Here is a 269,888-nt window from a genome sequence, read left to right on the forward strand (position 1 = left end):
TCCCCTGCTCCTGAGCTCCTGGAGAAAAACTGGAATGAGGGCATGTTACAGCAGCAGCAGATTCTTCCGCTGTCGCTGCAGCTGGAGCTTCACCGGCACGGCGGCTTTCTCCAGAGCAGCTCCCCGGAAGCAGGACGCCCAGGGAGAAAGTAGCAGCTGCCCGCCCCCAAACGATCGTTGAGAGCCCTCTTGTCCAGCAGGATTGTGACTGGAGGAACGATTTGCAAAAGCTGCTGCTGCCGCTGGCTTTCTTCAGCTCTTCAGGCAGCGATTCTAACAGAGAGAGGAAGGACACTCGGACTTCAGTTCCCAGGAAAACTTGGAAGAACAATCAAGTGTTCTCCACGTGAAAAAAGTCACTTGTAGCTTGGCTTTGAGTGATGGACTAAACTTACCTAGCAGGGGCTCTCCTTTTATTCTTAAGATATATGGCTTTTGCATGGTATGATGAAGCAAGAACTCAGGGTATATTTAAACTGGAATCCCATCCACCAAACCTGCCTATTAGCAAATTCCCAGAAAGTGGGTCACATAACAGATGAGATGCTGACAGCTCAATTATATTGGCATCCCCCAAAATGGTGGAAGATGAGGCCGATGCCTACATTGATGGATTGTGTCTCTGGCCACACACTTCGAGAGGTAGTTCCTCCTTTTATGATGAAATGTTCTGATAGTTTTGCCCAAGATGCTTCTTTTTTGTGGCCACAGCTAAATTGTGTAAATATGCCTGGTTGCTCAAACTGCAAAATGACAGCAAATATATACATGAAAAGAGTTGTTCTGCCACCTGATGTATTATTTAGGGGGGGTGTAAATATTTTAGAGCTGCCCTATTTGGATCTTTCAAAATGCTTTGTTCTGAGAGTTAGGCAGGTTGGAGCTGCTGGCGAGAATGTATACAAAGGGAGCTTCATTCAGTTCTGCCCCATGGGGCTGATAAAGCCTGAAGGCACTGAAAAGGGTATTGGGTGTAGAATTCACCAGCTTGGGAATCTCAGGTTTGAAAGAGGACACTCAAGGATCTAGGCTGTAAGATGGTCAAATGCTTAGAACTATACGACTAGGGTCAAACCACACGAGACAAAATACACTAGAATTACACTCAAATACACTTGAATTATAAAATACGCTTGCATTACCTGTGTAATTCGAGTGTATTTTGGCCATTTTCGCACATCTTACTGGCTCCAGTACATCGCGCAAAGCTCCTGCAAGGACAGTGTCTTCCTGGCACGATTTCCCAGTTCTCGCGCAAAATCGCACCAGGAAGAGGCTGTCCTTGCGGGAGCTTTGTGCAATGTACCGGAGCAGGTAAGACCTGTGAAAACAGCCTTTGTCTCATGTGGTGAGACCCCTAGTGCCTACTAAACAGTACAATCCTAAGCAGAGTTACTCCAGTCTAAGTCCATTGAAATCAATGTGCTTAGACTGGAGCAACTTTGCTAAGGGTTGCACTGAAAATCTCAGGAAGCTCATTACAGAAGAGAAGTCAAGATAGGGATGTTATTTTTGGTGAGCATCTTTGTTTTTCGTAACATAATATCTTGCTTTAATTTGCCTGGACTATTGAGAGAGGAACAGTCCCCAAGAATCCTGTTATTCAAGTAGGAATAAACTAGGATTGTTTGTGCAATACTTCCAGTGTTCCCTCTTCTTCTGGACATAAAGAAGGAGCAATTGGATTCTTTGTATTTAAGCAAGGGGAAGGTACAGTTTAAATGGGTCAATCATAAATTCTCAAGCTTTTAATATTAGTACTAACAGCAAATGATGTAACAGAACACGTTCCATTTTCTGAGGCCAAGTTGATGACTACAGCTCCCTACAGCAGAAGAATAAAGCAGATTCAGGCCAAATGGTTCACTGGTTCCATACCGGTATGTATCAATGTGCATAGTTTAACTACAAGTTACTCCCTTTGGCAAAGACCAAACGACCCATCATTTTCAGACCCGGGTAAAGCGGAGCAGAGGGTGGGGGTGGATAAAGCTGCAATTTCAGGACTCTGATGCTAGAGCAGGAGTGAGCAACCTTTCATAACTAAAGAGCCAAACTGTAAAAATTCAGAGCAAATCTCTGATTGCCTTCATTCCTGGCACAATGCAGAAGTAATGGGTCACGCCAAAGCACATGGGAGTGTGCTTTGCCCTCAACTCGGCATTTCCACACTTTTCTTCCCCTCACCGGCCAGGTAAAAGGTGGCAGGGGAAAGAGGCTGGGGGCATGGGATCACCCGCCGCCACTGGGGAAATGGCAAGCCATCCTCTCATTGTGTGTGTGTTATGTGTCATCAAGTCGCCTCCGACTGGAGGGCGTGGCTTCTTTTATTGAGTCAAGCCATCTCGTTTTAGGTCTTTCTCTTTTCCTACTGCCTTCCACTTTTCCTAGCATTATTGACTTTTCCAGAGAATCTTGTCTTCTCATGATGTGACCAAAGAACAATAGCCTTAGTCTTTTCATTTTAGCTTGTAGGGAGAATTCAGGCTTGATTTGATCTAGTAGCCACTTATTTGTCTTTTTGGCTGTCCATGGTATCCGCAACACTCTCCTCCAGCACCACATTTCAAATGAATCAATTTTCTTCCTGTCAGCTTTCTTCACTGTCCAACTTTCACATCCATACATGGCAATGGAGAATACCATAGTTTGGATTAACTTGATCTTGGTTCCCAGAGAGACAACTTTATCTTTAAGGATCTTCTCTAGCTCCCTCATAGCTGCTCTTCCAAGTCTCAATCTTCTGATTTCCTCGTTGCAGTCTCCCTTTTGGTTCATGACTGAGCCAAGGAATAGAAAATCTTGAACAATTTCAATTTCCTCATTGTCAACTTTAAAATTGTGTAATTCCTCAGTAATCATTACTTTTGTAATGTACTCAGTAGTTAATCCTCTCAATAACAACCCTATAAGGCTGGGGAGGTGGAGAAAGCGTCACACGTGAGCTTTCATGTCAGAATGGAGACTTGAACCTTGGTCTCCTAGATCCTAGTATGACATTCTAGCACAAGATCCCAAAACTCTTTGAGCCTGTGGGCACCTGTGGAATTTTAAGAGAGGGTTGTGAGTGTCACCTCAAAATGGCTGCCGCAAGAGACGGAGCCAAATGGAATACCTTCCTCCTCACAGCTCCTGGAAAGAAAGAAATGCTGAAGGGGGAATGAAACCACACACTGTGCTTACTTACTGGTCCCCTCGATCCTCCAGAGGAAAACCCGTTTATTTGAAGGAGGGCAGCCAATAGCAAGATCTGACTTACCATGGCCCCACCCACTTTCTGAAAAGCACTGTTGGTCACCATGGCACCCAAAGGTAACCCTGCTCTAACTACTATGCAACACTGGTCTGATCAGGAATGCTCTTCTTACATTCTTAAAACTTGCAAGGCAGATAGTGGGATGATAGCAAAGGAAAGGAGAATCCTGCCTTCTCAATTCAAGGTGGAGTGGAGAAAAGGGAAGTAAATTGGCAAGCTCCAGCCAGAAAGGACCATAGGGGAATGGCATTGTTTGCCACAAGGCCTCTTGACTGTACTTCTAGCAAGCCTTCATGTCAAAGGATGAATTTATCCCATTTCTATCCTCAGGGATCATTTCGTAGAAAAAGAGCTGGAGGAACTCATTAGCATAACTCATTAGCATAACTCATTAGCATATGCCACACCTCTTGCCATCACCGGAAGTGTGTCATTAGCATAACTGATTTGCATATGCCACACCCCCTGTCATTACCTATCCTGGCTGTTTTGGACCCAATCCTGGCCATTCAGGGCTGAAATTGGGCCCAAAATGGCAAAAAGGGGCTGAAAATGGCCAAAAAGGGGCCCAAAATGGTCAGCAGGAGAGTGATACACCATCCGTCAGAGGCTAAATCCGGGCCATTTCGGACCCAGTCCAGGCTGAAACGGGCCCAAAACGGCCGAGAGTCAGGTGGGCGGGGCCACCTGACATGTGACCTCTTTGGGGAAGTGCCGGAACTGCGTTCCTGTGCGTTTCCCCTCGAAATGAGCCCCATCTATCCTCAACACAACCTCTGTGTAAGATGCCTTTCAACAGACTGCAGCCATCCTCTCTAGAGACTGGGCTGTTAGTACCTGCCAACCACCTTCCTCCTCCTTCCTGCCCAGCGGATGCACCAGGGGTGAAGTTTATGTACTGCAAATCATCCCAGTTGTTCTGATCCAATTAAATGGACCTTTTGGGTTGATTAAACCCCCAAATGAATATATCAGGCCAAACAACAATCTTAACAGTATGGCAGATGACAAAATTACTTAAATTAACAAAATTAGTACAGTTCAGATGGAAGGTTAAAGAAACATAATTCTAAGCTGCAACCTTTTGATAATTTCTGGAGTGAAAAACGGCACCTTGCTTCGGATTTGTGTAACTGTGCTATTTTTTCCCTCAGAAACTTGCTTCAAAGATATTGGCATAAAAGTACTATTTAATTTATAGTTCTGGGCACAGGTGGAGAAATGAAACAGGGAAAATGAAAAAACTGAAAATCGCACTCACAGGCGATGTTGTATAGAAAGAAAAGGTATGTGTGGAGGTAAGAGATACAGGCCTTATAGATGGCAGAAGTAAGACGAGAGGGGATGATTCTATAATCGTCGTTTTATTGTGTCCTATTATTTATTGTCACCTTGTCTCACTGAATAATCTGATGTTAAATCACTTTATTTATGGATCACTATTTATAATTCACCTGACTCACAGAGATACGTGACACCATGACAGAAAGTTGTTTATGGATTGCTCGACTCACTGTGCTATGTAATATTGTAGTAGAATATGTTTGTGTTGTGTGTTTAAAATGGAATAATAATGATAGTGGGTTTTTTAAAAAATTTAAATCCTCATGGTATGGTAATGAGGGGAAAGTGGTAAAAACAGTATATTGTTCAAGGGTCAATGAGGGAAGATGAGGGAATCACAGGGTGATTATTGTTGTGTGGATAATAATAACATACTTTGTAAACCCCTCTGAGTGGGTGTTAAGTCATCATGAAGGGTGGTATATAAATCAAATGTTGTTGTTATTAAATAAGAAAGAGAGGTGGACAGCAACTTGGGTTACAAGCTGCACAGTGGAGTCTGGGAACTGGGGGAGGAGGATTGAAGGCCGGAGAATCCAGAGGGGAGGGGAGGGAGGGGGCTGCAGAAATGTAGGTCTGGGTTGCAAGGGGGCAGGAGTCAGGGAGTCAGTGTAGCACTAGAGTACTGTGGTCTCAAACTGGGATGACCTGAGTCTGAATCCTCATGAGGCTCACTGGGTGATCTCAGTTGTTCTCTTTCAGTCTCAGCTACCTCACAGGGTTGTTGTGAGAATCCAAATAGGACAGCTCTGTCCATGTGCGCTCCCCCAAGCTCCTCGGAGAAAGAGAGAGGATATATTTGAGGAACGAAAAACAGCAGGAGCTGAGGCAGAGGGCACTTCACACAGGGCTGAAGGAAAGCAAGACACATCCACTCTCAAAGGAAACAAAGAGGCAGAAGTGAGGAGAGCGAAATGTCGCAGGCTGTCTTGATAGAGAACAAAACAACACCAGAAGGGGAAGCCGCGGAATAAGCAGGCAAGAAAAAAGATCAAAGATCATCCGCAGAACAGAAAACAATAGATAACGTTTAAAAGTGCACCATGCAAGGGCAATTAATACAAGAGATTAAATAACATATATTTATACTACTAAAGTGCAAAGTGCATGAAATATATCAGGTGATAATTCAATGTACAATTCACATCCAACAATAATTATACAATACAATTAAACCTGAAGACAGATCATGTATAAGAGGAGTATACTTCTAGTACACAAAAGAAAATAAGGCTGGAGAGTCCACAAAGGTTCCTCAATTCCATTCCTTTCAAAGACAGTCCTTTTTGTTTCTCTGCTTGTAGTTGTAACGTTGCAACTCCCAGACAGGAGACAGCAGAAGGAGCGTCCAGCTAAAGAGGAGCGGTCTGTAGCTGCTGAGAAACGCTCGACGGGGGGCTAGCTGCTCTCCTGTTTCAGCAAACTTTCTCAAGAGCATCCAGGAACAGCAAGAATCTTTCTTTCTTTCTTTCTTTTTGTTTGTTTGTGTGTTTGTGTGTTTGTGTGTTTGTTTCATATTTGTATTCTGCCCTCCCTGCGAGCGGGCTCAGGGCAGATAACAACCCGGATCTCCCAGTAAGTTTCCCAAACACAAGCAAGACCTTTCTGTTGACCAAGCAATTCTGCCATGTCTCTCCACTGAGTGCAATTGGATTATTCATTGCACTTCAGTAAAGGAGAATGCCCAACTTCACAGGAGGCTGCTGCTTGCGTCTCTCTGCATGAGTTGCTATTCTTCTTCCAGTCAACAGTGACTGGCGCAGAAAGGCAGCAGCTGGGCTCTGCAGGGAGCTGGTACTCCTCTGCAGACAAAGAAAACCTTTTAAACTGCAAGAAGGCCTCTAAATTCAATTATGAAAAAGAGAGATGTCCCTCAGCTATTAGAAATTTCGGGTGTTTTAATGAGTCGATAAATAATCACCAACCCTGCATGCTGTCATTCTCCAGCATCCCATTTTGTGATTTATGTCCACTTTTCTTTCTCGTTGAATCAGCGTTTTTCACTACATATCCATTAGCTTAATTAATTAAGTTGCAAAGGGCTCACCGGCAGAAGTGTAAATTGCTTCTCTCTTAGGGCCCATTGGGGAGAACATCAGGCCAGGCCTTTTCTTGCAAGGATGTTTCCTCCCACTAAGAAACAACCCAGAGGAAAGCACACACAAAATAGTCTGGGGGGAGGTAACACTGGCACAGTTAGGGTTGCCAAGCTCCAGGTGGTGGCTGGAGATCTCCTAGAATTACAACTGATCTACAGACCAGTTCTCCTGGAGAAAATGGCTATGGCATTAGAACCAGTTGAGGCCCCTCCCTTCCCCAAACCCCACCCTCTCCAGGCTCCACCACCCCAAATCTCTAGGAATTTCCCAACCTGGAGTTGGCAACCTCAGTACAGTCAAATCTACTTCACAGGCAGGGCTGGTATTCAGAGGAGGCCCATCCCATTGTTTTAAGCTTGGGGGGGGGCGGCGACCTACCTAGTTGTATGACCTTTCACTTGTGCTAGTCGCTCAAGGTTTAGCTTCTTTTGTAAAGTTAACAGAAAACAATAGAAATGTTTAAGAAACTACATTTTGAGTCACTTTGGATTTTACTTCAATCAAAAGCTTATTTGGGTACAGATGCATACACCAGAGTTATTGGCTCTGCATACCTTTCCAGTTCTTGATGTTGTGACACATTTTGATTAATAGTGGTGGGCCTCAGCTTTATAGTCTGCCTTTCTCACTGAGACTCAAGGCAGATTACGCAGTGGATGTCAATAAGATCAGTGGTTGGGATGTTCAATATAATAGGGTATGGGTTAAAGGAATTTGAAAACAAACTACAATCTGATACAATCTATAGTGCTGAAACAATGGTGAAAAAATACATAAGCAATTTAACAATGTAGAATATTAAACAATGCAGAAGATACCTAGTAGGGGCATACTTGCAGCAAGACACAGTACAACGTAATATAGTCTACAGTCTACCTATCCCTGTACCAAAGCATCTGTCTGAACATGCGGGGGCTATCTTCTTCTTCAGCTAGAATTCCATCCCTGCTCAACAGGATTGCCAGCCTCCAGGTGGGGTCTGGAGTTTTCCCAAAATTACAGCTGATTTACAGACTACAGTTTCCCTTGAAAACATGGCTGCTTTGGAGGGTGAACTCTACCGTACCACCTCCCTGTTGAGCACCCTGTTGAGCACCCTTAGTGCCATCCTCTACAGGCTGCCCCAAATCTCCAGGAATTTCCCAGCCTGGAGTTGGCAAGCCTACATACTGTTGCCAGGCTCCAAGTGGGATCTGGTGTTCTGGGATAACAACTAACCTTCACATTGCAGAGATCAGTTCCCCTGGAGCAATGATACTCTCTCTGTGGTTCACAGAGAGCCACATTTGCAAACCTCTGCACAAAAGAATAAATGGACACAAATCTGACATTAAAAATGGCAACATCCAGAAACTAGTGGGAGAACACTTCAATCTACCAGGTCATTCCATCAAGGACTTAAAGGTCACTGCGGTTCAACAGAAACCTTTCAAAAACAGAATCCAACAGGAAGCTGCTGAATTGGAATTCATATGGAAATTTGACTCAGTCAGACTTGGATTGAATAGGGACTATGAACAGTTATCTCATTATCAGAAGTAACTGATCCCATTATCAGAAGCTACCGATTGCATCTAATCCCCCCTCCCCTCTCCACCAGGACCAGTTTCTTCTTACCCTCCATGCATTTGATGAAGAGAATTGTGATTTTTGAAAGCTTATGCTACAGTAAAGTTGGTTAGTCTTAAAGGTGCTACTGGATTCTTTCACATTTGCAATTACCATCAACCCAAAGAGCTGCATTTCCTTCCTTCCTCATCCTGAGGCCTGCACTTCAGGGAGGTTTGCAACATACCCAGTCTTCTGGCAACAGCTGTTTCAACTTGAGAAACATCTGCCAACCACAAGCCCTACCAGGCAAGGGACTTGCCCGCTTTCCTGAAACATTGGGAAACGCTGCTCAGTTTAACCACAGGTGGCATGTCAAAGAGCCACATTTGACTGAGAGCCAAACTACAAGTGACGTCTTACACAGGTTGGACACTAGTCGGCTTCCCTCAAGTTTTGATGGGAAATGTAGGCGCCCTGGTTTTACAGCTTGGCTCTCCATTACAGCTGCAAGACCAGGATGCCTACATTTCCCATCAAAACTTGAGGGAAGCCGACTAGTGTCCAACCTGTGTAAGACGTCACTTTTAGTTTGGCTCTCAGTGTCACTTCCTTGGAGGAAATGGCCACTTCAGATGGTGGACTGTATAGCACCACATTCTTACTGAGTTTCTGCCCTTCACAGGTACTGCTCCCAAATCTCCAGGAGTTTACTAAACTGGGATTGGCAGCCCTACTAATCTGCCTCAAAATTTGTGGTTTTTTAAAAAATTTTATTTTTAAAATAGAAAAGGGGGTCCAAAAAAGAAAAGGAGAGGGGGACAAAATTGAAAAAGAGAAAAAGAAAAAGACGGATCTGTGTGTTACAAGGGTTATTGGAGGACAAAAATCTTATAACATTTGAGAATGTTGGGATAATATTTGAGAATGTTTGAGATAGATATTCTCAAATATTATCCCAACACTGCAAAGAAAAGTTGTTGTGTGGAGAATTATGTAAGCTGCTTTGGGTCCTCATTGGGAAGAAAGGCAAATTATAAATGAAGTAAGTAAATAAATGTTTGTAAATGCATATGAATGAACACAATGGTGCGGTGTGGAGCAAAATGCTCCAGTCTGCATGCTGGTGAGGCTAATTGTGAATTGATAACAGATTGTAGGACAAGGTTTTTTTTAAGAGCTTATCTTTCCCTTCAAAAAGAGCAAACACAGCCTTAGCTTTAAAATCCACACAGGACAAAGGATTTGTAAAACAAATGAACAGCAGACAAAACAACACCTTCAGTAACACTGAAGGGGGGGGGGCTGTCATCCTTGGGATGAGATTGGGGTGCTAGGGTTGTGCTTTTTCATCTTTGAAATACTGAAGGAGGTAACAGCTTTGCTGAACTATATTGCATCTGGTTCAGCAAACAGCAAGCCAGTGTGCGGCCTTTCCCTGTTGTGGGGCTTGCATGCCCAACCGTGAAAGATTATAAATGAGAACTGTCAATCAAACAAAGAGGCCCCCGATCATGGCAGGGTAGGATGATGGAGGAGTGGTCCTTCGGGTCACAGCCAGTGACCAGCCTGTGTTGGGGCCTGGCAGGACTGCCAACCTTCACGTGGTGACCGGAGATCTCCTGGAATTACAACTGATCTCCAATCCACAGAGATCAGTTCCCCTGGAGGAAAGTGGCATCGTACACCACTGAGGACGCTATCCTTCCCAAACTTTGCCCTGCCCAGGCTCCACCGCTCCTAAATCTTCAGGAATTTCCCAAGCCAGAGCTGGCAACCTTAGGGCAGGCCCAGGTCCTCCAAAGGTTCTCTCTTTCCTGCCCTTTCCTGCCCCCAACCATCTCTCTTTCCTGCCCTATGTAGCAATGTTTTTAGGGCCATCGGGATCACTTTGTCACTAGGGGGCAGCAATTGCTGAGAAAAAGCTAGGTGGAAATGCCCCATAGACTAGAGAACAGCATCCCAACTCCATATTGACCAAGAGGACGGGCTAAGGGAGAGATATGAGCCCCTCAGTTTCCTTGGACTCAGGGGGGAATCTGGTGGTGAATGAGGCGGGTCTGTTTTGAACTGCAACAACAGCCTTCGCCGACAGTTGAATGTTGGGTTTGGGAGTCTCTGTTTCGAACCTCCACTCTGCCATGGAAGCTTGCCGTTCAAGAGAGACCTTGAGCTAGTCACACACGCAGCAGAGCCGTATTATTCATAAGGCTGACTAGGCCGAAGCCTAGGGGCCCTGCAGGGACTAGGGGCCCGTCATTTTTTTTTTGCTGAGGCACACCCCCACATAAATTACAATTGATTCTCGTATACAACCGCTATTAATAAGATAATTAACTGTTTCCTTATTGAAGTGAAACAAATTGTCTTTTATATTTAAACAATTATCCATAAATTATATATTTTTAATAAATAATAAATATTTTAGTCGCTTCAAAATATTACAGTATTTAACGATTATACCCCCAAAATGTGCTTTCCTGGAGAGTTCTACTCGCGCAATAAAAATATTTTTTAAATTGTGAATAAAATTCTTCAGGAGACCCTAAAAATGGGGATAGGGCTATGTACTGCGGCCTCGTATCTACCGTACCAGGGTCAGGCTGTCAGCTGTAGTGGGGTGAAAGACTGAAGTCCCGGAGGGGCCCCGAAATACCTGAAAGCTTAGGTGCCCCGCCATGGGTTAATACAGCCCTGACACTCAGCCTAACCAACCTCTTTGAGGATTAATGGTAGGGAAGAGAACACTGGAAGTTGCTTTAAGTCCCGACTGGGGAGAAAGGCAAGATATAAATGAAGTCAATAAATAAATAAAAATAAAGAGCTGTTTAGCCTTACTTGGGATGGTTGCTCAGATTTACTTTTTCCAGAGAAGCGGCATTTTATATTTTGCAAGTTCTGATACCAGCAGCTCTGAAAGGCCCTTGCAAGTTCTGGATTTTCTGGCTATCAAATACCTAATTGCAAAGCTGAAAGACTTACAGCGCAACACATCCACTTCTTCTGAATACATTTCCGCCTTCCCCTCAAATCTCCATCCCTAGGTTTGCTATGAAGAATGCAGTCAGAAGTGTGCTATTTTTAAAAGTAATGTTCTCTAACAGACAGCATCTTTTAGGTGTATTGGTTCCATTTAAGGGGGAAGGCCTCTGAGAAATATAACTTGAGAAAAGCCCACTCAAAAGATGTTCCATCTCCCATCTGTTTCCACAGATCTAAGGTGGAGGGAATCTAGAATCTCCCCCTACGTCAAATTGCTTCAGAAGGAAGATAATTTCCCTTCCTCCACTTGTTGTTTGGATATTTTTTCCAGGGGGTTCCATATTATACAGCAAACACTGAATATGAGCAGATGCTTTTTAAAAAAAATTATTATATCTGGCTTTTCTCCCTATTGGGAAACCAGAGTGGCTTTTCACATCGTTTCCCCCCTCTTCAAATTAATCCTTACAACAACGACCTTGTAAAGGTAGGTTAGGCTGATGAGCCAGGGATTCGAATCCTGTTCTTCGAGGCCCCAGTCCAACACTCTATCTACTACACCATGTAACAACAACAACATTTGATTTATATACCACCCTTCAGGACAACTTAACACCCACTCAGAGTGGTTTACAAAGTATGTTATTATTATCCCCACAACAAACACCCGGTGAGGTGGGTGGGGCTGAGAAAGCTCCAGAGAGCTAGCCCAAGGTCACCTAGCTGGCTTCAAGTGGAGGAGTTGCTAGCCTCCTGTAGGGGTGGGGGATCCCCCACTTCCAGCCTCCACCCATACCCTGCTTACCTGGCCGGCGGGGGAGGCATGGGCCTCCCAGGGCGCACTCCAGGTGGCACAGTATGCTTCCACAGGCCCGATCTGGGCTGATTTCGGCCTCGAATTGGCCCAGACTGGGCTGCTGCAGAGCGCAGGGGTGCTCCCATGCTCCACAGCAGCCCATTCTAGGCTGATTCAGGCCTGATCTGGGCTAATTTAGTCCTGCATCAACCTGGACTGGGCCCAAATTAGCCTCCCCGCAGAGCGTGGGAGCGCTCCTGAGGGCGACTGTGCTATGCATGATGACATCACTTCCCAGAAGTGATGTCATCGTATGGGTCCGGGAGCGAGTGTGCAACCTCCAACACAGCAGGTAGGTGCCAGGGCCCCCATCTCCCACCAGAAGGACAGGGAGACCTGGCAACCCTAACACCATACCAGCCCTCAAGATAAGAAGAGTCTTTTCTGGTCAGAGCACAGATCTAAAATCTATGGGCCTTCTTGTAGGCAGAAAGTCCCAAAAGCAGCCCATGGCATGCTGTCTCCATTTAAAGGAGCTCAAGTAAAAGAGGCTGTAAAGAGACCTTAGCCTGAGACCTTGGAGAGCAGTTACTAGCCAAAGGTGACAACATGGAGCTAGACAGACCAGCGGCCTGCCTTGGTATAAGGCAGCTTCATACCTTAAAGACAAAAGAAGTATTGTTTTGCACAATGCGTATAGCTTGTGGAACTCTCTGTTGCAGGATGTCACAATGGTTACTAAAATAGGTTGACTGATAACAGCTCAGTCCTAGACAGAGTTATTCCACTAAGTCATTGAGAAGCTCACATTGGCTTAGACTGGAATAACTCTGCATAGGTTTGCACTGTAAACCGCTTTTCTGGGGATTTGGCAGATGGTTTATTAGCCACAATCCCTAAGTGAACCCTCCATGTCCAGAGATAGTGCACCTCGGAATGCCAAGTACTGGGAAAGGGAAGTTTGTGCTTATTTATGTTTACATGTTTATACCCTGCTCTTCTCCCCAGCAGAGACCTAGAGCAGCTTACAACATTATTCTTCTAGGGTTACCAGGTCCTTTTACCCTCCCCAGCAGGAGTGGGGGAGGGGGAACCTGGCACTCACTTTTCTCCTCATGCATGCGCAAAGCATGCACAAAGCATGCACAATGCATGTGCAATGCATGCACAATTATATTACTTCTGGGAGTGATGTCATTGTGCAGGCCGTGGGAGCGTGCCCAGGAGGCCTGTGTCCCCACCTTTCCCCTCTGCTGGCCACGTGAGTGGCGGCAGGGGGTGGAGAGTGAGAGCAGGGAATCCTTTGCCCCCGCCGGGGGACCTGGCAGCCCTACCTCTCGTCCGTTTTATCCTAACCACTGTTAGAAATAACAATGTCTGGTGTACTGCAGCAGCAAGAAGTAAGAAGAGCCTACCATGCAGGGGGCAGCAAGGATCACTTAGTTAGGACAGTGAGAGTAGCACCTCTCTTGTTTCCTGGGGGTCATTTCCTTGTCTTGTCTCCTATTGGGCTAAACAGGGCAATATCCTGCTTCTTCTCTCTCCTGCCACACTTCTTCTCTGTCTCTGCAAGATGTAGTCAGATAGCTAGGATCTATCTCTCCCCCTTTCCCTCAAGTATGTAACTTCCTCAAATAAAGCTTTTGCCTCTCTGACCAGCTCGGCGTTTAATTCCGCAGCGTAGTTTAACACTCGCTCTAACAGGGTAATGGGCCACAGAGGCAAATTAACGCAAGCTGAAGTTAAGAGAGAGCAATAAAAGTTCTGCCGTAGCCGCAGGCTAAAGCACAGAGGGCAGACAATAGAGGAAAGATGGCTGACTCCTACAGTGCGCAGCAGGGGTTCCAGATCGACCGACTGCAAGACAGGAGGAACTATGATCTTTGGGCAGAAAGAATAAAAGCCCATCTTATTCAACTGGACGTCTGGTCTGCAGTAACAGATGAAAAACCGACTGGAGATCCTCAGAAGGAAGCCAAATGGGTCAAGCACGACAATAAGGCAAGATCTATTATCATTAATGCTTTAAGTGATAAACAATTGATAAGAGTAATTCATGAGCCCACTTCTAGACAAATGTGGACGTCTCTTCTAGAAATAAACCGTCAAGAATCAATTAAAACTAAAATTTTGCTAATGAGGCAATTGTATCGGATTGAGATGAAGCCTCAGGAAAAACTGAAAGATCATATTGCAAATTTCATGGAATTAACACAGAAATTAAGATCCCTTGGAAAGGAGATCCAGGATGAGGATCTAGCTATAATTTTGCTGTCTAGCCTTCCTCAATCTTATACAAGCATAGTACATGTTTTGGAAATGAGAGAAAATTTAAGCTTAAACTATGTACTTGCAAGACTGCAAGAGGAAAGTTTTAGCAAACTGGATCATATAAGTGAGCCAAGAGAGCTAGCTTTAAGAGTCAGTTCAAGAAGGGATTTCTCCTGCAGCGTCTGCAGAAAGAAAGGACATTTAAAGGAAGACTGTTGGTTTCGTGATTCACAGAGAGTAATCAAGCCGCCACGAGGGACGGGAACAAAGGGCTTTAGGAATGCTAATGCAGCCATTAAGTCACCTAATGCCGATGGTCAAAGGAAAAGCAGATCTGATAAGAATTGTTTAAATGTTGGTAAAAATGATCAAAGCATATGCAAATGGGCAATTGACAGTGCATGTACTAACCATCTTTGCAATCAAGAGAAGTTTTTTAATGAGATGAAAGAAAGCCACGACAAATTGTATACAGCAAATGGAGAGGCTTTAACGGCTCGGGGACAAAGGACCGTATCTGCATGTTGTGCACTACCCAGTGGCCAAACTAGAGAAGTGCAGATCACTGATTGTCTATACGTACCTGAACTTAAATCTAATTTAATATCGGTTTCTGCAATGGCCAAAAGAGGAATTGAGACTGTATTCAAAGGAGAGAAATGTTTTATTAGCAATGATGGTGAATTAATTGCACAAGGCACATTAGAGGATGGCCTGTATATGCTGGATTGCTCTGAAGGCGCAGTGAATTTAATTGAAAAGTGCACTCACAAGAATTGTACTAGTCTTATCCATAGAAGGCTTGGACATGCTAATATGGATTATATATATCAGCTTGAAAGGCAGAATCTGACTAATGATTTGCAAATGAGAAAATGTCCTGATGCAGAGAAATGTGTTTGCTGTATTCAAGCCAAAGGCACAAGACCTTCTTTCACCAAACAGAGTGAGAAGCAGACGACAAGACCACTGGAGCTGATTCACAGTGATGTCTGTGGACCCATGGGAACAGTAACCCCCAGTTGAAGTAAGTACTTTCTGACTTTTACTGATGATTTTTCAAGATTTACTGTGATTTACCTGCTCAAGGAAAAGAGCCAAGTACTGGAAAAATTCAAGATGTACCTAGCAATGGTGCAGAACAGATTCCAGAGAAAACCAATGGCTATCCGCACAGACAATGGAGGCGAGTACGTGGGGAAGGAGATGACAAGCTTCCTAGCAGCTGAAGGAATAGAGCATCACCTGACCGTGCCATACACCCCCGAACTCAACGGGATAGCAGAGAGGAAAAATCGTTCTCTCACAGAGATGTGCAGGAGCATGCTGCAAGAAGCACAGCTACCTCAAAAATATTGGGGAGAAGCTATCAACACTGCTGCCTATCTGCAGAACATGCTACCTACAAAGGGTGCAAGCAGCACACCATTTGAACTGTGGTACAACCGCAAGCCCAATGTAAGGCATCTGAGAGTGTTTGGATCAAAAGCCTACACTTATGTTCCGAAGGAAAAGAGGTCTAAGATGGATCTCAGAACAGAAGCAGGCATATTTGTTGGATATGCACTGGGATGCAAGGGATATCGAATCCTCAACCCAGAGACAGACACGGTGAAGATCCGCCATGTGGTGCACATTGATGAAGAAGAGAAGGCAAGCAAGCCTGACACCAGAGAGTCTACACCAAAGGAAGCTGATGCAGCACAGCAGCCAGAGATTGTGCAACTCTGGGACCTGACTGAGACGCAAGAGACACCTGCAGAGCCCACAGAAAGAGAAGGGGAAGCAGAGCCAAGTGTCAGACGCTCAGACAGAACAAACAAAGGAGTTCCACCACTGAAATTCTCTTACCTGGCAAAAACAGAAGCTGTACCAGAACCTTCTAGCTGGGAAGACTATGATGAAACCTTCGCACCAGTAGTGAAACACACTTCAGTAAGAACACTACTGAGCATAGCAGCCACAAGGAAGATGCATGTGGAGCATCTGGATGTGAAAACTGCTTTTCTTCATGGAGAGCTGGAAGAAGATGTGTATATGACACAGCCTCCTGGATTTGAACAGTCCAAAGGCAGAGGACTTGTATGCAAACTGCAGAAGAGTATTTATGGACTGAAACAGGCTGCAAGGGCCTGGAATCAGAAACTGAACCAAATGCTCATCAAAGAAGGATTCAAGCAAGGCGGGGCAGAACGCTGCCTGTACTCAAGAAAGAAAGACAACAAATGGACTTTTATCCTGATTTATGTAGATGATATTCTTCTTTGTTATGAGGATCAACAAGATTGTGATGAAATAATTCAGCACCTGAACCAAGAGGTTGAAGTAAAGCGTCTTGGAAATGTCAGCTTTTACCTTGGAGTTCAAATAGAGCGAGAGGAAGATGGAAGCTATCTTCTCAATCAAAAGCAAAAGATCATGGATTTCCTAGACTACATGGACATGAAAGATGGAAAACCAACATGTACTCCAATGGAAACAGATTTCCTGAAACAAAATGGAAACAATGAACCTCTGAGAAACATCAAAGTGTACAGAGAAGCAATTGGAAAACTGCTCTACATAAGTACAGTGACCAGACCTGACATAGCAGCAGCAGTTGGAATACTGTGCAGGAAAAGTGCATCACCAAGTGTGAATGACTGGCAAGCAGTCAAAAGACTGGCAAGATACCTGAGAGGTACTGCACAACTGAAGCTCAAGCTACCAGCAAGCGACAATCCCAGACTAGTGGGATTCACGGATGCTGACTGGGCAGAAGACATCACAGACAGAAAGTCTACCAGTGGACGAGTATTCTTTTATGGTGGAGGAGCAATCAGTTGGACAAGCAGAAAGCAAGACCTAGTAGCGGCATCAACTACAGAAGCTGAATACATATCAGCAGCAGAAGCATGCCGAGAACTCAAGTGGATTCACCAACTATTAGAAGACTTTGGGATAAATGAACCCAAACCTATACAACTCTTTGAAGATAATCAATCTTGCATAAAGCTTGCAAATACAGAAAGAATTGGATCAAGAACCAAGCACATTGACATAAAGAATCACATTGTGAGAAATATGCAAGAAGAAGCGCTTGTTGAGCTACAGTACTGCCCTACAGAAGAAATGATAGCAGACATCCTCACCAAGCCACTTGCCAAAGAGAAATTTCAAAGTCTACGAGAAAGACTGAACTTTGTGGACTTTGTACACTAGACATTGAGAAGGGGTATTAGAAATAACAATGTCTGGTGTACTGCAGCAGCAAGAAGTAAGAAGAGCCTACCATGCAGGGGGCAGCAAGGATCACTTAGTTAGGACAGTGAGAGTAGCACCTCTCTTGTTTCCTGGGGGTCATTTCCTTGTCTTGTCTCCTATTGGGCTAAACAGGGCAATATCCTGCTTCTTCTCTCTCCTGCCACACTTCTTCTCTGTCTCTGCAAGATGTAGTCAGATAGCTAGGATCTATCTCTCCCCCTTTCCCTCAAGTATGTAACTTCCTCAAATAAAGCTTTTGCCTCTCTGACCAGCTCGGCGTTTAATTCCGCAGCGTAGTTTAACACTCGCTCTAACAACCACCACCCTGTAAGGAAGGTTAGGCTGAGAGCCAAGCTAGAAATGACGAATTACACCTGAATGGCAAGTGAACAGACTCAGAGCGGGACCACAAGTGACGCCTGACACAGGTTGGACACTTGCCAGCTTCCCTCAAGTTTTGATGGGAAATGTAGGCAGCTTGGCGGAATGTTGGACAAGTGACAGCTGAAAAGTCCATCGGACAGCAGTCAGAGAGTCAAGCTGCGAGACCAGGATGCCTACATTTCCCATCAAAACTTGAGGGAAGCTGACAAGTGTCCAACCTGTGTCAGGCGTCACTTGTGCTCCCGCTCTCACATGTATTCCTCGCTCACTTGCGCTCCACTCGATCACGTAGTGATCTAGCTTGGCCCTCAGAGAGTGACTCGCCCAAGGTCACCCAGTGAGTTTCAGTGGCACAGCGGGATTCAAATCCAGTTCTCCCTGATCCTAGTCCCACACTCTAACCAGTACACCATGCTGTTGGGCTCACTGTAGGAAATAGGATACAGGACAAACAGTGCAATCGTATGCAGTGCTACTGCAGTCTAAGCCCATTGAAATCAACAGGCTTCAACTGGAGTAACTCTGCTTAGTGTTTCACTGTAAGGGGACCATTGATTTCATCTAGACAAACTGGCAGAAGGATTGAATTCGACAAAGCAATGATTTTTCTACACAACATAAGATTTTTCGTATATGGGTTTCAATTTGCAAAGCTACCCCTGAGCGATGGGAAAAATCATTAAAATACCACTCCCAAGAAAATTCTCGCTCCACTGTGATATTCAACACAAGGATATGAGTACGTCACACATCAGACAAGCCACAGAGATGCAAGAATTCCTTTAACAAATCACACCAGCTATGAACTCCGCACAAATTCCTGCAGAGCAGAATAATGACTTTCACCAACACCCACCAGAAATATGATTTATTGGGAGCAGAGTTGCCAGCCTCCAGGAAGGAGCAGGAGATCTGGAATGACAATTCCAGATTTCAGAAATCAGTTCCACTGGAGAAAATGCCTGATTTGGAGGTGGGACTCAAGGGCATTATATCCACTGAGGTCCTTCTCCTCCTCAAACCCTGCCCTCCTCCCAGCTCCATCATCTCTAGGAATTATTGTAAGCCACCTGGAACCATGAGGAAATGTCAGGTATTTTTGTTTTACATAAACTAAGAAATAAATTTCCCAACCCAGAGCTGGCAACCTTATTTGGGTATGGAAAAATCTTTCAATTCACTTACATACATTGTCAAAGGCTTTCACAGCTGGAGAACGATGGTTGTTGTGGATTTTCCGGGCTGTATACAGACAGAGATCTCTCAGTGTCACAGTGTGGAAAAGCTGCCACAGTGTTTTGGCCTACCCTTTTCCACACTGTGACACTGAGAGATCTCTGTCTTTTGGTGCTACACCTCTGAAGATGCCAGCCACAGCTGCTGGCGAAATGTCAGGAACTACAATGCCAAGACCATGGCGATACAGCCCAGAAAATCCACAACAACCACTTACATACATTTTGTCATTTCTATCCCTATCCAATGAACATGATTACCATACACTTTCTTTTTTAAAAATACATCCCTCCCTACACATAAAATTATCCAGTTATACAGAACTTGTAACGTTAATACTGAAACCTGGTAGTGCAGAAATGCCTGAAGAAGATACACTGTGTTAGTCCATTCCAGCTATCTACAATGCTAACAGATTGTTTGCAGCAAAAGTTTTTTCCCCATAGAATAATTTTTATTATCAAACTATATAAAATATAGCAAAAAAGCATATATTACAAATTTCAAAAAAAGAATATAAATGTACAAAAGAAAAAAGAGATATACAGCTTAAAAAAACAAGAAAAAGGAAATGAAAGAAAGATATTTCACAATCCTAATTCTATAGCTCTCAGTATTCAACGAATACTTCAAATCTTCTAAAAAAAAATTCAATTAACTAAAGTCTCATTATTGCTCCATTTACATTGTTATACAACTTGTTACAGAAAAAGCTTTTTGTGGAATTTTGTCAATTTCATCAGAGACAGGAAGTGTGTCCTCAGATATGTACATTGTGGGCAGCCCTCAGGCCAGGTGACCAGCATTTTCTGTGAGCTCCCATTTCTTCCAGTTTGATTGTCTTATTTTTTCATTGCAATTTATCTCTCGTTAACTTTCAATGCTCCCTCTGGATTTTCCAGCCTCCAGTTGGTGGCTGTAGATATCCCAGAATTACGACTGATCTCCATGCTGCAGAGAACAGTTCCATTAGGGAAAATGGCTTCTTTGGAGGGTGAACTCTGTAGCATTACACCTGCTGAGACCTCTCCCCCATTCTCACCAGGCTCCACCCTGAAATCTCCAGGGATTTCTCAGCTTGGAGCTGGCAACCCTCGATTCCTCTGCCTGAGAAAAAAGCATCAGGGAGCAGCCGCAACACCAGCGGCCAGTACTGTTGTGAGAAATACAGCCCATGGGCCTGGGGTGCAAAAGCCACATGGGCTGGCCACACAGGTGAGCTTCAGGCAGTTCTGGTTGGGTTTTGGGCTGAGTGCCAAGGACTGAGGGAGGTAGGCAAGGCCTGCCAAGGCAGCTGGAGAGTATGCCCAGGAGAATGGCCTGTCTGACTCTCAGAATGCCCAGGGAGAAGAAAAGGACCAGGGTGAGGTAAATATAGAGTTGCCAAGTCTAGATTGGGAAATCCCTGGAGATTTGGGGGTGAAGCCCAGGGAGGGCAGGTTTGGGGAAAGCAGGGACCTCAGAGGGTTATAATGCCACCCAAAGCAGCCATTTTCTCCAGGCGAACTGATCTCTGTAGCTTGGAGAGCAGTTGTAATTCCAGGTGATCTCCAGGCCACACCTGGAGGCCGGCAACGCTAAGTAAATACTCGTGCTGAGCTGACAAGGGAGGAGATATGCCACACCAGGCTTGAGATGCCAGCCTTCTGACTTGGCACATGTTTAAGGCCCTTTTCATGACTTTGAGGTGCAATTTAGGTGCACAATTTATCCACTGAGATGTGCAGAACTGTATTTTGTCATGTACGTGTGCTTCTTCTAATCTTAGAGGAGTTTTTTTTAAATTAAGAATAACTGAAATGCCCTAATGAGAAAAAAATGGAATTTTGTGTTAACTGTGAGTAGACCAGTATTAAATAGGATTGCAGGAAGGGACAAACTTGGAACATTCACTCTGTTCACATGAAGAGGTGAAGCTGCCATATATGGAGCTTGACCTCTGGTCTATCAAAGTCAGTATACTCTGACCGGCAGCCGCTCTCCAGAGTCACCAACAATCTGATGCTGTTCACTGGAGATGTTGGGGATTGAACCTGGGACCTTCTCCATGCATTACAGTTGCTCAGCCACAGAGCTATGGCCCCTGAAAACTCACAAAACAACTTTGTGCTGAGCCAGACCATTAATCTGTCAAGATCAGTATTGTCTACTCTGACTGGCAGCGGCTCTTCAAGGCCTTAAGCAGAGGTCTTTCACATCACTTACTACCCAGACCTTTTATACTAGTTCAGCTTTTGCATGGGCATTTGGTAGCCTCGACAAGCGTGCCTCCCCCCAAGTCTGGCATCCCAGATGGTCACCAGGATCCTGTCCCTCTCTTTGTGAGTTACTGCAAATGGATCTGTTATTACTACAGGTAGACCTGGGCCATTTCCAGACGGCTTACCTTCTGCCGCTCCATGCCGCAACGCCACGGCTCGTGCTGTGGCGAACGCGAAATAGCGCGTTTTCTCACGCGAGTTTTGTGCAATGTTGCGCAAAACTCGCGCGAGAAAACGCGCTATTTCGCATTTTCTCCGGCACGAGCCGCGACATGGAGCAGCAGAAGGTAAGCCGTCTGGAAACGGCCCTAAAGTGGTATCTGATGGGAACCAAGACCTTTGACAAAGGAGTTTGTTGCCTTTGGGTTGGTTTTAAATAAATGGCATGTTGTGGCTTTGGCTGTTGGATTTTTCTTTGGACCTTTGGCGGGGGCGGGGGAAGGGGTACATGGAACTTTTGACTGAATAAAGTTAAATTTCCTTATGACTGCCAATTTCTCCCCATGAGAGCTAATTTTTGGATGGGGATCTCTTGGAAGTTCTCTTTGTTCAAGGCCCCATCAGAGCTTGGAGAAGGTGATACAACTCCAGTGAAGGGAGGTGGGCACCTGCTGGGCATGCAAAAAGCAACATGTTCCACCCCTGGCCTCTCCGGTAGAATGGATCTCAGAATCTAGGAAAGACCATTCTGTGCCGGAGCTCCAGGAAACCTGCTGCCAATCAGCGTATACCAGGGGTCGACAACCTTCTTTTGATGCAACATCTATTTTTGAAGACATTGGTTTGTCCGCAAACTGGATTGTACTTGGTGTTGGTATACATGGCCGGACACAGTTGGAGCAAGCCAAGTCCCAGCAGATCTGGCAGCATCCCTTGGACTCAGCTGGCAGCCGTGCAGATCTGGAAGGCAATGATGGGCTGTTGGTTTCTCTTCCACCACAGGCCCCAGCAGTAGTAGTCTACCAACTCTGGGTTGGAAATTGCTGGAGATTTGGGGGAAAGCCTTGGGAGGGTGGAATTTGGGATGGGGATCTTTGTGGTCTGGAGATCCGTTGTAATTCCGGCGGAACTCCAGGCCCCTTCTGGTGGTTGGCAGCCCTACCCAGCAGTGCTACCAGTGCCTCTGGTTTGGGGCACAGATCTGGTCCTGGGCACCACATAAAATGGTCTGGTGGAATTGCTATTGGCACCTGTGCTGGATGTTGACTGCCCTTGAAATATATGAGCCTTATGAATTAATGGTCTGATCTAGCGCAAGGCAGCTGTATATAACTGGCAGCAAAAAGAATGGAGGTCTAAATGTTATCCTAGCTTTGAGGGAGAATCCCACAGCAACCGGGTGAAGGCTGGAAAGAGGCCAACTGACGTCATTTGCTAAAGAGAGAGAAAATAGCACATGTAGCAGAATTCACACTTCTGCATTGTACCTTTTTGTCTTTTGCTCTCCTTTCCTTGGCTGTGATTTCCACACTTTTTTTCCTTTTTTTTTTCTGGCACTTCGATAATAAAGTGCATTAAAAATAACGTCTTGCAAATGACGAGGCCTACAGTCGAGGGATCTAATTACTGCAGTAATTCATGTTTTTCCTGCCATTCATAAGCTGCGTGCAACGATGTAACACATTTGCCATCCCGAGTTCCTGTCTTTGAATTGGCAAGCTAAACAAAACAAAACAGGAAACAGAAAATTCTGTTCTCATAGCCAGGGAAATACAGCAGAAATCGAGACTTCCTGACGTTCTTCTAGTGTGGTATCGTGGCAGAGGGTTGGACTCAGACCCAGGTTCAAATCACTCCACTTGGGGCCAAGCTACACATGACGAATGACACTTAAACGGCAAGTGGATTGAGTGGAGGGCAAGTGAACAGGGAGAAATACACTTGCCGTTCAAGTGTCATTCATCATGTGTAGCTTGGCCCTTGTGCTCCACTTGTGCTCCACTTGATCACATATGATCAAGTGGAACGCAAGTGAACAGAGAGGAATATATGTGAGTCTGTTCACTTGCCGTTCAAGTATCATTCATCACTTGTAGCTTGGCCCTTAGTGAAATACCGAGGCCCTGCATTTTGATTGACACCAATGTTAATCCCGTCCACAAGCCCTCACCAGCCACACCCACCAGTTCGCTTCCTACAGAATGCTATGCGAATGCATAAAGAATACCTTCCAAAATAGGGATAGGTTTCATAGGAGTGCCCAATTTAAAAAACAAAATTAATATAATTTGTTTTCATTAACCATGCCCATATATTTTTATTATTGCTTTTTTTTTGTTCTCATTTGGAGCCACTGTGGAACACTTCCCTCCCCTCCCCAGTATACCGTTCTGGTGATGGCAGCTACTGCTGCTGCAATAACTGAAGGAAAAGACCGGGGAATGCAGTTATAAGTAATGAATAATCAATCTATATTGTGCAAAGTGCAAAGTGCAATATTAATTATAAATATTCCATACAATAAATAAATCCAATAAATATATTCAAAACTTGCAATACATATTCCGTCTCCAGTATCCGTCTATCTCATTTCCAAAGTTCAAGGGCTCTAATGAGCAGTCCAATCAAACAGAGTACAGGAGGGCGCATGGATGATGGATAAGGATGACTCTGTGCTAAGTGATCCCCAGTCCAAGTCTGGAAAAAGGGGGCCAAGGGGCTATCTGCCGACGGAATGATGCAAGCAAAGTTTTCCAATTCCCGTTTTTTCTCCCCTTTAAGGAGAAGAACTTCAGTTGTATTTAAAATAGACCCTATCTAGGCTTGGACTGGGGATCACTTAGCACGGAATATGTATTGCAAGTTTTGAATATATTTATTGGATTTATTTATTGTATGGAATATTTATAATTAATATTGCACTTTGCACTTTGCACAATATAGATTGATTATTCATTACTTCTAACTGCATTCCCCGGTCTTTTTCTTCAGTTTGTGCTTCCTTGTTAACCAGGGGAACTCCCGCTGTTGTTTTTTACTGCTGCTGCAATGGCAAGTACCCAGGCTTGCTGAATTTGAAACCAAACTTTCTAAACTCCTTTATAAAGCCAGCGTCATGTTTCCCATGCAGAAGGGGTTCCTAACCATCTCTTTTATGAAACTGCCATTCCAGGACATTGAGAAACTTGTTTTAAAGTAGCTTCCAAACCAAACAGGTCAAATAAATGTTGCCAAGCAGTTAAAGGATAAAAACATGGATCCGCAGGACTCCAACCGAGTAGCCTGCCCTGGAAAAGCCACAGAGATCGCCTGAGGGTTTTCTGACCACAAGTATTCCTAGCATTTCTGGGTATTCCTAACCATTTGGCTGGTTTAGTTCTCCCGGAAGTGGATGATCCCTATCAGCTTCCAAAGACTTTCTTCACATCTAAACTCCAGGCATCACGGGATCTCTCCTATGTACCACCAGTGCTCCATGTTGTCTGATGTTAGGCCTAGAATTATGTTCTGCTTCAGTATTTTTTCTACTCTGTATTGGATTCTTGCTAATACTATGTCTTTTAAATTTGTATCTATTTACCCTATGGTATTGTTTATGAAATAATAATAATAATAATAACAAGAACAACAATAACAACAACAACAACATTCGATTTATATACCGCCCTTCAGAACAACTTAATGCCCACTCAGAGCGGTTTACCAAGTGTGTTATCATTATCCCCACAACAAAAAACCCTGTGAGGTGGGTGGGGCTGAGAGAGCTCCAGAGAGCCGTGACTAGCCCAAGGTCACCCAGCTGTCTTCAAGGGGAGGAGTGGGGAATCAAACCCAGCTCTCCAGATTAGAGTCCCGCGCTCATAACCACTACACCAAACTGGCTCTCCTTGATATTGCATTGTATTGAAATGTACTTGATACTGATTGTAGTAATTTCATACTGTGTAATCTGCCTTGAGTCTCAGTGAGAAAGGCAGACTATAAATGACATTATCATCATTATCATCAGGGCTTTTTTTCTGGGAAAAGAGGTGGTGGAACTCAGTGGGTTGACCTCGGAGAAAATGGTCACACGGCTGGTGGCCCTGCCCCCTGATCTCCAGACAGAGGGCAATCTAAGCTCCCCTCTGTCTGGAGATCAGGGGGTGGAGCCACCAGCCATGTGACCATTTTCAAGAGGTGCCGGAACTCCTTTCCACCGCGTTCCTGCTGAAAAAAAGCCCTGATTATTATTATCATTATCAATAATAATAATAATAATAATAATAATAATAATAGTTTAAAACAGAGCAGCCCATATTAAGGGTAGACAAAACCACTGTGGCAGCATTGCTTTCCAAAATTCTGAAACTGTCTCACCTGCATTTTTCGTATTGTTAAAATTTCTGCTGTCCCTGTTACACAAAGCAGCAGTTAAGCCTTTGGCAGGGGACGTTCTTAGTGTACAATATTTGCTAAGGAACAATGTGGGTGATGTTCTACAGAGCACAAGAAGAAGAAAGTTCCCTGCCCTGAGGAGCTTACAATATATACTTTCACATAAGCTGACTCTATTTCACTCCATTTACACGGGCTTCAACTTTGTTCCGATAGGGGATGCGTCAAAGCAGTTACCTACCAGCATGGCAAATTAGTTGCCCCAGGACACAAACATTAGGGCAACAGACCCTGTATAAACCAAGACAGAGAACTGAAGCCGCCTGACGCTGGCTCAGTCCATCTAGCTATGTGGGTCTCTGATACAGACAGGTCTTTCCCAGTCCCTGCTACTTCTTTTTTACTAGAGATGTCAGAAATTTAACCCAGGGCCTTCTGCATGCTCTTCTACTAAGCTATGAGCCCTCTGGTTAAGAAGCAGCTCCACAGGAGAACGGGGCCATTAAAGCAGTCCGGGCACCAGTGGCCCACTTGGCTCAGATCTAACCAGTCATAATGATGACAGATGTTCATCTATCACCTACTTCGACACCACTAGTCAAATCTGAGCCACCACTGGCCCTCCAAAGCATGCCTATTGGGAACTTTCTCAGTAAGTTCGGGAGCCAATCTGTCCGAATTACTCATGCCCTTGATTAATCTACCTAGATATGGCTAGCATCAGCTCTTCAAGATCCCAGGCACAGAAAGGCCTTTCCAACAGCTGCTATCTGAAATCTAACTGGAGATGCCAAGATGTGAACCTGGGAACTCTGGCATGCAAAGCGCCAACTCTTCCACTGAGCCACAGCGTGTCTGTAGACATTATTATAACTTGGTTCTCAAGTCTGTTTCCAAACCCGGGCCATTGTTAGTTATGAAACGGTGTGTGTTCGCCTGGTTCCCATGCCAAGCTGGCATGCCTTCATCGATAGGGCGATGCTGAATCATTCCTACGTAACTCTCTCCTCTGCGTGAGATTCCTGAACAGTAGTTAATTATACCTCCAAGAATTTGGCAGCTTTTAAAAGATGGAATTCTTTGGGTTATAGTTAAATGCACTTGGTACCGCTGTTGGGAAGTTAAAGTTAAAGTTAAAGTTAGCTATTTTCCTTTTTTTTCCTCCAAGTGCTGTGCAGTGTGTGTGTGTGTGTGTGTGTGTGTGTGAGAGAGAGAGAGAGAGAGAGAGAGAGAGAGAGAGAGAGAGAGAGCAAGCGCATGAGCTCCAAGGATGTGGTCCACAGGAGATTACTGTCTCTGCTGAGATTTGCAATGAGACCACAAAAGCAATTTTACTTGGAACATTGGTATCCCACTGAGAACAGTGCAAATAGACCAAAAAAAATGCTTCCCGGATAGATCAGGAGATTCAGCATGTTCTTCTCTGCAGCCAGAGTCGCTTGCTTCCTATGGAATGGCAACTTAATGCAGAAAGTCATCAGCAGAGGAATTTTTCAGAAGGGAATTTCAGCTCCAGGGGAAAAGGCAACAGCCTCAGTTCCTTGGTATGTGAAATGGAAACGCGGTGTGTTCATTATTCCCTTATTTAGGAAAGACAGTGTTGTATAGTGGTTAGAGTGTCAGACTAGGCTCTGGGAAACCAAGGTTTGAATCCCCATTCAGCTATGGAAGCCTACTGGGTGACGTTGGGCCAATCGTACACTCAACCTAATCTACCTCGCAGGGGGTTGGGAAAGATAGATCTCAAGAGAGGAAAACGATGCTATCACTTTGGGTCTCCATCAAGAAGAAAGGCAGGGTATAAATGAAGTAAAAAGAAATAAAATCCTTTAATAGCTCAGGACACACATATTTAAAAGACTGTCTTTTCCCACGCGCCCTGTGGTCCGCAGGCTGCTAAATCTGCCTCGAGTTCCAATGAGAAAGGCAGACTCTTCACGATGTAAATCAATCAAATGAACTGCTGGTTGTTGCCTGCTTAAGTTATGAACAGTATGCTTATATACCACTCTTATAGACAGATTAGTGCCTACACAGAGTGGTGAACATAGTGTTGTTGTTATCCCCACAAGGCAGTTGGAAAACTGGGGCTGAGGGGAGTGGCTTACCCAAGGCCACCGGCTGAGTTCATGGCAGTCGTGGCATTTGAACCAACAGAGTGCTAATTCGCAACCCAACCACTTACCCGGTATGCCACAGCAGTTCTCATGCTACAATATGGTAGCCTGCTTGGCATCAGCCAGAATCTGTGCCTTCTCCGTCAGAGCTCCCACTTTGTGAAATGTGCTTCTGGGGAAGGGGCACCATTTTTTCAGGCAGTGCAATAAGGCCCTTTTATTTGCCAGTGCTTTTAATGGGGTATAGAGGCTGGGGTATAGCATCTGTAGAAGTGAGCTAGGACTCAAAAGAATTCATGATAGATGTTTTTACTCTTTTAAGGTGTCACTCGACTTCTGTTTTATTTCGTGACAACTAACACAGCTACACCTCTGAAATTATACAGATTACGGGTATCTTTTTTGGTACGAGGTTAGTTATTTGAGAGATTTTTATTTTTCTATGTTTCAAATGATCGTGTTTTAAACTGTGATTTGTAATTCACATTGTGTTGCAAGGTAAGATGAGATATAAATATTTTAATAAATTAGACAATACAAAAAAACCCCCTGTATGTTTGCAATCCTTAGACTAACTCTATAAAGTGGGTCAGTCTTGTGTGTGTTATATGCTGTCAAGTCCCCTCTGACCTATGGTGACCCTATGAATGAAAAGCCTCCCAAATGACCTACTGTTAACAGACTTGCTCAGATCTTCCAAACTGGAGGATGTGGCTTCTTTTATTGAGTCCAGCCATCTTATTTGGAGACTTCTTCTTTTCCTACTGCCTTCCACTTTTCGTAGCATTATTGACTTTTCCAGAGAATCTTTTCTTCTCATGACGTGACCAAAGTATGATAGCCTCAGTTTGGTCATTTTAGCTTCTAGGGAGAATTCAGGCTTGATCTGATCTAGAACCCACTTATTTTTCTTTTTGCTCATTCCATGGTATCTGCAAAACTCTCCTCAAGGACCACATTTTGAATTAATCAATTTTCTTCCCGCCAGCTTTCTTCATTGTCCACATTTCACATCCATGTATAGTAATGGGGAATACCATAGTTTGGATTATCTTGATCTTGGTCGCCAGAAAGACATCCTTATCTTTAAGGATCTGTTCTAGATCCCTCAGGGCTATTCTTCCAAGTCTCATTTATCCCCATATTGCAAAAGGGGGAGGAGGCAGAGGCACAACCAGGACAGAGGTAAGATCAGGGTCTTCCTAACAGAATAACATAGGAAGAGACTAGAATGGATGGAGAAAATCTACGTTTGTTGATCTCCCTGCTTTATTGGTTGAGCTTGTATGCGGCTTCTATCCAGGCAGTAACCAAACAGATACATTATTTCCTCATTGCAGTGATGTTGGAAAACTGCCCAAGTGGAATTTCTGGATATTTGTGTGTAGTCTGCCTTTCTCACTGAGACTCAAGGTAGATTACACAGTGTGATTCAATGAAATCAACAACCGGGACATTCAATAAACAATAATATAGGATACAGATTGCAGAAATTTGAAAACAAGCAAGAATCTCGTACAGAGCTGAAACCATGTTGAAACAAGCATAAGCAATTTGACATGACATAATAAACGATAGTCGCAGACAGTACATAGCGGTATCAACCAAGACTACCATTATAAACAGTAGCTCTTCTCCCGTTTACACCAGACAAAACAAGCTGGCCTGCGGGTAGGAGAATGGACAAAAATTAAACATTTAAACCCGTTAGAGTGTAGTTCAGTCTCCAAGGATATTCTGTAGTAGATCTTCACACCACCACATTCCAGGTTTAAAAAACAAAACAAAATCACCTTTTAACCAGTGATTCCAAGGGGGAAACTACTAGATTGGAACGCATTCATTAGCAAATTCAGGCTTCCAAGATCCCAGGAATTTCTCTCTCCCTATGAAAGTAATTGTCCCTCTTTAGGGGTTTTGTGTACTCAATCAGTCTTGCATAAGTTGTTCCTCACCCCTGTATGGGAAAGGGCCACACCTACACCTATTCATTTGGTGGAATTCTGTCAGGGTATGTGTTCTACAGCGGAATGTAACACACCTCCAGCTATCTCTTCCGTAGCTTGACCTTCTGGCCTTGCTGTGCAAAAAAAAAAGGGCATTTTTCTTCTTTCTGCATTCAGAATACATATAATTTGCTAACTTTTTGGCGCCAGGCTCAAACTTTTCCTATTTGCAGTTTGCAAATTTCCTATTAACATTGGCAAATTATTGATTTTGTGTGTGTGTATCTGCATATGTGTATTGGTGGTGGGTTGGAGATAACCTTCTATTCCCTAACAACTATGTGTCTCTCTACACAAGACATCTTACCTGGGGATGCTCAAGTGATCTTACACTTGTTCTCCTATTGTGGATATACCCACACAGCTAGGGAGACTTGAATATAAGACCACACAGAAAGTAAGTCACTTGAGCATCCCCATGTAAGATGTCTTGTGTAGAGAGACACTCTGTGTTTATATGGTTGACAATTTAGATCTGTTGTCCCAACTGATTTTTTTTTAAAATTGATGCAGATAGTTTTCAATTTAGATTTTTAATGAAGCAGCTGTCCATCGTGTTATGCTCTCCTAAGCCTATTTATTTTAGTACATTTTAATCTCACTTTCCCTTCAAGGAGCTCAAGGCTGTGTTCATCATTAACCCCTCTTCTATTTTATAGTCACAACAATCCCACGAGGTAGGCTAGGCTGAGACAAAAATCAGGGGCACAGGGTGGCCTACTAAGCTTCCATTGCCGAGTGGGGAATAGAACCCAGGTCTCCCCCAGATCCTATCCCTGTGTAATTTTACTTTGGAAACTGCCTTAAACACATACCCCCACCCACTCAGATGTCCACCTGTGGCACACAAGCAAGAGATGCTGGACCAGACAAACTCATTCCATAACCAATTTGTCCACTTTTGATGGTCCTGTTAGCTTTTGCGCAAACAAACACAGCTACCCTGGTGGAACTATAAACTGTATAAGCGATGTGTACTGTCACAGATGTTGCCGTGCTGTGAGATTGTTATCTGTTTCTCTTTTCAGTTTCGCCTTATGATTATGGCTTTTGCGTTCTTATCATCAGAACAAATATTGCTGAATTGAACTATACTTCAAAATAACATATTGCTAGAACCGACGAGAAAAAAAATTGCTGGGTTTAAATAGATTAGGAAGGATAAGAATCAGTGCCATATAACTCCATTATCTAAAAATACAATAAGCATCCTCTATCTATTTTTATCCTGCTCTCTCTTCAAGGAGTAAACAAGGAGTTTTCTCTCAACCTTTTAAGGAGGAGAATTATTTGTTTCTTACATTTTTATCCCACTCTCTAAGGAGCATAGGCTCTTCGTTCCTCCATTTTATCTTCACAACAATCCTGTATGGTAGGTTAGGCTGAGGGAATATGACTGGACCAAGGTCACCCAAGAGCCCCGTGGTGCAGAGTGGTAAGCTGCAGTACTGTAGCCAAAGCTCTGCTCGTGACCTGAGTTCGATCCGGACGGAAGCCGGGTTCAGGTAGCCGGCTCAAGGTTGACTCAGCCTTCCATCCTTCCGAGGTTGGTAAAATGAGTACCCAGTTTCCTGGGGGTAAATTGTAGATGACTGGGAAGGCAATGGTAAACCACCCTGTAAAAAAGTCTGCCAAGAAAACGTTGTGATGAGACGTCCCCCCCATGGGTCGGTGCTTGCACAGGAGACTACCTTTAAAGGTCACCCAGTGAGCAGGAAGCAGAATCCAGGTCTCCATGACTGTCAGCCAGTAGCCTATAACTACATCTTACTTGCTGCATGACTGGCTCAGGGGTGGAATTGGCTTCCCAGGTCCTAACTGATCTTCCGCATGGTACCTTTGGGTACCACAGTGCCTGCTTATGTGTTCCCTGTCACCCATTCTTCCCTACTGCAAAGCGCCACCTGGCTTTCTTATACACAGGGCTTTTTTTGTGAGTGTACTCACCAGGATCGAGTTCTGGCACCTTTTTCAGAGCTCTTCCAAGTCCTGATCCTTGTGTGACCCACTCGGCCAGAGAGAGTGTGAGCCTTCAGGTACCTGAGGAAGGGAGCTCCGATTCTTGAAAGCTCATGCCCTGGAAATCTAGTTGGTCTTTAAGGTGCTACTGGACCTGAATCTGGGACCCTCAGGAACACTCTATTGGAGGGATCCGTATGGTGAAATTTGGTGCATCTTCTCATCAGATCTCAGAAGCTAAGCAGGATCAGCATTGGTTAGTTATTGGATGGGAGACCTCCAACGAAGACCAGGGTTGCAGAGGCAGGCAATGGCAAACCACCTCCGTTAAGGCTCTTGCTATGAAACCCCCAGCAGGGGTTTTCATAAGTCAGCTATGACTTGAGGGTACTCTCTGCCACCATATACGAACACCGTGGCACTTTTTGTTTTTACAAAAAAAGCACTGCTTTCTTGCCACTGGGGCAGGAAGATGTGCTTCAAAAGGACTCAGAATGCATCACCTTTGGGTCCGTCCCCATTTTGGAAGAACTGCCTCCATCCTAGATTGAAACTTGGCTTGCAATCTCTAAATGTTTTGTGTTTGGACTGGGTACTTCACAGCGGCCATTTTGGGGTGGCAGGTGCCCACTCCCCATTCTCAAAAATCCAAAGGCGTCCACAGGCTCCAACAACTAGGGATGGCTATCCTAGCCTTGACACTATATGCACCGCACTTCCTCCCCACTCTAATGGGATGCCCTTCAGAGAGGATTCAGCTATCCCAGTTTGATTTCTGCCTGTCAGGCAACTGTGCAATGACCAGGGAGCCTCCGACTCTCTGCTGCTTGGGTAACTAATAGAACGTGGGCTCAGGCTGCCTCAATGAGTTGAGCAGACTTGCAAATTTAGGCGCCATCACAACGCGCAACTCAGTCCTGACTGGGATTTACACTCCAGTAAGAACACCTTGGAGGACAACATGCAAACAGATCCTTTCCATGTTTACTCAGAAGCACAGCTCTTTAAGGAACACTTAAGAGGATTCAGTGACACTTCTGAGATAATGCACAAGGCAATCAAGAGCCTCTACAGTCTTGAGAGTTTTCACAACCCGATCCTCTGCTTCCTCAGAAGTAAATGCCAGTTATTTCAACGGGAAATTTACTGCCTCGAATTCTGAGAGCCTTTACTTAGAAGCAAGCACCAGAACAATGGGGTTTACTCCCAAGTAAGCACACAGAGGGCTGTAACTCTAAAGCACCACAGAAGCACATTTACTCCGAGGTAAACTGCTCGAAATTTCAACAGCACTCGTTCCTATATGTAGTCATGCTTTAACCGTATGGACTGTAGGCTATACTACTGTGCACTGTCGCTACAATCATGCTCCGATTGGATAGTTTCTCTGCACTGCTTAATAGGTCATGCCAACTGGCTCCTGTTTTGTTTCAGCTCTGTGTCGGATCGCTGCTCCTTTTCAAATGTCTATGGTATTGCTGACTGAACGTCTCAGCCGTCGATCATATTGACTTGTATTGTATTGCCCGCCTTGAATCTCGGTTAGAAAGGCAGACTATAAATAAATAAATATTTTTTACTGTGCCATCCTGTTTTCTGTTATAGACCAATAAAAGCTGATCGAAAATAAATAAATAAATAAATAAATAAATAAATATTTTTCACTGTACCACCCTGTTCTCTTTGTTATAAGCCAATAAAGGCTGATCGAAAATAAATAAATATTTTCCACTGTGCCGCCCTGTTTTCTTTATTATACGCCAATACAGAGTTAATCAATTAATTGTCAACAGGATTGCTCCTATCAGCCTCCCCGGACGCCTAGGCGCGCTTCCACGGAGTCCGCCCGCCCCGAGGCGACTATTCGAGCCCGTCTTCTCGGGTTGCCCGGAGAAGCCCCCGGTCCAGCTGCGGGCGGGCGGGCGCGCCTCCCAGTTGCGAGGAAGCCAAAGTCCGGGGGCTCGTTCCGTTCCGCCTCGGAGGGCGGCGTGCGCCGAGAGCGCCGCGCCGCAGTATGAGCCGGGCGCGCTTCCCGGGCAGCCAGCGGCGCGATGCGGGCCGGGGCTGAGTGGCTGGCGGCGCCGGGGCCCGGCTGGGGGCCCCCCTCCTGGCCGCCCGCCTGCGCCCAGCCCCGCGCGGCTCCGGCCGGCCGCTCCTGCTCCCGCCGCGGCCCCGGCCCCGGCCCCGGCCCCGGCCCGGCGGCCCCCGCAGCGCAGCCGCGGCGCGGGGGCGGAGCCGGTCCCGCCCCCTGCCGGCGCTGCCTGGCGGAGCGGCTGGGCGAGCGCAGCCACCCCGGCGGGCCGGCCAGGGCAGCGCGAGATGCGGCGCTGAGCGGCGGCCGGGCAGCAGGTGCCTCCTCCGCCCCGCCGCGTCCCATGATGTGCCTGGAGAGCGACGGCGCGTCGGGCGGCGGCCCTGGCGGGCGCCTCCGCGTTGCGGCGGCCGGCGACGACGAGGACGAGGAGGACGGAGGCGGCGGGGAGCGCGGCTGCTGCGGGCGCGGCGGCGAGGTGCAGACCCTCTCCGGCGCCCTCCACGCGCCCGCCGGGGCCAAGAGCGCCGCCAAGGCGGCCGCGGCGCCCAGCCTGGGCAGAGCCCGCGTGGCCGCCGCCGGCATCCTCAGCGTGGGCAACGTCCTCAACTACCTGGACAGGTACACGGTGGCAGGTGAGCCGCAGCCCCGCCGGCGCCTCCCTCCCTCGGTCCCGTCCGATTTTCCTTCTGGCCCTCTGGCGTCCTTTCCATCTGGGTCTTTAAAATTGTTAGTGTGGTTATTATTATTAGCATTATCATCTCAGTATTGTTATCATTATTCTCATCTCTTCCCACCTTCTTTCTCCCATTCACATCTTTTATCCCCCCTTTCTTTCCTTTCCAGTCCCGTCCTTCCCCATTATTCTTTTTCTCCTTTTCTCTTATTTTTCCATTTCTTCCTCCTATTTTTCTATTTCTTTTTCTCCTTTCCTGAGGCCTGTTTCCCCCAATAATTTCTCTCCTTTCTTTCCATTTTCCCCATTTCCTGCCCTCTTCCTCTTTCCCCTCTCCCTGATCCCCCTCCCCCCACCCCGCTCCCCATTTTTTAGCCACCGGTTCCCTTTTCCTCCCAGCCCTTCCGCCCCTCTTCCCTCCATCCCTCCCCAGCCACCAGCCGGCTTGGTTCCATCTGCTCGGGTTCTGCCGCATGCTGCTTAGGAATAGCAGCTCCCTTGGCTAGAACAGAAACGTGCATACAAAAGCCGCCTGCCCGGGGAAGGAGCCAATGAGGTCTCTTCGGCGCCTGGAAACCAGGCATCCTTCTGGATTTTAGGATGTGCTTCGGGATGCCCGGACTGGACAGAGGCAGGGAGAGATCACCACCATCTCTGCAGAGGGAAAAAAGGGTTCAAAAATACAGAATCCACTGTAATGGATCTGCATCCCCCCTTCTTCTTTTTTTTGCTGGCGGCTTCATTTAATCTTGAAATTGCTCTGATTCTAGGCAGGTTTGCTAGAGGTGGTTAGCTCCAAAACAGCCTCTCTGCTTCTGTGTTTAAAAACAACATGCAGATTGAAAATGCTAGGAAGCACCCTCTTTTTCTGCCTCCCACCCCTCCCCAAATGAGCACAGAGGTTGAATCGCAGCGCTTTAGGTAAAAATGGTTCTGTGTAATTCATCGGGCTTTGAAGGCATTGTTTCCCGTGCTACCTTGAACTGTGCTCCTCTCTAGCGGTGCCTTTTGCCTTTAAGTTTAGCAGTCAGACTTGGGGATGGTTGCTTAGCAAATGGGTTTCCGCAGCTCTGGCCATGACCGAGAAGTACTGGTGCGCTTGCAAATCCCGGATTCTTGGGAGGGGTACGGTGGAAAAGAAAGAGAGCCAGACCTGCTGGTGGCTGGTTATCTGGATGTTCCAAGGATGACAGGGGCAGCTGCTTCGAGAGATAAGCGGCCCTTTGAAAATTGAGGGTTTGGAATTACCTCTGTTTTCCCATTTACTTGGAAATATATGGTTTGTGTTACCGACGTAGGCAGATCACTTTCTTGCCCTCTCCCCAGCCAGTTTTCTGAAACCAAAGCAGCGGAGGTTGTGGCTTCTGTCTCTGGAAGGCTTTGTTGAGCGCTAGCGGCTAGCTTGGAAGCTGGTGGAAAAACTGGCTTCTGATTTTTACCTGGGGGAGGGGAATGGGGGACGTGCTAGAAGACAGCAAGAATGAAGACACGCATGTGCCTGCCTCCCCCTGCCCACAACCCCCAAAATGGTGCATGTCCAAGAGACGATTGTGTATCCCGCTTTGCAGTTTTGTAGTTCTCTATTTCTGCAACTTCTTGGAACAGTGCATCGTTTAGTGGATGGGGTGAGGATGGTTCTTGGGCATCTCACTGTCCCTTGAGGGACCGATAAAATACATTTGGCATACCTTGGAGGCCTGTTGTATGGTATAATGAGGCAAAAGTGGGTGTTTTCCCCCTGTTACGTGGGTTGTGTGCATTGCAATAGCTGTGGGCATTCATACTGTGTTTTAACGGCTTGTGTGTTCTGCCTTGCTTCCAAGAAGCTCAGAGCAACATTTAATTCTCCCAACAATCCTGTAAGGAGCTCAGGCGGAGAGTTAGTGACTTCCCAAGATGATTCCATTAAATTAGAGCCTGGGTTTCCCATGTGCCAGACAGTCACGTGTCACAGCATCTTCTACAATATTGAGCGCTTATTTAAGACCAAAATCATAAAGAGTCCAATAGCACCTTTAAGACTAACCAACTTTATTGTAGTGTAAGCTTTTGAGAACCACAGATGTCTTCGTCAGCTCTCTTCGTCAGATGCATCTGAAAGCTGTGGTTCTCAAAAGCTTATGCTACAATAAAGTTGGTTAGTCTTAAAGGTGCGATTGGACTCTTTACTATTTACTCTTTACTATTTTGCTACTACAGACTAACACAACTAACTCCTCTGGATACATTTAAGACCACTGACAGTGAAAGCCTAAGCGGAGTTACTCCAGTCTAAGCCCATTGATTTCAATGGGCTTAGATTGGAGTAACTTTGTTTAGGCTTTCACTGTGAGTGTGCCCAAGGCTGAACTAACTTAGAGTTTTGGGAACGCTGGCAACATTCACCTGAGCCCAGGTTTTCTTATTCAGGTTGTTGCTAAATGGCCCCGAGCTGGTTTCTTAACCAGTTGCTCAGTAAAACGCAAGCCTGCTCCCGCCATTCAGATCAAAGGGGGTTCACTACTTATGACAAGCATTTAGGCAAGTACATATTTAATTTCATTAATATTTATAAGATTTCTACCCTGCCAGGCAGGGTGGCTCATAAGAACTTCCCCGAAAGAGAGAACTCTCAGAGACCTTTCTCCATGTGCCGCTGCTGTCAGAGAAAGAGTAGGTGTAACGCCATGCACCATTAACATACGGCTCCATTGCAACATGCTATAGAATTGGCCACTAGTTTAGATGGTTTTTTAAAAGGATTGATGGGTCTATTAGGGGTTATTAACCATGATGGCTAGATTAGCAGTGTGTTCAGAGGTAGTATACATCTGAATGCCAGCTGCCGGGGCAGGGAGCAACAGCAGGAGAAAGAATTTGGTCTATTCCCCCCCCCCACTCCCCACTTGTGGTTCCCCTTCTCTGGTTGGCTGCTGTGGATCATACACATCTTGTTTTAATGCCTGCAAAATAGCCATCTCTATACACAGCCATTGACTAATGTGTGATCGCACCACTGGGGGAAGGGGTTGAGAAATATAGTAGAAGCCTTTGAGTAAAAGGGTTTTTTTAAGATTTGCTTTTTATTGCAAAAAACTGAGTTTTGAGCATGGGGGACATTTTGTAGCCTTTGGATTTTGGAGATTTTTAGGTTGCATGCAGAAACCTCCTTCTTTGAGCCCCCTCCCCACAAATGCACTTTTTTTAAAAAAATCCCCTCCCCTTCCTTGTTGCTCATGTCCATCAAAAATTAGACCTGAAGTTGACAATTTACAGGAAAAGGAGAGTATTGAGGGGACTTCGGATAGTGGGGAATGCACGAAGTGGCCGGTTTTTCAGGAAGGCCAGGAAACATCTGTCTAAACAGACACTGGGAGGGTGCTAGGCTGCTTCATGGAATAAGTGGTATCATAGGTCGTAGCACGTTGTTTCGTATTGTCTTTTGCAAGCTATGCCTCTGGGGTTGGAGTCCCGAAAAGCTGAAATGGGTTCCCATTTGGCCATGCTGTTGGCTCAAGGTCACCTCATGAGCTTCCATGGCAATGGTGGGGATTCGAACCTGGGTCTCCCAGATTCTAGTCCTGCACTCTTAAGGGAATGGCTTACCACATTGTGGCAGCTACAATATAGCAGAGGAATTCCATGCAGTAGCAGCCCGTCATTACGGCAAGGAGGTACATGGAGAAGTGTTCTTTAAATAACGACGATTAGAACCTTGATGTGGAATGTGACTATGGGCCAATGTAATTGGAATGTGAGTTGTGTACAAATCGTGGGTCGCTTATCCCTTTGAATGGAAGTGCAACAGCACTGATCTAATGCAAAGAACAATTAAGGTTAACGACCGAGCCTGTAATATTTTTTATTAATCTGTTTTTTTTCCCCTTTGCTTCTAATTTGGAATCGGTGATTCAGCACGTTTTTTGGATTAACCTGGCATTCAGCTCCAGACAGGTGTGAGGGGTGTGTGTTTGTGTGTGTGTGTGTGTGTGTGTGTGTGTGTTTGTGTGAATCAGGTCACCAGGTGAAAAATCCGGTTTGTATTTCAGGACAGGTGGTAATTAGCACATGCTGCTCTCTTAAACCTTCAAAGCACATTACACTCGTTAATAACCCCAGAGATTTGCCATGTGGGCACTGCCCCAAATGGAGAGGAGGAAATGGAGTCAGCAGTTGGAACATCATTGAGGCAACAAATACTGTGTGTGTCAGAACCAAGATTAGTTTCTGCCTTTGCCACATCCTTATGTTTAGCAGATAAGTCATCGCTAAAGTTGGCTCGGCAATGCAATCCAGGTATTTGTGTATTGGTTTCCTGATTCCTGGTTTGCAATGTGCATTCTTACCTGTTGACTTTTTGTGAGCGACAGAATGTCCAACAAAGACAAAAGAGATCAGGTTCAAATCCCCGCTCTGACGTGGAAGTTCGCTTGGGCTAGTCGCTCTCGCTCAGCCTAACTTACCTCATAGGTTGGTTGTTGTGAGGATAAAATGGAAGCAGGGACAGTGATTTTGTAAGCTGCTTTGAGCACCCCTTAGGAATAATAAAAACAACATTCAATTTATACATTGCCCTTCAGGACAACTTAATGCCTATTCAGAGCGGTTTACAAAGTGTGTTATTATCATTCTCACAACAATCGCCCTGTGAGATGGGTGGGGCTGAGAGAGCTCTGGAAGAGCTGTGACTGACCCAAGGTCACCCAGCTGGCTTCAAGTGGAGGAGTGGGGAATCAAACCTGGCTCTCCAGATTAGAGTCCTGCCGCTCTTAACCACTACACCAAACTGGTGCTGGGATATAAATATCTAAACAAACAAACAAACAAATGTAGAATATGCTTTAATAGCCATGAATGCTGATTGACTAGCTAAGCAAACAGGCTTCCTAGTTGAGACTGTAATCTAGGGGTCCCCAACTGTTTGTTGACCACGTGGGCGCTTTTGGCAAGCTGAGAACAGGAAATGGCAACCGTGGAGGGTGGATCCAACTCTGAAAACATTGGGAGGTTCCTCAGAATGGTTGGAAGTTGTGAGCCAAGCGTCCTCCTACGATGGAGACAGCTGTTTCCAAACGAGTGTTCCCTGCAGACACAAAGGCGATGCCTCCTGGGCTTTTCTTAAAGCACCTTCTACTCTGGTGAAATGGAGGAAAGCCAGGATTGGCTCTCTGCTTTGCGGAAGAAGCAAGCAGGCACCGGGAAGCACATTGGTGGGTGTTGTGACACCAGCAGGCGTCACGTTGGGGACCTGTGCAGTAAGCCACTGCCCTGGAGGTCGAAAGTGAAAGTTCAAGTGAATACAACCTGGTTTGTCCACTAGCCTTGGACAACAAATGGGGGGAGGCTGCTTCATTTTGTGGGGCAATAGGGTAGCCTGCCCCCCCCCCCAACTGGCAGTTCTTGCCACTCCTTTGATCACTGCTTGCTTGATCAGCTAATGCAGCAGCCTTCGTTCCCTGCCCTGTCTAGATGGGGAGGAAAGGTGAAACCTCTGCCTCCCTCCATGGCGGTGGGTTGCATACTGAGTGGGGGGAAGGTGGGCAGGCTCAATGCTTTGAGGAGGGCCAGTTGCCACCCCTCAGAGAGAGAGAATGATATGGGCTTCTGCACAATTGCAAGCCCTTCCCAGGGTATAGAGCCTTGGTAGTTGCTCCGTAATGTTGCTCTCTGCCCTCCCCCAAGGCCAGCTGGGATCCTAGCTATGACGGGATACTTCTTGAACTGTGTACAGTGGCATTTCAGGTGGATCATGTCCCCTACCATGGTTTTGCCTTTTCCCTGATATTTCTGTAAGCCATGACTCTGGGGCAACATCCTGTCTACACTTCAGGCAATCATGCTTTGTGTTTGTGTGTGTGTGTGTGTGTGTGTGTGTGTGTGTGTGTGTGCTGAGATTTTGTCATCACGAATAAGAGTCGTCATTTTGTCACAAAATTTTTCCTTAAGGTGAGAATTCAGGTTGGTTTGATGGATTCTGCTCAGGTGGTACTTGCAAGGAATTTCTAAGAAAATGGCCTAGATTCCCCACCCCTAGCACAGCTAAATTGGGGGTGGGGGGCGGGAACCCATGATGTGGATGGAAAAACAATACAAATGTTAAAAAATGTCATGCAGCTAAGCAGGGCTTTTTTCTGGGAAAAGAGGTGGTGGAACTCAGTGGGTTGCCCTCGGTGAAAATGGTCACATGGCTGGTGGCCCCGCCCCCTGATCTCCAGACAGAGGGGAGTTTAGATTGCCCTCCGCGCCGCTCAGCCACCAGCCATGTGACCATTTTCATGAGGTTCCAGAACTCTGTTCCACTGCGTTCAAGCTGAAAAAAAGCCCTGCAGCTAAGCCATATAACCAAGAGTCTTGTGCCACTTTAAAGAATAACACACTTGCTCTTATGCTGGAGCCTAGGAGATCAGATGGTGAAAGCAGCAGAAACTACCTCGGCCTTTTTTATCGTGGAACTTTGTCACAGTTTCCCCGCAGGACAGCTAAACTTCAGCATCTTGGACTCATTTGCCTATTAATTATTATGGATCTTCTCCTGAAAGATAGAAAGCTGATATCTGGGGTGCTCAGAGATGGAGAGTCTAACACACTCTGCTTGCTTGTACTGTACGGGGGGGGGGGTTCCCCCATCTTGTTTGGATGTTTAAGCCTTCTTCATAACTGCAGCTCGCAGTCCAGCACTGAGCGAGCTAAAACACATGCGGCCTGGGTTGCTGAGAGTTCCTTCATATTTGTACCTTTACTTGCTTGAAGCAACCTCAGATTGGGGCCCATTAGGATTCACATGGGCAGCCATGTCAATCACAGGGGCAGCCTCAGATAGGACTGAGAAGGTTCACAGTGACAGCCAGGAACGTGAATCCTGTCAAATACAGTCTCTGATTGAGCTGGGGAAGGGGCTTGCAATGGCAGCCAGGAATGCAAATAAATGACTCTGGCAGTAAGCCATGCCAGAAGTCCTTCGACGTGCTTTTGCAATCTCCGCAGTGAGAGAGTAGGTGGGTTTGCAGTGGCGCCAGCAATGTATCTCAGCTGGAAGAACGTAAGCTGTATTTACCTGGGAGTCGCTGGAATTACTAAACAGTGTTTATCCTTGTCTACCAAATGCTTACTCAAATAATACCTTTTAGGCAGAAGATTCTGAGATGTAAAATTTGGACCTCCAGGGGATGAAAGTTCATAGCTGCAGAACAGGCACTGAAGACGTCAGACTGTATTCTCAGCCTCCGTCCTAGGGGAAAGAGCCCTGAGCATGGATTGTGATGTGTAGGCCTCATCAATGCTGGAACTGGGATCAGTCAAGGCGATTTAACTGTCATGGCTACCCAAAGAACTGGAGGAGTTACTGCTCCATTAGGGTGTGAAAAGTCTGTAGCCCCCATTGCAAGTGTCCTACGCTCAAATTATGAAAGAGTTAAATTGTTGTTCTGTTTGTTTAGTCAGATAGCTAGTTAGCATAGGGCCACTTAGGCTTTGAGAGAAGTTCCCGCCAGAGAAAGTGGGTGTCTTTAGTTTTAATGAGGGAATCCAGGAATGTCTATTGGATGAGCCAGTTTATTGGGGGGCAGTTAGCAACATATACTAAGGTTTTATTGCTCTTTGTTCACTGCTCCAGTCTGCTACCACTACAGTCTACTACTTCACTAGACCATGCAGTCTAAGCTTTTCTCTCTCTTGTACCTAGTTGAGACTATCAAGATGCAGTCAGAAACTGTTTGTTGTTTTTCCTACCAAATGTACCCTTTTTACCCTATTACGTAGTAAAGTATTATTTTTATAGAGCTAGAGTCACAGAAGTCTGGCTATTTATTTCCATTGCACTATTATCAAACTCTGCTACTCTGCAAACATAACTCATTGTTGCTGCAACCCCCAACAGAAACAAAATTAGAAACCGATTTAAGTTTGTTTTGTAGAGATGGTAAGAAAAATCCAAATTGCTTCAGGATTTAGGGCTCAGAATTAATTTTAATTTAATTTATTAGATTTATATTCTGCCCTCCCCACACCAGCAGGCTCAGGGCGGATTACAATTTACATACATTTAAAATACATCTAACAAAGAAAGAAAACCAACAACCTCTATTTAGTCCATAGCTAGTTATCTGGTTATTTAAGATACTTCATCCCTGCTTTTTCTGTGTAGTGGGAACCCACAGTGGCCTACAAAGTTGTGTTCCCTTCCTCCACCGTATTCTCACAACCACTGCCATGTAAAGTGGGATGAGAGCGACTGACTGTAACCATTATGCCACAGTGTCTCTTGCTTTTGCCTTTGGCCCTCTTGCTTTATTATAACAGATCTTCGAACCGAGTGTTGCTCAGTCTGGGTTGCTAACTGACCAGAGTGAATGCTGCTCCTATGCCCACAGCTGCATTACCTTCTCTTATTTGCCGCTCGAGCGTCCATTAAAGGCGCAGGAGAAGGGGGAAGAAAAAAATGGGCAGTCCTATACCTGAGAAGAGGCACCTTTGCCTAGAATATCCTGGCTGTAAAGGCACAGCCCACCACCTGATTTTTTTTTCTGCTGAACTGTTTGTGGTGTTGCTAAGAAAGGAAATTGTGAGGATATGAGAGAGCAGGTTGTCATCTGAGGCAATTAGAAATCTGGGTGAGAGAACTGCAAAGCAACATTCCAGAGAAGCATCTTGGCAAGGTGTGTTTTTTAAATTCTCCTCCTCACAGATGAAATTTCCGGGAAGTCACGTTTCTTTCAGGGCTGTGGAATGTTGTTTTTGCAATGCACGTTGCCACTGACTCATTCATTGTGTATCTCTCTTCGCGATTCCTCTTAACATTTTTCCTGGTTGTTGACTTTGTACACAAATGCTTCACTGTCTAGTACGCTTTTCTCCCGCCCTTCCTTCAAAGAACTCAGAGCAGTGTCCGTGGTTCATCCTTTCTTGATGGATTCGCACAACAGCCCTGTGAGGCGTGTTAGGCCGAGGGAATATGACTGACACAAGATAACTGTTTCCACACGGCTTACCTTGTTCCGGAAAACAGTGAAATTTCGCATGAAATCGCACAAGAAGACACTGTTATCACGCGAAATCGTGCAAGAAGACGCGATGACAGCGTCTTCTTGTGAGATTTCGCATGAGATTTCACTGTTTTTCGGAACAAGGTAAGCCATGTGGAAACGGCCCTGCTGAACTTGGTGGCAGAGTCAGCATTTGAACTCAGGACACCCACATCCTAGTCTAATCATTGCCCCTAAATCCTGCCTTCTGTTTCTATAACTTTGTTTTTCCATATAAACGTAACCCTAGCAGATTCTGTCTTTGCAAGGTGATGTTCAGGCGATAATTCTCTTATTTCCCTTTTCAAATCTGGCATAGTATTGCAGGAATGTAAGATGACCCTTTTTGGTTACAACCCAGGGTCTGTTTAGTCCAGCATTCGGTTTCCCATAGTGGCTAAGCAGGTGCCTCTGAGAAATGCTCAAGCAGGTTCCCCCACTGTTACCCTTCTCAGTGACTGGTACTCAGAGGTACACTGCCTCTGAACATGGAAGTTCCATTTAGCCTTCACGGCTATTAGCTTTGGATAAATGTGCCTAATACCCTTTTTAAAGCCAACCGAACAAGTGCCTACCTCTGTTTCCTGTGGCAGTGAATTCCACAGGTTAACTAGATAGAACTCTTTCTTTTGTTTTCTCTGAATCTGTTGTTCATCAAGTTCATTAGATGTCCCTGAGTTCTACTATTATGGGAGCGGGAGAAAAAGTTCTCTACACTCCTTGTATAATTTTAGACAGGCAGTCTTACACAAGGGTATGAGCGGGTCTAAAACCAGAACCACCTGTCCCATTTTTATTCTCCTGTTCTTTCACATAGTTCTCTGTCCCTCTACTTTTATCCTAACATTCTTGTGAGGTAAGTCAGGCTAAGAGATAGAGACAGGTTCAAAGTCTCCCAGAATGCTTTGTTGTTGGGAAGGATTTGAACCTGTGTCGCCGCAGTCCTAGACTAGAGCTTTATTTATTTACTCAGTTTATACTCTGCCTTTCTCCTGGGGGGGGGGACCCAAGTGGTTCCCATTATTCTACTCTCCTCCACTTTATCCTCACAACAGCTCTCTGAGGAAGGTTAGGCTGAGAGTATTTGACTGGCCCAAGGTCACCGAGTGGACTTCCATGGCGGACATTCTGCCTGCTGCACCACACTGGCTATTTTTGCATATCTCTGAACTGAAACTCGTTTCAGATTCAAGGGAGTTGTGCCAGAATGCATAAGCAGGTGTAAAAATTAAATCATTTATTTGCTCTGTGGTTGCCACTTAATTTGATTTGGCAGAAGCGGGTGGCTTTTAAGACTCCGTTTCAATTTGAGGAGAACTTCGTCTGAAGGTTGTGGAATTTCCTTCCTTTGCATATTGGGTGGATGTTCAGAAATGGGACATCCTGTATGCCCCTGGGCAGCCAGATAGGAGTTGGCAAATTGATCAAGATCCATTTCAAATCAACCCCCCTTTTAATTAAAAGAACCTAATTAACTTGTGGTTCTCCCAGATGCATAATTCAGTAGTGGAACTTGCTGCCCCAAGATGTAGTAATGGCCATTGGCATAAGTAGCTTCAAAAGGAGATTAGGTAAATTTGTGGAGGCTAAATGGAACCTGCGGGAAAGAGCCCCGTGGCGCAGAGTGGTAAGCGGCAGTACTGCAGCCCAAGCTCTGCTCACGACCTGAGTTCGATCCTGGTGGAAGCTGGGTTCAGGTAGCCGGCTCAAGGTTGACTGAGCCTTCCATCCTTCCGAGGTCGGTAAAATGTGTACTTAGTTTCCTGGGGGTAAAGTGTAGATGACTGGGGAAGGCAGTGGCAAACCACCCCGTAACAAAAAGTCTGCCAAGAAAACGTTGTGATGCGATGTCCCTCCAAGGGTCAGTAAATGGAACATGCATGTTAAGAGGCAGCATGCCAATTGTTCGAAATGGGGCACAACAGGTGACTTTGGCTTCTCTATCCTGATTGTATGGCTTTGGGGGCATCTTGTTGGCTACTGAAAGAAGCGGGTTGCTGAGCCAGGTAGGCCTTTGGTCTGACCTAGCAGGGCTGTTCTTATGTCAAAGTCTGCTAGGCAGAGCTGGATTTACACGCAAGGGAAAGTCACAGGTCAAAGGCACGACCCCACATTTTGTGCACATTACAAGAGTGACGTCCGTACTTGTCTCCTCTGGCTCTGACTGCCAGTTCCCCCTCACCCAGACCTCAAAATCTGACCCTTTGGGGCCCAACCCCTGACAGCTCAGCCAGATTATGACATGCTGAGGCCCTAAACTGTGTAAAGTTGGTTCGTGAAAACATCACATCTGGGTCAGAAAATCATCACTTCCGGGTCAGCAGAAGGCCACTTCCGGGCCAGAAGAAGGTCTGCAGGAAGTCCATCCCCTGTTGCCTAGGAAACTGATTGATTGGCACCAAACTGTACGCAGTCACGAACCAAACAACGAACCAGCCTAAAGTTTGTGGCAGTTCGTCAGAAATGGGATCTGACGAACCGCAGTTCGCAAACCATGAACTGGCATGGTTCGTGCTTAATTTTGGTTCGTATTTCGGTTCATGCCCATCTCTACTCAGAGGTAGATTGTTTTTGTATACAGAAGCTGTTTTCCCAACCATTGCGGCTAATAAGAACATTGCTGGGTCAGGCCAAAGCTCCATGTAAGCCAGCACCCTGTTTCTTGGCAAGGTGGGGTTTTTTTCTTTGACGCCAATTACCTCTTCTTCTTTACAGCAGAAGGGGCCAACCTATGGCATGAAGGCCACAAGGGACATGGTGGTGCTCTTGTGAAAGAGCCAGAGGGTCTGTAGACCTGAATTTTGGTATAGAGCCAGGCCCACAATGCTGTCTGCTCTCCATCTGAGTGGAGTCCGATCAAAAAGGTGCACACAGAACATACTGTGGCGCTCCTAGGAAAACGTGCTCTGAAAAATATCACACCCCCCCCCATTGCCTGATGGCTTCTGAGAGACACTGAAGGGCACACAGCCTCCACCTCCGTCCTGACCATCAAGAATCCATGAGTCTTTTTTCTGGCTTGGAATACACATTGTTTGCTTGCTTTTCTATTAAGCCTCCCCTCATAGTCTTAAGACTTTTATTTAAAAAGTCTGCAGAATATTGTACCTGATATTCCATTATGCAAGTCCCCCCCTCCCCCCAGCTTGCCTAGAATTTTATCTAGCCCTACGGTGAATATATTTGTTTGCCTGCAAAAAGAAGGTTTGTAGAGCTTCCGCTTCAGCTGGTTAAACCAGTAAAGCTTTAAATACTAACATTTTAATGGTGACAGGAAGATAAAAAATGAGGGGATTGAACCCTGCTGCAGTGACATGAATTTTAATATTGTTCATAAGTTGCAATATCTTCGTCCCGAGCTGTTCAAACTGCTGACTAACTTTCCCGGGTAATCTTTCTCTGAAGCGTCTCTGCTGTTCTCCTTGCTTCCCGCAGATGTAGCGTTTATATTAGTAACTGATTTCCACCAAAAGCTGAACCAAGCGGGTTTTGCCTGCAGTTTTACAACCTGGGAAGTGCTGATTTTCATTGCTGTGTTAGGAAAGTGAAAGGAGTGCTTTTTTTTTTTTTGGTAGGGTGCTTGTATAAGATTGCAGATAGCAAGGAGACTTTTTTTGGTGGGGGAGGGTGCAGGAGAGAAAGAAACAGAAGGATTGCTGGATTCTGTGCCCAGTAATTCTGCAAATGTTACTTGAAAGGACTGCACAATGATGTCACTTTGGGTCAGCTGGAACAAGAGGAGGGGTTTAAAGTTTAAATCGCCCTTGGTGAAAATGGTCACATGGCCAGTGCTCCCGCCCCCTGAACTCCCCTCTGTCTGGAGATCAGGGGGCGGGGCCACCGGCCATGTGACCATTTTCAAGAGGTTCCGGAACTCCGTTCCACCACATTCCTGCTGAAAAAAAGCCCTGCAACTGATTGACTCTGTTCTTCATGATTTTTCTTAATCATGTTTTAAAGCCCTTTAATTCAGCAGCAGTCACTATATCTTGTGGCAGTGAAGTCCATGAGCTGATCTGCTGGGTGAAAAAGTACTTCCTTTTGTCTGTCTTGAATCTGCTGCCTTCGGCTACTTTGGGTGACCCCAACTTCTAGTATTATGGGAAAGAGAAAATAAGTTCATATTTTCTCTCTGGGCCACATATAACTTTATAATAGTGCTATACTGAGAACACTTTTGACGGAAGGTGGCACAGTATAGCTTGATCTCATCAGATCTATCTCGGAAGCTAAGCAGGGTCTGTACTTGGATGGGGAGGGGCACCGAAGAAGACTCTGCAGAGGAAGGCAATGGCAAACCACCTCTGTGGGCCAAGCTAGAAGTGACGAATTACACTTGAATGGCAAGTGAACAGACTCACGTGTATTCCTCCCTGTTCACTTGTGCTCCACTTGCACTCCACTCGATCACTACGTGATCAAGTGGAGAGCAAGTGAACAGGAAGGAATACACGTGAGTCTGTTCACTTGCCATTCAAGTGTAATTTGTCACTTCTAGCTTGGCTCTGTTTCTCACTTGCCTTGAAAGCCCTTTGCTGGGGTTGCCATACGTCTGCTGTGACTTGATGGCACAGTGAGAGTTTGTCCCACTGAATAGACCTGAGTAAACTTCTGAGCAACCATACTTAGGATTGCTCTCTAAATGTCTTAAATTCGCCCCTGCAAGTCATCTTACTGTCCCCCAGCTTCCTTGTGTGTGCAACCAGCTGGCTTTGCTCTTTCACTTGAGAAAACAGAATGGAATCCGAGTTTAGGTCCCGGTTCTGATGTAACACTTTCCGTGTGCTTCTTTGGCAGCACAGGGGAGGAAAAAAGAGAATGAAGTCCGCCTTGCCCTTCAGAATAGGAAGAGGGGATTACTCCATACATTGCTGAAATCTTGGAAACTGGATTCATTTAGCTCATGGCTCCTTTTGCCCCCGATGTTGAAAGAGGCGGCGGCAGGCCTGAAATGGGAGGCTAAAGTTGCTTCTATTTTTGAAAATGAGGAGGGGGGGGAGCAAAAAAAATGGCCTTCGTGTGAGGAATTGTGGTTATAAGAATATGCTGTAATTACACACGTCCTTTCCAATGACATCCTTAGCGTATTAATGTATATAATTTAGAATATGTAATTTAGATTCTACTGTAGTGTTGTCATGGTTTTTATCAGGAGGATTTAGGAGGCTGTGAGAAGCAAAAACATTCTCTTTAGAAAGTGATATCCAGAGCAGTGCAGCAGGCTTGGGGAGCCAGTGCATGTGTGTGTTATCTGAAGTCTTGGGTATCAGACGAGTGATCCAAGTCCTACAGAGTCTTTTTCGACAACTTTATATGCCCTGTGGCACAGAGTGGTAAGCTGCAGTACTGCAGCCAAAGCTGTGCTCGTGAACTGAGTTCGATCCTGGCGGAAGCCAGGTAGCCAGCTCAAGGTTGACTCAGCCTTCCATCCTTCCCAGGTCATTAAAATGAGTACCCAGTTTCCTGGGGGTAAACTGTAGTCCCCCCATGGGTCAGTAATGACTCGGTGCTTGCACAGGGGACTACCTTTACCTTTTCTTTTTTATATGCATGGGAGCCAGTGTGGTGGAGTGCTCAGAGTGTAAGACTAGGATCTGGAACACTCAAATTCAAGTTCGCAATCTGCCATGGGAGCTCTCTGGGTGACCTTGGGCCAATCACACACTCCCTGCCTAACTTACTTCACAGGTTGGTGGTTGTAAGGATAAAGTGGAGGAGGGGAGGACGATATTGTAAGTAGCTTTGAGCCTGCACCCTTTGGGGAGAAAAGCAGAATATAAATATCTATATGTTAGGTGTGAGAAAGCCAAAAAGGCCTTTGCTGTTGAATTTTCAGCCCATGTTTCATTTAAAAAGTAGTGTCTCTCTACATAAGATGCCTGGCCACATGTTTGTCAAGCGTTGGGAAACACAATGTTAGCCGGGAAGTGTAGTTTTAAAAGTCAGAGCAGGCAGAGATCACTCTGGAGGGGACGGATTATCTCACAGCCCTCTGCTGCCTCTGGCATGCCGGACTGTCTCCCCTTCCAGAGCCTTTGCCTTGCTGCCCTCACTGCTTAAAACTTTGAATTAACCAAGACTCAGCAGGGCAGAAGTTCTGGAAGGGGAGACAATCTGGCACACCAGAGTCGATGGAGGACTGTGAGAGAATCTGCCCCCTCTGGAGTGATCACCACCAGCTCTGTCATTTAAACCTACGTTTCCCAGCTAACATTGCATCTCCTGACACATGAAGAACACATGTCAGAAGTCTTGTGCGGAGAGACTCGCAGAGCTCAAACTGCAAATTACCAAGGCTCCGGCAGCTTTGCGTAGTGCTCCTGTCATTTAGTTATGGCCTGTTGCTGAAATATTGGCCCACTGACAAGTAAGCAAACTAGCTTTACCTCCAAATTGTTGCTGAGGCTTGTAGCTTGCTGGTAGCTGGCGATGAGTTTTGGAAAGGCCAGCAGCTATTAAAGTATCAGAGTTTAACTTGCGGGTGCTTGTGAAGTTTATATTGTCTAGATTTCTCCCTGGAGTTTGGAATTTTTAAATTCCTGGGTCTTCTTGTTTCCGAAGTAGAACCAATGCATTGCTGCTTTTTTAAAAAATAAAGAATTTTTGTTCAGATCTCTGTGCAATCCGCATTCTTTGGTTCTTTCATCTTGTTCATTCATTTCCCATCTGGCAGGCATTGATAAAACATTGCAAAAAAGCAATCTTGATATGAGTAGGGAAAGTGGTTTAAACTCCCCCCAAGTGGACACTAGTTTCCTTTTGTGTTGTGTTTTGCCAGAACACAAATGTGCCCATCAGTAAAACGTAGCGTGGAAAGCATCTGAATATAATCACAAATGGATGTTCTGTCACATCTGGAATGAAAACGAGGAGGAGGGGAAATAAGGAACCGAAAGCTGCAGCAATCTGTGCGTGCTCCAGTTCCAGAATTTTACAAATTCTCCAAGCTGAAGAAGAGTGGAGTAAAAGGCAGAGTGAAATTCCAGAATGGGGGGGTACCCAGCAATTCCTGTATTAAATAGCGTTCCTGTCCCAAAGTGTACTTCCTCTTTGAAAACTGTGCTCAAAAATCCTTTGGTCAGATGGGAGATTAGCTTCTTTCAGAAGCTTCTACAATCAAGTGGAGTCCAGCTTAGCCTCTAGGCTGACTTCAGCACATGGTGTACACATCTAATACCAAAATGTGGGATTTGGTGGTGGTGAGAGTGCTGTCAAGTCATAGCTGACTTATGGCGACCCCTGGTGGTTTTCATGGCAAGAGACTAACAGAGGTGGTTTGCCATCGCCTGCCTCTGCAACCCTGGTCTTCATTGGAGGTCTCCCATGCCATTACTAACCGAGGCTGACCCTACTTAGCTTCTGAGATCTGATGAGGTCAGGCTCACCTGGGCTATCCATGTCCAGGTGCAGGATTTGGTACTGGATGTAAAATTCAGCATCTTGAAATTCTTGTATTTCTCTTTTTAAAAACCAAGTTTCTAGCCCTTATAGTTAAGAAGGCAGTCTGGAGATGTTTCAGAACACCGGTGAGGATAGAGGCTGAAATAGACTACCGCGGGTCAAGTTTTGCTGCGTGGACTGGTTTGCTCTTTTCCATCATCACCTGAAGCGAAATGGATTATGCAAACTAATTTGCAAAAATAATGTATGTAATTTGCAAGTTACCACACTTTTATCCCACCCTTCCTCCGAGGAGCACGGGATGGCTTATGCAGTTCTCTCTTCCCTCCCTGATGTAACATTTGCTCCATTTTACATAATTTATGCAGGATGCAGCAGCTGCACATTCACTACAAAAAATGGCAGCTGAATGTACCTTGACCTGGATAGCCCAGGTGAGCCTGATCTTGTTAGATCTCAGAAGCTAAGCAGGGTCGGCCTTGGTTAGTAATTTGATGGGAGACCTCCAAAGAAGACCAGGACTGTAGAGGCAGGCAATGGCAAACCACCTCTGTTATTCTCTTGCTGTGAAAACCCCTTCAGGGATCACCGTCAGTCAGCTGTGACTTGAGGGCACTCACCGCTATCAATAGATTTAAGTAGCTGTCTTGTAATAAGGCATCACAGCGTTTTGTGTGTCTCCCATCCTATTACGTGTCATTGATCACTGAGAGTAGTTGGTGGGGAGATATGGGTCGTTCAGATATGATGATGTCATGTGGGGTAGGGGAGACTGCCGCATGGCAGGGGTTTTCGCGGCAGCTCTGCCTTTAGCACTCCATCTAGTTTGGCATGCAGTTCGCTTTACCAATAGTGAGCCTCACCAGTCTAGTACCTCCACCATCTTTGTGTGCGGCCCGTTCCCAGTTCAGCAAGAACCTTTTAAAAGAGTATTCCTCATATCTACATTTTCTTCCTCTTTTTAAAGATGGCATGTTCAACGAGGCACTTTAGACGGATGGTTTTTAAATTTCAGCTCCTCCAAAGCCTTCCTCAATTAGAAGACAGCGTTCCGTTCCCTGAAGTACAGGTTGCCCGCTGGTATGGATGGTCTCCCCAAGTGTGCAATCACAGGGGAGCGCTTGGTATTGTCAAGAAAGAACGCTTCGTTTCATCAGAGCAGTGGTGAGGCCTAACTGGCAGTCGCCACCTTGTTTGAACTGCACACTCTAGAATGCGATCCAGCAAGGCCGTTTCCAGGTGTTCCAGAGGGCTTGGCAAAGTGACCTCTGGTAAACCCCGGCACAACTACCTGGCCACCACACTGCATGCATACACCCCATTTGTAGGGTGGCATTGCTCAGCCTCCTGGTTCTTCCCCCTTCCATTCTAAACAAGCAAAACAGTGAGGAGGTGGCATAGCCTTAGGATTGCCAGCTCCAAGTTGGGAAATTCCTGGAGATCTAGGGGGTGAAACCTGGAGAAAGGGAGGTTTGGGGAGGGAAAGGACTTTGGCATGGCATAATTCCATAGAGCCCACCCCCAAAGTCGCCATTTTCTCCAGGTGAACTGATCTCTGTGGCCTGGAGACCAGCTGTAATTCCAGGAGATCTCCAGCCACTACCTGGAAGCTGGCAACCCTACATGGCCTAAATGAGCCGAGTGAAAGAATAACTGAGTTTCCTGTAGGTCACCATACTCTTTCTTGCTGTTGCTTCTCCTGGCAGCAAGCTCTCCAGAGAGCAAAGAGTGAGAAAGATGCTCAGGAGGGTGAACTGCAAAGGGCTAGTGCCCCAGTCAATGCTCACCTCCTTGGCATTGGCTGCAACTGGGGAAGGAAAGAGAAGGAAGAACTCAGCCCAAGAGGTGGGCCCAGCTCCTTGCTGCTGCTTGGGACAGGTGAGAGGTGGCGTATTTGGGGTGGCCGTGGATCCTTACGGGGCACTGGTGACTTATAAGCCCTCCTGGAGGGAATGGGCTCATGGCAATTTCCAAGGGTGCCGGCTCTGTTTGCCATTTCCCTGCAGTGGTAGGTGTTCTCTAGCCGAGATGTAGGAGTCCCTCTGCAGCGGATAAGCAAAAAGGTTCCTTGAAACCAGACAGCTTTGTAAAGAACTGATTTTCTGCCTCTCAAAGACATGCACCCGTCTGGACTCCAGGAGGGCCAAGAGAGACCTCTTCTAGTAGCACATGGGGCTAATTCTGCCCTGCCTGTGAAAGCGAGAGCTAATTAGGGTCCAGGGTGGTTGCAGTCCGCCCAATTTCACGGAAACTTGAACAGCTTGTCAACAAACAAAACTCTCTCCTTTCTCCTTCATCTCCAACCTCAACAAACAAACCATCCAGAGAGTGGCCTGCTTTAAAAAAACAAATAAGAGGCCTGCTTAAGCCTCTGTGTTTTTTTTCCTGCTGTGGTCTTAATTTGTTTTGCTCTCCGGTAGTTCAAATTCTTTGCAGATTACAGGTTTGTCTGTGGCACTGTGGTTCCCTCAACATTGTAATTTTGTCCTCCTCGCAACCGGGCAGCTGCCGTCTTGCGAGCTGGCGCCTCGTTTACTTCCAGCCAGCTCTGGAGCACACGCTTTGATGAGTCCCAAAATAGAGGGTCAAAAAAGCGTGTTGCAGGAGACAGTCATGGGGAGAAGGAACTGACATTGGCAGTAGCCCAACACGGAGGAGATGAAGCTGCCTTACCTTGAGATGAAGCTGCCTTACCTCGAGATGAAGCTGCCTTACCTCGAGACAAAGCGCTGGCCCACCTAGCTCTGTGTGGTCTCCTCTGAGAGGCAGAAGCTCTTCCGGATGTCTGGCCAAGAAGGGGCTTCCCCAGCATCTGCTACCAGAGATTGCTTTAACTGGAGTTGCCGAGAATTGAACCTGGGACCTTCTTGCACGCAAAGCAGATGATCGGGCATGCAGAGCAGTGGTTCTCCAGGTCTTCTGCAGAGGTCTTTCCAGACCCTATAACTGGAGATACAGATCTTTATTATGATTATTATTTATGCTCTGTATAATCCACCTTTCTCACTGAAACTCAAGGTGGCTCACACAGTGGAAGTTAATAAATCAACGGTTGAGACATTCAGCAAACAATTCAACGGGATAGATAGCAGAAATTTGGGAAACAAGCATAAATCTGAACACAGAGCCGATAATAATACTGAAACAAAACATAAGCCATTTGACATGACCTATTAAATGGCATGGAAACTGCCCAGTAGGAACATACAACAAAAGAATTACAAAGTAGTAGATTCCACAGCCCTTTTCCAAAACATCTCTCTGAGCCACTTCTTTCCAGCAAAGTTCTATTACCTGTTTTTAAAAGCCCTCCTGAACAATTCAGTTTTATATAGTTTGCAGAAGCAGGCCATTTTGTATGGTGGAGGCCACTAGAAAGAATACATGTGGATGGGCAGTTGTCGATTTTGCTGGAGTGAAGGGTGGTACCTGCAGAAGGCCCTGCTCAGATGAATAAAGCTGCCGTGGTAGAGCGTAGAGGGAGAGGCAGTCCCACAGATACGAGGGGCCAATGCTATGAAGAGCTTTGGATGTGATAGGCAAAACCTTCAATTGAGCCTGGTAATAGATGGGTAGCCGATGGAGTGACTGCAGAATATGCTGGTTAGATGGCTAAAATCTCACAGAGCTCGCACCTTGGATGTTTGGTGGTGGGATTCACAGCTCTCTGCTTCCTTTTTTCCTGCATAGCAAATCTACACTTGAAAGACTCATAATAGAATTAACCTGTGATTTAACTCCACCCCCCACCCCTGAAACTTGCCCGGTAAGGATTCTCGGTTTGATTTCCATGAATATCTGAGGAAGTGAGCAGTGACTCACGGAAGCTCATGTTGAAACAAATGTTAGAGTCAAAACACACGAGACGAAAAACCTAGATTCAACTCGTGTTCTCTTACCTAAAGGTTTGTCAGGAACTGTAGGCATCCTTGCAGCTTAAAGTTTAGCATTTACAGAGCAGCAGGGGGAGACGTGCAGGTGTCCTTGCAGCTTAAAGTTTAGCATTTACAGAGCAGCAGAGAGGGAAGTGCGGGGGTCCTTGCAGCTTAAAGTCTCCTGGTGCAGCCAGGCGTCGCTCTGCAGGGCCAGGTCGGGTGAGGGGAAGGGAAAATGCTGTGATGCACCTTGAGAGTGGGAGGAAAGGCACCCCACACTTGCACTTCCCTCCCTGCTGCTCTGTAAATGCTAAACTTTAAGCTGCAAGGACGCCTGCACTGTAAATGCTAAACTTTAAGCTGCAAGGACACCTGCACGTCTCTCCCTGCTGCTCTGTAAATGCTAAACTTTAAGCTGCAAGGACCCCCGCACTTCCCTCTCTGCTGCTCTGTAAATGCTAAACTTTAAGCTGCAAGGATGCCTACAGTTCCCGACAAACCTTTAGGTAAGAGAACACGAGTTGAATCTAGGTTTTTCATCTCGTGTGTTTTGACTCTTAGTCTTTAAGGTGCCACTTGACTTTTGAAATCTCACAAGGCTGAGCAAAATTTCCTGTGGCACAGAAGTAAGGGACTCATTGCTTTAGCAGCGACAGATTGAATCCCAGTGTGCCCTTTGCTCACACTAGAGTAAGCGTGCATAGAATCGGTTTGCAAAATGTGCCTCTGCTATGTAACGAATGCAAGGGACAGAATTTGGGTTTCCTTTTTGAACAGCCAAATACAACTCGGACCAATTTGTAAATGTTAAAGGAAAATACAAATGCTTGCATATGATTCATTGGAAGTATTTTTCCTACGCTGTGCAGGGCTGCCTCCTGACAATCTCTTACTGGCTTCTGGATAGGCCTTGCTGTAGAAGCAGCTTTTACCATTCTGGTGAGTCGTGGCTTGTTTGGAGCTCCTGATCAGTGGCTGTATGGGGGGGGGGAGCGGGATTCCCAACTGCAAGCTGTGGCCACGGTTGGTCTCTTGTGGGAGATCCTGGCACAAACTGGTTTCTGCAGAGAGGGCCTTAATTACATTTTCCTTCCAGAGTGTACTGACAGGCAAAGGAGATAAGAACTTTGAAAAGGCAGGAGGAGAAAATCTTTCTCTCTTGGAGATGGAACTGGCGCATTTCTCTCTATCTCACTGTGCGGTTCATCCTAATGGAGCCGTACGGCACACTCTGTTCTCAGCGGGGGGTTCAAAGCTGAACTGGAAGCGATGCCTGCAGCCTTTTACCTAGGCAGGGCAGAAACTGGTGATGAGCTGGGAGTTCAGCCTTCATAGGAATGCCTTAAGCTGCCTTCTGCTGAGTCACCTGGCCCCGAGTGAGTTACTCTGGCTGGGAACAGCTCTCCAAAAGCCAGGGAATGCCTTTCCCAGCACCTGCTATCCTTTTAAGCAGGAGGGATGGAATCTGTGGCCCTCTGAGAGCTGCAAATCAGGGGCTTTGCCAAAGAGCTCATGGACCTACTAAAGGAGATACATCTCCTTAAGCTATCACGTCTGGCAGTCAGTCCACCCAGCTCAGCTGTCTCCAACCTTTCCAGAATCCATTGAGCATGATGTGCAAGAACATGATAGGAAAAGAAGGATCTGGAATTACAACTGCACACGTGTCAGTACATGGGCAGCAGACCCAAAGAGACTGGGATGGGAAGCACAAGTTTTGAGCACCTGGAGAGGTTGTGTTGTGAGGAAGAAGCCACGACGGAATCTTCTGTACTGTTAAGCGACATCTCCTTGCCACCCTGTGGCTCCTCTTACTGTACATGCAGAGAGGCAGGAGATTTATTTTGTTTCGTTCATTTATACCCCACATTTGGGGACCCAAAGCTACTTACATCATCCCCTTTCTCTCTATTTTATCCTCACAACAACCCTGTGAGATAGGCTAGGTTGACTGTACGGTTGGTCCAAGGTAACCCAGTGAGCTTCCATGGCAGCGTGGGGATTTGAACCTGGTTCTCCCAGATCCTAGTCTGACTCTCTAACCACTCTACCACTTTGGCTCTCTCCTAGGGGAGTGATGGGGCCTCCTTGCCTTCTACCCATCTGTACTAGCATCAGGGCCTTCCTAAAGACAGCAAAAAAGAAGGTAGTTCTGTAGGAGCTTGCAGCCCAGCAGGTGAGATTCTGCAGCCCGTCTGAAGGTCCTGAGCCAAGGCTTAAGGACCAAAGCTCTAACTCGCATCCAGCGAGCTTTTAAACTCCATCTTGCCCAGTTCTCCCGCTTGCTACAGCTACCACCCTGAATGACTTCTGTACATGCAGGTCCCATGGTTCCCAGCGTGGCCTTTATCACCTTTTTCCTTTTTCAGCAGCAGGGAAATGGGTTGGATCCAACCCTCTGCCTTCTCTTGCTTGCAGTGGTTTTTCTTGGTTTCGGGAAATGACAAATGAAAGATCTTTCCTTACACGTGACCTGAGTTTTACTTACTGGAAAATCCAGAGATTGAACCTTGGACTTTCTGCATGGAGAGCTTGTGCTCTGATACAAAGCGGACTTGGTCAGGATGCTGGTCCATCGACATCGCAGTCCTCAGTAAAGCCACATCCTTCTAATCCCATTGACCTCAGTGGACTTCGAAGAGTACAACTGTTTGCGGCTTGGGAAATTCCTGGGGATTTGGGGCAGTGCTTGGGGAGGGTAGAGTTTGGGGAGATGAGGGAGAGCGCAGCAGGGATGTGATGCCACTCTAGGACTTCAGTTTCTCCTAGATTCTATGATATACCATCAAGTCTGCCCTCCAAAGCTGCCATTTCATTTAAGAGAGCTGATCGTTGTAGTCTGGAGATCAGTTGTAAATCCAGGAGAACTCCAGACCCTATCTAATTATATTTGTGGGGCTATAAGGAGGATGAACTTTGGGGTGAAAGTCCAGGGACCTGGTTCATGGGGTCAGCATGGAACGAGCTTTTGCCCGTGTCTGAAACGAAGCTTCTACTAGCCAAAAGAAAGATGTATCTTTTCTCTTGGAAAGCTTTCAGCAATTAGTTCTCAGACCTGTCAAAATTAGTTCTCACCTAAATTCTCTCAAGAGATTTCTTCCATCAGAGCTCTGCCATTCTATCTGAGTTTGCAATTTTATAAGTCATCATATGCAAATATTTAAGGTCTATTCACATGATAGCACAAACAAATGATAATTGGTCTGATGCTTCATTGAATATTCATAGTTTCTATTGTACAACCTTCCAATTAGTAAAAAATTACGTTATACTAAAACTTGCAAAACTATAAATCTCTGAGAAGTGTCAGAAAAAGTTGAGAGATCACTATTGGTTGAATCTCTGATAGAGGAACATTAATCGTGATAGAGTCCACTATTTTAATTAACTGTCAAAAGATTGAAGCACACCTGTTAGAATTACCTAACACAGAAAAAACACACAGACGGTTCATGCAAAGTCTGAATGTTCATCTAGAATACAAGTGCTTGGCCTAGTATTGCTCAGTATTGATTATTGTCATGTGCTTTTATCTATATTGGTGCAGCAAGCAGAGGAACCCGAGCGACTGGCTGTAACTAGCAAATATGATTGAGCCCAGAGGGACTTAACTTCTGAGTAAATATGCATAGAATCGGGTTGTGTGTGTTGATCTTTGGTGATGGAGGGATGGAATGTGACATTGCTGAACGTTCGTTCTGTGCTTTGAGTTTGAACTGGTCTAAAGGGAGTCCAGAGTCTAAAATTACCCACCTGCGCTGCTGCAACAGCCCGAAGTCAACAACCCTGTAAATATAGTGGGGCAAACCCAAGGTAGAGGCCATGGCTCAACACAGAGAAGCTGTTTTGCATGCCAAAGGTCTCTGGTTCAATCTCCAGTTTTAAAAGGATCGGATAATAGGTGATGGGGAAAAACTCCGCCTGAGCTGCTGCCAGCCAAAGTAGACGATATTGGTCAGAACGTCGTTCTGCTGCTGGCCTTACATTTGCACTGACCACCATGAGTGTAGTTACACGCATCAGTTGGAACCTGCTGCAACCCTGTTCTGCTAGCATAAGCACTGGAAGGAGGAGGCTTTCCCTGGTGCAAGCTGCTCTTTTAGCAGAACGAACCTACAGGATCCATTGTTCAGACTGAGAAGCCAGTGCGCAAATTCAGCGGTAAATAGCCCCCTCTTTTTCACAGTGTTTCTTCCTAAACATAAGTGAAAAGCAAGTTAGAGCCAAATGCATCTGACGAAGAGAACTGTGATTCTCGAAAGCTTATGCTACAGTAAAGTTGGTTAGTCTTAAAGGTGCTACTAGACTCTCTTAGATAGAGCAAAATAGTGAGAGCTTCATGTCTCTTGGAAGAGAAGAGCACCCCGCCTGCACACTGCCTTAACGCACCCTGCATCATGTAAACAGATCAGAAGGCCCCCTTTGAAAGCCCACGGGGCCGAGAGAGCAGGTCTTTGTAGTTATGGCCCGAGGAACTTTGCCGCTGTCCCTTCTGCACAACATTCTGTGGTCCCTCTATAAAAGCGACACCTGTTGTGGTCCTTTGCTGCCGTAAAGCCTGTGTGGTGTAGAAGTTGGACTGCCAGACTAGGATCTGGGTGACCAAGGGGTTCGAATCCCAGCTCTGCTGTGGAAGCTCACTGGGTGACCGTAGGCCGGTCACTCTCTCTTGGTGTGACCTAAGTCTCAGTCTGACCTACCTCATAGGGTTGATGTTAAGGAGGGTAAAATGGAGGAGGGGAGAACAACGTTGTAAGCTGCTTTAGGTCCTCACTGGGAAGAAAAACAGTATTCAAATATCTAAATAAGTATCTCTAGGAGACAGTTCTCCACCTGGGAACATACAACATGCAGTGTCTTCAGAGTGTTGAAGTTGTTCCTTATCATAGTATTTCCTCCCTTGCTATCTTTCCGCATCTCAAGCCCTCCCATTTTGACTTCAGGGCAGTTCTTGGGCAGGGTAGGGGTGATTGCATTTCCTAAATACTATTTTGGTTGTTGCCTGTTATTTCCGTCCGTGTCGGTGCCCGGAATTAGTGAGTTGGAAATACCTCTTGGTATTTCCTAAATGAGGATAAGGATCTTGTCAATGGCTTTTCGCCGTGATAGCTAAGCAGAACCTCCATGTTCAGAGGCAGCGTACCTCTGCATTCCAGGGGCCTGCCTGCCCTTTCTGTGAGTTTCCCAGAAATATCTGGCTGGCTACTGATGGGAATAATGTTGGGAACAGAACTGGCATTGACAGCGGTTGGGGTTTCCGGCAGGGTGTGCGTTTGCTGGGGCTGGAGACCATAGAGGGATTTTTGTTGCTTCTTGCCACCATCTCTCTTGGTGGTGCGTACACGTGTGCTGTTTTTTCCTATGCAGATTAGCAGTAGGTATCTTTGCTCCAGTTCACAGGCATAGATTGAATTCTTCTGTGAAATGAGTAACAGGCTTTGGCTTGGAAACTCCTTTCCCCCTAATCTCAGGTATTTGGAGAGTGGCTGTGGCTTACACAATAGGAAGGGAAAGCACTTTGTACCTTTTCAAGGACATCGCCAGTTTTCTCCCCAGAAACTCGACCCAGGCCTGCTGTTAACAGATTGCAGTGTAAGGTTTAGTTTTCATGGATATGGCAAACCTGTGTCTGGATTATGTCCAGTCTGCAAGTAGGATTCGCTGGTTGAATACGGCCCCATTTTTTAAAAAAACTTGCGTGCAGAAATCTAGCTTGACAGGAAGGTTTTTAGTTTAGTCTTGTCCCTGATATGCTAGCTTTAGAAAGTAAGACCTCTTCCGCTTGATAGGCTGTGAATCCCAACCAGTTGGTGCAACCTATTTACAACTGGACCAGCCCACCTAAGCACTAGGTAGGTCCACCTGTATCTGTACCAAATGAGTCTCTCCAGGTGGTAATATGGTATAGTGGTTAGTGTCAGACTAGGACCTGGCGGACTCAGGTTCAAATCCTACTCAGCTGTCAGGCTTGCTGGCTAACCTTGAGCCATTCACCCTCTCTCAGCCTCACTTGTTTCTTAGGAATGTTGTAAGAACAAACTGGGGACATGGGAGAATCATGGACACTCTTCTGAGTTCTTTGGAGGAAGGGCAGGATAAACATGGATAGAGAGAATGCAGGCTCTCCTGCAGTTACCAAGCAGCAGTCCTTATGAGTCCAGTTTGTAAAAGAGGGCCACACTGCTGTTGCAGCTGGCAAGGTTGTTGCCCTTGAAGCCACTGCAGGTTGTTCAGATACTGCTGCAACGCTTGCCCCAGTAGGAATCCTTCCTGATGATCAGGGCTCATTTCGAGGGGGGACCCGCAGGGCAGTTCCTCAAAGAGGTCACATGACAGTTGGCCCCGCCCACCTGACTCAGCCATTTTGGGCCCGTTTCAGCCTGGATTGGGGCCGAAATGATCCGAATCGGGCCTCTGACGGGTGGTGGATCACTCTCCCACTCAGCAGTGGCTCAATCCTGACAATTTTGGGCCCCTTTACAGCCATTTTCAGCCCCTTTTTGCCATTTTGGGCCCAATTTCGGCCCTGAATGGCCAGGATTGGGTCCAAAACAGCCAGGATAGGTGATGTCGGGGTGTGGCATATGCAAATCAGTTATGCTAATGACACACTTCCGGTGCTGGCAACGGCCATGGCATATGCTAATGAGTTATGCTAATGAGTTCCTCCAGCTCTTTTTCTACGAAATGACCCCTGCTGATGCTGCTTGCTGAAGTCCTAAACTCCTTAGGACCAGGATAGTTAAGGGACTGCCTCCACCCATGTCAGCCAGCCTGTGATCTGAGATCAGCTGATGATGCCTTGCCCTGCACGGCCTTATTAACAGAGGTGAGATCGGTGGGCATTCAGAGCACAGGGCCTTCTCAGTTGTGGCCCTAGACTTTGGAACTCCCTGCCTCAAAACACCCATTTGGCTTTCTCATTTTTCCACTTTCTGGAGATTGATTGTTTCCTATCAGAGAGGTGTGATTTTAATGATAGGTGTGATTGATTTCCCTGGGCATGCTATTGATTGCACTGTCTTTGATCTTTTAAATTTTTTGCTATTTTTCTGACATACGTGGTTCTTTCTGCTGCTACCTGTTCCTCTCTTTTGGTGTTTCTTTTTTTAATTTGTAAGCTTCCTTGTATACTTGTTAGTAAAAAAGCAGGGTTAAATAGTTTTCTTAGTATCTAAAACCTCCAACAGAATCTGATAATTGGAAGATTAATGCAACACCCACCCACATGCGTGCCTGTTTTTGCTGTGGCATCTCTTTGAATCTTCCACAAAAGGGCCAAGGGAGAAAGATGAGGAAAGCAGATGTCTTAATAATGCAGGTGTTTTTTTTAAAAAAGTGAAGGGCCATGTCAATCTTTATTATGGCCCTCAAGCTGAACAAACAGTGAAGGGTCACCGTTCACGTCTGATTGCTTTTGAGTTACGGAATAACAAGTAAATGACTTCATTAAAGGGTGAGACATTCTGATATAAGTTTGGGAAGGATGACATGCTATATTCAGCATGCTGCACTTATACATAGATGTATAAATCCATGAGAAACTCCATGATGTGACCTGTGTGGCAGGTTGAAGCGATTCTGTCTGGGAAAGGCACAATCTTTTATGAACATACAAAAGTGCTGAATTATATACCAAGACATGGAGTCTTTCTACACGAGACATCTGACATGTAAAGAACACATATCGAGAAATGCAATGTTAGCCGGGAAGGGTAGTTTAAAAAGACAGAGCCGGCAGCAGGGCAAAGGCTTTGCTATACACTGGAGGAGTGTGAAGGGGCTGTGAAATGCCAGAAGGGAAACTTCAGCCCATTATAACCTCTCCAGGTCTAAGCTCGACCCTGGAAGGCGGCTGCAGCCCCTTTCCATTCCTTGCTGCCCTGTGGTTGGAATCCCACACAGTTTTAGACTGGAGAAGTGAAATTGACCGAGCCTTCAGGGAGGTGAAGATGAAATTAACCCTCTAAAGAGAGCTCTCCACCTGCTGTCTTTTAAACCATGCTTCCTGGCTAGCATTGCATCTCCCTACACTTGACGAACACGTGCCAAGGTGTCTTGTGTAGAGAGACTCATGGTCATTCATCAGTCTAATCCTGTACTGCCCATTCTCGCTGTTTGGGATCTCGAAGAGAGACCCTTCACACTGCTTGTGGCCTAGAACCCTATATGTAGCAATGCTAAAACCTGAACCTGGAATTTTCTTGATGAAAATTCTAGATGGCTTAGATTATAGCAGCCAAATAAACTGCGAGTCCAGGGGTGCCTTCAAGACTGCCGAGATTTATTCCAGCAGAAGCTTTCGTATCTGATGAAGTGAACTCTGACTCACGAAAGCTTTTGCTGGAATAAATCTTGGTAGTCTTTAAAAGTGCCACTGGGTTCCTGTTTTATTTTGCCGCATGCAATGGAGGGGCCCTTCCTACTGAGCTAGGGCCCCTCCCTGGGATATAAGCTTATGGAACAAAATCACATTGAGTCACAGCCATCCAAAGGAAACTAGACCTTTTAGCATTGCCCCTGGAACTACATACTACTTGGGGAAGTGAGGGATGTGCAACCAGATGTGGCAAATATAATAAGCTTGAGCCTGGAGCAGGCACATTGTACATTATGTTTCTTATTACAAGTTTGATGTAGCCTTTGGTTACTGGACAAACGAGCTGTCATCTGCTGTAAGAATCATCGGTTGCTAATTAACGTGATCTGTTGCCTGCATTTTCCCTTCATGTTCTATGAAAATGTTTGCAGAGGGGGGCGGTGGGGTTAGTGGAGGATTGTGGCAGCAACAGTCAAAACGGCACAAAGGAAACGCTCAATTGATGTCAAATTGAAATGGAGGGCTGGCACCTTCCTTCTCTGCTGGCAGTTGTTGATGCTGTGTGTTCAAAGCAAACGCAAGCAGTCCTTGGCCCCTGTCTCCGTTGCTGGCAGTGTTCTCTCTGTCAGCAGCAGGGATGACAAATGGCAGTTCATTGAAAAATGTAGGACATACCATTTGCTGAGTATGCTGTCTTGTCCATTGTTCCCATTCCGATTTGCAGACTTCCTCCTTCAAGTTCTCCTCCAAGTAGTGAAATTGATTAGACCCAGGGCTTTTTTTCAGCAGGAGCGCAGTGGAACGGAGTTCTGGCACCTCTTGAAAATGGTCACATGGCCAGTGGCCCCGCCCCCTGATCTCCAGACAGAGGGGAGTTTAGATTGCCCTCTGCGCTGCTGCATGCAGGGTGATCTAAACTCCCCTCTGGAGATCCGGGGACAGGGTCACTGGCCATGTGACCATTTTCACCAAGGGTGATTTAAACTTTAAAAAACTCCCCCCTTGTTCCAGCTGACCCAAAGTGACATCATTGTGCTGTCCTGAGTTCCACCACTGAGTTCCACCACCTCTTTTCCAGGAAAAAAAGATCTGATTAGACCATATTGCAGGCAGGTGCTGTACCAGTCAATTTCACCCACAATGGCACCTTTTCTCTATCTTCCAGCCTCAAGAAAAAATTGAATTTTTGTGTGGTGGGCAGTGGCCAATATGCCTTCCTTGGTTTGTCCCACCAGAAAGTCAAGATTTCTCTTCTGAAAGGAAGGAAGGGGTGGTCAGGAGGGAGATTGCCTGGTCAGTCGCCTTATAGGAGAGAAGCATAGAATCATTGGGTTGGAAGGTACCTCTAGGGTCATCTAGTCCAACCCCCTGCACAATGCAGGAACTTCACAACTACCCCTCCCAACTGCCCCAGTGACCCCTGCTCCATGCCCAGAAGATGGCGAAACACCTCCAGGATCCCTAGCCAAAATGGCCTGTGGAAAATGGCTTGGATTAAATGTAAGCATTGGATCTTGGCTTCTGGCTTACTAGGCCTGAGATTACTCCAGTTTGGGAAATTCCTGGAAATTTGGGATTGGTACCTGGGAGGGCACTTAGTAAGAATGTGATGCCAAAGAGTCCAGTCTCCCTAAACCCATTTTGGGTATGATTTTTTCCACTTACAGTGGACAAGAAAACCTGGAAGGTTGCCAAAAGCATAACTGATATTGTGCATAAGCCAAAATAAAAACAGTTGCAGTTGGCTGCTGGTGGTGGTGGATGAAGGGCAAGTGCTCTATGTGGAAGCAACCTGGGTGTTGGAAAAATGGACCAGTTGTGAGTCCCCTCGCACACATCAAGAATAAACTGGTTACAAACTACCAGAGCTGGGCCAAAGGATAATAAGGGACAGCTTTCTTCCATTTTACAGCAAAAATAACCAGCTGTCACGCATCCTGATGGATTATGAAAATGATAACCATATTAAAATGCGCAAACATGCGCAAGGAAGACTATCGTATTAAATCCAGGAAGCTTGGGATCTTTGGCATGGCAGATTGAAGAATCTTCTGAGGCCAGTGCTGATACTGGTGTTTCAGATAAGCGAATTCTCCCAAAATGGTAACAGATCATCACTGAAGATTTCACATTTGTTGCCTGCTGTCAGTTCTCCCTGGATTCACCATCACTTGGAGCGCTTTGATCATCTTAATTTTTCCAGTAAAATGTGAGTGGGGGCTGTGAATCATCCCTCGCTTGCTATGTGGACGCAGCTTTCCTTGCTTGATTATTTATGAGCTTTGTTTGGTTTGGTCAAAAAAAAACACACAGTCTAGACTGAGAGGCCATCTCTAGGAAATGATGAGGCTGAGAACCTGCCATGTGGCTATTGTCTCTTGAATTTGGAAATACATGGAAGGAGGAAACATATTCCTTGACATTCTGTAGCATTAAAGGAGAACCTTTAATGGTCTGTTTGACCATCCACAACTTCAGAAATATTTAGTGTCGTTGAGGCTGTGTGGGCTTGAGGTTGTAATGGATTGTCTTTTTGAAGCTGCTTTGGTTTGTTACATATACTGTACTGCAACTAGATCCAGAGGAGTTAGCCGTGTTAGTTTCTAGTTGCAAAATAGTAAAGAGTCCAGTAGCACCTTTAAGACTAACCAACTTTATTGTAGCATAAGCTTTCGAGAATCACAGCTCTCTTCGTCAGATGCATCTGATGAAGGGTACTGTAACTGTCTGCTTTTTGGCGTTACACTTTTTATTTATAAGATGATTTTAAAAATCAATTGAAGTTTGCTTTTTGTCTGCTTTTTGGTGTTATGTTTTTTATTTATAAGATGCTTTTAAAAATCAATTGAAATTTGTTTTTTGACTGCTTTTGTGGGTTATGCTTTTTAATTATAAGGTGCTTTTTAAAATCAATTGAAATTAAAATAGAACATTTCACTCAGAATACACCGGGGAGGGGGAATCAGATTTTCAAAACAAGGAAAACAGGCACACTTCAGCTATTAAAAGTCATGAAGAACAGAAATTTATTCACTTATAGTCAGTTTTTCTTACAGAGACTCAAGTCATCACTGAATATTGAAGAGCAGGGCTTTTTTTCAGCTGGAACGTGGTGGAACGGAGTTCCGGAACCTCTTGAAAATGATCACATGGCTGGTGGCCCCTCCCCCTGATCTCTAGACAGAGGGGAGTTGAGATTGCCCGGCACGGAGGGCAATCTCAACTCCCCTCTGTCTGGAGATCAGGGGGCGGGGCCACCAGCCACGTGACCATTTTCTCCGAGGGCAACCCACTGAGTTCCACCACCTCTTTTCCCAGAAAAAAAGCTCTGTTGAAGAGATTTTGTGTGTGCGTATTTATATCCCACCTTGCTCTCTCACAAGGACCCAAAGTAGCTTACATTGTTTCCCTCTCCTCTATTTTCTCCTTATAACAACCGTGTGAGGTAGATTAGGTTGACAGTATGTGACTAGGCCCAAAGTCACCCAGCAAGCTTCAATGGCAGATCTGAACCCGCGTCTCCCAGATCCTAGACTGACACTCTAACCACTACACAACACTGCCTGTAAAAAGATACTTATGAAGATGCTTCCTAGATCTGTCTTCGAATGACATTCCATAATGTAAGAATGAAACTGTTAAAGATGGCCTTTCCTTCTAAAAGTTAGTTAGAAGGGAGGAGCTGCGGCTTGGTGCTAGAACACCTGCAGAAGGTTCAAATCTCCAGCGTCTCCATTTAACGGATCCCAGGTGTTTGAAAAGACACTTTTGTGCCTGAGACCCTGGAGAGCTGCTACCAGTTGGAGAAGTCAGTGCTCAGCTGGATGGACCAATGGTCTGACTTTGAATAAAGCACTTCCATGTATTCAGAGTTACTTTTTGTTGTAAAGAATTACTTTGTTGTTGTAAGTAAACTTACACCGTTGTGATCACAAAACCCCCTCAACCTCCTCTGGGGTTTTGTGTGTATGTGATGTGCTGTTAAGTCTCAACTGACGTAGGATGATCCCATGGGGTTTTCAAGGCAGGAGACAAACAGAGGCGGTTTGCCGTTGCCTGCCTCTGCATAGCGACCCTGGACTTCCTTGGTGGTTTCCCATCCAAGTGCTAACCAGACCGAACCCTGCTTAGCTTCTGAGATCTGATGAGATTGGTTTAGCCTTGGCCATCTGACGTTTTAGTATCAGGCAAGCTTAAGGAAATCAGGCAGAAGGCAGTTGATCAGTTAATTCAGGAGCCCATTTCATTATTTTAAATTCTTAATTCAATTCTTTAATTAATGTTTGACTGGTTGATTTTCTGCTTGCTAACCAGTTAAGTGAATGTGCATGTCAGTATCGGTGATCCTGAAGGGAATATAAACCTACTGGGTGTTACTCTGGGTTGCTTTTATATGGAGCTCTTGTTCTGTGTTCTTTCCCTGCCGCCCCCCAACCTGCAGTGCTTTTGAGGGAAAGAATCAACATGCCATTGTACCTGTGCCCACCTTCCAGGTTATCTCCTCTCCTTTGCAGTTTCCCCAACCTGGTTTGGTACAATCTTTCTTTAACGATCATGCTCAGTATGGGTTTGGGGAGAGTGTCGATGGGAAGCAGCAAATCTCTGCGCACATCTGGTTCCATGTCTTTCTGTTTCCCCTCCTGCCAGTTATCCCCCACCCCATCGCCAGTGGCCAGGTTCTTTTTATCTCTATATGGTGGAAAGTGCAGTCAACCTGCAGCCAAGTTATGGGAACGTATAGGATTTTCTTGTGTGCAGTGACCCTGGACTTTGGACTCCCATCCAAGTTCGGCCAACTCTGCTTAGTTTCCAAGATTCGAGGAGATCAGGCTAGTGTGAACCTTGAGCTGTGGATCACGAAAGCTCATACCCCACCACAAATTTTGTTAGTCTTATAGGTGCTGCTGGACTCTTGATCTTTTCTACTTATCTCTTGTGGATACTTATTTATTTAGGATATTTTGCTTTTCTCTCCAGTGGGAACCCAAATGGATACAATACACAGGGAAAGGACAAAGCAAGCTGGAAAGGGGAGAGGCAAGAGAATAGGTGGTGGTGTGTGAGAGATGAATGCCCCATATGTTTGCTCTTGCTACTGCAAATGCTGTTGCTGGCATGGGTTTAGTGGTTCTTGGAAAGAACATACCCTTGTTCACAATTCCTCTTTTCTGTTAAGGTGTGCAACCCATACATTACTACTGAGGATTTGTTTGCAATTTGAAACAAACAGCATTTTGAGTGTATTTGCGCCAGCACAGATTATAGATGTCATCATGTTAAGAGGGCAACTGCAGTTAGTACATGCTCAGCACTTAATGGAGGCTCCCTGATTCGATTTAGGGAGGCAGCAGAAACTACAGTTCCCATCAGCCCTGGCAGCCAGTCATGCTTGGACTTGACAATGAATGAGAAAGCTAAGTGCCAATAGGGACCTCTGAGTAAAAAGCCATCATCAGACTGTTGCTGCCTCTTTTTGACAAGGGCGAGGTTGGTGGATTGGGAAGGGGAGGCCTGGGTGGAAGCATATGCTGCACACCTTCGTGTATTTTACAGGTGTCCTGCTGAACACTTTTGAGTGTTCAGCAGGGATGCCCACAAAACTGTGAGCCATTTCAGGTCAAATAGAGGAGCGTGTGCATATCGGGAAACCAAAATGACTCACCGGTATCAGCCCTTGGCCAATTGCTAACACAGCAGGTGAAGAAGAACCTCAAATGCTGTCACTTGCCCTGAAATGTAGGGGGAGGGCATGAGAAAACTCAAACTTGGAACGCAGGAGACAGAAAGTTCCACGAGGTATTTCCCTCCCGATGTGTTTCTTGTTTCGTAGCCTTCAGATCTCTGCCCTCTGCCCGACCTGCCAGAAGCTCTGCTTCCCAAGGATTCATGACATGAGAACCGGCAGACCAGCGTTTTTATTTTTTATTGTAATGAGTAAGATCAAAGTCTTGATTAGGGTGTAGCCTCACTGTCAGATTGGTGTGCGAATCTTCCACGTGCAAGCTCTCTGGATGGCCCCACACCTTTTTTGTGGGTAAGGAATAATTAATGTAGACTAATATAAAGCAAATTGCATAAGGATTATTTGTGGCCAGTTTTGATTTGAATGGAATTTGCTTCTCCCCACTTTATGGACATTTTCGGAGCAAAAAGCAGGTGTCGGCTTCCCCTACCTGACTGACCACACCTTTCTTAGCCCCGCCCCTTAAGAACACTGGGTGTCAGAAGTAATGCACAAAGATTCTTGCAGAGTAAGCAGATATGCAAGCCCCACAGCCACAAATATGCCAAGAAGAATGCAAAGCAGCCTTCAAATCTGCTCAGTGTTTTGAACTGTGTCAGCAGTGCACACTCGGGTACCATCGTGACTGAATATAGCCAGGATTGCTCGATAGCCACTTCTCTCCATGTTTTACTGAATTCAGATGCTGCAACAATTCAACCCAACCCCGTGTTTACAAGGAATAGCTAAATAAAACATGATTGCTGTTTCTTGGGATGGTTTTTTTAAAAAATTTTTTCCAGAAGTTTCTTCAGTACATGTTGACAAAAGATAATTTTGTCTTCTAGTTGTAATGAGGGGTGTTACAATATAGCCCCAGAGGCAGAATTGCAGCTAGACAAGAATTGGCTGATGTACACTGTATTGTTCATATCATAGATCTGTACTGTGTAAAACACTGAAACTTTAGGATATAAATAATAAGTTGCGTGCAATTTCTTAAATAGTTACGAAATTATCCATAACTCTGGATAATTTATGGACAGGCCCAACATCCTTTGGTATCTGTTGTGGCTCTTGACATTCTTGGTCGGCAGAATCCTTTGTGGCTATGGGTAACATTGATTCCCAGGGAAGTGCCCACCCATGACACCTAATCAGTTGCATTGTACACACGTACTAACAGGGGGGAAATGCGTTTTCCCAGGTGAAGAATACTGCACTTCCAGCTGCAGGAAAATAAGAGGAATACTCCCTCTTTCCCGGGAGAAATGTGCCCTGGAGGATTATGTGTATTATGCACACCAAAAGAACATGTGCACATTTAATGAACAAAAAGTTGGTTTGTGTTCCGTCCAAATTTTGGCAGAGTCACCAGTGTTTCCATGATTAGACCTGGGTGACATGGGTTCAAATCTCCATTCAGCGAGTCAATTAGTCTTCCTTACAGGATTTTTGTGGGGATAAACTGGTGGCAGAGGAGATTGGGGGAATCATGTATGCAGCTCTAAGCTTCTCTGCAGAAGGGCGGGATTTTAAAAAATCAAATTAATAAATAAAAATTGTGTAGAAAGGATCCTGTGATTCATGCCGCCACGTAATTAGTTTTTAACAAATCTCTGCTAATCTTTCTCTCCCCCCTTCCCTTCCCCAAGAGTGAAAGGCATTTTATTTTTAAAGCTGTTTTCTCCTCTCTCTCTTCTTCATGCTAATTGCATTTCATTTTGCTCCCCTCTTGATGTCTGTAATTACCTGTTGCATGGCCTGGAGCTGAGCCAGAATCCTTTGGGGGAGGAAGGAACAGTTCAGAGATCATCTTCCCACAGGGATGATAAGTAGAAAGGGTGAATCTGATTGGGCAAAATGAATATCGTTGGGTGGGGACGGGCAATGTGGCGCTCAGCGAAACTGCTGCTCTCCTACTGAGAGTGGGACAGTCTCCAAAAGAGCAAGCCAGCATGCCTTTTGGGAAGCCTTCTGCATTAAGCAACCCAGTTTGGATGCATAGCAACGGCAACATTTATTATCCTAACCAGTGGGGGGTACATGGCATGGTGACAGACAGTGTGGTATAGTGGTTAGACTGGGGAAAGCCAGGGTCAAATCCACGTTCGTCTCCAAACCTCTGCTGGATGGTCTTGGGCCAGTTGTGTGTTCTTGGTCTAAGCTATATTTTATGTTATTTATTTAGATAGTTCTGCCTTATTTTTCTCCCCACTGGGAACCCAAAGTAGCTTACGATATCGTTCTCTTTCCCTCTGTTTTTATCCTCACAACAACCCTGTGAGGTAGGCTAGAGCCAGCATGGAAGCTTGCAGGGCAGAATGGGATTCAAACCGGCATCTCCCCGATCTTAGATGTGACAATCTAACTATTAGAGCATGCAGGCTCTACCTCACAGAGTTGTTGTGCAGATAACATGGAGGAATTGAGAACCAAGAGAGAGCGGAACTACAAGTGACAAAAGGCACAGATTGGACACTTGTCAGCTTCCCTCAAATTTTGATGGGAAATGTAGGCAGCTTGGCGGAATGTTGGACAAGTGACAGTTGAAAAGTCCATTGGACAGCAGTCAGAGAGCCAAACTGCAAGACTAGGATGCCTACATTTCCCATCAAAACTTGAGGGAAGCTGACAAGTGTCCAACCTGTGCCTTTTGTCACTTGTAGTTCCGCTCTAAGTTGTCCTGAGATCCTGGCAGGGATGTGTGGAATACAGTTGTGAGAGGTGGCAGTAACTATGTGAAGTAAGCTAGGCTGGGAAGGTGGCAGTGTTGCCTCACAGGCTATCAAACAAGTTCTGCGGCTAAACAAGGATACAGAGTTGGGTTTCTCACAACATCAGAAGCGAAACCCTTTGGCTATCATAGTGTTACACTTTCGGCTATTTGTTTCACATTCTGTGGATTGATAGAAACTGCTGGTTATGTTCTTTCTTGTTTAAGAATGAAGACATTTTCTCGTACGTGTAGTATATGTAGTCTTATGCTTGAACTCAAAACTCTAAGCGGTATAGCTCACCCACATGCCAGGTACTTGGGCTCTCTCCTAAAAGAAAAAGAGCTTTGAGGACTATAAGGTCCGAATCCTACAGCCCCGAACCAGGTGCAGCACACAGATATGCATGCATGCGCATGTGCACGCGCACACGCGCACAACCTGATGAATGGACACATAAGCAAATAATACCCAAAGCAAACGCCCCTTATGTCCCATCTTGCGGGTTTCCTTTCTGCATTCTTTGCATTTCACTCTGTCTGTCAGCACTCTCGGTGCTCTGTCTGTCTGTCTCACTCAGCACTAACTGAGGTTGCCAACCTTCGAATGTCCTGGGGCCACTAGGTGGGCGGCTACCCTAATTCAGAGCTGGAGCCATACATCCAGGGCGAGTCCTCAGCAGGTAACCCAATGCATAATCATACACAGTATTCATCTGTGACGCTGGCAATAGCTGAATGGTGTCGTAAGCCGCGTCCCATTTGATCAAATGAAAAGATCGTTTAAGTGTCTGGCTGAAGTTCTCAGGCAAGGGTGTTGCCAGCCGGCTAGCATGTCAGCTTCTCCTGAGACACAGTGATTGAATGTTCTGATTAGGTCAAGCTTTGTCTGCCACCGGCAGCTGTTTTGCTAGTTGCATCAGGTGTTTGTACACCATGGGGAGGGGTGGAATGTATCGCTCAGAACTGGTAAATGATTTTTCAGCCGTTTATAACGGCTGTCTGGGCTAACCTCCTAAGCTGCTGCTGCTATCCTCGCTCCACCCTGCACAATGTCATTAGCTCACCCTTATGCCTCGCGTGATTGCATAACGGTGCACTGGAACATGGTGCATGGACATATATGTACAATTCCTCTCGTTCCAGAAAGCCGTTTTACACCTTTCTTGTAACATCAAGCCTTATGAAGAGTCCTAGGGGGAACTTGAAAACTTGCATGGTGTTTTTTGCTAATTTGGTTGATCCAGTAAAAAGTATTACATCGATCTTGTTGGGCAAACATCGGAAATGTCAGTCTGGAACAGAGTGATCAGTGGGGGTAGGAGAGAGATGAGAGAGCCTATCAGACTAACATGCTGGGTGGCGAGACACTGTCTTTCAGCTTAACCTACCTTATAGGGTGGTTGTGAGGATCCGGTTAGAAGAACAGTCCTCTTGCATGCCATCTTCAGCTCCTGGGACGAAACAAAGGTTCCAATGTGATGCTTGATTTAATATGATCATTACAATGCATGACCCAGGGTGATCTAATGGTTAAAATAACAATAACTAACAACAACAATATTTGATTTATATACTGCCCTTCAGGATAACTTAACACCCACTCAGAGTGGTTTACAAAGTATGTTATTATTATCCCCACAACAATCACCCTGTGTGGTGGGTGGGGCTGAGAGAGCTCTGGAAGAGCTGTGACTGACCCAAGGTCACCCAGCTGGCTTTAAGTGGAGGAGTGGGGAATCAAACCCAGTTCTCTAGATTAGAGTCCTGCCACTCTTAACCACTACACCAAACTGTCTCTCACACCAAATGTTGGATTAGGAGCATGGAGCTCTAGGTTCAAGTCCCCTTTCTGATGTGAAGCTTGCTGGGCGATCTTGGGCCAATCACTCTTAGCTCTAGTTACCTCACAAAGTTGTCACTCATGGGCATAAAATGAGGAAAGGAAAATCACATAATCTGTGCTGAGTTTCTTGGAGGAAGGGTGGGATATAAACACACTAAGGAGAGAGATAATTTGAGAATTCTGTGCCACAAGGATGAAGGACCTGGCTTTAGAGGGGTGGAAAAAAGGGGCTAGACCATTCATAAGGGAGGATAGCTCTACTGAATATTAACTATGATAGTTAAATGGAGTCTCCCATGTTCAGAGGCAGCATACACCAATTTTTAGGGAAGAGGAGGAAGGGGCTGTTGCCTTAATGTTTGCTTATGGGATGCAAAGTGATAGGCCACTGTGGGGAATAGGATCTTGAATTAGGGCCAAGCTACACATGACGAATGACACTTGAACAGCAAGTGTATTTCTTCCTGTTCACTTGCCCTCCACTCAATCCACTTGCCATTCAAGTGTCATTCGTCATGTGTAGCTTGGCCCTTAGACGGACCCTTAGTCCAATCCAGCTGGGCTCACCTGACATTCTTAGTGCTGTGAAGGAACTGCTTCCTCACTGCTATAGCCCTCAGTTGTGGGCCATTTTATGTAGGCACCATCTTTGTCATGCCTATACCAGTGTGTTCTGTGGTAAAAACAAAACATGAAATGTGGTGGAAGGTGTGTGTGGGGGTGTCTAGAGAGAATCTCCACACCCAGAGGCAGTAACTCCCTGAATACCAGTGCTAGGAAGCAACATGGAGGGAGGCCTTGGGCTCTGTGACTTGTCAGCCCTCAAGGGTAACTGGTTCATGACCATGTAGGATGCTGAACTGGTCTGATGGTCCATCAGGGCACTTCTGATATACTTGTGGTATGTTGGAGATTGCCATGTGTAAGTTCTGGTTTTCTTGTGACACCATGTGTAGGCCCTCATTTTCTCCTCAGGGCCTCTTCTGGGTTTGAGGGGCTGTCAAGCAAGATGCTGTCAGGTGGGTCCCCTTCTGACACAGTTGCAACACAGACAGGGTAGATTAGTCAATGGTGGCCACTTCGGGTTTCCAACCTGCAGCTGGGGCCTGGAGTTTTCATGGAATTACAACTGATCTCCATTACAGAGACCAGTTCCTCTAGAGAAAATGTCTGCTTTGGAGGGTGGACTTTATGGAATTATATCTTGCTGAGGTCTATCCCTTCCCCAAACTCCGCCCTCCCCAAATCCACACCCAAATCTCCAGGAATTTCTCAATCTGGAACTGGAAACCCTATCAGGCCGCTACTTCTGATGATGGTTGTGTCTTGCTCACCTAAGGTTGCCTGCTGAGCACTGGCAACCGCTGGGAGGGTTAGGGAGGTGGGGAAATGTAAATAGGAATTCTCCTAGACCTGACATCACTTCTGGGTTCATGCCAGAAGTGACACTGTGGCACTGCTGCAATTTCTTTATTTCCCCCTCATTTCCCCCCTGCCAACCTACTGAGTGGTGGCAAACAACCAGGGCTGCAGGGTGGGAGGTTTCAGCTATGGGAGACCTGGCCATCTTATTCTCCCCTGCCTGAGCAAAGGAGCAACCACCAGCATCTCCCTCAGGTGCTAGGAACAGTAGCTGCCATTTTTCATGTGGGCAACTGAATAAACATGTACAGCTGCAGCTGTCTGCCCACTGGCTATCTGGACCAAGAGGTGCCACCACTTTCACCTAGGGCTGGTGGTGGCCCTCATGCTAAGAGAGGCTGGAAGGTGCAGACCAGCCTAATCTTTCTGGAAGGACCCAGTGTCACCGTAGGGTTGCCATCTCCAAATTAGGACATTCCTGGAGATTTGGGGGGCAAAACCTGGAGAAGGCAGCGTTTGGGGAGGGAAAGGACCTCAGCATGGTATAATTCCATAAAGTCCATCCTCCAAAGAAGCCATTTTCTCCAGGGGAACTGATCTCTGTGGCCTGGAAGTAGGGTTGCCAGCCTCCAGGTGGTGGCTGGAGATCTCCCGGAATTATAACTGATCTCCAGGTGACAGAGATCAGTTCCCCTGGAGAAAATGGCTGCTTTGGAGGGTGGACTCTATGGCATTATACCATTCTGAGGCTCTTCCATTCCTCAAATCCTACCCTCTCCAGGCTCCACCCCCCAAATCTCCAGGAATTTTCCAACTTTGACCTAGCAACCCTACCTGGAGGCCAGTTGTAATTTCAGGAGATCTCCAGCCACCATCTGGAGGCTGGCAACCCTGTGTCACCAGCAGCACCCCTCAGAGGGAGAGGCCAGGCTGCCTCAACTGCAGGCCTTCCCAAGGCCATAGGGCCTGGGCAACTGCCCAGTAAGTCCTATACCTGGGGCCCATAATGAGACTGAGCCAGGAAGGAGCTTTTGGTTTCCATGGCAACAGCTTGTGCCTCCTTGAGGGAGCCTCCCTTAAACTTGGAGAGCTGTAGCTATAAAAGCCTCTGGGAAATGCTTCTGGGCAATTTGCGGATGCTCGAGAGAGCAGCCAACGTAATTGAGGAAAGGTGGTAAAAACAGCAACTCCCCAGTGAAAGTTTGAGGGCAAAAGTCATCGCTGCCGCAAAGAGACTTTCCGTTCCTTTCCCTGGTTGTGTGTTGCATCAGTGTGTGAGGGTGTGTTTGGTCTCCCTGATGTATCTTTGGTGTAATTCTTCAGAAACTGTAGAAAAAACATTTGGAAGGCCCAAAGGATATTATGAACGGGCTCATGTGTGAAACAGGAAATTGGTTCCAATTAGTACGATGGATCTCCATGAAAGCCCAGGAGATTTCTTGCTCGAGTGTTCACGCAGGAATTGGGACAGCGTGCTTGGGTTCCGTCCCCAGCGATTTTAAATGTGGCATGGAGGCCTGTGAAACCAGCCAAAACATGGAAGAACTGTTGAGGCTATTTATTGGATACCTGCCTGTATTCTGTACAACACAGTGTAATAGGACTGCTAGGTTTTGCCCCAAAGAATCGGGTTTAGGTGCTTATTCTCAGGGCAGCAGTATGAAATCTCAATGCTGGCCTGGCAGCTAGCCTGCAAATTTAATGTCTCCTTCTAAGACGTTTGATTAATTTTATTTTAGATATTTATGTCCTGCTTTTCTCCCTAGTGGGGACCTAAAGCAGCTTACGATATCATTCTCCTCTCTTCTAATTTTATCCTTGCTACAACAACCCTGTGAGGTAGCTTAGGCTGGTTTGACCAAGGTTATCCATTGAGCTTCTGTGGCAGAGTGGTGATTGGATCCTAGGCTTCTCAGGACCTAGTCCAGCATGCTAACCACTACATCATGTTGGCTTTCATTTAAGCCTGCCTGCTTGGAGTGGCTACTGCCCATATAAACTGAAACTTGGAGGCAACATGCTGGAATGAATGACTTAGCAACATTTTAATGTTAAAGCATGCTGAATTTCCATTTTTTTAAATTTAGTTTTGAATGACCCATTGCTTCAACACATGGGACCCTACTTTTTAAAAAGTCTTTCAGACATGACACAGCTAATGAGACCAAAGATTTACCTAGTCCTGTATTTTTTTCTCTGGCTGTTTTTCCAAGAAGTTTGATGCAGTAGTAATTGTTGGTCCTCCAGCAGGACTCCAGTTCGATGCAGTGGTTAAGAGCAGCAGGACTGTAATCTGGAGAGCCAAGTTTGATTCCCCACACCTCCACTTGAAGCCAGCTGGGTGACCTTGGGTCAATCACCGCTCTCTCAGAGCTCTCTCAGCCCCACCCAACCTCACAGGGTGATTGTTGTGACACACTTTGTAAACCACTCTGAGTGGGCATTGTCCTGATAGGCGATATATAAATCTGTTGTTGTCGTTGTCGTTGTCGTTGTTGTCGTCACAATCTGAAGTATACTGCTTCTGAACAGGAAGTTCCATTATCAAGGCCAATACCTGTCCATAAGGTCTATCACCCCCATTTGTCTAATACTTTTTTAAAAAGCCAGAGGAGTTAGCCATGTTAGTCTGTAGTCACAAGAGTCTGACGAAGAGAGCTGTGGTTCTTGAAAGCTTATGCTACAATAAGTTGGTTCGTCTTAAAGGTGCTACTGGACTCTTTACTATTTTTTAAAACGCCAGCTCAAACTTGTGGCCATCATCTCATCTTGTGATAATGAATTGACAGTGTTGAAGCCATTGATCCCTTTTCTTCCCTTAAAGTGGGCCATTTAGTTTCGTTGGTACCTCACGTATTAGTTGATCTGCTGATTAATCAGAATAAACTAATAAAAAGATAATTGAATGGGTAGCAGAGACATTGGGTGGGGAAGAAGAATACTGCCAGCAACTTGACGTTTGTACATCTGAATTATTAAAGCATAATTAAGCAGGAGCCCAGTGGCACCTTGAATGCTAACAAAATTTATTCCAGTGCAAGCTTTGGAGAGTCAGAGCTCACTTCACTGGATGCATTGGAATGTACATGTTCTAAATTGCCTGAACAAATAAATAGATAAATGCTCGGCATCAGATGAAGCGAGCGCTGGCTCACAAACGCTTATGCCGGAATAAATTTTATTAGTCTTCAAGTTACTGCTGGACTTCTCTTTAAATTTGCAGCACAGACAAACACGGCTGTCCCTCTGGATTTACAGCATAATTAGTTGGCCCAGATCTGGAAAATGAGTACTCTCATCTATTTTCTCCTCTTCCTGCTTTTTAAATGTTCTTTAAAAAAAAAAAAAGATGTGATTGCTTTCCTGGTATTGTTTTGGATGCTCCATGGAAAATCCTCATCCTTGAATTCTTTGGTATCGTTTGTGGTTTGGCTTGTTTGCCACCTCTTTAGAAAGCTCTAAAATGCAGTTTATAGGTCCCTAAGAATAAATTAGCTTGGAGAAGGATGCTAAGGTGATGTGGGGGATATGGGGTGTGGCCTCAAGAGCGACTGATTACAGATGTAGAGAAAGCAAAAATAAATTTGCCAAGAGAAAAACTCTCAGGCGAAATGCTCCTAATTTGTATTCACTTATAGCAACTGCAGTTTGTTTTGTTGTTTGTTTCGCACCCAGTGCCCTCGGTAGGGATTACTGTTTGGATTAAAGGCGTTTAGAAAAAACAAGAATTTGGGAAGCTGATTCTTTATTGCCTTTCAAATTCAACCACCAGGCTTAGTTTTTAAGCTTGTTCCATTGATTTTTGAAGGGCTTTTAAAGCCATAACTTTAGCGATCTGTGTCAGATTACTGCGTCTTCCAGATTCTTTTGTAATAACATGTCTCCTGGCTGTCTTCAGTGAGTTGTACTTATCTATATGTTTATATCTGCCAATGCATCTGACCAAGAGGGCTCAAGCTAACAAAAGAGGATGATAATCTTTCAAGTGGCGCAGGGCACTGTGGTGGTTTGGCTGCAGCAGGCTAGCCCAGCAGTTACCCTTTTGCAGCTGAGCTGAATTGGAGTCCAAAAGAACTCAGTCTCCAAAGAGATCTAATTGTGAATTTTATTTTGTGGCTGGTCTGTTGACTCCATAACACTGTGGTTTTCCGGTTTGGAGTGTATGGCTTTTCACAGTATTTTAAGGAAATCTTGTATGTCAGTTCTCCCATTTTCCACCGGATTCTGGCAGAGCTGGTTCCAGGGGTCAACAGCATCCTTGGAATCTACCAAGGGCCAACAGCTCCTAAATGGATCTGCTGCCTCTAGGCTGGTTCTATTGCTGCCTAGCCCGAGGAACAATCACTGCCTGACCTTGGGGAGCAGCAGCAAGGATTTGGGGTCTTTCATTAGAGGTGGGATGGAGCACCCCTTCTCCAGTCACCCTTAGTGGAGAGAGGAGTGGGCAGGTGTCAGCCCAGCCGTTGCCCCTTGCCTAGACTGTCCACTCACCTTCCTTAGCAGCAGTTCCTCCAGTCCTGCCATCCAAGGTGGTTAGCAGCAAGCAGCCGCTTGGCCTCTTTGGCCTCACACAGGACCAAGGCCTATCATCTTGCTTGGGGACAGCCGTGGCTTCTCACTCGCTGATCATTCAGCCTTGCTTATTTTTTATTATTTTATTTATGTCATTTATGGTCCACCTTTCTCACTGAGACTCAAGGCGGATTACACAGTGTGAGAATAGTACAGTCAGTATCAAGGACAATTTCATAAACAATGCAATAGGGTAAATAAATGCAAGTTGACAAAGACATAACATTAGCAAGAATCCAATACAGAGTTGAAGAAATGCTGAAACAGAACATAAGCAATTCTAGGGCTGACATAGGAGCACATATTTAAAGCAACAGATAGTAAGGCAACATAGTGGTGAGATCTATGGGTGAAATCTATGGTCCGTAACTCATTAGTGGAGCATCTGAGGCCCCTTCCTACAATACAAAAGTCTTTTTGAATAATTCGGTTTTGCATCATTTGTGGAAAGCTAGGAGAGTGGGGGCTCTCCTGACCTCCTCGGGCAGGCTGTTCCACAGGAACAGGCTGTTCCTTATGTGGTGGGCTTTGGTGTTCCCACCAGACATGGCTCTCAGCTACTGATGGCTGCCCGCTTACCACTCTCTCCTCTTCTGGGTAGCAGCAGACAGCTGGCCAGCTGGCACTGAAGAGAGAAGGACTGGAGGGCAACAAGTAACCAGCAACTGCTCTGCAGATGGCGGAGCATTGCATAGAGCCTGGTTAACTGGTGGGGAACACCGAAAAACATTTTGCAGAGTGCCTTGAACACCCACTGACACCCGGGGCGTGCTCTAGAACGCACTTCTCAGGCCTGCAATCTCAACATCCCCCTTTGTGGCCTAGATTGCCCCGAGGCTGTCCGCCAACAGCACGTTGCAAGCGAAGGTGAGGAAGAGTGAGCCAGCTGTCCCTTGGGAAAAGTCATCCTCTGTTACTGACCTCCTTCTGGAGCCTTTGTAAACCTCTGAGGAACTGCAAGGCTCCTTAGCATCTAGTTTGGAAACATCTGCTTTGACAAACCTTTGCACTGATGTATTATATAGGCATGGGTGTGTATATAAAGCCAGGTTTTCCTTTCTCTCCTCCAGGGGTCTTGTTGGACATCCAGCAGCATTTTGGAGTCAAAGACAGCGGAGCCGGTTTGTTGCAAACAGGTAAGAGATTGCCACTCGCTTTCCTTCTGCAATCGGAAGGCTTCCTCGAGCCAAGGTCGCAGCGCCCTTGCGAGGGTGCGCTGGCTTTGTTTTAAATGTTAATTAGCTGGCAAATGTGGCTTGTTATTCAGTAATGCGTTTCTGCCTCCGTTTGGCTGTGGCTTAGCTGCAGCTTTTTGGTCTTTCGGGTTTGAACAGACGCCAAAGCGGAGTGTGTTTGTGTGGTGGGAGGGAGTGCCTCACATGCCTGTTGCATCTTTGCCCAGGGCCAGCATCTCTCTGCAGTACAAGAAGGCAGGCAGGCTTGTTCAAGGAGAAAGGAGCAGCTGGCAGGGGTGTGCAGAGACTCGAGGTTGGGGCCAGGTCATCTTATTTTGGAAATATTTTAATCCTTTTTTGTGTGATTAAATTTTTTAGTTGTTACTAGGGTTGCCAGCTCCAGATTGGGAAATTCCTGGAGATTCTGGGGGTGAAGTCTGTAGAGGGTGGGGTTTGGGGAAGGGAGGGAACTCATTGGGGTATAGTGCCTTAGAGTCTGCCCTCCAAAGCAGCCATTTTCTTCAGGGGAACAGATCTCTGTGGCCTGGAGATCAGTTGTAATTCCGGGAGATCTCCAGCCATCACCTGGAGCTTGGCAACCCTAGTTGTTGCATTCAGTTTGGTTTCCAGGGAAGAGACAGCATGGTGTAGTGATTAGAGTGCTTGACATTTCCTGGGAGTAACCTTGAGCCCGTCTCCTTTTTTCTCTCTCTCTGGGCCCATCCCCACATTAAAAAGTCCTTGGTCCCTCACATTTTGGGTCAACAGATTAGGTCAGAACTTAATTTCCAGCTGTACATAGGCCCAATTTTAGACTGAGACCATCTGATGAGGTGAACTCTGGTTCGCTATGCTGTAATAAATTCTATTAGTGTTTAAGGTGCCACAGGACTCCTGTTCTATTTAGGTGAAATGGGGGCCTGTGATCATGCAGGTGGGTCCTTTTTCAGTCCAGTCTTAAGCATCAGGAATTCTGGATAGCCTGTGTCATACCGTACAGGCCTGGCTGGCTTGCGAACATGTGACCAGATGGTGTGGTTTTTTTAAAGGCTTCATTTGGCTAAGCAAATGCGTGCAGTGTGTGTAGAAAGCAGAAGGCCAGAACTTTGCTAACTGTTGTTAGGGAGAAGTAGCTTCTATCAGTTGTGTCCCAGGCAGTGTAAGCACGCATGTGCTCTAGAGATCTTTATTCATTCGTTCTGTCTCCTGGTTTTTCAGATATACTAACATTCCATGGATTTGGTTTGCTTGAACAGAAGTGCTTGTAACACCCTTTTCTCACCCCACGGCTCAGTGCCTCTGCTTCATCTCTATTATAGGTTGCTAAAAGTTCTTTAAATGGGAGGAGGGGGTGGTTACAACATGTACATTAGTAGGTTGCTCATAACATGGTTCCTTTTCACACTGGGACTTTAAAGCGTTTCAGCACCTTTTCTGCTTCCCATGTTTGGGGGACTTCCACACTTGCAAGGCAGTCATGGGACGGAGAACTGATGTTTGTCCGCGGCATCCTCGATTTCCCCCCTGCGGACATACCGCGATGTTATTTTGAAGCCACTGCCCAATTGCGTCTGGCCCGATTAATGTCAATGTGAATTCTGTACTCCTCTTCTGCTTCTCTTCTCCCCCCGTCTCCTTTTCCCCGGGAGCTGATTGGTCTGTGCTGAATTAACCACTCCCACCCTCCTCAGCTCTCTGAACTCTTTGTCCGCCATTTTTTTAGTAAAGCGAGGTAACGGTCATAAGGCTGCTTCTCCATTGGTTTGCTTCCTGCCGGGTATGCACACACTCTCTTATTTTTTCCCCCCAAAGCCAGGAATGATTCCTAAGCTTCCTGTTAATTCCCTGCTGGCTCTAAAAGCCAGGAAAGGGTTAAATGGCTGCTATTCTCTTCCTCCCTTAAGGTATGCACACGCTTTCCCCCCCCCAAAGGCAAGAATGGATTGTAACATGGTAACATGGTAACGTTACTGCACTTTCCTCCTTGCTTTAAAAGCCAGGAATGGATTAAATGGCTGCTTTCCCCTCCTTCCCAGGCTTTTTTCAGGCTTTACCAAAGAGAAAAAAAACCCAAGCATTTTGCACAGCCCTTTGGAAACAAAGCTGCAGCTTGCTGGAGGGGATGAAGCAGCAGCATTTTAACCCTTTCCTGGCTTGGCTTTTTTTTTAAAAAAAAATGAGAGTGGTACATTGTTTTTCCCCAGAACTCTGCCACCAGTTGCCTCTCCAGTGGGTAGGGGACAGCCCAATCAGCAAAAGAGGGGGGATGGGTTCCAACATTGCAACATTACTACGCATGCTCAAAGAATTGCAAGGCCCCAAAAGCCTGAAAATGCACCGTGGCTTCACAGCGAGTCTGAAATGAAGCACAGACACCAAATCGAAACTGCAGTGGACAGTGTGAAATGAACAGGTGCAATGCTGAAGCCACTGTGATCGGGGCAAATGCTCATAAATGGCAGTTTAAACCATAAATGTGAAAAGGGCCATGGTGCCTTAGTATTCATGCACAGGCATTTATGAAGAAGGGAACCTCTGTGTCCAGAGCTAGATTCAAGTCCAATAGCACCTACGTCCAGAGATACTATGCCACTAAATACTTACCACTAGAAGGGCAATTGGCATGGGGAGGGATGCTCTTGTCTTTTCTGTCTTGCTTGTAGGCCCTGTTGGCAGTGCATTATGGGATGCAGGATGCTGGGCTAGATGAGGTCTTATTATGTCTGTTGGAGACAAGATTCATCCACTTTCCCACATACAGTACCATCCTGTGCAATGTTGCACCTAAGTCCATTGACTTCAATGGACTTAGAAGGGTGTAACTTTGCTTAGGATTACACTGTTAAGATGTTTGACTTTGGAACGTCAAATAAGAGAGAGACCAGAAAGTCAAGAATCACAACTTGAACACCCCAATAAACAAAACTTTGAAATGGCAACCCTAAAATCTTCTCCTAGGGTGAGTGACTTTCTCAGGGACTATTCCAGGTAAATAAGGACCATTGGAACAAGCAAACTGCCTCCTACTCAGACAGGCAGGCCCTTATCCCTTCCAGTACAGTATTGTCCTCTCTGATTGGCATCTGTTCTCCAAGGACTCAGGCAGAGACAAGTCTTTCGCATTACCTGAGATCTTTCAGGGTTCACTGCAGATGTTGAGGAATTTTTGCATGCAGCACATGTGCTGTGCCACTGAAACAGATCCAAATATAGACATACAGTTTTGCCCAAATTCTGGCAGGCCATTGATCTGTGTAGCTCAATAATATTTCCTCTGACTTGCGGCAGCTTTCCAAGGTTTCAGGATCTTCCCCAAAACCTGCTTCCTAAAATCCTTTAACTGGAGATGCAAGAGATTGAACCTGGGATGTGGCATGCAAAATATGCGCTCTCTCTCTCCCTCTCCCAAACGATGAATAGTAATGTGGATTGTCTTCTGGGCTAAATGGAACCTTTGCATTCACACAGAGAAGGTTTTTTCAGTGGAAGCCATGAGGGGTGCTGAGTAACTGTTAAACTGGTCCTAACTCTTTTTGAGAGCCAGTTTGGTCTAGCGGTTAAAGATCCAGACTAGGATTGGGGAGATCCCAAGTTCGAATCCCTGCTATGCCAAGGAACCTCACTGGGTGACCAAGGGCCAGTGACATACTCAACCAGTTACATAGTCAACCTACCTCAAAGGGTGGTTGTGAGGATAAAATGGGAGAATTATGGAAGCCAGCTTGGGTCCCCATTAGGGAGAAAGGTTGGGTATAAGTACAGTACATTAAATTAAGTTTTTCGCTGAAGCTGTGCTTTCTTCAGCTCGGCAATATGAGATGGCTGCAGGGCGCACTTCTGCGCTCTTTGGTGTGCTGCTCCACGGCTTTCAGTGCATTTCAAAGGAAGTTGCCAACTGTGCTGTAAATAGCCTCCGGATGAGTCAGGCTAGGGGGACCTGAATCGCTGTTGCATAAACCTTCCTGGTGCAGAAGTAGGAACTGCTTGCCTAAGGATGAACTCTGCAAATAGCATCTCTCCTTGCTCTGTCCTTCCTCTTTCTGTTTTTTACTTCTCTAGTGCCCCCACCATCCTGTCTCTTCGATTTGCATCTTGTTACCTATGACAGCATTCGGAGAGATGAGAACAGAGTGATTCCAATTTATAACAGCATAATGATTTTGGGCAGGGCTCTGCATTCCAAACGATGTCTAGATTAATGTTTGGCGTCAGAGAAGGAGCAGTTCAGTGCCCGAGCTGTCCCACTGTGTTGTCCTGAATGCCAAACAACTTAATTATTTTTTTTTTAAATCCTCTTTCCTCTGCCCAGGATGTGTTCAAAAGGTCCTCTCTTTATCTTCTGTTGATTGCTTATGCTGTTGGGTGGCTTGCTTGATCCAGAAACCAGTGCGGAAAGAAATTGAAGGATACTTGTTCAACATTTTCCCTTTCAAAGATGTGTGATTTGCACAGCCACCTCACATCAAATTCATACATTTAAAAAAAATAGAACCGTTTTTGCAGAGTTCACAGTGTTTAGAAATCCAAGAAAGCCTCAATAAAAGCAATTTTTTGCCTTTAAACAGAATTGAATATCAGAACAAATTTAAACAGCCAGCAGTCTTGTTTGCGGGAATAAAAAAAACTTAACATAAGAATGTATGTTAAGGATCAGTCCAAAGGTTAGTCTTCTGGTTACACACAGTAGGCAGCCAGATGTTTTGGGAAAGCCATGAACTGGGCACAGAGACAACAGCTCTCTTCTGCTTTTTATTCCTGCCTCAGCCTCAGAGGCAGGGCTTTTTTTCAGCAGGAACGCAGTGGAACGGAGTTCCGGCACCTCTTGAAAATGGTCACATGGGTGGTGGCCCCACCCCCTGATCTCCAGACAGAGGGGAGTTTAGATTGCCCTCCGTTCCACTGCCCCGGAGGGCAATCTAAACTCCCCTCTGTCTGGAGATCGGGGGCGGGGCCACTGGCCATGTGACCATTTTTGCTGAGGGTAATTTAAACTTTAAAAAACTCCCCTCTTGTTCCAGCTGACCCAAAGTGATGTCATTGTGCGGTCTTGAGTTCCACCTCTTTTCCCAGAAAAAAAGCCCTGCTCAGAGGTATTCTACCTATGACATGTAACTGGTGTGTAACTGGTTTCATTCTGGAAGACAGTTACATCACGTGCATGCAGTCATTTCCTAGGACTGTTTAGAACAGCAGGATTGGAGTCCAATGGCACCTTAGAGACCAACATGATTTTCAGGGCATAAACTTTTGACAATGAAAGCTCCCTTCTTCCGATAACAGACTATTTATGGAGCGTTAGTTTTCATCCTGGAGTTGAATCACGTTCCCTATACACAATATGCCTGTGTGTCCCTGGAGAGAGAAATGAAGCCTCAAAGAGCGGGTGGGACTTGATGATGTCCCGCAAGGTCTGGCTGGGACAGTGAACCAATATAGGCTATTTTCACATTCTGTATGCAGCTTCTGCTTACAAGATGTATGATATAGCACATCCCCTCCCTTCCCTCGAATTCCAATTTCGTCTGACAAATGTCTCGCCCACTCTTGAAGAATGAGAATCAGAGGAGACTAGAGCCAGCCCAGCCTTCGCTGAACACGTTTAGATATTTTGTGGGGGGATTTGAGTTAACCTCAGTGACAAGCACATGGCACAATTTAAAGCAATACATCTGCATTTTAACGATATACATGGATTTCTGGCGGGGAGGCGGGTTAGTCTCATTCTTGTGCCTACTAATGGATTTCCCTGCCACACATGTACAGATTATTATTTGATAGAAAAGATCAGAAATGTATCTGGAAGCAACATAAAAGCAATATGTTTTCTGAGCCCCCGCTCCCCCCCCCCCCCATAATTTTGATCTGGTTTTAGAAAGTAGATTCAGTGAAATAGTTGCTCCTTCCATCGGGAGGAGCAGTTACATATCTCAGGGTTGTCTAGAAAGTACCAAGAGGACAACAGTGCTTTCCACCAGGTCTTCTTCTTTCTCTGTTGGTCGACAGAGAATTTCATAACATGCAGTTTTACACAAAATGTGCAGTTCTGAATCAGCGGGCAAACAGAGACAATAAGTAGTTAACACGGCTAACATTGCATCTCCCTACACTTGACGAACATGCACCAAGGCGCCTCGTTTTGAGTGACTCTCAGTGTGTGTGTGTGGGGGGGGGGGAGACTTTGGCCTCTGCATGTAGACTTTTGGTGGGGGGCATTGCAATGGCCACTGTATGAAACAGGAATGGATCAGGAGGGCCTTTTAGTTTGATCCTGCAAAGATGATCTTTATATCCCTTGTTGCCTTTTCCTATCGAGGAAACCCATAGGCACCATGAAAATGATTTTAATACAGCCTCCACAGTTATTTGATGCATTAAGTAAATCTAGAGTGGGATATTTAGTCAAGCATGTTTTAATCACATACTGAGCTAATATTTTCAAGCGTTCACTCTGTTAGTATTTCAGGAAAAAACACTTTAACCATCCACAGGTTTGATAATTAATCTAATTACAAAAAAGGAATGGAAGAGTTTTCCATTATTGCAAAATGGTTAAATTAACTTTTAAAATTTTGTAATGAGTTTTTACAGCCTCACAGTTGGGCAGGTTTTCTATACACGAAAAGTTCTCTTTAGCTCTTATCCTGGAATGTCATGCACTCCAGGATAAGAGCGAAAGAGTGTCACGTGTGTGAAACTCCTGACTTTCCATCATGCCTTGCTTCTGAGCTTCCAAGGAGCATCTGGTTGTCCATTGATGCTAGAGATATTTGGTTAGATCTTAGCAAGGTTGTTAGATGGACCTGTAATTGCTCTACACCATGGCCGTTTCCACATGGCTTATCTTGTTCCGGAAAACAGCGAAATCTCGCGAAAAGATGCTATTATCACGTCTTCTTGTACAATTTCGTGCGATAACAGTGTCTTCTCGCGCAATTTCATGTGAGATTTCGCTGTTTTCTGGAACAAGGTAAGCCGTGTGGAAACGGCCCATGTTTCTGGTAGGGAAGGAATGTCCCATTATATCCCATCATTTTTCAGTGGAGATTGAACAGTTAGGGCCCTCTGCCTGAGCCATAAGAACCTAAGGGAAAACCCTTCTGGGTCAGACCAAAGGTCCATTCTGCTTAGCATTCTGCTGTTCACAGTGGTTAACCAGATGCATCCAGGAATCCACAAGCAGAGCACAAGGGCAGTAGTTTCCACTGCCATGACCCCCAGCACGTCTGCCTTTGGGAGCAGTTCCTCTTGCAATACAGAGATTTTCATCTACCTTTGGGACAGACCTATCATCCATTCGTGTTGGTTTTACAGAATTCCTCTCACTTTTAGTTACGTGTTGTTAAAGAGTCCACATTTTTTAAAATGCACACCAGTCCCCACCCCTCTACAAACACAGTCTCCTGATCTGTATCGTGTTTACTGATCTTCATTTCATGGTGAAGATAGTAATTTGTTTGTTCTTTTCCCATTCGAAAAATGCAGAATTGTCTGGCTGTCCTATTTTTATAAGTCCTTGGGAGTTAATGAGGCCCGAGTGCCAACAACTGGAAAGAGTGGGGTGTTGAACAGTCTGAAATGGAACATAAAATGGCTGTGTGCAATCCAATCTATTGTCTGACAAAAACACGGACTTGTTGTCTTGTGGCATGAAACCTACCTACCTGGCTGCCACAGCCTCCAAGAAAACTGGGGTGAGGCACAAGGAGATATTTTCACCCGTATGAAAATATGGCTCCAGGTTTTCTCTGAAATATTTGATTGTTAATTTTACACTGCCCTTACTTGTCTTCAATGGTGTCATGATACGACCACATCTGATTGGCTGTGTGGTGTCATGATGTCATCATGTTCAGTACATGATCCTCGAAGGGTCAGAGAATCATGGATGGAGGAGGATGTAGCCACAAGAAGCAACACTGCCGAGGAAGCTGAGTGGGTAGATGCACAGTTTTCTTTGTGGAAGATATGCAGCCTACGAAACTGGCTTGTTTCAGTCCATGCAATGCAAGGGTACAGCGCTCCAAAAAATCAAAAAAGGGATAATGGGAGCCGTTCTGTTTTATAAGCAGCAGGGGTCATTTCGTAGAAAAAGAGCTGGAGGAACTTATTAGCATAACTCATTAGCATATGCCATGCCTCTTGCCATCACTGGAAGTGTGTCATTAGTATAACTGATTTGCATATGCCACACCCCCTGACATCAACTATTCTGGCTGTTTTGGACCCAATTCTGCCCATTCAGGGCTGAAATTGGGCCCAAATTGGCAAAAAGGGGCTGAAAATGGTTGAAAAGGGGCCCAAAATGGTCAGGATCAGGCCACTGATGAGCGGGAGAGTGATCCACCACCCATCAGAGGCACAATCTGGGCCATTTCGGCCCCAATCTAGGCCGAAATGGGCCCCAAATGGCCGAGAGTCAGGTGGGCAGGTTTGGGGAACTGCCAGAACTGCTTTCCTGCGTGTTCCCCCCCCCCAAAATGAGCCCTGATAAGCAGTAACAATAACTACGTCACCCTGTGCACCTAGCTGTGTTCTTCCACTACATCTTAATTAATCCGATAAACCTACCAAGCTCAGGAGGGGGTTGCACAACTGCACAAGTTAAAATCATTATTAGCTATAACAGGCTTGTTTAGAAGCCTCCATATTTATGGGGGGAGGGGTGTCTAAAGATGGAAAGTTTAACTGAATCAATGTTTGTTGGCATCATCTAATACGCTCTTCAGTTTAGAAACACAGTGGTAAACATTTTGGGGTTAAATTTGTTGTTTGGGCGATTCACTTTCTATTTTTATCTGCTTTTGGGTTTTTCCTTTCCCCTGTAAAGGAGTGGATTTCCCAGAAGTTCCTTTGATACAATTACTCACACTGGCTAACATGGAACTAGAGAATATCCTTTGCTAAGACTCAAGGGGATGTCACATAAAGCTGCCTGTAGCAGTATTCCCATGTATCCATTCCAATATCATCTATTTAGATTGGAAGCGTTTCTCATGTCAGCCTGACATCTCAAAGGCATGTGTTTTTTTCTTCTATGTCCTATTTAATTGGTAGTTCTGTGAAATAGACCTGAGACCTCTTGCACGCAAAGTGTGTGCTCTACCGGTGAGCAAGGTTCCCCTGTCAAAGTACTGCACTGCTGTCTATTAATAACATTCGATTTATATACTGCCCTTCAGGACAACTTAATGCCCCCTCAGAGTGGTTTACAAAGTATGTCATTATTGTCCCCACAACAAAACACCCTGTGAGGTGGGTGGGGCTGAGAGAGCTCCAGAGAGCTGTGACTAGCCCAAGGTCACCCAGCTGGCTTCAAGTGGAGGAGTGGGGAATCAAACCCCACTCTCCAGATTAGAGTCCTGCGCTCTTAACCATTACACCAAACTGGCTGCCTCTCTTGGCTAGCAGAGGTTATTCATGCAAAGGGATGGAGGATTTTTTTAAAAACCTGAGTTCCTTTAAATGGCAATGGTCAGATTCGAACTTTGGACCTTCCACATACCAGCCATGTGATCTGCCCTTCTGTTATGAGCGCTCTGATAGGAATGGCGCTTCTCCTTGAACACTCTGGCAAGGTGAGAGGCATGAAATAACGGAGGAGGCTGTTTTCCCTCCTTTTGATGCAGCTACAAAGCCCAGGCTTCCATCACATTCTAGCTCAGTTTCAAATCCTCAGGGTAGATGTGGGCCAGAGGGTGTCAGCATCTTCTGCATTGAAATTGCAGGAATAGTGTAATATGGGAAAGGCTGTGGGCAAAGGCTCTGCTGCAAACTCCCCTGAATTTAGGCTTTTTCTTGGGTTCATTGCACATTGGTGCTTATCCTTCCGTTGCAGCAGGACTGTGGCTTTGTGCCCAATTAGGAGCACAGGAGAAATCAATTATTCCCCCCCCCCAGCTTCATGCTCCAAGCCATCTCTGTGTAGCAGGACAAACAACATGATCTCAACTGTTCTTAGACATGTATTGAAGCAGCATTGTCTGCTAAACCAGTGGGGTTTTTTTCCAAACAGAGTGCTCTTCCCACTTTGGTCACCCTAGTGACCTTTGTCCATTGGCTTGCCGCAGAGGTCTGCTTTGACAAGATGGTGGAGGGGGGTAGGGAGGCAAGACCTTTCCCCTTCATGGCCAAATCACAGGTTGTCACAGCTGCCTCTTTTTCCTCTGGGATTGTGCCAGATGACATTTACTTGCAGAATCAGATTTGGTATCTAGGATGCTAGTTGCTCTCTCACACTTCTCCCTGCTGCTGAAGAGGCACGATCAGTTTGTATGGGATTGCCAGCTAGGCTTGTTCCTCATAAGAACATAAAAATAACCCTGCTAGGTCAGACCAGTAGTCCCTCTAGTACAGCCCCCTGCACCAACAAACAGGGTGTAGAAGCCTAAAGCCTTCCCTAGTGTTGCCTCATAGCATGGGGGTTCAGCAATTTACGGCCTTTGAATATGGATGTTGGACAGTGAAGAAAGCGGACTGGAAGGAAATTGATTCGTTTGTGATGTGGTGCTAGAGGAGGGTTTTGTGGATACCATGGATGGTGGGTACTGGATCAAATCAGGTGGGTACTAGATCAAATCAAGCCTGAATTCTCCCTAGAAGCTAAAATGACAAAACTTTGGTCACATCATGAGAAGGCAAGATTCCCTGGAAAAGTCAATGATGTTCGGAAAAGTGGAAGGCTGTAGGAAAAGAGGAAGACCTAAAACGAGATGGCTTGACTCAATAAAAGAAGCCACGGCCTCCAAATTACAAGATCTGAGCAATGATAGGACATTTTAGAGGTCTTTCATTCATAGGGTTGCCCTAAGTTGGAAGCGGCTTGATGGCACATTACACGCATAATTTAGTCACCATGGCTATCAGCCATTGATGGATCTTTCTAATCTCCTTTTAAAGCTGTCTATGCTCATATCCAGTACTTCCTTTCTGAGGCTGGGCGTTGCGGAGCAATACTGTATCCCACAGTATGGTCGGCATATAACATAAGAAAAAGCAAATCAGCAGATAGGAGGCTTCTTGAGAAGCCTTCTCAGTAATATCACCGTCAGTTCCACAATGGGAAAAGGCAGGATATAGAATGCAGTTAGTGGTGGAGAGAGACATCAAGTCATAGCTGACCCATGGCAACCCCTAGTGGGGCTTTCATGGCATGAGACTAACAGAGGTAGTTTGCCATTGCCTGCCTGTGCAACACTGGTCTTCGTTGGAGGTCTCCCATCCAATGACTAACCTGGGCAGACCCTGCTTAGCTTCTGAGATCTGATGAGATCAGGCTTGCCTGGGCTATAATGCTAATAATAATAGCAGACAAGCTATTATTTAGAGTGGACTGTCCATCATTAATGATCACCCCCCCCTCAAGAACACTGGAAAATCTTCTAAGCAACACAGTTTGTAAACTGTTGGTTTAAACAAGAATCTGTGAGTGACGTCTCCCATCTTAGTATAAGCAGTTGTGTGGTAGCATCTTGGAATCCCAAGTAGGTTGGCTGGATTATAAAAGGGATTTTGAATTTTTCTCATAAAGTGGTTTGTTTCAGTTGATGTTACGGGGACCGTGAATGCATATTCTAGGCAAGGGGGTGGATGAGATTATGGCAACAAGTTGCACCCCTGTCCTGTAAATACTCATTAGACAATATGCCTAGCATAGCCTCAACCATATGCCTGGCAGAACATCTCTGTTTTACAGGCTCGACGGAAAGATAGTAAATCGTGCCAGGCCCTGGTCTCACCTAACAACATGAGAAAGGCCTTCAAAAGTGCCAAAATATTAAGAGCTATTAATCTTCCTCCCTTCCCAGCTCAGTCTTTGTTTCAAGGCGGCATGCTGTCTTTTTCTGTCAAACAAATCAATAGCACCTTAAAATTTCCTGAGGGAGGAAAGGTGCCCAGTTTTGAATGGCAGCCCGGGTGGAATATCTGCGCAGGCACTTGTGGGCAGTGGTGCGTGAAGGGAGCAGTGGAGCTTGGAGAAGATGGACTGTGTTTCACATAATTAAAAAGAGAAAATTCCAGCCACATACAAAAAAAGAACAGAGAAGGGAAAGAGAGAAAAAGACACGGGTGCCAGCCCACCTGTATTGGGGTGGGTCAGGCAACTGCAGGCAGAAATAGATACCAAGCCATCCATCCTGTCAGGATAATTAAACCTTTCCTGTGTTTTCTCTGTAACTGCGGTGATACTGAGAAACAAACGGGTCTTTTCATTCTTGTTCCAAAATATCAACCCAACCCCCTTTGGTTTTCTGGGTGGAGGAACCTTAGAGTGAAAGGGCGTGTTTGGAATTGCTTTCATTTATTTTTATTCACCTGGCCTCCGCTTGGTATTTTGGTTCTACGAAAGCATGTCCTGTTCTGTTATAGAAATGGGGTGGTGGTGTTTTTACAGGTGCCATTTTGAAATGTCTTCTGTATGGCCGCCTCTCTCTGAAAGTGCTGCCCCTGTCCCCCTTTTGGCTTACAAAATGCCTGCTATCCTGACGTACATTCTGTTCTCTAAAGGTTGTTTTTGTTCTTAAAGGCCATTTTAGGAACAAGATTTGACAGTTTTATAGGAGTTTGGGGGATATTAGATACGGATTTTGTGCTGCATTTTCTTTAAATAATGCTAGTAGTTTTGGCGTACATAACTCAAAGGCAGCCCTGACATGAGCTAAGATGCCACTAGAGGTGGCACTATTTTTGGGTGCCACTAGGGTTGTGCACCCAAAAAAGATTCGGTTTCCTGCTTCCTGAAGTGGGAAAACAATCTGGAATAACCTGAATCCCGAAGCAGCACTTTTCTTGCTGTTTGCAAATGGCAAGAAAAGTGTTGCTTGGCAGCTTCCCACTGCCTTTTTTACCCGATGGGAGGGGGGAGGAGGGAACCCTCTTCTCTCCCCTCCTATCGGGTGAAAAAAGGTGGTGGGAACCTTAAAAGCAACACTTTCCTTGACATTTGCAAATGGCAAGAAAGGTGCTGCAGCTGCTACCCGCTTTACACAAAGCTTTCTGAAGCGTTACAAAGCACTTTGGAAAGCTTTGCTTTGGTATTTCCAAATCGGCTCAGCGATGATGGGGCCGATTTGGGAATACCGAATCTACGATGATGGGGCCGATTTGGGAATACCGAATCTACCTGAATCAGGCTCAATTCAGGTTAAAAATCCGAATTGGAAACCTGAAGCGCACACCCCTAGTGGCAGATTTTAGCACTGTTAAGGAAAGATCTGAAACGGCTGGTGCATTCAGGTTGTGTAACAGGTGCCCTGGGAAGGTAGGATTGCCAGGTCCCTTGGGGCCCAAACCGAGGAACAGGGGAATCGTGGGAGGCGGCGGGTACATGTACTCTGGAGTCTTCACTGTTGCGCCAGGAATGACGTCCCATTCCCATTCTATGCACACACATACTGCTGGCCTGGTAAGAGACGGTGGGAGGTGGGAGCGGGGAAACCTTGGAACCCTACAGGAAGGGATCTTATCCAGCCATGATACCTACATGATTATTCTTTCAGCTGGAAATGTGAGGTGCTGAACGTGGGACTGACTTCATATAAAGTGGGTACTCTTCTATTAAGTAATGCCCCTTCTCCTATAACGTAAGAAGCCACATATAGGGTTGCAAACTCTGGGTTTGGAAGTTCTTGGCGATATAACTTTTCCCTGGATTTCCAGGTAGTATTTTTGCAGATAGTTCCTAGCTAAGCACAGCAATGTGTGTCCGAATGCAGTTCTTACAATATTTTCCCCACATCTATAGGGTCATGGACCAAAGAGGGCCCAAACCTGCTTTCCTCAACAGAGCCAGATTTGGTACAGTGGATGTCTCGTGAGCTTCAAAATAGTAAAGAGTTCAGTGGCACTTTTAAGACTAACCAACTTGATTAGTCTTAAAGGTGCTACTGGACTCTACTATTTTGCAGCTACAGACGAACACGGCTAACTCCTCTGGATCTATACCCAGCTTCAGTTACCCCTGAAGATAAACTAGGTGAACAAAGATCTGTTGCTGTCCCTGCAGTAGCTCCTGGGCTTCATCCATCATGTGTGACCGCAGTCCCAGGAATTGATTGGTAGCTAACGAGACAAGCTGGTTAGCAATCTGTCTGACAGACTTAACAGTCATTTTCCGAATTTGTTTATAAGTCAATCAGTGTTTCGATGTCACGCATAATTGGAGGTGCTTTAAAATATATTGCCGTAGCAGGCTTCGGCCTCAGTATTCGTATAGGTTCATTTCTGTTTACTCCTTTGGTTTCATTAGTCTTTGCTTCCAGTCCACTTAAATGCACACTGTTGGCAGATTGCTTGTTGGAAAACACCCCGTGCCAAAATCTCCTTGAGTCTAGAAAGCATATACACGGGGAGGAAGGCTTCAAGACTGGTCAGCACACAAGAGAGGGCTGGGTCTCTCTCTCTCTCTCTCTCTCTCTCTCTCTCACACACACACACACACACACACACACCTCCCATATTTGAATAATCTTATCCCAACAGTGCTATCACTTGACATTATATAAGTTTCATATCCAACATGGCTGCCGATATGACGCACCATCTCAATACTGCTTTCTTTCACTTCCCTTTACAAGTCAGGTTGCCAACTCTATGTTGGAAAATTCCTGGAGATTTAGGGTGGCGCCTAGGGAGGGCGACGTTTTGTGAGGAATCTCAGTGGGGTAAAATGCCATAGAGTGCACCACCATCCAAAGCAAGGCTGGTTCCAGATTTTGGGGGGGGGGCTGGGCAGAGAGTGCTTGGGGACCCGCCATGCCCGCTACTAGGCTCTCCTTCTTGCCCTCCCACCCACGTGCCCCCACCTGCCTGTGTGTCCTTCTTTTGCTCACTCGCAAGCTCTCCCACCACCTGCAGACACAGCTGTCCACACTGCCTTTCCCAAATGAGGTCGGATAGTGGGTGCAGCTAGGAGTGCCACTGCCATGGCCACCAGGCATGCTGATGTTTTGTGCACTGCCCACATGCCCTTTGCCAGCAGTGCTAGGCAGCATATACACCTAACAGCAGAGGTGACAAAGCGCTCACTAGCAGGCAGTGGAAGAGTGTTGAGAGCAGGCATCAGAGGAGATGAAGGACAGGGAGTTGGTAGCAATGAGCCCCACCTGGAAGCTGCCCCACCTTGCCATGTAGTGATGTCAACCCTGCTTAAGACCACAAATTTTCTCTAGGGAAACTGATATTTGTAGTCTGGACATCAGTTGTAAAGTTTCCAGGAGATCACCAAGCCCCACCTGGAGGTTGGCAACCCCATTTGTCTTATTACACATGTTACATAATAATAAAATAACAATACTTTATAGAGGAATTTTATAAGTACTGTGGTTTTAGGTACTGTGTGGGTAGACCGAATTCCTCCTAGCCACAGACCTTCACTGATTTATGATGGATTGGTGGGTGGGTAACTTTACTGTTACTGTCCAGTTGACCCAACTGGATTTGCAAAAAAGGGAGCTGCTGCTTTGTTCTTTTGTTTCCATTTTTCTTGGCTTGCTGGGGGAGGGGGGGCGGGTTCAGAGAGATCCTAATCCGTTCTTCTCTGTTGGTAGAGTACGTAAGTAGCAGTCAGGACACTGAACGAAGAATAACAGAAGTGTTCTTAATAGAACTAATAAACTGGATAGGAAAGAGAAGAAAATAAATTTAGCTGCCTTGCCAGCAAAGACAAGGAAAGAAGTCCTGTGTAGCTATAGCTTGCTGCTCCCTGTAGGATCTTTTTCTCTTCTTTGTACACAAGGCATAGCTTACTCCAAACACATTACTATCCCAATCTGCACATCTGTCCCTAGATGGTAGCAGGAAGCAGCCAAAGTTAAGAGGACCCCATGCCCAATCTCAGAAATGTGAGATGTTCTGGCTTAACCCACCACTTCTCTCTCTCATTGTCTTGCAGTTTTCATCTGCAGCTTCATGGTGGCAGCGCCGATATTTGGTTACCTTGGCGACCGTTTCAACCGAAAGATTATTCTCAGCTGTGGGATCTTTTTCTGGTCAGCAATCACTTTTTCCAGCTCCTTCATCACTGAGCAGGTAAGACCTTTGGAGGGGGACTGTAGCTCCACAGCTGGAACGGGGCTGCTTCAGCAGCTTTCTCAGCTGGTAGAGCAGTCAGGAGAAAGGGAAGACTAGTTCTGAAAAGAGAGAGAACATCTGTCAAAGAAGGGTCCAGATGTTGGATGTCAAAAATGGGAATTGCTCATGCTTGCCTCTTAAGTTCTGCTTGTGGCTATTCAGAACTTGTGAGGGGGGGGGAATTAAAAATCCACATTTTCTCACCAAAATAACTATGATCCTCTCTGGGATAAAGGTGTTAGAAGCTTTTAACAAACAAATAAAAAGGGAATCTCTGGTTTGGGGAAGGGGGAGTGGCAGCGGAGGAGACATTGAATAAATTCCAGTCTTGTCTTCATATTACCTACTTCTGCAACCTCTATAAAGAACAGGTAGTAGCGTTGTTTTGTTAAAAAAATACTATTTTTGTTAAAAATCTTAAATCATCACCTAAAAAAAATCAATTTTTTAGCCTGGAGAGAGAAAGCTGAGTTTGGGGGGGAGAGAGAGAGAGCTGAATTTCAGCCGTGGGTAGAGGATGGAACTAGATTGATGCTGCTTTGATTCTAGCACTGTCTAACTATGTGCTTGCTTCTATGCTTGGTCAGCCTGTGTATTTGTGCATAAACAGATGTATTTAAACACTCCAGCATGACCTCTTCTCTAAAGGCAATCACATTCTCTAAAAAACACGATGTAGTATACTGATTAATTGAGTGAGCTGTAAACACCCAGGTTCAAATTTTACCTTATCCACAAGTTCCACAGGTTTACTAAGTAACCTTAGACAGGCTAATCTTTCTCAGCTCTCAGATCCTGTCCCCCCACATCTGCAGTAGATTAAACAGATTCATGGAGGAGTCACCCATCAGTTGCTACTAGCCCTAGTGACTGAACAAAACCACCACATACCTCTGAAATACTAGTGCTAGGAGAAACATCAGGAGAAGGCCTTGGCTTCTACACCTGGTTTGCTGGTCCCCCGGGGCAACGAATTGGCTACTGTATGAAACAGGTTGCTGGACTAGATGGATCCCTGGTCTGAAGGACCCCTCTCGTGGGTAATAATACTCTGCAGGGCTGTCGTTAAGATTGCAGCAAGATAATAAACATGAAGCTCTTTCAACACCGTAGTGACTCTTTAGATGATTTGTTGTTGTTGTTGTTGTTGTTGTTGTTGTTGTTGTTGTTAATGGCCATTGTAATGACCTGCCCTAGACAAATAGTTCCTCAGCCAAGGAGAAGGATAAAACCAGTCCATCGTTGCCATATGTCAAGAGGCCTTCTGTGTGCTCCTTTGATGTAATTATTCTAGTTTACAGAATTATTCTAGTTTACAGATGTGAAATATTGGGAAATGCATAAGGCATGGAGGGAAGGGAGGTTTTTCCCCCCTAGAGTTTTGGGAGAGGGAATGAAATTTGGGGGGGGAAATGAAATATGTGCAATACCTTCGTCAACCCTAAACTTATTTTACTGTTTAACAGCATACAATGCATCATTTTTTAACTTAGAATTGTACTATTTTGCAGATTTATGAAATTAAAGTATAAATACCTTTCATTTTCTGTAAGGAAAATCATGAGTATATCCAATATGAAGGGAGGAGTGGGGAGAGTGAGTGTCCAGTCTGAACAAATGCATACTCAGAAGTAAATCCTACTGAGTTCAATGGGACTTATACCCTAGTAAGTGTGTTTAAGATTGCAGCCAGACAGAGTACGTTGGGGTTCCTTAGTGCATTTAACTTAGTTTATATGCCATCTGAGAGGTGGGAAAAATTTAAGTTGGAAATAGAAAACACATTTTGTAATAAAGGAGTGTTGGGTGCCATAAGTCAGCTATGACTTGACAGCACTCTATACCACCACCACCATTTGAGCAGAAACAGCCTTGTGTAGTCTCAATAGGACTAGAAGTAGGTTGAAAACATTAAACTTTTCAACCGTGTATTATCATACACATTATAGCATCACATACATTATAGTGGTCACACTATTTGTGGATAAAATGAGTCACATTGTTTGTGTCCTTAAAAATACATGTACTGTATACACAGGAATTATCATTATCGGGTTGTCTTCATGCTATATATTTTGGGTGAGTAAAGCCTTATCTTAAAAAAAAACTTCATTCATCCCCAAAGAGAAACCATTTCATAAGCACTTTCTTCACAGCTCCTCCAACTCCCCCATTTGAAATACTGAGGGAGGGGGAGCCATTTGAAATACTGAGGGAGGGGGAGCCCTTAGTTTCTTTTCCAGGCCTTTACATCTCTATTCTAGCTACACGCCTGTGAGATGTAATCCAGTTTGTTTGCACCTAATTTTGGAAGGATAAATTTAGCAGCGTTGGACAGCTTTTGGGGAGTTGTGCAATATGCCCTCTTCCGCGCCTGCTGCAAGTGGAGGAGGCCGTTTGAGTTAATGTGGGTCTATGTTGTTGTTGTTGGCACTGTGTGATGTGACAAGCGGTGACTCCTGAGAATAGAGGTGCTGCTCTTTTGAAACCTGCCATGAAGGAGGGCTAATTAATGCATTCCTGGGGAGAGAGATCAAAGCCACGTCAGCGGCTGCGGCTCCATTGAGTGATTTTTTTGCTCCAGGCAAACAGCAGCGCTTCGCTCATTCTCTCAGCCCGGAAACATTCCACAGATTGCATGGGTCCCATCACACCTAGCCGGTCACCCACCCTGTCCCACAGGCAGGCTGTTTCTATTAAATCATGGGTGCCGCCTCGAAGAGAAAGGGCGGAAATTGCAAGTCAACCAGTCATACAGGTGTATTTCCCAGACAGCACCTATCCTGTTCGTGTTATTCACGGTTGCAAAAAAAGAGCCCTGTAACTAAGCCCCACCTATACAATGCATCTAGCGGATGATGAGCAGGCCTAAGTCTCATCAGACTGCTGCTTTCTTTTTTAACTCCTTTTTTTAACTCTAGAAAATATTTCTCGGCATACCTGGAGAGGCAACTATGTTTTAAATGTGGAATGGGAGTGTAAGATGCTGGAATGTTAATCTATACTGGCATCAATAGAAAAAGTCCGGCAACTGAATGTGAGAGTTGCAGGTTATCCAGCAAAGATGATTTACAATCAAATCTCGGTTGTCTGCCTAGGCTTCCATGGGTGTAAAATCTTTATACAAAGTATATATCTAGCAGCAGCATTATGAGCTCTGTAAGTATACACAGTTGAGTCACAGGACACAGACTGGTGTTCCTGTTCATGCATATATGCACAGTTGAATTGTACTTTTTGTCACTACACTGAACTTGATCTTAGCCAAAAGGCCGAGAAGCCTTTTTTACTAGGATGAGGCAGCTTCTCTTCGCAGGCCACAATATTCCATGCCTCCTGGAACACACTCACTCGTCCTCAGGCCATTTACTCCACCTCTTTGGGCTAATTTACAAACCAAATTAATCTGGGAAATCCCAGGTTTATAGGAACCCCTGTCTTGTATGTGGGCGGCCTGGTTTTTCTGGTTTCGGGATTGGCACAAGACACTCTCTTTACTCATAGATATGGTAATATTATATAATAGCATGAGGGCCAGTCGCCTGCTTGGAAGACCCGATGATAAAATTCAGTACTGGTATAGCAGAAGTCTCCAGTTCAACTCTACACGTCAGCAACAAACGCACTGGCTTGCATTGGATAAACCACAATCTCCCTGCCTCGGCCTTTTTAAATTTAAGTATGAGGATAACAATATCACCTTCCTACAGGACTGTTATGAGATAGATGGATGATATTTTCATCTTCTAAAGAGAAAACGAGGAACATGCCTTTATGTTCACAACAATCCTGTAAGGTAGGTTAGGCTGAGAGGGAGTGACGACCACAAGATTACCCGGTGAGCTTCCATGGCTGAGCTGGGTTTTGGCAGCCACATTTGCTCAGACCTAGCCTGATGCTTGGAGTACTGCATCACAGGGTGCTTTGAGTCCTTAACAAAAAGTGTGATGTGAATATTTGAGTGTGACCACTATGAGAGCAAAGGAAGGTAATGTTATTCCCAAAGAGGCAGAATTAAGGAGGTTTAAATTTCCCCCATCTTCCCAGTACTGAAGGAGGAAGCCGCATCTTTGGATTCTCAGACTTAGAGCGGAACCACAAGTGACAAAAGGCACAGGTTGGACTCTTGTCAGCTTCCCTCAAGTTTTGATGGGAAATGTAGGCAGCTTGGCGGAATGTTGGACAAGTGACAGTTGAAAAGTCCATTGGACAGCAGACAGAGAGTCAAGCTGCAAGACAAGTACGCCTACATTTCCCATCAAAACTTGAGGGAAGCAGACAAGTGTCCAATCTGTGCCTTTTGTCACTTGTAGTTCTGCTCTTACTCTAAATGCTGAAAGGGCAATTGAGCCTTTCCAGCCAGTCTCCTCCCTTAGCCTTTTTGCCAGCTGCACACGAGGCAGAGAGGAACAGAAGATTTCCTGACATAGGGAGGCAGTAACTGGAGAAACCTCACCTCATGGATTCCTGCCTATTACACATTTGTTAAAACCCAAGGCGACCTGCCTGGGCAGGGTTTACAGACAGAACAAGATGTCCTAGATCTGATGGATTAGATCTGAGCCAGTTTGGTGTAGTGGTTAAGAGTGCAGGGCTCTAATCTGGAGAGCCGGGTTTGATTCCCCGCTCCTCCACTCGAAGCCAGCTGGGAGACCTTGGGCTAGTCACAGCTTCTAGGAGCTCTCTCAGCCCCACCCACCTCACAAGGTGATTGTTGTGGGGATAATAATAACATACTTCGTAAACCGCTCTGAGTGGGCGTTAAGTTGTCCTGAAGGGCAGCATATAAATCGAATGTTATTGTTATTGTTTATCCAATCCCTAATCAGCCAAGGCATTTTCCGTGGGAAAGATTTCAGATTTCTCATCTTGGATGTTTCTCTCACCTTGCAAGCAAGCAAGAAAACAAGCAAATCCCCATTTCAGTGTCGCTTCCCTTGTGTAAATAGGACTTACGCTTTCAAATTTTTGTCTGCTTTCTGTTTCCTTCACACCAAATGTCCTCCTGTCAAATGTACTCATTTTTTTTTTAAAAACTGAACATTGCTAAATCAGCAGCTTGCATTTCCTATAAAGAGACCTATGACACGCATACAAAATACAAATGAATTTACTTCTCCAACCACAAAAGGCTTGGGTGAAAAATAAAGATGACATTTGAAAAAGAGAGAGATGGCACAGTGACTGCTGGCTCATTCTGTTTCCCAGTAGTATCTGAAGGCCCCTTGCCATGCCTAGCTGTCAGGCCCACACAACAGACTTCCTCCTGCGGTCACTTCACGGGAGTGCCCTGGAAGGAAAGGGACCCCACCTTTTGCCTAACATTTAGCTACCATGGCTTAACTTCTTTTTTTAAACCTAAGGGTAGGAAATGGGAGTAGTTCTATATGTTGTGGCTTACCGCAGTTTACTATCTTGAGGTAAAGCTTGTTTGTGCCTGTTTAAACATTTTTTTAAAACTGAGTTTAGATTCCTTGGGGATAAAAATACATATTTAATTATCTTAATGGGTATGTACTGATGTCCCGTTGCTATTGGTTGTGTGGCTGAAAAAGCTGAGTAAATCCATCTGTCTGCAAGCAGCAGCCATTCTATAAACTCTTTTGGGCATGTCTACATTACCGATATAAGAAATACAGTTCTCTGAGGGTGTTATGACATGCTTCATTTTTCACTTGTTGGGCCCACTATGAGAACTTCTAGTTGGAAGTCACTGCAAGTTCCCCACTGGGAATGCAATTCCCAAGCACACAGGTGCTTGGGACAGGGTCTTTGGCATACAGGGAGAAGGAGTTTTAGACCCTCCGCACTGGGTGGCTGCATGTATACTGATGGGCACCAAAGATTTCCTTTTTAAAAATAGTTTTTATTAAGGATTTTAAGCAGAGTATAAAAAGATATAAAAAAGAAAAAGTTAAAAGACAAAGCAAACAAAAACAACCCCCCCCCCCCGCTAATATCAAGAAGAAGAAAAGATAGGAATATGCTCCAATTTTCTCTGTGAAAAATATATGAGTAATACATACTATACACTAACTCCAAAATTACCATAAATAAATTCTTCTCCTTTCCCTCTAAACATTTTGTTTTTGTCTCTTAATCTTCAAAAGCACAAACCATCATTTATTTCTGTTTCCCGCAAAAAGGCTATAAGGGGTTTCCAGGTAGCAATAAATTTAGTTAATGTCTTTTCCCTAATCAAATAAACAAGCTCAGCCATCTCTGCAAACTCCATCATCTCTTCACCAGCCATTCCTCTGTTGTAGGTAATATTGTGGCTTTCCACTTTTGAGCGTATAACACTCTTGCTGCTGAGACCATAAGGAGTTTCCAGCTGTTTATCCACACAGGTGGCCCAATTTGGACAGGGTCTGTGGCATGCAGGGAGAAAATGTTTTAGATCCCACCCACCCACCCACCCCACACACCGCATTGGGTGGCTACATATATATTGATAGGGTACACAAACGTTTCCCAGTGAGGCAAATAATGCTACCCTGAGCCATTTTAAGGCCAGATGATGGTGGGACAGCTGAAGCCCCTTCTTCTTGTAGGCTATGGTCCTGATACCTCAAGAAGTTGGGAATTGAGTTCCTGGTGGGGGGAACTCACAGCTGTTGTCTGAATGAAAAGCAGAGGGGGGAATTCAGAAGGAAAATGCAGGGTCATATTATTCATAAGGCTGACAGGGCCGAAGCCTAGGGGGCCCACAGGGACTAGGGGCCCGTCAGGTTTTTTGCTGAGGCACCCCCCCCCCACATAAATTACAGTTGATTCTCTTCTGTAACCTCTATTCATAAGATAATTAACTGCCTCCTTATTTAAGTGAAACAAATCGTCTCTTATATTAAAACAATTATCCATAAATTATATAGTTTCATACATAATAAACATTTTATTCACTTCAAAATATTACAGTATTGAACAACTATACCCCCCAAATGTGCTTTCCTGAAGAGTTCTACTCGCACAATGAAAATAATTTAAAAATTGTGAATAGAATTCTTCAGGAGATCCTCAAAGTGGATATAGGGCTATGTTCTGCGGCCTAGTACCTGCCGTACCAGGGTCAGGCTGACAGCTGTAGTGGGGTGATAGACTGAAGTGCCAGAGGGGGCCTGAAATACCTGGAAGCCCAGGGGCCCGGCCATGAGTTAATACGGCCTTGGGAAAATGTAACGTTTTTAGGCCCCGAGGTGGGGCTAGGGATCTGCAGCTTCATCTGCAACTTGAGAATTCACAGCACAGCCAACGACTTCCACATTTCGGGGAGGAAACCCTGATGCTTCAACCAGTGTGAATGAAACCAGTCTATGTTTATCCTGTAGGTGTAGCTGGCAGAGGGGAGATTACCAAAGAGTTTGTTAGTTGGGTTGGATTTATGAGAGTTCATTCTTTCAGGTTGGCTCCAGATGTTGGGGGCAAACATTTCCTGACGATTCCTCCACCATTAACATGTACCTCCTCTACATATCCATCTTACTGGCATAGGGTTGCCAGCCTCCAGGTAGTGGCTGGAGATCACCCGGAATTACAACTGGTCTCCAGGCCACAGAGATCAGTTCACCTGGAGAAAATGGCTACTTTGGTGGGTGGGCTCTATGAGCCAAGCTACAAGTGACAAATGACACTTGAATGGCACTACATGATCAAGTGAAGTGCAAGTGGAGCGCAAATGAACAGGGAGGAATACACGTGAGTCTGTTCACTTGCTGTTCAAGTGTCATTCGTCACTTGTAGCTTGGCTGTATAGAATTATGCCATGCCAAGGTCCTTTCCCTCCCCAAACCCCACTTTCTCCAGGTTTTACTCCCCGGATCTCCAGGAATTTCTGAACTTGGAGCTGGCAGCCCTATACTGGCAGCATTGCCCCTGTGGATGATCTCTGCTCCTTCCACCATTACCAGCACCCCACACGAAGAGGAGGAGCTGTACCGTTGCCCACAAGATCAAGGGAATGTTGCATTTGCAAGGAGCATTTGTTAGGCTAGATCCTGCCCACCCTCCCTCCATTGGGGGCAGCTGGAGGGGGGGCCCCAAATCTTTGCTGCATTGCAGATGGTGATGGATGAGGGTTGACAGTGGGCCGTGCTGGAGCCTTGGCATCTCTCCAAGGTTGCCGGCTCCCTGACCAGTTTATGTAGTCAAGAGAATGAAGGAATTAAACACAGCTTTTGTCATACTATATTGCCTTAGCCTCCTAGAGGTTGCATGCTATATGATTCTCCTTTTAAAAAAAATCCCTAAATATAAAAAGCCAGCTTGTCAGGGAGAAGGATTCATCTTCGCCTTTTCCCCGAGAATCCCTCTCCCTCTTTTTTCCCCTTCCTTGAACAGATTCTTATCTCAACATTTTGTGGCTTCTGAAGCACGCCAAGTCCTCATTAAGCCACATTTGGGGCTAGGTGGGTCTCTCTTGGTTAACTTACAAAGCTGTGTTTTTCTGCATATCTGAAAATCCCCGTCTTGTCTGTAGATGGCCTGTTTGCTTGCCTGCATGCTTGCTTGCCTGACTGGCGCAAGGGCACCCCCTTTACTATTAGATGTCGTGATTGTGCATACTAAATGACATGCTCCATTTAGGTTGTGAATGATCACAGTTGAGCTCGGCTCTGGTGTTTAGAAAGCCTGGTTCTGTGTACAATAAGGATAAGAGGGACACACTATACCTCCTTGCCCATCTGGCTCACCACCTTCAATGCATAATGTGAGAATGGAGCCAAATACATAGGTTTTGTATACAAAGTTGTATATAAGAGAGTACATTGGAAGGAAATTCTCAGTCTCAAATGTTTTCACAGTCAGGTCTCTGTGTACTTCTGCTAAAAATATAAGACAGTTGGAGGCAAGGTAACAATCATGATTGGTTTTAATGGTATGTAGAACCTTCATGTTCAGAAGCAGTATATCTCTGAATATTAGCTGCTTTTGTGCTGTAGGAGAGGGGAGGCTTTGGCGTCTGTACTCTACTTATAGGCTTTCCAAGGTTGGCCACAATGGGAAGCATGGCGCTGAACTAAATGGGCTGCTAACTAAAGATGCTACATTTCCAGAAATCTTGAAGCCTTGGGGAAAACTTGAAATATATGCAATCTTTTACTTTCTTGTAAAACCTAAGCTTGTTTTACTGCTTTAACAACATAAAATGCATTATTTATGGTCTAGCAAATAAAATTTTTACTGTTTGGCATATTTATGGAGTTTAAAAGTATAAATGCTGTACTTTGGTGCAAGCAAAATTGTAAATATACCCCATACCAGAAAGTGTGAGAAAGCTGCCGAGTGGTGCACCCTATACTAAACTTAGGCCACGCACCTTAATTTTTGCTGTCTGAGAGGAAGGAAACAATAAAAATTTAAAACAGAAAACAAATTTTGTAACAAACAAAAAACTGGCTACTGTTTGAGCAGATACAGACGGATGTATTCACAAAAGACTACTGGGCTGGCATATTGGTTTAATAATAATAAATAATAATAACATTTGATTTATATACCACCCTTCAGGACAACTTAACGCCGTCTCAGAGCAGTTTACAAAGTATGTCATTATCCCCACAACAATCACCCTGTGAGGTGGGTGGGGCTGAGAGAGCTCCAGAGAGCTGTGACTGACCCAAGGTCACCTATCTGGCTTCAAGTGGAGGAGTGGGGAATCAAACCCAGCTCTCCAGATTAGAGTTCTGCCGTTATTAACCACTACACCAAACTGGCTGGAAGTTGAACTTTGTAATACTTAAAACACAAGACTTCTTCAGTTGTTTCTTATCACACATGTTATAGCATCTGGGAATAAAAATGATCACATTTAAATAACAAATATATACTTGCAAACATGTTGTAAATGTCTACAACCTACAAGAATTAGTCTTTAATGCTGTAGATAGTACAAAGATTTTTATATAAGACTATTCATTTTGAGTGAGTAAAACACTGTCTTAAACAGCATTTCACTGGTTCTAAAAGAATACTCCCCCTCCCTCCCAGTGCTCTCCCAGTTTTGAATTTATTGTGTAGGGAAAAAAATAAGAATAAAGACATTGGCCCAAACAAAAGGTTCCCCCCTCCCAAATGTTTCTGTTTTTTGCTTCCCCAGGTGTTCACATTTCTTTCGCTAATCTACATTTACCCATCCTGTGAGAATGGCTTGAAGTGACCTGTGACTGGCACATGAGCTTCTTTTTTAGTCCCTCTGCCAGAGCCAAGCTTTCTGTCTCCTTAAGCAACTGTGTCTGTACATTGCACAGAGACATAATTATCATCAAATCAGCGAAACGCTGATGGCAAGCAGTTCCGATCAAGGGTGCTGACAGAAACAAAATTCTTATCTGTAGACTCCTCAGTGGTTGGTTGCTTATTAAACTCCAAATGCTCAAAAATGACATTTCTTGACTGAAAATTCCTGGGCAGAGAATTTTCAGGGGGGGCGGGGCAGCCCCTGTTAAGTTGAGGACCACTTTACGCTTACAGCAAAGTTGGCTGTTAAAGTACTTCAGGACTTTGGCACTCTAGAGGCTGCATATTTGAATACTTGCCCATGGGGAAAATAAGAGTCTCTACACAAGACACCTCGGTGCATGTTTGTCAAGTGTAGGGGATGCAATGTTAGTCGGGAAGCATAGTTTAAAAAGACAGAGCCTGCCCATCAGGGTTTGTTAATTTCATCTTTGCCTCCCCAAAGACTGTCAATTTCACCTCTCCAGTCTAAAACTGTGTGGGATCGCAACCAGAGCACAGCGAGGAATGGAAATGGGCTGGAGCTGCCTTCCAGAGCCGGGCTTGGAACTGGAGAGGTTATAATGGGCTGAAGTTTCTCTTCTGGCATTTCACAGCCCCAACACACAACTCCAGTATATCGCAAAGCCTTTGCCCTGCAGCTGGCTCTGTCTTTTTAAATTACCCTTCCCGGCTACCATTGCATCTCCCGACACCTGTTCTTCACATGTCAGATGTCTTGTGCAGAGAGACTCCAAGATATCACCTGATTGTAAAAAGTTAGTACATCAAAAGAAAGCAACCTGGAACCCATTTTCTCACATACTAATTTTTTTTGTGCATAAAATTTCTCTACATACATTTTTATCCTACAATCACATCTGGGAGTTTAGGATTGTATATATGGTTCTCCTTTCCCCTGTTTGATTGTCACAATAAGAGTAGGTTAGGCTGAGAGAGTTGGTGTAGTAGTTAGTGTCTGACCAGAAGAAAAAACCTTGGTTCAAAGCCATACTCATCCATGAAGCTTGCTGGGTAATCTTGGGCTAGTCATTGTCTCTCTGCCTAATCTCTGTCACTGGGTTGTTTTGAGGATAAAATTGAGAGGATAGAACCACGTACGACTCCTTAGAGGAAGAGGTTGTAGTGGCAGTTTTTAACACATGAGTCTGAAAACAGTGATCTATGAAAGACTTTTTTATTTGAGAACAAGAGCAAGCTCAGAATAAACAAAATTTGCAAAGAGACAGAGATACACACAGAAATACCCAGATACACAATGTTTCATAGCTGTGAACCCAGAGTTCTATCAGCATAGGAAGCTGACAAGCTATAAGGCGATATACATATTTTCAGCCCACGTTAAATATCTTAAATATCAAAAGAACTCTGATGTAAGGACAGTGATAGATCGCATGGTTACTTTATCTCTTAAACTCAGATCAGAACTGCAAATTCACTTTTCCTGGTTTTATCTAACCACACTATTTGTTTAGAAACTCTTGTTTAGGACACAGCATGAAATTTGCAATCTCTGATGTCAGATCGCTGCAAGCATTTTACAAGACAAAGAATATTCTACAATGGAGAAAGCACGGGGGTCTGGTTGATGCCAGGCGGGCCACCATAAGTTGGGAAACAGTAAGTTGGTGGCAACCTGAAGATTGTAGCTAACTCAGGGGGTTATGGAAAAGAGCAAGAGTCCAGTAGCACCTATAAGACTAACAAAATTAGTGGTAAGGTATGAGCTTTCGTGAGCCACAGCTTACTTCTTCAGATACAGCTAGAATGTGAGTCCATCTGTCCTTCTGTCTTGGAGAGTGGAGTTAGCATTACCAAATTAGCATTACCAATGTTAATTTCTCCACACCTATTACCCCTCTGCATTTACCCCTCCCTATTCAATCACACCTGCCTTTGTCATTCACCAGCTATTATCATTCGTCTTCTGTAATCACTCCACTCCCCAAGATAGAAGGACAGATTTATTTTGTTAGTCTTATAGGTGCTACTGGACTCTTGCTCTTTTCCACAGGTACAGACTAACAGGGCTACTCATCTTGATCTATCCTCAGGGGGTTATGTGGGAGGAGACAGTCCTTTAGATATGCATTCAAAAACAATGATTTCTGCCTTCATGTTGAACTGCTTTGGGTTTCGTTCCAGTACAAAGGCAGGTTATCATAACATTAACTAAGCAAATGAAGTGCTGTGATCCAGGAACCCGGCCATGATTTCTGCTAGATGTATAAGCTGTCTCTTATTTGGAGTGTGCCAGGCCCGTTTTAACTTCCCATTGAACTCTGAGCTCTGGTCTCCACGTGCAACAGAATGAGGTGGTAGATGGACTGTACCAGTTCCCACTGCAGGAATCACGTTGTTCAAAAATCCCCCTATATTAACAATTCCTTGCAGGAGGAAAACGAGTGCAGAACTGGGCCAGAATTTTTCTCCCTGATGTGCAGATTGATTGTTTGCAGGGGGCATTTAATACATGTGCATTTAAAATGGGACTCACACGTACCCCCCCCCACCCGCCCATAGGGAATGGAATGGCTATGTCAAAGTTCTGCTACCTCGTTATGCTGCACACAGATCGCCAGCTTGCTTCAGACAGCTTTGGCTCGGAGTGGAAGTCTGAACAAGGGATTTGTGGGGAGAGTGCCTCCTTTGAGCAGAATGGAATCCTTTCCAAGGGAGACAGAGGATTTCACATCCATAATTTTGGACAAATTCAAAGTACTGCTCACCTATATGCAGGTAAAGGCTCAGCGGCAAATTACCTGCTTTGCATGCAAAAAATCCCCATTTCAGTCTCTGGAATTTTCAATTACTGGAGGGGCCAATCTAGACGTGTTAAATCAACTAAATTTGTTCCTCCCCCACCCCTCACTATTTCAAGTGCCAAAACAGCCATGGGAAGCATGCAGCCATTTGAGCACGTGTGGACTGGGAGGGGGGCGCATGCCGCACTGTGGGATGTCCTTATGGTAGCCACAAAAGACTCAGAGAAGCCACTAGCAGTCGGAATAGGCAATAGAAACCCACTGTCTTCAGTTTCTTGAGACTGCACATCTCAAAAAGGGTTAGTTTTCCTTTCCAGCATGCTATATAAATAGTAGCAGTTCCCTAAAATTAGGTACCAACAAATTTCCTCTGCTTCACTGCCCCTGAAATGCCCTTCACATTTTATCTAATGTGACCAGGGTTTTTTTTTAATGTTAAATTTTATTTAGCGCTTCTCTGCCCCCTTCTCTGCTGCCAAACTGGCTGATATGTCTTCCCAGGAGGACTAAACATGCAGGCAATTAACAGGAAATCTGGCGGAGTCGGTGTGCTTCATCATGCTCCCATGTTGGCACATTAAATTATAACTTTTTGTTCCTTTTCTCTTTTCTGGCATCCTCGGTTGGGGATATTTTTAGCAGCTCACAAAGGTTTTCCCATACTCTGGAGAGACTGAATTGTGTGTGAACCAATGGCTTGCTTGGGGATCCCCAAAATAACCCTGTACCTTTATGCTCGTACACTCAATTGGGATGGTGTAAAAATAGATTTCCATCCACTTTCCAGTATGCATAATTCAGGGCAAAGCAGGGATTCTGAACTGCTTCAGGGGTTTGATGTAAAATCAGGAGGTCATCTAAGGGGAGCGCAAAATCAGTACTCTGCTCCTGTTTTCTGGTGAAAGGAGTGCTAGAGGGTGATTGCCCCAGAAGCCCCCTAGGAAGTCACAGGGCTTTCTGTGCCAGTTGCAAGGGGTACCTGGAGAGCCAGCAAAGTGTGATGATCTTGAGCCCTGTTTCCTCCATTGTTGCCTGGCACTTTCTCCAGTTGAGAACTGGGAGATGAGCCTGATGTCTCTAGATCGGGACGATCCTTACCAGGTACTCCAGACTATGCTGACTTATGACCCCCACCTATTTTAAAACTGGTTAATGGTGAGGGAATAGTCTCAAGAGGAGTGAGATTTTATCTTTTTTCCCTTTGTTCTAAGTCATCGAATTCAAGATGTAAGTAAGCATTCAGAATTTCTCAGGATTCCAGTAGGAGTTGGAAATCACATCTGGATGTGTACAGTGGGAACATGGAAGGTGGCCCAGTACGAGAACAGATGCTTAAAGCGAGACTCTGGTTATGCACACTTAATTCCCGACATCTGTATGAACCAGTAGAGTATGGTGCTGGAGCATCCAAAAATCCAGGGGAATAGTTCATTTAGCCTGATTCCGCACACGTTGGATAATATTTCAACATTGGATAATGCACTTTCAATTCACTTTATCAATCGTTTGAGGTGGATTTTTTGTTCCGCACACAAAAAAATCCATTCCCAATGATCTATAAAGAGGATTGGAAGTGCATTATCCGACGTGTGCAGAATCAGCCTTAGTCAGATGTATATTTTAAAGAGAGCATTGCTTGTATGTTGGGTTGCCAATTCTCCTGCAATTACAACTGATTTCTGGACTACAGAGATCAGTTTTGCTGGAGAAAATGACTGTTTTGGAGGGTGGGTTCTCTGGTATTATACCCCACTGACATCAGTCCCCTCACCCTCAGTCTCCACCCCTAAATCTCCAGGAATTTCCCAACCCAGAGTTAGCAACCCAGCCTGTGAGTGGCTGTTCTGGCGTAAGTGGACTTTTATATTTTTTAAAGGTTGTCTAAATTTTGGTTGTGCCAAATTAAAACAAAACAATACTTTTAGGCTAAGGTTTATGTCGTATCTAATCCTGGTAACATCACCCAATTCACAACTCATCCAATTGCATCTGGTTTGATGATTTTTTTTTTGCTATTTTTACTCTACCTCTCCTATTTTCGAGGCAACTTGCAAATCTATTGAATACAGCCATGGTAGAATCGGTGATGAAAGGGACTATCTATTGCACAAAAACAGCAATTAAAAACCAAGATAATTATACAGCAGGACCATTGATGACCCCAAAAGGAAAACCCTTAATTGGCCTGTGCCAGCTCCAGAACGCTTGCCAAAAACCTGGGTTCTACTTGACTTTCACGAGGTTAACCAGGAAAATAGCCTTTTTTCCAGGAGTTAATTCTTCAGTCTCAGGGCAACAATGGAAATAAGCCCGCAGTGCACTGCCTTGCCCTGTCCAACACTGCATTCTCTGAGCTGAGCCTTACTGCCAAGATTTTAACTAGTCTCAGAGAAAAGAGTAATTCACCCAGTCTCTCACAACCTCTGAGATAAGCAGGCTTAGAAAGCATCTCAGAAGCAGGTCTTCCTTCTCTGTGCTAGGTGATCTGCCCATCAACTTTTAGCCTAAGAGTCAGAGGACAAGCCCCTTGTTTCTTGCCCTTATATTTGCAGTTCTGGGCATGCCCTGGTCTTGTTTTTTTTAAAAAAAAAATATTGTGGTGATTTTAATTATAAACCTCCTCAAACAGGACTCTGAAGTGGTGGCATCGAAATATCCTAAATAAATAAATAACTGTGTGCAGAGGAAAACAAACTCTACATATATTATTCAGTTGCCAACTAGCAGGGCGTTCTCTTCCCATTTTTTTGCCTCTACCATCTTCAGTAATGGATGTCATATTGATCAACTTCTTTCTTTCTTTGCCTTCTTGACAACAACAACAATAGAATATCCCATTCTTTCGAAAATGATTGCTCTCATAAGAACATACGATGAGCTCTGCTGGATGAGACCGGTGTTCCCTCTAGTCCAGCATCCTCTCTCACACAGGGCTTTTTTTCAGCGGGAACGCAGTGGAACGGAGTTCCGGCACCTCTTGAAAATGGTCACATGGCTGGTGGCCCCACCCCCTGATCTCCAGACAGAGGGGAGTTTAGATCGCCCTCTGCGCGGTGGTGGTCGATCTAAACTCCCCTCTGTCTGGAGATCAGGGGGCGGGGCCACCGGCCGTGTGACCATTTTTGCCGAGGGCAATTTAAACTTTAAAAAACTCCCCCCCCTTGTTCCAGCTGACCCAAAGTGACGTCATTGTGCCGTCCTGAGTTCCATCACTGAGTTCCACCACCTCTTTGCCCAGAAAAAAAAGCCCTGCTCTCACATAAAGGCCAGCCAGTTACTCCAGGGGGGGCAATGACAGGGCATAAAGACCGAGGCCTTCCCCAGAAGTTGCCTCATGGCACTGGTATACAGAGGTTTACTGCCTCTTAATGTGGCAGTTCTTTTTAGTCACTGTGGCTGGTAGCTACTGATAGACTTACCAATCCCAAATTGCACAGTATCTTTTTTTTCTTTTGTTTTATAAAGATTTTATTTAAAAAGAAAAGATGTAACAATAGAAAGTGCATAACAATGTATACAAGCACTATGTTTGAAATTAGATTAAACTAATAGAAAGATACCCTGACCTGGATAGCCCAGGTGAGCCTCATCTTGTCAGATCTCAGAAGCTAAGCAGGTTCAGCCTTGGTAAGTAATTGAATGGGAGACCTCCAACGAAGACCACGGTTGCAGAGCTAGGCAATGGCAAACCACCTCTGTTAGTCTCTTGCCATGAAAACCCCACCAGGGGTTGCCATAAGTCAGCTATGACTTAAAGGCACTTTCCACCACAATAGAAACATACATTCAGAATATGGAACACCACAGCTTAATTGTACAATAGCTCTCATTCCCTTTCCTTAGTTACTTATATTCAAACTTTAGTTATCTTAATTTTAGCCTAAGTAATCAAAGAAATCTTTCCATTCTTCCCAAAATTCAACTGTTGGTCTATTATGCACATAAGTAGTTAATTTGGCCATTGATGCATATTCGTAGATCTTATCTATCCACTCTGACAAATCAGGGCACATACCTGTTTTCCATTTTGCTGCATATAGCAGTCTTGCTACTGTCACCACGTACCACAATATCAAAGCATGCTAGGATGTGGAAACTCATTATTTAAATGACCGAAGGAGGAAACAACCACAGAATAACCATGGTCTGGAACAGAAATAATCTGAAGGCCCAAGAAAATAGGAATGATCCAGCACTTTAAATGATTGATAGAGGCACCAGGTGGATTTTTCAGGAGTTTCAAAAATGAGGCACTTTGACAAGTGAGGCACTTTCTCTGGTCACCACTGACTCTACTTCTGGAGGTGGAATCACAAGATGAGTTCCTCTAAGTGCTCTATGCGTGTGTGTAGATTGTCACCCTAAGCCCAGGCTATTTTGTGTGTGGCCATGCAGCTCTGTTCATTTCAGCCATGCTTGCATAGCAAAATGTTTCTCTGATGGATGAACCCACAGATCAAATATGTCAGTTTCCCATTGGAAACCCATAAGGATTTCAGAGTTGGGCAAAAATATGCAAGAAGCCCATGGTAAATCTCCAAGTGAATAGTTTGGGGATCTGGATGTGTAAAAAGCCTTGCCTAGAATTTCCAGAGTGCTTTGCGGTCTCTGTCACATCACATGTGCTTTCGAATGCTTCGTGACCCAGGATTTAAGGATCATGTGCCTTGTGAGATGGCAAGGCTGCTGCCTCTGGGCTTTAGACATACTTGAGCAGATTAGTTTTATCAGCAGCCACAAAGGAACAGTAGCGTAATTCTCTTTTTGTGAAGTAATTTAGTAGGAGATCGAGAAGTGCAAGAACGTGTTTAAGGCCTATTACGGTGTGGATTACTTGCTTGGTTGCCCGCAACTGGAGAATGAATGGGAGCTGGGGAAATTGAGGGTGCTAATGCCCTTCTCAAACCTTTAAAAAATAAAATATGTATTTTGTATTCCATTTAATATAAAATAGCTGTGTAAGGGTTGCAGGGCAATATGACCCTAACCCTAACCCTAACCCTAAAAAACCCTGATCTTTTTGCTTCATGCCTTATTGCTCCTTGAAAAGAGAGATGGAATAAGCGCCGGACTTCTAATAACATGTCAGCTTGGCAATCAAGCTCTGCCTGTTTCGGATTGATCCCTTTCCTGTCCGGCTCCATCACTCCAATACTTCTGGCTGTGGCCGTGGTGGTTATAACGTTTCTATGCCACCATTCCATCCCATGTATCGCCAGAATCATAGGAATGTCTGTTATATTTTTCCTTCGAGGAGTTCATGGGGTAGGTTAGGCTGAGAGCGAGAGAGTGACCGGTCCAAGATCTCCCAGGGAGCTTCAGTGAGGATTGGATGCCAGGCCTCCCTGATCCTAGTGCAACACTTACAGTGCTGCTGACTCCAAAAACAAGAAGACTCACAAAGCTAGAACTACAAAGTCAGTGGCTTAAAAATCAGCCATCAGTCAAATTCAGTAACAGCCAATAGCTAGACGATAAGATGTAACCTTCAGTTTAGACTCCAGAAGCCTTTTAAACATGTGTGGTTTTATCACCGTCTGAAAAGAAGGAGGCCAGCTAGACCTCCCATTGGCTGAGTTCCTTGCTCTAAAGTCCGTCTCTTGTGACTATCCACTTCAACTCTGAAGGTACACAGAGAGGAAACCTCTAGATATGTCATCAGTAGCTGGTGAGGTCGACAAGATCTGAAATAGAAAGACATATGGTCCAACTGGTACACCACATTCAGTTCCACCAGATTAACCACATGTTTTCTGATTTACATGGCACATCTTCTGTGGATGTGCAGGGATGTAAGATATTCCTGTATCTTTCTTGACTGATGGAGAAAAACAGAGAAACACGCTCATTGGTCATTGGTACTTGCTTTAACTATAAAGCTAGGTTCAAATGAGGAAGATACTGATATACTCAAAGCCCCCTGCAGAGAGCTTTCTGGATTTGAACCCAGATCCTTTCAGTCCAACTCCAGAACTCTAGCCACTCCACCAGCAGCTCCTCCTATGCATTTCAATTCCAGAGAGTTAAAACTGGAGGAGGGATTTCCGTTGAATTATAATAACCCCTTGAGCAGGATTTCTAAACATTAGGAAGCTTATTCTCATAAATATTACCTTGGAGCATTCCTGTAAGCGCTGCCTTCTTTGTAGAAATTGCTTGCTATTCTGCCAAGGGACTATAAAACCTCAGCTCACCCTTCAGCATGTTGGCAGGTCTTATTTTCATATAAAAATTAAACCCAGGAAATGCAATGCTTGAGGGGAAGAAGGTGGCATTTCTGCCCTTGTCACTCTTCAGTTTTTTTTTTCTAGACACCAGCTATTTTTTTTCTTTTTGACTGAAGAGAGGTTTGGGGATTGTAGAAGCAGGCACAGCAGGTTCTTCAACTCCATACCAGCAAACGAAACACCAAATCAGCCTTGCCCTCCCTTGAGGTACCAGCCAGGCTACCCAATGTTTAATGCAACTCATATACTTTATATACATTGATCTTAACAAAAACTATCACAAACAGTTTCATTTTAAGTTGTAAAACAGTCTGTTCTGGAGTGAAGGAAATATGGTGGCAATGGCACAGGTACTTACCAATAGGTGGCGTCCGTAGCCATTCAAGTGGAATCACTCTAGAATTAAACTCCCCCCATCCAGGGCCAATTTTGCGCGACGTTGCACAAAACTCACGCGAGAAAACGCGATATTTCGCGTTTTCGGTGCGACGACGCACGATGTTTCGGAATGGGGAAGGCCGTCTGGAATCGGCCCAGAACTTGTTCCCCAGATGTCAACATCAGCAACATCACAAGCCAGCAGAGGAGCATTCAGTTCAGTTGCTTCATCTATTCACTTTGCCCTCGGCATTGTTGTAGGCAGGGCTCATTTCGAGGGGGAACGCGCAGGAACGCAGTTCAGGCAGTTCCCCAAAGAGGTCACGTCAGGCGGCCCTGCTCACCTGACTCTCAGCCATTTTGGGCTCAAACAGGTCTCTGGCAAGGTGGTATCTAAATTTTCTAAATTAAACAGTAATCTTCTCAGCAGTAAGTCAGTATTCTCCCAATATTGTGGATGGGACCTGGGGCCAAGAAGGAGTAATTTGCCTAAAACTATGAGTCTCTTTGCACGAGGCATCTTACATGAGAATGCTCAAGTGCAGGGAGACGCAATGTTAGCCGTAGTTTTAAAAGACAGAGCTGGCGGAAGTGAAATTGACAGAGCTTACCCGGAGGTGAAGATCAAATTAACAAACCCTCTGAGGAGTGATCTCCGCTGGCTCTGTCTTTTTAAACTACGCTTCCTGGCTAACATTGCATAACCCTCCACTTGAATGTCTCCATGTAAGATGTCTCGTGTAGAGACGTGACCACTTGGTTCACAGCTCATTCTCTTAGCTGCTATGCTAACCCCAGAGCATGTGATTTTTTTTCCAGGAGTTATCTGTATACTGTGTGGATGTGGGTGTGTTAGATTCTGTTTTTATCTTTGTGCATGTGTGTTGCTATGTTGTAGGAAATTAAAAACTTGCCTGTCCTGTTTATTCCCATTGCTAATTTCTTCTGCCCAGCTAATTCATTCAGCATGCATGCCCTTTTGCGAAAATTACCGCTCCTCTAAAATGCGGCTTTCCTGGGCATCATCTGATCTCTGCAGTATTCCCGGAGTGGTTAAGCATTGGGCAGCGGACACTAATTAAATGGCCTTGAGTCATGAGTTTGCCCTTTAGGGCTCGACCCACACACATCTGTCTTCAATATGACAAGGACCGTGGGAGATGGTAATTATACCTGTAATTATAGGGCACATTACAGTTCTCAAAATGGATATCAAGGTGGAATTTCTGGCACCAAAAGGAGAAAAGGTGACGGCGGATTTGAAGCATGTGCTTAGTGTAGGTGCTAGGACTGCATATTTAATCTGCTTTGAGAAAAACTTACAAAACAGCAAGTTGGTGGCTTGCTTTTAAAGGAGCTGGGACGGGGGTGGGGGAACCTGGGGCTCTCAGCAAGCATACGGCCTGAGCGATGTGTAAATATAAAGCTCAAATGGTAGCAAAGGTCATGGTTTGTAGGTAGTGAGGTACTCCCAGTACCACAGACAAGACTGGGGCTTCTGCATATCCATAGATGTGGGGGGGAAATATGACTTTGTAATTTTTTTAGAAGTAGTTGTAGTGGGGGGCGGGAATCAGCTGTTGAGGACTGAACATGCTTCAGGAGACATGGAATGCCAAGAATAGCTGTGTGTTGGTTAAAGAGGAGGGAATACAGATGTGGAAACTGATATACTGAAACCCTTATGAAATTATAGTATCCTGGAAGGCAGAGATTTAGGTCAGGGGGAAAATTTCCCAATAATTTATTTCCCCTCACATTTCTCCTGCTTCATCCTCCAGTTGTAAAACCCAGATCCTGAATAAAAATTGTTTTAAATTATATACTTCTTTCTGTCTGTTTCGGCCTGTGTAACTCTCTGAAGCCCTGCGTGTACTGATGACGTGTATAAACACATCATTCTTTTTATTATTTTGGTGATGATGGTGATGATTTGAACCTGAGCCTGTCCTAGTCACAAATGAAGTGGGAGGTGTAGGAAGGGTTTGGTTTTCAGGGGGAAAAGGATGTATAGCTGATGAGAGCTGAGCTTTCCCTGTATCCACCTCTTACCTCCACATAGAAAGAAAAATATATCACTTTCAGTATGCTTCATGTATTATCTTGCTGTATTTCTTACAACAGCCCTATAACATTACTAATAATAACATCTGATTTATATACCGCCCTTCAGGACAACTTAACGCTCACTCAGAGTGGTTTACAAAGTGTGTTGTTATTATCCTCATGACAATCACCCTGGGAGGTGGGTGGGGCTGAGAGAGCTCCGAGAGAGCTGTGACTGACCCAAAGTCACCCAGCTGGCTTCAAGCAGAAGAGTGGGAAATCAAACCCAGTTCTCCAGATCAGAGTCCTGCCCTTCTTAACCGCTCCACCAAACTGGCTTTCGGGAGGGCCCCGATACATAGCTCAGTCGCCTAATTATTATGACCCCACTTTAAGTGATTGCTTCAAGGGAAATTAACCAAGATAGACGTTCAAAAATGCTTTAAACTGTCCATGGAGATAATAATGCTGATTTACTGGCTTGGGTATTCTCCTTTTCATTGTCTTCCCGTAGTATTTCTGGCTGTTCGTCCTCTCTCGAGGCTTGGTTGGCATCGGTGAAGCCAGCTACTCCACCATCGCCCCCACCATCATTGGAGATCTCTTCACCAAGAACACACGGACATTGATGCTCTCAGTCTTCTATTTTGCAATCCCCCTGGGCAGGTATGGTCTCTGATCTGTGTCTCTTTGCTCCTGCACTTCCAAGTTACTGATGACAGCAGCGAGATCTGAATTGAATAATGTGACTGGACAGTTGATTTCTGTTCACAGCCATGAATTCATGATTCCCCCCTCCCCGCTCCTCTTGGGGATCATAGCAGATGGAATGTTTCCCCACTCTCGGAATTAGCAACAACACAAAGCATTTTGGAGTCTGAGGTGTTAAAAACCAAAGAATGCCTCCACTTCCTGCATTAAGCACAGGTTCTTTTTACGCAAATCCCGTTGGAATGACCTGCCCCTCCATGCTTGGATGATGCATGGGAGAAAGTTCCCAATGGATTATATCCCAGCTGCAATTCAGATTTTTCTCTCCCACTCTGCTATCCCTAATGGTTTCCCAAACCTGCTCTCTCATCTTGTTTTTATGGAAGGGTAGCACATGGTTCAAATTTCACTATTAGTATCAGACTGGTGTAAATCTCCAGGGAAATACTAGTTACTCTACCGGTAAGGAAGGCTCAGTTATCTTTTTTAGTATGTTTACAGCACACAGGATGTGCCTCTTATCCAGCAGGGCGTGGATTATCGACTTTAACATCCAAGTAGGATTGGACAGGCATAGAGTTCCTCTTGCAGTCCATTGGCTTAGCTGCTGTGATGTCATAGTGATCTTGATCAAAAAGAGTCCAGTAGCACCTTTAAGACTAACCAATTTTATTGTAGCATAAGCTTTCGAGAATCAAGTTCTCTTCATCAGATGCCTGATCAGGCATCTGACGAAGAGAACTTGATTCTCGAAAGCTTATGCTACAATAAAATTGGTTAGTCTTAAAGGTGCTACTGGACTCTTTTTGATTTTGCTACTACAGACTAACACGGCTAACTCCTCTGGATAGTGATCTTGGTAACTTTGAGCCAAACAACAGAGTGGTAATGAGAAGGCTGTAGGCTTTGGTATTCTGAGGTCAGTTAGTGACTTTTTGCTAGCCTTCCAAATGTCCCTATGTTGGTGCAAATCAGCTGGGCATTTAAACGGGCCCTCTCCCTTTATATGAACATAGGAAGTTGTCTTACACTGAGTCAAGTTGCTAGCCATTCTCCAAGGTCTTTCTCAACCCTTGAGAACCTTTAATTGGAGGTGCAAAGGATTGAACCTGAGACCTTCTGCACGCAAAGCAAATGTTTTACCACTGGGCTGCAGCTGGCTGGCAGTCATTCTCCAGCATCTTAGACAGAAGTCTTTCCCAAACCCTACCACTGGAGACCTTTTTGACTGGAAGGGCCAAGGATGGAGTCTTCTTAGGACTGTCAACCTTCAGGTGGTGGCTGGAGGTCTCTTGGAATTACAACTGATCTTCAGGGCACAGAGATCAGTTCCCCTGGAGAAAATGGCTGTTTTGGAGGGTGGATTCTATGGCATTATACCTTGCAAAGGTCCTTCCCCACCCCAAACTCTCTCCTCTCCAGGCTTCATCCCCAAATTTTCCAACCGGGAGCTGGCAACCCAATGGATCATGCCAATTCCCATGATGCTCGCAAAGCATGAGGTGTATCAAAGAACCATGCCCTCTTCCTGCAAAGCATATGGAGCTACCTTAAAACCACTAGTCAAATCCCTCTAGCTTAGTATTTTGTCCTCTAACTGGCAGTGGATCTCTCAGATCTCCGGGAGAGAAAGGTCCTTCCCAGCACCTGGCGCTCGAGATGCTTTGACGGGAGATGCCGAGAGTTGAACCTGGAGCCCTCCGCCTGCAAAGCAGGTGTTCTGCCGAACTTCAAGATGATTGTTTTCTTTCTGCTTGACAAGCTGCCTTTATCAGCTTGATGCAGTATCTGATTCTGTAGACAGGAGGAATTCGCAGGCTTCACAATGGATGACCCCAGCAGCACGAGGTTGCAGACAGGGTGGGCATGCAAGGCTTGTCGGCAGGGCTGTTTCCTGTAGAGAGAGTCGGGGTTGTGAGTCTCATTTTCCATCAGGGGAAACCTTTCCAGTAATCGGCCGGGTGACAAAACATCTGCGTGACGGGACGGGTGAACACACGATCCCAGACCCATCATGTGCAGCCTTGAGACAAAGGCTTGAAAGCATTCCTTTAGCTCTTCAGGGGAAAAAATGCAGCCCAGGGCTTGTAGTATTGATAACGGTAGTTTTTTCCTGAAGAAAACTCCAGGAAACTAAACAAGGGAGTTTGTCCCTTTCCTGTATACTTTTTTAAAAATAAGAACCGAGTTCCCTAGATTATAGACCCATCAGCCTTCAGACCCTTTCCCCTTATTGTTTCCTTCCTCCAAGGAATTCTTTGGCAAGGTATGTGGTTCTGTTGCCTGTGCATTTTTATTGTCACAACAACCCCGTGAAGTAGATTAGGATGAGATTGAGAGACTGGCTCAAAGTTGCCTGGTGAGCTTTGTGAAGGCACAGAGATTTCAGCCGAGGTCTCTCTGATCTGACACCTTATACACCTCTGCTGCATACTCTGTAGCTCGTTCTTGGTAGTTTTAAGAGGTTCATCTGTTGCTGAACTGCATTCCTTCATACTTCGAGTGGTGGGGATGGTGTTTAATCGTAGAATGCTCCCCCCTGCAAGATTTGTTGTTGACCCAACACTACTCCAGGTGAAGAACATCTTTGATGCCCTCCTTTCCTTTAAATACTTTATTTTCTAAAATTGCATCTGTGTTCCATTTCATGACCGTGCTGCACAATTTATCCCTGTTACCTGGCAGCAAATTTGCACAAAACTTCACTTGTCCATGTAATATATAAGCAAAATCCTCCCAAATTAATCTCTCCTAAGCTTAGGGATTATTTTACTGAAACATACTAGCATTAAGAAATCACAGTGTGCCAGATAGTAAAAAGTCCAGTAGCACCTTTAAGACTAACCAACTTTATTGTAGAATAAGCTTTCGAGAATCAAGTTCTCTTCGTCAGATGCATCTGGTGGAGAGAGCTGTGGTTCTCGAAAGCTTATGCTACAATAAAGTTGGTTAGTCTTAAAGGTGCTACTGGACTTTTTACTATTTTGCTACTACAGACTAACACAGCTAGCGCCTCTGTTTAAAGAATCCTGGGAGAGGCAAGTGCTGAGAATTCTGTAGAGACCATTACCCCTTCCCTCACAGAACTTTAACTCTAAGTATTCCATGGAGAAAAGGAATAACTGTAACTAGGCACATCTACAATCCTGGTTGAACATCTGCCAATTTATCGCCTTAACCTTCAGAGCTAGAAAGATGTTGGGTTTTTACTTTTAAAAAATAGATTTCTAGGACGTAGATAGTGATGCTCCTATAGTTTTGCTGTCAGTGATGGGCTCAAGAGACTCGCACTGTTCTGAGAGTTCTCACCTGTGGAATTCCCTGCCCCGTGAAGATCACAAAAGCTGAACTTTTCAGAAGGCTCTTGAGCAGGCTTTTAATGTTGCAGTTTAATGGCTGGATGGTTTTACATCACAGGAGTTTTAAACCCCAGCGTTATGATCTGTTTCTGTTTTATCCATGTTGGAATGTGTTGCTACCCTTTCTGGATCCAACAGGGACCAGACAGACTAAGAACATTCAATAAGTTAATGGAATAATGCTTTATCTTCCTCTAACATGCTTAATTTTGTTTTGTTTCTTCAGTGGTTTAGGGTATATCACCGGATCAAGCGTCAAGCAAGTCGCTGGTGACTGGCACTGGGCCCTGCGGGTGAGCAGCAGCCGATTTTAACATGTTTATTTAAACATCTTTAGGAAAGGTCTATATCAGTGACTTATATATTTAGTAAATGATATACAATAAAGCTTTTTGGGATTGTACCACTTCACACCGCAAGCAGGCCAAAAGTGGGGCAAAGAAGGTGGTTGTACTTTCAAATACTGCCTTGCAAGCAAAAAGCCCAGACATCACCTTGCATGTAGAAAGCTAAGGTGCCAGGGAGGAGAACCAAGAACTTGATTTTAAAAGTGATGTCTATGAGGCAAATGAACTTTCCAGCATCTCATTTAAACCCATACAAAGCAGCTACGCGTGCTCCATTAACACGCCAGCACAACACTTGCATGGGCTACAGATCTCTAGTGTGACAGTGCTGAGCACATGGCAGTGCTTTACTTGGGTAGTGTCACTAAATGAGATGTGACAGGAGTCCCATGGGTAAGCAGCACTTGTGCCTTGCTGGTAGCACACTTAAAGTAGTCTTCTCCCTAGCCTTCTTTGCATGATAGTTTTTCTGCCTCCAGAGATTTTTCTTTTCTTTTATGGAGAGCATTAAGACATGACCCTTTTGTCTCCTGCCAACAGCCTGAAGTGGTTCAGTCCAGGAAAAGCTTGGGTGGGTGTGGGAGCTGAAAAAGGCAAGCAGAAACATCACACTGTGTGTCCCCTGCTGGACTGTACCACTTCAGGCTGTAGGTGGGGAGGTGGTTTGAACACTGGTATGTTTAATCCATGATTTTTAGTCCATACACACCTAGTGCTTCCCTTGCACACCTCCACCACCCTACCCTGACTTTGTTTTCTCTCCCATGCCGTGTTTGAATTGTAAGCTTCTTGGAGGCAGGGACCTTGTGTTTAGACCATGTGCATTAGACGGTGCTGTTTACATATAATTAATAATCTGCATGTTAGGCAATCTGATTCTAGGTTAAATAGCACATGGCATAGCCTAGCTGAGCCATATAATTTGTATGCGAATTTAGGATATTTCCAGTTCTTATTAGATTACTGTCAGGGTGGGAAAGCAAAGATTGCAATCAGGAATTAACTTGGCTGTCTCTTGGTGTCATTGGCTGTCAATAAACAGAGCCAAAGATGCTTTCCTGTTTGGGGACTGGAACGATACTTCGTCTCACTTAGCACTTATTTTCCTGCATCCAGGCATTCTTTTTCCTTCTATTCCATTTCCTTGGGGATTGTAAAAGAATGCGTGGGGAAGAATAGCGCACAATGCATACGTGAATAAAAGATGCCTTGGCCAAAATAGCTCACAGGAAATGGGCCAGCAGAACTGTTTCCTGACCTTTGACCTTGTCTGGAGTATTGCCAGCAAAAGAGAAATTCAGGCCTTGACATCTCTGTACATTTCCTAATGAACCAGAGCAAGGGGAGGGTGGGGGTGATCTAAAATAACAGGGCATCGCTCTGCAACGGTTCCCAGATGATCTTGGGACCTCATAGCACCCTGTTCTCCTCCTACGAAGGTGGGGCTTCCCCTTCCCCCAGAAATTTTGGAGCTGTGCAGTGATATGTGGCAGTAATTCCCGCACACGGTGGTGCAGATTCCTGCAGCGCACCTGTGCATCTACTTTGTGTGCATGCACAAGCTTTGTAGCTGAGAGTCACATTTCAAGACATGTATAAGTGGTGAAAAATCTTCAGGAGTGGGAACTGGATGGCACTCGTGTAGAAGACATACATATTTGAACTGCACATCCCCCCTTTCCCAGAAATGCACATTTTTGTGTCTGGTTGCACCTTACACAGAAACCTGTTTCAAAGGATGCTGCCTATAAGACTTCCTTTTCGCTCCCCTCCAGTGTACATTGCCAGTGACTTGCTGTGTTCATTTGCTCTGCAAATGAGTTGTCCTGCATTGGTTTAAAAGCCAAAACTGCGTTTCTTTTGCTTAAAGATAACGCTTTTTAAAAAAAGCTTAGCTACCCTATAGTAAGCTATCAACAAATCCAAATGAGCCTCACTAAACTGGTGGAGTTTAGACTGCTCCTGTTTTGCTTATGACCTGTTGGTCTGTGAGCATAAATAAAGGCCGTTTCCACACTACTTACCTTAATACGGAACGCTGCGGAATGTCGCGAAAAAATGCGGAAGATAGTGTCTTCTCACACAAGTTTTGCTCAATGACACACAAAACTCGCGCGAGAAAACACTGGCCATTTCCACACTACTTACCTTCACCTGGACCACCGCGAAAAAACCCGCAGAAGATAGCGTCTTCTCGCACGAATTTTGTGTGATGTCGCACAAAACTCGCACAAGAAAATGCTATCGTCCGTGTTTTTTTTCACGACATTCCGTGGCGTTATGGATGAAGGTAAGTAGTATGGAAATGGCCAAAGACAGGAAAGGGCAGGTCCTTAATGTTCATAAGTGTTTCCCACATGGGGCTTGTGTTGTTTCCCTATTACTGCTCTGGCTGCTGATAAACCGCACTGGTGGCGGGGGGGGGGGGAGGGAGGTTCCATTTGGCAGGTTTTCCAGCATCTTCCCTGCCTCAGTGTCCTGCCGTAGCCATTTCCCCATCCCGTGTACCCAGAGGCTTTTCATTTTTTAAAATCAGTGATTGACAGGGCTTTTTTTCTGGGAAAAGAGGTGGTGGAACTCAGTGGTTTGCCTGCAGAGAAAATGGTCACATGGCTGGTGGCCCCGCCCCCTGATCTCCAGACAGAGGGGAGTTGAGATTGCCCTCCGTGCCATGTTGTGCGGAGGGCAATCTCAACTCCCCTCTGTCTGGAGATCAGGGGGCGGGGCCACCAGCCATGTGACCATTTTCAAGAGGTTCCAGAACTCCGTTCCACTGTGTTCCTGCTGAAAAAAAGCCCTGGTGATTGACATATAATTTTAATGATATCACAATCTGTCTATCGAATTTTCTGGAACAAAAGCAGCTGGAGACTTACTCTTTCAAATGTTTAAAGCTGGAAGTTCTGAGGTCTGATAGACAGGAAAAAGGGAGACTCCCTGTTAAATAAGGACAGTTGGAACATAGGAAGAAGCAAATAATAGAAAAATGTGAAGCCTCTCAGTTGTTGAATTTCAGAAATATAGGGGACTTAGATATCCAGTTCCATTGCAGTCTGGCAAACAGTGCAATCCTAAGCAGAGTTACTCCAGTCTCAGGCCATTAATTTAAATGGGTTTAGACTGGAGTAACTCTTCTTAGGGTTGGACTGAAAATCTGTGTTTTTAACTGACATTTTAAAAAGCAGAGCTTCTAGCTTTAATTGATTCAGTGGATGGATAGATAAATCAACTGCAGTTTTAATTGGTGGCTCTTTTGTGAGAGGTCCTGTAAGTTAATTTATTTACTTCATCTGTACCCTCCCTTTCTCCCAGTGAGGACCCAAAGCAGCTAATCACATTCTCCTCTCCTCTATTTCACAACAATCCTGTGAGGTAGGTTAGGTTAAGAGTGTGTGGCTGGCCCAAGGTGCTGCCCAGCACGCTTCCATGGTAGAGTGGAGATTTGAACCTGGGTCTCCCAGATCCTAATGCAGCGGGCGGTCAGTGTTAAAGATATGTTAGTGTGTTGGGGAGGTGGCAGCGTTCTAGGCTGTTAGCTGTTCTATGGAATGGAAAAGAGAATGCCTTTCCTCCTAACAATGAGTGATAGTCTTTTAAATTAACTTCCCCTTTATCCAGTTTCCCAAGAAAGCATTCTGTACTTGCAAATTAGCAACATGAAAGTTTATTCAATCTGCATATTGCAAAATGTGTTTAAGTACATCATTAGCAAAAATGTAATGTGCACATTTATAATATGTGAATTAATTAAATGTAATGGATTAATTTGCCTGAGAACCATCTGCCTGCTAACTGATTGATCAACTAGAATACTGTACTCAGTTGACAGTTCTGTTTAAAATCTTGTCAATGAGGCAGAACTGCAGCTTGTAGGGAATTGCCAAGTCATAAGCCAGGCCATAAGAAATTTGCACACATAGGATTCTGATGCATACGCCTGGATTTGAATACATGGCAGAGAGTTCCCAAGAAACACTCTTTTTTTCTGGAAGTGTATAGGTCTTCTCTCTTCAAAGTGAGATGACTGAAAATTGAGTTTGAGGGATTGAAGGGAGAGGCAAAGAGCAAGCATTTTACTACAGGCATTAAATGCACATTTTAGAGAATGGAAGTAAATAAAATGTTAATCTGGCGGGGGGAGCATTGTAATGAAGCTATGCTGATGCCTCCATGCACAGACCTACATGCACACATGCTCTGCAGTCGTGAGATGTGCTGTGCAGCTGCCTAGCCAACTCCCCTTAAATACAGCTGAGCTGAAATTTCATGGGCAACATGAGAAATATATCCTGAAATGTTTTCTGGAAGGTCGTGGAGATAGAGAGGGTCTTTATAGACCATCTAGTCCAGCCCCCTTGTTCAAACACAGGCAATCCAAAGATTGCCTTGATAGATGATGAGCCCAGCCTCTGCTGGAACACTGCCCAAGAGGGATTTAGTCCAGCGGCACTTTAGAGACCCACAAGGTTTTCAGACTGTAAGCTTTCGAGAGTCAGAGCTCCCTTCTTGAGACACTTCAGCTTACACTTGTGGTTTCTAAGGTGCCACTGGACCAAATCCTACTGTACTACTTCAGACCAAAGTGGCTAGGGGTGTGCAAGCCAAAAAATTTCGGCTAAAGCCAAAAGCCGAAAGCCGAAAGAAGAATCTCTTTCGAATAAGCCGAAAGCCGAAACGGCCAGCCGTTTCGGCTTTCGGCTTTCAGCTTTGTTTCGGCTTTCTTTCGGCTTTCAGCTTTTCAATGGGAAAATGCCTCCGTCTTCCCGGACGTCTGGGGGAGGCATTTTCCCACCGAATCAGCCCAAAATTTGTGGGGACCTTCCTCTAACCCCTCTCTAAAACCCCCCCAAGTTTCAGACCGATTGGACTTTGGGGGGCCACGTTATGGCCCCCCAAAGCAGGTCCCCCTATCCTCCCATAAGAAAGCGAAGGAGCAGCATATTGTTAGCATGCTGCTGCTCATCTTCTTCTTCATTATTTCCTATGGGGAAAAATGAAGAAGCAGGCTTCCTTTGCCAGGGGTGGCATTTTGCATGCAAAATGCCCCCTTACCCTCAGGGGCCCTTCTCCCACCCTTCCTCCCACCCCCCACCAAGGCTCAGCCTGCTCCCACTTGGGGGGGCCATTTCATGGCCTCCCCAAGTAGGTGCTCTGCTCTCATCTCTACCACTGACAGCTGGGAGAGGCTTGTCTTGCCAGGGGTGGCATTTTGCATGTAAAATGCCCCCCAGCCCTCAGGGGCCCTTCTCCCACCCCTCCTCCCACCCCCCACCAAGGCTCAGACTGCTCCCACTTGGGGGGGGGCATTTCATGGCCTCCCCAAGTAGGTGCTCTAATCTCTACCACTGACAGCTGGGGGAGGCTTGTCTTGCCAGGGGTGGCATTTTGCATGCAAAATGCCCCCCAGCCCTCAGGGGCCCTTCTCCCACCCCTCCTCCCACCCCCCACCAAGGCTCAGCCTGCTCCCACTTGGGGGGGCCGTTTCATGGCCTCCCCAAGTAGGTCCTCTCAGCCCCTAAAGTCCACCCCTTACAGCCCCACACAAACCCAATTCCCCCCCAGCTGCCACACACAGACCCAAATCCCCACATTAGCCCCTCACAGACCCAAATCCATCCCCACCTGCCCCACACCCATAACCCCAGGAACAGGCTGGCAAAGGCCAGCCCTCTCCCTTTGTTCCCTATGTTGGGAACTTCTAAACTCTCTTTCCCTGGGCAATTCTGCACAGCCCAGGGGTGCCGCAATGGTGGGCACACTTCTGAGTGCCAGCTGGTCCCTGTGAAAGAGCACCTGAACCACAGACACCGTCCCTCAAATTCCCCCACCACCTACAGAGATGGCTGGCCAGCCAGCCCCATTGTTCCCTATGATGGGAACCAACTGCACAACAAAGAATAAAACACGAACAACACAAAATAAAGTTTTTTAAAAATTATTTTCTCCCTTTCAAAGTACAAGTAGGCAAAGCATTATGACACATTACACCAGCAGTCCCCCACACAGAAAAATTAAAACACAACTCACTTAACATCAGAGAATCACAAAACACGATTCCTGTCAAAAACACTTTATTTCTTGAAAAGTTTTAGGTTACACAGCAGGGGGGGCACACCAAAGGGCATGGCAGCAGTATCTTACACAAAAATAACACAACTCACTTAACATCAGAGAATCACAAAAGCACAATTCCTGTCAAAAACACTTTATTTCTTGAACAGCTTTAGGATACACAGCAGGGGGGCGCACCAAAGGGCATGGCAGCAGTATCTTACACAAAAATAACACAACTCACTTAACATCAGAGAATCACCCCAAAATATTGCTGTCAAAAGCACTTTATTTCCTTAACTGCTTTAGGTTACACAGTAGGAAGGCACAACAGGGCATGAAAGCAGTGTACTACATAAAAATAACACAACTCACTTCACATCAGAGAATCACACAAACACAACTGCTGTCAAAAACGGTGAAGTGGGTTGTATTATTTTGTGTAGTACACTTCTATCATGCCCTTTGGTGCACCCCCCTGCTGTGTATCCTAAAGCTGTTCAAGAAATAAAGTGGTTTTGACAGGAATTGTGCTTTTGTGATTCTCTGATGTTAAGTGAGTTGTGTTATTTTTGTGTAAGATACTGCTGCCATGCCCTTTGGTGAGCCCCCCTGCTGTGTAACCTAAAGCTGTTCAAGAAATAAAGTGTTTTTGACAGGAATTGTGCTTTTGTGGTTCTCTGATGTTAAGTGAGTTGTGTTAATTTTTCTGTGTGGGGGACTGCTGGTGTAATGTGTCATAATGCTTTGCCTACTTGTACTTTGAAAGGGAGAAAATAATTTTTAAAAAACTTTATTTTGTGTTCGTGTTTTATTCTTTGCTGTGCAGTTGGTTCCCATCATAGGGAACAATGGGGCTGGCTGGCCAGCCATCTCTGTAGGTGGTGGGGGAATTTGAGGGAGGGTGTCTGTGGTTTAGGTGCTCTTTCACAGGGACCAGCTGGCATTCAGAAGTGTGCCCACCATTGCGGCACCCCTGGGCTGTGCAGAATTGCCCAGGGAAAGAGAGTTTAGAAGTTCCCAACATAGGGAACAAAGGGAGAGGGCTGGCCTTTGCCAGCCTGTTCCTGGGGTTATGGGTGTGGGGCAGGTGGGGATGGATTTGGGTCTGTGAGGGGCTAATGTGGGGATTTGGGTCTGTGTGTGGCAGCTGGGGGGGAACTGGGTTTGTGTGGGGCTGTAAGGGGTGGACTTTAGGGGCTGAGAGGACCTACTTGGGGAGGCCATGAAACGGCCCCCCCAAGTGGGAGCAGGCTGAGCCTTAGTGGGGGGTGGGAGGAGGGGTAGGAGAAGGGCCCCTGAGGGCTGGGGGGCATTTTGCATGCAAAATGCCACCCCTGGCAAGACAAGCCTCCCCAAGCTGTCAGTGGTAGAGAAAAGAGCACCTACTTGGGGAGGCCATGAAATGCCCCCCCCAAGTGGGAGCAGTCTGAGCCTTGGTGGGGGGTGGGAGGAAGGGTGGGAGAAGGGCCCCAGAGGGTTGGGGGGCATTTTGCATGCAAAATGCCACCCCTGGCAAGACAAGCCTCCCCCAGCTGTCAGTGGTAGAGATGAGAGCAGAGCACCTACTTGGGGAGGCCATGAAATGGCCCCCCAAGTGGGAGCAGGCTGAGCCTTGGTGGGGGGTGGGAGGAAGGGTGGGAGAAGGGCCCCTGAGGGTAAGGGGGCATTTTGCATGCAAAATGCCACCCCTGGCAAAGGAAGCCTGCTTCTTCATTTTTCCCCATAGGAAATAATGAAGAAGATGAGCAGCAGCATGCTAACAATATGCTGCTCCTTCGCTTTCTTATGGGAGGATAGGGGGACCTGCTTTGGGGGGCCATAACGTGGCCCCCCAAAGTCCAATCGGTCTGAAACTTGGGGGGGTTTTAGAGAGGGGTTAGAGGAAGGTCCCCACCAATTTTGGGCTGATTCGGTGGGAAAATGCCTCCCCCAGACGTCCGGGAAGACGGAGGCATTTTCCCATTGAAAAGCTGAAAGAAAGCCGAAAGAAGCCGAAACGTTTCGGCTTTTTTTCTTTCGGCTAGCCGAAACGTTTCGGCTTTCTCCTAAACGTTTCTGCTAACCCGAAAGAAGCCGAAACACTTTTGTTTCGGCTTTCTTTCGGCATTCAGAAAGCCGAAACGCACATCCCTAAAAGTGGCTACACACCAAAAGTATTCCAGGAGGGAGATTCTACCAGCCGTGTAGGAAATTGGTTCCGTTGTTAACATATTCTTGCTGTTAAGAAGGTTCTCCTTAACGTTCTGAAATGTACCCTCTCCTTGGTAGCTGTGCGGCACAACCATTCACAGATAATGTAGTCAGGGAGGTAGTGGTGATAAATTTCATATTTTTAAAAACGTCATTTCTGAAAGCTCTGACTTTTAAGTAGTTTATCAAAACTAGCTAATTGCTTTGTCTTGTTGCTGCTTATATAAGGCTAGAGAGATTGTTGACGCCCATTCTCCACCCCCTTTCTTTTTCAGGTCTCTCCACTTTTAGGAATGATCACTGGGACTCTCATCTTGATATTTGTTCCCGCTGCGAAAAGAGGCAACGCTGAACAGCTTGGGGCGCAGCTGAAAGCTCGGTCCTCGTGGCTGCGAGATATGAAGGCCCTGATAAGAAAGTAAGCAGTGCCAAAAGTCCTCCCTTTTAAAATGGGTGTTCCTTTTTTGTTTTAGAAAAATAGTAGGTTGAAGATATGCCGTGTATCTTAGAGATTCTCCATGGGGTTGTATACCACTGCAGTACCATTTTAAAACAGTTTTCTCTACAAACTAACAAAGGTCTTCTTTTGTGTATATATAATTCCAGAGATGAAAGGGATCTTCATGTGTGTGTATATAATTTAATGTATTGGCATCTAGTTTATAAGCTACAGTTCTATGCCATGTTCATGATGCCTCAACCCCCTGTTAATTGATTCTAGTTGTGGGGAATGCATTCTCAACAAGAGTCCTCAAGAATTGCTCCCTGTTAATTTTTCTAAGTCTGTTAGTTTCCCTCCTTCCTTAGAAACGTAGGGCTTTCCTGTTGAGCAAATTCAAGCAAGGGGCAAAAACGTATCCTGCTGAAATAAATCATCCTTGATTCTTGCATGAGGTTGCTAACATGTCTTCCATGGTGGCAATTATTCAACAGGTGCTATACAGGTGATGGCAGTGTGGCAGTCCTAACATAGGGGACTTTGGGATCATGTACAGTTAGTTGTCCCATTGATGCCATGGTGCCTGTTGACACCTTTCTTGGCACTTGCCAAATTTTTTAGAAAGTAGATAGAGCCACATGGGGCTTTTGCTCAACAGTTCTGGAGATTCGATTGGTTGTGCCAATTTTTAAAAACGTTGCTTTGGCAGCAGCTGCCACCACAGCACAAGGATCTTCACTGTGTGACTGAAGGTACGCTGCAGCAGCCATTTTGTGGCTGGTTTCGCCTTCTCTGGCAGCCATTTTGTGGTTGTGCCCACCAGACTCAAAAAGGTTGGGAAACCCTGATTTATACCCACAGATTTAAACCATCTTAATAGCATTTCTTTCTCCCCAGAGAATCCTAGGAATTGTGAGTAGGGTTGTCAGGTCCCCTGGAGCCCAAACAGGGGGTTTGTCATATCCCTTTACTCCCCCAGCGGGAGATTAGGAGCCTGGCACTCACCTTGCCGCTCAGGGGGTTTTCTTTTTCACACCCGTGCAAAGCACGCGCACGCTCCCCACTTGTGTGATAACATCACTTCCAGAGGTGACGTCATTATGCAGGGGTCAAAGGCCGGCCAGGAGTGCTCCTGCACTCACCAAGGGCCGGATCGGGCCCTGTGGGGCACGATTCTCCCCAAAATGGGCCCGCTATGGGTGCAGGAGTACACGGCGTGACTCAGGGCACACGGCACAGCTCAGGGCACGCATCACCGCTCAAGTAAGTGGACGCAGGATGCAGAAGGGTGGGAGCAGGGGATCCCCCACCCCCAGTTGGGGAATGGTAACCCTAATTGTGAGGGACATCTAACAGAGAATTTAGAGCTCCCTTATAGAACTACAGTTCTCAGGATTCTGTGGAGAAAACTGTAATGGTGAAACTGTGCATTTGAGATGATCTGCAGCCCTTCCTCACACACTCGCACAACCCCTCTGTCTCTTCAGTCGCAGCTATGTGTTCTCCTCCCTGGCTACCTCAGCTGTCTCCTTCGCTACGGGGGCTCTGGGTATGTGGATCCCCCTCTACCTCCACAGAGCACAGGTGGTCCAGAAAACAGCAGAGACCTGCACCTCGCAACCCTGTGGGACCAAGGACAGGTGAGGCTTGCTGGTCATTTGGACTCTGCTCTGCCCCTTTTTAGCAATGTGTGGCCACTTACATGAATGAATCATTGTAGATGAAATACCAGAACTGGAACCTCAACTGCAATAATGCTTGTCTGTGCAGTCTTTTCACACGTCCAGCTGCAACAGATTCTGGATCAGGTTCAAGGTTTTGGTTTTAACCTTTTAAGACAAACATCTACTGGTGGTCCCTGGCCCCAAGGAGGTTTGCCTTGCCTCAACCAGGGCCCAGGCTTTCTTGGCCCTGGCACCAACCTGGTGGAACAGTCTGTGGCAACCTGGACTCATTCAGATTTGTTATCTTTCCTGCCGAGTTGTTCTGCCAGGCATATGGTGATTGAGGCATACAAGCCGTCCCAACTGTCTAAACTGGCCTCGTAGCATGGGGGTGGGAGGTGTCTGTCCCCCCCCCCGACTTTGTAGCCATCTGTAACCAGCCACCCTGTCTCACGAATTTGTCTGGTCTGAATGGGTGGTGCAGTACAGGTGCAGCTGTTTTTAATGTTGTATTGTTAATTGCCGATTTTATATTTGATGTATTGTCGAAGGCTTTCACGGCCGGAGAACGATGGTTGTTGTGGGTTTTCCGGGCTGTATTGCCGTGGTCTTGGCATTGTAGTTCCTGACGTTTCGCCAGCAGCTGTGGCTGGCATCTTCAGAGGTGTAGCACCAAAAGACAGAGATCTCTCAGTGTCACAGTGACACTGAGAGATCTCTGTCTTTTAGTGCTACACCTCTGAAGATGCCAGCCACAGCTGCTGGCGAAACTTCAGGAACTACAATGCCAAGACCACAGCAGTACAGCCCGGAAAACCCACAACAACCATCGATTTTATATTTTATGCTGCCAATTTTATTATTGTATATTTTATATGTTGAGATCTCTGAGCCCGCTTGCAGGGAGAGTGGAATATACATTTAATCAATCAATCAATCAATCAATCAATCAATCAATCAATCAATCAATCAATCAATCAATCAATTAATTAATAACACAAGTGGCTGCTAAACTGCCATCAATAGGGGGTGGAAATACATGTTATCAAGTACCTAGGGACGCTCAAGTGAGCCTCATTTCATGTGTTCCCCCTCTAACTTCCCATGCACTGGCTTTCACAGTTACACTTCATTTTGCTCCGTGTGAATACATTCAGGTGTTTGATATCAGTTTCTCCTCAACTGCTAAAAGTATCTCAGTTTCCCCCACCTCCGCATCCATTCATTGAAATGCAGAACTTGACACTTTTTCACACCTTAAAGAAATGCAAATTGGCAAGTCAAAGGAGCCCGCAGTACTTGTTCTTTCAAGGAAGGACTCGCTTGCAGATGCAATCACACAAAGGGAGCTCCCGTGAAAGTGGCATTCACGTACACTGAGCAAGGACAGCTTGCGTGTGAATTGAGGACCACACACAAAACCATGCACTTGAGCGTTTCCAAGAACTTCGCAACTTGTAATTCCACTCACGGTTGCCAGGTCCTTATGCTATCCTGGTGGGAGAGGGGAGGACCTGGTGCTCATCAGGACGATCATCCAGCACTGACGCAATGACGCCATTTCCAGAAGGACATCTTCACGCCGGCCACAGGAGCACTCTTGCAACCAGCTCTATGACATTCCTTCTGGAAGTGACGTCATCACGTCTGCCAAGAGTGTGCGTGCTGCGTTTGTATCTGGGGTGCCGGCTGGTGGTGAGGGATCGCTGGGTGGCTTGAAACCTCCCACTGGTCACCAGCAACTGGCAGGCAAACCAGCCAGCAAACCGCCAGGGGGTTTCCCTCCACCAGCAGGTGCCTGGGATCCTTAACCAGCAAGTCAGCTGTCTGAATGAAGAGTGACTCTGACCCTCCCCACATTGCTTTCAGTGTGCTTTAACTCTTTCATATTTCTCACCACCAACCTGCATAGTAGGAATTCCCATTTTGTATAGGTAGCAGAACTAGGACATGAGCAACGTGACTTAACCAGGAACAGATGATAAGTAAATGTAGAAGAGGGAATTTGCCTGAGATGCAGTAAATTCATCTTGGCTGATTAAATTTAAATGCATTTGCATATTGTAGTAGTTTTGCTGTGGATTTTTTTTTTAACCCAAGGCACATGATTATTTATCGTAATTTTGAAAGACGGTAGAATTTCCATCCAAAGGGCATGGATGGTCCCTTGATTGATCTTGAAGTTAATTTTGAGAATTACATTTTCAGCTTTATGTCAATAAACTCTATTCTGCACCACTTACTCATACTTTTTATTCCTCTTTCAGCCCTACCTGTATACTACCTTATTGTCAGTGTATAAAAATTACGTTCATAGATTTTTTAAAAATGTCTTGTGTCCTCAGTTTGATTTTTGGAGCCATCACCTGCTTCACCGGTTTTCTGGGTGTGATCACTGGGGCTGGGGCTACCAAGTGGTGCCGGTTGAAAACTCAGCGAGCAGACCCTCTTGTGTGCGCCGTGGGAATGCTGGGCTCAGCCATCTTCACCTGTCTAATCTTTGTCGCAGCCAAGAGCAGCATCGTGGGAGCCTATGTATGTATGGACGGGAAAGACTGAACTGTATTATCGCTAACTACCTTATCTAACTTATCTAGTTTATCTAACTTATGTAACTAATCTATCTTTTCCAATTCCAAACATTCGATCAGACTCTTAGCATTATCCAAAGGAGGAACTTGAAGCCTAGCTAGTCCTAGGAGACTGGTCACAGCTTATGTCTAACAGTTAATGTTCATTAGGAGATTGGAAGGAGGACAGGAGAGCAGAGAAGATTACATGGGGGGACATGAACAAGGGACGGAGAAAGACTGTCAGTTGCTCCTGCTTCTGTGTGTGTGTGATTTCTAATCCTGGCCGTTTTTACACGTGCGCGTAATCTCAAAGCATAAAGCATCTTCCTAACGTGATTTCCTGGCACGATTCCCTTTACTGGTGCGATGACGTCAGAAAACGCTCTAATAAACAGGATCGTGCCGGGAAATCGCGCTAGGGAGACAGTTCATGCCGTGAGTTTTGCGTGATTTTCTGGAGGGTTAGGGCATGTGAGAACAGCCCCTGTCAAGTTTCCTTTGGCTTCAGGATTCTCGTGCTGTAATGGAACAAATATCTGGGCTTTCAGGGCAGAGTTATGCAGCTGAGAGCTGGAATAGTTATTTCTTAGTTTGTTAAAAAGATTTACAACCTTGCTCCCCTTTTGATCCTTACAGACCCCCATGGAAGGTAACAAATACTCAGAACAATACAAAAGCAAAATACAATGCACCAATAATAAAGTTGCAACCCAGTATCACTATTAAAATTTCCCCCCAGCATTAAAAGCCACTTCTGAGAAAGCAATTCGTAGTTCCATAACTGGACGAAGAGTTTACAAGCACAAAGTCCCTCCACAAGAGGACTGTCTTCAGCCACGGGCAAAACGCCGGCAAAGCACATTTCTGTTGGTGTGTCTGAGTCATTGGCACTGCCACCAGGATTCTTTTTTTAATGACCATCCGCCATTCTTAGGACTGTGATCCTAAGAACCTCCAAAGATCACCTCGACATCCAGGCAGGTCCATATGGGATACTGCGTCCCTGATGTTGGCCGAGTTTATTTTCTTCTATTAAAATCAATCAGACTTGCTATTGAATGGATGATGTTCTGGAGGGATACATGAGAAAAGAAATGGGGAAAGGACCTTTGTAGGCCCATTCATCTCTTGGACACGCCTAATACCTCGAGACATAATTTGTTAAATAAGCCTAAGTCGATGACCACCAAATTTATTCGTACAAACATGATGTTTGGAGGGAGGGGAACAGCACGATAGATTGGTGTTTTGTTCCAGCGCATGTAGTAGTTAAATATGCTGTGGCTTTCACAATGACCTCAAACATTTCCAGAGCTGATTGGACAGATGGTATTGCGCTAGTAGGTAGAGAACAGTAACAGGATAAGTTGTAAGCAGGCTAAGCAATACTGGGCTTCTGTGACTAACACTGTCAAAAGTGATGTTTGTTTCTTAAACGCAGCCCGGGGGAGAGATTGGATCGGGGGTGCAGCACTGGAGAAGGGGGTGGGGTGGACTGGAATATTAAAAGAGGCCTGAAGCAATCGGGCAAAGCACTCCCCGTGGCGGTCAGCTTGTTCGTTCGCATCAGGGCCCCTTCACTACAGCAGGCCACCAGGGTCTTTCCCATTAATTTAAGGGACCAGTACATCCTAGCAAAGAGGATTCCCCTCCCCCCCTTTGCTGCTCAGGCCATTTATCAGATTAAAAATGCCTTCTTTACCCCATAGCTTTGGGGGAGGGGCCCTAAGTGGGATGGAAAGGCAGCATCCAAATGTTTCAAACAAACAAACAAATAAATAAAACCCCTCCCTGAGTACTGCAGCCTTATCTCTGATCCTCCCTTGAATCTGCACACATCTAGAATTCCAGTCACAGAGCTCCATTGTTGAATGTAGTTCGGCCCTAACATTGAGGTTGAGTCAGCTAATAAGGACTTTATGTACTTCCCTGACAGGTCTGCATTTTCATTGGCGAAACTCTCCTGTTCTCCAACTGGGCCATTACTGCTGACATACTGATGGTGAGTTGAAGCAGAGCACTGTCAAACTGTGGGCTGTGCGTATTCCATGCTCAAGTAACTGGATACAGCGCATGTGGTGGTGGAGAGTGCTGTCAAGTCGTAGCTGATTTATGGCGACCCCTGGTGGGGTTTTCATGGCAAGAGACTAACAGGTGGTTTGCCATTGCCTGCCTTAACAACCCTGGTCTTCGTTGGAGGTCTCCCATCCAATTACTAACCAAGGCAAAACCTGCTTTCTGACAAGATCAGGCTTGCTTGGGCTATCTAAGTGAGGGCAATACAAACCCACAGATCAAAAGGAAACCCTGGTTAACACTAACCTGATTCAGGGAGGGAAGGAAGAGTGTGCATTCCGGCAGCTGGCTTTCAATCTCTTTAACTGGCAGCGAGAGAGCCGGAGTGTTATAGTGGTCAGTGGATCCTGTGTCTGACCTGGGTTTCAGTGCCGCATTCTGCCATGGAAACTTGCTCGGTGACCTTGGGTCAGTGACTCTCTCACAACCTAACCTTCCTCACACAAGTTGCTATTCTAAGGTTGAAATAAAGGGAAGGAGAAAAACAAGGTATAAATGTCTAAATAAACAAACAAACTGGGGATAAGGAGGAGTCAGAGTAACAATGCACTACTTTGGGGTGGGAAACCCAAGGAAGCGTTCCGTGCCGATTCCGGCCACTGCCAAGTGCCCTCAGTGCTGGTTTTGTGGCCTTCTATATATACGTACGTTTCTAATCTTGCTCTTCCGCCACAGAGTTCAGAGCAGTTTGGTGTACATGGTTAGTTTTTCTCCCGTTTTGTCTTCACCTTCAAACTCTGAGATAGGTACACCTCAGAGTTTGGTTGCCCGGAGAACTTCATAGCAGAGTGGCAATTGGATCTTGGCTCAGCCTCGTCCCACCACACCACCACATGGGTTCTTTGGGATGCTATGAATAGCTCTGCTGGGTTTTAGTGGTGGCAAGAGAGGACATTGGTGGCATGGCCAAAACTTTCCTCAGCCTCTACTTAAGGCCTACCGGACTAGCCCCCTCAGTCTTCCTTGGCGCTTCCTGAGTGGTGGGTGCCACTTAGAGGAAACAGGGCAATCCCTCCCTTCACCAAGAGCTGGCGGACTTCGCCAGCTGACTCTTCCCTCTGGCCAGGGACATTTAAAGCCAGTCCTGTGGGTATGGTTTTTTGGTTTGGGCTCTATTTCTGTCCTAGAAATGCCATTGTGGGTCTGTAATTGATTTCCTCTCCAAACCTGGACAGTAGCTGATGTTTTTACTATGTACTCTTTCTATTTTCTTGTTTTTGCTTTAAGGGAAAGGAGTTGGGAGTCCCCCATGCCTCATTCCTGTATTATTTTAATGGAGTTACATAAAAACAGCTGAGGGCTTGCCACATATGTATAGAATTTGGTCTCTGGGGCACCAAATGTGGCCGTTTCTGCTACTGCCATTTCCCTCTTTCCTCTTGGCTACTGTTTTCTTAAGAAAATAAGAACATATCAAAAGATCTGGTGGGATCAGACCAATAAACCAAACCACTAGTTGTACATCCTGGTTCTCACCATGGCCTTTCAGATGCCCCAGAAGGCCTAGAGGGAGGAAACAGGAGCCAAAGCCTCTCCAGCAAGTGATATTCAAGGATACACTGCCTCTGATAATGGAGGTTCCATTGAGCTGACAAGGGCTTGTAGCCATTGATGAGTTCCTATGTTTTCCTTTAAAGCCACTTATCTAAATGTGGCAGCAAGTTTTGTAAGCTAGTTATGTATGAAGAAATCTTTTCTTTTGCCTGCCCTAAATCTATTTCCAGTCCTTTTCATTCGGTGTCCCCGAGTTTTATTACTGTAGGAGAGAGAAGAAAAATCCACTGTTTCCATACTATGGATTAATTATTTTAAATTACTGATTCTGAGTGTGTGTTTTGCACTTTGTGGGTCAGTTATTCTGGGAATCTATTTTTTTTCCTTAAAAAAATGAATGCCCATATTGTGCCCAAAACATTTACAATATATGGTATTGCGAGTCCTACGATTTAACTTAGAAAAAGAGTCCTCAGTATTGAGGGCCCAAACCCAAACAAGGTCAGGCCTAGGATCTGAATGTCCAAAGAAGGGTCTTCTGTACCCTGTGCAGCCCTTTCCTTTAACTATTCTTCCCTGGGGCAGCGGTTTTCAACTTTTTTATTATCCAAAAGGATCACTGCAAAACTCATAAAAGAATGGGATGCGAAGAGGAGAACCACTTACTTTAATTGAATTTGCTTTTGATTAGCAACTTTTGAACAATGTTAATGAACAAAGAAGCCTTTGAAACAGCAGGGGTATGTAATGATGCCTCTTCTTCAAATAGTGTTGGAATGAGGAAAAAGAAGCCAGCGTTTTACATCTCATTCATCTGCCTTTACACTTTTATCACGGTCGCTTCGGGAAATTCCCTTCCGTTTGTGTGGCTGCCCCCCCAAACCTTGCTATTTTGGAGGTGACGCACTCGCACTTTTCCTGATTAGACAGAAGATAGATTATTTTAGATAAATAGTCATCCTTTTGCATCCAGGTGATCAATTCTCCACCAGCTTCTTTCTTCCAGAGGCATAAATAGTGCAGGGTAGCCCTTTCTGATCGATCAAGTCTCATGAAGGCAGAACTGTTGGTTAATTGGAATTTTCCAAACTGCCCTTCAAAGAGCAGTTCAACGATTTGCTTTCAGACAACCTTTCCATTGATGATTTGTGTGCTGACTGACCCTGCTGCTGCTGTGAAGCCCCCGGTGACATCATTAGGGTGGGGCAGCTGCTCTGAGCACTGAATTGGGTGCAGAGCTCTAGCTGCTCCTCCAGTAGTGCTATGAACCACTCTCTTGGAGGAGGCCTGGAAAACCCTATGGCAGCTTTTCTCAACTTGTGGATCACGACCCAAAAGTTGGTTAGCAAAGACTTTAAAAACAGACCCCAGGCTTTTGCAGTTTTATTGATTTGCATGCTGTGGTTTTTAAAGTGGGTCACCATATCAATGAAGAAAGCTGACAGGAAGAAAATTGATTCATTTGAAATGTGGCATTGGAGGAGAGTTTTGCAGATACCATGGACAGCCAGAAAGACAAATAAGTGGGTTTTAAATCAAATCAAGCCTGAATTCTCCCTAGAAGCTAAAATGACAAAACTGAGGCTGTTGTACTTTGGTCACATCATGAGAAGACCAGATTCTCTGGAAAAGTCAGTAATGCTAGGAAAAGTGGAAAGCAGTAGAAAAAGAGGAAGACCCAAAATGAGATGGCTTGACTCAGTAAAAGAAGCCACATCCTCCAGTTTGCAGGATCTGAGCAAGTCTGTTAATGATAGGACATTTTGGAAGTCTTTCATTCATAGGGTCGCCATCGGTCAGAGGTGACTTGGTGGCACATGACACACACACACCATATCAAGTAAATTTGGACTTGTGGGTCTCTTTACTGGTTTATCCATATGCACCACTTTATATATATGTACCATCACTTTACCCAAACGTATAGCTGGGTGGGCTGAAAGTGATGTTTGGGGCACTAACATCACAACGGGATCGACCCAGTCACCCGAGTGTGAGCTTCCAATGGAGGCAGAGCACACCAACCTTTGAAGGTGGCTGATGCTGGTTTCCCAATACTGCCTGCTCTGGATAGCAGCAGCTCTCCAGGATCGCAGGCCTTTCACGTCACCTGCATGCTTTTAACTAGAAGTGCCAGGGATAGAACCTGAGATCTTCTGGCTGTGAAGCAGATCTTTTACCGGCTAAACCCTGGGCCCTCCGCTGGGCCAAGTAGGTTTGTGACCCATAAAAGCAATTCGTCTTTAGAAGCCGTAGGATTCTTGGGTGTTTTCCTTCAACAGACGAACACAAGAAACCATCTGGAAAAGTCCCCCTCCCCTTGGCACTCATGAGAGCCTGAAAAACTGTTAACCTTTTATCTTCTTTCCCCTTCTTAGTATGTGGTCATCCCGACACGGCGGGCCACAGCTGTGGCTTTGCAGAGCTTCACGTCGCACCTTCTGGGAGATGCTGGGAGTCCCTACCTGATCGGATTTGTAAGTGCTTGCTGCTTTATTTACTGCACCATTTATCTATATATTGTATTGATTATACATTTTATTGTTATGATTATTGTATTGTATTGTATTGATTATACATTTATTATATATTGTATTGATCTGTGTTGTCCGTATTGCATTGTTTCTTAACTGTGTAGTTCACTTCAAGTCTTGATGAGAAAGGGGGACTGTAAACAAAGTAAACAAACAAATGCAACGTCCTCATGTTGTCCAACAACAACAACAAAAAACCCACAAGGGCTTTCTAATGTGTGCCCTGTAAATTTTCATCCCAAGGGATATAAGACTGAGTTGTCAAAAGCACTGGAGGATTGTTGCGCATCTCGACAGTCAACAAGATGAGCTTTGTGCAGCAGTGAGCACTATCAGTTACAGACACCGCCAAGGGACTGAATGGGTGTCAAGCTGGCAATGTGCAAGAAGAGCAATTAGGTCTAATCATTAGGAACGATCAGACAAGGAGATAAAGAAGTGCCAGCTATCATTGCTGCTCCTTGACCTTGCAGTCCTCTCAGAGTGTTTACTCACTTCACACGTCAGTCTTACAGCTTTGGTCCTAAAGAGTCTGGCGTGCTAATTTGCTCTCCTAATCTAAATCCAATATGCAAACTCTTCATCAGCGACAATTATAGTTTGCTCAGAATAAGCCTGCCCTTTGAAGGGTCAAACCAGATGTGCCCATTTTCAACAGCTCCCTGTGGGTTTTTTGTGTGTGCCCCATTTATATTTTCTGCACAGAATTGTGCTGAGAGGTGCTGAGCCCCACCAACATCTCCCTTGCTGTACAGCTGAATGCTGCTCAGAGCACCTGTCACACACCCATATGCCATACAGCTGATAGGTGGCTGGCTTAGGTGAATTCTCTTAATCAATAGACGTCTCAAGAGATCGCCAAGTTTTCCTGTTCATCTCAGTTTTTCAAAGCTTTTCTTTTTTAAAAAAAGACACAAACGTTTATTTTCACATTAACATCCCTAACTCTGGTACAAGTTGCCTCCAGCAACGGGCCTACCAAAACTCTTGGTGAGTCCATCTTGGCTCTGTTCTTGGCCAGCACTTCTGCTGGTTTCACACTTTCAGTTACGACCTTGAACGTTTGTTGGGTTTTTAAACACATTAGGTGTATGGAGGCCCAGTTCAGATCAGCATCACAGTACTGGCAGGGAGTTAAGCCTCCCCACAATGTCCCCCACCCCCCAAACTGGAATAAGAATAAGCCGCCGGCTTTTATATTCAACACAGCAGCAGCTAAGAAACTAAGGAAAAAAACACCCTAAAGTCAGAAAAAGCCTTAGCATTAAAAAAAAAAAAAAGCAATGAACAAACATGGACTCATAAAGCTGCCTTATCAGATCATTAGTCCATCATGGTCAGTATTGTCTGCTTAGACTGGCAGTGGCTTTCCAGGGTCTCAGGCAGAGATCTTTCACAATATCTACCACCGGATCCCTTTTAACTGGAGATGCTGAGGATTGAACCCGGGACCTTCTGCATATCAAACCGAGGCACTTCCACGGAACCACAGCCCCTCTCCACCATGTCAACTAAAGGCCTATGTATAAAGAAATATTTGCAATTGGCACCTTTCAGGCCAATCACACATTCAGTTTATTGTGCCATGGCTTTTTGCAGTCAGAGCAACACAGAAAGGCCTCCCAGCTTACTAATCTTGCAAGTCAAAAAGGGGGACCAGTTTATCTAGGGGATCTCCTTTCTTCATAAGGTTCATTTTCTGTCGCAGAGCCCCCACGCATCTCTGTAAGGAAGTCATCACTTTCCCCTTGTCATATTGAATAAACTGCACTCCGCAGCAACCGGAGCCCCTGGAAATAAGCTAACCTCTCCCCCCACCTTCCTCTGCTTCCTCTCCAGATCTCCGATCTGATACGCCAGAGCACAAAAGAGTCCCCGCTCTGGGAATTCCTCAGCTTAGGCTACGCTCTCATGTTGTGCCCTTTTGTCGTCGTCCTGGGAGGGATGTTTTTCCTCGCTACAGCCCTCTTCTTCCTAAGCGATAGAGCCAAAGCTGAACAACAGTGAGTATCTACATCAGAGAAAGGAAGGGAGGGGGGGGAGCGGATTGTTGATGGCTGTGCTCTGGCTGTATCCTGTTCAAGGAGATACTTGGCTCTCCGTACAAGAAAATGTCTGTCCAATTTCATGTCAGCACTGTAATACTGAATTCAGACATCATGCAAACCGTGGTTTCATTAAGGGTAAGTGTGATTGTTTGAATGCAGCCTGCTCCATGAACTGTGGTTTGGTGGGATACAAGAAGCCAGGATCTCCAGTTTGTTTAACTACAGTTAGTCTTAACTTCGAATACAGCTATCCTGGCTTAATCCTGGTTTAATTCTGGCGTTGCCTTGAGCTACAGAGCAAAGGCAATGAAACCACAACCTGTCAAGGCAAACCAGTAATTTTGATTTTCTCGAGCTGAATCTTGGGTTCACAAACTTACAAAATAAACCACAGTTTCTTGTTTTAACTGGGCAGAGCCTAAGGCTGCATTCAGACGTGCACTCTAACAAGTTATATAAAAGTATGTATGAGCCTGGCTTGTGCTGGGTTTATGTATGTGACGGCATCCTCCATTGCCACCACCCTTCCCCATTCTTCTCACCCAGAAATTGGTGGTTTAATACCAACTCCAGTAACCTGTGAAGTAAGGGTGTGGGTGTAGCACCAAACCAAAATTAGGCCCCTCCCCCGAATTTAATCCTGGTTTAGAATTAGCAGAAGGAAATCTAACTCTGGTTAAACCATGTATCTACATTTGTACATCATGGATTACAGGAGTTAATCTTAAACTACCATTCCTTCATCCCTTACCACACAAGATGGGAGTGGGAGAGGGGAAGGAGCAATGCGTGCATATGAGCCAGGTGCATGCACAGTTTCAACTGAATTTCTGAAGGTAGCCTAAGAGTCCATTTTAACCAGTTTCCACCCTGTCTTCCTGATCAAAATTCCCAAGTTCTGTGAAAAGATCCTGTGACCCCTAATGAAAAAAAACATTAGCATCCTCTTAAAATTAGATTTCCTAGGATTTGGAACAGTTTGGAATTTGGAATAAGCCATGGCGGCCAAACCAATTTTAAACTGATTTCAGTTGCAGCACAGGCATGGCTCTAATCTGGTTAAAGTAGCACACAAACAAAATTCCAGTGGTACGTGGCAGATGCCAATACTTTGATTTTGGTGTTTTGCCACTGTGCCAGATTTCCTTCTCTGGATGCACTTTGGGTTAGGAACTAGTCCTTGTTGTGAAGACAGCTAAGATAGCCTTCTTTGGATTGAGAGATACACAACTGAATGCAGCTGTTGTTCCTCTGCACAGGGTTACTTTCAGTGGGATGCACATCCTGGGGCCAAACTACACGTCACATCTTCCACATGATTGCCACAGGGAATGCCAGCTGAGACTCCTGCTCCCTACCATTTTCCCAACCCCAAATGGCCCCACAGGGTGTTACTTGTCCCATGGAGGGCTGCCTGTGCAAGCATTTACAACATGTGCTTACTCCAGGGGAGGGGGGGGTCACTGTTTTGGGTTAGGTGCAGGAGGGAAGCCTTACAGGAGGCTTTCCTCCCCTGCACCACAGTCCCAATCCAAATTTAGTCCATGGGTGCTCCTGAATTGAATTCCTATGAGGAACTCACAGCCGAAATTCCCAGGTGTGATCATGTGGTTGACTTAAGGTGTAATTTGGATCCCATTGAGGAATCATAGATTTGGTTTTCTCCAGGCCAATTTGGCCAAGGATCCTGGAGGGTTTTTGCCATCTTCGGGGCATGGAGCAGGGGTCACTGGGAGCGTGGAGGGGAGGTAGTTATGAATTCCCTGCATTGTGCAGGGGGTTGGACTAGATGACCCTGGAGGTCCTTTCCAACTCTATGATTCTATGGTTGTCTCTGCATTGGGAAAGCTTCCTTCTCCTTGGCACCTACTCCATACCCTTTTCTCCAGTGGTGTACAAAAAATTGCCAAGATGGCTGGGCTTATTTTGTGGAGGATGAAGATGTTTGCACAACGTTCTGCCCCTTCCCCAGCTCAGCACTGATATATAAATAGTGTGTGTATCTCTGTGTGTATGCACATAATAGCACATGGGTGCACAGTCACACCATGAAAGAAAATTCTTTCTGACTCTTGTCAAAACCAAAATAAAAAAAAATTGGGCTACATGTTTTTCAGTACCGAAACTGATTTGGATCACCTTCCTGTTGGCAACTCCAGTAACTCAGAAGATGCTACCACATGATAGCCACAAGAACTTTTTAGGGGTTAGTTGTGGGTTTTTTTTACTTTACTATTCATTGGCCAGGAGGGTGGGAGTCGGGAAGGATTCTACCATATATATAAATATTTTCAATGCCAAGAGGACATCTGACTTTTTCCATTAAAAAAAAAAAATCTTGAAGCTGGCAGATTTTTGTGGGCAAATGTTCCAAAACATGTGGTCTCGCATGCTCTTTTGTGGGGCTGTCCTTACATTATACAATATGTTTTTCAGTACCCTACAATTTTATTTTTAATGGATTATGGTTCTAATCCTTGCATTGCTTCTGTTGCTCCGGAATAAAATTCCCAGGCCTCTTCCTTTACCCAGGAGCAGGGCTTTTATTTCAGCTGGAACATGGTGGAACGGCATTCTGGCACCTCTAAATGGTCACATGGCTGGTGGCCCCACCCCCTGATCTACAGACAGAGGGGAGTTTAGATTGCCCTCCGTGCCACTGGAGCGGCGTGGAGGGCAATCTAAACTCCTCTCTGTCTGGAGATCAGGGGGTGGGGCCACCAGCCATGTGACCATTTTCGCCGAGGGCGATTTAAACTTTAAAAAACTCCTCCCTTGTTCCAGATGACCCAAAGTGATGTCATTGTGTGGTCCTGTGCTGGCAACCCACTGAGTTCCACCACCTCTTTTCCCAGAAAAAAAGCCCTGCCCAGGAGTATATACTCCATGTTTAAAATGGATGAATTCTGTGTCCTATAAAAACTGGCTTATGTAATCTACATAAACCATGCAATATTAAACAAAACTGCCCAATTTATTCTTCTTTTGTTAGCCATCAGAAGACCCATCCACATTTTATCTCTTCCCTGTCCCTGTGATGCACACAGTAAAGAGTCCAGTAGCACCTTTAAGACAAACCAACTTTATTGTAGCATAAGCTTTCGAGAACCACAGCTCTCTTGGTCAGATGCATGCAGGGTTGTTTTTAGAGAGGAGGGGGTGGAATTTTTAAATATTTATATATATGGTGGGGTTTGAGGTTCATCTGTGCTTGTGGATGACCTCAGTTGAGCTTTTAAACTGACTACTTGCTCAAGAAGATCGGTATTCTTGGCCTCGGTTGATTTAAAAACTAACACCACAAATCAAGATTGTGCAAGATTTTGAACTCATGAGTGGGACTGAAGAAATGCCTGTGCAGGAGGGGGAGGAGGTGATACCGCTTAACTGGAGGAGGAAGAGGAAAGAATCTTCTGCAAGCACCCATTCCTGTCTAAGGCCATCAGGTGTGCATGCGTAGGGCTTACAGTGGCATTTGATGAATGTCTGCAGTGTGATGCAGCCCCATACCAGTGCTGCACCACCGTGTTGCCTGTTAAGACTTAATCTCTCCTTTGCATGTGACATAACAGCCGTAGTGTGAATCTGTAGAGCAGCCGTGACTGGGTTTAGGCATACATTTTGCTGTCTTGTGCAAGGGAGAGCTGAAAGATGAGTTGCTCGCAGGGTTGGATGTGTGTAGACCTCCCACCCCAGATCTGCTAACACGAACCTAAGAAGAACCCTAGTGGGTCATCTAGTCCACCATCCTATTTGCCACAGTGGCCAGACAGATGCCCCCAGGAAAGCCCACAAACAGGCATGAAGGCAACATCCCTCCCCTGTGTTTCAGCATCTTGTACTCAGAGGTATACTGCATGTGTCCATGGAGGTTCTGTTTCTGCCCTGGATAATAAGGAAATTAAAAAAAGCTCTGTCGGATCAGCCCAAAGGCCTGCTTCATGCAGCATCCTGTTTAGACTCATTCAAACATTTCTAGGAGCCTGCATACAGAGTAACTAGCCAATAGACCTGCTTGGGCCCCACAGCATCTAGTATTCAACAGTGAATCCCTCTTGAATCTAGAGGTGTCATGGCCAATATACCTTAAATGTGTCTAGTGATGGCAGCCAGAGTCACACGAGCCGTTGTTATCAGATAAGTCTCTAGTACAGAACTTCTGAACTTCCCTCTTCCCATAGTACGCTGGAGATGTTAATTCGGAGAGGAGGTTGCTAGAACAGAATTCTCAGCACCCTTCCTGAGGTGCGGTGCTCAGGATTCTTTGGAGGAACGCATGACAATGAAACAATTAAAATATGAGTTTGCAGCATAGGAGAGGGCGGGAAGGCAGCATGGTATAGCATGATTTTATCAGATCTTGGACGCTAAGCAGGGTCAGTACTTGGATGGGAGACCACCAAGGAAGACTCTGCAGAGGAAGGCAATGGCAAATCACCTCTGGTTTTCAGCTCCTTGTTGGGGTCACCATAAGTCAGTTGTGACTTGATGGCACTTCATACACATACAGAGCATAGGCATGCCCTGACCTAGATACCTAGCCGAATCTTGTTAGATTGCGGACACTAAGCAGGGTTGGTCTGGTTTAGAACTTGGATGAGAGACCACCAAAGAAGAGCAGAGTTGCTGTGCAGAGGCAGGCAATGGCAGACCCCCTCTGCTCCTCTCTTGCCTTGAAAATCCCTGGGGTCTTGGGGTCTCCATGAATCAGTGGTGGCTTGAGGGCACACAATTATTATTAGATGGCACACAGCAGGGCTTTTTTTCTGGGAAAAGAGGTGGTGGAACTCAGTTGGCTGCCCTCGGAGAAAATGGTCACATGGCTGGTGGCCCCGCCCCCTGATCTCCAGACAGAGGGGAGTTTAACTGTCTGGAGATCAGGGGGCGGGGCCACCAGCCATGTGACCATTTTCAAGAGGTTCCGGAACTCCGTTCCACCGCATTCCAGCTGAAAAAAAGCCCTGGTATAGAGTATTATTGAGAGAGAGAGACCCATTCCCAGCATTGCAAACCCAATTCATACCACACCCACACCTACACAGCTGTTTTTAAGGCTGCCTTATTAACACACACTGGCATCTCTCTTCTGAATGTAGAGAGGAGATAATTCTGTGCAGTAGTTAAGGAAATCTAGAAGCAGCAGGCTGAGTGTCTGGTGCCTTGGAAGGCATTCGTGCTTGTCCTTCAAAGTCATGCATGGATTTCTTGGTGAGCTATTTCTGCAGACACCTGAATTTTCAAATCCAAACCCCAGTTGATGTTACTCATGAACGTGGTTGCTGGATTTCATCTCGCATGCCTCCGCGATCAGGAATTGCACAGCTTTGAGGGTTTCTTAATGGCGTTCCTGGCAGAACTGGTTTCAGGGAAAAGAAGTGACATGCATACAGTGTGTGTGTGTGTGTGTATGTGTGTGTGGGGGGGGGGGGAGATTTGTATTTATTACTCTGCCCTAGAAGACCTCCAGTATCAAACTGAATCATGTAAGCAGATGAAATCGCCTGAGTTGGTTTCTTTATAAACCTTCTCCATCTGCATGGTTGATTCTGAGCTTGTTATGTGGCCTTTTTTGCCCTTTGAGTATGTTTGTTTTTCACAGGGCTTTTTTCCTGGGAAAAGGGGTGGTGGAACTCAGTGGGTTGCCCTCGGAGAAAATGGTCACATGGCTGGTGGCCCCGCCCCCTGATCTCCAGACGGAGGGGAGTTGAGATTGCCCTCTGTGCTGCTCATAAAAGAACCTAGCGGAAAGCTTGAGAACACAACTCTGCTTGTAGCATCTTCATAGCCTTCCTTGCTGATCTGGAGCTCATGATGAATTTCTTCCTTGGTCCTTGTCACTGTTCCAGAAGAGGACCAAGACTAGGCGAATCCATTCAAGGTCTTCTAGGTCTTGTCTTCGATCTATTCGTATTACATTAAACCAGCAGTCTGAGAGTGCCGTTGGCTGTCTCCGTTTTTTTTAAAAAAAAACTTTCATAGCTGAGGCTCCCCATCACACTAGAAAACGCAGCAGCCGATACTACTCCTTTCCAAATATATCCCTTCGACTTTGAAGGCTAACAACTTGCTCTTGGTGCTATTGAAAAAGGGAAAGCCCTGAAAACTCAGAAGTACCCAGCATCATCCCAAATCAATGGAAGGATTTCAAAGAGGAAAAGGAACTAAAATCTTGGCGATAGAGCTCTGAGATTCTGCTGTTCCCCCACCCTTAATGCAAGCTCTGATGCTTCATCCATGGCAGCTTCTGTTACCCGCCCTGGTGCTAACCCTTTTCCAGAATGACTTCTATTTGGGGGCAGCAGCTGTGCCATCCCCTTTAAGACTGGCATTAGGGGCAAAGGTCTTTGAGCAAAGGTCAACAGTTGAGTCATTTTCTTCCAAGCGAAAACCTCGCAGCTAGCTTCCTTCTTGCAAAAATTGGAGGTGTGGCAGAGAAGGGGTGGTGATGAAAGGCTCTTCAACACAGACCTGTCTATTTTTATTTCCGTCTCCCTTCTGACATCCTTCCTCTTTCCACTTGCTCTGTCTGACATGTCTAGGAATATTATTCAGCCTGCAATCACCCTGTGTGGAGTCTTGCCCTGGAAACAAACAGACCTTCACTCCCTCCCCCAAGTGGCTTTCTTGCAGCTGCAGTCACATGGCTGATGCGTTCGCTTCCCACCTGTTCTGGTGCAGCCGGGCTCGTTCTAATGGCGCTCCTGCAGAGGGGAGCAGGAGAGTGGAAACAGGATCAGAAATTGCCTAATGAACGTTCAGAGACCACTAGTCTAAGTAGCTCAGTGTTGTCTACTCTAGCAAGCGGCATATCTCTGGGGTCTCAAGCACAGACCGGCTATCCTAGTACCTGAGATCCATTAACTGGAGATATCAGGGGCTGCTTCTTGCCTTTTAAAAAAAGATCTTTGTTTTCCATCCTGGTAATTTGCTTTTAACAAAAAAGAGTGGTAAAATGACCTTGATAAAAAGCAACAAGATGAAAACACGCGAGTAAACCTTTTCTTTTCCTCCTTCCTTTAAATTTTGCCCTTTTAAATTTGTTTAGCTCCCTTTATTTTTGGACCCTAGTCTCTCGCTTCTAATGGAACTTTTGTCTCGGTGCGGGAGCTAGGGACCATCCCATCTCTGTATTTATAAAACTAAACAGGGTTGCTACCCCCCAAAAAATAAAGTTTGCAGCACATCAGCTATATTGAATTCTATAAAACCGGTGCCTGTAACCTTTTGTAATTAAAGAGGCTGACTGCATCAAAATTTGGAGGAAATGATCAACAGAGAGCCCATAGGACGAAGTACAGTTGCATAACTATTCAACTTAATATTACTGATAGTTGACATAATAACCCATTCAGTTTCTGCAGCCTAAACACTGGCTGCTGTCAAGTCTTTTATTAGAAAATGAGTATATCCAAGGGCTAATAAGTCACAAATATACCCGAGAGCACCCTGTGGGAATATTTTAGCATGCTGCCATAAATCTGTGCGTGGCTTGCATCTGGGTTACTGGTAGTGGTTCACTTCTTGTACAGCATCTCTCAGAACCCCTTTTGCCCCGTAATAATCTTCATCTGCCATTCCCTTCACATGTTGATAATTCTAGGATCCCACCTTATCTCCAAGATTTAATTTTTTTAAAGAGCTGTATTAGGTTCCCTTCTGAGCCACATTTGGCTCTAGGAGTTGCAGACCCCTACTATAAAATTTAAAGGAGAGATGAATGCCGCAGTTGCTTGAGGTTCCTGGGCAACACAGCACAATAGAAAATTTCCCTTATCTCCAAGCTTATTTACCACCATCATGAGGACTAGCAACTTGCTCTTTCCCACTGAGAAAGGGGAAAAAAACCCTGGGAACTCATCCAGCATCTGATTGAAATGGTGGAAAACAGAAGGACTTCATAGGGGAGATGAAAAAATACTTGATTGTTAGATGAACCTCTTACTCTGACCCAAAGGAATGATTTGCATCTAACACATTGTCTGTCTGTGGGTAAATATCACAGATGTTGGCCACACATCCTCAGGCCTGTATTCTCCCTGGTTTCTGTGATAAAGTGCCATTTTTTACTTAAGGACTGCAGTAGCAAATGGAGCTCTCATATAGATAAGGCATTTATTATCATTGTGCAATGAATATTTTCTCTTCCCGGGCCATCAGTACCGCTGATAACAATTGTCTCTCCTGTGAGGTAAATACCAACAGCTATGCAGCAAATTATGATCTCTCTTCCACTGGCCTCTTTCCCCCCGCCCTTTAATATCTGCGCCTGGGTACAAAAGTCTAATCAAATTCAGAGTCCTTTGTCAATAATTCTATTCCCCCATTTAAAGCAGAGGAGATCCTGGTTTATCTCGTTGAAGGCAGCCGCCAGATCGACCCAAAAAGGCTGCGTATGTTTGGGGGCCTTGGGCACATTCGTTTGTAATACGTTCCAGCACATAAATTTAAGATTAAACCCATTCATCATAAGCAGTGCTGGGTCACGAGGGGTCAAGGGTTGCGGTCTTTGCTAATGAATTAATCTGGGTGTTGTGTTCCTAGCGTATGGTGTCTTGTACAGATGGGTATTGTTGGTAAATTTTGAGGTTATGGAATCATAGCATCCTTTAACATCCCTGCTGTATACCATACACATTATCAGGGTTATGGGGAAAGGGGAAATTTCCTTCCCACGCTCATTCTTTTTCACTGTGGGCTTATGGATTTAGCTGTGTTGACCTGCAGCAATGGGAGACCCTCAGAAAGCAGATCTTGAAACGTTGCAGCGGTGAGTATAGCTGTCAACATTTCAAGATCTGTTTTGAAACTGGACAGATTTTCTATACAGTTACCTCCTCTGTTTGTCAGAAAAGAGCTCTTAATGTTTAACCACACAAAACAAGACTAAGTTCAACTTACCCATTGGCATTCTGTTTGTGTTTTCTCTCACTCATGGAAATACTGGAATGAGAGTTGGTATCTCTGTTCAGAGACTCAGTTTTAGTGCTTTTAGGTGAACGAACGCTGGCTGTTTTCAAGGAAGCCAATGAAGTGTCTTAACGCCCTGCAAAACAATAATTCTCTTGAACGGTGAAAGATCGCAGTGGAGCTTGGATAGAAAATAGGTTCATCAAGGGCCATGTTGGCCAAATGGATCTCCCATGTACAGAGGCAGTGAACTTTGGAATATCAAGCATTCAGGGGCACCTTCGGCTGCTCTGGAGAACATGATGCTCAACTAGATGGACTGTGAGGCCGATTCCAGACGGCCCCCCGCCTCGCGAAACGTCGCGTGTCGTCACGCAGAAAACACGAAATATCGCGTTTTCTCGCGCGAGTTTTGCACGATGTCGCTCAAAACTCGCGCGAGAAAACACGATATTTCGCGTTTTCTGCGCGACGACGTGCGACATTTCGCGAGGCGAGGGGCCGTCTGGAATCAGCCTGAATCTGATCCACCAAGTCTCTTTTTATGTTCTCATATTGTGCATCTGGGATGATCATTCTCTTCTCGTTCAAATGCTAGTTTGACCCCTACACCTCCTTTTAAGAAGAGGGCAGAAAATAAGTTGTAGTGCAATACCTGAACCTAAGCAGATGTGGTTTGCTAGTTACCAAATGCTAGTAACACAGAACAGGGAAGGAGTGTGGCCTTGTTGGGAAAAATCACACGTGCACCATGTGAAGTGGAATATGCATCTGTTTCATAATAGAGAGAGAGAGTGAAATAGACCTCACATATGTGGAGTCTTGTTTTTTGCACATGATAGTCTATGCGAGTTACATTTTTTCCTGTAAGAGTTGGCAGTCAGCCGGGTCAAAGGTACCAGAGGTGAGTGTAGAGAGGCAGCGTAGTATTGTGAGTATTAGAACCGGACACAGGGAGATCTGGGTTTAGTTCTGTTCTGCACCCTGGGCACAAGCTGTTCTCTCTAATGTTTGATATCTCCAAATCTGATCTATGATCTTTAAATCTATAGGAGGTAGCCGTGTTAGTCTGTAGTTGCAAAACAGTAGAGTTCAGTAGCACGTTTAAGACTAACCAACTTTATTGTAGCAAAAGCTTTCGAGAACCACAACTCTCTTCGTCAGATGCATGGATCTGACAAAGAGAGCTGTGGTTCTCGAAAGCTTATGCAATAATAAAGTTGGTTAGTCTTAAAGGTGCTACTGGACTATTATGAACTTTAGGTAATCCTTGTAATAACTCTGTGAGATACTATCCACAGCTTGAAGATGGAGGGCCTGAGAGAATGGCTTGCCTGAGACCACTGTGTGGCGGAGATGACATTCAAACCATGAGATTCCTAATTTGTAGCTCAGTTTCTATGCTACTATGTCAGGGGTGGGCAAATTGCGGCCCGAGGGCCACATGCGGCCCCCTACAGAGTTTTTTGTGGCCCACCAAGACAATCAGAAAAATCTGTCTTGAACCGAGATTTCCTTCCCGTGCGCGACTGAAGATTCGTCTAGTATTTTCCACTAGGACGGCTACGTCAATACGCATGTGCAGTGTAGATACGCGCTATTCTGGTTGATCAGGTTAATTTGAATTTTGTCTTTGCAACAGTAAATCTATAAATTTCCAACTTTAGTGAAACCATGAACCCTCCGAAAAAACGTAAAATCGGTGATGAATGTCATGTGTTTAATGAAGAATGGACAAACAAATATTTCTTTGCAGCCCTCCGCTAAAAGGTGCGGCCCTCCGCTAACCTCTGCTCCCACAAAGTGGCCCCCGAGCCAAAACAATTGCCCACCCCTGTACTATGTTATACCAGCTACAGTGTTTTATCAAACCTACTGTTACAGGCTTGCTGTGGGGATAAAATGAGCCCAATCCAATCGGAGCTACCTTGAGCTCCCTGGGCAAAGGATGAGATAAAGATAGGATGAGATTTCTTTTAGAGGCCCTGTATTTCATAAAGATTGCCACACATGTCCTAAAGATTGGGGCTAACTTTAACCCAGCATTGGTGGTCTGGATACCTACTGCAAAGCCAGGAAAAGAACGTAAGAAAAACTGTGCTGGATTAGACTGCACATCCCTCTAGTCTGGCATCCAATTAGACGTGGACCTGAAAGCCAACAAACCCGGCAGGAAAGCAAGAATCCCCCCTTGGTTTTTGTCCCGAGGATCTGGTATTTGGAGGGGTACGCTGCCTCTGAGAATGGAAGTTCCATTCCTCCCTAACCTGACTAATAAGAATGTAAGAGTTTAGCTGGATTGGATGAAGGTAGATGAATCTAGTCCAGCCTCCTATTTCTCATAGATTTCCTGGAAAGCCCCAGAAAGAGGGCAGGAAGGCAGCAACGCTCTCGCCTTAGAAGCTGGCACTCAGAGGTGCAGTACCACTGTACATGGAGGTTTTGTTGACAGGTCCATCTTCCACGAAATCGTCTAATTCCTCTTTTACCAATAGGAATCAGATAGAGAAAGCTAAGAATAGAACCATCACTTTGAAGATCAGCGGGACCTTCTCCCTAGTCCTTCCTCACTCCAAATGTGTATGTGTTCTGTGCCATCAAGTTGCTTCTGACGTATGGTGGCCCAATTAATTAATGACCTCCAAAGCATCCTATCATTGACAGCCTTGTATTGTCGAAGGCTTTCATGGCCGGAGAACGATGGTTGTTGTGGGTTTTCCGGGCTGTATTGCCGTGGTCTTGGCATTGTAGTTCCTGACGTTTCGCCAGCAGCTGTGGCTGGCATCTTCAGAGGTGTAGCACCAAAAGACAGAGATCTCTCAGGGTGACACTGAGAGATCTCTGTCTTCTGGTGCTACACCTCTGAAGATGCCAGCCACAGCTGCTGGCGAAACGTCAGGAACTACAATGCCAAGACCACGGCAATACAGCCCGGAAAACCCACAACAACCATTGACAGCCTTGCTCAGGTTTTGCAAACTGAAGGCCGTGGTTTCCTTTACTGAGTCAATCCATCTCATGCTGTGCCTTCCTCTTTCCCTGCTGCCTTCAGCTTTTCCTAGCATTGTCTTTTCCAGTGAGTCTTGTCCGCACCAAATAGTTGTGTCTAATTTGGAGACTCCAGACGGGTTGACTGGTTGAAACAAAATGCATTTCCTGCATGTGCGTCACAAAACAGCTTCCAAAGGAGGCTTCCTCTCACCCATCCCTTGCTGTGATATTTCCTCTGTGCTTGTGTGTGAATAGTCTCATGAAGGAAATGTTTGCAAAGTTTAGCAGCTGCTGCCACAATGGAGCAATTATTAACGTATCATTTTTGAAAGCGATTCGTGCAGATGCCAAGGAAGAAACAGTTCTTCGTTTTATAACAGAGCATCAGACCCTTCTGGGTGTGTTTTCCCTGGTACAGAAACTGAACGGTGCATCGCACAGCACTTCAGTGGTGCAAGAATGCAAAGTGGTGGTTTTGTGATATTTAATTCAAGACCCATCTGCCTAGTTTTCAGTGAGGTGGACAGGCTCCGTCTTTTAAACGAGCCCTCTCTTTTACACAGGAGGCATACCTGCTGATCCCCTCTTCCCTTTGATCTTGCAGTAGCCTTGCGAGTTAGGTTATAGGGAGATGAAATGACTTGATCCAAAACCACCGAAGTGTGTGAAGATTGAAAGTTCAGTCTCCCCAGAACCTTATCTGGCATGCTAAACACTAAACTGAACACTAAGCCCCCATGGGGGCTGATGCAGCTTGAATGCTTCGGGATTCAAAAGAATTCTCCCTGCATGCAGAAAGTTAGCATGTCAGTGAGAAGGCATGGCTGGTAAACTTTACCTTGACATGGTGGTGAACAGAAGAAGCTGCTTTGATCAAACCCTCTACGTTAGTATTGTACTCTCAGACTGGTCTCGGGCAGAGGAAAGGTCTCTCCCAGCAATTGTTACCTCAGAGCTAGGGATTGAAGCTAATTGCCTTAGACAGTTTTTTTTTCTTTTTTGCATTTTTTTTCTAGTACTGCAATTCTAGTCATGTTGCATTATTTATTGGAGGTCTTGCTGTTTGTCTGAATTGATTTTTATATTTTGTAATCTGCCTTCAGTCTCAGCAAGAAAGCTGGACTATAAATGAAGAATGTCCAGGGCTTTTTTTCTGGGAAAAGAGGTGGTGGAACTCAGTGGGTTGCCCTCGAAGAAAATGGTCACATGGCTGGTGGCCCCGCCCCCTGATCTCCAGACAGAGGGGAGTTGAGATTGCCCCCCGCGCCACTCGGTGGCACAGAGGGCAATCTCAACTCCCCTCTGCCTGGAGATCAGGGGGCGGGGCCACCAGCCATGTGACCATTTTCAAGAGGTTCCGGAACTCCGTTCCCCCGCGTTCCCGCTGAAAAAAAGCCCCGAGTATGTCAGTAAATGAATTAATGTTCTGCCTACCGTGTGGTTCTCTGCCGTGGAGCCCCAGCCCTGCCCATTTCACTTGAAGCTTTGCATCACCTACCGTCAGGGCCTCAAAGCTGGTGGCCAAACTGCCAAATTTCCCCCATCTTCAGGTCAAGCTGGCACTCTCCCGCCCTTTCTTCTGTCTGTTACATCGTTCCTTTTTGGCTTGATTTTACCCGACAGTTTTGGAGCCTCGCTGCTGGGCAGTTGATTGAATTGTGTAAATTGCTAAATTGTAGTCTTAAATAAATCAGCGTTTTTGTTAGATGTTTTAATTGTTGTTGGGGGCCACTTTGGGAAGCATTGTGACTGAAGAGTAGTACGTTGTATTGTGAATTCATACATCTCTGACAGAAGGGGATGGTTTTGGCAAACTGACTAAAGGCCTTTCAGTCAATGGCCCACTGAAAGGGCGGGGGGGGGGGAAACCCAGATTGATCTTTTTGAAGTTTATTTCGTTCTGAGCCCTCCGTGCTTCATGAGGGGCTGTTAACAGGTTTGTGTTCAAAACTTCACTGCCTGTGGAGAACAGGACAGAATACTATTGATTTTCTTTTCTTTTTTAATGCTTGTCTTTATCCTCTTGAGATGTCTCTGGCGGGGGAAAAAATCAGACCTACATTTCTCCACCAGTTGTTAAGGCAAAACAGGTTTAGCAACTAAATTTAAACTTAGCCAAAAGGTAATTTCTTGACTGAAGTTTCAGAGGTAATTAGGGAGGAGTATGAAAAGGCGTTTGAAAATAAGCAATGGAGTTTGTGCAGAGAACTGAGGAGGCTATAAAGGGGGAGGTAAATCAAGAGCACCGGATGGGGTGGGGGAGTTTCAAAAGATTATGATCTTGAAATTCATACAAATCACAATCAAAGAAAGAAGGATGATGCAGTCATAGACAGAATGACCGGGCTGAGCCTGGCTGGGGCTTTCAGACACTGTTGGTGAAGCAAAGGCCTGGAAGCAGTACAGGTTTTTAAAATGATTTCCTTCATTTATAACCTGCCTTTCTGCCCAGTGGAGACTCAGTGTGGCTTACATTGCTCTCTTTCCCCCCATTTTATCCTCACAGCAACCCCGTAAGCGTAGGTGAAGCTCAGACTTTGTGACTGGCTCAAGGCCACCCAACAAGCTTCCGTGGCAATCAGGATTTGAATCTGGGCCTCTCAAGTCCTACCCTGACCCTTCAATCACTACACCAAACTGGATTGTTGTAACTTATGATAATTTAAAGACCATTGCTTTAAGGCAACCCCCCCCCATTTTTTAAATTTATCTGTTTCATGGATGTTTAGTTGCTCTAACCAACAAAAACATTTTTGTTTACAATTTATATATATGTCCATGTCCATGTCCATGTCCATGTCCATGTCCATGTCCATATGGAGTTTTATCATCTGATTTGCACTATGCAGCCCCTCCTGTGCTTTGCATAGCTATGTCTGCTTAGGGAGATGAAAGAGGTTTCTGTTGGATTCTGCACACGTGCCGAGATACTAAGGCGGCCCTTGAAGGATGCAGTGCACAAAGGGAGACTTACTCCTGAGTAGGGTAAGCATACATCAGAGCAAGCCGTGAGTCCTAAGTTTTTCCGTTCTTTTTGAAAAGGGAGACAGACTGAAATAGAAGAATCCAACTTTTTAATTTATTTTTTTAAAAAGCATTGTGCTTTTAATACATACTGCTAACTATAGTAGATCGCAGTAAAACCGGACATGGGTTTAATGTTCTGTTTATTTGTTATTCCCTTACGTTTCCATCCCGTGCATTTTTGAAAGCCCCCTGAATTCAGTGGGGCTGATTCGCAGGTAAAAGGACTGTGCCTTTTAATGTCCTTTTCCTCCCATTTCCCTTCATCCTTCTGGGTTTTGCTAAAATAACTCCAGTTGTGCTCCAAGGAGGCAGTGCTGTGCCTCATTGCATGCCCAAGCACGTATCCTGCGCTTCTGAGGCTGCAGGAATCAGTATCTGCTGCCTCTGACATCAGCATTTTAAAGCAGTCTTGGTGGTGGATTTTCCTTTGGGCAATCTGGCCTCTAGTTCCTCAACCACACCTGGCTCCCTCGAAGGCTGCTGTCCTGTCATACCAAGCGATTTGTTCCTGGATGGAATATTTTTAGCTCAGCGGTGGTCGTCCTTGCCTCGTTTTCTTTTTCTTCCAAATCTCATCATGTCCGTCTGCAGTTTTTAGCTGATTGCTTTTTGTATTGACTGATTTAAAATGTTTTGATTGACTAACTGGGTGTATCCAATTAATTGGACACAAGATAAGTGTTATTTAAAAATAATTATCGGTAGATGGTGGGTGCCATCTTGGAAGAGGCATCCCATCTCTTACGAATGGGAAGGCATGCATCTTCTAAAATGGAGCCTACTCAGTCATGTGACTGCATCATACCAAGTAGGATTCCTTCAAAACTATTGATGTTCTAATATGGCCTGCCTGTGGAAGTCAGGAAAGCTCCCACTCTCCTGGCTTTCCACAAACTATGAAAAACTAAATGATTCAGGTAGGCTTTTTTATTCAGGGAACAGGACTGTGCTGTAAGAAATGGCTCAGAAAGATGGCTCAGAAAGATGCTTTGGTAAAGGGACAGGGACTGTAGACTATACTACTGGGTACTGTTGATGTAGATATGCTGCTGTTGGATAGTTTCCACATCATTAAGTCAAGTTTAATTACTTATGCTTTCTTTCAGCAAAGTTTCATCTCTGTATTCAGATTTATGCTTGTATTTGTTCATTGAATGTCAAGCTGTTGATCATAGTTACTTGCACTATGCAATCCACCTTGAGTCTCAGTGAGAAAGAGGGACTAGATGTAGCATAAATAAATAACATACCACAGGGCTTAATCCAGTGGTGCTCACTCTGTGGCTCACGGAGCCACTTTTCCAATTACTATCAAGCCACACAGCCACATTCCTTCCGTCCCCGACGTGAGCCAACCAAAGTCCTGCTGAGCCATGAGTCTCGCCCATTTTCCTGAAACATGGGGGCAGGTGCGATATTCGGGAAGTGGAAGAGCCACAGGTGGCATGTCAAAGAGCCACTGAGTATCAGTGGCTTAACCAGTTGAAATACATGCAGTTTATTGATGTAGGGCCAAGCTACAAGTGACGAATGACACTTGAACGGCAAGTGAACAGACTCACGTGTATTCCTCCCTGTTCATTTGCGCTCCACTTGATCACGTGATCAAGTGGAGTGCAAGTGAACAGGGAGGAATGCACATGAGTCTGTTCACTTGCCGTTCAAGTGTCATTCGTCACGTGTAGCTTGGCCCTAAGATTTCTTTCCTTGGGTGGCTCCTCTGTCCATTCGCCCACTTCCTGTGTCATGCCCCACTCTGTTCTTCTACATGGCTTTGGTTCTGTCCATGTAGGTGGATCCTGTAAGGATAGTTTATTCCCAACTGGAGCATTTCCCTGGTGGTTTTAGACGATGCAGAGCCCCATGGCAACCCGGTCTTCTAACCAACAGAGGCCATCTCTGAATTTTGCATGGAGGCAAAAATGTGGTGAGAGCGGCTTCCTCTTGCCATGAACATTCACCTTCTCATAGGAATGTGGCTGCCACACAGTGAGGTTATTGGGCTGCCATCTTGTTTGAAAAACCACACCTCTTGCGTGATGGTGCTTTGGGGCTGTGATTTTCAGACAATGTGCATTTCAAGCAGCTGCCACATGGAGAAAGGAGAAACCAATGCAAACAGAGCACTTCATAGCACAAGGCGAAATTGCAGCATGCAGATGAAAGGAGTGGTTTCCCAGAGGAAGAGAAGCAGGGGCAGAGGGATATGTGCAAATATACCCTCTGTGTTCTCCAGTAAGGCACCGCAGCAGATTAAATCTTTTGCATACATACAAAATGCTTCACGACTCATTTTGAAGCATGTAGTCAAGAATAAAATAATTGCTGCTACATATTCCCCTTAATTATAGCAGTTCCCAAGGATTTATGGAATGAGTTTCAGTTCATCTGGTTGTAGAGAAATGCTGAGCATCTTTTGCAAGCCGCAAAATATATGTGGGACAAAGAGAAAGGATTGGAGTTTTTTTAAAGCTACTGCAGCTAGTAGCAATTTTTTTAAAGAGAGCTTTTCCAAATTCCCCGATTTTACTTTCCTCCTTGTTGAAAATGGTTTTAGAGCTATTTCTTCCTCTTCCAGGAAATTGCAGAAGGATTACCTCCTCCAGCTCCTTTCAACAAAAAAAATATTTGCAGTTGCAAAAAAAAACACCCCAAAACAGAATTGCTTAGGCGGGTCTTCTTATAAAGCAACTAATTTCTTCAGGAGGAAGTGATGGGCCATCCCCTACGGAGCATAGTAATGCTCTTTTCGAGTTTGGATTGAGGGCCAAATTCCACAAATTGTGAGCCTGTGTGTTGAGCCTCTCAGCATGTATACAAATTTTAATAAGCAGCCATGGGAAGTGGGAAGGCAATACAGATTGAGGCTATGGTGCTGGGAGGGAAATTAACTCTTTCTCTTTGCCAATATTGATTTATTTAAAGCATCTATACCCCCATCTGCTGTCATTTTTCACATCCCAAAGTTTAACATCCAACAGTCAAGTTTTTAACAAAGTTAAAATACAACAGAGACAGTAAAACAGAGAGCAAGGATCAAGAAAGTAAGATCAGAGTGCAGCATAAAACTGTAGAATTAAAACTGTTTAAACAGTGCTCAAGTAGGGAGAGGTAGCACATCTCTTCAAACTGACATAGAAGCTGGTGTGTTTGTGTGTGTGTGTGTGAGAGAGAGAGGGGGAGGGGCCAAGCTACAAGTGATGATGAAGTCTCCTTGAGGTGCAGGCCAGGTGCCTGTCTTCTGTGTCAGCAAGGTGGCTGGTGTTAAGATGGTAGGGTTCTCAGGATCAGAGGATACTGGAACTAAAGGTCTGGCATTGATGATAGCGGACACCTCTGCCAGGAGGGTAGCCAAGGTCTCATGAGTGAGAGAAGGTTTTCCTGCTAGCACAAGAGTCCAATATTCTGCGCGCAATGCCAATCATGCGTTCCCACACTCCTCCCATATGAGAGGCGTGGGGTGGATTGAAGATCCATTTACAGTTCTGGTCACTCAGGTAGCTGCTGAGGGTTGGATCAAGATCTGTGCTTCCATTGATTCCCAGCTCCTTGCAGGCGCCGATGAAGTTCGTGCCACGGTCAGACCTCAGTAGCTTGACAGGTCCCCGTATGGCAAGGAATCTTCTGAGGGCATTTATGAAGCTGGAGGCGCCCATGGACTCAATCACTTCGATATGTACGGCTCGGATGCTCAGACATGTGAATAGCACTGCCCATCTCTTGCTGTTGGCTTGTCCTCCCCTGGTCTTGGAATGATACTTGAACGGCAAGTGAACAGACTCACATGTCAAGTGAACAGGGAGGAATACATGTGAGTCTGTTTTCTTGCCGTTCAAGTATCATTCGTCACTTGTAGCTTGGCCCAGAGAGAGAGAGACTTATATTAAGTAAGCAGCACAAAGGGACAGAGTAAAACACCCACCAAGCCACGGCCCCAATCCAAGTTGAGCCCCTTCTAATACCCTCAAACTCTTTTTTTTAACCTGTACATGATAGAAACACCAGTGACTGATCTCCAGTGTAACATGGCACTCGGTCCTTGTATGAAGCTGTCTTACCGCAAGCGAGACTGACGCACCGAACGTAACATTGTATACTCTGACCGGCAGCTGCCTGCCTTCTAGGGTTTCAGGCAGAGAGTTTTTTCCCAGTACCGGCTGCTTTAAGTCCCTTAAAGTCGGGGTATCAGTGACTGTAAGTTGGAACCTTTGCCATGTTTTTGGAGAACTTCCTAGCAGGTTCCCCCCCCTCCCCCCGTGTGTACTCTGATCCAATCCATTTAAACAAAATTAAAATCCCCCAAATGCAAGCTTCTAGCTGTTAGGGCTGCAACGATATGTTCAAAAGTAAGACTTCCACGGCTTGCAGACCTGGCTTCTGGGCAGCAGCCGGCTCCCCTGGACTTCTAAAACCATGAATGAATGATGCAAAATAAGAGAAATGCAAATGTGCGCTCATTATGCAATTCTGACAGGTCATAGGATCCGGCTTTCCTGGAGGCAGAATTTTAATCGCCTTTGCACAGAGCACAACAGAACCGTCATTTGAGAGAAGCTCAGTATTCCGGGCAGAAACGTGGGATGAGCTGGGGAACTGAAGAGCTTAGCCTACAATAACTTTTTTGTTATAATAGACAATACACTTTAAGGAGGGGAGAGGAGCACTTTTTGTCAGTGGCAAACCTGTTGAATGGCAAAGTGTCAGTCAAAGGGCATCCATGAACATGCAAAACCTTTGCCACACCAAGGTGACCTTGTTCGGCTCTGAGCAAGCAGCAGGGAATTGACCGGCTGGGCCCTTGTCAGTCCTCAGAAGTGAAATGTTGCCTTGACCGGTGTCGTGGCTAACAAAACACACATCCAGTCGCCTTTGTGGAATGGCTTGGGGCAGCTCCTTTAAGGCACAACTGGGCAATGAATTTTACTTACTCATTTTCTTTATTTTTTCTGTCTCAGAACTGATTGTTTATTTTTTAAAAAAGATGCGTTCCAACCACGGGCTTCGGGGCAGGAGGGTGGACATACAGACATCTGCCCTCTGCGTCTGTGGGCAGGGAAGTATTTTTACACAACTGATGTTTACATTTTTTCCCTTCCTCTCTAGGGTAAATCAGCTCATGATGCCTCCATCTTCTGTGAAAGTCTGAGGCGGTGAGTGACCCACCTTTGAGAAATGCCGCTGGAGTAAACTTGTGTGTCTGCACGCCTGTGTGCATAAACATTTCTGTGTTTTTCTTTTCGGGAAAACGGTTGCCACAGCTTCAGGCCACCTGACCCACAACATGCTCATCATGTCATTGAATACGGAGAGATGCTGTCTCTTAAAAACAAAGAGATGAGGAAAGGAAATAGAAAACGAATACTGTCATTTTCCTTTCCTTCCTCTCCTCTGACATTTTAATCTTTTCTGTCTTGCCACTTTCTCTTCCTTCCTTATCTTCCTTCCAGATGGAATAATTTATTGCGAGGAGTGGAGGGTGCTGCACTGGCTGCTTGCACAGTGTAGAGGTGAAAAATATCTTAGAAATCTCTGGCATCCCGAGCTAAAGAATCTCAGTTGTTCTTTCATTCTGCTTGAGATTCTCAAAAGCTGCTGCCAGTCACACCTGAGATGGGGTGAGGGTCTGAATATAAATAAGGACACATATGTTCACTCCATTGAAAAACGTGGCATTTGATGTTCATGCAGAGAAATGCCTCGTCACTGAGTTGTGTATGAACCGGCCCACAGCAATACATCTTGTAACAGGAAGGACCAGATAAACAAAACATTCCCTGTTGATTGTGTTTGCAGTTGATTAACAAACAAAGCGATTCTCTCCTGTTGGTGCAGAAAGGTCTCCGTTCAGAAAGCCCTCAGTTTCAAGCTAACCGTTGTGTATTTTAATTTCCTTTGTCAAATATTTGCAGTCCAAATTCAGGGATTGTACGCGTTTCATCAGGAGGGTTAAAAGCACTGCTACAAGTAGACATGGGCTAAAACATTTTGTCCACAACAGATTCAAGCATGCTGTTAGAACTGGAGCAGGATTCTTAGGGGCTGCCAGCAAACCAAACACAATGGATTGGGAAAACCCACCTTATAATAGAACTGATCGCTGGTTAGCACGTGGGAAATCCAAAACGGGAAGTCATCGCCACCTTTTTACAGTGCTGCCAAATCAAAAGAATGAACTCCTGTTTTGCTATCGGAATTTGCATCTTCGAATCCTTTTTTCCGAATTACGTTTTTCCGTTAGAGAGGGATAGTAGAGGGTCACCAAGGATTCAGGCTTACAGAAATGTAATTGTGTATGTTTTAGCATGTGTTTTGTGAAGGCGGAATCCAAAAAGCGTACAAAGTAGAAAACAGAGCAGCAAGTGAACAGTGACTAGCCCTGCAAGCTTGAATTTGTAGATAAAATAGCCAAAAAGTTGAGTTGATTAATCAACAGAATTTAGGCACATTTTAATCAGTGGGGCTATTATTCTGTTTTTGCTAAGCATTTATTCTGATTTCAATGAGCTATTAATGGCTCTGTAATGATGCTTTCTCAACAATATTAATGTTCTCTTAGCCCTATTGATTAAAAATGTGCCCTAATTCAAATTGGCCTCTCTCGATTAATTTTCCTAACAATATCAACTAGTTGCAACTACTACACTCTTTTCTTGATAAGTTGGAAGCGTTCCTACGCTTCTCTTTAGATCTGAAATCAGGGAGATACTGTGTTCTTCATGCAATGAACATTTTATTTAAACTTCATTGCTTTAATCAACCAGTTCAGCGGGAGACAGAGTCAACTACAAACACTTTCATTAGCAGCAGCCAGCCCTAACAACAAACAACAAGCAATTTGGCTTTCAAATAACAAAATCTGTCGCCGAGCCCATACCTTAAAGGCACAATTCAGTCGGTCATAAAGACCCAAGTGACCCTTTTCTTGGAAGAGAGAATCTGTTTCCTGGCCCACTGGATTCTGGCCACATCCACTTAATGGTCCAAGCCTGTGTCTCAGTACAAAAGGCAGCATACAGAGTCAAGCATCTCTCTGTGCGGAGTTCTGTCTCTCTTGCGCCAATGTAACCATCTCCTTTGTTTGCCTATTTGCAGCTGCCTTCTCAGATGATGAAGGAGACCTTTTGTGAGCTCTGGCTGCCGCAAGGCATCGAGATGACCACCTGCGTGGAGGTCTCCCCCTCTCCAGTCTCTCTGCGGTTGGAGCCGGAGGAAAATTCAGCTGCAGAACACATTGGCTGTGGCTACATGGAGGGCATAGGTGGGCATCCTTAACCTGCATCAGCAAAGGTGGTCCTCACCCCTGCCCCGAGGGATCCTTCTGGCCGGGATTGTTTCCCCCGTGCCTCCAGTAGGTGTCACCTGGAAGACTGTGGTACAGCTGGCCTTTCAGCCAATGGCGATCCTTGCCTTGTTCCGTGGGGCAAGCTTCCATCCTGTTTAACACCTGGATGCCTTTGCCAGCAACTCCATCTTCAGCCAGAGATGTTATCCCAGTTGGAGAAGCCAGCCTCGCCAAAGGATTGAGCCCCGATACGTGCTTATTCAGTCTCCTAAGATACTCTCTCCCTCTCAGCAGAAGGTGAAAGAAATGGGACTAGATGGACTTCTTTTTAATTAAGGGTGTATTTGCATTAACAGTTTACTGCTGGAGCTATCTTGGACCAGCAAGAGTTTTGTGTTAAATTTCCATTAGGAAATCCTGGAGTAAATTCAAATATATTGGAGGGGGGGGCGGTGCTTGGGAGTGCGGCTGATTCTCCATGCAGAAAGCATTGGCTGAAGGAGCCGTTTCTCAAAGGTGGCATCCTCCATATTCTCCTGCTCAATACAAAAGGTTATGAAAAAGCTGCTACGTTTTCGCCAGCCTCGGGGGGGTAGAGGAGAGAGGGTTGGGAGCCTTAACTTCTTGTTGCTTTCGTTTGGGATTTGCTGCTGAAGTTTACAGTACAGGAATAAGATCATTGATTGCTCTTTGAAAACTGTAGGCATGAGCCACACACATTCCAATTTCAGTGAAGGGCAGCTGGCCCGAGACCCACTAGGAATCCCTCGGTCACCAAACTTCAGTTTTCACCCTTTTCCTTGGCGGGTTTAGTAAGAGAGGAAGACCACAAGCAACAAAATTCCATCCTAAGGAAGATCTCAGTAGGCTGCATTTGACACCGTCGAACTCAGTAAAACGGTGAGGATTAGTGGGTTAACGGTACCGAATTCTATCTAGCGGGGCTTTGGACGGATTTTTCTTCAACCACCTCCATGACAGGTTCTTACTGAGCTCCTGCTTTCTCGTATTCAGGTTTCGTTCAGTCACCTTTGCTGTTCTCTGAGTGAGGGGTTATGGATCAGTCCTAGAACTCTTTATGTGCGTGCAAAAGGTCCTGGGTTCAGCCGCCAGGTAGGAAATCTCAGGAAGCAGGTACTGGAAGAGAACTTTCTCTGCCCAAGATGTAGGAGAGCTGCTTCCAATTAGAGTAGACAGTACGGAATTAGACAGACCAACAATCCGACTGTGTAAAAGACATCTTCGTGCGTTCATCTAATTCACTTTGGCCACTTATTCCCGGGAAGACTTCTAGACAGTGGGTCTCCTCAAGCTGCTAATGTAAACACAGTAGTTAGATCTGTGCGGCTAATAAAGATAAGAGATCGGTGCCAATCCCTTTTAGGTAACTGAAGCACCTTTTGGAGGTCCTTCCTGTTCAACTTTCATTGGTGCTACCGTTGCAAAGGAAACTGCCATCTAAAAGCGCACTAAGAAGTGCAAAAACTAGCAAAGGTATACCACTACTACCTAGGGGGAAAAGTCAGATGTGAAGACTTTAAAAACTGGGCAGAAATGCAATGAAGAGTTGGATTATCTGAACCTCAGCCACAGAAAAGCGTCAGAAGAATGAACGATCGTTGTATAAACATACATATCAAAGAGTATCCCTGCAACCTGGGAAGATAAAATGTTTCCTCCCCTTCCCCATCTTTTCCTCCACCCATAAATATTAGATTTATCTCTTGCTCTGCGGTTTCCATAAAGCGAGACTTAACAATCACTTTGATAACGTGAAGGAATGGGGAGCATTAATGTATGTTTTCTTGTTATACAAGGAAGGACTCAATCGTTTTCTGATTTCTTTCAGAAGCAAGAATATATATATATTCAAATGGCTATTTTATTTTTTAAGAGCAATGAAATGGATTGTGAATCTCAGAGTATAAGAAAGAAATAGTCCAGTATATATATACATATATATTAAAAATATAGACGTTTATGTAAATTAAGAAATAAAAAATATTTAAACACAATTCTTACCTTGCTAGTATCTTTTCATTGGCAGCGTTGCAGCTGCTGCCAGTTAAGGATGTCTGGTTGACACTGTGGAATGCAGATGAGGTGTAATGCTTGAGAGGGATGTGTGTTAATGTGCCATCAAGTCACTACCGACATATGATGACCCTATGAATTCATAACCTCCAAAAATGTTCTATCATTGACAGCCTTGCTCAGGTCTTGCAAACTGAAAGTCATGGCTTCGTCAAGCCATCTCACTTTGTGTCTTCCTCTTTTCCTACTGCCTTCAACTTTCTTAGCATTATATCTTTTCTGGCTTTGAAATAAAGCGTTGACACTGCTTTTCCGTCAGTATTTACCAAAGCTCCTACAGAGATCTGATGAAAATTGCAACAAGCATGGGCTCTTTGTACAGTTTTGTTCTTCGGTCATCGAGTCCTCCTGATGAATTGTTTGTTTCCCACTCCTGTTATATTTGCATATAAAAGGGAATGCATTAGAACATTAAAGGGAGAAGGTTTGGGTGATGGGAGGACAGCTTGTAAGAGTCTTCTGTAGAAGAAGATATAGCATTATTTGACATTGTACCAACAGAAGTTAACAGTTGCTAAGCCCATGTCAGAAGCTGATTTACACAAATCCTGCTGGCTTCTGTTTCCTACATCTCTTATTTTCTCCTCCCCCGCTGACAGCAGCTAAAAAAGTTTTACTGTGTTGGGGTGCAACTAGAAGCATATTCTGTACCACACTGTGAGGCCTGCTGCCCTCACTAAGCCTCTGAGCAAGCTGGCTTTTTCACATGCATCTTAGAAGTGTGACTATTTATTATGCATTATTTAACATTATTTGACCAGCGGCTACTGCATTTCATTATACGGCGCACCCATTCTGTATGCATGGCCAACTTGGGCTCAGTGCTCATGTCTATTAACCAAGCCTTCTCAAAACCATCGGAAACAGCAGTCCTGAACTGCCTTAATCAAAATGCAAGGCACACAGGCTGCTGTCTTGACAGGCCAAACGCTAATAGCTGTCCAAGTCTCTTTTCCTTCTCTATTCCCAGAGCAGCGCAATCCCTACCTGTTGCAAATCAATACATCTCACGCCTGTACTTCTTGGCAGACCTCAAGTAATCCAGTTTATCTTATTTTCTAAGTGAGAAAATGGGATCTTTAAATCCCTGTTGAGAGATTAGCTTTTCAGAGCATCCCAGCTGTTGCTCTGTTCCTGGTAGCATGCACCTGGTACCCTAACAACTTCTCCTTGAACAGTAAGACTTCCCCTGGGCTGCTCTGCTTTTGTCCACGACATTGTCCCATCTGTTGTGTCTCTGGAGAGGGCAGAAAGACGTTTGCCAGCCTGCCTGCAAGGGGCGAAGGCATGCATGTTTCTCATTGGAAAGGTGAGAACATGCCGGATGTTGGCACGATACAAAGCTCGAAGGTTTCCCATTACGGTGAGATACCTTTTCAAATGCAGCTGCTGCCGCCATAGCCCCTCACTTTCAATAAGTTTACCGGTAATGGAAATACGATTTAATTGTACAAGATGGGAAGGTAATTCTTCGTAACCGCCCCCAAATAGCCCAAGAGATGGGTTGCAAAACATTCGTCTTCAGAACAGGAGGGATTTCTCACAGGCCCCCAAATGGAATTGGTTGCAGAATGTAATCTGTTTTTGCTAAATTATGTGTCAAAATCTATAAACATAAGAAAGCTTTGTGCAGAGTTCAACTTGGCTCAGTGGGCTAAGGATGAGAAAACTGAAGTCATGGACAATAGCCACTGCTGGACTGATAAGTTGTGAAGGCTAAATGGAACCTCCATGTTCAGAGGTGGTGTACCACTGAACACCAATTGCTGGGAGGCAAAGATTTAGCTCCCGTGCCCTACTTGTAGGCCTGGGGGTATCTGATTAGGCCGGTATCATGTTTCCTATACTGACCGAGCAGACTGATCCAGGCCTATGTCTGTTTCAATTGTGTTTGAAATTATAATCGTGTTGGAAATTATGATTCACTTTAACAAATGTGGAGTAGTGGTTAGAGTGTCAGAGCCAAGCTACAAGTGACGCCTTACACCGGTTGGACACTTGTCAGCTTCCCTCAAGTTCTGATGGGAAATGTAGGCGTCCTGGTTTTACAGCTTTGGCTCTCCATTACATCTGCAAGACCAAGATGCTTACATTTCCCATCAAAACTTGAGGGAAGCTGACAAGTGTCCAACCTGTGTCAGGCATCACTTGTAGCTTGGCTCTCAGTCTAGGATCTGGGAGACCCAGGTTCAAATCCCCACTCTACCACGGAAGCTGACTGGGTCACCTTGGGCCCAGTCGCACACATACTGTCTAACCTACTTCATGGGATTGTTGGGGGAATTAAATGGGAAAGAGAATTATATGTACTTTGATGGCAGGTACTAGGTAAGTCTCGAGAGCAACTGCCCGTCTTCAACTTGGAGTGATAAAAATGTTTAAAACTCAATGTGAAGGTTTTGTTAAACCAAATAAAATGAATGTCTCCACAATTCTACATTAATGCCTATGACTCTGGCCAAATCTGGCCACAACCCTACTGCCAATTTGCAAAATATATTTCCAGTTGTGTGGGGGTGGTAATTGGATTACCTTAAAGGCCTTTATGCAGAGTAAAAACAGTGGGCTTAAACTGGTTTTTGATGCCACCCTTCGACCATAAGTTAACAGCCTCTGTCCCCCAACACCAGGGTGATCGGTCCACCTTGGAAATTGGGCTGCCATACCACAAACAAGCTAAATGATGGAAGTATAGCTTCTTAAAGATGATGTGTTAAGGAATATTTGAAATATTAAAACTTCAGACAAGAGCCAGTTTGGTGTAGTGGTTAAGAGTGGCAGGACTCTAATCTGGAGAGCCAGGTTTGATTCCCCACTCCTCCACTTGAAGCCAGCTGGGTGGCCTTGGGTCAGTCACAGCTCTCTCAGCCGCACTCACCTCGCAGAGTGATTGTTGTCAGGATAATAACAACACACTTTGTAAACCGCTCTGAGCAGACATTAAGTTCTCCTGAAGAGTGGTATATAAATTGATTATTATTTAATGCATTTTTAGCTTAAATTATCTCTATTTACTTGTCTCTGGTAAATCATCACCGTGACTTAGCAGGAGTAGTCTAGTGTGGTTGAAGCAACAGAAAGCCTTATAATAGCCTTGTGGTTCCTTAAAGACTTCTGGGGGGGGGGGGAGATTGCTTGCAAAAATGTATGCCTCACATTTGTCTTCAAGGAAGCTGCTGTTTTGTCAACTTTTCTTGCTTTTAGGGCAACTTTTTAGAACCGGACCATGTCCCAGTTTTCCTTTTTAAACCACTGTCCTGATTGTGCTTTTACCAGCTACGTTTTAAAAATTGTTAGTGCACATTTCCAGAGTTTAAAACATTTATATTCTGCTTTTTCATAGAGGGAGTGCCCTCCCTGTGGAAAAGGACTGAAAGATCTGATTTTTTTAATAAAAGAAATGTTCTTAACCATCTTCTTGAAAGTCAAAATGGGGGAAGTCTGGTGTTTTGGCACCATCACTGAAAAGGCCCTGTTGCAACCGGCCATCTGCTTTAGACTTGGATGATAGGAACATATCAACAATCAGGGACTCAGACTAGCTAGCATGCTGAGAACATTTTGACTATCCTGGTCCAAACAGATTACCATTTCAGAAGGTTAAAGCTATTAGAAGCCGTTCTTCACAGCAGGCCTTCCTCCTAACTGAGAATTAATGCATCTTGACTATACTATGCAAGTATGAAAACACACTCATAAGATTGTGTGGTGCCGCCTGATGTCCAGGTGAACTCGTTTTGAACTAATAAGAAATAGGACAATGATGTTTTTCTGCAGTATTTTTAATCAAAGGAACATCAGCTTCTACGTCAGCACCGGCCAGGATCCCGCTGAATAAATGAACACAGCGTGGGAGGAAAACACTTGAAACTGTTACTGCCTTATTTTCATCTGTAAAATGGTGGAGGCTACGTATCTCATTTCCCCCAATGTTGAAATTTGCAGAATGGCAATATATTCTAGCAAAGGCATACGCTCAGCCTGTTTTATGCCAGTCTAGACAAGATTCCACAGCCAAACAAATCCAAATATAGAGTACAAATTTGGCATCCAACAGCAGCCTATATTCAAAATGTGGAAAAGGCGGCATTGTGCCCATTAAACTGGAGCACTTGGGTGTGTGGTGGAGGTACTCAAGAGAAGAAATGCAAATCTACATAGCTTTAGAACCTAATTACATAGTCAACAAAATCGGGTGACTGAGACTGAATGGAGAGAATTCTGAACCTCCCCCTCTGATAGCCTATAGCAGGCCTGCTTCGAGCAAAGGACGGGGCATTTACTACTCATGTTCACACGCTGCTGTAGCACAGTGGTTAAGTGGTTTGGCTGCGAATCAGCACTCTACTGGTTCGAATCCCACTACTGCCATGACCTCAATAGGTGGCCTTGGGAAAGCCACTTCTCTCAGCGCCAGCTCCCCAGCTGTAGAACAACACTAACTTGTTCACCAGTCTGGGTGAGGCACTAATCTGTCTAGAAGAGCAGTATACAAGGCTTTTTTTCAGCAGGAATGCAGTGGAATGGAGTTCCGGCACCTCTTGAAAATGGTCACATGGCTGGTGGCCCCGCCCCCTGATCTCTAGACAGAGTTTAGATTGCCCTCTGCAGCGGAGGGCAAGCTAAAATCCCCTCTGTCTGAAGATCAGGGGGCGGGGCCACCAGCCATGTGACCATTTTCACCGAGGGCAATTTAAAGCTTTAAAAAACTCCCCCCTTGTTCCACTGACCCAAAGTGACGTCATTGTGCGGTCCTGGGAGCGTGCGCACACTTTGCACGTGCGCATGTGGTACCGGGGCACCACCTCCCACCAAGAGTTGCCCCCTGTGCTGGCAACCCACTGAGTTCCACCACCTCTTTTCCCAGAAAAAAAGCCCTGGCGGTATATAAGCGCAGTTGTTATTATTAATGAGGATTCTATCATGTGAAAACTGCTATACATGGGAGTGTCTCCTTCTCTCTCTCATACAAAGACACAAAGCAAGCATTAAACCCCTTCCAGAGTTTCAGATTAAGCATATTCACATGGACAAGTGGATGGCACTTACCCTTTTGCTCCAAAGATCTCAAGGTGGCATTGATAAATATGGGGCTGACCCGGACAAGTCTATCAACTACAGTGTATACTTGCTTTCCATGGATCAGTCAGGAATACCAGTTTCATAAGCAGGTGCATTTCGCAATTATATACCAGAGGAAATGCTGATTCTTGGCCCGAGACCCAAGAAAGGGAGTACACCACAGAGCACAAAATGGTGAGCTAGATAAACAGTCTTAGTATAAGGCCGCTTCACAAATAAGATAAACTGGCACGGCATCAGGAAACATTATACCTGGTGGTTGGCCAAACTGAACTAACCAGACGGTTGAAACGTTCTCAATACCAAGAGTTCCTTAGGAGAAAGCCCCTGAGAAACGGAGATTGGAGCTGTTGGTGTTAACCATTTTCGATCACTCTTTTGCTCGGATACCTAATCCTCTTCATATATTCCTGAAGAAGATGCAAAATGGCCAGGGAGGTCCATACGAGACCTGTCAAAAAGCCTCTGGCCCAAGCCCCAAGGGAGACGAAAATGGAGCGTCACCATGGCATCGCGTCTCAAGGGGGGGGGGGGAGACAGCTTGAGTCACCAGTTGTGTGCTTAGGCAGCCCTTCAGCACCAAACTGAGATTGGCATCTCCCAACTAAAAACTCAACAGCTATTGTGAATGTTCTCTGATGGAGGTTTTCACCGCACGCACACCACAGATGAACAGCTGTTTCCTTAAAGGCGCACACGGGGTATGTGTGTGTTTGTGCTCTGACTGTATCATTAAAGAATAATTAAACAGCGGATTTGAAAAGAGGAGGAAGAAAGGGGGAGAAAGTTTGTGAAGAGCTAATGGCCTTCCTGCGCTCTTTACCTCCTACGCCGCCATCAACATCCAATCTTATCCCCCACACAGAAACGGGACAAGAAAGCCTGAAGGACAAAGAGGAGGTGGGGAAGGAAAGATTTTTTTTAAAGCAAATTATACTGCCATTGCATTATGCAACAGCAGGGAGCGAGGGAACACAGCCCCCCACGTGGCTCAGTTCGTGTGCGACCACAGCCACACAGGCTGGACATTGTCCTCACATTTAAACAGCTAATTTTCTACAGCATTCTCCACAATCTTGTGCAAGTATGAACAGGTTCAATGGCTGAGAAGTTCCCTAGATTAAAACGTAGTGCGTCAGGGACTCACACTCACCAACCCACTCAATGACCCCCATCCACCATTTGCAGACAAACTCAGTAGCGGTGGGAAAGCTGCTGCAAACTACAATATGCACAAGGCGCGAGTAGGGGGTGACCAGCCAGGAACCTAGAATCCTAGTGGGCTAGCCAATCTGGGAAGGTGTCATCATGACTAATGGCTATGTAGAACATGAGGCATGGATCCACTCTCCCTTCTTCCATACGATGTGGCATGCATGGCTCTCCCCATTTTATCCTCACAACAACCCTGTAAGGAGGCTAGGCTGAGAGAGTGTGACTAACCAAAGGCCCACCCAGGACATTATGGCTGAGTGTGGGTTTGAGTCTTCGTCTTCCCAGCCCATATTCCTTTAGGAACTTCCACCATCTGTACATTTCACTATCTTCTAGCCAAACTTGGTGGCCATGAACGATATTTTAACTCAGAAACACCCACATTTGATATCCCAAGGACTTCCAGGGCTCTCTGGAAAGTCACTGGCCTACGTGGCCTGTTTGTTTGGTCTTCCGGTATCAAAGCTCCTGAAAGAAAAAGAAACTTAAGAGAAATTGAACATCCTAAATTATTTAGTTATTAAATTACAGAGAAGAAATCCTTTCCTAATTACATTGGCATTTCATGTTGAGGCAAATACCTGATTATGGAAGTTGCAGCAACACGAAAAAGATACAAGCAACTTCCTTTTTTTCCAGCTTTTGCCTTTGCCTACAAGGAGCTCAGGGTGGCAATACACGGCTTCCCTTTCCACCATTTCCCCCTCTCAACTGCCCTGTGAGGTATGTGTGTGTGAGAGAGAGACAGCGAGAGAGAGAGAGAGCCCCCAAGATGGAGGGTAAATTGTTTCAGCAAATCTAGCTGTTCTGTTTATTTTAATTTTGCATGTTTTTTTTAGTTCTGGAAGTTTTTTTAAAATGAGTGTTTTAATTTGTAATCTGTGCATTTTAACCTGTATTTTAATCTTCGTAACTGGACTGGTAAATTTTGTGTCCTTGTCACCTGGAAGCTGCGCTGTTAAGCCACCTTGAATCTGTGGTCAGGTGGGATAAAAATGTTTTAGATAAATCAAACAAGAAAAGATCACCCAGTTTGTTTCACGGCTGAGAGAGGTTTTGAAGCATAGATCTCCCCAATCCTGTTAAAGAATTTACAAACCACAGAAAAACATGCAATTTTTTCTTTAGAACAATTTGCTTCGTTTGGCGCCATCTCAGAAGATGTATTCCCACCTGTGGTGAAGGAGAAAGGCGGGATGCCTTTTCTAAAATGGCGCCTGTTGTTGGCAGTATTGCTAAGCAACATATGGAAAACAGCCACCTAGTTTGAGAAACCTGCTTCCCGATATAATTGGGGGACCCAATCATAGATAATCAAAATGCTTTTTAATTGGCTGATGTTAACTGACTGACTGAATACGGCATCCCAGTTATCATTTGCGAGGGAGGTGTTGAACCAAAACTTAGACAATCTGGGTGTACGCTATTAACAACGCAGATAGTTTATTAAAATAATACAAGGGTGCAAAATGTTAACTCTCTATACATTTATAAAAGCCACCCCCACCCCAGAGTTGTGAATCAGTTCCCATCTACACGAGCTGGCTTTCTGCCTTTTTTCTCTCTTTTCTTTTTCTTCTTCAAATTGACAGGCTTTGAATCAGTCTCTTTGGCACTGCCTGGTGGCAATTTCAACTTCTTGGCCGGAGAGCCCTGCTGCTCGAGAGCTTGAATCTGACTTTCTCCTCCTCCTCCTCTCTTTCTTTTGTTCTTTCTCTTCCTCTTCCTCTTCCGGGCAGGAACAGCCTCTGCACCGTCCGCAACGGCCTCCTTGCTGCCGCTCTCAGCACCGTTCTCCTGGCGCTGGTTGGGAGGAACCTTTTTGCGATTGCTGCGTTTCTTCGAAGCTGGCAGGAAACCTTTTTTCTTCCGCTTCACGGGTTCTGCTTCGCTCGGGTTCTTTGGCTGGTCTGGCACCTTCTCCTTTGCTGGCCGGCTGTAAGCCAAGAATGGAAATGTACATACGGTCTTTGTCGACAAAGCAACTGGACTGAGCCGAAGGGCTTTGCTTGAGGGACTTTGAGCTAGTAAAAGATCTTAAAGGAAAACAGATATTCAAGGGCAGAGAAAAGCTGCTTCCTTGTAAGGCTCACTCTCATACAGAGACAACGGCTGCTTCCGCACACGTTGGATAATCCACTTTCAATACACTTTAGTGAACATTTATAACTGATTTTCCATGTGTGGAACAAAAAATCCACTTCTAAAGGATAACTAAAGTGCATTATTCAACGTGTGTGGAAACGGCCCATGGCTGATTCCGCACACGTTGGATAATGTACTTCCAATCCTCTTTAGAGATCATTTGGAACTGAATTTTTCAAATGTGAAACAAAAACTCCACTTCCAAACAATAGCTAAAGTGCACTGAAAGTGCATTATCCAACGTGTGCGGAATCAGCCAACTACTAGATGTTCTGAGGCAAATGGGAGGTAAAAATGGCTCTCCTCGCCACCTTCAGTTAAACTCCCCACTATGGGAGAAAACAGGAGTTGTAGAGTGTTACTCAATGAGAAGTCAGAAAAGAAACCATAGCAAGAGCTGGGCCTTCTATGATTCTCAAGGGGGAGTAATCCTTTGTGTAAAGTGCCATCAAGTCACAACTGACTTATGGTGACCCCTACTGGGGCTTTCAAGGCAAATGAGAAGCAGAGGTGGTTTGCCATTGCCTTCCTCTGCAGAGTCTTCCTCAGCGGTCTCTCATCCAAGTGCTGACTCTGCTTAGCTTCTCTGATCTGAAGAGATTGGGCTATACCATGCCACTTTCCCCTCCCAGAGTAATCCTAGGTTTGCAGAAAATAAATATACAAAGTTGCCCCCAAACTGTGTTTATGTTCAACCCTTCCAAAAAGTAGATAGTGGTGCCCGCACATGCACAGACATCACATAAAAGGAACACATGAAAGTGTGGGGCGGGGGAGTGCTATAGGAAGGGAGGGGGAACTGGCTAACTGGGTATATTGCGAAGAGGGGAGGGAACTGGGGGGGGGAGGTTTGGAGCATTTGGGAGGGAGGAAGAAGCCAGGCAGTTAAGTCAGAAGGAAAGCACGAGGCTGAGTCGGCTGGTAAGAGGAAACTTAAGGGAATGAATGGGTTGAGGAGGGGAAGGGGGGAACCAGGCAATTACTCAGACAAAAGGGGCAGAAGTGGGTGTCCAGCAGGGGGTGGGATTTCCTCTTGTTTCTCCTACAGCCACTGCAAAAGAAGCATACAGAACTCACTGCCTACATGGGGCTGGTGGCCAGGGGCTTAGATGGCTTTTAAAAGAGGAATCACACAGATTCATAGACGAGGAGGGGTCCAGCAACAGCTATTGGCTACAGATTAAAATAATGTTAAGGTGTAAAAATGTCAAATGCTCTCCAGAATGGAACAGCTTGCCCAAAGTCCTTCTGCTCAATCACTCCATCAAGCCCCTTTACAAAGAGCAGATGAGATCCCAGAAGGCGCAGTTTGGGACTTGGGGAGATCTGGATTGAAGTACCAAAGAGGCAGATCAAAAGCACTCACGAGAAGCCCAGGAGCATCATGACGTTCCAGTAGATATTTCCAAGTCGTGTGGATTTCCCAAATCCCTCGTGCTGACTCAGTGCTTGCAGCACACCACGCAAGTCCGTCAGATCCACATTCAGCTTCTAGGAAAGGGCCATAAAAGCAGAGCAATTGGCATTCGGCAACCCATGGAAGACCAAATTCTGAATGACAAGTTCATCATACAAAGAAAGAAACGGTGCAGATCTGATTACTGTGGCTCAGTTCTACATACTATTTTGGCTCAGTGAAGTCAATATTTGGGTTTTTTCCCCTCTGTTATATTGATATGACAAAACTCTCTTTTCAGTGGGCATCTGCTCCAGACTGCAGAGTGCGCTCAAAAGAAAGATTCACTACTCCAAAAACAGAAAGGAAGAATCGCCTCTTGAGGTGACACTTGTGTACATTACTATAACAAAAAACTAAAAATCAAAGCCCGACTGGGGCTGACATTAATATTCCTCAAAAAGAGTCCAGTAGCGCCTTTAAGACTAACCAACTTTATTGTAGCATTTATTATATGCTACAATAAAGTTAGTTAGTCTTAAAGGTGCTACTGGACTCTTTTTGATTTTGCTACTACAGACTAACACGGCTAACTTCTCTACTAATATTCCTGCCCCTCCAGTCCTGCCTATCAGCAAACACAGAATACTGTAAATTTTCTTTTTTGCACAGCCAGAATTGGGATACTGTACACTGCTGTTCCTCTTTCATGTTGTTGCTGTACTTCTTATCAGATTCACTGACAGAAAGAGAACATGAATGACTGCTCCACTGATTGAATCAAACAAAAAGTGCCATTCATAGTCCTCTCTCTCACACCCCAACTCCAGCCCCGTGCAATGTCCCTAAGTAGGTGGATTAGGCCCACAAGTACGCCTCTCTGCCTCCAAATGCCTGCATTCATCTGTAGACAGTGCTGTGCACACACAAAGACTAATCTTAAGAACCAGGTTTGATTCCCCACTCCTCCACTTGAAGCCAGCTGAGTGACCTTGGGTCAGTCACAGCTCTCTCAGCCCCACCCACCTCACAGGGTGTTTGGTGTGGGGATAATTACAACATACTTTGTAAACCACTCTGAGTGGGCATTAAACTGCCCTGAAGGGCAGTATATAAATCAAATGTTTTTATTAGTAGTAGTAGTAGTAGTAGTAGTAGTAGTAGTAGTAGTAGTAGAAGAAGAAGAAGAAGAAGAAAAAGTAGTAGTAAAGAAAAAGTAGAAGTAGAAGAAGTAGAAGAAGAATTACATAGGCAGCTTATGCACAGTTAGAATCCTATTTCACAGCATGTGCAAAATGACACAAGGCACAGTGCAGTGGTTAGAATGCTGGACTACAACAGGAGAAAACTTTGAATGCACCCTGAACTCCTTGGAAGAAGGGCAAGACAAAAAATGAGAGAGAAAAGCACACCTTTACGATGCTCTGAGACTTTACTGAATGAGAAAATGCCAGGAAAGGCTTGCAGATCCAATCTCACCCCCCTCTACAAACATTCTGCCTAGGAATATTTGCACAGGGTTCTCATATGAACAGAGTTACTCTATTTACCTGAAAGGAAGACTAGGTTTCCCCCCACCCCTCAGGTGCCGTCAAGAAAAAGAGAGCTCTTCTTTGATCAGGGAAAAGACATCAGATAAATATTTGATTATTTGGAAGCCCCTTGTAGACTTTTTGCAAGAAACAGAAAGAGATGAATTAATGATTTGTGCTTTCAAAGATTAGGGAGCAGAATGCTTAGATGGGGAAAAGTAATGGTTTATGGTAACTTTATAGAGTTAGTATATAAAATGTAATATTGTTCTACTTTTTCAAATCACTATGTATTCCTATTTATATAGTTTTTTTTCCTTTCCCCACCTCTTTTTTGTTTTTCTCTTCTTCTTTTCTTTTTTAGAAATACGTCTTTTTTCTTCTTTTTCTGTATGTTTTTATAATGAACACTAAAATTTTAATAAAACTTTCTCTTTTTCTATTCTTTTTTCTCCTTACTTGCTTTTTCCCCCTCTGCCCTTTTTATTGGGCTTTTATTCTTAATAATAAAACAATAAAGTATTTTTTTAAAAATTAAATAAAACTTTAAATTTGCATATAAAAAAACTTTTGCGTATAACCCTTTTCTGTCTTACTTTCAGGGTCATCTTGCTTTCAGTCCAAAGCAGCCTGCATTAAGTGGCCCGCGCAGGCTCCTTTTATCAAGAGAGACTTCTGGACTACAAAAACCACCTGGAATTGCCTTGCGATGAAAGAGCACCTACACAAGAACTGTATGAGAGCTGCATAAAGTGCAAAAGATAAAGGTAAAGAACCAGACAGGAAGTGATACAGGTACCTGCTGAGTCACAGTTTTCAAGAGAAAGTTCAAGAGCTCCAGGCACTTCAAGACCTTCTCCTGGTCTACTTTGACCTTGAACTCATTCACCATCTTCAACGTCTGCAAAAGGAAAGCAAATATCAAGTGAAAGAAAATTCGCCTCCTCTACAGGATGGTTCCCAAATTTTATCAAAGCGAGCCTCCCAAGTTTAGGAAAGCCATGTTCCACAATCAGTAAGCTCCACAATCAGTAAGGCTCCAAACAGAGAAACCAACCTCCTTTTCAAACAATAATGGAGAAGGGATTTTTTTTTGAGCGCACAGAAACCAACACACAGTAGGGATTTCTGCCTTGTCTTCTCCCTGATCTACAACCTCCAAGAAACTTTAACTACTGACCCTGTTTCTCACATCACAGAAAGGGGTCTCTCTTGCAGCCCACCAATGTGCTCTGACATTACTGGGTTACAGGCTGGTTCACACATAGAGATCCACTGCTTATTGATTTGTACGGGTGAATCAAAGCCCCATGCAACATTAAAGACCACATTCCCTGATCTCAGTGCAAAACACTTTTTGCGTTTATTTTATACCTCCAGGTGAATGCTGAGCTGCACAAACAGGAATTGCACCAGTGCCACTCTTACTGGACCATGCCACTTCAGACTGCGGGCAGGAGATGGAGGCGACAGGTTCCACCCTCCACTGCATTCTCCACTGGGAGGTTATGGGTAAGCCTTCTTCCCTGTTTTCTTTTAAACGATTTGTGTGGGTTTGTTTCACTGCACCTTGCAGAATTAAGGGAGTATGTCTTCTGCTGTGATGTTTTATTCTGTCGTTCTTGCCTCTTTAGATTATTGATTTGCCAGAGGTTGCTTTCCCCAATCCCAGCAGCGCTCTCTGGCACAGTGCTACTAGGAATGGAACCTCCACGTACAGAGGCAATGTATCTCTGAACGTGAATTGCTGGAGATCTGATCGCTTCCTGAACGATACAGGATGCTGCACAGATCTTTAGCGTGATCCAGCAAAGCGCTTGCAATTTTAGAGGGAGGTGAAGAAAAAAGCAGGAAAGGTTCGAGCTACTCCACTGCAGAAGGACTCAGTATCTCAGCCCCTCCTTAAAATCTGCTCTGCTACTGGCCATTGTTTTCTCTTTTCTGCAAGTTCATTGCCTGCTGCTGGACCAGGGGATGCCCCCCAATGCAGGGATGTTGCAATTACTGACGGGTTCGACATCCATCACAGCGTCCATCCATCCATCCATCACACACGTCACATCTTTCCTCCTGATCAGAAGCGTCTGCCATTCACCCTTCTTGGAACTCGCTTCTGGCAAAGTTATCTGAACAGTAGAGTTATTTTCCAGGAAAAAGAGGGGGAAGGAAATGAAGCAGGGGGGGCAGGGAAACAGCTATGGCATTGCCACTCCAACTTCTCCCGAGCCAAGGAACCAACCGTATCATCTCCAGCTGGGTCATGGCCACATTTAAATAGCAGGATTGTTCTCTGAGGAATCAACTCTGCTGAAGACAGAGCAGCCCTCTATTTCCTGGATCTACTGCCTAAGGATACAATAACACCATCCTAATCCCAGAAAATCTGCAACAATAAGGACACATTCCATAAATTACTGGGCTGTGAACCCCTCCGGCCCACCCCAGCCCACTTCACAGGGCTGAAATATTAAGGAATTCACAAAAAATTAATTTGCACAGCTTTGCATCTGAAGGACAAATGCACACACGCTCCCATGTCTTTGTGTTTAGACGGTTGGGCTTTAGTTAAGGTGGAAGAGGGATGAATGTGAACACCACATCATACCTCGAGCTGTTCTGGGGAAAACCTGCTTTCTAGCCTTCCCACTCGGAAACTAAATAATGACTAATGATCTTTGTGGAGTTGCAATAATTGGAGAAGGATGGACTGAAGCATTATACACCCACTCCCTTCACCAATACGTGTGCACCCTTGCTCTCTCTCTCTCTCTCTCACACACACACACACACACACACACACACAAACACAGTCAATGAAGGACAGACCACCAGAAATAACACTGCAGACATTCTATACAATTACTCTGGAATTGGTTGCATTAAAACAATCGACACAGAAAGAACCCCCTCTGCCGGGACAGACTAGCCCAACATCCTATCTCCCACAGTGGCCAGCCACAGGCTTTGGGGAAGCTCATTAACAGCTCTCCCCAGTTGCTCATCTCCACCATCTCATACACAGAGGTATACTCTCACTGTCCAAGGAGGTTCTGTTTCTAACAATCACGGCTAAGAACATCATCAACAGGATCAGACCAATGGTCCATCTAGTCTGCATTCTGTTTCACACACTCTGAAAGCCTGATGCTTTCAGAAACGCCCACAAGCAAGATATGAATTCAACACCCCTTTCTTTATCCACCTCTGGTACACTACCACTGAACATGGAGGTTCCCCAACTAGGTATTGTGATAAGAAGCGTCGATGGACCTATCCACTTTATGAACAAGCCTGTTTCAAGCCGTGTAAATCAAATTCCACACACCAATAATTATGTTGTGTGAAGTACTTCTTTATCCACCTTGAATCTACTGCTAAGTTATTTGGGGTAGCAATGCCCTCAAACTGAAGAACCTAAATCCTCAGCAGGTTTGTGCTACTGATAAGCTTGGCATTCCTAGCCTGTCCCCCGTGCATCAGTAAAAACAGGAGGCTCTCTTCTCCCAGAGATGCTACCTCATATATAACTAAAGATCAGCCTGTCTCCCAGGTGACTGGTCAACGTCCAAGAGGAACCTCAGCCAAGCTGCATTCCTTCTGGGCGCCTCCCTACATCCCAAAAGAACAGCCACGTAAATTCACAAGGGAATCCCCCTGCCAGATGTCAGCATCTGGCTCAGCTGTCCAGCCACCCTGTACTGCCTAGTGCCTCCAGGTACGCTTCTGTGTTGCCGCGGAAACACCTTTGCTGAGCAATGCATGGTACCCAATACCCTTCCCATCACTGGGCTGGTATGTTTTCTTGGAATGTTGCAGTAAATCCATAAGCCTGGGATTATTTTTTGACAAACGCTGTTATTTATAAGACAGCATCATCCCCCCTGATTGCCAGAGGAAATCTGATCTAATAAAATATGTATGCTTTCATCTGTTAAAATTCCAGGTAAGTCTTGGGTCTGGCAACGATAAGATGCCTGCCCCAGGATCAGACTATATGTGAACACCTGCCTCCCTCACTGTTGGTATACTCACATTCAAATATCCATGCATACAGCTGCATGCAAACATACTTTCACATCCAGGGTAACTTGCATCTTTGTTTACAGACATCTGACCCAAAGAAATCATCTTCCTAAGATTTAAAACTGGATCCCAACCAGCAGGGACTTGCAACAATTACAGGGTTTTTCCAACCTCCAGGGGGCCAAACAGAAGGAATAGGAGAGAGGCTGGCGAGTCGGTTCCTTCACGAATAGCAACACACAATCCACTGCAAAAGTATCCTTGGAAACAAACAGAGAGCTAAAAATTCGTGGCTAGCTTTTGCAGAAAACGCATCAAATGCTCAAAGAGCTCAGACGTCAACTTAATAATAGTTACAAAAACTCTGCCAGGTGGGTATTATTATTATCCTCAGTATAATACTGAAAATTTAAATACATATTTGTAGTAGTAGCAGTAATAGTGACAGTCGAATTGAGGAAAAAGACTGAAAAGAGAATGAAATATCAAGATCTGAAGTTCAGCGTCTCTAGGAGAAACATACAATGGCTATTCCAAAAGTGACAGGACTGCTAGGTGCAATTCCAAAGGGACTAACTAAACACCTAGGCGATATCAGCGTAGAGGAGATAATAACAACTGGCCGGTTGCAAACATCCACACTATGCCATTTCCTAAGGCGATACCTGACAGACTCCTAGATTCTTGGCTAAAATCCAAGTCAGTGAGGGACCAAACATCTGATCGACTATGGAGAACAGAGATAATAATAATAATATATCTACGGATACTACTTGCACAATACCATAATGTGAAAACCGTAATGTGAAACCAGGGCCCGGCGGGATTTATTATCTTTCCGCCGGGCCTGTAAGACAGAGATGTTCCGCCAGGCGGAGGCTAGGTTGGGCCCCCCACTGGCCACACTAAAGATCGGTCCACCACCCTACATATGAGCCAGGGCTTGAAAAACAGTATTTTATTGTCACCATCTGAAGAGAAGCTGTATTGTATAAAATTGTTTTAATGTTCTGTATACTGTTTTATCTGTTTTTAACTGTCATTTATGTCAATTGAAATGTTGTACTCCGCCCTGAGCCCACCTGGCGGGGAGGGCGGACTAAAAATCTAATCTAATAAATAAGTACGATTATTATTCTTAACAAGAACTGAAAACTATCCTTAATAATACTAGATTCTATCCACTCCGTTAAGCTTCCTCCATCGCAAAGCTCCTAGAACTGGAAAGAAGACTCCACACTTCATTGAGCAAAGTGGTGGGATACAACTCTCCGGAGCTGAGCCCGAGAAGACAGAGGCTTACCTAAAGCAATGTGAACCTAGGCTGGTCAACAGCCAGGCACCCCACCACCATGGCTGCAGCCAGATGCAGAGCTGAGCCCACCCCTGCCAGCTTCCAATTGCCATCAGAAAGCAGCTAGGCACCTCCTTCATCACACCCTCCAGCGAACCTCCTTCTTCCCAGCTGACAGGCCAGAAGGAAAACTGGCAGCAGCTAGGCACCCCTCCATGATGCCTGGATGCAGCCCTTGCTGAGAATCTCCTCCTCGCGCAGCATTTTCTATTATATTTCAACAGGTATTTGCAAGAACCCTTTAAAAAAGGGGCTCTCTTTGGCTGAAAAGTGGGATGAAAATGCCGTCAATGTTTTCTCCCTGGTCGTGCCTCTCAGTTCCACTTCTTCAGGCTTCCAAATTCACGCCACTGGTGATCCGTTTTTATAAGAAAACTAGAGACAGATTGAAACGGACACGCCCTCAAGCGTTCTGGTTTAGCAAAAGCAAAACAGCAGAAGCACCCAACTTCTGCAACCTCCGACCCCAACTATTTAAGGAAAGAACAGGGCAGTAAGAGTGAGATTGTATTTGGAAGGAGGCAGCACCTTGAGCTCAACAGCCACTACGGCAGGAGGAGGTGCAAGACTGTGCACTAATGGATTCCTGGCTATGCTGTGATTTCCAGTGAAATAAAGTCCGTAATATCTGTAAATAGTATCTGTAATATCTGTTCCACCGTGGATATTTGATTTATCCTGCTTTTCAACAGCAACCTAGCTTCTACAGACTCCTATGAATTAAAATTCCAAGTGGCAAGTAAATTTCTCAAGCGTAAGAGGACCCAGGCATGGAGAAGGAATGTCTGGCTTCTTCCTGCCCTCCCCTCGGTGCTCTTGATAGAATCCAAAGCCACCTCCTTGCTTTACAGCAGCCTGGTCTTCTCTTCTGCAGCTTCTCTAGCTTCGCATGTCCACTGATCTATCAAGGTCAGTATTGTCTACGCTGATCGGCACCAGCATCCCAGGGTCTCTGGTCAAGGTCTTTCAAATCACCTCCTGCCTGGTCCTTTTATTTGGAGATGTCAGGAATTGAACCTGGAACCTTTTGCATGCAAAGCAGGTGCTCTACCACTGAGCCACAGCCCCTACCCACATCCTTCCTGGAACATACTCGCTGTTGGCTTCTTTTCAAACCTCTAAAGTTCTGAACTGCTCAGAAGCATGACCGTTTCCTGTTTCTGTTAACTGTTTTCCAAGCTGCGTGCACATCTAGATGAGCTGCCCAGATGCCGTTCAGGTTGTCTGCTATTCTGAGCAGGGCTGAGGGCTTGTAAGACATCTGACCCCTTTGGTGGCATCTCTGCACATTTTAATAAAACTCGGATACAAACAAGGTCAGGTGCCCTTATGTAAGTGCACAGAGCAGCGCGCAGTGCCCTACGGCGAGCTGGAGATGCTATTTCAGGGAGCTGTCAGAGTCTCTCAACTGATCTCTCCCACTCCCTTGACTTCTCACAGCACAAGGCACACGTGCAATGCTTAAAACGGGTCACCAGACTGACGCAATGCATCTGCTCCTGCAGCCATGCACCCAGGGCCACTTGTATACACACTCGGAAGCATATCGGTTTGTCATAATGACTTATATACCGGGGGGGGGGGGGGGCTCACTGAAAACTAGCAATGCTGAATACATTCTGCATTGAGAGGGGGGCTAAAAACACAAAGCATCGCCCCATTTTCCAGTGGTAAGCGTAGAACCTGGGCCGCCGTTAAAGGGATTCTCACTTGCTGACTGCCAGTTAGCAGTCCTTGTAAGCTGCACACCCCGGCTCTGTTGCTACAGAATGCGATGCACGATAGCCTGCCTCTCCTTCGTTCTCAGGGCTGGTTTATGCTTAATACCAGAGGAGCAAACTAGCTTCCCTGGGAGACCGGGTATGTGCTCTGTGTCTCAACTGAACTGTGCTTGCCAACCATGCAATAAGCTGCCTGTGCTAAGGTTGCATGCTGGCAATTTGTAGCCCATGCCGGTGTGCTAATTAAGCCTGTGCGGATGATCTGCTTGGGTGGCAGCGGCGTCGCAACAAGAACGAGCCGCTCCAGAGTTGCACAGGGAAGCTATTTTTGCCTCGCCAGCATCATTTTAAAATCAAACTTGCTTGTAAGAAATGGGAAATACCTTCATTTTTAGAAATGTGTACACTGATTTTCTTCCCAGTGGCAGCTCACAACATAACTCTCCTCCTCCCATCCTGTTTTATCCACACCACCACAGTCCTGTGGGTTAGGTTAAGCTGAGAGGTGACCAGACCAAGGACATCTAGCAAGTGCCCGTGTCAAAGGGGCCACTCTAGAGCCTAGTCCAATTCTGTAACCACTACACAATGCTACCCCACCCCCACCCCCAAATTCAGGGCTTATCCAACAGCCTCCCTAGGGAAGGACTATCAATTGGGATCTGTAGAGGAAGAATCGATCCAGAATAAATGCACCTGACGAAGAGAGCTGTGGTTCTCGAAAGCTTATGCTACAATAAAGTTGGTTAGTCTAAAAGGTGCTACTGGACTTTTTGCTATAGAACAGGGGTGGCCAAACTGCAGCTCGGGAGCCACATGTGGCTCTTCTGGACATACTATGCGGCTCCTGGAGGTCTCTGAGTATTGCCGTGGCCATACATTTTATTTTAGTCTAGTTTATTTCCCTCCCTCCCTTTCCTCCCTTCTTTCCATGTCTTTCCCTTTCCTTCTTTCTTTCCATGTCTTTCCCGCCCTTTTCCTTTTTCCCTTCCTTCCTTCTTTCTTAACACGTCTTTCCCTCCCTTTTCCTTCCTTCCTTCCCTTTCATATTTTCAATAAAAATGTTGGGGTTGCCAGGTTTGACTCAGAAAATATCTGGGCACTTTGAGGGTGAAGCCTAGCAAGGATGTGATGTCACTTCCAAGTCAAAGGTCAGGTGATGGCTCTTCCCAAGCTCCATCCCTTCCAATGATGTCACTTCCAGCATACTGCACCAATACCCCACCCCTTTCTGTGATGTCACTTTCAGGATACTCCCCCAAACCCACCTCCTCATCTGAAGTCACTTCAATGCATCATGTGGCTCTCAAACATCTGACATTTATTCTATGTGGCTCTTACATTAAGCAAATTTGGCCACCCCTGCTATAGAGGAAGAACATCTCCTGTTGCACCTGTGATGCAATCCTTCCACTAAACTTCAAATTCCCATGGCAAGAAAAATCTCTCCACTGGTTTCTCTCCATGCTGTGACAATACAACATTTACAGGGGCTCATCTAGCCCTGGGCTACCACCATCTTAACAATGGAAGAGAATTTTCATGGATTTATTTGCTGCTTTCATTTCCCATTCAGGATCTTAAGACCAGCTCCTCCTAGGCAGGAGTTCTGCCACTCCTTTCTGTAGCCAGGCTGCCAGCCGGCCCAAACAGACAAGATCCCATCCCCTTCCGCATGGCTTATGAACGGCCACCTCTGGGTTGGACTCTTCTCCTCCCCCAAAGCATCTATTCAAGAACGTATACGGCTCCCCTTGGCCCCAGCCAGGATCTGTTTGGAGCCTTGCACTGCCCCAGATAGAAGGGAAGTGGTTTGGGAGGTACTTCCCCCTTGGCTGGAAGGTTCCATCAGCCAGTGCGAGAAGCAGACCCCAACACAGCCGGGGCTCTCAAGAGCATGGCAAGAGACTCAGATTAGCAACGGGGACCCAACTAAGAGCGGGTAACGCAGGCAGCAACCTGGCTGAAGAGAGATCCGGACTGCGGTCATCACAACACACGGGGGTCTGGAAAGAGTAATCAGAGCTATGAGACCAGATCCCTTCCAGAGTACACACAGCCACAGACCTGTGTTGGAGAGACGCAAGAAGGGGAGGAATGCATGGTGTGCCTTGGAAGGGGAGGTTCACTGCACTGTTGCCTTCTAAAACAGGACATAAGGGGGGGCCTGGCGCAAGAGACAAGGGGAGACAGGCCCTCTCGGCCCATTTTAATTCAAGCACCAGCTAGGAAGTTTCTGGCCTCCGTCCCCAGTTCTAAGCCTTCCAGGGTGGTTTGACAGGTCACTGGTGGAAACAGAACAGCAAACCAGACAGAGCTCTGGTGTGATCCAGTAGGGCGCTTCTCACACTTCCACAAAGCTTGAACACAGGAGAACTCTCAGTGGGGAAAGATGTCTGGATTAGAAAATCTGATTTTAATTGAACTGGAACATCTCACCTCGGTGACTTGATCGGTGCTCTCTCTGATCAGCTCCTCCCACTCCCGTTCCGTAATTGAAAGTCTGAACTGCCGGGTCTGCAGGGCTTTCTGGAGAAGCAGGCAGGCCTGTGCCTGGAACAGAAAAAGCCGCTGAAGTACTTTAGGGATCACACAAAAAGGAGCCAAGAAATTAACACATTAATTCAATATTTCAGAAGGATAAAAGGGAGAAGAAGAGTACCATGTATCCTGTTTTAAGAGAGAGAAATTGTATAGAAGTTAGAGTGTTGGACTAGGGTGACTTGAGTTCAAATCTGCTTGTAATTCTTAAAACAACCCTGAGCAAGTCAGTACGATTATTCCCACGTTGTAAACAGGGAGGATGATAGGGCTTGCGTAAGACAGCTGAGTGAGTTGTAATTAAGAGCATGGACTTCTCAGTCTGAAACCCACTTTGTTAGCTGTTTCACGGCACCAGCTCTCCACCCAAATGCGGTCCTGGGCAGAGGCGGAGCATCAACAGTACGCGGCAGCGCCCAAGCATTATTAAATTTAGTATGTGCTGCCGATCGTGAGTTGCCGCACCAAACTGTGCCATTTTTGTTCATTTCTAGGAGTAGGGCAGCTGTCCAGAGGCAGCGTGAGTGCTCCCAGACTGTCCTCTGCACCCAGTGACAGGACAGCAAAACTTCCCTCCAAACTGAAGGCTCAGACCCACCTGCTGTCCTGGGGCTCTCAGCAGATGCCGCATACAGCTCTGGCAGGTTCCACAGGGAGCCAGGCTACTCAAGGGGAACCCAGGGCTGGACAAGTAGCCTTGGTCTTGCCCACAGGCAATACAGGGGCCCCAGCGGGAAAGAGGGGGCCAAGGAAGAATACGGCCCACTCGGCTATATAGCCAGAAGGAGGTAGGGTCTCCTCCCTCCACTGAAGTTCCCAGGTGGAACCAATCCGCAGTGAGGAACCAGGGGCAGGCCCTGCTGTTAAAAGGTGACTGGACAGCCAAGGAGGAGAAGGGAAGCCAGGCAGCCGCTGAAAGCTAAGATGTGCCGGTCAAGGGGAGGAAAAAAGGGGACCCCTGGGGGCCATGAAGCCCCCCCCCAAACAGAGCATCTGCCCCCGCTGCGGCTGTCCCCCTTAAGGGAGCAGGACACTAGCAGGCACCAATGAACCCGAAGAGGCCCCTGGCTCTTCCCACAGAAATATCAGGCAGAGATAAATGGATCTCACATCAAAGTAAAAGCCAAGGGGCGTATGTTAGTCCAGTGATCCTACCTCTGTCTTGTTCTGCATTCAGCATCCCACCTTGAACCTCAAGACTGTCTCCCATATTGACAAGCCAAGTAGACTCAAGCCCCTCCTTCTATGGAAACTATACCACCCCACACCTTTTGAACCGCATCACAGCCAAACGTTTTCTGACGTACCACCAATTACCGTACACCCATGGTCCAGTTTGACCTCCGTCTAGCAAAAGTGTTTTGTAGGAAGTACTCTTGGAGAGTTGTGTGCCCTGGAAGCAAATCTACCAGAAGTCCTGATATTAAACCCAAGCGTTAAGAGTGCCAACCGTCATGGGCACGGGGGAAGCCTATTGCACGTTCTCAAGAACATAAACCATATTATCTTCACATTCTACGCTGGACTGATAGACTCTATGTGAAATCAGCTGGGGGGAAAAGACACACACCCATGGCCGAGGGAGAAAGAAAGCCGTAGACAAGCTGCAAGAGCGGGAATCTTTAAATGCTTGAGAGAAAAAAGATGATAAAGATCTCCCTCCCACAACAGACACTTACATTCTCTGTCCACAAAGTTGCTTATGATGGGTTCTCCTTGAAGTCAATTAAGGAGAGGGGGGGGCACAAACAACAAAGAACAAACAATTCTTACTGACTCAGCATCTCTCTATAACAACAACAACAACATTCGACTTGCATACCGTCCTTCGGGACAATTTAATGCCAACTCAGAGCGGTTTACAAACTATGACATGATTATCCCCACAAAAAAAAAACACCCTGTGAGGTAGGTGGGGCTGAGAGAGCTCTGAGAGAGCTGTAACGGACCCAAGGTCACCCAGCTGGCTTCAAGCGGAGGAAGGGGGAATCAAACCCGGTTCTCCACATTAGAGTCCTGCCGCTCTTAACCACTACACCAAACTGGGCCTATACATAGCCTGCAGGGAAGGGAGGAGGTTTCTAACTTGGCCTTTCCCCTGATGTGCTACCTTTCAGCATGCAGGGAATGATTCTGTATGGCACGCCGAGTAGAAGGCTAGGCTAGATCTTTTATGAACAGAAGAACAGCTCTGGTAGCTCAGATGATTAAGAATTAAATTTAGGGTGGCATTCTGTTTTCTAAAGGGACTAACAAGATACCTCCAGAGGGCTCTAGCCCCCAGCAACTGGTATTCAGAGATATACTGCCCCAGAGAGTGACGGAGCGCATCTGCCGTAAGGTCACACAGTGAAATTCCATGGCAGAGTTGGGATTCAAACTGGAGCCCGCCAGATACTGGTCTGGCACTCTAACCACTACATCACTCTGGCTGTCTAAGCAAAACTTTTGCAAACTGGACATTTATTTATGTTATTTATAGTCTCCCACAAGGAAGGTAATGCAGTGTAAGTCCATACAATCAACAGACTAGGACATCGAAGAAGCAATGTAGTAAGGTTAGGACTGTCCTCCTGTCATACTGTAAGAGAAGTGTGTTGAAGCTGGTGGTGGCGGCTACTGAAGAAGGTAGCCCCCGCAGCTAGGATTCCCAGGTGCCTGCCGGTGGTAGGCAAACTCACAGGGATTTGCCTCCTTGTCCGTCGATTGCCCAGCGATCGGCGGGAGGGGGCAAGCTCCCAGATGTTACCTGCTACCAGCAGGCACCTCAGGACCACACGCTGTCCACGCACTCCCAACCAGTGCAGCGACATAACTTCTGGAAGTGACATCGTCGCGCCACCCAAGGGAGCGTTCTTGCACTTTGTTTGGGGCTGATTTGGGCCCCAAGTGGAGCACAGGAGCGCTCGTGTGGCTGGCGTGGTGCTGTCACTTCCATCATGCCAGCTCTGGGGCATGCGCATAAGAGGAGCTTGTGAAGTGCACAAGTTAAGTGCGAGGGACTCCACCCTCCCGACGGGAGGTGCCTGGCAACCCTACCCACAGCTCTTAAGAGAGTTGGGAGAGAAGTGAGGGATCCCCACAGAGAAGGCTGAGTTTTCCTCAGACGAACAATTCCCCCCTTAAGCTCTGGGTGTTGTGCCTCGCTGGCTGACTAGTTATAACAAATACAAGAGACAGAGTAGCCCAAGAGACACGAGAGAATTACAGAAGTTACACAAACATGTGCAGATCTGATTAATCTGGATGTGGAATTTAACATTTATCTGGCACATATTTCAGTTAAGAGATTTTTTTTTTGCTCTACGTATATTTCACCATTACATAATCTCCTTAATTTCATTCACCCAGCATTTCCCTCTTAAATCCATAATGATTTTTCATGTCCCTTCAGAACACAGTTGCAGGGAGCTTGGTTATAGATTTTACAAATGAATGCAGTAAAAATCAGCTTAAAACTCAGTTTTATGTCCACCTACATCAAACTCTATTATGCACTAATATAAACACATAGCAACAGCTCGCCCAGCTCAGACCGAGGGTTCCGCACAGCGGCTAACCAGATGATTCTAGGAAGCACACAAGCAAGGGTACACTGCATCTGAACATGGAGATCCCATTCCTATCACAGCTAGCACCTATCAATAGTCACCTATCAACACGGCTAACTCCTCTGGATCTATATCAATAGTCTTATACAGGGCTTCTTTTCACCAGGAACACGGTGGAACGGAGTTCCGGCAACTCTTGAAAATGGTCACATGGACAGTGGCCCCGCCCCCTGATCTCCAGACAGAGGGGAGTTTAGATTGCCCTCTGTGCCGCGGCGTGGAGGGCAATCTAAACTCCCCTCCGTCTGGAGATCAGGGGGCGAGGCCACTGGCCACGTGACCATTTTCACCAAGGGTGACTTAAACTTTTAAAAACTCCCCCCTTGTTCCAGCTGACCCAAAGTGATGTCATTGCGTGGTCCTGAGTTCCACCACCTCTTTTCCCAGAAAAAAAGCCCTGGTCTTATGATCTATGGAAGTCTTGTCCCCTGTTAAAAACTGGCAGCAGCTCTCCAGGGTTTTGGTTAGACATCTCTTACATCATCTGCTACCTGATCCTTTACCTGAAGATACTGGCCACTGCCGGGGCCTTCTGCATGCCAAACAGATTCTCTACCACGAAGCCACGGCCCCTTCCTGAGCTGTGACCAGATCTCTTTCTAAGTCATCAATGGCACTGGGAAACAGTGCTTGAGTGTTAACTCCTTCCTCTTTATGAGGCATTCTTGATTTAAACAGTCCTTCCCACCTTGAAGACTTCCAAGAGGGAAACTTTCCAGACACCCATAAGCTCTGTGCTTACTTGTGCATGTGTTCTGCACCGTCAAGTTGCTTCTAACTTACAGTGACCCAGTGAATTAATGACCTCCAAAACGTCCTATTTTGCTCAGGTCTTGCAAGTTGCAAACTGAAGACCGTGGCTTCCTTTATTGAGCCTAGCCATCTCATGTCGGGTTTTCTTCCTTCCTTACTGCCTTCAACTTTTCCTAGGACAACTGTCTTTTCCAGTGAGTCTTGTCTTCTCATAATGTGACCAAAGTACAAAGTCATTTTAGCTTCTAGGGAGAATTCAGGCTTGATTTGATCTAGAACCCATTTAGACCTAAATAGCTACTAATACAATAAATGCATACAAACCTATAATGTTCGTTTCTTTTATATGCTGGGAGTGGTAGAGATTTGAAGACCAGTGAAAAGACATTTGAGCTGAGCTGGAAATCTATTCCAACAGCAAGCCTTGTTACCTTGTGGTTTATAGAGCCTGACACCCACAAACCTTACAATTAATCTGTCCACCTTCTGGACAGATTAATTGTATATTTATATACAATTTTATATAGCTGGCCGGCACAGAAGCCAATTAAAGGCTGTGCTAACCACTGATGATACAGGGGTCTCTCAGATGGATGGAAACACGCAAAAAAAAAGAGAGAGAGAGAGAGAGAGGAATTAGCAGAACTTTACCTTATACTGCTTTGCACAAAGAGCGTCTGATTCCGCACAGGTTGGCTAACGCACTTTCAATGCACTTTATCAATCGTTTGAGGTGGATTTTTTGTTCTGCACATGACAAAATCCGTTCCAAATGATCTATAAAGAAGATTGGAAGTGCATTATCCAACCTGTGCGGAATCAGCGGCATTTGTAGCGGTGATGGAGCCTGGACCCCGGGCTGGAAGGCCGAGTTGTGTTTCACTGTTACCGTGATACAGAAGGAGCAGTGAATCTCGCCTCCGCTGCAAACTCACTAAGGGAGCAATCCTAAGCAGGTCTACTCAGAAGTATGTCCCATGTTATTCAATGGGGCTTACTCCCTGGAAAGTGTCCTTAAGAAAGCCACCTAAACGGCCTTATATAAGCCTCTTGCAGAAGCTCAAACCCCCCCCACCCAGGGGAATAAAAACACAGAACTATCTTACAGCTTTGTCGTAAGGATTGCCCAAGTAGTACATGGAGTGCTCGGCCCATCAGAACAGTAAAATAAATGTTAAGTGTTATTAATTATGATTAGCAGTAGATTAGTTGCAAAACATAGCTGACAGGTAATAAAAAGGGGCAAACGGCACCAGCATTCTCTCTTTCTTCGCAATCATTTTAAGTTAACTGGTGCCACGTTCAGTTTTTTTACACACCTGTTAACAAGACGCAAGAAGGCGGAGGGGCTGGGATCGTACATTGCAGGCTAAATCTCCGCACGCGGCATACTTAAGAGCCACTTAAGGCTTCACATTTTATCACTCCTTTGACAAGCGAGAAACACTGTGTTATACACTCGCACACAACACACACACACACACTCCTCCAGTCTGCAATCTTGCATGCTCTTCGGCACCACCACCGCTTAAAAACAAGCACCTTCCTGCAGCGCACCCCTTAAATCAGCAGACACGACAGCTGTTGCAACGTCTTAATACAAATAATGGAGAAGCTTGGCAGAAGCGGCCCGCTTCCCCTGCTCGAGACCTTTCCACTAACTCTCAGCAGTCGGCTTATTAGCACTTCAGTAATAACGTCGTGGCATATTTGGCAGGCTGAGCTTACACCGTTATGGGGGAAGGTGTCAATGGCTGCCTCTTTAAACACGGGGAGCCTTTCTATGGAGGCCTTTCGAGGGGTAAATGTTTAAAGCACCAACCTTCCATTCAGAAAAAAACGTCTCTACTTCTTCCTCAAATGTCTCTTTCTTCCCTCCCGCCCCAAGCAGGGCTTCACATGGCTTGGGAGACACAAAGGAGCTGCCTATGACGGAGTCAAACGTTAGGATCCGGGACTGGGAGGCCGAAGTTCAAATCTTCACTGAGCCTGGCTAGCTTGCTGGGTGACCGTGGGCCAGCCACTGTCTCTCTCAGCCAAACCCAACTTACAGGGCAGTTGTGAGGGTAACATGGAGGTGCATGGAACATACGCCGCGCTGAGCTCCTTGAAAGAAGAGGGGATAAAATGTACTGAATAATAAATAAAGAACACATGTAAAGTTGACTCAGTCAGATTTGGATTTAATAGAGACTGTGGATGGTTCTCTCATTACAAGAAGTCACTGCCTTCAGGCATTCCATTCAGATTCAGCAATGGAGGGAAGGGGTCACACCCAGCCTGGATTGCGCGCTCCACTTCATTCATGGCTTCTGCAACTGATTTGCATCTACGTGGCCCTCACTCCCTGCACCCGCTCCCCCCTCCCCTCCCCACCTATATATCTCTGGCCAGTTTCTTCATACCTTCCATGCATCTGACGAAGAGAGCTGTGATTCTCAAAAGCTTATGCTACAATAAAGTTGGTTTGTCTTAAAGGAGCTACTGGACTCTTTACCATGTTCGTTTAGAAACCGATGCAGGACAAGCTATTGAATAGATGCTAGAAAAGTTTGAAAAGGGCCTTCGGTAATGCTTAACAGATGGAGCCAAATCAGGCAGAGAATACTGGCACTACACGAACATGTACACCTATGAAATGTTCAGGAATATGCATCTCAGGTTTTGAGCTGCTATGTAGAAAAACCCAGGTCCAAATTCTTGCTCGATTATTCAGGTCTCAAGTCAAGCAGCCCGTTTCTAGGATTGCTCAATCCAACAGGAATCTGGGATCATATGGTTCCCAAACGGCCTACCTCATGAGCCGCTCATAACTGGAGACCAAACTGATGCTTCGCCATGAAGGTTTCAAAGCGGCCAATCCGTCAGCCGGAGCCTCATCTACCCCGCAGGTAACCAAGCCCTAAGCTGACACTTGGCCACATCTTGGCCTATGCTACCTCACAGGCTAGTACAAATGTAGGAAAGAGGTTCAAATTGTTTGTTACGAAGGTCGCTGAACAATCAGTTAGTTTCTCAGCCTACCACACTTCAAAGGTAATCAGGGCCCAAATTGCTGCTTGGTCACGGAAGGTCACTGAATGTTTCGTCTTTCTCCCATCCTATCCTACCTCTCTAGAGTTTTACAAAGATAAATTGGGATAACCCTACAATTTGCTGCCCTCATCGTCTTTGAGAAAGGGTCCAAAAAGAGTGATAAATCAGAGAATAAACAGAGGAATACCAGGAGATCTCTTAGCACCGGGGCCGCCTTAACGCTACATCAAAATTACAACCCATCGATGACCTTGCAACCGAGCAAATACTCTTTCCCCTCAAGCTACGCTTGACGGATGCTGCAAAAAGCACCGGTAGGGAGGGATTCATGTCAAGCTCATATCTCTTTAAAAGCCTTGGCTCTCTACGCATCAAATGGCAAATATAATTCAAACGTGTTAGGGAAATTACTCAACCTTACAAGTCCTCCCGGACTGCCCTGTGCATTTCAGCTAAGACAGTCAGGCTGTTGAGAGACAGGTTTGCTACGCCCCAGTGAGCAATTCATCCATTTTGCTCCAGACAGGGAGTCCTCATTATCCCTTGTAACCTGTGGCAATGAAGATAAGAAGGGTAACACAGACCTCAGAGGCCACATCCCTAACAAAGCCAGAGAGGCTCCGAATCGGCGCAAATGGGCCTTAAATCTGTCAGCAGGAGGCAATGTGACGATTCTGGATTTTCCAAAGTGATTTGTTCTAATTTCCTGCCGCCTTCCCTTTCTCGACCTAATTACAAGTTCTATGCCAAGGATATTACATTGGACACTCAAAGGTCTACAAAATAAAAGCTGTTTTAAAGCTTTATTGCAAAGTTTTTTTCTAGAAATGAAAGCTCTGCTGGATGCAACCAAAGGTCCATCCAGTCCAGTACCCCAATTCGCCCCCGTTGCTGACAATGGCCAGCCAGATGTTTCCAGAAAGCCCACAGGCAGGGCAGAAACACAATAGCCCACCCCCCTTCATTGTCAGTGCCTAGTATTCTAAGGTATGTTGCCTCTGAACACAGATGCAGAGGAGTTAGCCATGTTAGTCTGTGGTAGTAAAATCAAAAAGAGTCCAGTAGCACCTTTAAGACTAACCAATTTTCTTGTAGCATAAGCTTTCGAGAATCAAGTTCTCTTCGTCAGATGCCTGATACAGAGTCTGAACACAGAGGCTCCATTTAGTGTCCAACCAGCATTGATAGGTCTGGTAGTAGAGAGCGCCCGGTGGGTTTTCATGGCAAGAGAATAACAGAGGTGGTTTGCCATTGCCTGCCTCTGCAACCCTCGTCTTCGTTGGAGGTCTCCCATCCAATTACTAACCCAGGCTGACCCTGCTTAGCTTCGAAGATCTGACGAGATCAGGCTCACCCGGGCTTTCCAGGACTTTTATCTATCCTGAACGTACTGCTAGTGAACTTCATTGGCCGACTCCAATGGGATTCCTTTCTTCTCTCCAAAAAAGCACCAAGAAGAAAGGAAAAGATGTAACTGAGGGGCGATGTGTGCACAGGATCAGGAAATCAGCATATGAACAAGAGATAGGGAGGCAAAGAGAGCACAGATCCTCCCCCTAACCAATCTACCCTAAGACTTTTTAACTGTTCTTTTACTACATATACACCCCTTGCCTTTCTTCCCCAAAGGGGACTCAAAGCAGCTTACATCATTCTTCTTCTCTCCTCCATTTTATCCTCACAACAACCCTGTGAGGACGGTTAGTCTGAGTGCATGCGTGTGTGTGTCTGAGTCCATGGTCATCCAGTAAGTTTCCAGGGCAGCGCGGAGATCTGAACCCGGGTCTCCCAATCCCAGTCTGACACTCTAACCACTACACCACACTGGCTGTCATGCACCTACATCGCTGGAGAGAAGGAGCGGAATAACCGATCCAAGAGAATAGCTGAAATGCAATACCCTGGACCAAGCATCAACAAGAGAAATCAATCGGCTCCCTCGTTAAAAATGTCTAAAGAGCTTTTCTGGCAAAGGGCCAGGGTCTTCTCCATCTCCATTTTGCAACACTAGACACCTTCCCATTCTTCCTTCTTGTCTAAAATGGGCTGGAATCTCTCTCTCTCTCTCACGCACACACACACACACACAATGACATCAAGCTATAGGTTTCATCTAACAGCAAGAATTAGTAAGCCACCAGAGAGACAGTATGTCTTGGGCTCTGCCTCCATCCTCATCCCAGAGGGCCTGATGAAACCTCTCCCTTGTCTCAAAGGGCCCGACCAAATCCTGACCAGACCACTCCAGTAGCAAACAACCACCAATTCACATGGTGCTAAGCACAACTCTTACTGCTGTGGTGCATGCCCTGGTAACATCCAGATTAGACTGCTGCAATCTGCTTTGCGTGGGGCTGCCCTTGAAGTCTGCCCAGAAACTACAGTTGGTACAGAATGCTGCAGCCAGAATGTTTTTTTTAATTGTAGTTAATAAACTCAAAAAACATTCTGCTGCAGCCAGAACGTTGACAAGAGTGGGTCTCAGGGATCCTATCACTCCAGTCTTGTTCCATCTACACTGGCTCCCAGTTCGTTTCCAGACCCAATTCAAGCTGCTGGTATTACCCTTTAAAGCCATATATGACTTGGGGACCAGCGCATCTTAACAACCACCTTCTCGCATATGAACCTACCCATTCATCCAGTCATTTTTGGAGGCCCTGCTTCAGGTGCCCCTGCCGGCTGAATCTAGATGGTCGGCAACCCAAGAAAGGTCACGACTCCAAAACTTTGGAATTCCCTCCCCTGGGAGGTTCGCCGGTCTTCCTCTGCCACTGACTTCCGCCAGCAGTTGAAGACTTTTTTGTTTTGCTTGCCACACCCCAAGAACTCTTACTGGCCCCTCCTCCCTTGGTATGTCTATATGCTTCTACTGTGTTGTTAAATATTCATATATATATTTTAAACGTTTTAATGTTTTAAAGCTTCTAAGGCCTTCATGTTCATTGCCTTGGGGACCATATTTCGGGGGAAAGGTGGCATCTAGATGCTTTAGATCAACTCCCATTTCCAGAACAACCCAACAGCTAATAGCAGGAGGATATTGTGGTCTTTCCCGCTACCTGAAATCCTTTAGCAGAAGATGCCAGGAACTGACCCTGGGGCTTTCCGCATGCAAAACAAGTGCTTTACCACTGAAGCGGCTTTCACGCACATTGGATAATGCTCTCTCAATGCACTACAGCAATCGTTTACTATAATGCAGTGAGGCTGCATTATCCCACGATACATGAAAGCAGCCCGAGACACTCACCCTGTCTTGCGTTTATTGCTTTAGTGGGTTGGAGCCTACCAACTTTTCGGCTGGTAGGATCCAACCTGGTGATTTTGATGCTATAAGTCACCACATAGAACACAAAGATAGGGGAAAAAGTGAAATCATTTTTCCTGCAAAACAAAACAGTCGTCCCTGGAACAGCGCTCTCGCTAATATTTCTTCATTCCTTTCAAAGAGCAAATACTGTCTTTCTGACCCAAGAGGCATTTGAGGCAACTTTTCTCCAGTATTTTATGCCAAGTGTTTTATAATGAATTCTCCTTTTACCACCTGCTGGAAAACATCCTAGGAGGAGGCGCTCAATGTCAGATCCTTAAGCAAAAATTAGTCATTACTTTATCGCCAATGCAGGCAGAAGCCTATGTTTTACTGGTGGGAGGGGAGGGGAGGTGAGAAATCTTTGCTCTTAATGCTCTGCTACCTTTTAGTCGTATGTAAAGTGTATATGGGAAATTAATTTTCAGCTTTTTATTTTTTAAAAAAAACCAGAGTCTTGAGGTCACACAGGCATGCCAGTGATCTAAAAATACAAGCTGAGCGCCATTTTATTTCTGCCCTTTGAAAACATTCCAGTCTTTTCACATGTCCATAAAGCCTTTGGTTCAGTGCAAAACCTTGGCCTTCTCCCTTTCTTTTTATGTAGATAGGAACTGTGGTTTGTGTATGTGATCTTTTTCTTGCTGGTCATTTGAATATAATAATGATGATGATGATGATGATGATGATGATGATGATGATGATGATGATGATGATGAAGAAGAAGAACCTTGGCCTAAGTCATGCAGCCCCAGTGTTGGTTCTCAGTCTGTAAAAGGACTGCTTCACAAGGCTATTGTAAGGATAGACTGCTATACTGAACACTGAAGCTGTGAATCACAATGTCCCTGTTTCGAATGTCTCCTGTGCCACAAACACACATAAGCAAGCCTCTCTTTTAGACCACTTTTCCCAATCCGCAATAGGGGCATAATACTGGCCTACCTTACAGGGCTGTTTTACTGGCCTACTTTACAGGCAGACATAGGTCTGACATCAGAAAACACAACATTCAAAAACCAGTGGAGGAATGTTTTAACCTTCCAGGACATTCAGTTGCTGACCAAAAAGAAGCAGTTCTCTATCAGATGAATTTCAAAGAGAGGTTAGAGAGACTGCTGAATTGCAACTGATAACGAAGCTCAAGCCAATGCATCCACCTGGACTGAATCAAGACCTAGGCTTCCTGTTTCATCACCAATGCTATTTCTCCACACCCACTACCCCTCAGCATACCCCACCCTATTCAATTACGCCTGCCATTGTCATTTGCCGGCTATTATCATTTGGCTTCTGTAATCACTCCACTCTCCAAGATATAAGGACAGATGGGCCGATTCCAGACGACTAACCTTAAGCCGTTTCATGCCGCCCTCTTCCGGATCACGACGGGGAAAATGCAAAATATCGCGTTTCCTCGCACGAGTTTTGCGCGATGACGCGCAAAACTCGCGCGAGGAAACGCGGTATTTCGCATTTTCCCTGTCGCGATCCGGAAGAGGGCGGCATGAAACGGCTTAAGGTTAGTCGTCTGGAATCGGCCATGGACTCACATTAGCTACATCTGAAGAAGCGAGCTGTGACTCATGAAAGCTCATAGCCTACCGCAAATTAGCTCTTGCTCTTTTCTACTGCTACAAACTTAACATGGCTTGGGTTTCAGTGAGAAACGCGGATTATAAATAAATAAACATGTTACTTTTCCATGCTCAGATTGCTCTCTTAGCATGCTCAGATGCATGATTACCTTTAGCGCAAGATCAAGATGGGTAGCTTGATCCTACAGGGCTGTTGTAAGGATTACAGCAAGATAACATACACAAAGTGCTTTGAACTCTCAAAAACACTACAAAAATTGTAGATTATTACTGTGATTATTTAGCAAGAGAATGTGTCCTTCTATGCAAGCATGTGGCAGAGTAGAAACTTCTCTGCTCAGAATTTAACTTCCTTTAGTTCCTCCCACCATGTGAACAGGTCAAGCTGCCCAGGGAGTGGAGTGGGAATGAACTCTTTTCAAAAGTACACCCGCTTTCCCCTCAAAACCCTCCATCTGCCTAGAGTTTTTTTTTTAAATGTGCTTGGAACAAATGAGAGCTCCATCAAAAACACCATCACCTATCCCTTGAACCACATAGACTGCATTTTGATTATTCTTACACACCGACACACATGCTTTCAGTAATCCCTACAACCGCAACATTGCAGATGAGAAGCACAGAGAAAACAAGAGCGCACAAGCATGGTTCGCCAACACGTTGAGTTTATTAGACACATTCAGAGACGATGGGTCTCGGCAAAACTATCAGCAATGACAGTTAAATGGAACATCACTGTTTAACAATAATAACATTCAATTTATATACTGCCTTTCAGGACAACTTATCACCCACTCAGAGCAGTTTACAAAGTGTGTTGTTATTCTTCTCATGACAATCACCCTGTGAGATGGGTGAAGTTGAGAGAGCTCTGAGAGAGCTCTGACTGACCCAAGGTCACCCTGCTGGCTTCAAGTGGAGGAGGGGGGGAATCAAACCTGGCTCTCCAGATTAGAGCCCTGCCGCTCCTAACTACTACACCAAACTGGCTTCAGAAGCAGCGTACCTCAGAATATCAGGTGCTGGGGAGACAACAGATAGGGAAGACCTGCTGACTTCACAACCTGCTGAGGGACTTCCTGGAAGCATTTGGTAGCCACGGTGGCAAACAGGACACCAGACTAGATGGAATTTTGGTCCACTTTAGCAGGGCTTTTTCCTTATGCAGAAAGTGATGAGATCCGAACAAGGTATTTGTCCTTCTCACAGCAGGCAATTTTAAGATGCTGTTATACTATAAACAGCGCTCAGATCTTTTCAACAGCCCCTCCCTTCATTTAATTTTCTTAATGGTTCGGAAAAAAGTTTTCCCTGTACATTTTTCAAAGCATTACAGATGGAATGGAAAAGAGCCGACTCAGTGCTAGAATCACGCCTAACAAGGGCTTTTTTTCTGGGAAAAGAGGTGGTGGAACTCAGGACCGCACAATGATGTCACTTTGGGTCAGCTGGAACAAGGGTTTTTTTAAAAAAAAGTTTAAATTGCCCTCGGCGAAAATCGTCACACAGCCGGTGGCCCCGCCCCCTGATCTCCAGACAGAGGAGAGTTTAGATTGCCCTCCGTGCTGCTCGGCAGCATGGAGGGCAATCTCAACTCCCCTCTGTCTGGAGATCAGGGGGCGGGGCCACCGGCCATGTGACCATTTTCAAGAGGTGCAGGAACTCCATTCCACCGCATCCCGCTGAAAAAAAGCCCTGCGCCTAACCATGCTCCTCACATATCAGAGAACTTGTCTCCTGACAAATACACACCTGTACAAAAAATTATTGTTGACAATATTTCACACCAACTATGATTCGGTTTTTTAAGGGGTGGGGAGGAGAGATGTGAGTCTTTAGAGAGGAAAAAGGGACTGCTGAGATCATCAGACACATTACTGAACGTTAAAGATAAATCTACAAAGCTATTATCTCACTTAAAACACCAGAGATTCTGAGAGGCAGCTAAGTTGTACTAGGATAACTTAAATTCTATCCAGGAAAAGAAGCATGTATACACATACAAAAACCCTCCAACCCTGAGAACTGCAAACACGCATTCAGAAAATGAAACAAATTCCCTCTGTTCAAGGAAAGATGACTCAAGGAAGCCATTTTGAAGGTCAGCTTCCTTGAGGGTGCTTGCCACAGCAAAAAGCTCAAACTACATCAATGGAGAATCAAGAGGAATTAAACTCCATCCATGCACGTTACAGACTGGAAAGAAGAGTTCAGTGCTTACGGACAATGTCAAATTAATTCCAGCAAAAAGCCAAAAGACCCTCAGGAAGAGCAAAAATAAACAGGAGTTCCATCTCAAATCGTTCCACATTGTTTAATATTCCAAATGCATTTCTCCTCAAAAGTAATTGTAAGTACTAGAATTGCCAGTACTTCGATGCAACCAATTAGCAGCTCCATTAAATACTTCCTTCCCCATCAAATATTTATTCAAAACTATTTATTACAAACAGCCTGAGAGAAAACATCTGCCACGCTAACAGGCAGGTGACGGGTCAAATTTGAATGCCACCAACTTAACAGCAACCCCCAAAGGGGCAAAAATCACACGATGCTGCCTTATACTGAATCAGATCACTGGGCCATCAAGGTCCAAAGATCCCAAACCTTTTTGAGCATGCGAGTACCTTCAGATTTCGGACACAGGATGGTGCAGCCAACCACAAAATGGCTGCCACAGGAGGGGGAATGAACCACATCCACACAGGAAGCCCAATTACAGAGACAAGAGGAATATTTATTAAAAATACACTGGGAATGAGGAGATAATAAAATAATATGAGGATAATAAAATGAGGAATGAGGAGATAATAAAATCAACAGTGTGGTGGCACCTGTTGCTCAAACAATGGTATTTTAATCTGCGGAGCCAATTAGATCTCAACTGGCCAGTCAGAAGCCTTGCTGGGCCAGAGCCCTGCCTGGGCCCACCCGCTTTCTAAAAACACTTGGTGGGCACCAGGAAATGTGTCAGTTTGCACCATGGTGCCCCCCACACCAGGGACTCCTGGTCCACTCAGACTGGCAGCAGCTCTGTGGTGTATCAGGCAGAGGTCTTTCACATCACCTCATGGCTGGTCCTTTTAACTGGAGATGCCGGGGATTGAACCTGGGACCTTCCGCATGCAAAGCAGAGGCTCTTCCACTGAGCCACAGCCCCTCCCGATCCTGGGACATTCTTCATGCCAAGCAGAGGCTCTCCCACTGAGCCACAGCGCCCTCCCCCTCAACAGAGAAAATCACAAAAAGGATTGGCGGCAGTGAAATCCAAGAAGTTTTCCAAAAATGCAAAGAAATGTTTTCTGGGAGCAGGTGAAGCTTGGAGGCTACAGAAGCTGCTGTGGTTCATGCAGGGCTGGCATCAGAGCAGAGCATTACTGGGCAACTGGTAAGGCCCTGCTGGCCATTGTGGGCCAGCTAACTCCATGCATTACTTAGGAGCTAGAGGGCTATTGTCTATTCTGAATCAACTGCCAATCAGTTTCACTGGAAGGAGCTCTAACCTTTCTTACATTTCTAGCAATAGTTAAAGGATACCGTTACTTCTGCACTGGGCACCTTGCACAAATTTCACCCCAACACACAAAACACAGTTTCTCAGCCAGCGAGCACACACAATTTACCTGCTGGTGTTGTCTGGCCCCTGCAGTGATCGACTTTGCAACGGTGTCAATGAGATGTTTGCACATGATCTACAGCCAAAGAAAAGTTCATGGTTATTGGAGGCTTGCAACAGTTCTACAAACCTAAAATGTCTTTGCATCTTCCTCCCATGCCCTTCTCATCCAACTTCTGAATATGGTTACTGGAAGGTCAATCAGTCCATCTGATAATCAGTCATTTCAAAACTGAAAAGATAATCCCCACAAACATGCTTTTCAGTAAACTCAAAAGGATCAGGTTGGAGGGCTTTTTCCTGTTGTGACTGTAAAGAGAGACTCTTAATTTACACCTACCGGATGACGTTCAAAAAGATCGAGAAACATGGATCCTGTGAGGGGGCTGTTGCGCTTTGTCAGAAACAAGTTCAAAGCGTCTCTGTATGCGGCGGTCACTCGCTCCAGGTCTAGGCTTCCTACAACAGAGGGCTATGAAGAGAAGGCATAAAGAGAACACATGTATTTTGTTAAGCTATACTGACACTGCTATTTATTTATTTATTTGTTTGTTTGTATTTCTATTCCACTTATTCATTTACGACAGTGCCTGTGCAGGGTGCTATACACTGTAGAGAAGTTGTCTGTTCCCCGGAAGCTGGCCATCTAAACAAATCAACGTCAGCTCAGAAGGCAGTATACATCACAGAATTGTGCACCAGAATTGCAACTAACAAATTTCTAGTTCTTATGGCTAAGTTGGCCACCTTGCACCAATCACATCGATGTGAGAATATTGGACCCAGCTAGGAGGACCAAGTTCATCCCACGCAGCTACGGAAGCTCAATGGGTGATGTGGGGCCCAGTTAATCTCTCTTGGTCTAACCTACCTTACAGGGCTGTTATTTTTAAAAAATACTTTATTTTCATGTATTATAACATTAATGTTAACAACAACATAACCAGTAACAGTTTAACCAGATGGTAAAGAGTCCAGTAGCCAATTTAAGAGCTACTGGACTCTTTACTATTTTGCTACTATAGACTAACATGGATAACTCCTCTGAGTTTAACCAAAGTCAGCAATTAGGTATTTATAACAGTATTCCAATTTAGAGTCTACAAACAGGATTAAGTGCTGCATCACAAACAAGCTGTACCCTCATGTTTGCTAGTGCATGTGTTAGCGTATGATTTCAGACAATTATGGTTTTTATGTCAATATATTTTAGAGAATAGCAATAAAGCTCATAATTGAGTGGGTCAATTATGAGGATAAAGGGAGAAGGGAGAACCATGTACACTACCCTGAGAACCTCTGAAGGAAGGACAGGACAAAAACATAATCGACGGATAAAATAAGCTGGATTAGGTAAAATGAACTAAACAGATTAAGCTGGCTGGCTGGCAAGAAAGATGGAGGAGAGGAGAACCATATACGTTGTCATGACCTCCAAGGAGGAAGGGTAGAATAAAAATGGGATTGATTCTCTGGTATCAACCTACCCACCAGTTACGACAGGCTAATAAAACCCTGTTCTGTATGCTTCCACCTTCTGAAGTGGTCACCTGAAGCAGGGTGTTTTCAGTGGCGGTACCTCAGTTACGGAAAACCTTACCAATAAAATTTGCTTGATGCCCACTTCTTTTAGGTGTTGGTGAAAAGATTTCCTCCAGTCAGGCTTTTTGTTAATATTAGCCTGCCTGCGGATAGCCCTGGCTGAGATGACTTTATTGCTCTAGTTGGGGGGTTTTTTTGCACCAACACGCCTGTAAACAGATCTTCGGTGGCAGCCAGAAATGTATCAATGTTCACAGAATGTCCAATAAGCAAATTCATCAAAACAGGATCTCCTTACCAGAGACGTTTGTGTGTTCTTCCTTTTGCCATTTTTTGGCTTCTTTTCCAGCGGGGTCGCTTCAATAGCTAAATTTCCCCTCAACACTCGGAAGATGTACAAAGATGCACTATGAAGGAGACAAGGAAGCATCAAAGCCCCGAAACGGGTTCAGTTCAGAATTAGCAGGACTCAGACAGGACAGGGATCCTTCATTATACGAACTGCATAGATGGTTTAGCCAGGGCTTTTTTTCTGGGAAAAGACGTGGTGGAACTCAGTGGGTTGCCAGCACATGGGGCAACTCTGAGCGTGTGCGCTCCCAGGACTGTGTGATGACGTCACTTCCGGGAAGTGACATCATCACATAGGACACAGCCACCCCCCGGGAGTGCTCCTGCAAGGCGGGGGGGAGTTTAAATCGCTCTCCGTAGGACTGGCGATCTAAATTCCCCCCATTGCTCCAGCTGACTGGGGCTAGTCAGCTGGAGCAAGGGGGAGTTTTTTAAAGTTTAAATCATCCCCCTTGCTCCAGGTGACTGGCACCATTCAGCTGGAGCAAGGGGGGAGTTCTTTAAAGTTTAAATCGCCCTCAGCACCACTTGAGCAGTGTGGAAGGTGATCTAAACTGTCTGGAGATCAGGGGGCAGGACCACTGGCCACATGACCAATTTCAAGAGGTGCTGGAACTCCATTCCACCGCATTCCAGCTGAAAAAAAGTTCACATGTAGCGTTGGGGAAAAGCTGCATGCACAGAAACGCATTTGTAAAATTCTCTGTAGTGGTTAAGAAAGGTAGATTCTCTGGGCTGCAGCCTAAACTGTTGGAAATCAGCCCCAATGAAAACAATGGGGATTCCAGGTAACTGTGCGGACATGCAGCTTGGCCACTGAGAATGATCTCAGTGAGAGTTCACACGAGTTCAGTAGCCTTTAAATTCAGTCAGCCCCCATTAGGCACAAGAATTCAAGCACAGAATAGGAAGCAGAGAAGGCTGCCCCTTGGCATGTGCAGAATATGCCTTCTCTTCCCCACTGATTAACTGCAAACCCCTCTCCAATACAGTCAGGAGGGGATGCAGGGCTTCCAAACAGCTGATCCCCACACCTCTGTAGTAATTGAGCCACCCCAATTTTTAATCTTTAAAAAAAAAAAAAGGCCCCCTGTTTTGAGCCACAAGGAATCATTGGCAGTGAACTTATCCTAAATTAAGCTGCAGCTTGGGGAAATCAGAAACAAGACCATGTGAATTACTCAGTGAGCAAGCCCTGGAATGTATTGGCATCTAATCTGGAATCCTCAGAATGTCAGGGCATTTGCTTTAAAAAAAGGTAAATGCAAAAATCAAATTTCTAGAATTTAGGGCTGTAAAGGATGGCTTGAATGCAGGTGGGCAACGCTTGTGAAGTCAAGCAGGAGTCAGGGCTAAGACCTCCAACTGTTAGAAAATGGGTCTTCAAAGTCCCATATGAACCTCTCCACAACTTGAAAAATAAGTAGCTTTCTTTCAGGTCAAGGATCACCAAAACCCAACAATCTAGATTGAAGACTGTAGGGGGTGAGTGCTCCTAAAGATGTACTGCCCCTCCCACTTTCTCCCAAACACCAATTCTGGAAGCGCACCACCATATTTTCCGACCTGGAGAACACACATGCTCACACACATGCACCCTTTCTACAGGCGTCCAGTGCACATGACAGCCCCACAGGTTTACTGGGTGTGTGGGGAGGGAAAATGGTAGCAACCAGGTAGGTCCCACCCCATGCCCCCACACAGTCACACAGAGGCAACTGTACGGAGGAAGTGGCTGCAAAACCTTTTCCCTCCCCCATGATCAGTGATGCTTTTTTGGAAGTCCTCAAACGGAGATGCTTCAAGGGGAGTACAATGGGTGAGCCTGTTGAAACTGAGTTCATTCACAAATTCAGAACAATGGAAACACACATATACACACGCCCACCTCTGGGCTGAACAGGGACGTAAGATTCTTATCTCTCTACAGATGCTAATTTTGTGCAATTCTTTCCCTGTTCTATATTCTGACTCCCTTCTTTGCGAAGCTTATACCCTGGAAAATCTTGTTGGTCTTTAAGGTGCTACTGGATTTGAATCTTGCTGTTTTGGAACATAACTGATCGCAGGAAGGGAAAGCCCATGTAGCCCTCTGCATGGCTGCTCCAGGAGAATGTGTGGTGGAGGAGGCCAGGCCAGCACAATCATGCCTGCTCTCCCTTACGCACATTCAGTGAACCTATGGGGCTATCATGTGCACCAAGCTGGAATCTACAACAGATGCTGCCTACAGATTTCCTCCAAAATCATGAAGACTAGGACCTGACACATGGTCATTTTATTTGTTAGCTGGAAATCTTGGGGTGCCAGCCACCGAGTTTCATTCATATGTAAGCCTGTACTGGAAAAAGGGTTTGGGGCCTAGGACCTAGGCCTGATTAATAGACTGCAGATACATATACCAGACTAACAGATAACTGAGCTGTACCTAGGGTTGTTTAATTTGCATGTTTAGCAAAGGCCCATGGGGCATGTATATAAAAAAGAGGTCACCATGACGAAGAGGAGTAGTGTTATACAGGACTAGGCTAGCTGGAAATACTAAAGAGAGCTGCTGCGGCTTGGAAGGCAAAGCGTGTTTCCAAGCTTTGGAGCTAAGATCATCACAGAGCTGAAACTACTGGCTGGAAGAGCTGAACTCTTCTCCCTGGAAGAACTGCAGTAGCTGAGAAGAGCTGAAGAAGCAAGAGCAGGAATTGCTGGCAGATGAACTCACTGACTACTTGAGACCAGCACCCTAGCACAGAGCTGCCCCACTTCATCTTGCTAAGAGAAAAGGGGAACTGCTCCTAGGGCAACAAGCAAGCCCCGGGATTCAGACAGCAACTTCACAAGAAGAGTCCTGCTGTGGCAAGGCCTGCTAGATATTTGGGACGCTGTTCCAGGCAAAGCCTCTGGCCAAATCTACAGAACTGTCTGCACACTTCACCAGGGGGTTGTGAGTAGGACTGTACTCTGGGGTCACTGGTTACTGATCCAGTATGATTAACGTTGGGAACGTTTCATAGTTGTGTTTAAATAAATTGCATTTATATTTTGAACTGATAAACATTGAACCTGGTCCTCTTGACTCTGGGGGTTACACATACAAACACAAACATCTTTTCCCATAGCACTAAATATCTGCCCAAACTGCCTACCTGAAGCAGTAAAGGGCCACTGAGGAGTCGCTCTGTTTGCAAGCTCGCTTCACTAGGCTTTCCAGGAGGGCATGCAGTTCCTCCCGGATGGGGGCCACATTTTTGCAGTACTGCTTGGATCGACACAAATGATTCCTGAAAGACAAGAGGAACAACAAACAATGTTAATAAGCAAAAGAAACCCCAGGAATGTTAGGCCTTCCAAAAAAAAATCTGCGGCAGGCTACCAATGGAAGAATACTCCCCCCCCCACATGACCCAAGAAGGCACAACAGGGGTTGCGCTACACACCCTCCACACACCCCAGCAACTAAAGTCTTCAGTGGCACTCTGACTCATCCCTTTAAATGCAGCACCGCAATCAGGGTCCATGCACATGCTCCCAATTCTGTGGGAAAGCACTTAAACAGCAGCTGTAGAAGTCTGCTGTATGAGAAATGTTTTAACAAAAATAGAAAACAAATTTCTAGGCTTTATGACTTGGAAGTATCTATCAGCAATAATTAACTTGCAGAAGTCAGAGAGGTGCATGTAGAACAATTAGAGGGGAGGAATCAAGACTCCTTGGCCCTCAGCATGGCTAGCAGAAAGGAGTAAAAACAGACAAATTGTGTTAAATGAGAGAATACAAATATGCCTCCTTTGCATGTATTTATGTTGGTTGAAGGCATTTGGTTTTCCTGTAAAAGGATTAGCTACCTTGGCACACAGAAAGAACTCCTGATCCATTAATTGTATGCATTTCCTATCAATTAATTATCGGAAAATATTTTTAGGAAAAGGCACATTTGATTACAGACATGTGCAATGTGTGATGGAAGGTTTAGCGACAGAAGTGTCTCTGCATGCTAGTTGCCAAGGAGAAACCTTGCCAGAAGAATACAGCCTTCATAACTGGACTGTATGTTTCCCACCATGGAAACCAGGATGCTGTGTTAGATGGCCTGATCGACCCATTATACAAATGGAACCTTCATGGGCAGATGCAGTATACCTTTGTATGCAAGATCCTGGGAGCAAAACTTGAGGGCTGTCGCCTTCAGTCCCTCAGGCGCTATGTGGTGTGCTTTCCAGAAGCACCTGACTAGCCACTGCTAGAAGAACGGGACTAAATGGACTCCTGCAAGACTCTGCAAAACTCTTCTTACCTTCTGATGCCTCCGCTTTGAAGTCTTTAAAAAATTCAATTGCCTAATTGCACCTGAAGAGTTTTAGGCTAGCCGTAATGCGAGACAGAAATGGATCAAACCCTTGATATTACAGCGGACAGAGTCTACAGTAGATATTTTAGTTCCAATTTTTTAGCAGACTCGAGAGTAGAAAATTTAGTTATTTTAGACAGCGTTTTAGTTCAAGCCATGAGAATTTGGGCAATCTACAAGAAATCAGCCTTTTTGCAGTTTATGTATTAATTTTCTCTGGCCTGAATTCTTCCTTTATTACTCAAGTCCTATAGGTCAGAGGAGGGAGCGCGAGCAAGCAAGCAAGCAAGCAAGCAAGCCAGCCAGCCAGCCAGCCAGACAGACAGACAGACGTTCCATGAAAAGATGACCCACAAACTTTCTAACGGCAACAAATATCTGAAAGCACAGTGCAAACTCTATTTCTCAGTGGGGTCCATCTATAAAAGAAATCCTCGCCAACACCACGTTGACAGAAATTGCATCAGTAAGCAGGCAAACATGAGGTGTGCGTCTCCCAGCTTCCTTTACACCTCCAGTAAAAAGGTAGCGCATGTCCTTAAAATAAATCTCTGGTGCGCTAAAGAAAGAATGGCTGATCATGAGGTGCTTCGCTCCTGAATCACTTAAGAAATGCTCCAAAAAGGGATGGAGGATTACCAAGCCCTGTTTAGCAAGCTACTGTAAGAAAATCTAGACCTTATTTTTGAAAATGAAGCACATCCATCACCACTCCTCACCTCCATCAAAACTGTTAAAGAGGATCTAACCCTGCCCAAGCCAAGACACACATCGTCAAATACGCACTGGACACTTAACCTCAAAAAGTGCCCTGAAACTCACGTGAAGATGTCGGCCGTCTTCCGGAGATAATCTTGCTCTTGCTTGCTGGCCTCTGAGCTCAAGCTCTGTTCGATCACCAAGAGTAGCGGGTCGATGATGTCAAAGACGAGGGGGTTCTCTGCCTGTTTCATCAGGAACACTTCGACCAAATCCAGAACCTGGAAACAGAAGATGGGATGAAGACATATAGAACCCTACGTGAGCTGCAGGCATTGGGAAAATTTAGAAGATTCTCATGTGCCAATTGAGGGCTGTGCATGCGGCAATCAGGGACAGCAGTGTTCACGGGAGATGTTCAGATGTTCTTTGCTGTTATGACCAGTATATCACAGAACCTAGTATGAGACTGAAGCAACCAGTAGCCATGAAAATCCTTTGCTCAGCTCTTAAACCTCACTGTACAGTTAGTTAATTCCCTCGCAGCCTAACATTCCCCACAGGGATAAAATGGAAGGAATAGAAATAAATAAAGACAGGAATGTAGCATTCTCATCATGCCCTAAGTTTGTGATGATTTATTTAACCACTGTTAGAAATGCCGAACCCCTATGCTGAGTGGATTGACTGCTCAGCGGATTGGATCTTGTTGGAACCAGCCTCTCTTTGTAACACACCCACCCACCCCGCTTCTATATATAATGCAAGCCTGGTGGATTTACATTCTATGTATAAGCAGAAGTGAGCTCTGATATAAGCAGACATCACCTTCCTTTCTAAAAGCAAAAGAGTCAATATGGCCCTCACTCCCTGCACCCTCTCCCCCCATCCCCTCGCCACCTATGTATCTCTGCTCAGTTTCTTCATACCCTCCATGCATCTGACAAAGAGAGCTGTGGTTCTCGAAAGCTTATGCTACAATAAAGTTGGTTCATCTTAAAGGTGCTACTGGACTCTTTACTATTTTGCAACTACAGACTAACATGGTTAACTCCTTCGGATCAATGTTTTGTTTAGGATTCTCTACGGATATAATTTCACGTGGGCAGCCATATTGGTCTGTATTAGAAGAGCAAGATTTGGGTCCAGTAGCATCTTAAAGACCAACTAGATTTCCAGGGTATGAGCTTTTGAGAGTCAAAGCTCCCTTTGTCAAATACAACATCTCACTATTCCTTGGCATCTTTGTAGAAAAGGCTCAATCATCTCTGCCTTAGAAAAACTCCCGATTTTATACTGGATGTGTCAAGGAAGATGGTGCTGGTAGGGTAACCCTGGGATTCCCACATGCAGACGTATCTCTAGGGTTTGCCTGTCCCTACAGCAACTTAATGTTAACTGCATTTACTTTTGGTTAGTTTACAATACCAAGTGGTATTTTAACAACTGGTCCACACATTTTGCTATCTTATTTATCTGAAAGGAACACTAATTGTTTTCCCCCCAAAAAGCACTGTCAAGAAAAACAGGGTCCATGCATACAAGTTACAGTTATATATAGTAACTAAAAACTTTCTGTGCATAACCTTTCTTTTGTAATTCAAAAAAGCTACCTGTTACTCTACTGCTGCTAGAATGCCTTCGTGTTCATATATTTTTAGACCCTTGTTCTTTATAGTATGGACTATTATCCTGTATTAATCAATTGTTAGCTGCTTCAGGCATCAATGGAATGAGACAGCAGAATAGAAAATAAATAAAAATTGCTAGTTGTCGGGCTCAGTCAAGTGCAGGAACCAACAGAAAAACCGACCCATAAGTTTAATACTTTGGGGGTGAGGTGGAAAGATTGATGGATGAGACTGGCCTGGCCAATTACACCAACCTTGGTCTTGGAGTGGGCACCTTAGATCAGAGATGGCTCATTCACACATGGAATTCAGCCATTTATGCTATACTCAATGAATGCTGAATATGCCACGTGCCACCCAGCCCTTAAACACGTTCGTTACAATCCATGTTTCACCCTTGAATGAGCTATAACAACATCTCAAGCACTGAAATAAGGGCAATGCATTTTTTACATTTTTTTAGAGAATCATGATCCTATTTAATATTTAGCAGCATGGCTTTAAGGCAAGTTCTTTCCAGCTCATGATGGCTGGCTTACACGCCAGCAAAAACTCTTAACGTTAGCAATTCCTACCTCTATTGCATAAGCATCTACTGACTCCTAGAGGCCACAGTTAAAATAATCCTGTGCAAAGCTTGGTCTCCTCTGCAAAGGTTGAACCGCACAGAGAAGGAGAATGATTCAAAATAAAATATATTTGGCACCTTGCTTGGAGCAAGAGAGAGCTGCAGTTTTGCAGAAAACGCCCCAACCCTAGATCCATAAACCCCCAAACCCTGACTTTCAGGTTAGGATTGCTACAGATCTAATTGACCCATATTGCTCTCATTTGGAAGCACGGAAGGAGGTTAGCTGCTTGCTCCATACTCCCCCAAACCAAGTGTTATTCATTCATTCATTCATAGTTCGCCTTTCTCACTGAGACTCAAGATGGATTACATAGTATGAGATTAGTACAATTCGTACTATGTTATGTATTATGTGGCCATCAGACCCATTGATCTGTTCATCTCAGCAAACGGGCTTGAAAACCTTGATCAGTTCAACGAGGTGGCTGGGGAGGCTGCTTCTCCAAGCTGCTTGGGACAAGGGGAATGTTAGCAGCTTTCCAGCCACTCTGAGACGCATCAGGCCTCTCTTATCATTTCCCGAAACCTGTGAAATCCACTCGGAAAACTAGGAAACCCACAAAAACTCTGAACCAAGCTCCTCTGGGTGCTTATAATATTATTAGCACCAGGCACATAGGTTTTTCAGAGTTCCAGAAGTTTTTCCCAATCTATTAAAATACCTTTATCCTGCCATTTGGCGCCAAGTGTTCCCAACACAAGAGTTTTCCCCAAGCCACAATAACCATAAAAAACACAAATCAACACACAAAAACAAATATCACAACAATATTAACACTGCAATCGGAGAAGCAGCGAGACTAGTTAGAAAGCAAGCAGCCGGCCGTTAGAGGCTTTATAGCTAGTTGTAACAGTCACCGTCCTTAAACAATAACCTCCTTAAATTACACCTGAACCCACTTAAGCATCCAGCAACGGCCACAGGCTTTAGACTGCATTCATTTGCTGGGTGTAGACTGCAGGTATTTCCAGGAATGGGGTTTTTTTTTTTAAATTGTTTTCAGTATGTTTAAAGTTGGGATATGCGAGCTGCCTTAAGCCATGGGGAACAGCATTTAATAAATACATTCAGACGGCACATATTTGGTTTGGTGCAGTGGTTAAAAGCGTGGGACTCTCATCTGGAGAACTGGGTTTGCTTCCCCACTCCTCCGCTTGAAGCCAGCTGGGTGACCTCGGGTCAGTCACAGCTCTCTGAGCTCTCTCAGCCCCACCCACCTCACAGGGTGTTTGTTGTTGTGGGGATAATAATGACATACTTTGTAAACCGCTCTGAGTGGGTGTCAAGTCATCCTGAAGGGTGGTATATAAATCGAATGTTGTTATAAGAAACAAGGAATGTTGAAAGTGGTTTGTGCAACAAATTCTGCTTATCCTACCAGGCCCTAAGTAACAACTCCTGAATGGTGTGTGAATCTGGGTTTCTCTGCTTCCTGCCTCTCCCTCACCACCCAGCAGGGAACACCACGCTCCTTCCGTGTCTGGGGTCAACCAGCTGCAAGAACAGGCACTGCTCAACCAACAGCGGACAGCAAGTTCAAACGTCACAACGAATCCCAACGGCCACAACACAGCAGTTAACACACAAGCTCTAAACTCTTAAGTTGAGATCTCAACTTGGCGTTCACCACCAATGTCCCAATTCGCTGGAACGTCTGCATGCACAGATGTCGCAACTCACCAGGCTCTGATCAAATTACCATTATTTGTGAGGACTGAACACAGCCATAGTGACTTAGGATTGCTTAATGATCACACTATTGAAAGAGCAACTTGAACCAAGGGGAAGTTTGGCAAGATAGATAAGAGGCACGGGCGAAGTAGAGAACTTTAACACTAAGGGAGGCACCAGCGGCTGCTACTCCCCAGCTCCAATTAAAAGTGTTCCTATTCCAAAACAAGTTTTCATTAAATGAAAATCTTAAAATTAAAAATGTATTTTATTGTTTTTTCCAAAGGGACAAATCAGTGCTCCAGACACGTTATTATCATTTATAACACACTTTCAAGATACGCCAAGTGCTTTACATACATAAGCGGTCTTCAACCCTGCCCCTCTCACCTTAATCTTGAAGTCCCTGCGCAAAATCTTCTCCTTCCGCATTTTCTCCCTCTCATCCTTCTTGGCTTGAATGCGCTTCTGTTGCTCGGCAAAGAGAGCTGACAAGTTTTCGTCCAGGGACATCATGGTCTCGTCGTCGACATCCTCATCGCTGTCATCTCCACCCTGAGGTTATAAAACAGTCCAAATGATAAGGAAGCTTTATAATCTGGGTCCAGAGCTCCCGAAGAACTACCTCCACCCATATCAACCTGCCCCGATTCTGAAATGCATGCACGGTGCTCTCCCGGCGAGAACCCACAATACCCAATACTAGCCTGGGCAGGACCTGATAGAAGGCTTTTTTTGCCACCACCACCCCCGGTTGATGTTGGCCCTAGATGCCTTCCAGGCTGAACTAAAAACTTCTCCCGGAAGAACTCTGAATTGGATTGAAGAAGGAAAGGGGCTTGCCGTTTGACTTTGTCTAAGATACACCAGTTTGGTGTAGTGGTTAAGAGCACAGGGCTCTAATCTGGAGAACCAGGTTTGATTCCCCACTCCTCTGCTTGAATCCAGCTGGGTGACCTCGGGTCAGTCACAGCTCTCCAGAGATCTCTCAGCCCCACCCACCTCACAGGGTGTTTTGTTGTGAGGATATTAACAACATACTTTGTAAACCGCTCTGAGTGGGTGTTAAGTCATCCTGAAGGGCGGTATATAAATTGAATGTTGTTATTATTTATTTATATTGGCCCACCACCTCTGAATTGCATTTCAGCTTCACTCTCCACGAAAAAGAGTGAGTCAACTAGAAATATATTTGTATGCGAACTTTGCTCAACATCCTAGCTATTGACTGTATTGCATTTTCACTTGCACTGCGTAATCTGGCTTGAATCACGGTGAGAAAGGTGGGGATTATGAATAAATAAAGAATTGATCATTAGAAGGCAGAGGATGATGGGAAAAGCCCTAAAGAGAAGAAAGAAGTCCCTAGCAGAGTGACTTTGCCATAGAGCAGGTAGGGCATGGAAGAGTCCACCTCCAGTCAGACCTGGAAGTCCTGGCCAAGTTAATTTGCATAAGACCCACCTGTGAAGACAGCAGGAGGAATAACCCACCCAAAGGCACCTTCCCTCCAGTGACAGAAAATGTAGAGCCTGGGGATTAACGTAAGATCCGAGTCTTCTGCGGATGGCTCAGCTCTCCGAGCACTTACCAGCGCATTCCCAGCCTGCAGAACGTTCATCAGCTGATGACGGAAGTTCTCATCCATCTCTTCATCCTTCTCGTCTTCGCTGTCTGTTTTTCCATTCTCTGCTTCTTCATCGCTCTCGTCGTCAGAGTCATCCTCACACGAAGATTCAGAACTGTCCTTAGCAGCTCCATTTCTTCCCTGTCCCAAACCGAAAGATCCTTGTAGCCAAATACAACCAAGAGCTTTCGGGGGGGTTCAGGCCTCAAAATTATACCAAGGAAGCAGGGACAGGGAAAAAGAGAGGAATCCTTTTTTGGAGATTCACCATCGAACAGATACAGCAGATCACTTCCCCATGAAAGAGTCAATTTTTAAAAAATTTCCCATGGCTGCATTGTGTGTGTCGAGGTTCTAATTTTTCTGACCACCTCGGGTCATTTGAGAAGGCGTGCCAAACTAAGGCCAAGGAAGCTTAACTATCCTTTAGCATGCCGACTGAATTGACAAACTATGGTTTGTGCCTAGCTGGCAATCAGAAATCATAACTGGATCATAAATCCTGGCTTATGCCAAGGATGCCTCGATTCAGCCACAGTTTGAAACAGCCACAGACTAGAATCCAAACCATGGTATGAGTTTCCAAAACGTATGTGCAAATCGTGGCTTTTACAGCTGGCTTTTGTTTTAAGTCTGCTCTGTCCTCCCTTCTTGAAGTGCAAGGGAAGTACACTTTGCCTGTTCAGACAATACACCAAACCATGAGGTCCGTAACCTCAGTTCTATAATAAAATGGTTCAAAAACAAACAGGTGGACATTACATTACTTACAGTGAAATCCTAAACAGAGTTACTCCACTCTAAGCGCACTGATTTCAATGGGCTTAGATTGGAGTAACTCTGCTTAGGATTTCACTGTGAGAAAACAGCACTCAAGTCTGGGGAATTAATATATAGAAGTCCACTGGACTAACCACATCCTTCTGCTGCGAAGTTTTCTTCTTGTGTGTTTCTTCCACCACCACAACGGCACTTTCTTCGTCCTGATCTTGCTGTGGGTCAAAAACCTTGGGGAGAAGCCAAAATATATTTGCCGGTGATCAGTCGGGCCTTCCTTGGCTGTTTTCTCCCCCCGTCCCTGTCCCCCAAAATTATGTACATAATATTCAAATAGAGTAATTTTAGACACTAAACAAAAAAATCAGCGAAGTGGAAAACTATACTAAATGTAGCACCTCCAACTGGGTGATTGGTTCACGTCTGCCTGGTACAGGACATATGTGAATAATCAAAAACATGAAAAGTATGGAAAATGTGCTCTTCTCTTCAGCACTGGGCTTTCCATATGCAACTATTTGCAAACACAATAGACTCAGAGAGCTATCCTAGGCAGGTCTGCTCAGAATCCAAACTCAAGCCCTTTCGGTGGGGTTTACTTCCAAGAAAGTAATCTCAGGACAGCACTGTTAAGATTTCAATAACTAGACAACAGCCCTTGCAGTAACACAAGCAACCCTCAAGACCCACAACTCACATCCAGGATGAGTTGCAGGGCCCCCTTGGTCATGTGCTGAGCAATGAGTCCGAACACGCTTTTGCAGACCTTTCGGATCAGCCCGCTAGACTGGGTTAAAAGGGACAGAAGGACTTCCACTGTCACCTCCACCCATTCTGGCTCTTCTTTGCCACCTGCACAGAACGAAACACAGGCAACCTGAATTCTCTTGGCACTCTAGGCAGCCAGTCTGGACTCAGAAGCAATCGCAGGATGAGAACTCACCTGCAGCCGCCGCCGCCTCCTTCTTCTTCGGCTTCTCGCCAAAGGCTCTCTTGGTGCAATTCTGAAGGTCATTCAGAAGGTCTATACACTCAGCAGGCAACTGATTTAAGGTGAGAAACGAGGAATTAAAAACAGAACATGGAAAACAAGAATCGAGTCCAGTAACACCTTAAAGACCAAATCAACAAAAATAACCAAAAATATAAATTAAAAACACCAGTATAAAATTTAATAGGAATACATAGATTAGAATAATAGCCTCATATGGTTGTGCAGATGTTTGTATATACATAAAGTAAAATCATTAATATACAAGGATAATAGCAGAGAGTCCAGTAGTACCTCTAAAAACTAACCCACTTGTTTGGAGGTTCTAGCAGGGGAGCGCAGCTATCGTATACCCTTGACCGAAGAACGGTACACTCCTATCTGGGATGGTTGTCCTCTTCCACCGAGCGCGCAGCTTCGGGAGGGACGCACATGGAGCGGTGAGGGAGGAAGGGGACACCCACCTAGCCAGCCAGATCAGCTGTCTGTTACGCAAACAATTTTTAACTGAACACCTTCAGTATAATAATTCTATTAAAGGAGGAATTTTAGTTTACCTTTTAGAAGATCGTAACCCTTGTGTTACTTTAAGTGTTGCAAAATTTCTAGCAGAAGTTTATAAAGTTAAATCCAAGCATATAGCTGTACCTGATTGCTGAATGTTGATTAATTTTATTATTAACTGCTACTAATTGCTTGTTTATGCTTATGCTTCTGCCTATCCCTGTCTCTGATTGTCCCTATCTCTGATTGTAGACTATTATTATTTCTAATGCCAATAAAGGTAATTGATTTGATTTGACTAACCCACTTTATTGTAGCATAAGCTTTCGAGAACCACAGCTCTCTTTGTCAGATGCACCTGACAAAGAGAGCTGTGGTTCTCGAAAGCTTATGCCACAATAAAGTGGTTTAGTCTTAAAGGTGCTACTGGACTTTTTACTGTTTTGAAACTACAGACTAACAGGCTAACTCCTCTGGAGGTATAATAGTATAACTAATAGCCATAGGTACGAAACCAATAAAACCAGACGTGTTACAATTTAGGATGTAAAAACACCGGATAACTTTGATTTTGATTACAGCTAAATTCAAGAGCTTGTCAGATACTACCTTGAAAAGGTGTACGCCCACTAACAGCAGAAGATGTTGGAAGGCAGAAGTCTTCAGGGCAGGAGTTTTTTTCTCTTTCTTCCGCAGATCTTCCACTGTCTGTAGCATGCTGGAGGGGGAATTGTAACACTGCAGCATACAGCTATTGATATATTAACAAACTGTACACACTGCCTTTCCAACAAAAAGATTCAAAACAGTTTACAGGCTAAAAATGATGAAAATCAGAATCCAGTGAAACCAGCCAAACCACCACCCCACCCCCCGAAAGAAAAAAAAAACAGCAGCTCTAAAAGCAGCAGATGCCTCTCTCACAAAAGCTGGGGTGCCAAGAACATTTTGGGCAATTTCCTACAGAAGAGGCAGGCAGTGGGGCAAATGTGGACATGCCACTGTTAAAGAAGCCTTACTCTTTGCGTCCACAAAACATGAAACCCAGAGAAGGTACTCAATGAAATCAGCTATGAAATCAATTCACCTCCCATGGGGGAGAAGGAGAGTTCTGAGAGAGCGGCAAGTTTGTGTCTGCAAACAGGGGTTCGTATGATTAAGCACTCCTCCACACAAACAAAAATCCACGTGCAGAAAACACATCAAGAGAGGTCTAGCCTAGTCTGTATGAAGGAGTGCTTAATTCTTTTTAAAAATGGAGCATTTCTATCCCACCTGATTCTCTGCCTCTCCCTCATTTTGCCTCACAACAGCCCTGCGGAGGCTGAGATACTCATGCTGAGCAACAACCATCCACTCAGGGTAGGCAGGCCCATGAGCTTCATAGCAGAGCAGTGAATCAGCCGTCCAAGCTCTCAGTCCAATGTTGTCCACTAACACGAGTTTTTAGCAATTCATGTGTTGTCTTACACTGCTAAGACCCCACCGTAGTCTCTTACCGGTCCCAAGCAGTCTGTGCTTCATTACTGAACGGTGTCACGACCTTGACGTATTTGGGGCAAGAAAGGAGGACGTTGGCATACTGGGCAATGGCATAAATCCAAGGATCCCCGCTAGCCATCAAGCCGTGGAGGTGCTTCTTCCTCATATCTTCCGCCTTCGCAGAATCCCCCAGGGCAGGCATTGAGCTCAAGTGCTGGAGCAAGCTGCAGAGTAACCCCAATCAGCAAAAATAACAGGTCTTCAAGCAGTGAAGCTGAGATATAGCTGAGATATAGCTGGTCAACTACAAACTTCTGAAAGAGAGCCTGTATAGTCCCAAGGATGTGAAATGAGTGCATAAAGATGTAACTTGGTTTTTTCCTGTCTCACACATCAAGGTGTCTTGGGCTGACCTGTGCCATTGCTAGCGGGCAAGGTGTCAACACCCAGATGAGGAAAGTCCAACATATGCTTTAGCTTTCAACTATATGGGGCATTCCAAACATGTAAAGCTACCCGACATTTAAAGCTACCTGACACCGAGCCCAGTACTGTCTCCTTGACTGGCTGATGCTCTCCAGGATATTATGCAGAGGAAGGACTTTCTTGTTCCCCGAGTTTTTAAATGGAGATGTCAGGGGTTAAACCTGGGACCTGCAGCATGCAAAGTATATTCTCTACCACTAAGGCCTCCTCGAGTGGTCAGTTTAATTATCTGACACTACCTTATATCAAGTCAAACCATTTGTCATTTGCATTCAGTACTGCCGTTCCTAAACGGCAGGGACAACCTATGCAGAGAACAGTCTTTCTCTTGAGAGCCTTTTAGCTGAAGATGCCTGGAACTGAACCTCTGCAATCTTCTGGATGCAAATCAACGCTCTAACACCAAGTTAGGCAAGATCCCTCGTCTTACCTAAGTGTCTGCCTATAGATTAGACAAATCTCAAGTGTTGGTCTTGCAAGGCATCAAGAAAACTGAAAAACTCTTTCTGTGCATCAGGGCTTAATGCCACTTTTGGTCTGATTAATCCCACAGGAAAAGGATTCAGTCTCTGTGCCGTTCTCAGCTCTGACTCTGGTCACTGACACACCCTTCAGGCTTAAGTCCAACTCTGCCCACTAAGCCAGGCTAGTCGTAGACAGGCAACTCGGATACCTGAAAAATGAATTTGCAGCTGCCGTGCGAGATGGTTCATTCAAAGATACTGAAGGAACGGCTTTGGTCTCAGGGATCTCTGAGGTTGGCTTCTTAGTTTCAAAAAAGGCATGGAAGAAGCAAAACCTGGAAGAATCAAACAGACCGCAGCATCTTAATACAAGCTGCCAGGAGAAAAATGTCTTCACAAGAAACGGGCAACTCTGTTCCAAGAATATTAATTTCCACCTGAAAATACCTTTCTGGTTCTCACGTTTGCACAAGATAAAACATGCACAAGATAGGGGTGGCTGCTGAGAGAGGTTCCTAGACTGTATTAAGGCTATCACAAACCAGCACTTTTTAAAAAAAGGATCTGCTAAAAATGACTTAGAGCACAAATTAGAACGGCGAAGTGTTACACCAAAAAGGGTTGACGTTAGGACAATTTTGGAACACATCTACATCCAATCACAAAGATGGGCAAACCTCCAACATTGTGAAATCCTCCTCACCATTTAGTAGGAGATTACAGATCATTAAGGGGCTATTCTAGCAATGCTGCCGAAGTTTTGAAATGACTCGTTTTGGAGTGCCAATTTATCCAACTCATAGAGCTTGGATGCATGCATTAAGAACCAAGCATAATTTTATTAAAAGACATTCTTCTCTCGCTTGTGTGGAAAATGAGATCTTGGATCTCCTCAGTCATTGTTCAGGATTACTTCAGGAACATAAGCTGAGTAAGGAAAAACCATTCAGTCACCATTTAACCAAACTGCAGAAAATCTGCTTTCACCCTAAATCTACATTTTGTCTGAATCCTGCACACGAGTCACAACTCTGCTACAAAAGACCCCAAAAGAGGCTTATGAATTAAGGCCAAATCATGGTCCCCTCTAAAGGCAGTGGCCATCACAAAAAGAAAAGGAGCTAGGTTCTCCTATAATACAAGCCCATGAATGGTGAAGTTCCTTAGCAACTGGTTCACAGGACAGAAAGAACCCATACTTGCTGCTACAGATAATGGAGGGAAGAGACAGGAAGTCCAAAAAAAGCCTGGCCTACTTGCCGAAGCCATATTTCAGTCCCCAGAAGGACGCTGGGCCATGGTTGCTACTGTTCTCTCAGTCATATGAACACCTTGATGCTCAACTCTTTTTTAGCCTTCAGGCTGACTTATGGCCATCCCACAGAATTTTCAAGGCATGAGGCATTCAGAGGGGGTTTGCTATTGCCTGTCTCTGTGTAGCAACCCTGGTATTCCTAGGTGGTTGCCCATCCAAGTACTAACCTGCTTAGCTTCCAAAATTTGATTAGATCAGGCTAGACTGGACTATCCTGGTCAGGGCACACCAAAACTTGAGGATAGTCATTTTGACTTCTGCAGATAGGAAACGAATCAGAAAACAGCACGTGCCAATTCAGATGTCTTGCTTTTCTTACCTGGTAACATCCATCACAAACTCTTCTTCTCTCTTTATTTGTGGGTTTTCAACTATTCCAACCAGCCGGGCAATGATCCATTTCCTCAGCCGTGTGACATTGTGCCCACTCTTTTCTCTGCCTCAACAGGAAAAAGGCATGGTTAAACACTACAAAATCAAATAATTTGTATCTCAGCATGCCATTTGAGGGATTTGTTTTGGAAATAGCTTCTTCTGAGCTGCTGTAGCACAGTGGTTAAGTGGTTCAGCTGCGAATCAGCACTCTACTGGTTCGAATCCCACTACTGCCATGAGCTCAGTAGGTGGCCCTGGGTAAACCACTCCTCTTAGCCCCAGCTCCCCAGCTGTATTGTGGGGATAATATCACTAACTTGTTCACCACTCTGGGTGAGGCACTAATCTGTTTAGAAGAGCGGTATATAAGTACAGCTATTATTTTCTTTTGAGCTGTTGCTCATTTTGGTTCACCTGGTTGCATTTCTGTGTATTTTGTTCTTTTATACTGGCTTTAATTGACAGGTGTCTTGAAGTATTCTCTTGTCCTAAAAGTGGGCTAACAATAGGATTATTTCTTCAAAGGAGATGTTCGACTTACACCTGATTGGAGATTTTTTTTAAAGTCTTCCAACCTTGGAGAATGAGTTTTATATACATAACTGTGCTACAATTTCACAATAGGTTTCAAACCTGAACCACAACTCCCTCCTGGCTGCCTCAAAACCTTGAGGCAGACGGAACAAGGAAGTGGGTCTGAGAGTGCTACTAAGCGCCTCCTCTCTCGCACTAAGGGGTGGGGACAGCTAGCCAGTGACTGGAGGAAGAGATGTGGTCCAGAGGGCAGCAGGAGAATGAGACAATAGTTGTCTTAAACATACAACCTCACTCCAAATATAGCTTCCCTTATAAATACATATATAGCGATGGATAATGGCCAGAGATACTAAAAAAAAGGGGGGGGGGAATGAGCAAGCAGTAAACATCCCCACCACCCCCAGCTTACTATTCCACATATTATTTATTGTAGTGGATTTTAATTGCAAGCCAAAACCAATCTGGCTGAAAACTGTGTATAAGGACACTCATCCATTCAGTAAACTATATAGGGCTACCCTTGAAGAAGTGGCGTAAACTTCAAGTGATGCAGAATGCGGCTGATAGGTTGCTGACCATGGTCAGCACCATGGTCAGCTCATACAACACCAATTCTGAAGCAGCTGCACTGGTTACCTCTGGATCCAATTCAAGGTGTTGGTCCTCACCTTCAAAGCCCTTCATGGTCTGGGACCCTCATACCTTTGGGTCTGCCTCTCCCATTATGAACCCCTCAACCTGCTTCATTCATCTTCGCAGGGCTTGCTGGTGGTTCCTGGCCCTGCAATAGCATGACTTTCTTCCACCAGGAAGACATCCTTTACGACTGGCCCCCTCCCTTTGGAATGCACTGTCAGAAGGCACTCAAGCTCAGCAGGACCCATTGATGTTTTGGAAACTCTGCAAGGCAGAATTATTCCAGTATACTTTTGCTATCTAATATTCTTCTATGAGGCAGAGCAAACTGCTGTGCATTTCATCTACCTGCAATATTTGCATGGTTTTATAGGTTGGGGTTGCAACTAGAGTTTTTAAAAATTATTTGTGTGTGTGCGTGTGTTATGTACTGTCAAGTCGTCTCCAACCTATGACAATCCTATGAATGAGAGGCCTCCAAAACTTCCTATCATTGCTCAGAACCTGCAAACTGGAGAGCGTGGCTTCTTTTATTGAGTCAAGCCATCTCATTTTACGTCTTCCCCTTTTCCTACTGCCTTCCACTTTTCCTAGCATTACTGACTTTTCCAGAGAATCTTGTCTTCCTGTGATGTGTATTAGGCTACTATTTTATTGTGATTTTATTGACTATATTTTTGTATTGGTTTTGTATTACAATTGGTTGTAATTGTTGTGAACCGTTTCGAGATCTTAATTGAAGAGAAATGGTATAAAAACTGAATGAATGAATGAAGCTAGCAGCAGCTGAGCCAGGGCACTGCTGCCTAATGCACACTGGATCCTACATTGCAAGAGAAACTTACACATGGCTTTTCTTCTCATTTTGCTTCTGCCGCTTGGTGGCAAAATCCACACAGGTGTCTAAGTCTGGGTTCAGGAACATGTCCTTAAGCCAACTGATGTATTTCAGCAAGACTGCAGGAAGGAGGTGCCTCACCACTTTCCAGAAGGTCGGCATGATGGGATTCCCTTGGTTGGTGAGGGTGGAGAAACTGACCATCACCGCCAACTGTTTCTCAGCATCGGAACATCCCTCCAGGAATGAACTGACGTAGGCTTCCATTTCAGGCGCAAACCTGAACCTGTCGGGCAGCTGAAATAAACAGGCAAGAGCGAAGAATGGTAGCAGAAGGCAAGACTGGCATGGTGGGGCCAGACTGAGTAGGAAGCCCTCAGAATGAATGGCAAAAGTGGTAAAACAGACCAGCTACAAACTTTAGTTTGAAACCCCAGTTTGCATGTCACAACCAATCAGGGTCCGATCAAACCATCATCTGCCGTGACACAGCCTTGATCTTGTTGTATTCACTTACTTGAGTGGACACCACGTGAGTCCCATAGTGGCGCATGACCTCCCCTTGAAGAACCATCTTCAGCTGGCTAAGAGACAGGAGCGGGAGAGCACTGCCCAGCAACCGATAGCACATGTAACTGCGGAAGCGTAAAGATACAGAGCTCAGAAAAAAGACCAACATAGCACCACAAAGACAGCCTGGGAGCAGATACACCAGAACACAGGGCTCCGTCTGAATTCAAGTTCCTCCACGGAACCTGTTTATTTATTTACTTCAGTTATACCCTACTTTCCTCCCCAATGGGAACCTGAGGTGGCTTGTAATATTCTCCCCATCTCCATTTCCGCCTCACAACAACCCTGCGAGGTAGGTTAGGCTAAGTGTGCATGACCGGCCCAGGGTCACCCAGAGAGGGGATTTGAACCTGGGTCTCCCAGCTCCTACTGCAACATGCTGCCTCTCTTCTTCGTCCCAAATGGGCAGCCCCAAAATACATTAAACAGAATCCAAACATCACTGTTCAGTTTCTCAGCCTTTCTGAACATCCTCTACCATACAACTGAACACCAACAGCCTGTTCCACGGGTGAGTGTGGAAAGATTCTCATGAGCAACTGACATGCAAGAAACTGGGTACAAAACAGCATTTTTTAAAAAAAATTAGCAGAGCACACATACCCTGAGGCCTGCTTCTACCGCAGGGGCCAGAGTTAATTAGTGGTTTGTAAACTATTCTCTAGCTATTTCTATTCTGCCTTTCTGCTTAAAAAATAATACCCAGAGAATTTGATAATAATAACATTTTATATACCGCCCTTCAGGGCAACTTAACACCCACTCAAAGCAGTTTACAAAGTATGTTGTTATTATCCCCACAATAAAACACCTTGTGAGGTGGGTGGGGCTGAGAGAGCTCGTAGAAGCTGTGACTGACCCAAGGTCACCTATCTGGCTTCAAGCGGAGGAGTGGGGAATCAAAACCAGTTCTCCAGATTAGAGTCCTGCGCTCTTAACCACCACACCAAACTGGCTCTCCCAGTTTGGTGTAGATTTACACACACAGAGAGCAGAACTACAAGTGACAAAAGGCACAGATTGGACACTAGTCAGCTTTCCTCAAGTTTTGATGGGAAATGTAGGCATCCTGGTCTCGCAGCTTGGCTCTCCAACTGCTGTCCAATGGACTTTTCAACTGTCACTTGTCCAACATTCCGCCAAGCTGCCTACATTTCCCGCCAAAACTTTTTTTTTTTTGAAAAATTTTTTATTGGGTTAGGATCATATATTTACACATTACAGTCAATTTTCCCATTTCTCAGTTTCTAACCCCCTCCCTTTCCCCCCCTTTTTTGTTGACTTCCAACAGTTTTCCAACCCTTTGTCCCTTTTCCCTTACTCTTTATTTATTCCTCTATCTAACAAATATATATTCTCCCTTTATTCTAAGCAATACTTCTTTAACTATTTTTAATACTCTGTACCCTAACTATGAGTCCCTTTTTCCATAATGGATAAACAATTTATCCCATAATTCCATTTTCAAATATTTCTATATAACGTAAACTATGTAAACCATACATTCATATAAATCAACCAGCTTAACTTATACTCTATATATTATTCATTCTATCTTCTTCTTTCTGTTTTAGTTATATTTGTTTACCTTAATATTTCTATTCCCTTCAATCATAAATCTATATATGATATCAATCAATTTGACTCATATATACCTTCAAATAAACATATTCAGTTTGGTACATTGTACAGAATCAGAAAGAAAATATTATTAGTTAATCAATCCCTATATTTAACCCTTATGATTAGTTGTTTTCTCTCAATATTCTATTTATTATTCTATATATATCAATCTAGTAACATAACTGCTTAGAGATTTACTTATACCTCTTCTCCCCCCCGGCAAGATCACCCCCCTCTGCGTTTTAATGTACTTCAATAGTTCTCAAACTGCCACAGTTCTCCTCCCACCTCCCAATTTCCCGCCAAAACTTGAGGGAAGCTGACAAGTGTCCAACCTGTGCCATTCGTCACTTGTAGTTCCGCTCACAGTATCATCACATTCTAACAAAGGCCCAAGAAGAGCAGTAAGACTCCAAGTGTTCAGGGTTTTTTTCTTTTCTTTTTAAAGCTATCACAGTTAAAAGCACAGAGGAACAGAATGGACTTCACTTGATAAAGCAGGCGCCTGGTGTATAAACATATGGAGTTGCCTCATACCAAGTCAACCCATGATTCCACTTAGCTCAAGGCTCTCTCCTCTGACTGAGAGATCTTCCCCACAATCTCCCAGCTATGACCCTCTTAAGTGGAGATGGTGAAGACTGAACTTCACGACTTTTCACACCCACAGTTGGTGCTCTACCATTAAGCTATCTGTATTCTCTGAAGCAGCAGGGGGTGGACAGAGAGTTTCTTACGCGGACCTTGACTTCCAGGCAAATTCATAGAAATTTTTCCACATCAACTTGCCCAACAAGGAACTTGTGTGCATCCATCACAGGAAACCCGCAATGCAACAAGGGGTGCACGTTTAGGGGTGCACACTTAGTTCGCAACAGACAAACCTGTGGAGCCTCACAGTTGCTCTGCTTGAGGCCCAAATCTAGAAACTACAGTAAATATGTGGCCGCCTCGGTAATGTTTTTGACACAAGTAACCTCGAACGGTTCAGATTTTGCAGAAAAGTTCATGGAACGGATTAGTGGAGGGAATCATTTCCTGCCTTCCCCCTAGCAATCCACTGCTTGCCTGAAAACCCTCACCAAGGGTTTTTTAAAAAGCCCTGCAAACAAAGCGTACAACATTATAGGCTGCTGTAGTGATGAATAGGAAAAAAAATGAGGCAAAATTGCCTCTCTTCCCCTAATGGCCTTCAGCAGCAGAGAAGGGAGGAGCAGAGAAGGGAGAATACGATTTTACCCCATTCTCTGGACTTGCACAGCCTTGGAGCATTTTGTTCACAAAGCTCTCCTGACCTTCCCAAAGGACCTTCGGACCAAAGAGCAGGCTCCTAGGGAAGGAGAGGAACAATCCATTTTGCCAACTCATCCCAAGATCATCTCTGCTAGATCCAACCCAATGTTTCCACCACACATAAATAGTGAAGGAGAAGATACTAGCAATGAAGAGGGAAGCTCGTTTGCCATTATCTCCTCATTCAGCTTTGGAGGAGCTGCAAAGTTCTCTGGAACAAAGCTTGAGGGTCAGGGAAGACAAAGAAACAATTGAAAGACTTGCAGAAAAAAAACATATTAGAGTAAGTTTCTCAACGAACTTGCAGGGTCCGACATTATCTTTGAGGAGCCCGTCCTCAACAACTTCTTTCCAGAACTGCTCAAAGGACCCTTCCTTCAGGGCAACCTTCATCAAGTCCAGCCCAACACTCGGCAACGTTCTGTCCTTCTTCTCTGACTTCACAGCCATTTTCAAAACCTCCACCAGTCTGGAAAGGAAAAAGTCGGAATGAAAATAAATATTAATGGCAACTCCACAGACTCCTGAGAAAAAGGGCTCACAGTAAGTATACATATGTCACTGGGAAATAATACTGAATACTGATATGTATGAAGTGTCACAAATGCCCCACGTATGGTGTAAATTTATTAATTAAAGGGATTATATCCATCCCTCCTCCTAGAAAAACCACTCTCAGGGTAGGCTACAATAATTTAAAAGTCCTGCAGAGGTTGAATGTCAAACTAGTACAGGGGGAACTACACAGTCTCAGCCTAACCTACCTTTCCAAGGGTTGTTGCAAGGATAAAAGAAAAGAGAGCGTAACCATGTACACTAACTTGAGCTCCTCAGAAGAAGGGGCAGGATAAAAATGTGACCGATAAGAGTATCATCATTAGAAAAATCAAATCCATCAACTAGACACATTAAAATACAAGTCAACAGCATAAGCAAGACAAAGATAGTCTTTAACGCTCTATTGACTGATCATTGTGTAGTTTTAAGTGTGTCATACTGGAGCTGGGAAGGCCAGGGTTTGATTCCCACACCCAGTGAACAGGCGCAGGCCAGCCATTCCCTTTCACTTTAACCTGCTTCGCAGGGCTGATATGAAGATGGAGGAAAGGAGAACCAGCAAGGAGGCTCTGAGCTCCTTGGGAGAAGAGTAAGACAGAAACACTGGACTCTCCTAAAAATAAGCTATTAAATATCATACCAAGTAATATTACAAAAGTACATAGTGAACTATTTAAGTATATGGTGATGGCAGCAAGAAGAGTGTATGCAACAAAAATGGAAGGCAGAATCATGTCCAGATGTGACTGAATGGATGAACAAATTGTATGTATATTTATCAACGGCTAAACTAACTTCTTATATACATAATAGACCAGCTTCAGAATTCCAGGATAAATGAATAGTTTTCTTTTGACTATGTAGCTGAAAATTAAGAAATAGCAAAAAATAATTAATAAAATGTATTAACTGTTAAATTAGCACTTTAAAATGCAAAATTCAAAATGCTGAATACAATGTTGACTCATATAATGTATTTTAATATAAGTATGCTGGTGGAGAGGAGAAATATTCTGAAACTTTAATGCTCTGTTACATATTCTGTTTAGGATATCATGCTTACTATCTGATGTTATTTTTTGTTATGTATTTTGGTTTTGATGCTTTATTGTCTAACGTTTTCTGTTTTAATAAAATTTTAAAAATTAATTAAAAAAAAAGAAACATTGGACTCCACCTGCTCAACTTACTTGGGAATATTTTCAGATGTAATGACAGCATCCGTCCCCAAGAGGTCCTTCAGTTTTTCTGGGTGGAGAACGCCTGGGAACTTCTGGATACCCACGAGCAAGAGATATAACTGCCCTGGGGTGCTGAGTGCGGATGTGAGGTCATCCTCCAGGGCACTGAAGAGGACTTCTTCAAACACACCTTCTGGAATCTAAAAGGGTCAAACAGAAATCTGGACAATCAATATGGCAATAACTTGGCAAGAACAAAGCAGCTGTGCATCAGCAGGATGGTTGGGGGGGGGGTGAAGTCACTTCCAGGTACAAACCTTACAGTGACAAAGGGTAACTCTAGGAATTGTCAGAAACTCTATGATAAAAAGAGTGTTTGGATTCCTAAACCTACCCTCTGTCAGTTCCAGGTTGTACTCGAAAGTGCCATAGCAATGTCACAGGCTTTTTTCCCCCCTCCCACCATAGCAGGAGACCTGGCAAGCTTAGTTGCGCAAGAGCCTGCAGTGGAAACTGGAGAGTAAAGCAATTTCCGCATCAATAGTTATGTCTATCTATTTAGTACAATTTTATCTCACTGTTCTTTATAGGAGCACAGGTAGCACACGTAGTTCTTACTGATTTCTTTATTTTGGGGATAGGGAAGATTAAATTATAGGGAAGAAAAAAATTATTTTTCCTCTTTGTTAACAATGCTTGGTTTAGCTGTCAACAGAACGGCCTTCTTGTGGTGCCAGTGAGAACACCAGGGTCTCTGTGACCCCACACTGAACAAAAAAAGTGTGATTCCTGTTTGGGTGGGAAAGATGCTCCTCTGCCTGAGACTTTGGAGAGCCACGGCTGCTCAAGAAGTGAACGGTATAAGGCCGCATCACAGGCTTACCTCAGCGACAATGTCGGCCAACGTCTTCCTGGGGAGATCTTTCAGGTGCGCATGATGCTCAGAAAGGCCCTGAAGAAGTTGCACGCACCCCAGGAGAGCCTTTGAGTCCTAAAAAGTAGACAGAGGAGGCTTCAAGGATGAGTCTGTTTTAGAGGATCTACAGCCCACTGTTTGCTCTTCTCTTCACTCTCGACGCAAAGGATTTAAACCCATCAAGCAAGCCTGTGAATATTCTGAGTGACCTACCCCACTTCCCCCAGTCAACTGCAGAATTTGGAAGACAAGATAAAATTCAGCTTCGGTCTCAGTTCTTTTAAAAACAATTTTCTAGACCTCACTGAGGAAGAAAGCCTGAAAACGTGGCCTAGGGCATGGCATTTCAGACATAGCAAGAAGCTGAGTGAAATATCAAGGAGAGCAGGGTTTCAGTACCCTGAATCTCCACCTCTGCTAACATATAAAGACTACCATATTTTTCTTAATTTCTGCCTTGTGAGGGACCTGCGCATTTTGATCAGTGGAGAAGACTGGTCCAAATTACTACTGTATTTAGTACAAGAGTACAGCATTTTTGCACTTTGCTGTCCCAGTAACCCTTAGCGCAACTTTAATTCTGTTTTGCGTCTAGAATCTTCTTCTTTAACCAAAATAGAAAAGACTTTTCTATTTTGCTACTACAGACTAACACGGCTAACTCCTCTGGATCTAATTTAACCAAGTTTACCCAAACAGCCAGCCTCCATTTTAACATTTGCCAGACTGTACATTTCCCCCTCATGTCCTCAAACGTCTTTTTCTCTTCCCGCTTCCCCTGCCCTTTTTAAATCTCTCTCACGTTCCTTCTGTATAAATTCATGTAGCATCCCTTTACTTGGCACAGAATTCACACACAGAGCCCTGAAACGCAACTGTCATATCTTGCATTACCTTTGAAAGGCGTCCTGATTGGAACAGAGCAAGCACCCCAAAGAAGTTGCCAAACAGGGCATTTCTGAAGAGTTTCTGGAACAACAGAAAATCAGCAAGGCAGAAACATTCCATTAGAAAGAGGTCACAAAAGAACCTCTGATACCTGCTTCAAAGATCTTTCAGAAAAAAGCATGTGTCGTTTTAGGAGCTCCAGAACTGGAACTTCCAGTGTCTTCTTTGGTCCCCCAAAATTGGGGGGGGGGGAATGGGATGGACATGAATCATGATAAGAGGAGAAGTGTTAACTTTCCTCCCCTGCAGTTTCCTTGAGTGAAAATGCCCCCATGTTAGGCTACTTTTAAGATCTGATAAGTAAAAGGCAAAATACAGGTACTCATCCCCCTACTGAGGCTTAAAGCAGTGTGTGTAGGGGGGTGAGCAGCAGTTCTTATCATGCCTCCTCCCCTTGGTATGCTTTTTATGGCCAGAAAGCAGTTTAAGAGTTCCAGTCAAAGAATGCTCAAATGCTGCATCATTTGGCCCTTTAAATATTCTTGGCACATGCCTGCACATTTTGTAATGTCACCCCCAGACCAAATATAGCTAACTCGCCTCCTGCTATGTGTTTATCAGTCCCCTGTGTTCATTTTTGCACAGAGAATTATTGTCTACTAATGTTAAAATGCTATTACAGGTATAGTTACTGTGGTCAGCTGAAAAGTTGACAAGCCCGGTTTTTTTTTTTAAGGCTGTTTGGGCAATGGCACGTTCCATTCCTGCGCTCATATGGAACAAATAACCTTCAGAGCACCTTACAACTGTACGGTTCATCCCAACAGCAAATGACATATTGAAAACTTACTTTCTTTATTCTGCCAAGATTGTGTTTTTCTTGAATCTGTTCCAGGACTGTGCGCAGCGGGATCTCTTCAAAAACTTGCAACACCTGGAAAAGAAAGAAAACTCGTACCACTAGTCTGCTCCACACACACCTTTTAACAAAAGAAACGCAAATGGAATAACAAAACAGTACTGGGATCTCAATTTTTTTTTAAAACTACCATACAACTTTTTTAGATAGGTTAGGCTGAGAGATGATCACCCAGTAAGATTCTGAGCAGACGACGGGAGGTTGAGTCTCGAAAGATTACAGCCTTGAAATCTTGTTAGCCTTGAATCTTTCTCTTCTACTACAGATCAACATGGCTACCCACCTAAACCTAGCAGAGTTTGGATTTGAACACAGGGCTCTCTAGACAGCTTAATCACTATGCCGCAGCACTTCTCCAGCTATTTACTTCACCACCACAGATTAGATATTTCAATTCTTATTGTGATTATTAAATGATGAACTCTTGACAGTCAACACAAACTATGTAAGATCCTGAGATCCACGTGGTTCATAAGGATCACAATTTTTCTGCCTGATAGCCATGAAGGACCATAATCTTACATATAATTTTTTTAATATTGCCCGCCACTCACCAATTATCCCAGTAAGCTCTCAGTGGGCAGAAACCCCAAGGCTTTCCACACAGGATTCCCTTCATGACAGGCACTTCAAAATAAAGCTTGCCAGGGGAGGGGGGGGAGCTGCAGGCCCGCAAAGAATAAAATATTTAGAAATGTCCACACACCCCAACGCAACCAAATTCTGCCTCTGGGAACTCTCTGTACTCTCAGGGGCTTAGCAGGCTAATTTCCCCATTTGAGTGTGCTCATGTTGATGTGTCATGTTGTGAGAGGAAGGACTAATTCACATTCCGTGTCTCCTGGGGCATGCTCAGCCCTCCATAGGCCATTGGGGTGGCTTTTTTAGAAACCTAACTGTGTCAGCAAGTGGCTTGGTTTTGTAGCGTTGATGATCGGCACAAGATACCAAATCTACTGTTAGCTACATTAAAACAAAAGGAATGATACCGCAATTGAACCAGCTAAGGCTTAGAGAGAACAGTTCCTCTACAACAGCTCAACAAATTCTATTGAGGGACACCAACCTGAGCCAATGCCAGACTGAATCCTGGCCGGGATGCCTCCCGAGTGGCTGCCAATCCATCAATCAGGCGCTTCAATGTGTACTTCAGAGCATCATCATCCTAAAAAAAAAAAGTTATGACAGTCAGGCCCAGGCGATCGGAAAGTGGCAGTTTTTTTTAAAAGGACCCAGGGAATTAGAAGCCAGTTAGCTTAACAACTGTTCCAGGTAAATTAGCAGTAACTGTTATTAAAGAATTATTAAGTATACTGAGGGAAAAAGCCTGCTGAGAGAAAATCAGCATAGCTTCTGCTCCCCTAACCTGTTGGAGTTCTTTTGAGAAGGTCAACAACCATGTGAATAAGAAAGAACCAAAAGAAAGTGTATTATATTTGGACTTGGATATTATGTACTAGATAAGGAACCTTACCAAACACTTGTGAATGAGCTTAGTAGTCATGGGATAAGGATGGATCTTATGGATGAAAGCTGGTAAAACCTCAGAAAACGGAGAGTGGGAATAAATAGACAATTCTCTCAATGGAGGGAGAATGGAGGTCTCACAAGAATTGGTATGGAGGGCGGTAATATTGAACATTCATAAATGATTTGGAATTGGGGGTGAGCAGTGTAATGACCAAATCTGCAGATTATACAAAATTATTCAGGATGGTAAAAATCAAAGTGGATTGTGAAAACCTACAGAAGGATCCATCCAAATTGGGTGAGTGAGCCACAATTTGGTAAATGAAGTTCAATGTTGATAAGGGTAAAGTGATGCCTACTGGAACAAAAAAATTCCCAAGTTCAAATATATGCTAATGGATTCTGAACTATCAGAGACTAAGACTGAAACAGACCTTGGGGTTGCAGTGGATAGCTCAATGAAAATGTTGGCCCAATATACAGCAGCAGTGAAGAAGGAATGTTGAGAATTATCAGGAAAGGGATTGAGAATAAAACCAAAAAATATGGCAATGTCCTTATAACCATGGTGCAGTCACATATGGAATACTGTATACACTTTTGGTCACTGTATCTCAAAAAGGATATTACAGAGCTGGAAAAAAGTTCAGAAGATGGCAACCAAGATGACCCAGGTGCTTGATGCACCTTTTCCATGAGGAAAGACTGGAGGGTCTGGGCCTTTTTAATTTAGAATAGAAAAAAAAGAAGGCTAAAAGGTGACAGCAGTTTACAAAATTATGCACAGAGCAGTGAAATTATGCACACAGCCTCTTCCCTAGTACCAGAACTCGGGGGCACCCAAAGAAGTTAATAGGCAACAGGTACGTAACAGACAGAAGGAATTAATTCTTTACTCAATAAGTAACTGAATTCACTGCCAGTGGAGGTACTGACAGCCACGAGCTTAGATGGCTTTAAAAACAGAGTTAGAAAGATTAGAAAAAAGTCCATCAATGGCTACTAGCCATGATGACTAAAGGAAAACTCCACAGCTAGAGGCGGTCAAACTCCAAATACTAGCCGCCAGGATTTAACATCAGGGGAAAGCCTTGGCCTCTCTATACACTGTTTGCTATCCCTCCAGGGCAACCCGTTGATCCTGGTGTGAAACAGGATTCTGGACTGCTGGTCTAATCCAGCAAGCCTCTTGCTGCACTCAAGAGGGTTGCCCCCTCTTGAACCCAATTTATTCAGAGAAAGAAGACTAGGAGAGAAAGATGCACAGATGCTAATAAACCCCTAGAGTCAGGGAAGCATTTGCAGTCCATTACTATATTATAAATCATGCATATACTTAACATCACTCGTGACTTACACCAACAATAAGCTATTTGCATTCCATTTTTCTCCCAAGAAGGAAAAGACATAAAAACATTAACCCCAACAGCAAATCAATTCAGACAAAGCCCTAAAAAATTCTCTTATTTGTATTTTCACAATACTCAGTTATGCCCTTGCCAAGATCACAGGATGGGAGATCACTTGTGGGGAAATGTCAGGGCTGGAGGGAGGGGTAATTCGCTGGTTCTCCACCCACCTACCAACTACTTCAGGCAGGCTCCGTTGAGGCTTTCAAAGCCCATCGGGTGGTAATACACAGAAGTACGATGAGGTATCTAAGCGTTGACTCTTGAAAGCGTGTACCTTGGAAAAACCTGGTCTCTAAAGTGCTACTGGATTCGAATCTTGCTGTAAAGGTAATCGTGCATCTGAGCATGCTAAGAAAGCACTCCAAGCACGAAGGAGTAACATATTATCTTATTTATAGTCTGCTCTTCTTGCTGAGACCCAAGGCGGATTACATGAGTGCAAGTGAAATACAACACAATTAATAGCAAGGACATTCACTGAGCAAGGTGCAATAATGAACCACAGTAAGGGCATTCGATGAGCAGATCCAACGGGAAAGGTCTACATATCCAGAACTGCAGAAACTTTTTTTAAAAAGCAAACATTTTGCTTGCAGGACTTCAGACGCCTCTTACCTCCTGGTTCTCCTGCAAGTAGCGGATCAGGCCCTCGGTGGCCGCCAAGCGGACCTCCTGGTCGGGCTTGGCGATGTCCCAAAAGAAGTCCAAGAATTTCCGATTCTGCCCCAGGAGCCTGCCCGGGTGCAAAGCCGGAGCCTCTCCGCCGCCGCCATCTCCGGCCATGCTGGAGCCAGCGCTGCCAAAGCGCACGTGGGGACGGGCCTCGACGCGAGCCTCCCCTTCCGGGTCAGGATCCTCCCCAGCCGGTCCTGAGCTGCAAACGCCGGCCCTTCTCCGCGCAAAGCCTCGGCTGCCCCGCGTGGAAACTCCCGGCATTGGCAGACGCGGTCCGGGAATCGGTGGCCGGGCTTTGCAATCCCAGGGCGGGCGTTGCAAAGGAAAGCAGACGTCCAGCGGCCCTTAACAGACTCTTTCTTCCAGCACGAGCTTTCCCCGCGTCTTTGCAGCCCCAGATTAGTGCAGAAGTCGCTGTCATAAAAATCCAAACACAAAAGTTGTGTCGTGCTTTCTGTTTTTAAAATCAGGACCAACCCACCGAATGAACACACAGCGATGAGCAAGCTTTTGAGTTCTCTCGAATGCTTCGTCGGGGTGGAGATTCAGCAAACAAACGGGGGTGGGGGGGGGGGAGGTGAAGGAAAGAGGAGAATAAATTAGGGTTGCCAGCTCCAGGTTGGGAAGTTCCTGGAGATTTGGGGGCTAAAGCCTCGAAATGGGAGACTTCAGCAGGGTACAGAGCCAGGGAATCTGCCTTTTTGAAGCTGCCATAACTGATCTCTATGGCCGGGAGATCAATTGTAATTCCAGATCACCAGCCTCCACATGTAGGCTGGCAACTGTAGATTTCAAAGCGTGATGAACAGCACGTCCCAGGCTGCAGTTTCTGCAGTCTTTTAAAAGGTGTTCAAAAGCCATTGGGATAAGTAACCATGTTAGTTTTATTGCAGGAAACAAACCAAAAAAAAATGTCTTATGGTACTTTTAAAAATTAACAAACATAGCATATGCTCTTGACTACTCTGAATCTGAGCTGCAGCCAATTCATATAGTCAGGAGGAGAAAAGATCTATCATTGTGGCCTCCCACATTTTTTGAGTGTGTATGTGTGTGAGTAGGGTTGCCAGCCTCCAGGTAGTGGCTGGAGATCTCCCAGATTTACTACTGGTCTCCAGGCCAGAGAGATCAGTTCACCTGGAGAAAATGGCTAGTTTGGGGGATGGAATTATGCCATGCCAAGGTCTTTTCCCTCCCCAAACCCTGGTTTCTCCAGGTTTCACCCCCCCCCCCACAGATCTCCAGGAATTTCCCAACTTGGAGCTGGCAGCCCTATGTGTGTGTGAGAGAGAGAGAGAGACTGCTGGTGTGGAGAGGGCAGAATATATATCTAATAAATTAGAGATAGAGATAGAGGTTTTCAGCTGAGCTAGATCCAGTATAGCGAAGGCTTAAATGGTAGTTCTCATGTCTCCATCACTGGCTGTGGGAAGATGCAGGCAGACTATTCACGTTTCATGTGCAAACTAGTATGCATCTCTTTCATCTGGAGATGAGTCCAGACTAAAAGAACTGGTGCATGGAGGGTTTTTTTTCTTCCTAGCAATATCAATTTTTAAGTGAATTCCAGTCAAAATTACACAGTTTTAAAGCTGTTTCCTTTCCTTCAAGAGTCAGCTGCCCATTACTCCCAGTTTTGTGGGTTAGCAGAGCAACACCCAAAGGGACGGATTCTCCACTAGTGAAAAAATCCAGAACCCGCCGTGATGTTGGCTCGGAACCTTGCCTGGCTTTTCAATTGAGCCATCAGTTGAATGAAGCCATTCCTTTGGTCAGTTGGCATCCAGTGCTATTGCTGCTGAAGCAAATTCCCACTCCAGTTAGTATTTCAGTGGCAACCAATAACACATCATGGATGGAAAACTGGTAAGAATTATTTTCTCTCTCTCTACAATTTGGGAGGCTGGCGGGGAGGGGTGGATACAAAAACCATAAGGAGAAATAGAAGGCAGGAGAAATTTGGCTGGCTGAAGTAAGACATGCAAACTGGCACTCTTATCAGGTGGTGCAAATGTTCTTATAAATGAAACAGACACTCGTGTAAAAGCTAGAAGATCCCCAGCTGTGGGGAGGACAGAAAGAAGATGTGGCCCACCTCCCCCAAGGACGTCCTTTCCAGGGGGATACTTCCATGGAAAACAGAAGTCAGCACAGGTGGTACAAAACACACCTGGAGAAGGATCCCACAAAACTAAAGGTCTATTTCCTACAGCCTTCTGTCTGGAAAAGAGAGCGGCTTGCTAACAACAGAAAACTTACGAGCTGCTCCTTCCCTGTTTTTTATTCCCTACCATCTGCTATTAAGAGGTAGACTGCTTCTGAATATGGAGATACCATTCATGTCATTATACCCAAGTATTCAATGGCTTGAAGGCCATGGATGATTTCCAGGTATGGGAGGGGAAACAACTTGCCCCAACACCTCTGCGCTTACAGGACTCCAACTCCCCTTGTGCTATTCCTAAGGGCCCCGTTTCCCCAGGAGCAGCACTCAACACCAGGTTAATGATGCCGTTTTCTGTTTGTTTGTGAAGGCGAGGTAGACTGTGATGATCTTGGACATGTCTTGAATTAAACCTTCTGTTGACTCATCGGCCCTACAGCTTCAGAAGGATGAAGAGGCAACTCTTGATAACTACCTAACCACTATGTCAGAGTTGAGTCAAAAGGAGGAGCTGGTGAAGAGCAGCAACAACCTCCAGACAGGCGGCACTGCTGAAGAGTAAAACTCTCATGCTCTCTGCGGATATTCTTCCTTCCTATCACTTCCCCGCTCTGCAGGTACAACCCTCCAGGACTCCCTGTCTTGTGTGACATTGCCCCAAGTAATGTTCTGTATACTCCCATTCCCCTCATCGTTTACACAACTTGTGTTTCCAACATAAAAGCCTGTTTGGAATATTGCTGGGCCTCAGCACCCATTTTAAAGACCCCCGCAGACCCCTGGAATGTCTTCTGGACACATCTCTATGACTGAAGACAAGGCTGGGCATCTGGCCTCCCCTCCTCCCTCCAACTTTTTGAACGGGGAGGTGGTGGTAAATGTCCAAACCTACAAATAAAAATATTTCTCCACAAACATATACAGTATGTGTAATATTGATCTGTTGATTTTTGAACAGTGTTGAAAATGTTTACTTTTTACAGGAACTTGGGTACGCAAAGAAGAAACGGTATCAATAGCATAGGTTCAGTTCACACAAACGATAAACAAAATGGATTTTCCTGATCAAGGAAGTCATGCTAAATTCATAACCATCCCTATTTATAAACCTAGTAGTACCATCTGTTAACAGCAGAAGCCTGCCTGTTTGTTGCCCTAAGAGTAGGGGGAGGTTAGAGATGTTGTGGTGGACTGCCACTTCTAGAAAAAGCTATACATCATTTGGGAGAGGAGGCAAGATGGCGTCCTGAGTAGATACACCAGCACATCGCTCCTGCTTTTATCCAGCTTTAAGATAAGTGTCTGTGCTGAACTTTGTATTTTGACTGCCAGTTCTAGGGTAGAGACTGTTTCACATGCAGACTATTATTCTGAAACTTTTCAATGTCCAGTGAACGAACTGCCACAGTTCTCCATATATGGGTGCCTCAGGAGAGATTAGGAATACTCAAAGGGACATAAAGTACAAGTGTGTGAATCACATCTATTCAAAATAAATGCTACCCCATTCATACTTTTAGAGCTGACCCTTCCCTGTGGGCAAGAATGGAAAATGTGGTTCACGTGCTAAAGTGAGAGAGAGGATAGAACTGTACTTGTCCTGTGGGGAGCCACTTTGGAGGCCCTCCTCACCTTGACAAGGGGTCTCTTTTCTGTGGTAGCCACTGAGGGGACACCTACAAAGCCTCTGTTCATGAGGAGAATACATCATGAGGTGCTTTGTGTCATGATTCATGTGACTAACGCATCACCATTCTTGCTGCTGCTCCTGTATGAACTTATGGCTGAAGACCTATGGCTTCACGTTACTTTGACAGTCATAAAAGAATTTTTTTAAAAAAAACATAAGGAGAGAAGGGAGACAAACAGGCTAGTCCTGAATTTAGTTGCAGCTCAAGCCCAGATCTAGAACTGACTTGCTGACAAGCCCTGTGGTTAGCAGGGGCAGAGTCAAGAGGAGAACCCAGATGAACATCAACCAAGGAAATGTATGGAGGTGTGAGAGACCGTAAGTGGACAACAGAGACCCGGACAAGACGACGTGGCAGCGGAGGGGAGAGAGAGAACAAAGGACATGGATTGAATGAGTGAAGTCCCAAATGCAGAAGAAACTTCGTCATCCAGTGACTCTTATGGCCCACCCCCAATCATGAGAACTTCCAACAGAAGCATAATTACCCCCCACCTGTTAATTTAGAAGGTTAAGGGGTATGGTTAAGGGTAGACATCAGGTTAAGGGGTATGGGAAACTCAGCTGTAAATATGAGGGTATGATTAAGTGTAAGGTAATGGTAGGGGTAAGGTGTAAGGGAAAGTGGTAATTGTAAGGTAATGTTAAGGGATAAGGGAAGGTTTAAGTGTTATGCTAATGGTAAGTGGTAAGCGTAAGTGGAAAGGGTAAGGGATCACAGTAAGTTAAGGGGTTAGGCTAAAGGAATGGGAAAGGGGTAAGAGGAAGGGGTAAGCGTAAAGTTAAGGTTTAAAGGAAAGTTGAGTAGTCAGGATAAGGGTAAAGATAAGGGGTAAGGGTTAAGTGTAAGGGGTACCCTTCGACATTGTCTTCTTCGACATCGTCTCCTAGTAAGGCCACACTGGCTGAACTCAGGGAGAGGTGGATTCGACAGTGGTAGAACTAACAGCGATGAAAACTGGAACAGAGGAAATGGAAACCTCGTAGAGAGGAGCTGACAGACTTCACCGATTGCGACTTAGGCCGGCCACCATCAACAACAATAACATTTATGGAATTAAACATCTCAGCGTGGAACTGTAGAAGACTGTGTAAACCAGCTAGAAGGGAGGATATATGTTACCATCTGAGCAAAATGAGGGCCAGGTGTTGGTTTTACAGGCAACAAACATCATCAGTCCGAGGGAAAGGAGTGCCTGCCACACAATGAGCTTGGATGTGGGGACCCCCCTCTTGGTCCTTGAAGACAGAGGAAGGGGCTGGAGAAATTGCAATTCTCTTTAAGGACAAACTGAAGCTCCATGTTGTGAGAACGACAGAGGCTCTTCTGGGACACTTGCTCACCGATTTCCCGTTGTGCCCTTCCTGTGGTTTGGGTTGTCACATCACTATGGCAGTATAGCAAATGCAAGTGTAACCCCTATGAGGTTAATTGGTTTAGCCCAGTGGGGTGGAGTCAGAAGCTAGAGGCAGGCTGCTGAGGAGGAGGCTGGTTGCTGGGGAGCGTAATAATTTTTATGTTCTTATCACCTTGAATAAGGTAATCAAATGTTGTATGTAAACAATATGATTTAAAGTGGTGTTTGTGTATTGTGTTTGGTTGGTGTTACTGGGACTGTATTATTTTTGCAGGGCTGTAATTCCCCAACAAGAAGACAGAAGCCTGGGATACAGTTGCTTCCAATTAATGAAAGAGGACTCATCGCTTTGTGAAATATTGAACTGTTTTACCTTTTCAAAAACATGGTTGATTTAAAGTTTTCTAGATGGTTGCACTTACAAGTTAGTTTTTTTTAGAAGCTGTATTTTATTAATTGTTAAAAAGTTTAAAAGGAAAAAAACATTGTGTGAAAGTTGCTTCCTAAGCCCCGTAGAATGCATGAAAAGAGAAGTTACACAAGCGTTCTCCCCCCACCCCACCCCTTTTTTTCAAACTTGCATATTCTATTGGATCAGCCTCTGTTGCAACTGTTCAAGATGAATTAAATCAAGATGGAGAGGAAGACCCAAGATCCAAATGGATTTGAGCCCAGGAGCAACTGCTTCTCCCTGTTTCCAGAAGCAGCTGCCTGTGGAAGGAGCAGATTAGCTGGTTCATGAGGACATCATCCCTCCTTCCCCACCTGGCTGTGTAGACATCTGATTGGCTGGGCTGATGAACAATCCTCAAGCCACTCCTCCCCCCCCCTCAGCTATACACACTGTTGATTGGCTGGCCTTACCAAGACCACCAAGCCACCTCCCTCCTCCTCCCCCTGCCCCATCTGAAGTACAAAAAGCAGTCTGGAGAAAGATTCCACATTTCCTTTGCAGAATGATAGTTCTCAGAATTCCTTGGTCAGAAGCCATAACAGAACAAGTTCATTGGGTGGACTCTCTTTTTACTTCAGGTTCAACCAGGGAAGGAAAGGACACCAAATCTTCAGTGTCGCCTCCACCATCAAAGCCACCTGCCAGTCCAGCTTCTGGATCCCTTTCTTTCTTTCCTGGGTGAGGCAGCTGTTCAAGAAAAAAACCTTCACCAGAGCCTCAACCTAGCACATTGAGAGCAGCACACAGTGGCGGCAGATGACCAGTAAGGTGGCAGGTGACAAGGTAGATTCGCCAGCACAGACTCCGTGTTCACCTCAGGTGCTGTGGAGACAGCTAGTCACCTTCAACACTCAAGTCCAGGACCTTTTGTATGAAAATAGCAATAATAATAATAATAGAACAAGAAGGACCCCTTTCCTCAGTGGTCTCTTGCTTTGTCCTCTGGCTTCTTCCACCACCCTGTCCTCTCACTGCCACCTCATTCATTGAGGGAGGGATAAAAGGCGGGCAGAAACCCCGGCCATGGAGGATAAATGGAGGACTGTCCCTGCTGTAAGGGTGGCTTCCTGAGTGGAGAGAGGGTTCAGGGGCTTACCACCATGCCTTCTTGTATGTTATGTCTGAGGCCACTTAGGGGACCGCCCTCCTCCCACCCACCGAACGGCTCTGCGACCTGACAGGCGATCAAAGTGGGAGGGCCCACCTCAAGAGACTCCGAGGACTATAGTGGCAGCCCAATGGCAGACAGGCAGATAACAGGCCGCTTCTGGTTTCTACCCTGACGGGGCCAAAGGGACCCAAACTGAGTTACGGTGGGAAACAAGGCCCAGAAAGTGCCCTACTGCCCAACAGAGGGGCTGAATAGGGACAAAGCTGTCTGGCCCGTCATGACCCAGGTGTTGGGCCTTGCCATGTGGACGGGTTCATAGGAAGAAGGTTGGGGCCTTCATTGAGGTACGGATAAAAGGCAGTCGGAAACTCCGGCCATGGAGCATAAAGGGAGGACTGTCCCTGCTGTAACGGCAGCTTCCCGGATAGAGAGGGGGTTCAGGAGATTACCACCCTGCTTTCTCTTCAAATGTATCTGAGGCCACTTTGGGGACCACCCTCTGCACACCCACCCAATGGCCTTGTGCCGGGACAGGCAACCAAAAGCAGAGGTCTCACCTCGAGAGAAATCAAGGAACACGGTGGCAGGAGAACAATAGGCTGATGGATAACAAGCTACTTCTGGCTTCAACTCTGATTGGGCCCGCAGGGAACCAAACCGAGTTACGGCAGGGAAGTAGGCTCAGGAAGCGCCCTCCCACCCAAGGGCAGAGCTGAACTGCAGCAAAGCCGACTGGCCCGCCATGGCCCAGGTGTTGCCGAACCTCCGGTGGGTGAGGGGGATCTCGTACTCCCACCAGGGCACTGGGAACTGTATTTTTAGCTATAGAGTAGAAGAAAACTATATCCTCAAAGGTAGTAAGGTTATTCTGCTACCGAGGCCCTCCTTTATCTGTCTTTATTTTATATTATGCCCCCTCCCATGCTATTCTTGAGGGTCCTGTTCTCCCAGGAGCAGTACTTGATTCCAGGATAATTATGCATTTTGTTTGTTTCCAAAGAAGAGGTAGTCTATCATGACCTCAGACGTGTCTTAAATTAAACCTTCTCTCAACGCTGTGGCCCTGCAACTTCAGCAGAGAGAAGAAGAGGAGACTCTTGATTACAACCTAACCTCTATGTCAGAGTTGAGTCATAAGGAGGAGTTGTTGAAGAGCAGCAATGACTTCGAGACAGGCAACACTGCTGAAGAGTAAGACTCTCATCCTCTGTACGGAGTTTCTTCCTTCCTATCACTTCCCAGTTCTGCAGGCAAAACCCTCTGGAGCTCCCTGTCTTGTGTGCCACCCCCACAAGGAATGTCCTGTATCCTCCCATTCCCCTCCCCATTTACAAAACTCCTCTGTCCAAAATAAAAACTTGTTTGGGATATTTCTGTGCCTCAGCACCTATTTTAAAGACCCCCACAGACGCCTGGAAAGCCAAAGCATCTTGGCATTTCCTCCCACCTCCAACTTTTTGATCGGGGAGGTGGTGGTGAAGGTCCAACGTACAAATAAAAGCATTCCTCTGCAAAGATATACAATATGTGTAATATTGCTGGGTTGGTTTTTGAACACTATTAAAAATGTTTCCTTTTTACATGAATTTGTGTACATGTAGAAACGGTATCAATATCATAGGTTCAATTCATACAAACGTTAAACAAAATCAAAATGGATTTTCCAGATCAAGGAAGTCATGATAAATTCATAACCATCCCAATTTATGAGCCGAGCATTACTGTATGCTAATGACAGAAGCCTGCCCATTTGTTGCCGTAAGATCGGTGGCTGACAGTTGACGTTTCAGGAGCTCCCACTTCCTGGTTTGGTCTTTTGCCTTTTTTTTGTATAATACTGGATGGATTTCTACAGTTAAAGGGGGCCCCACAGTGCTTGTCCAAAATGGAGCCCCCCTCCGACCAAGGGGGATCTGGAAAAAGTGTTGTAAACAATGGAAGTTTTGTGCTGATGCTATTGAAAGGAATGGAAAGTGAAACTAAAACGGCTTGAGAAGCTCTTTCACAAAAAGAGCAATGGAGAAGGAGGAAACTATAATAATAATAGTATATGGCTTTTCCGGCCGAAGCCATAAGCCATACAAACACCAACAAAATATGAACTGTACACTTGAAAAGGAGGAAACTAATGGAGACCTCACCCCCACTCTAGTTTTGATTGGGGGTAGGAAAGAGAGGATGACAAAGAGGTTTTAGAGACATTTTTTGATAAAAGGGAGGAAGAAAAGGACTTTGACCCCGGGCAGAGGTTTGCAGTCAGTTTTAGATATAAGGGATCAGACCTGAGAAAACGTACAGAAGACCATATGATGGGGGGAGGTCGTTCTGGGCCTGATGCAAGTCCCATGCTAGCAGATATTGAGGATCATAATGACCCGCTGTTTTGGATAGATGGACGTATGTTTCGGGTTTGAACAGACTTACCAGAAGTTTTGGAGTAAGCTCTGGAATGTGATACAATCAATTTCCAACCACTTTTACGACTATGATGTCGTCCCCCTGTTTAGAGGAGAGTCTAGGGTGCTGGTGGTAACGTTTCAGATAACAAACGTACCAGGAACAGGATATGGAGCGCTGGCTGGGGTGGCACTGTAAAGTTCTGCTCCCGCCCCGCCCCCAGGCCTTCAACAACTAGGGAGTGTGGAAGGGGGAATATAAGGCAGGGGCGGCATTGGGCAGGGATCACCACAGCAGCCTTTTTGGGCAGGGACAGAGGAGTGACAAGCCACAGCGGGCAATTTCCAGCCTGCTTCCAGTGCAGAGCTTTCGACCACATCCGGCAGCATTGTTTGACGCCCATGTGTTCCGTTTTCAGGAGGAGGGTACACACCTCTACTCACTGTTCAGTCAGGGTGGTGTGTAATCTGTAATCTGACCCAGCAAGGTGAAAAAGAGAGTGAGGGGAGAGAGGAACAGAAACATCAGGTCAAAGGGGAATGGAACGAGGTGAGGAGGACGGATCCCAGGGCACAGTGAGGTGAGGAGTGTACAACCTGACACCGAAAATGGCAACAATGACCGATTCAACAGATTCAAAGCTTAGAGTATGGATGACGGAGGGGGAGAAGTGTCGTTCGATGAGGAACATATGCAGGCAGTATCTTTGGTCTTCTTGGTATCCAGACAATCGACTGTCTCGGAGCAATGATGAAGGGAAGGGGCGTAATTTCAGAGAAGGAGGTGGGTGAAAAACTTAAAGAGGGAAAATTTAAAGAGAATAAAGAGAAAAAATGAAGCCATGAAAGCAGACTTTAAAACATTGGAGGGCATGATGGATCAGGAACTCAAATGACAAATCGAAGAGACTAAAAGAAAACTGGAGACCGCTTTCGACAAGAAAGGAGGAGGCGGCGTTGAAAAAGCAAGCAATTGTATTGGAGAGACGAGGTCGCTATTATAAACTGCGAGCTGGATAAGATAAGAGATCAGGAGTTATATTCTTCTGGAGAGCTGCTTCGCGATTCCCAAATGATACTCAGGGAGGAGACATCGGGGAAGGTAAGGAACCCAGACAAACAGCAACCTGGGACATGTATGGAGGTGAGACGGTAAGCAGACGACAGAGACCCGGACAAGACGAAATGGCAGTGAAGGCGAGAGAGAGAACAAAGGACATGGATTGGATGAGTGAAGTCCCGAACGCAGAAGAAACTTCATCATTCAGTGACTCTTCTGGCCCACATGTCAATCAAGAGAGCTTCCAACAGAAGCATAATTACCCCCCACCACAACACCTTCAACATTGTCTCCTAGTAAGGCCACATTTCCTGAAATCAGGGAGAGGTAGATTCAACAGTGGTGGAACTAACAGAGGAGAAAACTGGAAACCTTGTAGAGAGAAGGGACAGGAGAATAAACAAACTTTGGACTTAAGCTTTACTGGACAGTGACCTCAATCAACTTTAACTTCACTGATTGTGATTTAGGCTGGCCACCATCAACAACAATATTTATGGAATTAAACATCTCTACATGGAACTGCAGGGACTGCATAAACAGGCTAAGAGGGAGGATATATGTTACCATCTCCGTAAACTGAGGGCACAGGTGTTGGTTTTACATGAAACAAACATCAGCAGTCTGAGGAGAGGAATGCTGCACAATAAGCCTGGACATGGGGACCCTTCTCTTGGTACTTGAAGACAGAGGAATGGGCCAGAGGACTTGTGATTCTCTTTAAGGACAAACCGAACCTTCGTTTTATGGGAACGATAGCGGTTCTTCCGGGACGCTTCTAATCTATTTCTTGTTGTGCGCTTCCTATGGTTTTGGTTGTCACATCACTATGGCAGTATAGCAAATGCAAGCGTTTTTTTTAATTCTTTTTTTTAATTCTTTCTTTATTCGATCAGCATCTGTTGTAACTGTTCAAGATCATTTAAATCACGATGGAGAGGAAGACTGAAGATCCAAATGGATTTGAGCCCAGGAGCAACTGCTTCTCCCTGTTTTGAGAAGCAACTGCCTGTGGAAAGAGCAGATTAGCTGGTTCATGAGGACATTATCCCTCCTTCCCCACCTGGCTGTGTAGACTTCTGATTGGCTGGGCTGATGAACAATTCTCAAGCCACTCCTCCCTCAGCTATATGCACTGTTGATTGGCTGGCCTTGCAGAGGCCACCAAGCCACCTCCCTCCTCCTCCCCCTGCCCCATCTGAAGTACAAAAAGCAGTCTGGAGAAGGATCCCACATTTCCTTTGCAGAACGATAGTTCCCAGAATTCCTTGGTCAGAAGCCATAACAGTTAGAACAAGTTCATTGGGTGGCCTCTCTTTTTACAACCAGGGAAGGAAAGGACACCAAATCTTCAGAGTGTCGCCTCCACCATCAAAGCCACCTGCCAGTCCAGCTTCTGGATCCCTTTCTTTCTTTCCTGGGTGAGGCAGCTGTTCAGAAAAATCTTCACCAGAGCCTCAACCTAGCACATTGAGTGCAGCACACAGTGGCAACAGACGATTAGTAAAGTGGCAGCTGACAAGGTAGATTGGCCAGCACAGACTCCGCATTCACCCTCAGGTGCTATGAAGACAGCTAGTTACCCTCAACACCCAAGTCCAGATCCTTTTGTATGAAAATAGCAATAATAATAACAATAATAGAATAAGAAAGACCCCTTTCCTCAGTGGTCTCTTGCTTTGTCCTCTGGCTTCTTCCACCACCCTGTCCTCTCACTGCCACCTCATTCATTGAGGGAGGGATAAAAGGCGGGCAGAAACCTCGGCCATGGAGGATAAAGTGAGGACTGTCCCTGCTGTAAGGGCAACTTCCAAGGTGGAGAGAGGATTCAGGGGCTTACCACCACGCTTTCTCATATCTTATGTCTGAGGCCACTTAGAGGACTGCCCTCCTCACACCCACCCAAAAGCCCTGTGACCTGACAAGCAACCAAAGTGGGAGAACTGACCCCAAGAGACATCGAGGACCGCAATGGCAGCGCAATGGCAGACAACGAGTTAACAGGCCGCTTTCAGTTTCCGCCCTACCAGGGCCAAAGTGGCCCAAACCGAGTTACAGTGGAAAAGCCCAGAAACTGCCCTCCCGCCCAACAGAGGGGCTGAATTGAGACAAAGCTGTCTGGCCCACCATGGCCAAGGAGCTGGGCTTTGCCATGGGGCAGGTTCATGGGGAGAAGGGTGGGGCCTTCATTGAGGTAAGGATAAAAGGCAGTCGGAAACCTCGATCATGGAGGATAAAGGGAGGACTGTCCCTGCTGTAAGGTCAGCTTCCTGGAGGGGAGAGAGGGTTCAGCGGCTAACCACCCCACTTTCTCTTCCACCATGTCTGAGAACACTTAGGGGACTTCCCTCCACACACCCACCCAATGGCCTTGCGCCAGGACAGGCAACCAAAAGCAGAGGTCCCACCCTGAGAGAAACTGAGGAACACGGTGGCAGCAGAACAGTAGACTGATGGGTAACAGGCAGCTTCTGCTCTGCTGTGGCGCACAGGGAACGAAGCCAAGTTAGTGTGGGGAAGTAGGTTCAGGAAGCTCCCTCCCGCCTGATGGCGGAGCTGAACTGGGGCAAAGCTGTCTGGCCCGCCATGGCCCAGGTGTTGCCGAACCCCCGGTGGGCAAGGGGGATCTCGTGCACCCAACAGGGCACTGGGAACTCTATTTTTAGCTATAGGGTAGAAGAAAACTATATCCTCAAAGTTAGTAAGGTTATTCTGCTACATAGGCCCTCCTTTAAATAAAGAAATATATCTATCTTTATTTTATATTAAGCCCCGCCTGTGATATTCCTGAGGGTCCCATTCCGCCAGGAGCAGTACTTGTTATGCAGTTTTTGTTTGTTTCCAAACGTGGTAGACTGTGATGATCTCAGACGTGTCTTGAATTAAACCTTTCTCGACACTTTGACCCTGCAGCTTCAACAGAGAGCAGAAGAGGAGGCTGTTGAAAACAACCTAAACCTTTTTATCAGAGTTGAGTCAAACGGAGGAGTTGGTGAAAAGCAGCAATGACTTTGACACAGGCAACACCGCTGAAGAGTAAATCTCTCATCCTCTCTACGGAGTTTCTTCCTCCCTATCACTTCCATGCACTGTAGGCACAACCCACTGGAGCTCCCTGTCTTGTGTGCCACCCCCACAAGGAAAGTCCTGCATCCTTCCATCCCCCTCCCTGTTTACAGAATTCTTCTGTCCAACATAAAAGCTTGTTTGGAATATTTCTGTCTCTTGGCACCTATTTAAAGACCCCCACAGACACCTGGAAAGCCTTCTGGCCACGTATCTATGACTAAAGCTAAGGCTGAGTGCAACCGAGAACGCATCTGGTTTTCCCTCCCACCTCCAACTTTTTGAACGGGGAGGTAATGGTGAAGATCCATTCTACAAATAAAAGCATTTCTCTGCAAACGTATACAATATGCATAATATTGTTCTGTTGATTTTTGAATAGTGTTGAAAACGTTTCCTTTTTACATGAATTTCTGTACATAAAGAAGAAACGGTATCAACGTCATAGGTTCAATTCATACAAATGATAAAGAAAATCGAAATGGATTTTCCAGATCGAGGAAGTCATGATAAATTCATAACCATCCCAATTTATCAGCCGAGCATTACTGTATGCTATGCCCTATGACTGGTGGCTGACAGTTGACATTTCAGGACCTCCCACTTCCTGGTTTGGTCTTTTGCCTCTTTTTTTGTTTATTATTGGACGGATAACTGACAAATAACAGCAGTTAAAAGGGCCCCCACAGTACTTGTCCAAAATGGTGGGGGTCCTCAGCTGAAGGGGACCCAGAAAAAGTGTGGGAAGATCACCCCATTGTAAACAATGGAAGCTTTGTGCTGAAACTATTGAAAGGAATGGAAAGTGAAAATAAAACGGCTTGGGAAGCTCTTTAATAAACAGAGCAATTCGCAGAGGAGGAAATGAGTGGAGAACCCCCCCCCCACACACCATAGTTTTGATTGGGAGAAGGAAAGAGAGGATAACGAAGAGGTTTTAGAGGCTCTTTTTTAATACAGAGGAGGAAGAAAAGGACCCCAGGTCAAGATTTGTAGTCTGTTTAAGATATAAGGGATTAGACTGGAGAAAACTTACAGAAGACCATAAGATAGAGGAGGACGTTCTGGGCCTTATGCAAGTCCCACACTGGGAGATATTGACGGTCATCATGCCCCGCTGTTTTTGAGAGACGGATGTATGTTTTGTGTCTGAACGGGCTTATCAGAAGTTCTGGAGTAAGCTCTGGGATGTGATATGATCAAGTTCCAACTCCTTTTACGACTATGATGTCATCTCCCTGTTTAGAGGAGAGTCCAGGGTGCTGACGGTAGCATTCTGTACCACAAACGTACCAGATCAGGATGTGGCGCGTTGGCTGAGGTGGCACTGTAAAGTTCTGCTCCCCCCCCCCCACCAAAGGCCCTCAACGACTGGAGAGTGTGGAAGGGGGAATATAAGGCAGTGGTGGCATTGCAGAGGGTTCACCACAACAACTTCCAGCACATCCCTAAATGTTACTTTTTGGACGGCGATAGAGGAGTTACAAGGAACAGTGGGCAGTCTCTGGCCTGCTTCCAGTGTGGAGCTTTCGACGACATCCACCAGCATTTTTTGATGCCCATGTGTTCTCTTTTTGGGAGGAGGGGACACACCTCTACTCACTGTTCAGTCAGGGTGGTGGGTAATCTGTGTGGTCAGCAGGGACAAAAGTATTTCCTATGTCCCAAAGAGTACTACAATTAGGCTTTCCCTGAGGTTTATTCTAAGCTGATACATTTCCATCCTCACTTGTTTAACCCCACTCAAGGCGCATTTACCAATGCCTGTTCAGCAACCCATCCCACAGAAGGGACCCAGCAAGGTGAGAAACAGAGACACAAACATCAGGTCAAAGGGGAATGGGAAAAGGTGAGAAGAACTAACCCAGGAGCAGTGAGGTGAGAAGTGTACAACCTGACGCCGAAAATGATGACAACAACGTCATAACGATTCAAACAGATGATTCAAACAGACGATTCAAACAGATTCAAAGCTTTGAGTGTGGATGACAGAGTGGGAGAAGTGTCGTTCAATGAAGAACATATGCAGGAAATATCTTTGGTCCCTTTGGTGTCCAGACAATCGACCATGTCGGAGGAAAGATATAGAGGAGTGTTCATTCAGAGACGGATGTGGGCGAAAAAACTTAAAGAGGGAAAACTTAAAGAGAATAAAGAGAAAAACGAAGCAATGAAAGCAGACTTTAAAACATTGGGGGCCATGACAGAGCAGGAACTCAAATGACAACTTGAGGAGACTAAAAGGAAACTGGAGACTGTAGCCCAAGAGATCTTGCTTGACAGGAAAGAAGGAGGCGGCACTGAAAAGCAAGCAATTATATTGGAGAGACGAGATCGCTGTTATAAACTGCGAGGTGGATATCAGGAGTTATATTCTTCTCGAGAGCTACTTCGCGATTCCCAAACAATACTCAGGGAGGAAACTTCGGGGAAGGATGAGACCACGGTAAGGAACCCAAATGAACAGCAACCAGGAACATGTATGGAGGCGAGAGAGACCGGAACCAGACGCAGAGACACAGATAAGACGAAGTGGCAGCGGAGGGGGGAGAGAGAACAAAGGACATCAATAGGATGGGTGAAGTCTCGAACCCAGAAAAATCTTCATCATCCAGTGACTCTTCTGGCCCACCCACCCCAATCATGAGAACTTCCAACAGAAGCATAGTTGCCCTCCACCTGTTAACTTAGAAGGTACCACGACACCTTCGACATCTTCTCCTAGTAAGGCTGCACCCCCTGAACTCAGGGAGAGGTGGATTCAACAGTGGTGGAACTAACAGAGGAGTAAACTGTTGGAATGGAGGAAATTGAAACCTTGTAGAGAGGACATGATGGACAGAAAAAACGGATTTTGGGGTTAGGCTTTACCAGACAGTGACCTCAACCAAGTGTGGCCTCACCGTTTGCGAATTAGGCTGGCCACCATCAACAACAATATTTTTAGAATTAAACATCTCTATGTGGAACTGCAGACACTGTGTAATCCAAGTAGAAGGGAGGATATATATTACCACCTGAGCAAACTGAGGGCACAGGTGTTGGTTGTACAGGAAACAAACATCAGCAGTCTGACGAGAGGAATGCTGCACAATAAGGGTGGACATGGGGACCCTCCTCTTGGTCCTTGAAGACAGAGGAAGGGGCCAGAGAAGTCACAATTCTCTTTAAGGGCAAACCAAACCTTCATGTCGGGAGAACGAGTAAGGCTTTTCTGGGACACTTGCTTGCCTATTTCCCGTTGTGCCCTTCCTATGGTTTTGGTTGTCACATCATTATGGCAGTATAGCAAATGCAAATGTTCTTTTTTTCCCAACCTTTTGTTATTTGACCAGCCTCTGTTGCAACTGTTCAAGATCAATTAAATCAAGATGGAGAGGAAGACCCAAGATCCAAATGGATTTGAGCCCAGGAGCAACTGCTTCTCCCTGTTTCCAGAAGCAGCTGCCTGTGGAAAGAGCAAATTAGCTGGTTCATGAGGACATCATCCCTCATTCCCCACCTGGCTGTGTAGACATCTGATTGGCTGGGCTGATGAACAATCCTCAAGCCACTCCTCTCTCAGCTATACACACTGTTGATTGGCTGGCCTTGCAGAGGCCACCAAGCCACCTCCCTCCTCCTCCCCCTGCCCCATCTGAAGTACAAAAAGCAGTCTGGAGAAAGATTCCACATTTCCTTTGCAGAACGATAGTTCCCAGAATTCCTTGGTCAGAAGCCATAACAGTTAGAACAAGTTCATTGGGTGGACTCTCTTTTTACTTCAGGTTCAACCAGGGAAGGAAAGGACACCAAATCTTCAGAGTGTCGCCTCCACCATCAAAACCACCTGCCAGTCCAGCTTCTGGATCCCTTTCTTTCTTTCCTGGGTGAGGCAGCTGTTCAGATAAAAACCTTCACCACAGCCTCAACCTAGCACATTGGGCACAGCACACAGTGGTGGCAGACAACCAGTAAGGTGGCAGCTGACAAGGTAGATTGGCCAGCACAGATCCCGCGTTCACCCTCAGGTGCTGTCACCCTCAGGTGACAGCTAGTCACTTTCAACACTCAAGGTCCAGGTCCTTTTGTATGAAAATAGCAATAATAATAATAATAATAATAATAATAATAGAACAAGAAAGGCCCCTTTCCTCAGCGGTCTCTTGCTTTCTCCTCGGGCTTCTTCCACCAAGGCAGGCAGAAACCCCGGGCATGGAGGATAAAGGGAGGACTGTCCCTGCTGTAAGGACAGCTTCCCGGGTGGAGAGAGGGTTCAGGGGCTTACCACCACACTTTCTCATATCTTATGTCTGAGGCCACTTAGAGGACTGCCCTCCTCACACCCACCCAACAGCCCTGGGACGTGACAGGCGACCAAAGTGGGAGGGCCCACCTCAAGAAACTCCGAGGACCATAGTGGCAGCCCAATGGCAGACAGGTGGATAACAGGCTGCTTCCAGTTTCTGCCCTTCTGGGGCCAAAGGGCCATAAACCAAGTTAGGGGTGGGAAAGCAGGTCTGGAAAGTGCCCTGTCATCCAAGAGAGGGGCTGAATAGGGGGAAAACTGTCTGGCCCACCATGGCCCAGACGTTGGACTTTGCCATAGGGGCGAGTTCATGGGGAGAAGGGTGGGGCCTTCATTGAGTGAGGGATAAAAGGCGGGCAGAAACCCTGGGCATGAGGGATAAAGGAAGACCATCCTTGCTGTAAGGGCCCAGGTGTTAGGTCTTGCCATGGAGGTGGGTTCGGGGGGAGAAGGTGTGGGCCTTCTTTAAGGGAGGGATAAAAGGTGGGCTTTAACCTCGGCCATGGAGGATAAAGGGAGGACTGACCCTGCTGTAAGGGTGGCTTCCTGGGCGGAGAGAGGTTTCAGGGTCTTACCACCCTGCCTTCTCTTCCGCCGTATCTGAGGCCACTTAGGGGACTGCCTGTCAGGTCCAGTGTATATGTAACCTGTACTGACTCCATTTTCTAATGCTTCTAGTGTTTGAGTGCTTTCCCCACAGGTGCACCAGTTCCCAAGCAGACTTCTCACCGGACGAGATTGTTGTGTCTAACACCGTTCCACCAAGGATTGGCCTTGAGAGGGAGCAACTTCCCAAAACTGAAAGATGTTGTTTTGAGAACTATGGGGGGAGGCTGGTGCAGCTGGGAACTGTTACTTTGTACCTCATGCTTTGCTCTTCATTGGTAACAATGATCATGTACCATCCTGAGTTCTCTATTCAGGACCGTGGACTATAATGGACTTTTTCTGCAGTAAAGTTTCCTTATTCAAACAATGGACTCTTGTTTGATTGTGGAGGGGAATCTGTAGGAAGAGCATTATTTAGCCACAGCCTGACATTTTGTTACCAATCATGCCTGAGTCGGGCCCAGCGGAATCCAAGGTAGTCCCGGACAGGGATCCTTTGTTTGATCCGTATGCGCCTCCCGACGATCAACCAGTGCAACCCCAAGAACCTCAGGAACCTGTGCCAACAGGGAACGGAGCTTCGAATACTACCCCGCCTCTCATCGATCTCGGCAGTGGAGGGGAAAGGCCGAAGGCCACTGCCCTCCCCTTGTTCTCGTTACCCACACCGTCGGAGTGGGGACCCAGACCCCGAGAAACGAGGGAGCGCAGGGCCAGTGGGGTGCACCAACAATTATCCATGGACGGGCGCTGGAGCCTAGAGACAGTCCCTGAATTTGACAGCAGCCAACCGTGGCTGTTTTGGAATAGGACGACCGAGCACACGGAATGGGACACGTCCCGCCGCGGCGTCCTAAGTTGGGATTATTCGGAACTTGCCCAGTGGAAGGAGCCACCGGAGGTTCCTGAATCAAGTTGGGTACAGATGCAAAATCGCACCCTTGCTGTAGATTCCGGCATTTCGGCAGTGACGGGCCTAGCCAAAGGAATTCTAGCAGCGAGATCGCAAGACGATCAGGGAGACCCTCCACCCTGGGGGCCGTTTTCCCCTGCAGCCGCCGCCGCAGGAGATTCTACGATGGGACAACCGGGTCCAGGTCGAATCCAACAGCTGGAAGCTAGATTGATCGACATGGAGGAAAGCCTAGCTCATGCCATACATCTGCTCTCGGTGATGGTAGCAGGTGAGAGACCATCACCTGAAGAGATGGCCGTACAAATAGCAACACTACAAAGCGTTATTCCCCATATGAGGGATTTCGTCCCGTGGCAGCCGCCGCACTCAAGTTACCCTGCTGAGGGTGAAGAAGGATCCCGCCTCACTGGCGAGGGCCCTATCGACCCTCCCATATTGGAAGGAGAGGAGGAAACCCGTCCTGGAGAACCGGGAGAAACTCCCGCGGAACCTCCTAGACCGGACGAAGTCCCGCCTTCCGGGGATACTCCAGTTGAGGTGCCTGGGGAAACTCCAACGGAAACCCCTAGAACGGACGGAGGTCCGCCTTCCGAAGATACTCCAGTTGAGGTGCCTAGAGAACATGGAGAAGGGCCAACCCGTCCGACAACGTCGCCGGTGATACCCCCTCCAGCTTCCCCAATAACGATCCAGCCGGATCAGTTAGAAGAACCTCCAGCTCCTCCAAGGGAGGGATCGCCACATCAACCGCCAGTAAATATTCCTATTCAGCAAACCCCAGGGGACGGTCTACCAGTGCCACGGGAACAGCCTCTAATTCCCAGATCAACGACGCCAGGAGGGGCAAGCCCGCGCGGCCCAGCACCCATCAGGCCTTCGCCGCTGCGGCCCCTCCCGCTTCGACCGCAACTAATACCTTTACAGCAACCGGTACGTTTGCCTCCAGATTTGCCAATATTACCACCTCCTAATCAACCAGTGGGGCCTATACCACTACGACCCCGCCGGCCCGCCCCGCAGCGGCCGATCATGGCCCAACTTATTCGGCCACCTCCTACTCAACCGCTACGGCCTGCGCCTCCGGTGTTGCCACCGCCAGCCCGGCCGCGGTTGCCACCGCCAGCCCAGCCGGTGCTACCGCCACCGACCCAACCAAGGCCACCGCCGCCAGCCCAACCAGCGCAGCCGCCGCCAGCCCAGCCGGTGCTACCGCCGCCAGCACAGCCAGCACCGCTGCCACAACCATGGCCCCAACAACCTCTCCCCGTGCCGCAAGCGCCCTTGATGGTTCCGATGGACTTTTACCCGGCACCAGCCCCGAGACAAGACCTTCCCATGGGCTGGGTGAAACTGGAAGCTACTTTTGACGGGGATCCCTCCAAACTGGGATTTTTCCTCGTGCAGGTAGTACAGTTCTTCAACCGGTGGGGACATCTCTTTGGTAGCGAGGCCAGCCAAATCGAGCATCTCGGTTCTCGTTTACAAGGCAAAGCAGCAGACTGGTATGTAGGATTATACAATATTGGGGCCCCAGAACTCAATACTTTACAGGGGTTGGTGGATGCTATCCGAGCACAATACGAAGACCCCTTGGAAGAAACTAGGGCCCGAACAGAATTGCAAGCCATTCGACAAGGCAGCATGTCGGCAAGAGACTATGTTACGAAATTCCGACAGCTAGCCGCTAAATGCCCTAGGTGTGAAGAATCCACCAAGATAATTCTGTTCAAACAAGGGCTGAACCCGAGACTCCTGGATAGAGCCCTTATGCAGGACAACCCTCCTTCTCTATTGGGCTGGATTCAACTTGCATGCGAAGTCGAAAATCGCATTTTGGAAGTCCGTTTGGTTGAACAACAACAACAAACGGGACAGAGACGATCCTTAACGTTACAGAAGGGGGGACGGGGTACTGGATACGCCACCCGCGGAGCGAGAGATGCTAGATGGCAGCAAGGGTTGTGTTTGCAATGCGGGCAAGCCGGTCACTTTGCAGCACAATGCCCTTACAGGCCTGTGCAAAGACCTCCACTCCAACTACGGCGTCCAACCCCTACTCCATTTCCTACATTCCAACGCCCAACACCAGCTCCCAGAGCGGGCAGGGGTCGTGGCACTCCCCAGCGACCTACCTCTGACAGGGGGTTAGAAGCGGAAGAAGTCATGGAATACGACCCCACTACCCCAAATGTAGAGGGAAACCCAGAAAGTCCTCAGTCGGGAAACGAAATGGATCTGTCGTAAAAGGGCCCAACCGACAGATCCACCCCAAGCCCGTCACGACACGGCCGCATGGGTCCATATTATTCATACCAGTGATTTTGTTTAACCCGGAGAGGAAGATGCACATCCGTGTGCAAGCACTCATTGATTCGGGCTGTTCAAGAGACATCATTGCCCCAGCCCTAGTCAACGGACTGGTCCTACCAGTCCGGGAATTGCGGAACCCAGTTATTTTTGAACAAATGGACGGCACCAACATGAACCCTGTTACCACCGAAACAATTCCAGTGGTCACAGGTATGGGCCAACACTGGGAGAAAAGATCTTTCGTCATCAGCTCTACAGCCAAATACCCGTTAATCCTAGGCAGCAAGTGGCTATGTGATCACAACCCCCACATAAATTGGGCTGAAGGATGCGTCACCTTTACCCACGCCAACTGTAAAACCCATCGATGGGACCAAAATTGGGGTAGTGACCCCACTCACACTGAAAAGGCTCTTCTTACCCAGGAAGACATAAATCAAGTACCCGAATTTTATTGGCCCTTTTTAAACGCTTTCTCCGAAGAAGAAGCTGATGCTCTGCCCCCGCACAGAAGAACCGACTGCGCAGTAGAGATCTTACCCGGAGCCTCACTACCGAAAGGCCGACTTTATCCTATGAATCTCCATGAACGAGAAGAGCTCCGGAAATTCATCGACACCAATCTCCAACGGGGGTTCATCCGCCCAGCCAATAGTCCCCATGCGGCTCCGGTCCTCTTCGTGAAGAAAAAAGATGGGGGGCTTCGGCTGTGCACGGACTTTAGGGGACTGAATGCTGTGTCTACCAACAACGCCTACCCCATCCCGCTCATCCGAGACCTACTCAACGTCGTGGCCCAAGGTAAGATCTTTACGAAATTAGATTTAAAAGATGCCTACTTCCACGTTCGTATAAAGGCAGGAGATGAGTGGAAGACAGCGTTCAATACGCCCCTCGGACAGTTTGAATACTTAGTTATGCCTTTTGGTTTGACGGGAGCCCCGTCCGTATTCATGTCCATGATAAATGAAGTATTACATGAATTCCTCTATAAAGGAGTTGTGGTGTATCTTGATGATGTATTAATTTACTCAGACACCGAGGAGGACCACATTCAACTAGTTCAGAAAGTTCTAGCTACTTTAATGGAGAATAAATTACCCATCAAGTTATCCAAATGTGAATTCCATAAAACCGAACTTACTTACCTTGGTTATTGTATATCCCCAGAGGGTTTGAAGATGGATCCATCTAAAATACAAGCGATCCAAGAATGGCAAACTCCCACCACCCGTAAAGAACTGCAGTCCTTCCTGGGTTTTGCCAACTTCTATAGAGACTTCATTGCAAATTTCGCGCAAATCACGCTCCCCTTAACAGAACTATTAAAAACCAAAGATAAAGGGGACAAGGCAAAGAAACCCTCCTCCAAAATACAATGGACTCCCGATTGCCAGACAGCCTTTGAATGCCTGAAAGGGCAGTTTGTAACGGAACCCGTCCTATGCCACCCCAACGAAAACTGCCCGTTCATAGTGCAGGTTGACGCCAGCGATACGGCCATTGGAGCGGTATTATTGCAAAGGGGGGAGGATGGGAAGCTGCGGCCTTGTGCATTCCTTTCAAGAAAGTTTTCTGATGCTGAAAGAAATTGGAATGTGTGGGAGAAGGAAGCCTTTGCTGTAAAAGCAGCCCTCACTAACTGGCGACATTGGCTAGAGGGGGCGAGGCACCCCTTTGAGGTTTGGACAGACCATAAAAATTTGGAGGCCCTGCGGAGCCCTCGCAGACTGAATGCCAAACAATTACGATGGGCAGAATTCTTTTCCAAATTCAATTTTACTCTGAATTACCTCCCAGGCAAAACTAACTTTCTCGCAGACGCCCTATCGCGCATGCCCCAACACAAAAGCAAACGGGAGGAGACTATAGACACAGTCTTCTCACCTACGCAATTGGGAGGCGTGGTGACCACCCGCAGCCGAGCAAGCCAACCCCTCCCGCACAGCCAGGAGTGGAAATCGAAACTTAAAGCTGAGGTGGAAAAGGAGGGGGGTAAAGCACCTAAAAACAAACTGAATCAATCCCCACAGGGGGATTGGCTAGCCGGGAACAAATTTTATGTCCCGGACAGCCTCCGACGGGAGGTTCTGCAACGATGTCACGATGCCCCCACAGCTGGTCATTATGGGTACCTGAAAACGTTACATTTAATACAGCGGCAATTCTGGTGGCCGGGCATGCGCAAAGACATTTCCCAATATGTAGGCTCCTGCCCCATTTGTCTCAGCGCCAAAACTCGGAAAGGGAAACCTCCGGGTCTCTTACAACCGTTGGAAACACCTAACAAACCTTGGGAAACAATATCCATGGACTTTATCACTGATTTACCTATTTCAAAAGGACATAATTGCATTTTAGTAGTGGTGGATCTGTTTTCCAAACAAGCGCATTTTATTCCATGTACTGCTGTACCCACCGCTCGAAAATTGGCGGATTTATTCTTAAAACACATCGTAAAATTACATTCTTTTCCGTCCAAGGTGATTTCGGATCGCGGCGGGCAGTTCGTTGCCAACTTCTGGCGGGAGCTTTTACGAATGTTGAATATTGAACAGGGAATCAGCTCAAGCCACCACCCACAAACCGACGGACAATCCGAAAAAACTAATCAGATCTTAGAACAGTTCCTTCGTTGCTACATTAACTTCCAACAGGATAATTGGGTGGACCTTCTCCCGCTAGCTGAATTCTCATACAACAACAGTGTGCATGCTTCCACTGGAGAGGCTCCTTTCAAAGTTGTGTATGGAGCTCACTTCAACCCTTTCCCGCTGGACGCTCCCCCTCTCCAGTCCTCTAGTTCGCCGGATGTGTCTTCATGGTGGGGGGAGGCCGCTCAACAATGGACTCTTATAAAACAACATCTCGAAAAAGCCAAACGGGATTACAAAAAGTACGCAGATCGCCATCGTGCGGCCGATTGGGATTTACAACCTGGAGATCATGTTTACATATCTACCAAAAATCTGAAACTAGCCCAAACCAGCCGCAAATTAGCGTTAAAATTCCTTGGACCCTTTACTGTACGCAAAGTAATCAATAAAGTGACTGTTGCTGTGAATTTACCCAAGAATTTGCGCCATGTTCATGACACGTTCCATGTCAGCCTCTTGAAAAGAGCTCCAACAGATGACAAGTGGCATGTCAAAGCTCCACCCATTCCAACGTTGATAGACGACCAAGTACACTATGAAGTGCAACAAATTCTGGACTCTAAATTCAAACGGAATCAGCTTTTTTACCTCATCAGATGGAAGGACTTTGATTCTGGTTACGATGAATGGGTGAACTCTGTGCATGTTCATGCTCCTAGATTAACCAAAGCTTTCCATACTCGCTACCCATATAAGCCAGGGGGGGATTTATTTTAAGGGGGGCAGAAATGTCAGGTCCAGTGTATATGTAACCTGTACTGACTCCATTTTCTAATGCTTCTAGTGTTTGAGTGCTTTCCCCACAGGTGCACCAGTTCCCAAGCAGACTTCTCACCGGACGAGATTGTTGTGTCTAACACCGTTCCACCAAGGATTGGCCTTGAGAGGGAGCAACTTCCCAAAACTGAAAGATGTTGTTTTGAGAACTATGGGGGGAGGCTGGTGCAGCTGGGAACTGTTACTTTGTACCTCATGCTTTGCTCTTCATTGGTAACAATGATCATGTACCATCCTGAGTTCTCTATTCAGGACCGTGGACTATAATGGACTTTTTCTGCAGTAAAGTTTCCTTATTCAAACAATGGACTCTTGTTTGATTGTGGAGGGGAATCTGTAGGAAGAGCATTATTTAGCCACAGCCTGACACTGCCCTCCACACTCACATCCAAGAGCATTGTGACCTGGTGGGCGACCACAGGGGGGAAGGTCCCACCCTGGGAGAAACCGAGGAGTGCAGCAGCAGCACAACTGAGGACGGGCAGATAACAGGTCGCTTCCACTCTGCCAGGGCCAAAGGGGCCCAAACTGAGTTAGGACGGGAAAGTAGGCCCAGGAGACAACTTCTTGCCCAACAATGGAGCTGAATTATGGCATGGTTCAGGCGTTGGGCTTTGCCATCGGGGTGAGTTCTTGGGGAGAAGGGTTGGGCCGTCATTGAGGGAGGGATAAAAGATGGGTGGAAACCCCAGCCATGGAGGATAAAAGGAGGACTGTCCCTGCTGTAAGGGCAGCTTCCCTAGTAGAGAGAGGGATCAGGAGCTTACCGCCCTACATTCTCTTCCGCCGTGTCTGAGGCCACTTAGGGGACCGCTCTCTGCAGACCCACACAATGGCCCTGTAACCTGACGGGAGGGAGGGACCCACCCCGGGAGAAACTGAGGACCACAGCAGCAGCTCAACGATGGACAGTGTCATGAGTCAGCCCCAGCCCCGACTGGCCACCTTACCTAGTGCCTCAGAGTCCTCCTCAGAGTCCTCCTCAGAAGATGAGCAGGAAGGGCCAGCAGGATCTCCTCTAGAGTCGGAAGCCCCTGCAGAAGCTATTGGAGAGGAGGAGCAGTCAGAAACCACTGCTGCTGCTCCAGAGGGAATTCAGCAAGAACAGCCTGGAGCTTCTGCAGAGACTGTCAGGGACGAGGAACAGCCAGAAACCTCCACAGAGGCTGTAAGAGACAAAGACTCCCCCAGGGCAAGAGCGAAATCTGAGCCTCTGGGGCCAACTGAAAGGAGGAAACTTAGAGATAAGGCAGCGCTTCTGGAGAGGCGTAGGAGTGGCCGTCTGCAAGCACAACGCCGGGCTGAGCTGTTCAAGGGAGAGGCAACAGCTGTCCCTCATTAGGACAGCAATAAAGGAAGACGCTGAGGAAACCAAGCGTGGAAACAACTCAGCTCGCCACTCCCTGCTACCTGGACGTTCGTGTACCCTGCTCTACTGCTTGCTTGGACTTTGACCTTGGCCTGCTTACTGACTACTCTTCTGCCTGCCCCTCTCTCTCTGACTGATAGCCTGACCCTGACACCTGGCCTGACTCCTGGACCCTGGTTTTGCTGTCTTGTAATACTGAACTCCTGCCTGCTGTGTTCAGCCCTGCAGTACCAGTGAGCCTCCTGTCTGCTGTGCCCAGCCCTGTGTGCGACAGACAGGTGGATAACAGGTCGCTTCTTGGTTCTGCCCTGCTGGGGCCAAAACCGGTCAAGCGAGTTAGGGCAGGGAAGCAGGCTCAGGAAGCTCCTTCCTACCTGATGGAGGAGCAAAATTTGGGCAAGGCCGTCTGGCCCACCATGGCCAGATGTTGGGCCTTGCCATGTGGGTAGGCTAGGGTTGCCAGCCTCCAGGTGGTGGCTGGAGATGCCCCGGAATTACAACTGGTCTCCAGGCCACAGAGATCAGTTCACCTGGAGAAAATGGCTACTTTGGGGGGTGGACTCTATGGAATTTTGCCATGCCAAGGTCCTTTCCCTCCCCAAACCCCACTTTCTCCAGGTTTCTCCAGGTCTCACCCCCCAGATCTCCAGGAATTTCCCAACTTGGAGCTGGCAACCCTAGGGCAGGCTCTTGAGGAGAAGGGGGGGGGCCTTCATTGAGCGAGGGATAAAAGACAGGCAGAAGCCCTGTCCATGAGGGATAAAGGGAAGACTGTTCCTGCTGTATGGGCAGCTTCCTAGGTGAAGAGATGGTTCAGGGGCTTACCACCCTGCCTTTTCTTCCGCCGTAACTGAGGCTACTTAGGGGACCACCCTCCGCACACCCACCCAACAGGGAAGCAGGCCCAGGAAACGCCCTCCCGTCTGATGGCGAGGCTGAATTGGGGCAAAGCCCACCATGGCCCAGGGCGTGGCCTTCACTGAGGGAAGGATAAAAGGTAGGCGGAAACCCGAGCCATGAAGGATAAAGGGAGGACTGTCCCTGCTGTAAGGGAGAAACTGAGGACCACAGTGGCAGCACAACAGTGGACATGTGGATAACAGGACACTTCTGGCTTCCGCCGTGCCAGAGCCAAAGGGGCCCAAACCAAATTAGGCTGAGAAAGCGGCAGCAGTGCAACGGCAGACTGGCGGATAACAGGCCAGGCTGCCGGAGAGCATTACACCATCCACAGCACGCTTCTCACCCCAACCCCCGACACTGGTCCACACCACCCCTTTCCCTCATGCTGCACGCTTTCCTCGGTCTGATATCAACCGCGGTCTTCTGCACACCCACCCCCAACCTCAGTGCTCTGCATGCTCGGCCAGCCCTCTCCTTGGCATCCTGTCTGCCTGCACCTGTACCATTCTGACTACTGTTCTCCTAAATGAGGACATTCTTTGTTTCTGTCTCTGCTGGCATTTCAGCTCAATGCCAGCCTGCTGGAGGAGGAGGAGAATGGGTGAGGCTACCTCTTCTGTTCTCAACCCAGCTAATGCTTGGTTGATGGCCACTGAGCCGCTATTGGATGGAGACAGGAAAAGTGGTGGCCCTTCTTTGAATTTATTGCTAGTAAAGATATATCTCCTCCGAATGACTTATACCAGACAATTCTTGATAGTTAATCACTCCATCTGTAAGTATAGTTAAGACTGTTCTAAGTGTATCTTATCTTTGCTGTTGTTACTCCACGATTTTACTGTTATTGTTCAACTTATTATTGTTTCTTGTGTAGTTGTAATTATGTTTCTTAATAATTTTTTAAAAAAAGAAATGGAGACAGGAAGATGTTAGGAGGTGACTTAAAAAGAGGTGCACTGCTTGTGCTATTATTACTATTACTATTAGTAGCATCAGTATTAGTATTATTGATTTTTTTCATACAAAATCATGTGGACTTGGAAGTATTCTGGGGGAACTGCAAGGTAGGCTATCTGTCCAGGCCCTGGTTCTGTCAAAGCACTTTGGATTTACCCTCTTAGCACATTCTCTCCTACGGGACCTAATGACAAATTGGAATCATTGGCATTTATACAAAAATATTTTTTTAATAAGCTTGACTGAGCATGTTTCTCAGAGTGAGTTTAGCAAGAACATAAGAAAATCTCTGCTGGCTGAGATCAAAGATCCATCTGGTTTTCCTACCATGGGTCATTAGATGTCCCCAAGGAAGTCCACAAACGTGTCAGCAGCTGCTTCCTTATATTCCTGGCTAAAGTTGTGACAAAACTTGAAGGATAATTGTGTTTATTGATGACAACTGTGTAGGTTTATGACAGGCTTTTTTGTTTTACCAATTATTTATACTTTTCCATTTGAATTCAGACCTAGGTTTTGAACTGAAATGGCTTGGTCACTCTGACTGATGATCCTTGCTTGGAATTACAGGCAAGTAAATTAATAGAATTGACCACAGCTTAAAAGTAAAAATAATGTTGTGTATTCATAACTGTCAGGGGACCAGGGAAGCACTCTGTAGGTTGCTACCACTCTGGTACAGGTTTCCTCAGAAAGGCCCAGAGCACCCAACCAACCCCTTTGCTCCCCTCTTTCCCAGTAGATTTTACTTTATACGTGACTGAATGAGGTGTGAGGACTCAGGCAGAATAAAAAACAATTGTATATAAGAGGTCTGGTAACAACTGGTTTTCAAAACTTTGTAGGATAAGGAGAACAGTGAAGGCAAATGAACAAACAAAATAAACCCCCCTGACGCATGTATCTAGACTGTTCCCAGCTATCTATTGGTGACTGGCTTCAAGCTAACTCGCCCCTTCTGGACAAGACATCTCTCCATTTGCAGCACCCTTCCCTCAGCTCTGCTCCCTAGGAATGAACACCCTCCTACTGTGGCCGAGCCCTTTTATCCCTTTTCTCAGGTACCATCCTCCTATTTCTCTATTGGTGTAATTTTTCCCTCCAGAGCCCCTGTTAACCAATCACAGGGTCCAAAGGGGACCTGGGAAATGTAGAGTCTGCAATCAATCTAGTACAGGCTTCCCTGGAGCCGCTAGGCCTCACTATGTAGGCCCAAGCTCATAATAGTGGGAAGTAGGAATCCTAAAAGGCAGTTTAACAGCATAAACAGCAAAAACATCTTCATACCCATTGAATTTCTGTCAGTTGTGCAGTTATTAAAAACACAGTTCCCAAGACAAATCTTACACAAATTGTTACCTCGCAGAGAGATTAAACGATGCGTAAGACAGTGTGGCTATATCCCCGTCAGGCGTCAGGTGCTTGGTTTGCATAAATTTAGTTGATACAGAACTGAACCTGAATTTCCATTCCAAGTGGTTTGTTCCTGTGTAAACAAGACTGACTTCTTAGAAGGTTCAGCTGAATTCCTCCAATTTAAGTTCAAATGATATAACCTCAGTTTTGTTTATTAATCCATTTGGCTTCTGTATTTAAATCTTTTCCAGCTAGGGTTGCCAGCTCCAAGTTGGGAAATTCCTGGAGATCTAGGGGGTGAAACCTGGAGAAACCTGGAGAAAGTGGGGTTTGGGGAGGGAAAGGACCTTGGCATGGCATAATTCCATAAAGTCTACCCCCCAAAGTAGCCATTTTCTCCAGGTGAACTGATCTCTGTGGCCTGGAGACCAGCTGTAATTCCGGGAGATCTCCAGCTACTACCTGGAGGCTGGCAACCCTGCCTGGCAACCCTACGATGCTAAGGCCTTTTCCCTCCCCAAACCCCACTTTCTCGAGGTTTCACATACACACACCCCAGATCTCCAGGAATTTCCCAACTTGAAGCTGGCAACCCTATTGCCAGGTGGCCTCCCAAAAGAAACCAGCATAAATGATAAGCTAAATAAAATCTCTTCTGTAATAATCTTCTCCCTTTTCCTTTCCTGTTTTTTTACCTAATGAACAAATATTATTGCACTCATGGTATCAGGAAGTCAAGTGATTTGTTTTGTTATGATATTTGGTTTGAATCAGGGTCATATGGGAGCCCCAGATGTCATTGTTATCCAGGGTCCCATGTTGGTTTTTGGAAGCCCTGCATAGAAGGGGTGATTGGGAGTATGGAGTACCCATAGTGAACACAGAACCATCTGCATGCAGAGCATTTATTTTTTTAGAAAAGAAAATGCTTTGTATGCAGAGGGTCCCAGGTTCAGTCCCCGTGTTCAGTCTGCAAAAACATGTTCACACCGGTAGCACATTTGGTTGCTGGGAAACGAGATCTTTTTAAGCACTTGGAAGAAAGAAGGTATAAGAGACTTTGGCATTTGTTGCACTTACCCTTGGAGTGTTGTATTATCTCTTAAAGAATTGTGTATCTTTATAAGACTAACACTTGTAACTATTACTGAATGGTAGATAAATATTTGGAATTTCTGTTTTAGCATAGTGGTATTTCTTCTAATTACCCACCTGGAGACGGGCAACCCTAGAAATTTTGCTTGGCCCCTGTCCACTAAAAGGATACTCTTTGTGAGCCACTCAATAGTACTACAGCTTTTCTAATGCCTCCTGAACAATGATCTAGTGCAGTCACTCGGGCCTGCCCATGTACAAATGTATTCTAAAGTTTGATTTTTTAAATACTGTTTTCAATGATTGTGGTTAGCTGCTTTGATAGATTTTGTTCCCCACCCCCGGACTAACCAGTAGGTGGCATTTCAGATCAGGGGAAAGGAGACTGCAGAGAGTCACTCCACGATCAGGACTGTCTTGTGCTAGGAGCTGCACACAATTCCTTCCAAGTACTTTGCCTAGGCAGGCCAGTTTCTTGTGCTATGTTTTAGGACAGCCAGAAGACAAAGGACATGTGTAGAGCATTCACAGGGAAGGAAGAGGGAGCTGAAATGAAAAATTAATCTACTAAAGCTTTAGACGTTGCTAACCCTTGGCGGTGATAGTAAAAACGATATTTGTTTTATCGTTGGATTCTGGTGTGTTCCTACAATAGGGAATGCAAAGGGGAAAGTTCCAGGTGGTTTTTCCTCTGGCCTTGCAAAGACGTCTGTAAAGCAAAGAACGCAACTCGAGGAGGGTTTTCATGCCTCACACCCAAAGCACACATGGTCTTCAGCCTATCTGTAATGCAAATACCAAATCTGCGTTTATCTGTATTCTGCAAAAGCTGCGTCATGCCTTTTATCAAGACCGACTGAAATAACACAAAAGAGTGTGCAAGCTTTTGACTTCTCTAGAACTCTTCATCAGGCTGGATGTTAAAAGGAAGGGGCAGGGAGAGACAGCACATCTTTCAGTCCAAGTTTCTCTCTCCGTCCCGCAGAATGTCTGTAGCAGTGGTTCCCAAAGTAGGCAGTATGGTTCCCTGGACGGGTGGGTGGGATTCCCTTACAGGGGTGCTAAGAGGCAAGGGGGTGGCAGGGGGCACCGGAGGTGGGCCCCTCTGAGTGTGTTTTTCGCTTATTTACAATTGACCAGGCCAAACATCTTCCTCGCTTCAAAGTTCTGCCTCTGCATGGTGCTGAAATCTGGTAGAAACTTTCAGTTTTTAATAAACATGCAGTCAGAGCTCTTGTCAGACCAGTATACCACATTTTGAGAACCTTTAATCGCTGTGTGTGTTTGAAATTTTGAATAAAAGTGTAATTAATTGTTACTGTTTTGAATTGTATTGAATTTTATTATTGATGGGGAAACAGGGGAGGAGGGGGGTCTTGGCCAAAATAAGATGGAACAGAGGGGAACAGAGGTATGCTCCTACCAAGGAGCACTGGCCAGACATTTCAGAACACGTTTCCACAGGGCTTTTTTTCTGGGAAAAGAAGTGGTGGAACTCAGGACCGCACAATGATGTCACTTTGGGTCAGTTGGAACAAGGGGGGAGTTTTTTTAAAGTTTAAATCACCCTCGGCGAAAATGGTTACATGGCCGGTGGCCCCGCCCCCTGATCTCCAGACAGAGGGCAATCTAAACTCCCCTCTGTCTGGAGATCAGGGGGTAGGGCCACGTGACCATTTTCAAGAGGTGCCAGAACTCCGTTCCACCACATTCCAGCTGAAAAAAAGCCATGCATTTCTGTACACAGCTATGTTCCCACTGCAGCGAGTGACTCCTAATTTTAGCAGACGGATTGTATGTGATGGTTTGTATTCAGTATTTGGAACTCTATCGTACATCTTACTTTATTCTTAAGACTGCGGAACAGGCAGATGTGAGCGATGCTTCTCTATTCCTGTGTCACAGTGCCCAATTCAGACTGTGGCATACATGGAGAAAAGTCTGCAGCATCCCCCACCCTGCCAGACCATGTTTCCAATTTGA

At 45.5% G+C, this 269,888-nt stretch overlaps 2 protein-coding genes across 3 annotated transcripts; one reads left to right on the plus strand and one right to left on the minus strand.

The window, feature by feature from the left end:
* The first annotated feature begins 34,154 nt into the window (after window positions 1-34,154).
* Window positions 34,155-167,946, plus strand: SPNS2 (SPNS lysolipid transporter 2, sphingosine-1-phosphate). 2 transcript variants are annotated; one of them, XR_008598425.1, is made up of 14 exons: window positions 34,155-34,486; window positions 80,411-80,476; window positions 96,405-96,541; window positions 118,750-118,901; window positions 122,532-122,598; window positions 131,172-131,314; window positions 132,823-132,975; window positions 135,345-135,534; window positions 137,509-137,574; window positions 141,521-141,619; window positions 143,516-143,679; window positions 145,842-145,930; window positions 163,753-163,799; window positions 165,742-167,946. XR_008598425.1 is itself a non-coding variant. In XM_055001882.1 (13 exons), the coding sequence occupies exons 1-12, from the start codon at window positions 34,195-34,197 to the stop codon at window positions 163,793-163,795; spliced, it is 1,572 nt and encodes a 523-aa protein (XP_054857857.1). In that variant the 5' UTR covers window positions 34,155-34,194; the 3' UTR covers window positions 163,796-163,799; window positions 165,742-167,946. The 2 variants fall into 2 exon arrangements, 1 of the variants encoding a protein (XP_054857857.1); XM_055001882.1 differs by lacking the exon at window positions 145,842-145,930.
* Window positions 167,947-175,741: 7,795 nt separating this feature from the next.
* Window positions 175,742-237,481, minus strand: MYBBP1A (MYB binding protein 1a). Its single transcript, XM_055002070.1, has 27 exons — window positions 237,310-237,481; window positions 234,879-234,977; window positions 233,744-233,827; window positions 232,900-232,974; window positions 231,973-232,080; window positions 231,099-231,289; window positions 229,652-229,819; window positions 226,379-226,496; window positions 225,869-226,158; window positions 223,795-223,911; window positions 222,370-222,495; window positions 221,228-221,434; window positions 220,338-220,446; window positions 219,177-219,276; window positions 218,931-219,085; window positions 218,371-218,463; window positions 217,421-217,597; window positions 216,220-216,384; window positions 212,019-212,176; window positions 209,995-210,129; window positions 206,802-206,910; window positions 205,302-205,433; window positions 204,969-205,037; window positions 188,933-189,046; window positions 180,195-180,296; window positions 177,834-177,958; window positions 175,742-176,258 (listed from the first exon to the last, which is right to left on the minus strand). Exons 1-27 carry the CDS (start codon window positions 237,475-237,477, stop codon window positions 175,844-175,846), a joined length of 3,909 nt encoding a protein of 1,302 aa, XP_054858045.1. The 5' UTR covers window positions 237,478-237,481; the 3' UTR covers window positions 175,742-175,843.
* Between the last annotated feature and the right edge of the window lie 32,407 nt (window positions 237,482-269,888).

The sequence above is a fragment of the Eublepharis macularius genome, chromosome 17, assembly GCF_028583425.1.
Source record: "Eublepharis macularius isolate TG4126 chromosome 17, MPM_Emac_v1.0, whole genome shotgun sequence".
NCBI lineage: Eukaryota > Metazoa > Chordata > Lepidosauria > Squamata > Eublepharidae > Eublepharis > Eublepharis macularius.

Bases quoted from the DNA above. Each gene is read 5' to 3' on its own strand.
- SPNS2 (XM_055001882.1), top strand. From the start codon at position 34,195: ATGATGTGCCTGGAGAGCGACGGCGCGTCGGGCGGCGGCCCTGGCGGG. The intron at 131,315-132,822 runs GTAAGCAGTGCC...CTGTCTCTTCAG, and splicing joins ATGAAGGCCCTGATAAGAAA to TCGCAGCTATGTGTTCTCCT. The intron at 132,976-135,344 runs GTGAGGCTTGCT...TTGTGTCCTCAG, and splicing joins CCCTGTGGGACCAAGGACAG to TTTGATTTTTGGAGCCATCA.
- MYBBP1A (XM_055002070.1), bottom strand. From the start codon at position 237,477: ATGGCCGGAGATGGCGGCGGCGGAGAGGCTCCGGCTTTGCACCCGGGC. The intron at 234,978-237,309 runs GTAAGAGGCGTC...TTTTTTTTTTAG, and splicing joins ACTTGCAGGAGAACCAGGAG to GATGATGATGCTCTGAAGTA. The intron at 212,177-216,219 runs GTGAGAGGGGCA...TTCTGTTTCCAG, and splicing joins GCAGGGACTTCAAGATTAAG to GTTCTGGATTTGGTCGAAGT.